The sequence below is a fragment of the Lithobates pipiens genome, unplaced genomic scaffold (genome assembly GCF_037356315.1).
Source record: "Lithobates pipiens isolate NorthernLeopardFrog02 unplaced genomic scaffold, aLitPip1_a1.2 Scaffold_27, whole genome shotgun sequence".
Classification (NCBI taxonomy): domain Eukaryota; kingdom Metazoa; phylum Chordata; class Amphibia; order Anura; family Ranidae; genus Lithobates; species Lithobates pipiens.
The window spans coordinates 169,021,654-169,310,011 of NW_027507788.1; the positions used below are offsets into that span (position 1 = coordinate 169,021,654).

General features: G+C 44.6%; 2 protein-coding genes across 9 annotated transcripts in view; one reads left to right on the forward strand and one right to left on the reverse strand.

The window, feature by feature from the left end:
- Positions 1-27,972: 27,972 nt before the first annotated feature.
- Positions 27,973-133,547, reverse strand: APLP2 (amyloid beta precursor like protein 2). Of its 7 annotated transcripts, none has more exons than XM_077457879.1 (18): positions 133,382-133,547; positions 69,303-69,476; positions 66,685-66,814; positions 64,726-64,838; positions 63,970-64,160; positions 63,585-63,793; positions 61,991-62,158; positions 54,945-55,075; positions 54,788-54,862; positions 51,109-51,267; positions 48,975-49,103; positions 41,894-41,993; positions 41,636-41,809; positions 37,434-37,469; positions 35,698-35,777; positions 33,997-34,071; positions 31,092-31,244; positions 27,973-29,469 (listed from the first exon to the last, which is right to left on the reverse strand). In XM_077457879.1, the coding sequence occupies exons 1-18, from the start codon at positions 133,451-133,453 to the stop codon at positions 29,368-29,370; spliced, it is 2,271 nt and encodes a 756-aa protein (XP_077314005.1). In that variant the 5' UTR covers positions 133,454-133,547; the 3' UTR covers positions 27,973-29,367. The 7 variants fall into 7 exon arrangements, with proteins under 7 accessions (XP_077314005.1, XP_077314004.1, XP_077314009.1 ...); XM_077457878.1 differs by having other exon boundaries at positions 48,975-49,133; XM_077457883.1 differs by lacking the exon at positions 61,991-62,158.
- Positions 133,548-227,640: 94,093 nt separating this feature from the next.
- PRDM10 (PR/SET domain 10) overlaps positions 227,641-288,358 on the forward strand; it is a 133,651-nt gene continuing 72,933 nt past the window's right edge. Inside the window, exons 1-5 of one of the 2 annotated variants that reach the window (XM_077457887.1) lie at positions 227,641-227,779; positions 271,788-271,971; positions 277,639-277,803; positions 277,894-277,953; positions 280,286-280,393. In XM_077457887.1, the coding sequence (XP_077314013.1) occupies positions 271,903-271,971; positions 277,639-277,803; positions 277,894-277,953; positions 280,286-280,393 (402 nt within the window). In that variant the 5' untranslated portion in view covers positions 227,641-227,779; positions 271,788-271,902. Of the gene's footprint in view, positions 227,872-271,787; positions 271,972-277,638; positions 277,804-277,893; positions 277,954-280,285; positions 280,394-288,358 lie in introns of both variants that reach the window. The other variant, XM_077457886.1, reaches the window with a different exon arrangement.

Genomic DNA, 288,358 nt, shown 5'->3' on the forward strand with positions numbered 1-288,358 from the left:
AAATGTATCAGGAGCGAGTCATCGACCATGTACGGTCACATCTGGCGCTCCCAGGACACCGGCACATGGCTCCGCAGTGTGGGCTTTTTTTAACGTGTCCGCTGCTGACAATAGCGTTGCCATCTGCAATCTTTGCAGTCAACGCGTTAGTCGCGGTAAGCCCAATACTCACCTAGGGACGACCGCCTTAAGAAGGCACATGAGCAGCCATCACCGAGCCCAGTGGGAGCAACGGAACACACAAAGCCACACTGCAGGCTCTCACCGTCCAGCCTCGTCTTCTACTTCTCCTTCTCCTCTCTCCTCACAATTGTCCTCCACTCCACCTTCCATCACGCCAAGCTCACATTTTTCTGCAAAAAGGCAGGCTTCCGTGGGCCTAATGTTTGAGCGTAAAAAAATGATGACGCCGGATAACCCTCTTGCCCAACGGTTGGCGGCTGGCTTGTCAGAACTCATAGCCCGCCAACTACTGCCATATAAACTGGTGGACTCGGAGGCCTTTCGCAAATTTGTGGCCATTGGAACACCACAATGGAAGGTCCCAGGAAGAAAGTATTTCTCAGAGAAGGGCATCCCAGAGCTATATGGCCATGTTCAGCGGCAAGTGAATGTATCTCTGGCACACAGTGTCGGTGCCAAGATACATCTGACCACAGACACGTGGTCTAGCAAACACGGGCAGGGAAGGTATATCAGTTTTACTGCCCACTGGGTGAACCTTCTGACGGCCGTCAAGCATGTAACCCGTGGCACCCGTGTAGATTTGGTTTTACCGCCACGGATTGCATGCAGGCCTGACTCTTCTTCTCCTCCTCCTACTCCATCCTCCTCCCTCTCCTCCTCAGCTGCCTCCTCCTTTTCCGCTGCTAGCGTCTCTTCCACTGCACCGCCCAAGCTCCCCAGAACCTATTCCACATGCCAGGTGAGACGTTGCCATGCCGTGCTGCGTCTGTTGTGCCTGGAAGCAAAGAGCCACACTGGCCCGGCACTCCTTTCAGCTTTGCGTTCACAGGCAGATGAGTGGCTAACACCGCTCAATTTGACAGTTGGTAAAGTGGTGTGTGACAACGGTGCCAATCTGCTTAGCGCATTGAAACAGGGCAAAATCACGCACGTGCCGTGCATGGCACACGTCTTAAACTTGGTCGTGCAGCGATTCCTTGTCAAATACCCTGGGGTCCAGGACATCTTGCGGCAGGCAAGGAAAATCTCGGCCCATTTCAGAAGATCTTACACGGCCATGGCTCGCCTTGCTGACATTCAGCGGCGACACCATCTGCCGGTCAGACGTCTTATTTGCGATTGCCCGACGCGATGGAACTCAACCTTCTATATGCTTGATAGGCTGCTCCAGCAGAAACGTGCAGTTAACGTCTACCTGTATGAACTCTGCGAAAGAAACGGTTCTGGGGAGCTGGGTTTTTTTTCACCGCGCCAGTGGCTGCTCATGCGCGACACATGCAGACTTCTGCGGCCATTTGAGGAGATCACCAAACTGGTCAGTCGCAGCCATGGCGCCATCAGTGACATGGTACCTTATGCCTTCTTTCTGGAGCGTGCATTGCGTCGTGTCATTGATCAGGCTGTGGAGGAGCAGGAGCGGGAAGATGAGGAAGTCGCAATGCTGGATGAATTCCCAGGGGGGGCTACTCTATCTGAGACAAGTCAACAACAGGAGTCTGATGAGGAGTCAGAGGAGGATGGTGCCGGGGCGGATGAGCAGGAGCAAGAAGAGCATGCTTTAAACCTTTCTGGGATCCCTGTTGTGCGAGGATGGGGAGAGGAGAATGAAGAGGACGACATTATCCTGGATGATGAGCAGGAGCCAGGCCACCACACCGCTTCCACTTTAGTGCAAATGGGGGCCTTCATGCTCCAGTGTTTTAATAGGGACCCCCGTATAAAAAGCATGAGGGTCAAGGACCAGTACTGGGTGGCAACGTACTTAGACCCCCGGTACAAACACAAAATGGCGGAAATGTTACCGCCGTCGCAGAGGGCTGTCAGAATGCAGCACTTCCAGGCCTTGCTTCGAGAAATGCTGCATTCTGCTTTTGCGTGCGCTGGCAGAGGAGCAATTCCCACTCCCAGAGAAGGATTTGCGGGTACCAATCCAACAGCGCCTGCAAGAAGAGGCCGGTTTGAAGATGTGTTGGTGACTTCGGATATGAGGTCATTCTTTCAGCCGACCCATCGACAGGTGTCATCCGGATCCAGCATCAGGGAACGCCTAGACCGTCAGGTGTCCGACTACATTGGGTTAACGGCCGATGTGGACGCTCTGAGGAGTGATGAACCCCTAGACTACTGGGTGGGCAGGCTTGACCTCTGGCCAGAGCTTGCCCAATTTGCAATCGAACTGTTGGCTTGCCCCTCATCCAGTGTCCTGTCCGAAAGGACGTTCAGCGCAGCAGGGGGGATTGTGACCGATAAGCGTACTCGCCTAGCTCACCACAGTGTTAACTACCTCACATTTCTAAAAATGAATGAGGCATGGATCTCGGAGGAATTCAACACATGTGATCAGTAGACCATGTATATGTCTATAAACAATTTTTGGAATCAAGCACACAGACCTTCTTAATTCATTTGGCTCACTTCCCTGACCCAAAAAAGCACACCGTACTATATGCCCCTACCCTCCTCTTTGAAGAGGTTGAGCGGTGTCATATTTCTACTGGGGCTGCTTATTATGAGGGGTTCCCACCATCCCTGTGCTGTGCTGACTTCCTCCTGGGTGTTCTTATTATGAGGGGCTCCCACCATCCCTGTGCTGTGCTGACTTCCTCCTGGGGGTTCTTATTATGAGGGGATCACACCATCCCTGTGCTGTGCTGACTTCCTCCTGGGGCTGCTTACGGTGCTGCTGTCAGCGCTGTATGTCACGGAGCTGCTGTCAGCGCTGTATGTCACGGAGCTGCTGTCAGCGCTGTATGTCACGGAGCTGCTGTCAGCGCTGTATGTCACGGAGCTGCTGTCAGCGCTGTATGTCACGGAGCTGCTGTCAGCGCTGTATGTCACGGAGCTGCTGTCAGCGCTGTATGTCACGGAGCTGCTGTCAGCGCTGTATGTCACGGAGCTGCTGTCAGCGCTGTATGTCACGGAGCTGCTGTCAGCGCTGTATGTCACGGAGCTGCTGTCAGCGCTGTATGTCACGGTGCTGCTGTCAGCGCTGTATGTCACGGAGCTGCTGTCAGCGCTGTATGTCACGGAGCTGCTGTCAGTGCTGTATGTCACGGAGCTGCTGTCAGCGCTGTATGTCACGGAGCTGCTGTCAGCGCTGTATGTCACGGAGCTGCTGTCAGCGCTGTATGTCACGGTGCTGCTGTCAGCGCTGTATGTCACGGAGCTGCTGTCAGCGCTGTATGTCACGGAGCTGCTGTCAGCGCTGTATGTCACGGAGCTGCTGTCAGCGCTGTATGTCACGGAGCTGCTGTCAGCGCTGTATGTCACGGAGCTGCTGTCAGCGCTGTATGTCACGGTGCTGATGTCAGTGCTCTGTATTACGGTGCTGCTGTCAGTGCTCTGTATCTCCTGCACCCTCTTGTTTGCCTACCCTGGTCCCTGACCTTCCCTCTCCTCCATTGCCTTCATTAGCTCCATAGTCCTGAATTGTCAGAACAATTTCCCAAATAAAAAAAAAATGCTTGTAGTTATCGATCCCAAATTCACCTCATACATGTATTATGCTATTGTCCAGGTGGTGGGACTACGTGCTACCCCCTAATAATTACCCCGTGGCCGCAAATTCGACCTAAAGGTTTGCGAAATTCGCCTCCCATTGAAGTCAATGGAGCCCGCGGCGAACGGTCGTTTTCGCGAACGTTTGTGTCCGTTCGCGTTTCGCGTTCGCGAAACGTCCCGTCGGAAGTTCGTCCATCACTAGAGCTGACAAAGCTCAAACCATTACCATCCACTCCAACATGATTCACTGTTCAGTCTCTATAGGCCTAGTGGAATTGTTCCCCGTCATTAGTTACATAGTAGGTGAGGTTGAAAAAAAGACACAAGTCCATCAAGTCCAACCTATGTGTGTGATTCTATGTCAGTATTACATTGTATATCCCTGTATGTTGTGGTCGGTCAGGTGCTTATCTAATAGTTTTTTTAAACTATCAAAGCTCGCCACTGAGACCACCACCTGTGGAAGGGAATTTCACATCCTTGCCGCTCTTACAGTAAAGAACTCTCTATGTAGTTTAAGGTTAAACCTCTTTTCTTCTCATTTTACTGAGTTTTATCCCTATTGTGGGGTCACCAGTACGGTACTTATGAATTGAAATCATATTCCCTGTCAAGCGTCTCTTCTCCACAGAGAATAAGTTCAGTGCTCGCAACCTTTCCTTATAACTAATATCCTCCAGACCTTTTTTAGCTTTGTTGCCCTTCTTTGTACTCGCTCCATTTCCAGTAAATCCTTCCTGAGGACTGGTGCCCAGAACTGGACAGCATACTCTAGGTGCAACCGGACCAGAGTGTTGTAGATTGGGAGAATTATCGTTTGATCTCTGGAGTTGATCCCCTTTTTTTAATGCATGCCAATATTCTGTTTGCTTTGTTAGCGGCAGCTTGGCATTGCATGCCATTACTGAGCCCATCATCTACTAGGACACCAAGGTCCTTTTCCATTCATAGATTACATTCATAATTTTGGCACCCAAATGCATTATTTTAAATTTTTCTCCATTAAACCTCATTTGCCATTAATTTGTTCAGATTTTCTTGCAAGGTTTCCACAGCCTGCGGAGATGTTATTGCCCTGCTTAGCTTAGTATCGTCCTCAAATACAGAGATTGAGCTGTTTACCCCATCCTCTAGGTGGTTTTTGAACAAATTAAATAGGATTGACCCCAGCACAGAACCCTGGGGTACCCCATTACCCACCCCTGATCTTACGAGTACTGCCCATTTATCACCACCCTCTGAACCCTTGTAGCCAGTTTTCAACACATGTACTCACCTTATAGTCCATGTCAACGGACCTCATTTTGTACAGTATACATTTATGAGGATCTGTGTAAAATGTTTTTGCGAAATCCAGATACATCACATCTACGGGCCTTCCTTTATCTAGATGGCAACTCATCTCCCCATAGAAAGTTAATAGATTGGTTTGGCAAGAACGATTCTTCATGAATCCATGCCGATTACTGCTAATGATACCGTTCTCATTACTAAAATCTTGTATATACCGTATTTATCGGCATATATCACGCACAGGCGTATAACACGCACCTTCATTTTAGGAGGGAAGTTTCAGGGAAAAAAAACAAATTTTGAATAAAGCGTTTTGAAGCAAAATAAGGGTCAGTGCCCATCAATGCAACCTCACCATTGTCCATCTGCAGCCTGATCAATGCCATCTGCAGCCTCACAATTGCCCACCACTGAAGCTTGATCAATGTCCACTTTAATACAAAGTCCTGCCTCCTGGACCGGCTTCTATGATAGACAGAACACTGGTTCAATGCTGGTCCAAGAGAATTGACTTCCTATTACAGAGGCCGCTGAGTAAATAGGAACTTCTTGTTGTATGTAAACTGATGGCACTCGTCCCGCCCCCCTCCCCGGCAGCCCAAATTGCACTATTGACATATAATACGCACACACTATTTGCACCCAATTTTCAGGGTGAAAAAGTGAGTGTTATACGCCAATAAATACAGTAGTCCCTTATCATCCCCTCCAAGAGCTTACATACTATTGATGTTAGGCTAACTGGTCTGTAATTCCCAGGGATGTATTTTGGGCCCTTTTTAAATATTGATGCTACATTGGCTTTGGTACCATTCCAGTCAGTAGACTGTCCGTAAAAATTAGGAACAATGGTCTGCCAAATTACTTGACTGAGTTCCCTAAGTACCCTCGGGTGCAAGCCATCTGGTCCCGGTGATTTATACATTTTAGTGCCCCATCGTTGGTGTCAGTGGGAGGAATAGTGCGCCATCATTGGTATCAGTGGGAGGAATAGTGCCCCATCATTGGTATCAGTGGGAGGAATAGTGCCCCATTATTGGTGTCAGTGGGAGGAATAGTGCCCCTGTAGTGTCATATTTTGCTCCCCATCATAGAATGCTCCGGAAGCAGCGTTGCGGCCAGAAATTTTGCACTGCGCATGCGCGATGCGTTCCAAATGCTTGCACCATGCGTTCCAGAGGATTTCCGACAATGTAGTTCAGTGAAACCGTCGGATAATGTCACGGGAGTGAGGGGAGATAATCGTGACATTAACTTAAGACAGAGCAGAGACCAGCGGAGAGAGAGCAGATAACTGTGGCTCAGGGAGGGGATTACCTCCCCTCACTTCTCTGACATTATCTGACGGTTTCACTGGTCTGCATTGTCGTAAATCATTTGGAACGCATGGCGCAAGTGTTTGGAACGCATCGCACATGCGCAGTGCTAAATTTCTGGTCGCAGCGTCACTTCCAGAGCATTCTATGATGGGGAGCAAAATATGACACTACACCCCATCGTTGGTATCAGTGGGAGGAATAGTGCGCCATCATTGGTATCAGTGGGAGGAATAGTGCCCCATCGTTGGTGTCTGTGGGAGGAATAGTGCCCCATCGTTGGTGTCTGTGGGAGGAATAGTGCCCCATCGTTGGTGTCAGTGGGAGGAATAGTGCCCCATCGTTGGTGTCAGTGGGAGGAATAGTGCCCCATCGTTGGTGTCAGTGGGAGGAATAGTGCCCCATCGTTGGTGTCATTGGGAGGAATAGTGCCCCATCGTTGGTATTAGTGGGAGGAATAGTGCCCCATCGTTGGTGTCAGTGGGAGGAATAGTGCCCCATCGTTGGTGTCAGTGGGAGGAATAGTGCCCCATCGTTGGTGTCATTGGGAGGAATAGTGCCCCATCGTTGGTATTAGTGGGAGGAATAGTGTGCCATCATTGTTGTCAAGGGGAGGAATAGTACCCCATCATTGGTATCATCTCCAACTTGTATTCCAATTATTTCCAGACTCCTATTTCTGAATGATATTGATGTTTGTAAACTTACTTAGTGAAGATCCCTACACAATTCCTTTTTTGAAATCTGTGACCCATAGCCAGCCTTGTCCCGGCCAGTGCCGGGACAAGGGCATCCAGGGCCCAGGGCAAAGGTGCAAACTGTGCCCCCACCCTCTGTTTACGATGTGCAAACTTAGGGGATCCTACACCCAGCCATCACACGATTGTCCAAATAACTACCGCCACCACTAATCCTGTAAGCTTTGTAACAGAAGGAAGGTGCCCCCATCCCTTTAGTAAATCATTGCGCCCAGGGCAGCCATCCTCCCCCCCACCCCTTACCCCGGCCTTGCCCGTAGCCACTATGCCCTGTGGGTAGGTACTGATGTGTCCCACATTTCACAAAGCCTGCCTTCTGAACTACAGAGGTGCCAAGAGGATTTCCAGGAGGCGGAGTCAGTACAGGGATCATGGCTTGCAGACAGACAGATACCATGGGATATGTAGTCCTTAGAAATTGGAAGTAAACAACAGAGGAGAAGCTGCAAAGCATGCAGGGAACCCAGGAAGTTGTGGAAAGAGATGGCCAGCAGACAGGCAGAACTCACAACATGAAAGGAGATTTTTGTTTTTAAAGTGTTAAGGCCCGTAGACACTATTGGACTTTTTGACAACAAACATGCAAATTAGCCATTTTGGAGCAACATCAGACCATGTGTACGCTCCAGCGGACAAACTATTTCAGTTTTCATCTGACTTTTGTTGGCTGTGCGAATGGACAAACTTTTTAACAACATAAGTCCAATGGAGCAAAGTCCGATTGTGTGTACAGAAAACCATTGGACTTTTGTACAAAGTACAAACACGCATGCTCAGAACCAATGCAAAAGATCAGACAACAATACAGAAGTTGACCAAAGGTGGCTCTGGAGTAATTGAACGTCCTTTTTTGAAGTGTCGTCAGTACGCTGAAACGTCACTACGTTCGCGTTTGTTGCCTAAAAAGTCTGTTCGTGTGTATACAATACAAACTTACAGCCAACGCCCTTTGTACAAAAGTCCACGGGAAAGTTTGTACAAAGTCCGATCATGTGTATGGGGCTTCACTAAACCCACAACAGTAAAATCAGACTGTATATGTAGTAAAGCATGCTTGTTAAACTCACTGTGGAACCTAAGAGGTTAATCCTCTGCATTATGTATAAAGGCTGTTTGATCCTGCCTCCTCTGATCCTCCCCTTCTTTAACTGTCCCCAATCCATCTGCACATGCTCAGTTTGCTCTGTATTACTAGAGAGGTTTTTTTTTCTTGGGAGGGGGCATGTCATCAGCACTGTCCAGACAGAGGATCAGGGACCATGCAGCCTCATAGGACAGTCAGAGAAGAATGAAAACTCCTCCTACAAGCTTTAACCAGACACTGATTGAAGTCACAAAACTGCTATATATTGCTGATGAGAAAAGGTATTTAGCCATTTATATTTACTAAAACTATTGCATTTCCATGTTCTGTGTACTGTGGGAGACCAGATATAGTGAAGGCAGGGTCCTGGGTTTAGTAACACTTTAAAGCGGTAGTCCGCCGGGAGTTCCGCTGTTTTTATTTTTTTAAAAGCTAGCAGCTACAAATACTGCAGCAGCTGACTTTTAAAATAAGGACACTTACCCGCCCAGCGCGCCCGCGATGTCGGAAGCCGATCTCTCGATCGTCTCTCGGGTGCTGCCGCCGCCATCTTGGTTATGGGAATCAGGATGTGGAGCCTTTCGGCTTCATTTCCCGGTTCCCTACTGCGCATGCGCGAGTCACGCTGCGCAATAAGGATGGACCCGCTGCCTCTGGAATCCGTGTTTCCCAGCAAGCAGCGGGGGACTTTTCGGAAAGGGGCGTAGATCTACGCCCCTTTCCACAGAGAGCTATTCCGGAAGTGGGTGCAGATACCTGCACCCCCTCCCCCCTGAAAGGTGCCAATTGTGGCGCCGGAGGGGGGGAGGTTTCCAATGAGCGGAAGGTCCACTTTAGGGTGGACCTCCGCTTTAAGTAAGCTTATATTGGATTGTCAAAAATAGCTTTGTTTGTATTGTTAATACAATGCTGCATTTATAAAAGTCAAGTGTACCATGAATCTTCTTTTAACTATATGCTGGGATGGCAACATTTGGGAGACAGGACGTTTATAAATGCAAACAGGAAAGCCTTCACCGCTCATAAGCTCCCAGGATGTGCTGGCAGAATCAATCTCATTGATCCACAAACCCCACAGACACAATAGTAGAGGATGGGAAGCGCACCGATCATCTCAGACGTGTATACAGAAGTCCCCTGTTGACACGTATCACCGAGGTCTATGGTGAAACGCATCGGCCTCAGGTGAAGCTTCTGTGTATATTGCCAACTTGCTACTGTTATTGGGTACAGGACATTACTACCATATAAGAGGAAGTGTCTGAGCAAGGATCTTTATGGCAGGATCGCCAGGGATTATTTTAATACCCTATACATGATGGCATAGTTTTATTATAACCGGGTACTGACATTTATAGGTAAGGTTGATCCAAGAAGAATCCGTTTGCCTCTCGGGGGATCAGGAAGGAATTTTTTCCCCTGCTGTAACAAATTGTATCATACTTTGCTGGGGGGGGTTTTGGTTGAACCAGATGGACTTGTGTCTTTTTTCAACCTATGTAACAATAGTAACTATGTAGCTATAGTACATCACCCAATCATTTGTTCCCAGTGGAAGGAATTCTGGGTCAGATTCTGCTGGGCCAATGTGCAGGTGCCAGATGCTAATACACAATTGGCAGTAGTTTGAGGCTGTGCAAAGCAGGACATTCCAAGAAAATAAGCACAGCTTAGGAGGCTCCACTCTCCATAACTACATCCAATCAATTACACCCTACCATAACCATGATCCAGGCACACCTGCCACGCAGCACAGCTGGTCTGTTACAGCTTGGTTAAAAATCACACCCCCGCCCGTTAATTGGACAAAGGAGAAGTTTCACCTGCACAATGATGTCATCCCGCTACATGAGCCAGATTGGCTTCTAGTGCTGACCCCCCTTTCCCCCTTCCTTCTCGCCTGAATGCACTGTACAGAGATTTACAGGAGATGGGTATCAAGACACACTCTGATACCCAGGTCCAGTATGTCCTTGTCATCACATCCAATGAAATTAACATTTGTATAACTCGTGTTATTGTAATACATAATTGTAGGAGTGTTTTTTTGTTTGTTTTTTTATTTTTTTATTTATTGAGCTTAAAGTGAAATGTTCCCCATCTGTGTTTGGAAGGTCAGCTTTATCCTCAGTGCCACTAATCTAAAATTTCAACAATGCACTGGTATGCAGTGATGTCCGTCTGTGTTCAACTTGTAGGTTAATAGTGCCCCCTGCTGCCCACTAAGTGCTTGCACACTCACCGATTCATACAGACTCAGACTTAAAGTGTTTGTAAACCCTTATAACACACTTTGACCTACAGGTAAGCCTTAATCTAGGCTTACCTGTAGGTCCAACAAATATTTCCTAAACCTACACACTTTTGGAGATATTTGTCTAAAGACAGGCACTGCTGTCTATGGCGCATGCGCCGTAGACAGCGGCGCGCAGGAGCACGGCATTGTCAACGACGAAGATGCCACGCATGTCGGCTCCTGTGCGCATGCGCAGGAGTGGCGGCTTCGCCAAATGACAGCTGCGGAGCAGCGAGACCCTACCGAGAAGATTGATGCGCTGGACTACAGGGGACAGCGGTGACTTTGCTGGCTCCTGTGTCAGGTAAGTGACACATAATGGACTACTATGAGATGCATAGTAGTCCATTATGCTTTGCCTTTGCAGGGAATGAAAGAGGAAGTAAACTCATCAGGGTTTACTTCCTCTTTAAGCCCCATACACACTAGACATGTGCATTCAATTTCGTCCGAATTCCTTTTTTGTCCAATTTTTGGGTTGATTATCGTTTTAACAAATGATAACGTACGTGTAGAATCTGAAAACTGAATGATCCAACATAAACAAATGCTTTATTTTCGTTGCAACAGTTTGATATAGATAGGAGATTCGACATGACGTGACAATAGCGATCTGCGTCCATCGAACCTGTGGTCGAATGTGCCTAACCTTAGCTCTATTAGTTCAAGATTATTCTACATAAAGAGAAAAGCTTCAACATAGAGAGAAAAGATTCGACATTATAGAGACAATAGCAAAAAAAAGGCTGAATGTGCCTAACCAAACTATTAGTCCAAGATTATTCGACTTAGAGAGAAAAGATTCGACATGAAGATTCGATGAAGCAGTCCGTCGCGAGTGGACATTTATGGTCAAATGCTCCGCCGATAGGCTATAGAAGAATTCTAATGTTGGTTGACTGGTAATAATATTTAATAAATATAATTATTAATAGTTTCATACATTAGAATTCTTCTATAGCTTGTAGGCGAAACATTCGACCAGATATATAAGATTACAGCGTCGTACAGTTTAGCTGCTCCGTCGAATCTCTTAGAACATTCGACAGACACCATAAGCCTTCAGGCCGGGTTCACACCGCTGCGATGCGGGAACACCGCGAATCCGCGGCGTTTACCTGCATCGCATTACTCCCGCCGGCAGTTCACACTGCCCTATGTGGACGGCTGGGAGTGTCAATGATATGTTAATGACACCCCCAGATTCGTCCGCATATCGCAGTGCGATCTGCCGACTCGCACAGGAATCGGATCGCATGGTGTGAACCCCCATGCGATCCGATTCTGTTGCGGACCAAAAAAAGGGTCCCGTGCGAGTTTGCTGCGGGAGCGATGCGAATTCAGCCATACTATCTGTATGGCTGTACTCGCATCGCTACGGAGATCGGATGTGATTTGCGGTGTGAATCACATCCGGATCTCCCCCCGCAGCAGTGTGAACCCAGCCTTAATGAAAGATTCTACTTTAATTATTTTGGATTCTGCCTGCAAAAGTCGGATGTCAGCTTTTGGTCAGAAATTCCGACTTTATGTATGCTCCATCTGACTTTTGCTGGCAGAATTCCAGCCGGTAGAGCAGGTTCTCTATTTTTCGGTCGGAAAAAGTTCAGATCAGAAATTCCAATAGTCTGTACAAATTTCCGACCCGCAACATTCCTACGCATGCGCGGAAACAATTTGACGCGTGCTCAGAAGCATTAAATTTCATTTTCTCGGCTCGTCAAAGTGTTGTACATCACCGTGTTCTTGACGGTCAAAAGTTCAGAGAACTTGTGTGACTGTGTGTATGCAAGCCAAGCTTGAGCTGAATTCCGTTGGAAAAACCATCCAAATCCGCTCGTGTGTACGGGGCATAAAAGCAGGCCATAGATGATTTGATTTTCTTTCCTGCAAGAAAATCTCGCAATTTCACCATCACCACAGTCAGTGGTGATGAGGGAATCCCTTCCACAGCGCTATTGTGTTCTGCCAGGGGTGGAAGAGGCGCAGGGAGCTAGCAGCTATAACCACTGGCAGTAATTGCATGCCAAAAATATGCCTGCCCATATGTGGATCAAATTTTGGGCGGTCCCTGCATAACCAGACAAAATTAGATCTATCTATGGCCGGCTTAAGTTAGCATTCACACTCTCGCATTACGGGAACAAGCATTCCTGCTCGCGATTTTGTTTAATCAATTTGTATGCGATTTTGCTTGTCACATAAGGCCAGCTCATTCACTAGAATGGGCTGCCCTATGTGTGTTTGTTGCCTGAAAGAAGCTCCTGCTCCCTTTTAGGCGACAATCTTCGCTCAGTTTAAGGCTCCATGCACACTGGACATTAAAATAACTTTATAAAAACGGCAGTAGCTTTGCATTGAGTCGGTCAACGTTTTTGCAATAGGGTTTATTAGCATTTTTAGCATTTTTTCTGCATTAGCATTTTTTTTTTTTTTTCACTGGATCAAGCGTTTGCCATTTTTTATGGTCAGAAAAACTACTCTAGAACGCGTTTTTATGGCATTCAGAAAACAGCCCATAAACTCCACTGCTTATAAACATCCAAAAACGTCCATGTGTGCATGGACACATAGGATTACATAGAGGGGAGTTTATGGGCTGTTAAAAAAAAAAAAAATGCCCAAATTCCCAAAAACATCCGTTTATGAGCTTCAGTGTGCATGGAGCCTATAAAGGAGAGGTTTGCTGCGCAATCCTGTTGCACGACAATCATGGCAGAATTACATCGCATTTGTGGCACTATTAAGGGACAATGGCCATCCAAACACACATCACGCAGCGATCGCCACAGGATTCCAAAATTTGTGTGAATGGAGCCTAAAACATACTCGGCTACATCCTTTTTTTTATATATATATCTCTCCACACTCTTTAAAGCACCTATGACAGAAGAGACCATTAGGGTCTGTTATAAAATTCTGCCTGTCAGTGTTACTAAACTCACAACAGTAAAATCAGTCTATATATGCAGCATAGCATGCTTGTGATACTCCCTGTGGAACTTAAGGGGTTAATCCTCTGCATTGTGGTAAAAGGCTGTTTTATCCTGTATGCACAGATCTTCCCCTCCTGCACTGTCTATCCAGGGAAAGCCAGCTAACACTGGGCAGTGTAGCTGACCTGCACATGCTCAGTTGTGTCTTTTATGCTGGAGAGAACATTTATGTGTTCTCAGAGCTAGCCAGGTCACATGATATCGACATCACACATGTGTGCGTGTATACAGGCTGTAGTGGAAATCTCCTCCTACCTGAATTCTCAGCGCTGGAGAAACTGTGCAGTAAATCATGTACCCGTGGTATACAGATCATCCAATAAGGTATATAGTGGCAGTATTTTAATGTAAAAAGATTTATAAGCTGTGATAACTGTGGGGGGCAGATTAACTATTTTCATATTACTGGGTTTAGTAACACTTTAACCACTTCAATTCAGGGCACTTAAACACCTTCCCGCCCAGACCAATTTTCAGCTCTCAGCGCTGTCGCACTTTGTATGACAATTGCGCAGTCATACAAAACTGTACCCAAACTAAATTATCATAATTTTGTTCCCACAAATAGAGGTTTCTTTTGGTGGCATTTGATCACCTTGCAGTTTTTACTTTTTGCTAAATTAAATAAAAATAAAATAAAAAAAAGACCGAAAATTAAAAGAAAAAAAATAGATTTTTTTGTTTCTGTTACAAAACTTTGTAAATAAGTAAGTTTTCTCCTTCACTGATGAGGCTGCACTGATGATAGGCACTAATATGTGGCAGTGATGGGTACACATACAGTACAGACCAAAAGTTTGGACACACCTTCTCATTCAAAGAGTTTTCTTTATTTTCATGACTATGGAAATTGTAGATTCACACTGAAGGCATCAAAACTATGAATTAACACATGTGGAATTATATACTGAACAAAAAAGTGTGAAACTGAAAATATGTCTTATATTCTAGGTTCTTCAAAGTAGTCACCTTTTGCTTTGATTACTGCTCCGCACACTCTTGGCATTCTGTTGATGAGCTTCAAGAGGTAGTCACCTGAAATGGCTTTCCAACAGTCTTGAAGGAGTTCCCAGAGATGCTTAGCACCTGTTGGCCCTTTTGCCTTCACTCTGCTGTCCAGCTCACTCCAAACCATCTCGATTGGGTTCAGGTCCGGTGACTGTGGAGGCCAGGTCATCTGGCACAGCACCCCATCACTCTCCTTCTTGGTCAAATAGCCCTTGCACAGCCTGGAGGTGTGTTTGGGGTCATTGTTCTGTTGAAAAATAAATGATGGTCCAACTAAACGCAAACCGGATGGAATAGCATGCCGCTGCAAGATGCTGTGGTAGCCATGCTGGTTCAGTATGCCTTCAATTTTGAATAAATCCCCAACAGTGTCACCAGCAAAGCACCCCCACACCATCACACCTCCTCCTCCATGCTTCACGGTGGGAACCAGGCATGTAGAGTCCATCCGTTCACCTCTTCTGCGTCGCACAAAGACACGGTGGTTGGAACCAAAGATCTCAAACTTGTACTCATGAGACCAAAGCACAGATTTCCACTGGTCTAATGTCCATTCCTTGTGTTCTTTAGCCCAAACAAGTCTCTTCTGCTTGTTGCCTGTGTTCAGCAGTGGTTTCCTAGCAGCTATTTTACCATGAAGGCCTGAATCACAGTCTCCTCTTAACGTTGTTCTAGAGATGTGTCTGCTGCTAGAACTCTGTGTGACCTGTTGTCTAATCTGAGCTGCTGTTAACCTGCGATTTCTGAGGCTGGTGACTCGGATGAACTTATCGTCCGCAGCAGAGGTGACTCTTGGTCTTCCTTTCCTGGGGCGGTCCTCATGTGAGCCAGTTTCTTTGTAGTGCTTGATGGTTTTTGCCACTGCACTTGGGGACACTTTCAAAGTTTTCCAAATTGTTCGGACTGACTGACCTTCATTTCTTAAAGTAAGGATGGCCACTCGTTTTTCTTTACTTAGCTGCTTTTTTTCTTGCCATAATACAAACAGTCTATTCATCAGCTGTGTACTGTATCCACCTCCTGCACAACACAACTGATGGTCCCAACCCCATTTATAAGGCTTGAAATCCCACTTATTAAACCTGACAGGGCACACCTGTGAAGTGAAAACCATTTCAGGTGACTACCTCTTGAAGCTCATCAACAGAATGCCAAGAGTGTGCGGAGCAAAAGGTGGCTACTTTGAAGAACCTAGAATATAAGACATATTTTCAGTTGTTTCACACTTTTTTGTTCAGTATATAATTCCACATGTGTGAATTCATAGTTTTGAGGCCTTCAGTGTGAATCTACAATTTCCATAGTCATGAAAATAAAGAAAACTCTTTGAAAGAGAAGGTGTGTCCAAACTTTTGGTCTGTACTGTAGGTATCACAGATAGGCGGCACGGATGTATATTAAAGGCTGGTACTGATGGATGCCAATCAGTGCCAAACAATAATGCCTGCCAATCAGTGATGCCCATTGTGGGCACTGATGGGCATCTCTGGTGGCCATGAGAAGGTGTGTCCAAACTTTTGGTCTGTACTGTAGGTATCACAGATAGGCGGCACGGATGTATATTAAAGGCTGGTACTGATGGATGCCAATCAGTGCCAAACAATAATGCCTGCCAATCAGTGATGCCCATTGTGGGCACTGATGGGCATCTCTGGTGGCCATGGGTGGCATACCTGGTGGTGACTAGTGGTAGGCATCCCCGGTGATCCAGTATGGGCAACGCTGATGATCAGCACAGACCGCCCTGTCAGAAGAGCAGGCGATCGTCTCTACTCTACTCGTGTCTGACAGACACAAGTGAGGAAAAGCTGATCAACGGCTCTTTCTGTTTACATTGTGATCAGCCATGATTGGACACGGCCAATCACATGGTAAAGAGTCTTAGGTCACAGGAGTGGAACAAAAAAAAAACTGCACTCCCGTGATCCATAGGAGAAGTACAGCCAAACTAGCTTTAACTATTCGCCTGTAAAGTGTAAGTAAACCCTCCTATTATCTTCAGCCAAGGAAGCTGCCCTCTTTGCCTCCATTTAATCTACAACTGCCATGATGCTGCACATGTGATCAGTTATGACACCAGCCATTGGATGGATTGACAATTCGGTTGAGAGCACAACCAATGTGCCAGAAATGAAATGGTTTTATGGATGGGTTTACTTCCTTTGCGCGTTCTGCCATCTGCTGACTGGCTTCTATCGAAGTGTCATGCTGGAAAACCAGCATTCGATAACCGCTTTCAGTCAATAGCTGCAGAGCTGAACGGTCTATTCTGACAAGGGGATCCATGCATCAACATTGCTTGTGTTTTTTTTTTTTTCATTCAACCGATGTGTGTTCTTAACTCAGCATGTGTACCCCATGCTTTAGTGATGTGGTTATGTAGGCAGCAGCCTTATGTTTGACTAATTTTGTCTTATCGTTACGGTATTTAAATCGGCAAATAACACGCATTTTATTTCCCCCTTAAAGCAGGGGAAAATTGGGGGTGCGTGTTATACGCCAATTTCCCTCGTCGATTGTGAGCCTCTCGGCCGCTCTCGCCGTCGAAAGCCGCAGAGAACGCCTGAGCACCACCGAGATACACAGGACATCTTACTCTGTATCTCGGCGGCGCCATTTTTAAACGGCAAGGCTGCAAATGACACCAACAAGGCTGGAGCTGGACACTGATAAGGCTGCATTGATGGGCATTTAAATGTAAGTTTTTTTTTTCCCCTTAAACTTCCCTCCTAAACTTGGGGTGCGTGTTATAAGCCAATAAATACGGTACCTGTTATTCTACTGTACACCTTGTATTATATTCTTTGTCTTAGTTTAGAAACGATTTTTCATCCGTGCTCCTGAAGAAGCGGATTTCTATTCCAAGAAATGCGTTAAGTGAAAGTGATACTAAAGGCCCATTTTGTTTTTTTGCCTAAAAAATAACACACGTTACAATTACCTCCTCTATGTAATGGTTTTGCACAGAGCAGCCCTGATCCTCCTCTTCTCGGGTCTCTCCCCCCTGACACGTGCCCCAACAGCAAGCAGCTTGCTATGGGGGGGTGGGGGGGGGGGACTTGAGCCAAGCTGCAGCTCTGTGTCCATTCGGACACAGAGCCTAGGCTTCACCCCTTCTCTCTCTCCCCCCCCTTATTGGCGGACTGGCTTTGATTGATAGCAGCTGGAGCCAATGGCGCTCTGCTGCTGTTTCAGCCAATGAGGAGGAGAGAGGAGGTCCAAATATTAGGGAGGCTGAGGGGGCTGTTGCACACAATAGAATGCGTTGAGATAAAAAAAAAAAAATGCAAAAGTATGTATTTGCAATCACTTTAAGGCCTCGTCTCAGCCCCAATTTGACATGTTATACAAAAACATAATCCAGGACATGGGTTACAACTGTCAAATTCCTTGTGTCAAGCCACTCCTGAGACAACCTGAGGCATCTTACCCGGGATAGCAGAAAAGGGACTGGACTGTTGTTCAGTGGTCCAAGGTCCTCTTTTCAAATGAAAGTACATTTTTTATTTAATTTGGAAATCAAGGTCCCAGAGTCTGGATGAAGAGTGGAGGGGCACAGAATCCAAGTTGCATGAGGTCCAGTAGGAAGTTTCCACAGTCAGTGATGATTTGGGGAGCCATGCCATCTGCTGCAGCGCAGCCCTCTACCAGGAAATTCTACAGCACTTCATGCTTTATGAAGATGCCAATTTAATTTTCCAGCAGGACTTGGTACCTGCCCACACTGCCAAAAGTACCAATACCTGTTTTAACCACTTGCCGACCGCCGCACTACGATATACGTCGACAGAATGGCACGGGCAGGCATATGGGCGTACCTGTACGTACCTGCCCCCCCCCGGTGCCAGCGGCGGTCAGTATCCGTGCGGGAGCGATCCGGGATGAGGGGGCGGCCATTCATTCATGGCCACCCCCTCGCGATCGCTCCTGACGAATGGAAGTGAAGCATTGCATCACTTCCTCTCCTGTAATGTAAACACAGGCAGAGGAAGTGATGTAATCTCTCCTCCGTGTCGGTATTTTTCGTTCCGGCACCGAGGAGAGAGGATCAGTGAGTTGCACCAACACGACACTACACAGTAGAACATGCCAGGCACAATCACACCCCCCCCGATCACCCCCCCAATTACCCCTGCCCCCCCAGTCACAGTGACACCAATTGCATTTATTTATTTATTTATTTTTTGCATTGGTGTCATTTGTGACTGTAATAACTGTTAGGGCAGTTAGGGTTAGCCCCCTTTAGTTCCAAGGTACCCCCCTAACCCCCCCAATAAAGGTTTAACCCCGTGATCACCCCCCGTCGCCAGTGTCACTAAGGCTGGGTTCACATTGCAGCGGTTTATGAGAACGGATGTGATTCGCACCGCACTGCAGTGCAAATCACATCCGATCTCTGTGCGATTCGAGTTCAGCCATACAGATAGTATGGCTGAATTCGCGTCGCACCCGCCGCAAACTCGCACGGGACCCTTTTTTTGGTCCGCAGCAGAATCGGATCGCATGGGTGTTCACACCATGCGATCCGAGTTTGCAGATCGCACTGCGATATACGAACTGATCTGGGGGTGTCATTAACATTTCACTGACACTCCCAGCAGTTCGCATAGGGCAGTGTGAACTGCCGCCGGGAGGCATGCGATGCGGGAACCCGCCGCGGATTCGTGGCGTTCCTGCATCGCTCCAGTGTGAACCCAGCCTAATAAGCGATCATTTTTCTGATCGCTGTATTAGTGTCACAGGTGACGCTAGTTAGGCAGGTAGGTATTTAGGTTCGCCGCAGCTTTTTATAGCGCCAGGGACCCCCATATACTACCGCATAAAGCCCCCTGATTGCCCCCTAGTTAACCCTTTCACCAGTGATCACCATATAACTGTTACAGGTGACGCTGGTTGGTTAGTTATTTTTTTATAGTTTCAGGGCACCCGCCATTTATTACCTAGTCTCACTAGTGTACCCCTAAATTTAGGGGTGTCTACTTTCCAAAATGGGGTAATTTGGGGGGGGGGGGGGGGGTTTGTGCCATCTTGGCATTTTATGGCCTTCAAAACTGTAACGCCCTTAGAAAGCCTGAAGGCGGCGCTTGGTTTTTGGGGCCCCGTACGCGGCTAGGCTCCCAAAAAGTCCCACATATGTGGTATCCCCGTACTCAGGAGAAGCAGCAGAATTTATTTTGGGGTGTCATTTCACATATGCCCATGGCATGCGTGAGCAATATATCATTTAGTGACAACTTTGTGAAAAAAATAAATAAATAAAAAAGTTTGTAATTTTCCCACAACTTGTGCCAAATATAAAATATTCCATGGACTCAACATGCCTCTCAGCAAATAGCTTGGGGTGTCTACTTTCTAAAATGGGGTCATTTGTGGGGGTTTTGTGCCATATTGGCATTTTATGGCCTTCAAAACTGTGATAGGTAGTGAGGAGTGAAATTACAAATGTATGCCCTTAGAAATCCTGAAGGCGGTGCTTGGCTTTCAAAAAGTCGACCACATGTGGTATCCCCGTACTCAGGAGAAGCAGCAGAATGTATTTTGGGGTACAATTCCACATATAACCATGGCATGTGTGAGCAATATATCATTTAGTGACAACTTTGTGTAAAAAAAAAAAAAAATTATTTTTTTTGTCATTATTCAATCGCTTGAGGCAAAAAAATAAAATATTCAATGGGCTCAACATGCCTCTTATCAATTTCCTTAGGGTATCTACTTTCCAAAATGGGGTCATTTGGGGGGGTTTTGTACTGCCCTGCCATTTTAGCACCTCAAGAAATGAGATAGGCAGTCATAAACTAAAAGCTGCGTAAATTCCAGAAAACTTACCTTAGTTTGTAGATGTGACAACTTTTGCGCAAACCAATAAATATACAATTATTGACTTTTTTTTTTACCAAAGACATGTGGCTGAATACATTTTGGCCTAAATGTATGACTAAAATTGAGTTTATTGGATTTTTCTAATAACAAAAAGTAGAAAATATCTTTTTTTTTTTCAAAATTTGCGGTCTTTTTACGTTTATATCGCAAAAATAAAAAATCGCAGAGTCAGTCAAATACCTTTAAAAGAAAGCTCTATTTGTGGGAAAAAAAGGACGCAAATTTTGTTTGGGTACAACATTGCATGACCGCGCAATTACCAGTTAAAGCAGCGCAGTGCCAAATTGTAAAAAGACCTCTGGTCATTGACCAGCAAAATGGTCCGGTCTGAAAGTGGTTAATGATCATAGGATCACTGTGCTTGATTGGCCACCAGACACCTGACTTAAACCCCATAGAGCAGTGATGGCGAACCTTGGCACCCCAGATGTTTTGGAACTACATTTCCCATGATGCTCATGAACTCTGCAGTGTAGTTGATCATGGGAAATGTAGTTCCAAAACATCTGGGGTGCCAAGGTTCGCCATCACTGCCATAGAGCATCTGTGGTGTATTGTCAAGAGGAAAATGAAAGACACCAGACCCAACAATGCAGATGAGCTGAAAGCCGCTATCAAAAGATACCTGGGCTTCCACAACACCTCAGCCGTTCCACAGGCTGATCCCCTCCATGCCACACTGCATTGATGCAATAATTCATGCAAAAAGCACTCTGACCAAGTATTGGGGTGCATACCATACTAGACATACTTTTCAGTAAGCCAACAATTCAATATTAACTTTTTTTTTTAATTAGTCTTCAGTAATATTCTAAGAAACTGAATTTGGGGTTTTCACTAGCAGTAAACCATTAAAAAAGAAAGAAATGCCTGACATATCAGCTGATGACAGATAACTGTAGCGGCCCGATGCCGGTACCACGAGAACGCTTTGGCCAATCACAGCAGATCACATGTCAATTAAACAATGGATGGTTTTCTTTTATGCCATCGCGTACAACTGTGTTGCTAGCTGTGATTGGTCACAGTGATCACATGGTACAGATAGGGCAGATCACAGCTCATCTGTACCATGTTATTAGCTGTGGCTAATCACAACTATACTCATTGAATGAATCGGTTTCATTCAGTAAAATGGTTGCTTATACTAACAAAATATTATATATATATATATATATATATACACACATATACATATACACACACACACCACACTGTATCTCACAAAAGTGAGTACACCCACTCACATTTTTAATCGAAAAACAAACTTTATTGAAAAAAAAAGAAAGAAACAGAAGATAACATACATAGCAGGCATACATACGATACATCAAATAACATGGGCCAATCTGGCCAAGGCAGTGTTGCATACATGAGAGCATTGGGTTAGCTGCGCGATATAGGGGTCCGACACCCATCATGGGTAGATGCAGCATTAGAGCTAATGTGTGTCAACCGGGGGAGGGGGAGCAGGCAAAAGGAGAAATAAAAGGGGGAGGGGGACATAAGAAGAGTAGGTCCTTAAGGTGGAGGAAACACCGAAGGGGATAAGCAAAGGGGGGAGGGGGACAAGGGATCAATATAACAGCATATCAAGTACACGTCTCCCCATCCCCCAACCACCTACCCCAGATCCGCTCGTATTTAAGTGGACATCCTCTATGTGTATAAACCAATTTCTTATAAGGGAGGGTATCATTAACCTCTTTTTTCCAGCACTGGACCGTGGGGGGGAGGGCCTGCATCCAGCCACGAGCAATCACCTTTCGCGCCAGGAAGAGTGTTTCATGTAGGAAGGTGCGAAGGGACTTGTCAGCTTCTAATTCTGGTAAGAGACCAAGCAGACACATCTTCGGGTCAAGGCTAGCAGGAGAGCCCATCTGGTCATGGAGAAAGCGAATTACCTGTATCCAGTATGTTTGGATAACCGGACAGGACCATATGAGGTGATAGAAGGAGCCTGGAGTGTGGTCGCATAAGCGGCATCCTGGATTATACGTGGGTTTAAACCGTGCTATCTTCTGGGGGGTCAGGTATGTCCTATGTAGAATGTATAGCTGTGTGAGGCGGTCCGAGAGCCTGGGGGAGACTCTCTTCACGTCCCCCAAGACTTCATCCCACTCCTCATCCTCAATCACTCCCACATCCAGCTCCCATCTGGCCTTGGCAGCATAAGCCAATGCCCCGGTACCTGGGAGACGGATGGCGGAGTAGAGGGCGGAGATCAACTTGGTTGGCTCAGCACCTGTGACTATATCCACTATGGGAGGGACTGTCAGAGTGGGGTTGGAGCCGGCAAATTGAGTCTGTAGCGCATGTCGGAGCTGTAAATATCTGAAGAAAAGATGGTTAGGGAGTGTGAATTCTTCCTTTAGCGACTGAAAGGATTTAATCCCAGTGTTAGTCATAATTTGGTGCACATACAGGATCCCATAGCGTGTCCAGGCTGCGGGGTCCGGAATGGACAGCAATTCGGGCAAATGAGTGTTGAACCAGAGAGGCGTGTCAGAATGAACCTGTGGGGTCCCAAGTTTGTTAAGGGCCGTCCGCCATATCCTCCGGTGGTGCGTCAGTATGTCTACCTTGTGATGAGGGGGACGTCTGGACAGTGGGGCCCTAAGGACTGACTGAAGTGGGGTGTGGGCTGGGTCGTCAGGGCGTTTACAAAGTAATGTCTGGTATCTTGGTAGCTCGCTCTTATCAAAGTGATAGAAATGGGATAATTGGGAGGCAAGATAGTAATCCTGGAAATCTGGAAGAGCAGCCCCTCCCATTGTCACTGGGTTCTTCAGAAGTCTCCAAGACAATTTGTGTCTACTGTGGCCCCATATAAATGAATTAAGAATTGATTCAATCGTCTTGAAAAAATTTTGTGGTATATACAGGGGTGCATGCCACACCAAATACAGTATCTTGGGCAGGAGTATCATTTTGACCAGGTTGATGCGTCCCATAACACCCAGAGGTAGTCTGGCCCTGGTTTGAGTCTTGTTCATCCACTCACATTTTTGTAAATATATTCTATCTTTTCATGTGACAACACTGAAGAAATTACATTTTGCTACAATGTCAATTAGTTACAGTTCAGTACCTTTAACCTTAGCTTCTTTAGCAAGGCAGAAGTCATCTTGGAGGTGTGTTTGGGGTCCTTATGTTGGAACACTCCCCTGCGGCCCAGTCTCTGAAGGGAGAGGATCATGCTCTGCTTCAGTATGTCACAGTACATGTTGGCATTCATGGTTCCCTCAAACTGTAGCTCCCCAGTGCCGGCAGCACTTATGCAGCCCCAGACCATGACACTCCCACCACCATGCTTGACTGTAGGCAAAACACGTTTGTCTTTGTACTCCTCATCTGGTTGCTGCCACATACACTTGACACCATCTGAATCAAATAAGTTGGTCTCATCAGACCACAGGACTTGGTTCCAGTAATCCATGCCCTTAGTCTGCTTGTCTTCAGCAAACATTTTGCAAGCTTTCTTGTGCATCATGTTTAGAAGAGGCTTCCTTCTGGGACAACAGCCATGCAGACCAATTTGATGCAGCGTGTGGCGTATGGTCCGACCACTGACAGGCTGACCCCCCCCCACCCTTCAACAATGCTGATAGCATTCATACATCTAGCTCCCAAAGACAACCTCTGGATACAACGCTGAGCACATGCACTCAACTTCTTTGGTCGACCATGGAACCTGTCCTTGAAAACCACTGTATGGTCTCTGCCACCGTGCTGCAGCTTAGTTTCAGGGTCTTGGCAATCTTTTTATAGCCTAAGCCATCTTTATGTAGAGCAACAATACTTTTTTTCAGATCCTCCGAGTTCTTTGCCATGAGGTGCCATTTTGAACTTCCAGTGACCAGTAAGAGTGAGAGCGAAATTTAACAGACCTGCTCCCCATTCACACCTGAGACCGTTTAACAGAGTCACATGACACGGGGGAGGGAAAATGGCTGATGGGGCCCAATTTGGACATTTTCATTTAGGGGTGTACTCAATATTATTGTCAGGGGTTAACACATTAATGGCTGTGTGTTGAGTTAATTTGAGGGAACAGCAAATTTACACTGTTATACAAGCTGTACACTCACTACTTTACATTGTAGCAAAGTGTCATTTCATCAGTGTTGTCACATAAAAAGATATTTAATATTTACAAAAATGCGAGGGCTGTACTCACTTTTGTGAGTATATATACACATACATATATATATATATATATATATATATATATATATATATATATATATATATATATATATATATATACATACACACATACACAGTGGTGTGAAAAAGTGTTTGCCCCCTTCCTCATTTCCTGTTCCTTTGCATGTTTGTCACACTTAAGTGTTTCGGAACATCAAACCAATTTAAACAATAGTCAAGGACAACACAAGTAAACACAAAATGCAATTTGTAAATGAAGGTGTTTATTATTAAAGGTGAAAAAAAATCCAAACCATCATGGCCCTGTGTGAAAAAGTGATTGCCCCCTAAACCTAATAACTGGTTGGGCCACCCTTAGCAGCAACAACTGCAACCAAGCGTTTGCGATAACGTGCAATGAGGCTTTTACAGCGTCCTGGAGGAATTTTGGCCCACTCATCTGTGCAGAATTGTCCTAATTCAGTTACATTAGAGGGTTTTCGAGCATGAACGGCCTTTTTAAGGTCATACCACAACATCTCAATAGGATTCAGGTCAGGACTTTGGCTAGGCCACTCCAAAGTCTTCATTTTGTTTTTCTTCAGCCATTCGGTGGTGGACTTGCTGGTGTGTTTAGGATCATTGTCCTGCTGCAGAACCCAAGTTCGTTTCAGCTTGAGTACACGAACAGATGGTCGGACATTCTCCTTCAGGATCTCTTGGTAGACAGCAGAATTCATAGTTCCTTTTATCACGGCAAGTCTTCCAGGTCCTGAAGCAGCAAAACAGCCCCAGACCATCACACTACCACCACCATATTTTACTGTTGGTATAATGTTCTTTTTATGAAATGCAGTGTTCCTTCTACGCCAGATATACTTGGACACACACCTTCCAAAGAGTTCCACTTTTGTCTCATCGGTCCACAGAATGTTGTCCCAAAAGTCTTGGGGATCATCAAGATGTGTTGTGGAGAAATTGAGACGAGCTTTGATGTTCTTTTTGCTCAGCAGTGGTTTTCTCCTTGGAACTCTGCCATGCAGGCCATTTTTGCCCAGTCTTTTCCTGATGGTGGAGGCATGAACGCTGACCTTAACTGAGGCAAGTGAGGCCTGCAGTTCCTTGGATGTTGTTGTGGGGTCTTTTGTGACCTCTTGGATGAGTCGTCGCTGCGCTCTTGGGGTAATTTTGGGCGGCCGGCCACTCCTGGGAAGGTTCACCACTGTTCCATGTCTTCGCCATTTGTGGATAATGGCTCTCACTGTGGTTCGCTGGATTCCCAAAGCTTTGGAAATGGCTTTATAACCCTTTCCAGACTGATAGATCTCAATTACTTTCTCTCAATTGTTCCTGAATTTCTTTGGGTCTCGGCATGATGTGTAGCTTTTAACCACTACAATACAGGGCACTTTCACCCCCTTCCTTCCCAGCCCAATTTTCAGCTTTCATCGCTCTAGCGCTTTCAGTGACAATTGAGCGGTCATGCTACACTGTACCCAAATGAAATTGTTATCATTTTGTTCGCACAAATAGAGCTTTATTTTGGTGTTATTTATTCACGACTCCGTTTTTTTTTTTTTGCGATATAAGCGCAAAAATAGCGGAAATTTGGAAAAAAAACAATATTTTCTTTTTTCTATTTGAAATGAAATCCAATAAAATCAAATTTTGTCATAAATTTAAGCCAAAATGTATTCTGCTACATGTTTTTGGTAAAAAAAATTCCGTTAAGTGTATAATAATTGGTTTGTGTGATCACGGACATATGTACGCAAATGATCATGTACATATGTGTGCAGGTGATCACGTACATATGTGTGCAGATAATCATTGGGACATGTGATTTTAGTGGGACATATGTGGGGGACATGTTTTTATTATTAGGGACATGTGTTTTTATTATTTGGGGACATGTATGTTTTGGGGACATGTGTGTTTTGGGGATATATGTGGGGACTGTGTTTGTACTGTGTGGTGTGTTGTGTGTTTACACTACACTGATGATCAGTGAGTAAAAAGCTGTAAAAAGCAGCCCATACTCACTGATCATCAGCCGGCTGCAGCGTTCTGCTCTCCTCTCCTCAGCGGTGACTTCCGTGTGAGGAGAGGAGAGCCGATTGCCTAGCAACCGGCTGTTTGTTTACATCACATGACGGCCGTGATTGGACACGGCCGTCATGTGATCAGGAGGGCCAATCACAGAGCCCTCCTGGCGATCTGAGATGTGCCGTGTCCGGGTGACACGAGCACATCGGGATCGCGCCGCTGCACGGGCGCGCGATCCCGCTACTCCTGAAGGACGTTCCTGAACGTCCTATCAGGAGTAGACGGCTCCCACCCGGCCGTATATATGCATTGGCCGGGTGGGAAGTGGTTAAGGATCTTCTGGTGGACCTTACTGTGTCAAGCAGCTCCTATTCAAGTGATGCCTTGATTGTGAACAGGTGTGGCAATAATCAGGCCTGGGTGTGACTAGAGAAATTGAACTCAGGTGTGGACAACCACAGTTATAGTATGTTTTAACAAAGGGGGGCAATCACTTTTTCACACAGGGCCATGATGGTTTGGATTTTTTTTCACCTTTAATAATAAACACCTTCATTTACAAATTGCATTTTGTGTTTACTTGTGTTGTCCTTGACTATTGTTTAAATTGGTTTGATGTTCCGAAAAACACTTAAGTGTGACAAACATGCAAAGGAACAGGAAATAAGGAAGGGGGGCAAACACTTTTCCACACCACTGTGTATATATATATATATATATATATATATATATATATATATATATATATATATATATACACACACACACACACACACACACACACACATATATATATATATATATATATATATATATATACACACACACATACATACACATATATATATATACACACACACACACACACACACACACACACAATAATATATATTTTATACACACACTTATTTTGTCACAAAAAATGACATTTTGATAGGCCATCAGTACATCAGGGCTGATCAATTTTCAGATATATCCATCGATATATTTATCTATATACACACACGCCAGTTTGTGAACTCTTATTATTTAGTCTGTAGGAAAGTTATAAACACTTATTTGGGTTATTTACACCAAATGGAACAGAATACACTTTGGCCTAAGAATCAGCACAAAACCCAAGATAAACTTTTTTTCTCTCCACATTTTAGTCACTTTTTGGATTATTTAGTAGAGAATAAAAAAAAAAAAAAAAAAAAAAAGCCCAGTGGTGGTTAAATAGCACCAAAAGAAGGCAATTTGCGTAAAAAAAAAATAAAAAAATAAAAAAAAAAATAATAATACATATGGGTAAAGTGTTACATGATCACACAATTGTCATTTAAAGTGCAACAGCGCATAAAGCCTGGGAAGGAAGGCGGTGAAAGTGTCCGGTATTGAAGTGGTTAAGGAATAATGTCCCCTTTACAGAGTCATTTTAAGAAGTAATTAAAAGACATAAGAAACGGACGCTCTCTTTATGGAAGTTAGTGTTTATTGACGTGGTTTGTTTTCCAATTTGAACATTCCCACACAACACACAAAGGGATCTTGCAGGTTAAACTTGATTTTGTGCATAGTGCAGTAGAAATTATAAAGGACGAAAAAGAAAAAGAAAAATGGAAATGAACTCAGAACAGAAGAATATAACAGACGCACGACCACAGGTTACCAGAACCTTAAAAATTTGCTGAGAATGAAATTTGAGATGATGGTGCAATTGCGAACATTAATTTTTACAAGCAATAGAGACACGGGGAGTTTACACCCCAAACAGCTGCAGCTTCCCCCCCCCTCCCCCTCCAGGTTACTGAGCGGGATTTCGCGCCTGGCTCTGCCACACAGTGTTTAGCTATTTCTGGACCCAAAACCACAAATTTCAAAAGCTGGTCAGCGCCTTCCCAGCATGCATCGCCCTCCAAAAATCTTGTTCTTGGCACCGATCGCAGATGATGTGGAGCGAACGAGCGAGTAAAGTGCAATAATACCTATTTGGCAAGGCAAGCCCGCGCAGAACCCCCTGATGGTGATAGGGTGACCCCCTTTCATGAAACAACAGCACACGTATCGGTATCAAGAACAAGAAAGGCGCTACATATTATACCAAAAGATACTGGCCGAGGAGCCAAAAACAAAAAAGAAATAAAAACACATCAGTAGTACATTTTAGCTTTTCACGAGCGGAATTTAAAAGAAAAAAACTGAAACGATATCCAGTCTATCGCGGCGAGGAGACGTCAGCTGACTGTGGGTGTGGCAGTGACCCCCCCCACCCCCTTCGCTACAAACAGCAAGAATCACAAACTTACACACTCTAACAAGTCTTAACGTTTCCGTCTGCAGCGTCGTTGGCTTAATTGCATCCATTTTTTTATGATTTTTGTTTTTCTTAAATAATCTGACGGAATAGAAAGAAGCAGAATCCACAAACATTCTACAGATAGAAAGGAACTCCCCCCGCCCCCCCCCTTTCATATATATATATATTTATATATATTTATACTTTATGTAGAAGACACACACACATGTAATCTGAATGTTGAGCTGTTTTCTGATTAATAAAAAAAACAAAACAAAAAAAATCTCTACATCTTACAAGATCAGCAATAAAATATTCAGTGAAGATTCCAATATTAACTCTATTCTGTCACCCGTTTAAAAGAATGGCAAGAAAAAAAACAAAAAAAACACAATTAAAATTTTCAGGAAGTGATCATTAAAGAGTCCATGAGCGCCCGGGGAGGCAGGCAAGCTCTCGCTTCAACATAATTGGTCAGCAGTGAAACCCCTCATCTTTGGCCCCAAATACCCACTCTAAGCCCACCCTATGGACCCAACTGCCCCTCCCCAATTATCCCCGGTCAGGTCATCCTCAGATTTGCATTTGCTCCAGATATTTATATGTTGGGTTTTCATAGCCGTGGTTCTGCATCTTGTTCAGGTGGCGTTCTTCTGGGGTCAACATTGGATCCACCTAGGAAACAAAAATGGAGGTGGTTTAGGAGGACAAGACGAAGACAAAACGAGTAGGCCTGAAGAAGGGGGGGGAAACCTCTACACAAGCCAATAGAAGGTTTCTGTGTCATGGTGATGCAACAGTGGGGGAGGGGCCCAGACAACTGCCTCCCACTAAAGTTTATTTCTTACTAGTGCTGCATAGTTTAAAAAAACAAAAAAAGATCTCGATTCAACCCCCTACACGATCTTAATCGAGCATTTTCACAATTATATTCTAACTATAATTGCATCAATTAAAGCAGTGTTCCAACCAAAAAAAAAAAAAAATAATAAAAAAAAAAGTCAGCAGCTACACATACTGCAGCTGCTGGCTTAACAATAGGACACTTACCTGTCCTGGAGTCTACTGATGTCGGCACCAAAGCTGATGTTTCCATCAGCTGTTGGGTGCTGCCGCCACCATTGCAAGTAAGGGTACCCCGGCAGTGTAGCCTTTCGGCTTCACACCGGGAACCCAACTGCGCATGTGCAAGGCCCTGCTCCTCTCTCCTACTGGCCCGGTGACGGGGAGAGGAGGAGGGAGCCCCACAGTGATGTCACGAGCCACGGCCTGGACTCCCAGAAGTGAGAAAAGGATAACTGTCAAAGACAGGTATTCTGTACCCCCCTAAAAGGTGTCAATTGTGGCACCGGAGGGGGTGATGAGACAAATGAGTGGAAGTTTCACTTTTGGAATGAACTCTGCTTTAAGTTCTTTTAAGAGATCAAAGGGATGAACTTTGGTCTGAAAAGGAGGTCAGTTTAAGCACTTAACCAAGCACAACAAACCTATTACTAAAAATATCTGTCCCATTAGTGGGTCCTGAGGACAGGAGTTGAGAACCACTGCTCTAGGCTGAATGGAGGGAAACAGCAGGGAGCAGGCATGCACAGCACTCCACTACGTGAAAGTCTGCGCTTTTGGAAACTTATTGCAGTAAAAACAGCAGTGCTGGGAGTCCAACATTGCAAACAGTGAGGTAGGTCCAGCCCTATTCAGAGTCTTCAGCATCAGGGTCACACCTGGGGCTCACAGTTAACTAATACAGTAAACTCAAGTCTGGAAAGAGTCACAGTGCAGAAACTGATCTCACAGATTAGCCCTGCATGTCCAGTTCAGTGGGGTCCACATATGCCCTCCAATGCGAGTAATGAAGAAACAACGAATGGATAGCTGCTATAGAGACAGGTCAAGCATTAGTGTAGCGAAGTCATCAGGGAAAAAAATTCCAAGAAGAAAGCAAAGCTACCAAAAAAATAGCTATGGTTTTAGCAGAACAAATAAAAGGTGTCCAACTTCCTAAAAAATGATAAAAAATAAAAAATAAAGCATATAAACGGGGGGCTGGCTTACAATTTTTTTTGTTTTACCAGTGTCCCAACCTCCTGAAGGTGGCAATATAACCCAATTGTTTCTGAATCACTGCGACCTTCAATTTACGTCGAACAACAACTTCATGGTACATTTTCCTGGGGCACAGCTGCTACTCACCCCTAATCAGGTTTTACGTAATCAGTACATCTAGCCCCATCACATGATTACAAGACCCCACACACTTGAATCACATGACAGATCAATCTGTAATCACATGATCTCACCTCCACAATACCATGGCTGATAGTGCCATATTGTCTCTTCCTCAGCAGGACCAGGCTGATGACGATGATGGTAGCAATGGCCACAGCGATAACCAGGAGGCCAATCAAAGTGCTGCCGCTGAAGCTGAATTCGGAACGCAGACTTTCGGTCTCCTGCAGGGCAAAGAAAACAAATTTAGATCACAACATGAAAAGTTTTTCAACAAGACAGGCTGGTTTACACCCTAGTGTCTGCAGGGCATGATTTCAGAATTGCCTCACATAATCTCTTCTGTAGAACAAGTTTGTCTACGATGATGCTTGATCAGAAATATCTGAAAATCACACCTGGCCAGAGTCTTCTCAGCTACATTGGTCTTTTGTAGCCAGCAAGAACTGTTGAGTGCAGCTCCTCTGCGGCCAGAGTATAGTTATGTCCTATCCCTCGTAGAAATGCATCTGATTTGTGGGTGGGGAGCAGCAAAAACTGTTCTTAAACTGGCCAAACATTTGGTTTTTTTTTTTATTTATTTTTTCAGCCCTCTGACTAAATGAAAAATAAAAAAGGATTTCTCCATTTAGAGAAATAAAAGGTGGATAAAGGAATCCCCCTAACCCCCATCCCATGGGACACTGGACAGTGGCCCCTGCAGTTGTCAGATTACACCGACCAGCGGCTCTTCTGCTGGGATCAAGAAATATTTTCCAGCATAACACTTTACAGTTGACATTTGTTGAGTGGGGACTGCCAACGCACATACGCAGACAGTGCCCAGATTTCAGTTTTAACCACTTCCCTGCTGGGCCTATTCTGACATTCTCTCCTACATGTAAAAATATGTATTTTTTGCTAGAAAATTACTCAGAACCCCCAAACATTAATATATATATATATATATACATACATACATACACACACACACACACACACACACACACACATATACACACACACACACACACACACACACACACACACACAAAATGCCTCGCAAAAGTATTTACCGCTCCCCCTTGGCTTTTTATTCATTTTGTTACATTACAGCCTTTAGTTCAATGTTTCTTTAATCTGAATTATATGTGATGGATCAGAACACAGTAGTCCAAGTTGGTGAAGTAAAATTAGAAAAATATATACATAAAACTTTTTTTCAGAAATAAAGAAATGATACTTGGCATGTGCGTATGTATTCACCCCCTTTGTTTTGAAGCTGATAAAAAGCTCTGGTGCAACCAATTACCTTCAGAAGTCACACAATCAGTAAAATGATGAACACCTGTGTGCATATATGCACCTTTTTGAAAGGCCCCAGAGGCTGCAAGAGGCACTACTAAACAAACACTGCCATGAAGACCAAGGAACTCTCCAAACAAGGGACAATGTTGTTGAGAAGTAGGGTTAGGTTATAAAATAATATCCAAATCTTTGATGATCCCTAGGAGGGCCATCAAATCTAGTATAACCAAATGGAAAGAACATGGCACACCAAAAAACTCACGGACCGGGCAAGGAGGGCATTAATCAGAGAGGCAGCACAGAGACCTAAGGTAACCCTGGAGGAGCTGCAGAATTCCACAGCAGAGACTGGAGTATCTGTACATAGGACAACAATAAGCCGTACGCCACATAGAGTTGGGATTATGGCAGAGTGGCCAGAAGAAAGCCATTACTTTCAGCAATAAACAAAATGGCACGTTCTGAGTTTGCGAAAAGGCATGTGAGAGACTCCCAAAATGTATGGAGGAAGGTGCTCTGGTCTGACGAGACAAAAATTTAACTTTTTGGCCATCAAAGAAAACGCTATGTCTGGTGCAAACCCAACACATCACATCATCCAAAGAACACCATCCCCACAGTAAAACATGGTGGTGGCAGCATCATGTTGTGGGGATGTTTTTCAGCAGTCAGGACTGGGAAACTGGTCAAAGTTGAGGGAAAGATGGATGGTGCTAAATACAGGGACATTCTTGAGCAAAACCTGTACCACTCTGTGTGTGATTTGAGGCAAGGACGGAGGTTCACCTTCCAGCAGGACAATGACCCCAAACACACTGCTAAAGCAACACTTGAGTGCTTTAAGGGGAAACATGTAAATGTGTTGGACTGGCCTAGTCAAAGCCCAGATCTCAATCCAATTGAAAATCTGTGGTCAGACTTCAAGTTGAATGGTTTGGGCTAGTGAACAGCAATCTTTAAGGAGCTGGAGCAGTTCTGCAAGGAGGAATGGGCAAAAATCCCCGTGGTAAGCCATGGCAAGCTCATAGAGACTTATCCAAAGCGACTTGGAAATGTGATAGCCGCAAAAAGGTGGCTCTACAAAGTATTGACTTTAGGGGGGTGAATAGCTATGCACATTGACTTTCTGTTATTTTGTCCTATTTGTTGTTTGCTTCACAATAAAAAAATAAAAATCTTCAAAATTTTGGGCATGTTCCGTAAACTAAATGATGCAAATCATAAACAATCCATGTTAATTCCAGGTTGTGAGGCAACAAAACGTGAAAAATGCCAATGGGGGGTGAATACTTTTGCAAGGCACTGTAAAGATATCCAAGGAATTGAGAATGCCAATCAGCAGTGTTCAAATTCTATTCAAGAAGTGGAAAATTAGGGGTTCTACTGAAACCAAACCATGGTCAGGTAGACCAACTAAAATTTCAGCCACAGAGGAATTCTGGGAGTGTACACATCCAGTATCTCCTCAGTGTGCAAATGCTGAACTCTTCAGGTCCTGCGCCTGCTTCAATCGCCATGTATGTTACATGTGGGGAAAACCTAGGCACAGAGAAAAAAGGGACACACCTGAGGCCCCTTATCTCAATACTTAGCTTCTCCCATTATCCAGCAGCATTCTGGTATATAAATGCTGCTTCCCAGTGACTCATCTGTTTGAAGGAATTAATAAAAGCAATCATTTCTACATACTGGCTCATCTGCCAAACCGCTGACTCTCTCTGCGTTGAAGATCATTTCCTTAACGTCCAGGGTCTCATCAATCACCTGTAACAAAAACACAGACACGTAAATGGAGAGAAGATGGAGAGGTGCAGAGCAGACGGGGGAAACAAAACACCCTGAACTGGAGTTTGATGTGCCGTCGGTGCTATACAGAAATAAATATGAGTTCCCTCACTGGTAAAAGAACACACTCAGGTTGATTTACTAAAAGGCAAATGTACTGTGCACTGCAAGTGCATTTGCTCTAGATCGGAGGGGAAGCTCTGCTGATTTCTGTCATCCAATCATGTGCAAGTAAAATGGCGGTTTAATTTTTTCTTGCATGCGATTGGCTATTTTTTGCAAAGTGAAGCTTTACCGCATTTACTAAGCTCTGGAGCAAGTACACTTGCAGTGCACAGTATATTTGTCTTTAGTAAACCAACCTCAATTGTATGACCCCTATTATGCATTATATCAGCTGTTTAGGCTGAAGGGGTCCCACCAGAGGCTTCCAACTTCCCGCCAATGGAATGACTGAACAGAAATCCACAGAAAAACATCTGCCCCAATAACTGATGCACTGCAAAATGTTTAAGAAATACATCCGTAAGCTTACCGTATTTGCCGGCGTATAAGGCGGCTGGGCATATAAGACGACCCCCTAATCTTCCATTTAAAATGTTGGATTTGTGCTATATTTGCCGTATAAGACGACCCCCTTCCGACCAGTCTGTCAGCCTGCTCGATGTAACAGTTAACACTGTCTCACAGTATACATACAGTATACCTCGCTGAGCCAATCACGGCGAGCGATGTATTCTATTCATGAATACAAAGCCTGCTCGGATTGGCAGGGGCTGTAACATCATCAGCCCGCGCCTCTCTCAAAGCCAATCGGAGCAGGCTACCGTATGGCCTGCTCGGATTGGCAGAGGTGGTTACTCCAATCCAAGCAGGCTTTGTATTCACTAATAGAATACATCGCTTGCCAGGATTGGCTCAGCGGTGTATACTGTATACAGTATTAACCCATATTTATTGCGAGCATCCAGTAGGCTGTCATCCAGCGGGCAGCTTGCATAGAAAATGACCCCTGCTTTATACCCGGTGTATAAGACGACCCCCGATTTTTGGCCGTTTTCTTTTAGTATAAAAGGTTGTCTTATACGCCGGCAAATACGGTACTATTCTCTTTAACATTATCCCACTGGCTCGCTTTTAAGGCTAATGGAGAGAGAACTAGCCCATCTATTCGCCTATCCAGCGCAGTGATCTGATGGTGGTTCTAATAAAGCCTAGGCAAAAATTGAAGCCAGCCACCCGGTAACGCCTATAAAATGTTCTTGATTGGCTACATCATGTAAAACAAGATCAGTGCTAACGTGTTTCAGCTATTACAGCCTTACTCAATGATATGAGCCAGACTGTAATACTGTTGACACTAATCTGGTTTTACATGATGTAGCTAATACAGAACATTTATAGGAGTTACCGGGTGGCTGGCTTCAAGACTTGCCTTGGATTTCTACCAGGGGAGTCGGACACCTCAGCCTGAGTACCGGATCTCAGCAAACATTTCTAATGTTTTTGCGGTTTGGGTACTTCTTTGTGTATTCTTATAAGCCCTAATACACAGAAGGCTAAAACCTTATACAGAAATCATAGTCCAGCATGGAGGAAACTCACCACTTTCTTGTCGGCTTTGCTCTTGCTGTTGAGAATTTTCTCTTCGGCTCCGATCAGAGGCTTATCAGCCATTCCGGATCCTGGGTGGACACAAGAGCTGTCAGAATTCTGGCGTATTCAGAAATTTACAGAATACACAAATTTTACCTGGAGGAGCAGCCATATGTGAGACTGAGCATCTCAGCAGTAATGCAGCAACTTGGCCTCTAATCACCCAATTCAAATCTATCCTGTCACTGCTCAATATGCAGAGGCCTGATACCTTCCCATCCACTGTGGTTCCATCTGCTAATCCCTACATCACTACTGTGTGCTGTAGAAGAGGGAATTAAAACCAAAATAGAAGAGGCCAGTCATCTGACACACATTTGGTGTCCTGCATTTAGTAATAGAATGACAGCATGGAGTACTACAGGCCAAAGGCAGAGCCTATAAAAAGGCACGCAGCACCTTTCCGGTTTAAATGCACTGAAAAACCATCAATAAAAACATACCAGTGTTATTAAAAAAAAAAAAAAAAAAAAAAAAAAAGCCACACACCATAAGCATAGCAAAATCGTGGCAAAATTGCGCGCCTTTTTTCAGCACCATTATCGGTACCTTTGTCTTTATCAAAATATTCAACCGACCGGTTTCGTCCACCGAAATTTGGTTTAATTATTATTATTAAAGAGGACTACACTATGCTGGTACTCTCTGCTCCTTCACTTTTGTTTTTTGCTCCTGTCTTTATGGAGAAGCTGCAACTAGAATCTTATTGGGTGAACTTCTTTCTTTTGTCATTTCTATGGGAGATCAGGAGAAATTGACTTTGCGACATTGAAACTGTCAGGAGAACTTGCACAATATATTGTTGCTATTTAGTCCTAAGCTCTGTGCGCAGACCAGACCCAGCTGATCTTTCTTTGTAGAGTTTCTGCTAACCATATATTAGCTATGGCATCATTTCTTATCTGATGCTAGATATCTGAACCCCAACTTAAACCTCAAACCTAACACAAGATGTAGCAGGTATTGTGGGTACACAGGGTATGACAAGATATTCTACAGAGGTGCACACATCCCCTGCAGCCTGGATGCTGCATTACGTACTCTCACTTCATCACATGGCTGCAGCTCAGGAATAATTAAAACACACCCTTGGTCTACCCACTCCTAAATCATACAGAGATGGTTAGAGATTGGATGATAACAGGAGAAATGGGAGCAGGAATAACACCCCTTCACCAGGAGGAAGTCAGCAACTCACCGAAGAGAACCATGAACCAGAATCAAGTGATCACCATGAGCATTGATTAGATTGGAAGAGGTCAGTCTTTGCAGAAGGTGACAATTCAGAATTTGGTGGATTCAGTGTTCCTGGATCTGAACATCTTAAATAAAGGGTGGACTCCGCCTGTGTTCCAGGGTCTGAACATCATGAGGGTCCCTCTTCCTGCTGGATTTTCCATTTTACTTTACAACAAAGAAAGCAGCAAGAAGAGGGAAGACACCCCAAGCTGAGTGAGAACACCACAGGTTTGAGCGTTACAATTTTGGCTGGAGTACCCAAAAGCAGGTGCCCCAGTCCACCAAGCTCCACCTATAAATGAAATATCACTTTCCAGTAGGCCGACCCTTTAATTGTGTGGAAGAAGATTGGAATTGCTGTCTTCAGCAGACGGTAAAAGGGTAACTTATGGAAACCAAAGTGAGGTGACAGATGGGATGGGGGACAGTGCGAGAGAACAACCAACCTTTTCTGACTGGCAGGTAGGAGTCCTGTGACGCTTCTAGACAGAGGGGGGAGGGGTGAGGAAATGGGGAATAAGGAAAAAAAAAAAAAAGATAGAAAAGCAGAAAAAAAGATTAAAAATAACTAAAAGGTTTGTGGAAGCATTAGGATTCACGCGTGAGCTCAGTCAAGTGCCCGCCCCCTGCGACACGCCGCTGTGGCCAAAGCTTTCCAGTGGCTCTGGCAGGAAGGAGGGTTCATGCAGCACAATGTGTGTAAGTGTAGGGGCAGCGATGGCGGCAGCACGGCATTGTGGGAGTGAGTCCCTTCCATCACATACAGAGCACACTGACAGAGCGATGGAGGGGGAAGGTCACATGGGCTACACAAAGTGCAATGTGGTCCACAGGTCTACACACATCTAGCTGTGAATAAAAATGGGTAAGGGATACATACACGTATACACAGAAAACACACTTTAAATGTATAAATAAATAGATCTATAAATATATAAAAATGTATATATAAATGTTCTAGGACAAGATGTAAGAATGCCGACATCACTTCTACATTGTACATTCAGGATGCCATCACCAAATCAGCAGAAATCACGATTGTGTTCCCTATGCATGTTTGACTTCATGGAGTCAAGCACTCAACAACATTTAATATCACATTGTAATATTAATTAACAAACAGGGAGTAACTTGATGCAGTGAAAATTCCTGGCATCAATCTTTGAACGCAAATTCCCTTTAAAGCTGAACGCCAGTAATTGGACAAAACCTACCCTTGAAGTGGCAGCATCCTGCCACTGCAAGGGTTAACTGTTAGTCTAGTCCAGGGATATACAATTGGCAGACCTCCAGCTGTTGCAAAACTACAAGTCCCATCATGCCTCTGCCTCTGGGTGTCATGTTCATGGCTGTCAGAGTCTTGCTACGCCTCATGGGACTTGTAGATCTACAACAGCTGGAGGTCCACTAATTGCATATCCCTGGTCTAGGCTAAGGGTGCAGGGATAAGATGGATTACACTATTCCTGACTCCGGCAGGCTTCCGCTATCCATGCGACCAATCCAGTGCTGCCACATCTCTACGGCGCTTTCAACAGGTGTCTCATGCTCACGGGTTCTCCACATACAATACAGACTCAATAGTCCTGCACTGTACATGAAGATGTTGGGGGAGCTAGATCAAAGAACAGTGCAGAAGTCTGCTGGACTGAGGGATACGGTAAGTAATCCACATTAAACCAGGACCACTAAACTAAATGAGCAGGTTTTGTCTAATTTCCAGAGTTTAGCTAGATAAGTGACAAAAACAAAAACTCTAGCAAAATGGTTATAACTCAGGGATTACAAATCATCTTTATCTACTGACATATTGAAGTTATACAGATCTTTTGGCCAGGACCAGTCTGCATTTAAAGGCAACATCCAGACTGCACTCAGCCGTCCTCAACAACAGTATGTGAATATCATCCTCCTGGACATTTCGCAAGGTTCTGCAATCTAGTATGTATAAAAAGTGCGTTTTGTTCAAAATGCACTGCATTGCGATCTGCAGCGGTTGTCAGTGTTAACTTAACAACCCAAATGTAGGTTGCAAACAGTGTCTTTGTCTGCAGCAGATCGCATGCACAATACTACCATGCGATATGATTGCTGTGCGTTTTTAATGTAGTGCATGCACAACTTTCGTTGCACTTTGGCGCAATTTCAACCCATTCAATTGTGAATCGCACAGGAACTCGTAATGCATTCCTGTGCAATTCATGGTGTGACCCAGCATTTTGTGTAAAGACCACCCACTCAACTGGAGCACATCTAAGTAACCTGAGGAAAAAACCCTCTATACTGTCATTCACCCCTATAGTGGTTGTGATTGATGATTCAGCTCAACGAGTTTCCCGCATTTGAAACAGTCCGCTTTTTCAGGAGCTAAAGGGTCAGTTTGCGCTAAAGTAACTAAAATCAACATGTTGGAGATCATATTCCTATATTTTTCGATAAAGGAGGCTATTTATAGCATTTCAACCTTCGGGTTGACGTACTGGTCTTCTACCCCATCGGCTGATCACAGCAGAGCGACGACGGCTGGTCCGAGCGTATGCACGGTCTTCTGCACATGCCGGAGGTTACGCCGGATTGGACTGGATTGTTTTTATCGCTTGCTTAAACAGTATCACACTAGGGCAACCGTGCGCACTTTTCCTTTCTTTGTTTGCATAAATTGCATTCCACCACCCAGCAGATTAACAAGAGAGCTGCAGCGCCCTTAGTGACAGAAGATGTGCGTCTTCTCTTTTAATTAAGATTACCAGCTGGACTTGGAAGTTTTTTCTAAACAGCGCAAGGACTGGTGAAGTTTTTGTGTTTTTATAACCTATAGATTTCTTGGCATACGTTTGCTGTATAGCGTCAGGATCAATTTCTCACCTCAAAAAAAAAATAAAGTCAGAGAAACCCAGGGGTGTCAGTAGCACAGGGTGCACATTTTTGGCACACTGTATTTTTACCTCCTGTAGAAGCAGGCTGTCTCAATTCTGGGAAACGCGTTGAGCTGAATCATCAACCACATCCACTAGAGGAGTAAACATTTGTTAGAACAGAGAGGTTTCCCCCAGGTTATGTATATGTGCTCCAGTTAAGAGGATGATAGTTACATTAAGTTTTGGGTATTAATATCCATACTGCTCTTGTTATTTTATGTCAGGGTTTTTTTTGGTGTCTTTTCTCTCTGTATAAATGAAGCTATATTGTTTTTACAGAAACAGAGCTTTCGTTTTGTGGTGCCTCAAAAGTCCTGCCCCTTAAAACTTTTGCTCATACAGTTCTATTAATAGTAAGGATGTGGCCCAGTATGCGAGCGGATTCATTGAGGCTCGGTTCACACCTTTTTTGGTGCTTTTTGCACAAACCACAGTCCATTTATCATCTATACTTTTTTCTGTCGCTGGGTTTTTGGGTGTGTCAGGGACTTTTTTTTAAACACAAATTGGTGCTTTTTGCGTTACATAGACTTTAATGGAGGAGCTGCAGAAAAACATATGTGTTTTTACCACGATTTAGCATTTTTTAAATCTGCCCAATACCAAATTGGCCAAAAAAAAAAAAAAAACGCACCTCGCAAAAAAAATAAAAAAATAAAAAACGCACAGCAAAATGCACCAATTACAAACTGCATAGATGTGAACCGAACCTCAATGGCTATCAATTAGTATTTTTGAACAAGAATGACTGAATTCAATTATACATAAAATGATTTTTTTTATCATAATTTACAATTATAATGGAAAATTCTTTATTGTATTAATGGATTTTGATGTAATTCAGGTTTATGAATTTTGTAATTTTTTTTATATTTATATACAAGTTGATATCCACTGAACATTCTGTCTAGTTTTTTATTTATTACACTAATAAGTAACAATATAACATTTCATATGTTTTTATGTCAATTTTTAGGACTGAAGGGGGGGGGGGGAATCTTTAAACAAACAAAATGGGTTGGATGTTATAGGTTTTTTTTTTTATCTTTTGGCAATTCAGTTTCATTAAAAGCTCTGCTCGGTACTATCCCTTAGAAACTTTTTACATACAGCGGAACCTTGGTTTACGTCTAACGCGGTTAATGAGTGTTTTGAAAGACTAGCAATTTTATTTATTTTTTTTTTTTTTTACTTCGTTTGCGAGTGTTGTCTCACAAAACAAGCAGAATTCAAGATAATAGGGTGTGAAGTACCGCATTTGGCCAGAGGTGCGGGGGACACTGACGGTTTGGAGCCGTTCGTAAATACACGCAATCACTCAGAAAGACGCCATTCGAGTGTTTCCGAGTTCAACCGAGCTGTCCCCAAGTATTTCCGAGGCTCTCCGGCAACCCCCACGGCACATGCTGTATTGCATGTAATAGAAGCCAATGCGGAACAAATTATCTTTGTTTCCATGGACTTCTATGGGGAAACTCACTTTGATATGCGAGTGCTTTGGATTACAAGCATTCTCCTGGAATGGATTATGCTCGTAATCCAGATATATATATATATATATATACACACACACACACATATAGATATATATCTGTGTGTGTATATTATATATTCTCTCACACACTTTATTATGGAGGGTACAATAAGGTCATCTGCATCCTCTCCAGCTCCAGCGAAGCTACAAGTCCCAGAATGCCCCAACTTGAAGTACACTGCAAACTGTAAAATACCTTCAGATTCGGTAAATGCTGGGAATGTTTTGACCTGGAAAGGCCGATACGGTTTTCCCTCTCTCACAGGAGTTTCCTCGCTTTCCTCAGAGCTCACCCGTACATCACCCTGTGACTCGGAGAAAGAGGATGTGAACTGGTCCATGTCTGCCTTCTGCTCTTGCAGGAGTTCATCTATATGGGAAGAGAATAGGAGGTATGACATGCCTCAAGCCTCAAACACGGACGGAGAAGTCCCACAACACTGAGCACAATTACCAATCTCGTCCTGGATCTGTTCGGCCACATATGGCACTTTGTAGAGGAGGGACAAACTCTGGTTCATCCGTTCTTCGATTACATGGAGATGGGTCATCACCTGCAACACAGCACATCAATAAGTCACCATATGATGATTATCAGGTCTTAGTCTTTGTAAAAAGGCAAGTGAAGAGCCATACATACAGAATTTTGGGAAAACAACGACATCCGTACATAGGCCCCAGATACCCACATACGTTCCCGATTATGCATGAAGTGGCCCCTTCTATGAGCTGGCAAGCCCCAAGAGCCCTCTGCCAGAGCTTACAAACCTATGGGACTTCTAATGGACAGCTTGGCATAGTCAGTGTGTATTGTGTGGCGCATCTTACAGGCTGATGTGCGATGCCAGTGCCATGCTATGCAACACTGATGTGAGAGGTCACCTGCTAATACTATTTTTTTTATATAACTGTTTATTTAAAGAAAATGTAATAAAGAGGAAAAAATTAAAATCCAGAGCAATATACCACGAGTATTAGAAATCAATGTAGTTTTAGGCTGCATAAGTGACAATTACGAGCAGTTGAACATTACTTCCAACTTAATGAAGATAACAAAACGGGGTGACCCACCCCAAGGCCATAGCAAGAAGCCAAGAAAAGGTCACCCCATATTAAAGCATGCGGTACCAAGACAAAATTTAAAAAAACAAACAAGGAGCATTATATCCCATAAAGCATGAAATTACTACAACACAGTAACATTGGTATATGAGAGCTAAATATTACAAAAACTGTTAAAAATAGACAAAAAAAAAAATAAATAAAAAAAAAAAAAAAAAAAAAAAAAAAAAGATAAAAACCACAAAGCCCCAGAAAGGAAGAAGGAAAGAGGCCACATGGTGTGCAAAAGCTCAAGGTGATGAAGGAGCTTGAAAAGTTACATAATCGTCCCAGGCATCCCAAACTGCATTAAATTTAAAGTAGAACTAAAGGCAAAAGGTTTTTTTTTAGTTTTGGATAGTGGACAGGGATTAGAACATCCGTCAGTTTTTGATTGCTGTCTGTGTCCCAGTTAGGGAGATTCACCCTCTCCATTTCTCCCGTTTACCATTATCATAGAAAGTAAAAGAAAATCCCAAATTTTGGGTTGTCCCCAGAAAAGTAATAAGAGGGAAAATGAGGACACTAGTTCTGGTGACCTGGGGGTCCCCAAGGAATTCCCTTAATTTACAGGCATTTCTTCTCACTTCCCAATTTGGCTATGAGACAGGAAGTGAAGGGAAATCTCCCCAATGGGACACTGATGGTGAAAAATTAGAATCCTTCCCCCTACTATCTAAAATGAAAAAAATAAATTAAAGGTTTTGCCTATAGTTCTACTTTAACTAGGATATTGCGCAATCTACCCATAGAATATTCCATGGATCCAATTTCTCTAACCTGTTGTAGAAAGGCAGAAAAAGTCAGGTGGGGGTCGGTTTCCATTGAGAGCAATTAAGCATCTAGCCGCTGTAAGTATGTGTGTCATCAATTTTCTTAAGGATTTCCCTAGCTCCCACGCAAAAAGGCCCACAATTTGTTAGTGAATGCCTGATACTAATTTAATGCGAGGTTTTTTTTTTTTAAAGACACAAAATATCCAAAATGATCAAGGCCTGGTTCACGCCATTGAGAATCGGATGGGGAATATCTGCATGCAATTTGCAATAGCAGGAGATTTTGACTGGCTCTCTATGGAGCCAGATCACATATCTCTGCAGCAGGCCTGGTGCATTTTGCAGTCTATGCGCCTTTTGTTCCGTTTTAAATCCGAATTCACCTGAAAAACACTGAACCAGAACACACCGGACCCCTGCTGTGAGCCGCATGTGGCTCATATGTGAACGGAGCCTCAGTGAAAGGGTATGGAAGACATGCAAAGGGTTACACCACTTCTCCACTCAGATACTGTTTCACGGATATGGAAGGTTCGATTACATGAGAACTGCACTGATCTGTGTATGCACTTTTCATTTTAAATAGCCTCTCTAATGATTCTGAAGCTAGTCAGGATGCTGAATGATTAGATTGTATAGGTCCCACGAGGACCGAATTTGTTTTTTACATCTGCTCTTGAAGAGTCATTGTGGGTTAGAGACATCTAGAGAGATGAGGATATTTAGAGCATTTTCAACCAGGATGCCTTCAGATTTTTTTCTGGGGCAGCTTGGTAAAATGGCAAAAAACATAGCCTGAATTTTGTATAGTTGTATGAAAGCCAGCGGGTGGATGAAGCCTGCCTTTTAGTTAAAGTGGAGATCCACATAAAAGGAGAAAAGTTCAGCTTTAAGCACTTCTTACCCCCTTACTTGCCACATTTGCCGGGTCATTGTTTTAGGGGGGTTAGAGCAGGTACCCGCTCCCTTTTCCAGTTCTCCTCCCCCCCTCCCTGCAGTATTCTGGAACACGTCACAGGTCTCAGAAGATTGCCCGGCAACTGAGAATGCGCAGCACGACTCGCGCATGCAGCGTGCACCTGGCTGTAAAGCCACAAGCTGTCACAGGCGGGTGCCCACACTTACAATACCCGCGTCGGAGAGAGACGAGGGAGAGAGCGGAGGGTTTGGGCGGCCACATCGCTGGACCGTGGGACAGGTGAGTGTCTGTTTATTAAAGTCTACAGCTACACTTATTGTCTGCCGACTAATAAAAAAAAAAAAAAAAAAAAAAAAAAAAAAAACACAAAAGTGGCTGAAACGCCACTTTAAACAAAGCCACAGGTTTTTAATATGCACCTATACAACCTGGCAGCTGCTGCAGTCCCAACAACCAATGATGTCATTGGTTAATAAGGCAATGTCATAATGTGCTAATATACACATTGCATGCTAGCACATTATAAGAAATGTACCTTAGAACAAAGCCCTCGAGCGCCGCAATGTCACTGCTGAAATCTACCCCCGGTCTTACTTCTGGGTTCACGGACGCTGGCTACATAAATGGTAGGGGATGCGATGACGTCACTCCCACGCATGCGTGCTGGAGCCGCAGTTTCTATTACGGCTCTGAAGGTCCAGCACTGTAAACTGGACCTTTATAGCGCATGTGCCAATGAGGTTTTCAGCTGCATGCACTCTGAATATCTCCTAAACTGTGCAAGTTTTGGAGATATTCACAGTATCTACAGATAAGCCTTCTTATAGGCTTACCTATAGGTACACGCGGTAGTAGAGAGTTTACTACCACTTTAAAATACTCATCAGTACCAATGTGCAAAGGTTTGTTTTGCTTTGGATGAATAAATCAACTAACATATAGGTGTCCTACATGTGTGGATGTTGCTGCGTATGTTTTGCTTTTTTACATTTTAGAATGGGGTTTGTTCATCGTTTTAAAAGGAATCCTTGACTAAAAAATAAATAAATAAAAGTTAAGAAACACTGGCTTAGAAGATAAAAACAAAGGAAAAAGCCCCTCTAAGTGCAGCAAGACCAACAAATTTAATAAACCCAAATAAGTGGCACACGCACATTTCCATTGTTTAAATACAAGCTCATCATGAATGTGAAGGTCTGGGGCTCCAAGTTGGAGAGAAGCCAGGCAAAGAACGTTGGGGGTTCCACTGTTGATGCACCCGGGAAATTCCTCTTGTTCCGGGTGCATCAACAGTGGAACCCCCCCAACGTTCTTTGCCTGGCTTCTCTCCAACTTGGAGCCCCAGACCTTCACATTCATGATGAGCTTGTATTTTAACAATGGAAATGTGTGGGGCACTTATATGAGTTTAATAAATGTATCGATCGGTCTTACTGCACTTAGAGCTTTTTCCTTTCTTTTTATCTTCTATGTACCATAGAATCTGCTTCAGCACTGGCATCAGCTTGCCCTAGTGACAGACCTTCTCCGGAACTCTTTTGGACTTTTTACTATTATTATTACCGCAGCTGATGGTCTAACAGAGGGACCCTGCCTTTGCGTCTACCATGCCTCTCTTTTTTCTTAGAGATCAGGATACGGATGTTACCCCAGGAAGATGAAGGAAATCTGCATGGGACCTTCCTGGGTGTATAGCAGGACTGCAATGGATAAACGTCATAATGTACGTTTTAGCAGCCATTTTATGCTCAAGACGAACGGAGTTTGCTTTGGAGCGATGACAGTTGCACCACTAGGGGGAGCTAGTGGCATGCAACACCTGCAGCACTGGGTGCCGTGGTACGCAATACAAAGAGTGAAGACAAACATAGGCGGAGGAATTCTCACCTGACATGTTTACATTTTATAGGAAAATATACAGACGGCCGGCCTTGTAATATGAAGCCGTGATAGGCCAGGAAGGCCTCCACCAGGGCAAAGAGCAGGCATTACGTTGTTCTAAAAACCAATTGCTCATAAACAGGAGGGCTGCTGGGACAATCGATCCCTCTCCGGCACTGCCATGAACATGACTGCTCACCCAATCCTTACAATAGCATCATGCAATACACAGGGAATGGGGGTGGGGTTCAGACCTGCACAGCCATCTCATTACTGTTCATTTCTAGTGCATTATATGTGTAAATTCTGCAGTTCATGATTCCCTCTGCATGAACCTTAAAATAACGCCTCAATGTTTAACCACTTCAATACCGGGCACTTTCACCCCCTTCCTGCCCAGGAAATTTTTCAGCTTTCAGCACGATCACACTTTGAATGACAATTGTGCAGTCATGCAACACTAACAAATGTTATCATTTTCTTCACACAGAGCTTTCTTTTGGGGGTATTTATTCACTGCTGGGTTTTTTCATTTTTTTGTAAAAAAAAAAAAAAAAAAAGCCAAAAATTTTGAAAAAATTTTGTTTCGGTCAGTAAATTTTATAAGTAATTTTTCTCCTTCACTGATGTGCGCTGATTATGTCGCACTAATATGTCCCAATGGTAGGCGGCACTGATTAGGTGGCACCGATATGCCCCAATGGTGGTCACTGGACTGGGGCTGCACTGTTATCAGGGCACTGATGATCAGTGCCCCGATTACCTGCCCTGATCTCCCTTGTGAGGAGACAACACTGACCCGCTCTCCTCACCCAACACTCTGTCAGTGTGAGGTGAGGAGAGCCAATTAATGGCACTTCTGCATTTACATGTGACCGGCTGCGATCGGACACAGACGATCACATGGTTAAAGAGCCGTGCAATTGGCTCTTTACAGAGATCGTGGTTACGCTGTATCCTAGGAACATGGCGCGGGTGCGCAAGAGCAGCTACTCTGTGGCGCCATCATATGACATCCTCCCAGAATGAGAGCCACACTGCTCCTCCGTCATTTGGTGGTGGGCCAGTGGCAAGTGGTTAAAGTGAGCCCTTAAAAGTACAATTCCAAAATCCAAACTTAACTACACTTAAAAATGTTCCTCCCCCTAACACCTATGTTGACTAACCTGTGTAACAAAGATGTATATACACATTAATGGCATCCCAGCCTTAGTCCGTAGGGTGCAATATTGAGTTGGCCCACAGTTTGTAGCTATAACAGCTAAAACTCGTCTGGGAAGGCCGTCCACAGAGTTTAGGAATGGTTTGACTATTCTTTTAGAAGCGCATTTGTGAGATCAGGAACTGATGTTTGGTGAGAAGGCCTGGCTTGCAGTCTCCACTCTAATTCTTTCCAAAGGCGTTCTATCGGGTTGAAGTCAAGTTCCTCTACCCCAAACTCACTCATCCATGTCTTCATGGACCTTGCTTTGTGCACTGATGGAAATCATTTAGTAGAGGGGGGGATTATGGTGTGGGGTTGTTTTTCAGGGGTTGGGATTGGCCCCTTAAGTTCCAGTGAAGGGAACTCTTAAGGTGTCAGCATACCAAGACATTTTGGACTATTTCATGCTTCTAACTTTGTGGGAATAGTTTGTCCTTACTGTGCCAAAACGACTGCACACCAGAGCACAAACAAGGCCTGGACCTCAACTCAATAGAACACCTTTGGGATGAGCTAAAGCAGAGACTGCGAGCAAGGCCTTCTCGTCCAACATCAGTGCCTTGCCTCACATATGCACTTCTGGAAAGGCTGTATGCAAGGTTTAGGAGTGTGTCTATGGGAATGTTCGACCATTCTTCTGGAAGAGTTGAAGCTGTTATAGCTGCAAATGGTGGGCCAACTCAATATTGAACCCTACGGACTAAGACTGGGATGCCATTAAAGTTCATGGGTGTGTAAAGATAAGTGTACCAAAATAGTCTACTTAACTATTTGCTCCAGTCCGGCCACATGATTCCAGGCAGCTGCTGCAGGGGAGAAAGAGTCCTTCACAATGGCTGGGAATTGCCTGGGAGTGATAACGTCACCCTTAGGCTGCCACGGCCCATCTGTTGTTGGCACTGCCTCCTCTCCCCTGCAGTGGATACTGGCTAACATGGGGAGCCGGACCACATGACCGGAGCAGGTTGAAGTACACCTTTCTGACACAGGTTAGTCAGCATAGATGTTAAGAGGTGGGGAGAGCATTTTTAAAGCCTATTCAGGTTTAGCCTGGAGTTCTACTTTAAAAACTTTAATGCATTCTATGCATTAAGATGAAAAACCTTGTGTGGTGCTGCAGCCTTTTTTATTTTTTTTTTTAGAGGGAAGTTTGCTGGAAAATCGCGGTTAAGAAGCCTCAAAACGGGTTTGGCAGATTCTTACAAACAAACCAAACTAGGTTTAGGAGTAAAGGTTTGTTTTTTCTTTAAGCATTAAAGGGGTTATGCGAGTGACTAGTGATTTGACACTAATTCTCTGTGTGAGAAACCCCATCAATGGTGTCATTGCATGACATTTTACACCCTCCTTACACAAACACACAGGGCGGCACACAGAACCCCGGGCGCCTAACACCATTGTATGATGAATACTCACAGCTCAGTTGAGTCCAACAACCTACAGAGCCGTGCGCAACAGAAGTAACCAATCAGAGATGGCCCTTCTCTGGATTGTGCAGCCCTCATAGTAGCATTACACAATGCCTGGGGACCCGGGAACCTCTGCTGCTGTGTACATTGCAGTTATGTCTTCACAGCTTCTCAAATCTGTTCACCTAATAAGCCCCTATAATATGTTGCCACAAACACCATTACACCACATGCACAGCTTCTACCTGGGACTTCATCTGTGCCGCCTTCTCTGGATCCACAGTCAGAACGTGCTCATAATGGCGGATGGTGTGCAGCTTGTCCTTGTTCTCGGCACGAACATACTTCTTCAAAGCCTGAAGGATACGATGAGGCTGCAAGAGATCCAGACTGGTTAACATCACCTGAATAGGGAATCCAGGAACATAGAAGCATATTCTGTTCAAAAAGTAATAACTTGACTAATAACACACACACACACACAAAAAATATATATAAATAAAAGTAACACCTGCAGGGCAGAGCTGCAGTGCCACGTGATATGTTTTAAGACGTATAAGCACTTCTTCAGACTTGTTTAATATCACATGGCTGAATGGGGGGCGGTGGCTACAGTGCCTTCATTCACCACAGTAGGGGAGGGCTCAGCTTGGATGACAACACCAGTGCCTTCATTCATCACAATAGGAGGAGGCGTAATCTTGGATCACAACACAGAGAACCAGTACATGGAGCAGACAGGAGATAGGCTACATTGCTCTTCTTTAGCTCCCCACAAAAGAACACCCATAAATTGGGCTTCATTCTGGGGTGGAGCTTACAGCCAGCGCAACAGCCATAATGTTCTTTTATTGCATTATGCAGCCATGGATCAACAATAAATTTGATGTTATGGTGATACTTCTTTACGTATAAACTTTATTTCATTTCTTTACAAATTATATAGGCGTGTGAACGAAGCTTAATGTAAATACTTTACCAATATGTTAATTTGTAGACTTGGTCATTTTATATATTTGCACACATGGCGGTAGCCATGTTAGTTTACCACTTGCTTACTGGGCTGTTTTTTTCACTGTTTGCAAACACGGTAAAATCTGCTAAAAATAACTGTAACTCCCCCTAACAGTATAATATTTTCTGAAAGCAGAGACCATGGAGATTAAAATGGTGGTACTTGCAATTTCTTGTGTTTCACAATACTTGCACAATTATCAAATGCATATATTCAAGAAAGAAAATGAATTTTAGTGTGAACACACATGTGCCCATTTATTTAAAAATATAAATTATGGGTTTGCATTGAGTAGATAGATACCGAACTTGTCAAGTCTTAAAATTGCACAAGCTTTTGGAATCGCAAAGAACTATTAAACCGCAAAACTCTCCATAGGCAGACATTAAAGATCATCAGTTTAGCATTAACCTTAAAATATGGCCCTAAAACTACTGCTCTCACTCAAACGTTCGCAACAATACCCAACGTGGGCCCCAATTGACGTTTACATATATTTGTTTGCCCAACATTGCACTTTATATGAGTGTGTGCAAGAGTGACAGGGGTGCTTTCATTTTTTGTGTTTTTGTAACGACTCATTTTACTTTTAACTTTATTGCTATCACAAAGGGGCCAAAAATTTCCCTACAGATAGCATGGACAGGTGCCAAGTACTGTTTATGGAGACACTGGGGGTCCAGTTAATCCGTAATGTCTCCCCTTCACTCCAAATCAGCCATTCAAGCACAGATTGGGTTTGAAGAGCTGCATCCTCAGCTACACTAGTTGAGGAATGGCAGCTGTGACCCTTGAAGTAATGTAATACATATCACTTCCAGGGTCATTATTCACAGAAGGGGAACTTGGAGAGGGATCCCCTTTAAAGAGCCACCTGGTCACTTTTATTGGAAATCCCTTTGCTGGCTCTTAAAGCTGCTACCAAGCTCACAGCTGCAGCAGCTGTATGCTTGTTTTAATCACTTATCTACCATGCCATTTTTAATCTCACCTTGGTAGACAAGTGGCATATATATATATATATATATATATATATATATATATATATATATATACACACATATATATATATATACACACATATATATATATATATACACACATATATATATATATATATATATACACATATATACACACACATACATACACACACACACACACAATGTGATTCCTAACTAAAGAGTCGTCACCAAGTCCTGTATGGATAAAATGCATTATCTCCAATAGTACTCAACAGTGTCTGTATTCTGCTTTCTCTTTGGTGAAGATCTGCTCAGACTTGAAGAAAAACCCTTAATTTGGCCAATATATCCCCAAATTACTATGTAAAACACTATTTAAAAAAAAATCAAGTCACTCACACGAGGGGGCTCAGCCTGCAGGGCCGACAGGTAGTTCTCCAGGGCAATGCGGCGTCTATCATTCAGCATGGCCTCCACACGCTCCAAGTGGGTCTCCACAAGCTGCTGCTTCTCATGTGCTGCCTCCTTCTCTAGGGCCTTCACGGTGGCCTGGTAATGCTAGAAAGACAAGTGAATTACCAACAAGATCAATGTATATGTTACGAATGTCATTAGGATTCAGGATGCCAGATCCTCCACCCCAGCACAGGGTTAAAATTCCATTAGCTCTCAGGTGAATGTCATTAGCTGCTGCTGCTTTTATAGCGGATACTCATTAACCGTGACTCCAATAATTACAAAGTCACCCACAGCAACACATACAATTACACCTCACTGGCTTTAAAGGTGGCAGAAGGACATGACGGAAGGAAAGGATAATAATGAAACTCTCAACACAAAACCAACACTTCAAATTATGAACCAAGTACAAGTGGATCATGTCTGATCCTAAAAGGTACAAAAAGCTGCAAAATTAACAGGAAACTAATAAAGGAGAAAGAAAAGGTTCTGCAGAAAGACAATAAAATGCAATAGAAACCGGACAGATTCAAATAGCTTCTTTTATTTATCCTTGGTGGTCTGGAGATCCATGCCAAGAAGGTGAAAAGACAAGGATGACCTTCAGATCATGCACAAATCTGAAGACTCTTTGACCAGTTTCTTGCTTGGCTTGGATCAGCCCAGAACACAGAGCATCTATAGAGTACAGCAATGCAGGCAAGATCATCTAGCATTTGGGCAGGAAACAGAATCTAGACATCTCAAATATAAAGAAAACAAAATATACTGTTTGCAATTTACAGGTAAAGAAGTGATGTAGTGATATAAGAGCTGAGATTAAAAGTACCATTTCTGTCTTTGCAGTTGACACCAAGATATGCAATGGACTAACGTCCTTACAGGATGTCTCCAACTTACTAGCCAACCTCAATGCTCTGTTTAATTGGGCAACTGTGGCAGGTGACGTTTAATGTTGATTAAAGTAAAGTTATGCACTTGGGGGCTAAGAATATGCACAAATTATACATACTAGGGGGAAGTACAACTGGGGGAATCCATAGTGAAAAGGATCTGGGGGTTTTGATAGATCTTAAGCTCAATAATACCATGCAGTGCCAAGCTGCGGTTTCCAAATTGAGCCTTTCTTGTATTAGGAGAGGTATGGACTCCAGAGAGAGATATCATTTGGCCCCTGTACAAATCATTAGTAAGACCTCATCTGAAATTCAGTTTTGGGCACCAGTTCTCAAAAAGGATATCGGGGAACTGGAGAAAGTGCAGAGAAGTGCAACCAAACTGATAAGAGGCATGGAGGAGCTCAGCTATGAGGAAAGATTAGAGGAACTGAATTTATTCTCTTGAGAAGAGAATATCAAGGGGGGATATGATCAACATTCATAAATACATAAGGGGTCCAGTAAGAGTGGGAAAATGTGGAACAGACTCCCTCATGACCTGGTTCTGTCCAGCTCAGTAGATTGCTTTAAAAAAAAATGCAAGGATTCTTCCCTAAACGTACATAATATAACGAGATACTAATATTTATAGGTAAAGTTGATCAAGGGATTATCCAAATGCCTCTCGGGGGAACAGGAAGGAATTTTTTCCCCACTGCTGGAGCAAATTGGATCATGATTTGCTGGGGTTTTTTGCCTTCCTCTGGATCAACTGTGGGTATAGAATTGTGTATACGGGATTATAACTTTTTTCCCCCTTTTATGGGTTGAACTAGATGGACGCGTGCCTTTTTTTTCAACCTAACTATGCAAGATGTCTCATCAGAAACATTTTAAACTTCCTTACTGTCCCCAGGGAACAAAGTGCATTGATCGTGTTGTCCTATTCTTTCTGATAGGTGTGCCAGATGCAGAACGAGTGTGGTTGACTGTGCGGCCCCATCTCCTCACTGCTGTCTGACCACACTGCTCAGTAGGACATGAATACCTAATTACTGGTGACAGTAGTGGTCTTTGGCTCCAGGCCCTTACCCAAGATCAGTGCCTTCACTAATTGTGCAGGAGGGGCGTGTCAGTGAGATTGTGAAACACAAACTGTACTGATCTCAGGCATGCCAATAGCTGACATGCTCTCAGCTGCCTCAGCTCCATAAATTGGGCTTCATGCAGGGGAGGGGCTCAAAAACTATTTTCTCTGACATAAAGATGTCATTTTCTGCAGAACTGTTCTCGGATTCCACAGAATTTAAACATCTTTATGTCTGCTAGGAAGTATTTAAGCATGAATCAAGCTAAGATTTTATCCCTAATGAGACTTCTTTAACCTGCAGTGGACGCTGATGAAGCTCATAGGTTAAACATTTTAACTCGAAGCTAAAAAATTACCAGCACTAGGGATTGTTAGGAAACACCTGTTTTTTTTTCTCCTCAACACATTATTTTCTGGGCGTTCTTTCAAATTACGAGCAAAGCTTTGGTAGGAAGGTTACTTAGATAGTTATTCCCCTCTAGAAGAGGCTTCTTATTTATTCTCTCATGCACGTTCGTGAAAATGATTAGGGAGTTCAATACCTGTCAAGTCTATTTTCAGAAAAGCCTGGTCAGTAGGGTTACCCTCCCCATACTACTAAGGGAAGTGGCTCACTTCAAAGTAGAAAAATCATTTCCCATTAAAAAATATGCTGCAGCACTATAAGTTAATGAGCACTTTGAACGAGCTGTTCAAAGCTTATTTACAAGTCTGTCGCTTGTCAGTTGGCACTTGGCCACATCCAGTAGTCCAGAAAGGTAGAACTGGACAGGGCCGATACCCTTTTTTGGCTTTTTTAAATGATACAGTGGTATGCAACGGGCTGATACCCCTTAACAGTAGAGTGCACAAAGTAGCACAGGATTTGCATCTAAACAGATGTAACACACTTACAATGGTATATTTAACATATCAAATAAGACCAAAATTAATCGTTTGGGTTTACATCAACCTTAAAGTGGAAGTAAACCCATCGATTTAAACAGCTAAAAAAAAAGGCATGCCAGGAATGCTAACTGCACATTGGCTGTGCTCTCAGCCAAACTATCAAACCATCCAGTGGCTGGTCTCATAAAGAATCACATGTGCAGCACCATAGCAGTTGAAAATTAAACAGAGGCAAAGATGGCAGCTTCCTTGGCTGAAAACAATAGGAGAGTTTACTTCCACTTTAAGCATGTCTAGATTAAGACGCAGAGTCCTGAAGATGCCTGGAAATGGAGCTACCAGGTATACATCATTTACTGGTTAAAGCGGACCTTCAGTCATTTTTTTCCATTTGTCCATCTATTAAATCTTTGCCCTTGTTTTAACTTTGGATAGTAAATCTTTTTTTTCTGCCAGTAAATACTTTATACAGCCTAAAGAAAGCTTCAGAGCTGGAGGTGTGCGGGTGTACATCCAGGAAGTGAACAGGCAGCAGCTTCAGCTGCCCACAGTTAAAATGTGTGCAACCAGACTCACTAGACGGAGATTTCTGCAGCATCTTTGGCAAGGACAGAATCACAGTATATATAAAATAATATGCAAAGTAGCTGTAGGGAAGCTTCAGAATGGCAAAAAGTTTTTATTACAAATTATGTGAGCAGACTGCAGTTCCTCTTTAAAGTATACATGCTGGCCTCCTAATCAGGAATAGATAGCCACTTACCTGCATCAGGGTTTGTTTCTCAGCTTTTGGCATGTTCTTGGCCTGGTGTTCAGCTTCCTCCCAATCTTTCTTTGCCTAATCGGAGGAGGTGGAGAATTAGAACACAGCTACACTGATAAGGCTGTGAAGCCATCCCTGCTCACCGGCCTGGACTTACCCGGTCCATCCTGTTGCGGTGTCGCACCTCAAGCTGCTCTTTGGCCTTCTGGAAGCGAGCATGCTCATTGTCATCAGCTGGGGTCTCTAGATAGATGTCCACATCATCAGGTGGAGCAGAGGTGGCAGGAACTGGAAAAAGAAAGACTCATAAGTTAGGAATGTTCTATGCATCATCTACGAATCCCCGACCTGGACAGTGGATTAGGACATTAGAGGCAGCAAAGCGGCAGAAGGTTAAGAAATAAGCACAACTTCCATTCATTGACAACAATCACACAGCAAGATCTGAAGTGTGGAGGATGTGCATTGTTGGGATAACAAGAAGGCATCTTGTAGATTAGGGGGCTCCATTCTGTACCATCCACAAGGAACACTGGACAACTCTAATGCTGCAGAATTTTTCATCCGGGGCAGAAAGGCCTTGTTTCTTAAAACACTACAATCTTAAAGTGATAGTTTTTAATCGTAAAAAAGCGCAATGTTGCAAACAGGTTATACTTGCCTGCTCTGTTGCAATGGATTTGCATAGAGCAGCCCAGAACCCCCTCTTCTGTAATCCTGGCTCCTCGTGTTCAGTGCTCCCACAACAAGCAGCTTGCTATGGGGCACCCAAGCTGAGTCACAGCTCCCGGTGTACATTGACACACGGCACCCGCCGTGCTCTCAACTGATTGGCTAGCTGACTTCAATTAACAGCAGCGGCAGCCAATGGCGCTGTTGCGTCTCACCAAACAGGAGGGAAGCTCTCGGATGGCTGAAACACTCATGGACATCGCTGGACAGAGAGGGACCTCAGATAAATATTAGGGGGGCTGCTACACACAGAAGGCTTTTGTTGTTCTTAACCACTTAAGGACCGCCTCCTGTATATATATATATATTAATATTATATTATATATACATACACACACACACACACACACATATATATATATATATATATACACATACACACACACACACACACACACACACATATACATACATACATACATACATACATACACACACACACACGCGTCGGTACTTTGAAGATGGTTCTCAGTATTGGCAGCAGCTGCTGCCACAACCGAGATATCCATCTTTACAGGAGGCGGCCCTGTTTACGATAATAGTGGTTTCCGCGGCAGGTTCGCTGCGAGATCACCGTTAGCGGTGGCAGGAGAGGGGCCACCCCCTCCCGCCGCTCTCCTGTGACCCCCGCTGCTTACCGGAGCCGTCGGTAGCAGCGGAGGCGATCGGGTAATTTCCTGTGCTGGGTCGGAGACGAGTGAGGCCAAGATGGCCCCCACCCGTCTCTATACCATAGGAGGGCGGAAGCGACGTCAAAACGTCACTTCCGCCCATAACTCTTAAAGGAACATTTTTTCAATGTAATTTTTTCAAATGACTTTTTTTTTTTTATTTCTATGGCATTTAAGTCCAAATATGAAATCTGAGGACTTTGACCCCAGATCTCATATTTAAGAGGACCTGGCATCTTTTTTCTATTATAATGGATGTTTACATTCCTTGTAATAGGAATAAAAGTGATCCATTTTTTTTAACAGTGTAAAAATAAATAAAATCAAGTAAAAAAAAAAGAAATATATATATATATATATATATATATATATATATATATATATATATATATATATATATATATATATATATATATATATATATATATATATATATATATATATATATATATATATATATATATATATATATATATATATATATTTTTTTTTTTAAAAAACACCCCCATCCCGACGAGTTCCTACAGAAGCGCGCAGAAGCGAACGCATATGCGAGTAGCGCCCACATATTAAATCGGTAGTCAAACCACACATGTGATGCATCACCACGATCAGTAGAGCGAGAACAATTCTAGCCATAAACCTCCTCTAATGCAAAACATGCAACCTGTAGAATTTTTTAAATGTCGCTTATGGAGATTTGAGGGCAAGTTTGGTGCCATTCCACGAGCGGGCACAATTTTTATTTTTTTATTAAAAAAAAGTGCACTTGTAAGACCGCTGCGCAAATACGGTGTGAAAAAAAGTATTGCAATGACCGCAATTTTATTCTCTAGGGGGTTAGAACCCCCAAACATGATATAGTTTTTTTTTTCTAAGTAATTTTTTACCAAAAAAATTAATAAAATAAAACTGTTTTAAACATGAGTCTGAAAAAGAGGCCTGATCCTTAAGTGGTTAATGCATTGAATGCATTAAGATAAAAAAGCTTCTGTCTTTACAAACACTTTAAGGCATTTGCAGACAAGCTACTGAGCACATTAAGGGTAACCACCAACATATTGCCTCCGCCCAGGCAGTGTACAGTCTCCTATTAGCATGAATGGCTGCATGCTGCTCTACTCGTGTATATGGTGCTATTGTAAACACCAGTACAGTATACAGGTGTATAAAAAAAAAAAAAAAAAAAAAAAAGTACTATATATTTTTTTTGCCTACGGTCATATAGACACTACAACAGCAGTGCACAGTGAATCATTTTAATCAGAAGCTGTACAGGTTGTGTCTGAGTGCAGCAAATACACCAACAATTGCACTGAATATGCCCAGTCACCCATGAGCACCCTTGGATGCATATCAACATTCTTACATGGCGAGCCAAAACAACAACTCTACAACTCTAACCTGCAATTTTACATTTATTTCTGTCCTTAGAGGTGGCAAAAAAATTAAATATGATAAACTATTACTATGCTCAGTTTTTGGGTTGCTTAACAAATCCAGACTATGATCAAAGAGCAAACACTGCCCCATGTGAAACATGTAAATCCCCTTTGTGAATCACAGGGTGCCAGTTCAGCTCATGACTTGGGCGTGGCAGAGAATATCGAAGGAAGGTTGACCACACTCCAAAAAAAAGGACAGAACAAATAAGCTTTACTGTATAAAATCCACAAAAAAATAAAATAAAAATAAGGACATCCCAGACCCACGATACAAGGAGACAGCGGCAGACTAAGCTAACTTAACCAAACTGATGCCCAAAAATATAACAATTAAAAACCATCAATTTCAGATTACCACTTGGTGACACATTAAACTGGTGTGTAGTAGCCAGTAAATGATCAGATTTAATCAAATTGGGTTACAAAGTAATGATGGCCAATATGCGATTGGTTACCTCCTACACCCCCCTCCCTGTGTTCTCTCCTGTAAGGCAAGATTAGGGCGTGGGATAAGCATGACAACTGAAGATTGTGATGTGTGCGGCCTGATACACGTTCCCAGGAGAGGACAGCTTGGACATGGTGTCCTATCACATAACATTTCTCCATGGCACACAATGACTCCCGTGTATCAGGCACATCAGTCGCAGCAAAGCCAGGCAGAGAGCCAGGTGAGGAGTCACCGCACCAGACGCGGGAGGAACCGGCCTCTCACTAACTTCAATGCCAATGTAATCCAGAGGACTGGGAACTTTTGTTTCTTTTCAGCAAAAGGTAACTAAGGCATCATGTAATGAACACAAACCGAGTTACAGTAAAACCTTGGTTTGAGAGCGTTTTGCAAGACAAGCAAAATTATAAATTTTGACTTGATATACAAGCAATGTCTTGATATACAAGTAGCGTCATGTCACAACGGAATATAAAAGAGAAGAGAGGAGCCTCTAAGTGTAGCAATATGGTTACATTTAATGAAGGTACAACATTTAGAAACTCACATGGTTGATGATTAAAAGAGGCACATCTAAGTATGTAGGCATCCGGGATAAAGCTGTCCACATAGAGCGTCCTCCTCACTACCAGCGACGTCATCCCTTCCACTCTGCGATCCACAAGCGATTCAAGCCTCGCTTTTAGATTGCTCTACTGCAGGGTAGTCCTCCCGGTCACGACTGCAGACTGACAGCTGTGAGAGCCGGTGGTGGGGAGGATGGTCTATATGGACAGCTTTACCCCAGATGCCTGCATACTTAGATGTGCCTCTCAATCATCAACCATGTCAGTTGCTAAATTTTGTACCTTCATTAAATGTAACCATATTGCTACACTCAGGCCGCGTACACACGCGGGGACTGTTCGCTCAACTTTGTCCGCTGAACAGTGTTTCGGCGGACAGTCCGCTCGTGTGTGGGCTTTCAGCGGACAGTTTCAGCGGACAGTCTGCTGAACAAAGTTTTTCGGAAATTCCGAAAAACTGTCCGCTGAAACTTTGTTTCAGCGAACAGTCCCCTCGTGTGTAGGCTTGTTCGTCAAACTAAGTTCCGCGCATGCTCAGAAACGATTTACACGCCGAAGTTTGCATTGCAGTGTATAGGACGTCGTTTTCTAGTCCCGTCGTACGTTGCCATTCACGTCATCGCGCACGGTTTCAGCGGACTGTTCGTTCGTCGTGTGTGGCCAAGTCCGTCCATGCTAATTTTGAGCGGACTGTCCGCTGAAACTGTTTGACGGACAAAGTTGAGCGAACAGTCCCCGCGTGTGTACGCGGCCTTAGAGGCGCCTCTCTTCTCTTTTATACTCTGTAGCTCCTGCTGGATTTTGCTTCTAATCCTCTGGTGGAGGCTTCCATTTGTGGATAGGCGATTTATATTCTGCCTGACAAAGGGCCGTTAGTGCTCAGACGCGGACCAATAGTTTTACTCCATGGCAAAGGGACTTGGAGTCTCTGGATGATGAGGAATGGACTCAGGCGCTGGAGGTCTCGCCCTCCCAGTGTCTGGCTCAGTTCATTGTTCAGAGAACCCATTACTTCCCGCAGAAGCTTTATTCTTAAGAAAAAGACATCGCCAACATGTCCCAGTAGAATACAGTCAACTGGTCTCTATTTCTTAGGTTATGGCAATGACCCAAACTTCACTACTACTGGGAAAAAGGGGTTTATAACTTTGAATTCCCCATGTTGAATGAGGGTCACAATAGATCACAAATTTGCCATTTTGGGGGTGATTCCAGAAGATTTACTTTCAGAGGAAATGCTATGTGGACAAGGTCCTTATACTTAATGCGCAAAATCATATTCCAAAGTGGATTACGCCTACATCCCACACAAAGGTGAGCTGTTCTTAATTTCACATTGCAAAGGGAAAAATTAACCTACAAACATAAGGGAAAGTCTGAATACATTTCAGAACATATGGTCCTGATGGGTGGACTCGAATAACCCACTTGTTGATGCCCCTCTTCGGGATGATAGAATAATAAAGCATAAATAATGGTTTCCCGGTGGCAACTGGTATACGGGTTGACCATGAAATGGACAAAGGTGGAGGAAGAGTAAAGGTCACAAGGGAGAGGTCAAGTATTTAAAGTGTAAAACATCACACTCTGCGTGTGGTGAAAAATACTAACTCTTTCACAATTTGTTTCCATAAGGGTACATCATGACCAATGAGTCAGTACGTATACACAAATACATTATGGTAAACATGGGTATTGGTCATTGATGCTTTTTATAGTCTAAAACGTTATGACGGATTTGGTACCGTTTTATGTGTTTTATCAGACACCTTTGTGATATTCTTTTGTTATAGCGTATTTGTCTTTGTAACGTAAAAAAAATAAAAACGTACTAAAAATTATTTGATTTAAAAAAAAAAACGCAATGCAATACAGCTACCTGGAAGTTTTATGGTACACAGAAAAATAACCATAACATACAAGGCCATTCACAACATCACCCCCATCTACATCACCAACCTCATCTGCAGATATCGCCCAAATCGTCCCCACCGCTCCTCCCAGGACCTCCTGCTCTTTAGTTCCCTTGTTACCCCCTCCCATGCTCACTGTCAGGACTTCTCCAGAGCCTCTCCCATCCCCTTGAACTCCCTACCCCAGTATATATCCGATCAGCCCCTACCCTGCCCATATTTAGGAGATCTCTGAAAACTCATTCAGGGAAGCCTATCCCACACCCACCCCCATCAAATCATTCTCTGCAGCTATTGCTTTTTGTACCACCACTCCTTCGCTTTAGAATGTAAGCTCCACGAGCAGGGCCCTACTGTACCTTTTGCATTGAACTGTAATGCAATTGTGTTGTCCCCCCCATACATTGTAAAGCACTGCGTCAACTGTTGGCGCTATATAGTGTATAATAATAAAATAAAAAAATTGTCTAAAAAAATAAAAATAAAAAAAATAAATAAAAAATAAAGGTATGCAGCCCCTGCAATTTCCCTCATTAACACCTTGCAAGTGCAGCAGCCAATTGACAATTATAAAATCACTCCCGTTCACATCCATTTTGCACATGGAAACAAAGAACTATTTCTTGAAAATGACATTACTTCTTGATCTGCTAGCCAATAGCAAAGGCCGCAAATATAAAATCTGATTGAAGTCTGAAAATCCTCCTTGCCCTTTTAGCTCGTTTACCAGTTTCCTGCCTTTCCAACTGTGCTACACGTCTTGTACCTGCCTGCACATTGATCTCTGCCAGAAAAGCAAAAGAATAGCACCAATCCAGATCCTTGCAGTGGATCTAGAAAAAGTCCTTTAATGCCATCTGAGAATTTCCGGTGTTGCCATTAATTTGCCAGATCAAATCTACACATCTTGTGGGAACGCAAACCCATTAATACCTTCTAGGAATAGACTAAACAATCCCAGCTGCAGATCAGAGCAAAGCAAGTTCAGGATTCTATGAAGATTAAGCCACAAACAGAAAGCAAATAGGGAGAAACTGATGCAATAAAGGGCAGCAACAAGGACACTTGTTATTCCATGTACAAAGAGCACCAGCACTGTGTTAAGGGCCACAATAGCCAAAAAGCATGTTAAGCACACCTGAAAAAAAAAAAAGAAGGAGCAGCTGCTGCTGAGAACAGATCAACAATCAGGATAGGCGTGAACGGGACACAGGCTGGACCTAACCTGAATATTGCTCTGTCCTCAGGACAGCTCACCCCACCGTGCACAGAGCACACGGTCCTCTTTTATGGAGCAATTAGATGGATATTAAGATGGATGACTCTGGGGGTGAAAAAGGTTTAAGAGAAAGGCTGGCATCACCATAATCAACCTGGTGAACCAGCTTCCAGGGATAGGAGGCCAGGGGCCCCCCCATGACTTACTCATGACTTTGCAAACTGCCATGCAATATTCCTTCGTCTCAAAATTGTTCCTGTTGCCACCGCAGCCGCCATATATAAACTTGACACACCTTTGCTGTTCAGGGTTGAAGTACCAGCGAGGAAACATGGCGCGGCAGGGCCCAGTTGTGGCTTCTTGAGAGCAGACAGCTGTGAGGAGATGGGTCACAAACATTGCAAGGTGAACGTCAGGGGGTCAGGAGGCATACCAAACCTCCAACCTCCCAATTAATGATCAGACAGAACTGCATTTACCAAAACTGATAAGAAACCTTGAAATGGACCAACCCTCAAAAGGTTGTTCTGGAACACTGGCCCAATCTGGTTCTAATTTTCTTTACACCAGTCTTTATTACTCAGCACCTACCATGGGGAGTGTTGATGAACAACTGTGGAACACAAGCACATTTCCTTCACCTTGTAATAACAGATCAGCACACAGTTTAAAGAATGGATAGAGGTGTGCTAGTCCGGACATGAAAGAATGAATTAAAGTGGAACTTCATCCTATAGTTAAAGCTCCTCCCTTCCTGTAAAATAGGGCAGGGTTTTTGTTTTGAACTGTTTTTATAAAGAGCGCGACCTTACCCTCCATGAAAGTCTTTCGCCTAGGCCAGGGGTAGGCAACCTCGGTCCTCCAGCTGTGGTGAATCTACAAGTCCCATGAGACATTGCAAGACCCTGACAATCACAGGCATGACTCCTAGAGGCAGAGTCACGATGGGATTTGTAGTTTCACCACAGCTGGAGTGCCAAGGTTGCCTACCCCTGGCCTAGGCGAACAACGTGCACAATGCTTGATGGGCCTCCCGGGATATGCACATCACATATTCATAAAGGCCTTTAAACTTCTATTGAGTAAAAAGGAGGGTGGCGGGCCTAGTGGCGTGTCATCGCGAGGCCCCGCCAGATGATACAGAAAGAACCTTCAGATCTCCCAATGACATAAAAAGTAAGATGGAAGCAGGGGGCCAAGTGGTGTCTGTTGACAGAAAGCTGTCAAGGCGGACAATGCTGGATCTGGGGGCTGGGTGAGTATTCAAAATGTGCAGATATCACCTGGAAGTAGGCAGGGGAATAGAAAAAAAAATAAAAATAAATGTAAGGGGAGTAGGATGAAGGTCCTCTTGAAAGAAGGTGAAAATTCTTGCGTACTTTACCTGTATGCTCAGTCATTAAGATGGAAAATCCCTTTAAAGTGGGCGTGAACTTAAACTGAAGTTTCTGTCTCATAGGGAAATGCTAATTGGGTCTACACAGTAGCCTGAACAATGTGTGGAATTTCTCCAAAATAGCAGTACACTTCCTGTGCCTAAGCACTGTTGTTCTATATAGCCTCTTAGCTGTATATCTGTAGTGTGAGATCATCTGAGGTACTGCTGCCACTGGCTGCTGGCCTCAGATTTAAATCTGTACCCAAGGACCTGCACCTCTGAGTGCCAGTCCTTTTGTTCCGTCTGCCCTTTTAAAGGCCTTTCACAAAGTCCCAAAACGTTGGGAAGACAACACGATATCCACAAACTTTTCCTGGTCAATAATGAGAGCCAACTTGTTCAACCACCAGTCTGCACCTTACCTTTCACATCAGTAATGATATCTTTATCAGAAATTGTCCGCCCATTGATGACCTCTGTGGGTGTCTCATCGTTATACTCGTCCTCATCCTTGTAATTGTCATAATAATAATCACGATCTTCTACAGCATCATCTTCATTCTCCACCTCTTCCTCTTCATCCTCCACTGCGGCTGTGAAGTCTTCCACATCAGCTTCAGTGGGGAATTCACTAGGAAAAGAGAACAAAAATGTAAAATAGAGGATTGCTGCAGTATGAGGCACAAAACATGGAAAAAGTCATATTGACATCCACGACTAGAAAACAGCATAGCACACCAGAATAAAAAATAAAAATAAAAAAAAGGAAACCAAATTACAAGACACTCCTATTAAAATAAAACTAACCTCTTGTATGCTTCATAGTCATCCTCATCTTCCTCTTCCTCCTCATCATCCTCCTCCTCCTCTTTAGACAGAGGCTCTGCCAGTTTCTTGGCATGGGGACAGCAGACATACTCTGTGCCACGGAACTGGCCTGCGCCACATGGAAGCAGCATCCCGTAACTATGGAGGATCATGACCTCAGTCACACAGGCCTGGGGGGAGCCAAGGTTAGAACATCAGCAATCAAAGAAGAACACAGTGCTGTAAAGAGCGGTTAGAACATCAAACCATTATAAAACAGCTATCTTATTTAAAATATGTAATCCCTGGACTAACTATGCATTAATGTAAAGTCACTGAATATATTTCTAAACACTGGCACGACTATCTAAATCATCACTGGTATCGTGCGTGCATGTAAGCCCCCTCACCCCCATGTGTGCAGAGGTGCCACAGGTCTCTGCCGGATCCAAAAGAAAAGGCAAAGACCTTTAGCATATCTGTGCACATGTGAGACATTCAAATATGGCAGGTCGTAAATAATAGAGACTGATGTTCCTCTTTTGTTTGAAAGTCAATGATGGTATATAAAACTCTTCCAACAGAGTAAATCATATAGTACACCTGCAATACTTCTGAATTCAAATTTACAGCTTCATTTGCAAATCTGAACAGTCCAGAACACCTTTACCATCTACCGCTTAAAGCTTTGTGAGTAATCAGATTTGTTTTTCTAAGGATCCTCCTTACCCCTAAATAATCTACTCAGTTGGTTACCTTGCGAGCCACGCTCTGCCAGTACTGTTCCTTCTCGCATAGGTCCATCTGCTCCTTGTGGAAGAACTTACACTTCTCAGGAACCAGAAGTACATCGCTTACAAAGTCACCCACTGCAAATAAAAAGAAAAACATGGGATTTAGATCACACTACACAAAGTCCAAATAGAATCTGCACTCCCCATAGTGCATGACCATTGAATAATCGGGGAGTGCTCAAAATGATTGCTAAAGCCATCCATAGACTGTTCAAATCTCGGCCAGTTCAGCAGGACCGAACCATGCATTGGCAGGCCGAATGTACCCAAGTTGATTGATCAACTATGGTAAAACCAGCCCGCCAGATTTTACATGCTATTATTGCAAGCAGCTGGTGTTGCTACTACCAATCGCTGTGTTCTCCCTGCTGGACAGTTTCTCTGCGTCCCCCTGCTGGGAGGGATTCCCCTATTAACACTGTCTGTGGCTGCAGGAAAGAAATATATGCATACATTATATATATATATATATATATATATATATATTTTTTTTTTTTTCTTTCGGTAGTTGCACAATACATTTATCACACAGAAGCCTATTAGGGCCAAAACTTTGTTCAGCTTAAGGAGCCAGCAGAATGGCCCTTGATATCTGTTCTATTTTTATACAGAACAATTTTCATAGTAGAAAAATAAAAAAAAATGCTCAGGAGGTCTAAAAAGTTTCAAATAATTATATTCAATATAAATTATATGGCAATTTATATTTGTTTTATATACAGTACAATTCTATTTATATAATTATTCTAATTATTATATTATTTGTGATTGTATTCTTGGATATAACCTCTGGTTAGTTGGTTAGATCCAGTGGTGAATTTTTAATATGTAACTATAATAAAATACATTTTTCTACTTTTCTCAGATTGCTCTATAACAGTTTATAATGTCCCAACGTTTTATCAATTTTTTTGAGAACTAGGGAGTTTGATCTAATTTACAAAATATATACATTTTTCTATCAAACTTACAAGGAGGATACAAAACGTATTGCTTTTTTTGTGTTTCAAAAATTCTCATATTAAATTGAATTAAAAATGTTCCCACAATAAGAACAGCAGGGGGTAGCAGGGTTACACAACTATATCATTTCTGTTAAGACGCAGTTTTCTTGAAGAGCGTGTATAAATCTTTGCTCAATACAGTGAAGACGGCCACATGCATAGAAATTAATTCAAAATTAACGGCTTCCTCCGTTTGCAGTCATAGTCAGAAAACCGTGACTGTTGGCACTCAATAAATCATTAATGGACATGACTTCTGCTAACCAACAGCTCTGACCTTGGTGCACCGATCATTCGTGCGTACAAACTGCCTGCATAAATCCTGATGCGACTGCAATATGGCCATGTGATTTAAACATGGAATTTCACGAGGCCACGGAGCCGGCCCAACACAAGGCTTGAAGAGCAATGGCTTAGCACAAAGGACTGCAATGCATGGGACCAGAAGGATGGTGCCAACTAACTGCAGGCAGAAACTGGTCATCTAATTTCTGGGTTTAATATTTCATTATAGGATGGGGAGATTCAACTTCAACCTCCTCAGCCCCAGTTTCTTTAAATCCCTCTAAATGCTCTAAAAAGCAAGGGAAACATTCACACCAGGTGCTCTGGATCGTCGTTTCTGGTGCATTGCCAATGCAAAAACAAGGCAATTGGGGGAAAAAAAAAAAAAAAAAAAAAAAAAAAAGAAGAAGAGGAGGTTAAATTGTGATGGGTTGTCAGGTCATCTGCAGAGCTGCCACATGGCAGACAACTGTGGCTGCTTCCTAATGCAACTGCTAGTCCTAAGGATGGAAAAAGGTCATGCCAAGAGGTACTGTCGGATGAATTCACAGGTCACGTCTTGATTGTGTGGAGAGTTGGGTTTGCAGGTGTGTGCAAAGTTTTGTAGGGGTGATGGGAGAGCAAATACACACCTAGACACTTGTAGGGCACTACGATGTGGCTGTGGCCTTTGCAATTCTTCTTGTCCTTCTTGCACCAGTTATCAATGCTGACTGGCTGGCTGGCTTCCACCACGTTTGTGATCTTAAATTCGGGGTACACCTGCACGGGAAAGAAAAGCAGGCAGTAAATAACTACAGCCACAAAACACAATAGCCTACTGGTCTAAGCTAGACATCGATATATCAGCCAAAAATAGTGTTTTTTCCCTCCCCCCGGCAAAAAGTACCAATAACGGCCCCCGCAAAATATGCGCGATTTTGCCTCAATTTTGTCATTTTTATGGTACGTTTTCATTGGTCATAGGACTCAAAAACCGCATCAAAATGGCAACACGGGTGCATTTTTGACATGTTTGCAAATGCATTTCAGTGGGGAAATGCGTTTTTTTTTTTAATCCTACCAAAAATGCGGCAAGCAGGACCAGCGTGAAGACATACAAAGGATTTATAAGGGATGCATTCTTATTGAGCTTTTCTTGTGCTTAACGCAAAAGCGCTTCAAAAACTGCTCAGTGTGAAAGCAGCCTATCAGCCGAAAAGGTGCTGTTAAAGGCCGAAAATAAATTCTTAGTCATTTAAATTTATGATATGAATGAAAAAGTTGAATACAATACACACACATATATATAAAAAATACATTTATTATTTTTTTAAACTGTGCATTTCGGTTTCAGTTTTTGGCCAAGTGCATCCTGAATTTTAGGTTTGCATCATGAAAGGACATTCCTGAGAATTGGGGACACAGAATTCCGGAGAGATGAAATGGGAGATGAGAGCCAAAAATCACAAGAAAGAAAGAGAATATTTCACTCGTTTCTTGCTTGCAGCAGTATTAAGTGTTATAGAGAAAATTGAAAGCAAATGATTATTTGTAATCTTCTTGTAAACGTTCCTTACCAGGAGATCATGCCAAAAACAGCACTTCTCGCAATTAGCCAGCTCCCTCGTGTACTTGTTTGCTTGCCCATCAGGCCTGGGCACATCTAATGCAGACCTGATTAACAACCTAATGGCCAACTAAAGGTTCATGGAGGGTAGACTGACAATGCCGCTGCTAACTGCAAGGCACTGGCTTCGTGTTGTCTGCAACAGGAATTTTTGTTACCGGCAAAATGTCCAGGCAAGAAACATTGCAACTCATTTCCAAAAAATAAAGGCCAAGTCCAGGTTTTAGTCCACATTTCACTTAAATAATCCCTTGGTACCGCCACCTGAATTTCGGTGTGCCCACTCTGGTAGAAGCTTGTATTAGCTTGAATTCAGCTTAGCTGTGTGTTGCTCCACTCGTACAGCCATGTCATCCATTCACAGGGATTGACCTCACTGAATTACTACATGTCCCATCTGACACTGGGGTAGAAAGATTATGCACAGCCCTGCCAACAATACCTTCACACGCCCAGGTCAGTACCTCTGCAAGGACCCAAGGACAGGGATAAACACTGATAGAGCGTTTGTGCGTTGCCCCCAGGATGCACTAATCACTGGTGCAATGCTCTGTACGTTTTAATATAAAAAAATGCACATTGACCATTAAAATGGTGCCGTATTGATTACTTTTTGCAAAATATGGACTTGGCCTTTAAGAAAATCATATACAGCGATACATGTCAAATATACTGAAAAAATGATTAGGGGGTTTACAAATATACATTTAACATGCATGCTGTATGGTCGAGAAAGTATCTGTGGAAAAATCAGGCATTTTACCATCTTGTATCACCAGCTGTGCAGCAGAAATCTTCATGAGCTTTGACTGTTGCTCTACAACCAAACAGTCCATACTTCTCACACAGAATTTATAATATTTTAACATTGAATTTGGAGACATCATAATGCTTCAACTAGTGAAATGCTGGATGTCTAAGCACTCATTCTTGGAACAGATTCACTTTGAAGTTTAAGGCCCCTGTTGAAAGTTGCACGATTTCACGGTCCTGATTTTAACGCAGTTTTAGGGAATGTGTAAGCTTGAGATCTATGGGCCTCAACTCGCATCAAAGTCGGACCAAAGTAGTGCAGGGACTACTTTGAAGCTGGTGCGAATTGAAGTTGCACAGATATGAATGGTACTCTTTGGAAATCATGGTGTATGACTTGTCATGCGACTTTGCAGTCCCAAGTCACACAAGTGTGACGGGGTCTAAGTGTACTTTTAAAACCCGAAAACACACACAAACAGCACAAAGGGACTAATATGCACAATCAACGAGAAGTGTCCTCTGATCTCCAGAACTGGGTGGAAATATACAAATCCTTAGGCAGGTAAAACAACCCCCATATATGCATTTGATTCGCTGGAGTTCAGCTTTAAAAATATATAAACATACATTTTCTCTTTTTCTTCATGTAGGGAGGACATCAAAGTCCCTGCCTACTAAAGAGATTTCAGGCCTCGGGCTCCAGGGCGTTTTGATGCCTATACACGCTTGTGCGGTAAACCCCGTCTGGAATCCCATGGATAACATTGCACAGCTCACGTGATGCGTCCTTTTGGCACCTTTGCGTTTCTGCTGCCTGGTACGCCACCAGATAACTATATGCTGTACAGGGTGGATATAGGGGTTCCCATCTATCAAGGCACTCACCTCTTGGCAGTACTCCAGAATCTCGTCCTCTTTCTGGATACAACTTTTGGTCCCAGAGGGATCTGATTCCCATTTGCTGGTTTGAACATTGACGTGCATGTTTAATTTCCCACAGAACATTGCCACCTGAGGCTCAGTCATGGCGAATCCTGTTGCAGCATTGGCGGCGAGAGCCTGGTAAGAGAAAAAAAAAAAAAAACAGGCAAAGTTAGTAAGAGGTCTACAAACATTATTTGCCTACATAGAAAATTCCCCCATCTGCATATTAGTACACGTCCCTTTAACCCAAGCACAAAAAAAAAAAAGGGATAACATATAGGCTTATGCAAAAAAGCTGCCATGGAGGGCACAAGGACCCCCCTTACATTTGTCAGAAAAGATGCCTAAAGCTTAACTCCAGCATAAACCAAGAGGATTAAATACAAGAGACGTGTATTCTTCCTTGAAGTTCTGTGCAGGGACCCTAAATTACAGACCAATCACTGTTGCTCTCTTGTGCAGGGTGACTGGTCTTGTACCTGCCCTCTCCTGTAGTTTTTTTCCTGACATCCTGTAGTGGGTGGAGCCCGTTGAGTCCCTCCTGCACCGGCTATGTACAGCACAGTGATGTCACAGCTAGTTTACCGAGATAATATCTGTGTATGCAAAAACATTTGAGGCCCACAAGCTGAAAATCTTTGACTATTGAACATACATTGAAATTAAAGTTTTTGTGCCATCAGATTTAAACTCTGAATTAAAAGGGTTAATTTCTGCAAGGCCTCATTGACTTGATCTGCAAGGCAGCCCATTCCTGCAGTTGGAATGGTTGTGGCAGGTGGTTGTGGACAGTGCAGTCGGGAAGCCTGTACAAAGCAATGAGAATGAAGGACACCACAGCTGTTTACGTATGCACACCCTCGGCTAGGGTGAGAGGACCGGTACGTGGCGCAGACAGAAGTCGGGATTTACTAAAACTGGTGCAGCTGTGCATAATTACTAGAGCTGCACGATTAATCATTAAAAAAAAATTGCGATCTCCTCACAATCCTAATCTAGCATTTCCATGATTCAGTGCAGAGCCGTTCTCTGCTCACAGCTGGCAAAAAATAAAATAGGCAGCCTGTCAAGTTTATTACAACAGTGTCCTGAGATAAAAAGAAATCATGTATCTTTTGGTTCTCTTAGGGCACTTTCCCACTGAGGCAGTGGGGGTGGTAGTGGTAAAGTGCCGCCAATTTTAACTGTATTTTACCGCTGTTTAAGCACCGCCTTGCCACCGCTAGCAGTCCACGTTTGAGCCCCCCCCCCCCCAAAGGGGTTAAAAAAAAAAGTGGTTGATTTTAATGGGCAAGGTGTATTCACCTTGTGCTCCTAAACCGACCCTCCAAGATGCTGCTTGCAGGACTTTTATTTTTTTTAACATCCCGCAAACGCGCCGCCCCAGTGTGAAAGCAATAGAGTGACAGGAGTGGCGCTTTACAGTCGCTATTTTTAGCTCTAAAAAGCCCTTCAGTGTGAAAGTAGCCTAATGCTGGCTATATACTATACAAAAAATAAATAAATAAATTGGCCAAACCAATTTTCGAAAAACGAACATTCGGCTGTGAGAGCAAACGATAGTGCCACTATTTATTTTTTTACATATACCTAGTACAAACAGTTCAGACGGAAAATACATTAACCTTTCAATTTATCATTCATTTGGCAGAAAATTTCTAAACTTGTCATTCGTTTTTTCGGCTCAAAAAACGTCCCGATTATCGATCTTGTGCCTATTAACTGGCCTGAAAAACGAACAATCTGTCTAAATAGACAAATTTCGGACAAATTTTTGTAGTGTATGGCCAGCATTAGATCAAAGAGATAAACTTTGGTCTATAAACGAGGTCAGTTTAACCACTTAAAGACTAAGCCTTTTTCTGACATTTGTTGCTTGCCAGTTAAAATCAGTACCTTATGCTAGAAAATTACTTTATATATTTCTTTTGTTAAAAATTTTTTTTATATAAATAATATATTTTATTCTATCTTCTCATGTGACAACACTGAAGACATGACACTTGTCTACAATGTAAAGTAGTGAATGTACAGCTTGTTTAACAGTGTAAATTTGCTGTCCCCTCAAAATAACTCACACAGCCATTAATGTCTAAACCGCTGGCAACAAAAGTGAGTACACCCCTAAGTGAAAATGTCCAAATTGGGCCCAATTAGGCATTCCCCTCCCCAGCGTGATGTGAATTGTTAGCGTTACAAGGTCTCAGGTGTGAATGGGGAGCAGGTGTGTTAAATTTGGAGTTATCGCTCTCACTCTTTCATACTGGAAGTTCAATATGACACCTCATGGCAAAGAACTCTCTGGGATCTGAAGATTAGACTTGTTGCTCTACATAAAGTTAATGCAATATTTTAGGTCCGTCACACTGTATTTACGTAGCAGTCGTTTAAATGCAATTTTTTGGGAAAAAAGAAAAAAAACTAACCAGTAAAGTTAGCCCAATTTATTTATATAATGTGAAAGATTTTACGACGCGAGAATCGTGATATTTTTATTCTAAGCAAAAAAATCGTGATTTTGGCCAGAATCGTGCAGCTCTAAAACAAAAAAAAAAAAAAAACAAAAAAAAAAAAAAAAAAAAAAGACTGAACAGGACCACTACTGCTGTCCAATCATCAGGAAAGTTGCCCCCTCCTTCCTGTTATGGGGGTACTATGTAAAGGATATGAAGGTATACAAATCTCACCAAAAAGAGGCCACACAGCAATACAAACTGAAAGATCCAAATAAGTATAAAAGGTGGAGAAACTGGGAAGTTAACATTCATCATCATCAGGTTTTTATTGTTTTACTTTACAAATCAGAAGTTCTGTCCCACAATCACGTATTTTAGTTGTGGCTTTCAAGCTGAAAAATGAGGGGCAAGATTGGGATTTGCAGTTTTAATTCACTCCGAGTAGAAATCTTTCCCTCATGACCTACATAGCGGCGGTGCCAGTATATGTTGGCATTCAGAGCACATGCTTTGTAAGCCGGGTCACATGTGAGGTTCAACGCCATCCACATCATAACATACTTAATCCCCGGCTCACACAGTCCGGGCGTTCTCCGCTGAGCCCGGGGAGAAGTCTCATGGAAATACCCAAAAAACACACAACACTCCGCACATTCTTCATAACATTTGCCAGCAAGCCTCCAGTTCTTATAACTTTATGGGACTGCAACAGGCTACAAAAATTGTACAATTCAAATTGTATTAGAGGAAAGGTGTTATGCTCCATTCTGAATGGGAGGCGGTCATCTAAGCATTCTAAAATCACAAGGATGGAATTCCTCTACAGCAGATCCCATTCTATATTGTGTGAATACTGTGCTTGTATAAAAATAATAAAAAATAAAAATAAGAAAAGACATGCTTTGTCTCTTCTGTATTAAAGTTGCTAACCTGCCTGTCCACCCTACACAGTGAGCGCATGCACAAGAATTACGCCACCCTTGCCCAGTGGGCAGCTCCAGGAAGCTGGATCTCTGGATCCAAGGCGAATACAGTTTTTCTTTAAGACAAGACACATAGAAGTTTACGGGGCTGTAATGATCAGCCTGGATACAGACAATCACTAGAAAGAGTCGCCGGATCCAGAAAGCATGTACCGGTGGGCAGGGAGTGTAAGGTCACAATAGAACTATAGGCAAACCTTTTTTTTTTTTTATTTTTTTTTTTTTTTTTATAGATTAAGGCAGTGTTTCTCAAACTTAGTCTTGCGGCACACCAAAAAAAAATAAAAAAATAAAACTCAAATCTTTTCAAGTGTGCCATGAAAATTTTAAACAATTTTTGTGATGAAGAATCGCTAAACAATAAAAAGTTTGTTCATTTATAAGGCTGCATTCACACAGCAGCATTTTGAATCGCGGATTTGCCAGCGCTGAGGTGTGATTGACAAAAACGCAGGACTCGCATTGGATATGCCATTCATTTGAATGACCCCTCAAATCGGGGTGAGGGTCTGCCACGACTGTCGTGCAAAAAAAAAAAAAAAAAGTGCTGCAACCTCGGTGGGACGCATATCGCACAAAAATAGTTCAGGAGCTACTTTTGGGCAACACGTCTCCCACGACGCGGGTTGCTGTGATTGTCGCACGATAAATCGTGCTGCAATCGCGGCAGACCCTCACCGCGTTTGGAGGGGGTCAGTCAAATGAATGACATCTCGAATGCGGGTCACACGTTTTGTGATTCACACCTCAGCGCTGTGAAATTGTGGGCAAATCTGCGGCAAAAGCAGCCCAAGCATCAAAGTTGGAATGGTGCAGTCTCTATTTTTATAATGTATAAGTTAGAGCGATTGTGTTCTCCCAAGATCTCGCACAAGTCTTGTGTTACAAAAAGGAACAAACGAATGACAGAGACTGTATGTATGTAAATGTATTATTTTTAATTATATATATATATATATATATATATATATATATATATATATATATATATATATATATATATATATATATATATATATATATATATAAACTCTTTTGCGACATTGATTTACCTTTTAAATTTTTCAATATGTTCAAGGTTTCAAACCGCTAGCAATTTTTTATATTTTTCAATATTCTCACGGCACACCAGCAAATTCCATTCAGCGCACATTTCAAGATCACCATCAACAAGATATAGTTATAACCCGTGTCCCATTCCCTTCACCACCCTTCCCATGGCCAAACCGGAAGTTAGAGGAAATCCCTGCAACGTAAGGGAATTCCTTGGGGACCCCCAAGTCACCAAAACTAGTGTCCCCATTGGAAGACTTCTCTATTACTTTTCCAAGTGTAACCCAAAATTTGGGGGATTTTCTTTACTTTCAATGATAAAATGGTATACAGGACAAATGGAGAGGGTGAATTTCCCTAATGGGGGTACAGAGGGGGGGGGGGGGGGGGGGGGGGGGTGGGTCTAATCTCTCTCCACTCTATGCAAAAAGGAAAAGTTTTACCTTTAGTTATACTTTACAGGCTGGCCATACACTATACAAATTCCTTATTTAATTTCCTTTAGGAGCAAGGGCCTGCCTCATTGTATACAGATTGAAAGCGTTTAGGTTTGACGTCCTATTATATGGTTTTAGTAAATTTAAAAGAAAAATTGAAAAAAGAAAATTTGTATAAATGTATGGCCGGCTTAAATTCGATCACAGAGAAAGGGGCAAAAAATATATGTGCACTTCTCCTTTAACACTTCTTTTTATTATGTGGCGCAGCACATTGCAATGTGCCGACATGCCGTAACACATTGTACACGGCTTTAGTTAACATGCTGAATTTTTATGCTGTGCAATGATATGGCACAAACAGGGTGAATATTAGAGTTTCCGTTTTCTACGTGTCCTTGCGTTGATCAGCGATAATGAATGCAGCTTGGCGCACCTGGTGTGGACGGGCTCTACAATATAAATACCATCAAATGACCTTCTCATACAACCTGTACTCAATTTTGATCTTAAAGTGAAAGATCACCATTTCACAAAAAAAAAAAAAAAATAAATAAAAAAAAGGGAGAAGCAAAACCATAAACTGCCCCCACCTCTCCCCTTAACTCGGTGGATGAAATCGCTTTCACTGTCCATGGAGCTGATGCAGGGGGTCCAGGTATATGAAAGCAGTGGTCATCTTCCAGGACAGATCAAAATTAATTCTAAATTAAATTAGTCATATGACACCTTTGACCAATCAGAAATGCCCTGATCTGTCCTGGCATGTGGGAGAACTTTCTAAAATGTCAGGACTGGATGGACAGAAATACAGATCCTTTGGCAGGTTAAATAGCTTCCATATATGTCATTTTATATCTAGTTATATATTGGCCTGGAGAAAGGTTTTAGGCCCATGTCACATCTGAGCTACACTAAGCAACACTTTTTTTGCACAATTTTGTGGTGCATTGTTTGAGTAGCGCCATTCCACTAAAAAAAAAATGCACCAAAGACGCTCACGTACCAAATTTTGGCACTGAGCCAGGAGCGTTTAGCGTGTTTTGTCGCACGACAATCACGGCAAACGGCGTGCTGCTTGGGGTGCTATTAAAGTGTTACTAAACCCAAAACCGTAAAGATCAATCTGTATATGCAGGCAGGGGTAGGCAAACTCGGCACTCCAGGTGTGGTGAAACTACAAATCCCATCATGCCTCTGCCTCTAGGAGCCATGCCTATGATTGTCAGGGTCTTGCTATGTCTCGTGGGACTTGTAGTTTTACCACAGCTGGAGGGCCAATGGTTGCCTACCCCTGCAGTAAGCCCTGGTTCACACTGGTACATTTGACATGTCAAATTGCATCGTCCGAATGGATGCGACACTGTATTTGCGGCGCCACACTGATTTCAAAAAGTCGTTTCTGTACTACTTTTTGCGATTTTGGGCTGCGATTTACATTGACATACATGCAGAAACCTGCACAGATGTCTATGAAATTGCTCCCAAAATCGGGACTGGCATGCAGGAGTGAAATAATGCGAGTTCAGCTTCATTCCCGCATCTCAGTGTGAACCTGGGCTAAAGCATGCTTGTTATACTCATGATGGAACCTAAGAGGTTAAGCCTTCACATTCTGTAAAAAGGCTGTTTAATCCGGTCTTCTATGATCCTCCCCGTCACCTAAACATCTCCTGATAGAACAGAGCCTTGGAGACATGCTGCACATGCTCAGTTTGGTGTGTATTGCTAGAGAGGTTTTTTTTTATTTTTGGAGAGTGCATGCGATCAGCACAAGGCCAATCAGCGCTGTCCAAAGAGAGGGTCACGAGTCCTGCAGCCTCATAGGACAATCAGGGGGGAGAGAAAAAAAAAAAAAAAAAAAACTCCAGCTCCAACAAGCTTTAACCAGACACTGATAGAAGCCACAAGACTGCTATATACTGCTAACGCGAAAAGGTAATTAGCGGTTTATATTTACTAAAATAATTGCATTTCCATCTTCTGTGTACTGTGGGAGACCAGATATAGTGAATGCAGGGTCCTGGGTTTAGCGACGCCTTAATAATGGCACCGCAAATCATGTCACACGTTTTGCTGGAATTCTGGAATCGCAGGCATGATTCTAACACACACAGGTGTGAAAGGGGCCAGACACTTTTTTAAACCAAAGTGCCAACCTTAGGAGAATGGACAGTGTTGGCAGAGCTTTTTGAGCGATCATCACGATGACGAGTCCTCCTTTTGGGATCTTTTTATTGTTGGTGTTGTAAGATGTCCCATTACTTGGTGATCCACACAGTGATCGGGGGACACCCAAGAACCACGGAGACGCCATTCTCAGTCCATAAAAGCTCTCTTTGTAGTCTCTCAGACTTCAGTAAATGCTGCGAAATTAATCCGGCAGCTTGTGGGCGCCAAACATTCCAGAGGAAAGGCAGAACGAGAACCGTTGTGGCTCAGGGATGGATCAGACTGGCACAGGCTCACCATCACTATACATTGTATGATGGATTACATTCAGGCCACTGGCAGAGTAAGGAAAAGCAACCAAACATGTCCCGATATTCACAATCATTCCAGGCATCACCGGCCACAATCTGGCACCACTGAAGTCTGCATTACAGGCCTGCACTGGTCTCATTGACTTAGCGTCCTGGCCGGAGCCCAAGACCCACAGCAGATACGTAGGAACCTGAAAAGCAAAAATTGCACCAGCCATCAACGGACGCTCCCAGCGAAAACCGCCAGTCTTTACTGCGCTAAAAATAAATCTGGTGCCATGCAAGAGTCAGAATGAAGGAGGAGTTAAAAACAAAAGGGGGAAAAAAATAAAAAATAAATAATACCTGCCAGGTTGCCAATACACAAATCAGAAAGACATTATAAAAAGACCCCTTTTACACTGGGGCCGCGGCCACATTATTGCTCAAGTGCCGCTCGTGTTAGCAGTTCTTCAGCGCTGTTTAAGCAGCTCTTTTCAGCCACTAGCGGGGGGGCTTTTAACCCCAAAGAATGAGTTAAGAGCCCGTGTTGCGGCACTTCCGAATCGCTTTTAGGCGCTTTGGAAGAGCTGCCTATTCATTTCAATGGACAGGGCGCTAAATACAGCGCTCCCAAACCTCCCCAAAGATGCTGCTTGCAGGACTTTTCCAAACATTCCGCAAGTGCACCGCCCCAGTATGAAAAGTCCCAAGGAAATGAACGGGAGGCGCTTTACAGGCACTATTTCTAGTGTTAAAACGCCTGAAAACTGCCTCGGTGTGAAAGGGGTCTAAATGTAAACCTATAAATAATCATGTCAACAGGCCCATTCATAGCAGAAGAAAAATGAAATAAAAATCATTTGTACCCAAGGACATACCGCTCAATCCACGGATGGCGCTTCATTGAATTATATTTCACTGAGCTTGATATAAAGCAGAGAAATAGCGAAGGAAGACGACAGCCAATTAGAGGCAATGAGCCAGCTCACTGCACATAGCTGTATATAACCGGCCAGGCCTGATATATGGTCAGGTGAATAATGAGAAGCTCATCCTTCCTCAAACCAGCATAGTCCACGCCAACAGATCTGTTTAGCAGATCCTGTATGGCGGCTCATATGATGAGATCTGAGGTTACCGGCAGAACAAGGAGCGTGGATAGGAACCAAGAAGTGATTGGAAGAAGACTGCAATAATGCCAAAAGAGCATGAAAGGGATGGAAATCATATTGTTTGAGAAGGTAGAATCATATACAAAAAACAAAAAGGTGACAAGTACCCCCACACGTCAGAGCCCCCCCCCCTCCATGGTAGTTCATCATCAACTACAAGCCGACAGCTGCAAAGGCTGCCTGTACACGTAGTTTCCCATTCACAGAACTCTGAATGAATGATGCAGCCATGCAGGTGGGATGGCAAGCTTGGGAGCCTCTCAAAACAAAAGGCTTTTTAGAAAAGAAAAAAAACCCTTCTGACTTTACAACCCCTTCAGTATAAAGCTATACGAATTCAGCTTTTTACTAGCCATGTTGCCCATTTGTCATTTGGATTGGAGGTTGTTTAAAGCTGGTCTTTTTTTTTTTTTATTATTTTTTTTTTAATACATTTTTTGTTAATTTGATAAGTAGCGGCATTCATGATGTCGCATGCAAACCTTCGGCGGTGATGGCATGCTGCGGTTTGCTGTAGGTGTACATTTTTCAGCATTTTAAGTGTTTAAATCGTACAAGCAGACAGATATACCGACAAGTCTCCAGGAGTCCTGCATGGCATTCGTGATCTGCTGATCGCAAGTGCAATCAATTCCAGGCTCCGCGTAAACGAAAAAAAGAGAATAAAATGCGCTTTTTTTTACCTGCCAAAATGTGCATTAAGAAAAAAAAAGGTGAACTTATCCTTAAGGCCTCATGCACACGAGATGCAGTTAAACGCGCGTTCAGATGCAGTTGGACAGTTTTTTCAACTGCACCTGAACTCATTCAATGTTATCCTATGTGTCCATGCACACAGTCTCGTTTTTTTCCGTTTATATGCAGTTGCGTTTAATCTCGTTTTTCCAGAAGCAAAAAAATGCGTTCAGAAACAAAAATTTCTGCGTTTCAGACGCAAAACGCGGCTAAACGCGGCTAAACGCGGCACCCGCGTTTGCGTTTATATGCGTTTTTAAAGGTGACCTTTTTTTTTACATTAAAAATCTCAAAAATGATTGCAAAAGAAAAATATTTTAAACAATTGCAATTGCAAGTGGACAATCCACAACTTGTGGCAAGTGACGTGGCAAGTGGACAATCCACAACTTGTGGCAAGTGACATGGCAGGTGGCAAGTGATGTGGCAAGTGGACAATCCACAACTTGTGGCAAGTGACGTGGCAGGTGAAGTGGCAAGTGACGTGGAAAGTGGACAATCCACAACTTGTGGCAGGTGACGTGGCAAGTGACCTGGCAGGTGACGCGGCAAGTGACTTGGCAGGTGACGTGGCAAGTGGAAAATCAACAACTTGTGGCAGGTGACTGGCATGTGACGTGGCAAGTGGACAATCCATAACTTGTGGCAGGTGACGTGGCAAGTGACGTGGCAAGTGGACAATCCACTTGTGGCAGGGGACGTGGCAAGTGACGTGGCAAGTGGACAATCCACAACTTGTGTCAGGTGACGTGGCAAGTGGACAATCCACTTGTGGCAGGTGACGTGGCAAGTGACGTGGCAAGTGGACAATCCACTTGTGGCAGGTGATGTGGCAAGTGGACAATCCACTTGTGGCAGGTGACGTGGCAGGGGACGTGGCAAGGGACGTGGCAAGGGACGTGGCAAGTGGACAATCCACAACTTGTGACAGGTGATGTGGCTGGTGACGTGGCAAGTGGACAATCCACATCTTGTGGCAGGTGACGTGGCAGGTGACGTGGAAAGTGGTGTGGCAAGTGGACAATCCACAACTTGTGGCAGGTGATGTGGCTGGTGATGTGGTAAGTGGACAATCCACAACTTGTGGCAGATGGCATGGCAGGTGACGTGGCAAGTGACGTGGCAGGTGACGTGGCAGGTGACATGGCAAGTGGACAATCCACATCTCGTGGCAAGTGACGTGGCAGGTGATGTGGCAAGTGACGTGGCAAGTGACGTGGCAAGTGGACAATCCACAACTTGTGGCAGGTGACGTGGCAGGTGATGTGGCAAGTGACGTGGCAGCTGATGTGGCAAGTGGACAATCCAAAACTTGTGGCAGGTGACGTGGAAAGTGACGTGGCAGGTGACGTGGCAAGTGATGTGGCAAGTGGACAATCCACAGCTTGTGGCAAGTGACGTGGCAAGTGGACAATCCACAACTTGTGGCAGGTGACGTTGCAGGTGACGTGGCAAGTGAACAATCCACAACTTGTGGCAGGTGACGTGGCAAGTGACGTGGCAGGTGAAGTGGCAAGTGACGCGGCAAGTAGACAATCCACAACTTGTGGCAGGTGATGTGGCAAGTGACGTGGCAGGTGATGTGGCAAGTCACGTGGCAAGTGGACAATCCACATCTTGTGGCAAGTGACGTGGCAGGTGATGTGGCAAGTGACATGGCAAGTGGACAATCCACAATTTGTGGCAGGTGACGTGGCAGGTGATGTGGCAAGTGGACAATCCCCAACTTGTGGCAAGTGACGTGGCAAGTGGACAATCCACAACTTGTGGCAGGTGCCGTGGCAAGTGACACGGCAAATGCAAGTGTACAACTGCTCTCTATGCTGCTGCTGCTCACTCTGATCAAAATAGCAGAAATAGTTAAAAAAATGCTTTGAGAGCTTGGGGAGGGTCTACATGATGTTATCTTTATAAACGCGTTTAAACGCAAACGCGTCTAAACGCGGCATGCAAACGCGGCAAAACGCGCGTTTCTAAACGCGCGTTTCAGCTTTTTTTTAACAGAGGTTTCATCTGCGTCTCGTGTGCATGAGGCCTAAAAGGACTGCTCCACTGACAGCAGACAAAAGGTAATGAAGGAAAGTCTTTCAAGTGAGGTAAGAAGGTCTCTGGGTGTCCGTACATTTGATGAAGTCCTAGTGCAGGAAAAAACGGTGAGATCATCCTGCCGACTTCAGACTTTAACAGTCATCTCAGATTCTCTGCTCAATTTAACATCCAGAAAGCCTCAGAACATAATGAATGAATTTTAATACCATATAAAATTTCTCTGTATAATTTCCAGACGGAACATCTGAAGGCCCATCACAAAACTAAACCAGCAATGAAAATTCATTAGCACCTGCGCCATTCTGATGATGGAGGGAATGTTTCAGGATGGAGGTCGCAGTGTACTGTGACAATGCAAAGCTGTCACCGAGCGCCCAGGTAATCGGGGACCTCTGAAAACAGAAATGTCAAGACGTGTTAGCGTCGCCAGGGCTGCAGATCTGGGTTCCTGCCTAAGAAGCCAAATAATATTCACTGGCCAAAGCAGAAGGCATGTCTGATATCAGCAAGCTGTCCCCTTCAGAAGCTGCAATAGGGATCCCTGGACCGTTTTATCTAGGCCCTCGACTGAGCTTTCCAGCCCATGTGGCAACATTTTAGGGATACAGTTTTGTTATTAACAGGGACTAGATGATTTAAACACTTAAAATTCTGGAAAATAAAAAATGTACACATACAGCAAACTGCAGCGTGCCATCACCACCGAAGGTTTGCATGAATGTCGCTACTTACCAAATTAAGGATAGAAAAAAAAAAAAACAGCTTTAAAACTGCCTCCAATCCAAAAACAGCAAATAGGCAACACGGCTAGTAAAAAGCTGAATTGTGTAAAAGGCAGTGTGAATGTGTATAGCTTTATATATTGTAGGGGTTGTAAAAGTCAGGTGTTTTTTTTTTTTGTTTTTTATCTTCATGCATATCTTCATGCATCCTATGCATGAAGATAAAAAGCCTTCTGTATGCAGCAGCCTCACTCATACTTACAGAGCCTCCTCTCTGTCCATGAGTGTCTCAGCCTTTCGAGACTCTCCCTCCCGATTGGCGCCATAGGCTCCTGCTGCTGTCAAAGTCAGTCAGTCAATCAGAGAGGGGGCAAGGTGGGGCCGGGCCGCAACCCCGTCTGATTGGACACAGGGAGCTGCGACTTGGTAGGGTTCCCCCATAGCAAGCTGCTTGCTGTGGGGGGCACTCAACAGGAGGGAGGGGCCAGGAGCACAGAAGAGGGACCCGAGAAGAGGAGTATCTGAGCTGCTCTGTGCAAATCCACTGCATTGGGCAGGTAAGTATAACATAAAATAAAATACAAGTCACTCTAACGTCTCTGTATATTTTAAAATGGGGGGGGGGATTCTGTTCACACCCCCCCCCCCCCACCGCCATTCCAGCCACACCCAACTCCCATAAAAAGCAAAATAATAATAAAATATAAATGCCACTCAATGCACATCAATTTATAATGTGTACGTGGGTGGGGTAGTACACCAGACAATAGAAGCCTTTCTCCGGCACTCAATCCAACTACACAGAACAAAAAAGGCTCATTAAACAGTTTACACATTTAGCTTAAAATGTTTTTTTTCATGCACACATTTAGAAAAACACGTGAAGTCACAATAACGCATCCAGGCAACTCTGCCAAGTGCGATCTCTAAAGCTTAGTACACACGGGCCGAACGTTGAGTGGCATCAGTCGGTGCAAAATTAGCCAACCAAATTGTCTCCTGACTGGCTCCCGTTCAGCACTCTCAGCCAATGAGTGTCAGAACACAGTACAAGTAGCAGGGGAGATTTCTGTACTTGCGTTGCATAGTTAGTACAGCGGCCCTCCTGAGCCGTACACTTTTTTTTCTGTGCTTGACGGTGGTAGCTCTGTCACCACCACTGGAGGGCTTTGTTCTAAAGGTAAGTATTTCATAATGCGCTAGTACATTGTGCCCGAGTACGATGTGCCATTGCCTTGCATGTTTTTTATTTTTTAATGCTGCCGTTTACTACTGCTTCAAAAACAAAATGTAGAGATGGTAGAGAAGGCTGCAAATAAAACTGGTACAACTTACAGGATGATTTTTTTCATCCCTGTGCATCACCTAAAGCCAGTCACTTCACTGGTTATAAGGCCCCTTTCTCACTTGTGCGACCTGAAAGTCGCATGATTTTGACGCCACTTGAACCAATGCCTGTGTAATTCTGAGGTCTATGGACCTCAAGTCACGTTAAAGTCTAAACAAAGTAGTGCAACTTTGAAGTCGCACAAATATGAACAGTACCTTATTGGAAATCATGGGGTAAGACTTGTCATGCAACTTTGCAGTCACAAACCGCAGGACAAGTCAAACGAACGTGTTCGTGTACGGAGCCCGCTCTGCTCAGCGGGGGATCGCTCAGTCGATCCCCGCTGAGCAGACAGATGAAAGGTCTGTCTACACACTGTGCAGGGACCGACCTGTCAGATCGCCGCTCTCCCCTATGGGGGAATCGGATGAGGACGGACCATACAGTCTGTCGTCACTCGATCCGATGACGGATGGAAAAATTGGTTTTTCCTCAGTCACACTTTTTCGGATCGGAGCAGGTCGGGTCGGATGTCAGCGGACATGTCACCGATGACATCTGTTGCTTCATAGAGGTCTATGGAGCGTCCATTCAGGTCCGCCTAAAAAAACTAACAGGAGGACCTGAATGGATCATCCGTGTGAAAGAGGCCTAAGGGTTTACAACTACAGCGTTGCTCCACGGGCCAGTAAGTTACTATTGTTCTGTAAGGTGATATTAATAGATCTTTTAGTACAGTGATATATCTTTTGACATATCTAGTGCTGAAACTCAGTGCCGATTTAGAAAAGGTGAAAAGAAATGTACAATCACAGCTCCCTTTATTGCGCCCATGCGCCAAGCAGGCTCAGCACAGCGGTAGTTAAAATTAAGCTGGATAAGATAAAATCCAACTGAAAATTGCAGTTTAATGTTCTTCTGAATCCTTGTAATTACCAGAGCTTAGAAGGAGATTACGTTGATTTTCTGTAGACCCATAAAACACAAAATGTAACAAATTAAAACAAAACCCATTAAAACGCTCCCAACATGACAAACTATTGTGAAGGTCCCGGATGAGGCTCAGTGTAGAGGACTGAATGTAGTACTGAAATTCCTCCCCTCCGGGTCAGTTGGGTGTTACCTTTGCGCCGTTACCACTGGCAGAAATGTGATTTATCAGTACCCGCTCCAGTTTATTGCCCCCGCGTTCTGCATTGCTAAGTGGCTCTCACCCAGTAATGAGAAGTAATAAAGCTTTGACAGGTGTAGGACACTCAGAGGGAGGGGCCGCCGCAGCTTGGCGCAGCCTCTAATTGATTTGCTAAGGTTGGCATAAACGCCACGCAGATCTATTTCATGGCCTATTTCATTAGGAAAATGAGCGTTCAAATTTCCTTAGCCAGGATTCTGCTGTGCCGGCTGCTGGAAAAAAAAAAAAAATCCCCCCATGGGGTGAGCAGAGCGGATCCTATCCCATCCAAGCTTGCGTCATACTGAAATACAATAAGGAGATGCAACAAACGTTTACAGCAATTCCTTCCCATACCTGGAAACGTTCACAATGAGAGAAAACAATACCACTGCTGAAGCAGCTAGAGACAAAGCAAAACGTGTGCTGCCATTTAAAGGGCAACTGCAAAGGGAAACTAAATTACAGCTATAGGTGGGTGGTGGCCAGCCAATTCTCCTGCAGTCTCCTTATATTGGAGGAACTCCGCTGCGACATTCCAGCATGTGCACCCAGCTACAGGCAGAGGAGCACTAGAAATATTATAGACTACCAGAAAAAAAACAAAAAAAACTGGCCCTGCTGCCTAGGGATATAACTTGACTCTGCTTTCAGAATGAAAATGAATAAGAAGAAGACCCTATAGCCTTCTCACCACCCCCCCCCCACCCCCAGTGCCGACTGTACTTGCCACCCTGAGTTATGAACTGTCAGTGCCCACACAGCCAATGCAGAGGTACAGAATTCAATGCTCTTTCTGCAGGGCTTCCAGGACAGATCAGAGAAATGCTCCGTGCCAGCGCTGACCAATCAGAAGAAGGAAGTGATAGCCCTATAGAATGGTATTTTGGTTGAAAGATACATTTTCAGCCAGGGTCCATTCTGAATAGACAAATGGCAGTCTTCCCCCTTTCACACAGGCCAGATCCGAATGGATCCCCTGCTGAGTGAAGCGGGGAGAAAATAAAAATAAAAAAAAATGATCCCCTTACATTTTTCTGCCAGATCGCACCCAGAGGTAGCTGGGTGTAAAATGGATACAAGTGAATGGAGGATCCAGCTGAAAACCAGACCTGATCCTACATCTTGTTTGAAAGGCGCCTTAAGCAGGTTTTAAAGCAGGTTTTTAAGGGCCCTTCTTATTCACGAAATTATTATTATTTTTTTTAAACCTTAAAATTCTTCAGTTTTCTGGCACCAGCGGTGGGTGGCACTTCTTAACTGAATGATGACACGTGAGTGCCATTTGGTGTGGTGGTGATATGGTCCCAGGCTGTGTGACGGCACACCTCTAAAGCCTTGTACACACGGTCGGAAAATGTCCGATCGGACCGTGTTGTCAGATAATCCGACCGTGTGTGGGCTCCATCTGACTTTTTCCGTCAGAATGTCCGACCAACAAAGTTTGAGAGCTGGATATAAAAATTTTCCAACAACATGATCCAGTTGGACTTTGTCCGATTGTAGAGAATTCTGATCAAAGTGCCACGCATGCTCAGATCAAAGTACGAGACCAAAGCTATTGGCTACTAGCCCGAACGTAGTTCCGTCATAACGAACTAACGTCATAACGAACTAACGTCATAACGAACTAACGTCATAACGAACTAACGTCATAACGAACTAACGTCATAACGAACGTCATCACGTTCCGAACGATCGGATTTTCCGACAACTTTGTCCGACCGTGTGTATGCAACACAAGTTTTGGACAAAATCCGTCGAAAAAAAATAAAATCAGATGGATTTTGTTGCAAGAATGTCCGACCGTGTGTACAAGGGCTAAAAGGTTTGTGCTCTACACCCTAGGGCCTAGGCTCACATGAAGTGGTTTGGATGACGGCGTGTTGTTCAACCTGGAAAAGGACACTTCCCTTTCATCTGGTGCAATCCTTGGTTCAATTCTGAAGCTGTGGTAAGCTACAAGGTCTACCAGCCCTATTGGAGAATTGATGCTTCATACACAAAAATACTAAATCCTATTGGGATAGCAGGATAGCCAGGCAACTAGTATTTTCCAAAGGTGGTCAACATTGGTTGAATCCATCTTGGACATTTTTCAGGTCTTGTAAGCATTCACAGAGTGTAAATATATATGCTCCAACTTGTAATCTCTTAAAACAATGGTGTTAGGCATGCACAGAAGAGCCTTGAAGAATGCAACGAAAGCCTCTGTTTTTAATGTAAAATTTCTAGACTGGGTCAATTTGGTTAGTTTGCAGGCTAGCTGGGAAGTGTGCTGGGAAATATTGGTTTTCTTGTGACAGTGTGAGAAGGGCATCTGCTCTGGTGCCTTTAAAAATAATTCACAGCTTGTAGCTGGATATGGGAAACTAAATCAGCGACACATTAAATTATTGCTGCGTGGAGAAAGCCATACATGAAGGAAGGGCCAGGCCACCGAGACTGATGAGCTTTCTAACAAATTCCATGTTGAACTGAATATTTGAGTTGCGCCTGCTGGGTTTACATAAGTTGCGCAGCGCCAATTTATTTGTAAAGGAGAAGCACAACCATGTGCAGTGAGGTCACTATTAGAGAACAAGAAATAAAAATACAACAAAACCTCAAGGTCCTTCTTGAACTGGCGGTGCACCATATTCCACTCTACGGCCAGACGCTGGGGAAACCACAATCTCTCTCTAAACTGTATCCTACACAACAGTGGCCAGACCACAGACAGGAAAAGACAGGGCGGACACACAGATTGGGTTATGCTGGGATAGGCAACCCAAGGTTTGAATGCACACAAGCCTTTTTTGGAGGAATGGGAAATCCTTCACTGAACCCCTACTCCCTAGAAACACTGAGCTGCTGTCAGTGTAATTGACTCAGACTGTCAACTACATACCTGGCCGGCTATGCCCACAGCCCATCCATGACATTTCAGAGGGGTCATTGATATACATGCAATGGCCTTTCTGCCAGTACCAGTGTAGATATGCCTGTAGCTGTGGACATGGTAAATGAAAAAGCCTGTATCTACTCTTACTCCAAGTGTCAGCAGCAGGTATAAATGTGCAAGAAATGGGGCCCAGCTGAGCTGTAAAGGAGCAGGACTCGGGGGGGCCCAGCTGAGCTGTAAAGGAGCAGGACTCGGGGGGGGCCCAGCTGAGCTGTAAAGGAGCAGGACTCGGGGGGGGGGGGGGCCAGCTGAGCTGTAAAGGAGCAGGACTCGGGGGGGGCCCAGCTGAGCTGTAAAGGAGCAGGACTCGGGGGGGGCCCAGCTGAGCTGTAAAGGAGCAGGACTCGGGGGGGGCCCAGCTGAGCTGTAAAGGAGCAGGACTCGGGGGGGGCCCAGCTGAGCTGTAAAGGAGCAGGACTCGGGGGGGCCCAGCTGAGCTGTAAAGGAGCAGGACTCGGGGGGGGCCCAGCTGAGCTGTAAAGGAGCAGGACTCGGGGGGGCCCAGCTGAGCTGTAAAGGAGCAGGACTCGGGGGGGGCCCAGCTGAGCTGTAAAGGAGCAGGACTCGGGGGGGGCCCAGCTGAGCTGTAAAGGAGCAGGACTCGGGGGGGGCCCAGCTGAGCTGTAAAGGAGCAGGACTCGGGGGGGGCCCAGCTGAGCTGTAAAGGAGCAGGACTCGGGGGGGCCCAGCTGAGCTGTAAAGGAGCAGGACTCGGGGGGCCCAGCTGAGCTGTAAAGGAGCAGGACTCGGGGGCCCAGCTGAGCTGTAAAGGAGCAGGACTCGTGGGCCCAGCTGAGCTGTAAAGGAGCAGGACTCGGGGGCCCAGCTGAGCATAAATGGGAGCTGATCTGAGCCATTTAGAAGTAGGAATTGGGGCCGATCTGAAGTCTATAGAACACCATTGTTCACTGGCATGGTACCGGTCTACGGTTGCCTACCCCTGGTCTAATGCTTGTAAACAGACACATAAGATGGAAAAGGTTATAACGTATATATGTCCACAGAGAATAACAAACAAGTCACAGAACAAGCCACATGCATACAAAGAGGTGAATTGGTTCTTACAGAGTTAAATACCTTCTTGATGTGTAACAGAAGTGATCTAGGATTACACCATAACCGGTTAGGCGAGGTCTCTAAGCCAAGCAATGGCACAGATCTTCAGTAGCCTTCCTACTATATTAACAAGTATATGATAGATCTTGAATAGGTTCTGCCTGCCGTCTTGTAGGACAAAAACGCAATGATGTATTGTACCAAAGATTAGCCTGGCTGACCCTCAGGTTCCCCATATTTGCACTGGACCCACAAACACAGTGGGGGACAGCACCTGGGAGGTTGAGTCGCAGCACAGCCACTGCACAGCCGAGCATCTCATAATGCATTCAGGGCACACGGTGCTTATCTCCAGCAAGGGCAGCCCAATGACTTTCAACTACAGAGAGCTCTGGGCCGCAGAGAGGAGAGAGATTTACCGGTAGATTTGTTCTGTATCGTTTGAAGGGAAGGATCCCAACTCTGACAAGGGGAGGGCAGGGAGACCATGATCAATCTGCAAGACCTCCAAAACATGGAGGGGGGAGATTAGGCAAAAGAAAGAAGGGAGGGAGAGAAAGAAAGAAGGGAGGGAGAGAAAGAAAGAAGGGAGGGAGAGAAAGAAAGAAGGGAGGGAGAGAAAAAAAGAAAAAAAAAAAAAACCTGAAAGTGAAAAGGAAGGAAAAAAAGAAAATACGTGGAGATGTTAAGACTCAGAAGGTAGGCCAACCCTCTACATACTGAGAACCCAGAGCCAGTAATGCTACACAGGTGCCACAGACAGACCTACAAGGCTAGAGGAGAGCAGTAGCAGGGAAGCTCTACAGAATGGAGACCCATTTCCAGCTATGGTGCCCCAAGTATCCACAATGAGAGAGACATCCAGACTCTTATCCTGGACTTCATTTCTATAGAAGAAGGGCAAGGAAACTGCACAGTCTAGGGCAGTGATGGCGAACCTTGGCACCCCAGATGTTTTGGAACTACATTTCCCATTATGCTCCACTACACCGCTGAGTGCATGAGCATCATGAGAAATGTAGTTGCAAAGTTCTCCATCACTGGTCTAGAGGAAGAAGAGGAACCAACGGTGAAAATAACTTCACTGTATGTTACATGTCACAGACTGAGAGGGCCACGAGAAAATGTGCACTTTTATATCCTCTACCTCAACTCACCCCCCCCCTTATCACCATTATATTATAACACAGATAACATTCTTGGCCCACAAGAACTAGGTGTTTAGCAGGCCACAGATGATGCAGTTTTCTTTCCTGCAACCACGATTTCAGAAAAGAGAATCCCCCCCCCCTCCTTCCCCATATCTACACATTCAGTGTTGATGGGGAAATTCCCACTGCAGAGCTATTGTGTTCTACCAGCAGAATAACACAATCACTGCTACCTAGGAATGCATCAATATATCGACCGCTGAAAATTATCACCTGAAAATAGAGTCAAATCGGTGGTTTGACAATATAATAAAAAAAGAAATAAATCAAAAATATGCAGATAACGGCCGTCAAAAATCTTGCAATTTTACAACGATTTTATCACGTTTAGGCTTAGTTCACACATAGGCGATTTGAATTATCGGCTGAAAAGATGTCGATAATTGGCGCATTAAATAAAAAGTCAACATATATCATAGAATATAAGATAATATATATTTTTATTTATTACAAAACAATAGTAATCTCATGCAAAAAAATCCAATAGGCTGGTTTAACAACCAGCCTGCCCTTAGATGGATCATATCTCAGCCGGTCCCTGCTGAACTAGCCGAGATTCGATCCTTCTATGGCCAGCGTTGGCATGCAAAATCAGCAAAGGGAAGAGAGTAGTAAAGGAGAGATGGGGGGGGATAGCAATAGTGGAAATGAGGAGAGGGGTGGAGCGACAAGAGCAAGAAAGGGAGGGGACTGGCGGAGAGAGAGGAAAGGAGAGAAAAAAAAAAAAAAATGATTGTGGAATGTGGAAGGAAGACAGGTGGTTAGGAAAGTCCGAAGTCAGACATTCATCTGCATGAAGGTTCCCCTGTTCTGTCTGTCCAGTATGGATATACAGAAGTACCTTTATCTTTTAAATTTACAACTCCCATAATTCCCATATAACCAGAAAAAAAAAAAAAAACTAGGCCAACCGTTGCAGCAGAATAAATGTTACATTATCAGGAACAGATTTTGCCGGCAGCCCTATCCATCATGGTGACAGCGTGGTGTGAGAGGGAGCCTTTGGCTGCCTCCGATATGCATTAGGATGCTGTGCGTCCTTAACGCTGCATTGTAGGTCAGTGATCGCGAGGGGCGGGAGCAAGGACTCAGTTTTTGCCATTTTGGGGTTGAATGACAACAGCAAAGCCCCAGACCGCCAGAGGGGATCATACACACACACACACACACACACACACACACACCCCCTACATCCAGAGGGCATATCCTTAAAAAGAGAAGTGTGGAAAACTAAAATCAGAAACTTTGGCTGTAGCATCAATCGATACTGCATCGGTCTCCTGCCAGCTCTCCACTGAGCGATCAAAGACTGATGATCACTTAGTTCTTGGCTGCACTGAGCAGAGAGCGATGACTGTCGGTCACCACTCTGTGCTCTGCCCCTCCAGCGCTCACTGGAGAACAGGGATGTGGAGAAGATGGGAGCAGCCGACTCAGGCTCTCAGCGACATGCCAGCTGCTGGTCAAGCATATGGGCGGATCATGACATTGTCGGGACCCCGTCAGAGCCTGGATCTGCTCTGTGATGTCAGCTGACAGCGGACTTTAGCCTGCTGTTGGCCGAATCTAGGTCACAGAAGTGCAGAAATTAGTGGACGTCTGTGACCCACAGGAGAGATATCGCCAAAGCTCTTTTGGCCATTACTTCTCTTTTAAGGGGAACAACCTTTGAATTTTAGAGGATTTGGAGTTTTTAGGGTTTGGAGATCCCGGCTTTAGAAGGAATCAGCAATAGCAGCTGCCAAATATCTACCCTGTCAGGTTCCCTTTAAACTGTTCAGTAACTCTAATAATACCATCTGTTGTGATCTTGCAGCCAGCATTCCACCCAGAACGGACATCTGGAATCTGAAATCCCAATGCATGGAGCGACAGGTGTGCCTTAGGGTAGAGTAATGCACAGACACCGATCGTTATCAGTGGCCAGGAGACAAACCAAGTGATACATTGTGCGTACATTTTATGTGGCCGGTCTTTATGAGGAGAGGAGCTGTACTGCTAGCTGAAAAAAAAAAAAAAAAAAAAAGCACGCCCCCTTTCCCAATTCAAATCCAGGCCACCACACATTGGTTTTCCTGTGCAACTACCATGAACAAGCCATACAATTATATAACATGGTGATATAAGCAACAAAACTTGACATGGTATTAGCCTCTTGCAACCCCTCTGTACAGCAGAGCCCAGATTGGAAGAGGGAAGGACAGGACTATGAGCCAACCAGGTGTGCTGCATGCCAATGTGCTGACCAGGAACATGCTACAGGAGAGGTGAGCAGAAGGATGACCTCAGTCTGCTGCCACTTATCTACTGTACAGTCAGCAGCCCAGGAAGAGGACACTGCTGCATTTCCAAGTGTAGACCCCAATAGTTACAAATCCCCATTTAAACGTATTCACGTGAAAAAAAGTGCACAGTGCATAGACAAGTCCAATATGTATGTGCTGTGATTAGAAAACAGTGCCCTCTCTTGTCCATGCCCCTACTCCCAACACACACCGCACTCACCAGATGTTGTTGACTTCTGATTTTTTATTTTTTTTTAAAGCCAAACTGCACTCTCTCTTTTTGCCGGCGTGTCATGCATTGGCTGCCCCTTTAAAAAGGTCCAACCGCTGTGTCCCCCACCTATGTAGTAACATGGTTCCTCTCCCCCTTTAAAGGTACTCAGCAACAATAGGTAGCATGTGGCATAACAAGGCTGAGTACAAGATACTGCAAGAGATTCCTGCAATAACCCGAGCTGGAGATCATCTATCCACCATACGACACGGAGAGGTCTCCCACCCACCCGGCCATACTTCTGCTTTCTCAAACTGCAACTCCACCTACCGCACCCATACTGCCAGACACTAATCTGCCCCTCCAGTGCTCACTGGAGAGCCGGGCATTGAAGGGGATGGGAGCGGCTGGCTCAAGGCCATGCTGCGAGGCTGAGCAAGCTGCTGTCCAGGCATATGGGCAGATCTTGACATGACAGTCGGGATCTCTGCAGAGCTTGGACCGGCTCTAGCGGGCTCGTCACAGGAGGGCAGAACCAAGTTCACTCCTGTGACCCACAGGAGAAGTAAGGCCAAGAGCTTTGGCCATACATCTCCTTTACCAAGAATATGGATGAGGGGGAGAAAAAGAAGAACTACTGAAAGCAAAACATAAGCAGGATTATACTTTAATGGCAATGAATTAGTGTGATACTATAAAGAACATTATGACATCACTGGGGTGTGTCAGTCAGCACAGACGTGTGGCGGTTAATATTACACACACACACCCACCCTCGAGGCTGCCTCTATGCTCGAGAGCTGAGCAATCACATGGCTTCTCGAAGCAGAAAGCAGTGACTGCGACTGCTCTCCACTCTGCCCCTCCAGTGCTCACTGCTGAAGATGGGGGGGGGGGCACAGATGGCTTCAGCTGTCATTTACATACTGAGAGCCAGGTCCAGCTGTCAGCCTGGTGGATCCCGACAATATAGTCAGATCTTTCCAGAGCCTGGCTCAGACGTCAGCTGACAGCGGGTTATAGGCAGACTCTGGGTCACATCAGAGCAATAGTGTATTCCTGTGACAAGGGACCCAAAAGCTTTGGCTATACTTGTTTAACCCTTGTGTGATTCTTGGAAGTCTATACTAGCATACATAATAAGAGAAGTAGTTAAAGCTTGTTTGGCTGTACTTCCCCTATGAAACAGCGGATTGAAGTTGGTTCTGCACTCCTGAGAACCGTTTTCAGCAGACAGGGAGCTGAAGCCCGCTGATGGCTGACATCACAGAGCTGGTACAAACTTAGGAAAGAGCGAGACCATATGGTCAGGATCTGCCTACATGCCTGGGCCATCACCCACATCAGCCCTTCAGCGAGCCACAGAGCTTGAGCCAGCCGCTCCCTCCACAGCCCAGCACTCCAGTGAGCCCTGGAGGGGCACAACAGACAGCGGTGACCAACAGTCACCAGCTCTCTGCTCAGAAAGCTGAGAACCGAGCGATCGGCGGTGTTTGAACGCTCGGTTCTCAGCCTTCAAGCCGGTGGGGGCCAGATACAGCATCCACTGAGGCAAGTAGAATTCTAAAATAAAAAAATAAAATAAAAAAACCGGACATACTTCTCTTTTCATTTATCCCTGTACACTGTACATAGAATGTGTGTCAGACAATTCAGTGAAGACAGAACATCCACCGCAGTGTGCAGTCAAAATAATATCAGGCCAGAGACCCGCATGGCATCTGCATTTTCTTTCCCTGCAGCTCGAAGCAATCAGATGTGACGATATCCGAATGGCTTCTTTTTTAAATAGACATCTACAGATTCCGTTTCCCCAAACACACCCCTGAGAGCACTCAGAGAGGGGATTGTGCGGCGTGGAGCTCTCCGCAGCAAGGTCGGTGGACTGGAACCCAGCAATGTGATCTGCTGCCTCATTAAACCTTTTATTTTAATTACTGTGCCAGGCGCAGAGGCTGCAGAAAGCATAGCGATCACCGCAACAGCAGCATTGCCACCCTCTCGCAATGTCATCTCTGCTGTCCACCATCTTTATTAAGCTGCGGCTTCACGCTGATTACAGAAGTGGATTATGACCTCATTTCTGCCTGGGATTGATTGGGATGAATAATTGTGCATCTAGCACCGTGTCAGAGCCAATAATGCAGCTCCAATATCTGTAGGGGGGGGGGGGATCCACCGAGGAATGACGTTATTGATTACCCAGTTCGCCTTTTAGAATGATTGCTTTCATTCAGGCGTTGTTCAAGTGTCCCAGCTGCTCCCAATGTAGCAGGATGTAGGGCAGAACTCACCAATAGCATTGCATTAAGATTATACTCCACACCCAGCATACACCCTTCCTAGAAATAACAGTACAGTAGCAGCAAGTTTCCAGGTACCGCACTGGCGTGCAAAGACAAGAGCTCAGCAATGGAATTCTAGACTATGGCCTTATAGGAAACATCACTGCAATGCATGTTCAATCGGACCTCCAGCTAGCCCTTCAGTCTTGCACAGCTAAAGCTGGTCATACACCTATAGATTATCTGCAGATTTTCTATGGTTACATTAAAAAAAAAAATTATATATATATATATATATATATATATATACACATATACACACACATATACATACACACATATATACACACACACACTTTAAATAAGGATCCTTTTGATTTTTAATGAATCCAAGCTCTGCAAGCTGAGATAACATGCACTGCATTGATGCATTTGACAAAATGTGACAGTATCCAGAAGATAAAACAAAGTTCAGGAATATTCCTTTATCCCATTGTTTTGCAAATCTATGTACACTACAAACTGTATGATTGAATCGGTTCCGATATCGCTGTTTTACTAACCTGACAGCTTATTCAAAATAGGAAACCTTCATTTTGTTTGCAAATATTAAAGATTCTAAATACCAGCAAGAATAAATCCTTACATTTAAAGAGCTGTCATTTCAGATCCATCATGCAGCACCTGTTAGCGGGCATCCACTCACCTGCTGCCGCCACATCACCAGCCGTCCCAGTAAAGTGAATAGGACTGTCGGCAAGTCAGCAGCGGGTCAGAGGAGGAGCCGCTGGGGGACAGAGATGACAGTTGCTCTTTAAAAAATTATGATTTAAAATAGAGTTGATTTAAATCAAGCCTTTTTACTAGTGATTTAAATCAAATCCACCCTGGTGGCCATTTAAGAATTTAAAAATTTCGTGTCCGCAGTTAAGCTATAAAAAAAAAAAAAAAAAAAAAAAAAAAAAAAAAATGCTAGAGATTCTCTATCATTGAAATACAAAATCACAGGAAAAAAAAAAAAGTGTTTGGGGATCTGGCATGATTGGATAACTTTATAGACAGGATAGAAGACAGACATTCTTCCATAAAGACAGCAGACACAAACATCAGACAGTCACAGCAGGATGTGACAGGTGTCAGCCATCTTGCCGATAGGCCCCCTGCCGAAAAGGAATAGATCTGGACGTCTGCACCATATGGCTTCACCGACACTGACCGGGATGATTACACTTCATACCTTGGTAATGCAGTATATATTGCTTCAGATATACGACTGCTGGCAAAGCGAATGACGGCTTTATTACACGCTCTGTGTCATGACCGCTCCGCAGGTGGATGAACAGAACATCATTTAGAGTTATGACTACAAGGCTGCTGGAGTCCATATACCCAAATATCCATGCGACCCGATGCTGCCAGAGTTCAGATTTACACAAATGAGTGCGGGTCAAATAATCAAAGAGAAAAGTCGGCTTAGAATGTAACAAATTCTACCCTCAAAATTTTCATTGTGCGGGCAGCACAGGGAAGTGTAAGCTGTGTTCAGTCTCATCAACATCCACACAGGTCATGGATAGTTCCCATGCAGAACTGGAACCACAAACCAGCACAGTATCCTGTACCCACTTCTGGGAGCCTCCGCTGTGGATTTTTGTATTACCGCTCGTGCTCCCTCTTCCTCCTTCCCCGGCCGCTAGGCGAGGAGGAGAGAGGAGAGCCTTGCGCATGCACAGTAGCGTTCTCGGTGTGAGGCCGTAATTCTACACTGCCAGGTATAATTGTATATATCTCCTCTAAAAGCACCTGGTGTTTAGTTCCATTTAGACACACTAATGCCGCGTACACGCGAACGGACTTTTCAACATCCAAAGTCCGACGGAATGATTCCGTCAGACTATTCGATCGTGTGTGGGCTGCAACGGACTTTTGATTCGCAAAAGTCTGACGGACTTTAGAAAATGGAACATGCTTCAAATTTTTCCGACGGAACTCCGCCGGACCCGGTCCCTTCGAAAAATTTGCTTGTGTGTATGCTATTCCGACGGACTAAAACCGACGCTAGGGCAGCTATTGGCTACGAACTTCCTTATTCGAGTCCAGTCGTACGTCATCACGTTCGAATCCGTCGGAGTTTGGTGTGATTGTGTGTGGCCGAATCCGCTCATTTGAAAAGTCCGTCAGAACTCTGTTCGAACTCCGGCAGAACTCCTTCGGAAGTCTGTCGGACATAAATCCTCTCGTGTGTACGGGGCTTAAGGGGGTTATTTACGAAAGGCAAATCCACTTTGCACTGAAAGTGCACTTGGAAGTGAAGTTGCTGTAAATCTAAGGGGTAGAGCTGAAATGAGGGGAAGCTCTGCTGATTTTATCATCCAATCATGCGCAAGCTAAAATGCCATTTTTTATTTTCCTTGCATATCCCCCTCGGATCTACAGCGACTGCAATTCCAAGTGCACTTGTAGTACAAAGTGGATTTGCCTTTAGTAAATAACCTCCCCAGGTTTTTCTTTTTTTTCTGCTCTACTGAAGGCACAAGTGATGCCTTTTTTTAGCCTGTAAATCAGGCGTAGGCAACCTGGGGCCCACCAGCTGTTACAGAACTACAAATCCCATCATGCCTCTGGGAGGATTAGTAACTGCCAGCCTCGCAATGCCTCATGGGAAATAGTTCCACAACGGCTGGAGGACCCAGGCTGCCCACCCCTTGTTTAAATGCTCCTCTTATAAAGTTCTATAAATGCTAACAGAGGGGTGCTTGACTTGTTTTTGCCTCTAAAGGCCTGTAAAAGCAATTGGGTAGATTTACTGAAACTGGAGTGTGCAAAATCTGGTGCAGCTCTGCATAGAAAAATCAGCTTTCATATTTTTTTGTCTTAATTGAACAAGCTGAAGTTAGAAGCTGATCGGCTACAAACTTACAGCTGCGCCCAATTTTGCACTCCCCAGTTTTAGTAAATCCACCTCCATGTTCTTTTTGTTGTTACCTGATGTGTGCCTAAGACCTACGGCCCCTTTCAGGTGGAGTAGAATCAGTCAAGCGGATCCGCCCTGAGCGGGGGGGGGCGGAGGGGGATATTCCCACTGATGCCCGCTGAGCAGGCAGAGGACAGATCCGTGTCAGCTCAGTTATGCAGAGCGGACACAGACTGCTGTTTTCCACAGGGCGGTCAGATGGAAACAGACTGCCTGTCCGTTAACATCTGTCATCTGATCTGGCGGGGGCGTGGATGACGTATCCCCATCCTGTCCGTTTTTAGCGGAACGGATTGGATGCCGACAGGTGTCAGTGGACATGTGTGTGCTGCTCCAATCAAATCTGCCTTAAAAACGGGCCAGCTGGATCTGCTGGTGCAAAAGGGGGCAGAACGATTGTAAAAGAATGTTAAAACAAAAAACGCAGACAGTCTTGATTCCCATGCTTGTGGAGTGGGGGGGGGGGGGGGGGGGGCGGAAGTCACCTCCATGTAGCCGCACACTTGCTGACCTTCCTAAAAACCGACCCAAAGCTGCAGCCTAATAGGAGGAAGAACTTTCGCTGACGGACTTCCTGTCTCATGGCAACCAACAATGGAACTGTGCGAATGTTCCAATTCTATTGTTTATCCTGGCCGATACTGACCGAGGGCGACGCTTGTAAAAAAAAACTCACATTGTCCTATAGAATGTAAAATTTGCAGAGTCTCTGCCAGTTTTTACTAACAACAGAGAGTCTGCAGAGAAAGGTCTGAGTGCATTTTATAGATAGAAGACTCATAAACATAATTGTAAATTCTAAATCCCATTGTAGAAATACATCGCAGTGCTTCTCTGGTCTCCCAATTTTTAGGTCAATCATCTAAGGCAGGGGTCTCAAAACTTCCTAAGCAAAAGACCAGTTTACTCTCCTTCAAACTGTGGCCAGTGGGAGTAGAAAATGCTCCAACATTAATGCCTTGTCATTGGTTTTAATGGGAGAATTAGTGCCCTATTGATGGTGTCAGTAGAGGGAATGTTGCCCCATTATTAATGGAAGTTGGTGAAATAGTGCCCCAAGGGCCAGATAAAAGCAAGCAAAGGACGACATTCCGGCCCCCTGGCCATAGTTTGGAGACCACTAGTCTAAGGTGACTCCCTACGTCACTTGCACCTTCACACAAGGGACCCTGGAAATGTAAGTTACTACACCTTTTAGCATACAGGTTCTCATGCCATTCACTGTTAATGAGCACCCTCTTCTCAAAGGAGCTGAACTTACTAAGACTGGAGTAGACAGAATCTGGAGCGGCTGGGCATTGCAACCAATAAGCTCTAGATATATTTTTCAAACTGAAATCAGAAGCCGATTGGTTACTACACATAACCGCTTCAGTTTCAGCAAATTGGAGGCCATTAACAATGAATGGCACGCAACTCCCCGCCCACACGGAGCAGTGCGGCAATGAGCGTGGTTTTAGCACACGTTACCACGACACACAAGTGTCAAGAAGTCCTTTTAGCCACCAATGTGGAATTCTCCTTCAGATGCTCTATAGTTTGGCTCATGCAGTTTTAAATTATTATTTCTAGGACAAAATAAATAAATAAATAAAAAAAGGATATGTGATCACTATATTCCAATACTCAAAACTTTCACCCACAAGCCTGCCCGCTCCGAGTAATGAGTCTCTCTCAGGCGAGCGCCCTCCTGTGGGCACACAGAGCCAGCAGCGCCCGTGGTGAATTCTGCTACGTTTTCAGCTTGAAGTAGCTTTCTTAATTATGTGCGGCCGGTCTTCGGGAAAACTTAATTAGCTCAGTAATTAGGCTTCAATAAAAATGGTTGGTGCACGCCGGGAGTTTCAAATCTGCTGTAATCTGCATTAGTCAGCTGCTGGGAAGTAATTGTCCTTTCAGGTTCTCAGGGAGATGGCGACTCCACAGTGCGAGGAGAAACAAACTGACGCAAGGCGTCAGAGCTACGCTTTCGGGTCAATTCTGATATGCAATACACAAAAAGAAAAAAAATTATTTACACATAATGAAACAGGTTCACTTTATAGAGAAAAAATACAGTTTAAGGAGAACTGGTCATGATGGGGCTTAAAGTGGAATTCCAAGCTATGACTATCTACTGATAAGGCCACTTTCATGCAGTTGGGTTGGTGCGGCCGGCGGATTCAGGCAACAATCTGCATGTTTCTTGCTGCTGGAATGACCGGGTTATGTGATCAGCAGCAGCTCAGCCTATTTAAACTAATGGCAGGCCGACAGCGGCCACTGCTAATCGCATATAGCCACACAGATTGCAGATAGGGACAGATGTTCGGGGGGGGGGGGGGGGGGCAAAAATTGCTCCCACTCCTGTCTAACGCCTATACTAACTACCTTGTAGAAGAAAGATACTTATAGTTATTCTGAGGGCTCTTCGGTCCGGTCACATGATCTTCTTAGCAGCTGGCTTCATGGGAGGAGAAGAGCGTACCAGCAACGGCTGAAGAGCCTGAGCAACGACGACGTCACCCATTGGCTTACTATGGAGCGCCCATCATCAAATGTCCCCCCTTCTCCCGTGTAGCTGTTGCTGGGAGCCAATCACATGACTGGAATTTTCCTTCTACAGTATAGGAGTTATGAAGCACAAGATACTAAAACCCAGAAAAGGTGGGGGGGGGAATGGGGATAAGGAGGGACTTTGTGATGCCCACAAAATACAAAGTGTGTGTATAACACCAAGGTAAAATTAAAAAAATTATTAGAATTACATTAAAAACGACCCCACAGAAACTGGGTGGACAATTTACAAAATATCGCAAATACATAAAAGCTGTTGCATGTCACTTGAACACTGAGCAAATAAATAGACGAAGTGTGGTGATCCCAGATGCATGGGTCCAGAGCTCCAAAGCGTTTCGACTGGTTAGGTCTTCCTCAGGTGGGGTGGCAGCCAATAGCATGTTAAAGGGATCTATAATAAAATCCAAAACCACCTCAAAAGCCATGCTAGATGTCCACAGGGGCAGAAGGCAGCAGAAGCATAGAGAGTATTCCATATGTCCAAAGCACAAAGGATATATAGAGAGCACCCTGAATGGTTACTAAGAACCTGGAGTTAGGTTTGGATCTCCCAAATATGTTAGATGGAAAGAACTTAAAGGGTAAGTTAAGTGAACTTACACTGGACCCCCTCTGCATCCCCCTCAGTCCCGCTGACCTGGAGCCCAGGGATCTTCTGCTAGCAGACCTAGTATAGCCGCCTTAACTGACCGGGGCAATACAATTTCACTGTAGCCATTAAATAAACAAAAAGTTCTGGGTTATTCCTTTATCCCATTGTTTTGCAAATGTATAACCTGACAGCTTATTCTAAATAGGAAACCTTCATTTCGTTGGCAAATATTAAAGATTCTAACTACCAGCAAGAATAAGTCCTGAAGTTTAAAGAGCACCTGTCATTTCATATCCACCATAGCAAAGCCTGTTAGCTCTTTAAAAATTATGATTTAAAATGGAGTTGATAAAACTTAAATCCACCCTGGTGACGGCTGTACAAACTTACCAGCACCCTGGAAAATATATCTCCAAATCAAATCCCTGACAAGGCCCTCCGGGAAAGGGACACTCGACATCAGCAAACCTAGAAGAGCATTTCATTTGGAATTTCTATCCCTCTGACGTCTCTTCACAGATAAGAGCGCTAGACTGTAAAACTGTTTTCTCCGCGCCATTTATACATTTATAAAACAAACTCTGAGCCGATCAGCGGGACATGGGCTCCCGAGGCCGGTGATCCCAATGGCCTCCCTCGCTGTGCATTTAAATTGCCTCGTGCTCCCCCGCTGCTACTTCTGGTTCTTACGAACGCTGATAAAAGGCAGCAAGGCCAAGGAGTTCCTCCCCCCGTGGTGGATGCTTACACAGGATCTCCGCTGGGAAAGCTACGCACATCGCCGCTGCTAGAACTTTACCAGCTTAACCCTTCCTAGGCTGGCGCTCTCCCTTCCAGCTGGCGACCTGTCAGAGCGGCGAGGAAAAAACGTATTTTAGGCATTAAGCGAATGCCACAGGGACGGCATTTATAATTAAATTTTAATTGTTTTTCATAAAAAAAGGTGGGTCAGGCTGCAAATGTCAGCTTCCTTAAATTTTATGCCTTGTGGATGATAAAATAGCCAATAAAAAAGGATGTCGCAAGCAGGCAGCAGTAAACATGCAGATTTAAATAAGAAGCAGCCACTGTTACCATGGCGACTCAGTATGGGAGTCTGGGGCTGCGGATGGGAGACCCTAGGGACAAGACAACCCCAGGACACCACCCCCACCACAATGAGGGACCAGCCTGCCTGGAAGCTGCTATACTGGAGCCAGACCCTTCAAATGCTGGTCTGCAACACACAAACTCACCCATCCATGCCTTTATGGACCTTACTTTGTACTGGTCCAGATCATTTGGTGGGGGGGGGGGGGGGGGGGATTATGGCGTAAGGTTGTTTTTCAGGGGTTGGGGTTGGCTCCTTAGTGCCAGTGAAGGGAACTCTTAAGAAGTCAGAATACCAAAAGACATTTTGGACAATTTCTTTTTCCCCAACTTTGTGGGAACAGTCTGGGCATGGCCCATTTCCGTTTCAACATGACTGCGCACCAGTGCATAAAGCCAGGTCCATAAAGACATGGATGAGCGAGTTTGGGGTGGAGGAACTTGACTCCTTTGGGATGAATTAGAGCCAAGACTGTGAGCCAGGCCTTCTCAGCCAACATCAGTTCCTAACCTCACAAATGCACTACTGGAAGAATGGCGAAAAATTCCCATAGACACACTCCTAAACCTTGTGGACGGCCTTCCCAGAAGAGTTGAAGCTGGTATAGCTGCAAAGGATGGGCCAACTCAATATTGAAACCTACAGACTAAGACTGGGATGTCATTAATATTCATGTGTGTGTAATGGCAGCCATCCCAATACTTTTGGCGAGATAGGAACAGGAACACGTTCTGGCTCTCTGTGGCGCGATCACGGGTGGCCAGGCAGCCATTGTGGCTGCCGGCCACACGCATCGGCTCTCCCGCTGTGCAGAGGGCACGCGCCATAGCTCTTAAAAGATGTGACGTACACCTGCGGTGATTTGTGGGAAGGAGCCGACCTGCCGCAGAATGATGGCGGCTGGTCGGCAAGTGGTTAGAGGACCTGTCATATATTGGTGTATATACCAGTAGGCATCATCAGCCTGACAGAAGTGTATCTGGGAGGCCCCACAACCTGCCATGTATGATAATCTAGTGTGTGTGCCGATCTCAGACAGTCCAATATTGCAGCGTAGAAGACACCCTCAATGTTGCCAAGGCTCTTGCGTTGTGGGACATCGCCCGTTATGGGAAGCCCCCCGGGGCTCGGCCGGCGTTGAGCTAGGCGCTGGGTTCTCACTGCAGGCGTTCAGGGAGTATCTGCATTGCTTGCATAGCTGGTTGCCATGGTTCCCGGCTCCTTTCTGGGCCACATTTTTCAACCTGCTCTTCCGTTTGCGCAGCTTTTTCCTGGACTTTGAATTAATCATTGTCTCCGTCTGCATCTCACACCATCCGTCTCTGCCGCCGCTGCCAAAAATCCTAATTGCCCAGATGTTGCAGAGTTTCTGTTCAGGAAAGCAGTTCTCGTACCCCAACCATCTTTTATCATATAATTATACAGCCAGTGTAGGTTTTGGCAACACCCCCCCTCTGTAGGGGCACTACAAGTACAAGCATGCAGACACTCAACTTTGCAGATGGCCATAATGCTGCAAGTCATATTAGTAATGCCTATTCTGACCATTTTAGAACCTTTCCATACACATAAAGTAGATGGAAACCCGGAGGCTTTTTTTCACACCTGTGCAGGTGCGGTGGTGCACATGCGTGTTAATAAAAAAATTTAAAAAAATCCAATATCCATATCCAACAGACACGAATGTTGGACTCAGCCCAGCACCCCAATCATTGGATTTGATTGACAGCAGCGGGAGCCAATCAATCTATCCAATCAATAGCCGGGAAGAGAAGAAGGACAGCTCGTCCATGTCCAGGGAAATACGAGGCTCAGGTAAGAAATGGGGGGGGGGGGGATGGGGGCCGGGGTGGCATCCACATCCAGGTGTTTTTTCACCTTAATGCATAGGATGCATTAAGGTGAAAAAACACAAGGGTTTACAACCCCTTTAAGTGGTTAATCTCATTTTTTTTTGTCTTAAAATCTGCAGTTTTAAAATAATCCCTGGTGATCCTGCCAGGAAGGTCCTTGTTCAGGTACTTCCTTTTATAGGGTGACAACTCCTAGCTTACAAATGTGTTGTCACCCCTTCACATGTGCCCCTCTCAGACAGACATTCTCCCAGCACACTTTAGCTCCCATTCACACCAATAGTCGGGCAATTAAGGGAATTTTTCACTTGCTTTTTATGAACAAGGAGCAGAATTGTGCATTTTTGGTCCTATAAACTTTAAAAGTGGAGTGCTTAAAAAAATTTTTAAAAAATAAAAATAAAGCACAAACTGATCGGTACTGTGATAGAAAGTCAGAAGGGAAATTCTGATAAGAAGAGAATACAGAATTCAGGAGCCAGTCAGTCCAGTATGAGTGCTGGCTGATATACATCCGGGGGGGGTGTCCCTCTGAGCCATCCTGTACTGAAACTGTACTGTTTGCCCCAACGTTGTAAAGTGCTGCACAAACTGTTGGCGCTATGTAAATCCTGTATAATAAAAATCCTAGTAGTCGGCAAAGGTCTAAAAAGCACAATAGGGAAGAGGTAATTTGCCAACTTCAGTCATTTTATAAATCAAAAATGCAAAAAACTTCATACAAGTCTGACCCCGTCAAGGTGCAGTAAAGTAGATGCCAACTCCATTATGAAAATAAAACATGCCAAGGTCACTGCAAAAGTCCTTTATCAACTAACGTCAGCTTGTTCAATTAAAGGAGAAGTCCAGCCTGAGCTCGTTTGGCTTCTCCTATGGATCACACTAGTGCAGTTTGTTTTGCACTCCTGTGACCCGTTTTCAGCAGAGAGAGAGAGCACTGAAGTCCACTCTCTGCTGACATCACGGATATCAGTCCAGGCACCGTGTCATCCCGACAATAGATGTCTGGATCCACCAAGTGGCTGGACTGACACCCGTCTCAGCAGCTGAGAGCCTGAGATGGCAACTTTGCCTCCTCCACAGCCTGACACTCCAATCAAGGAGGGAGATGAGCAGAGAGCTGTGAAAACTGGGCGATCGGTGGGGTTTGATCCCTCAGTTCTCATTGCAGAGGCAAATATAAAGCAAAAAACAAAACAAACAAAAAACAAAACAAAAAAAGGGAGCAATACAGTAAAACCTTGGATTGCGAGCATAATTCATTCCAGAAACATGCTTGGAATCCAAAGCACTCCTAGAGCAAATTTTCCCCATAATAATGGAAACTCAAATGATTCATTCCACAACCATTTATTCAGAAGTCCTTCAGTTTATAGTCCATGTAAAAATAAAAATAAAAGATTATAGCAATGTGACAAGTTATATGACCATAAAATGTCCATCCACAAATGGAAGGTTCCACAAGGAGATTATAAGTAATATCCAGCAGGTGCTACAGAGGAAAAAAAAAAAAAAGAAGGAGAGAGAGAGAGAGAGAGAGAGAAGAGAGGCGCCTCTAAGTGCAGCAATATGGTTACATTTAATGAAGGTACAACATTTAGCAACTGACATGGTTGATGAATAAAAGACGCACATCTAAGTATGCAGGCATCCGGGGTAAAGCTGTCCACATAGACCGCTGTCAGTCTGCAATCGTGACCAGGAAGACTACCCTGCAGTAGAGCGATCTGAGAGCGAGGCTTAAACCGTTCGTGGAGCGCAGCGTGAAAGGGATGACATCGATGGTGGTGAGGAGGACGGTCTATGGGGACAGCTTTACCCCGGATACCTGCATACTTAGATGTGCCTCTTTCTAATCAACCATGTGAGTTGCTAAATGTTGTACCTTCATTAAATGTAACCATATTGCTGCACTTAGAGGCGTCCCTCTTCTCTTTTATACTCAGCTGTGACATGATGCTACTTGTATATCAAGTCAAAATCTAGTTACCGTATATACTCGAGTATAAGCCGAGATTTTCAGCCTCTTTTTTGAGGCTGAAAGTGCCCCCCTCGGCTTATACTCGAGTCATCGCTGTCTGCCCGCTCGATCAGCGTGTCGAGCAGACAGACAGCGGCCATTCTATTCAAAAGCCGCGCCTCCGGCTCCGCCTTCGCCTGTGATAGGCGGAACACTGAATTTCCCAGCAGCCTGTGTTCCGCCTATCACGGACATCGTATCATCCTCGTACTACGGACGAGGATGATACGACGTCTGTGATAGGCGGAACACAGGCTGCTGGGAAATTCAGTGTTCCGCCTATCACAGGCGAAGGCGGCGGCGCAGCTTTTGAATTTTACAATGGCCGCCGACGAAGAGGGCACGGGACGGAGGCAAGGCAAGGCACGGCACGGGACGGGACGGGGGCAAGGCAAGGCACGACACGGGACGGATGCAAGGAGGCAAGGCACGGCACGGGACGGAGGCAAGGAGGCAAGGAGGCAAGGCACGGGACGGAGGCTCGGGACAAAGGTAGGCTGGACACACACACACACACACACACACACACACACACACACACACACGGATGGAGACACACACAGGGATGGATGGATGGATGGATGGAGACACACACACACAGGGATGGATGGATGGATGGAGACACACACACACAGGGATGGATGGATGGATGGATGGAGACACACACACAGGGATGGATGGATGGATGGACACACACAGGGATGGATGGACGGACACACAGGGATGGATGGACGGACACACAGGGATGGATGGACGGACACACAGGGATGGACGGACACACAGGGATGGACGGACACACAGGGATGGACGGACACACACACAGGGATGGACAGGCATGTCTCACCCTCGGCTTATACACGAGTCAATAAGTTTGCCAGTTTTTTTGGGGGTAAATTGGGGGCCTCGGCTTATATTCGGGTCGGCCTATACTCGAGTATATACGGTATTTTCAATCCAAGGTTTTACTGGAATTCCTTTACTTCTCTTTTAAGCTTTGGACAATAAGGCCCGATTCACACCTATGCATTTTTAGTGCGTTTTGCACTACAGAACATGTTCCATTGGAAACCGTGTTAAATGGACTGTACTGCAAATCTGCAAAAAGCACAGGTGCAAAAATCAGGCCTAAAACCTGGAAGCTGATTGCAAAATCTGTTGCAGATCTGCATAGTAACCACCATTTAGTAAATCACCCCAATGTGTACAGAGCAAATTGTCTACCAGTTCAGGTTTACTTTGACTTCCATACAAGCTACCATTCACTATACATATTCCGTCTTCACATAACTATGCAATGTTTTGCACCTTACTGCTGACAGCGCAGGTCTAGAGGTCAGCTGATTAGGAACAATGCACTCCCAGTGCGGCCGATCTTAGCAGCCCTCCTGGCCCATTCCCAAATCTACGAATTTATTACAATGCCAATAATACATACGATCCAAGTCAAAACGCAAAATCTCTCCAAAAAGAAAATGTTGAGGGGAGGAGGCAGGAGGAAGGAGGGGAGGAGGGCAGGAGGAGTACTGCCATTGGTGCATTCACCAGAATGAGAAGACGGTCCAGTCAGTACATGATTCTTACTAGACTACCCCTAGTTAACACTGTCACAACTTGTCATGCGACTTAAGAGTTCAAATTTGCATGACAAGTCGCACCCCATGAACGGCAATGGAACAGTTGTAATCGATGCGAGTCGCTCCGACTTGGTAAAAGGTTCCTGCACTACTTTTGGTGCGACTTCAACACGACTTAGAATTCTGCCCTTGTTAAGGTCAGATGAGCAGGCAGTGGGAATATGAAAGGCCCAGGACTGACTGATCAATGCTGGGAAGGGGGACATTTCCTGGGACAAACACCAAAACTGACCGTCCTGGGGACTCTGGCATAGAAAGGGGACGCTGGGAGTTGTAGTCCCTCGGGTGGCTGGGGAATCAAAGGCTGGCAGGCTGTGATGTACGGTAATGAACGGGACTTTTATCTTTCGGAATAAAGGCGGCGTGTTCTGTGCAGACCGGACTGGAATTTAGGTCATCTGCTGGGGGATTACAAAAGCTCTGACAATGCTGCACAGAAAAAGACGGAACAATTGCTCACACCGACACGCGGGGGGTGGAGTCTCGCACTGCACATGCAAATTGTGTCTAAAATCGATTATTTGCTGAGGGGAGGAAAGAAAAAAAAAAAAAAAAAAAAAAAAAAAAAAAAGCACAGCATGATAACGATAACAAACACATGAGGGGTTACAAACCCTTTAAGTCATATTGTTGCCATGTGTTAAAGTGTAAAGGCAAAACTTTTGGGGGTTTTGGTGAAAGTGGAGATGGATTAGAACCCCTGTCAGTTTTTATTGCTGTCTGTGTCCCCATTAGGGAGATTCACCCTCTCTATTTGTCCCGTTTATCATTGAGCCCAGGTTCACACTGCTGCAGGACTGAAATTGTGCAAGTTCAGCTGAACTCGCACAATTTCATTGCCGCATGTCAGTTTGACGATTTCAGAGACATTTGTGCGGTTTCCTACATAGATGGCTATTGAAATCGCACCTAAAAATCACCAAAACGTAGTACAGAAACTGCTTTAGGGAAATCGGTGCAGCGCTGCAAAGTCGTGTGGCACATACCCACCAATTTGACATGTCAAATCACATCAATGTGAACCAGGGCTGAAAGTGAAAGAGAAAAAAAAAAAAAAAAAAAAAAACACACAAATTTTGGGTTGTCCCCAGAAAATAGAAGGGAAAGCTTCCACTGGGGACACTAGTTCTGGTGACCTGGGGTCCCCCAAGAGATTCCCTTAAATTGCAGGGATTTCCTCTCACTTCCTGTTTGGCTATGGGACAGGAAGTGAAGGAAAAGCTCTAAAATGGGACACAGATGGCAGGGAAAAGGTTCTACTTTCAGTGCAGTGTAAGGTCTCATGTTTATTATAGACACAGTTTTCCTAACAGGAGAAAACCAATGTTAAAAGGGGTTGTAAAGACAATTTTTTTTTTTTTTTTTTAAACAACAAACATGTTATACTTACCTCCACTGTGCAGCTCGTTTTGCACAGGGTGGCCCCGAACCTGCTCTCCTGGGGTCCCTCGGCGGCTGTTTCAGCTCCACCCCGTAAGAACTAACCACCTTCATGTGAGCTCTCTCGCATGGTGGTTAGTTCTTGCGGGTGCGCTTCCGTCATACAGCCGGCAGCTATAGCCGCTCACTGTATCACTCTGCCCCGTCTCCCGGCGCACTGCGTCATTGGACGTGATTGAGAGCAGCGCGAGCCAATGGCTGCTCTGCTTTTAATCCATCCCCTCTAGCCAATCAACGGCCAGGCTGAAGAAGAAGACATCGGGGGCTAGCACAGAAGAGCAGCAAGCTCAGGTAAGTAAAATGGGGGGGCGGTATTGTTGGATGTTTTTTCACCTTAATTCATAGGATGCATGAAGGTGAAAAAAAAAAAAAAACCACGAACCTTTACAACCCCTTTAAGGCTCCATTCACACCAATGCGTGGTTTCATGCTTTTTGCAGAAACGCAGGACATTTTTAACAAGAACTCGTATGGACCACCTTTACATCAATGTATTTTTGTGCCTCTGCGTTTTGGAAAGGGTCAGGGACTTTAAAAAACGCAAAACCGTGCTTTTGTTTCGTTCAATGGAGAAGCTGCAGAAAAGCATGTAGTTCGTTTTTTACTGCACATTTGGCCAACAAATTACCCCCCAAATGCAAAAAAATAAAAATAAAAGCGCACAGAAGGCAATCTACAAACCTTGGCAAAAAAAAATTGCAGAAAGAACAGCAGAAACGCTCAAAAGCAACATGCATAGATGTGAATCGAGCCTAAAAAAGCATCTAAGCGTCATTTTTTCAAAATGCATTCAGGCACATTTGCAGTTTACTTCTAGAGGTTGTATACCTGCAGCACAAAAAAAAAAAAAAAAAAAAACCCACACACACACACACACACACCTGTAAGGCAAAGGCATAAATTTGCTAATATACAGCACATACTAGCTCATTATGAAATACTTACCTTAGAACAAGGCATCGGTATCACACTCTGTTCAGGCCAAGGGAGCAGACATTTTGCCCTCGGTGTGTCTACCTGGTTTGCGGCACCGGCGCTGTGAGTGACCGAAGCCGCGATGAAGTCACTCCCACGTGTGCGCACAGTAGTTTTCTTCCCGGCAAGATCCGGTAGCGTCTGCACTGCTGACATCAGCAGCTGCATGCAAAGGGAATATCTCCTAAACCGTACAGGTTTAGGAGATATTCACTTTTACCTACAGGTAAGCCTATAATAAGGCTTACCTGTAGGTAAAGTTCATATTTTGGGTATACAACCACTTTAATTGTAAGGATGCGCCGATTCCAGAGTATGAGTGCTGTTACTTTTTCTCACGTACACACCAATACCAATTACCGATACCTATTTTTAGAGTCATGCAATATTTTTTTTTAGACGAATGAAAGCGTATTACTTAAGGTGACAGTTAAAGCCCCGATTCAGATGTATGCAAATTGGATGCGTTTTGAACCTCATCCAATTCGCATGACATGTGACCCAAAATGGCCTTCTATTGAGCCGGTTCGCATATGCGGGGCAGGCTGCAGTGTGATAATAAAGAGTCAGGTGCGATTTCAATGTCCTGCATATTCAAAATGTGCACCAGAACTGCTGATCGAAAAACGCACCGGACTTTTTATAAAATCGCACTGAAACTGACCCCGCACACATGTGTGAACCCATACTGGAAGGTATCAGTTTTAGTATTGGAGCATTTGCCCGAGTATAAGCGCATGGACTCATAGGCTATTATAGAGGCGCCAAAAGCCCCAAAAACACCAAATTTAGGAGTAGCAGTGTGATGACCAAGGCAACCTTTTTATTGTGAACGGGCTGCCAACGCACCACCATTTTTTTTTTTCTTTTTAAAATGCAGCTTACCATGATGCAAGATGGTTGACCTCTGCGTGTCTTGGTGTACTGCGGTGCACTAAGTGCATTAGGATGTCATTTGAAATGAATGGAGCCGCTCTCCCTTTCATGCATTGCAACAATGCACTTATCCACAACAGAACGGGATCAATTAGTCCTAAAGCAGACGCAGAGCACACTGCCATAAACGCAGGAGGGGCCGCTGGAAGCTGCACGTGAGCTGCAGCCAGAAGGGTGACAAGCGATGATCCCTTCCAGGGTTTTGACATCTTTATTAGGACATTCCTGTGCTGCAGCCGGCTATTGAAGATGAAGTTCCCAGCAGACACTTCTGACCTCTCCATTTCTATACAACCAAATCAGATAATGAATGTGAAAACTGCTAACAAGTCCCCAAAGGAGCTTTATCCATTGACCTGAGGCTGAATAGGGTGGGGGTGGAATCATTAGAATAACAATATCCCCCACCACCCCGACAATTCATTGTGCACAAACGACTGGAAACGCATGGATCCTCTCACTGGATCTCTCAGCTAAACCAAAAACAAAGTGTTTCCTGTGCATGCGTTCAGAAAAATACTACTTTTATGTACAGTATCTCACAAAAGTCAGTACACCCCTCAGATTTTTGTAAATATTTTATTCTCTCTCTTCATGTGACAACACTGAAGAAATGACACTTGTCTACAATGTAAAGTAGTGAGTGTACAGCTTGTATAACAGTGTACATTTGCTGTCCCCTCAAAATAACTCAACACACAGCCATTAATGTCTAAACTGCTGGCAACAAAAGTGAGTACACCCCTAAGTGAAAATGTCCAAATTGGGCCCAAAGTGTCAATATTTTGTGTGGGCACCATTTTCCAGCACTGCCTTAACCCTCTTGGGCATGGAGTTCACCAGAGCTTCACAGGTTACCACTGGAGTCCTCTTCCACTCCTCCATGACGACATCACAGAGCTGGTGAATGTTAGAGACCTTACGCTCCTCCACCTTCCGTTTGAGGATACCCCACAGATGCTCAATAGGGTTTAGGTCTGGAGTCATGCTTGACCAGTCCATCACCGGCACCTGTGCACAGAGTCCAGGTTCAAGCCCCACCATCCAACTGGACATAGAGTTAGAATATAAATATGCTAAACGCAGCGAGGCCGTGCCCAAAAGTGTGGTAAGCGAAGCGAGCCAGTGAGGGGCCCTCTTACAAAGTGCTGTCTTACAACATTGGGAGCATGTAACAAAATGTACTATTAAGTGCGCACGCACTGCATAGAGCTGATAATCAGCTGTTCATCTTCGGAGACTTTCGGCGTCTTTGAGCAAGCGCAGTATAGGGCAGACACTATCCGATGGGGGGGCACCTCTCTCGTCAGAACACCGCCAGCACTCACGCAGCCCCAGACCATGACACTCCCACCTCCAGCTCTGCAGCTCTCATTGGCCCTCTGACTCAGCCCCCCCCCCCTCCACCCACCCTGACAAACTCATGAGAGTTGTGCATGTCATAAGCCTAGGCTAATGACCAGACAAACAGAAAGTGGGCTGTAATAAAAAGGTATTTACTGGCAGAAATAAAAAATGTTTTACTATTCAAAGTTAAACACAAGGGAAGAAGATTTATTAGGATTTAGGCTGGGTTCACACTAGTGCAATGCTAGACATGGCATGTGATTCGTCTGTGCAATGTAACTTCAGCCATACAAACTGTATGGCTGAAATGGCATCGCCTTAGCACCAAATTGCTGCAGGGCCCTTTTTTGGTCCACACTGGAATCAGATTGCATGGGTGTTCACACCTATGCGATCCGATTCCTGCACCATTTCACAGTTGGCATTGGGATCCGATCTGTGGGTGTTAACGTTACATTGACACCCGCAGCAATTTGCAGATCTCAGTGTGAACCATTGTATGATTCAGGTGCGATGCGGGAACCCAGACTGGACTCACAAGGTTCTCAAATCGCACTAGCGCAAACTGGGCCGGAAAAGTAAGAAAAAATAAAAATAAAAAAATGACTGAAGGTCTTTAAGTGTAGGTGTTCTAGCACTGAGAATCAATTAATATTTACTAGAACACACATTTCTTTCATCCTAACATGTTTCAGGTGTTGGGAGTTGGAAGAGAAGGGAAAAAAAAAAAAAAAAAAAAAAAGGAAGAAGGACGCATCAAGTGTAACAGTGACCCCCTCTCCCACAATACCATGAGCAAAGACCACGGGGCCAACATGAGCAGAGTTTTAGGCTGGCCATACACTTCTCAAATGTTGGCCAAAGGATGATGAAAGGCCGAAACTTGCTCAGTGGGTGGCTTTGTGGGCAGCTTCCCACCCAGCATCCTTCAATTGAAAAACGCAAAGGAGCCAAATGGAAGAACTGTCAGCCGCACAGCAGCTGCACCCAGTCAGATGCAGCCGCTGGTCCAGGTATTTTGACAGCTAGCAGAGCCAGAATTCAACAGCCGCAGTGGGAGATCGATTTCTTCTGTAGGCTGAACAGAAAACAACCTGTTTGCAATAGTTTGAGAGCCTCGGCCTCTCAAGCCAAGTTCTCTAGAACATACACATTAAAAATGCATGTTTATTGAGCGCCCCCCCCTGCGTCTCACTCTATTCTCACCCCTTTCCCTATTGCAGAAGAGAACAGAAAAATCAGCAGGTTGTCTTGCTAGGAAATCAGAGATACCAACAAGAGAAACAACTGAACTTGGTAAGAGCCATATCTCTCATCACACAGCTTGCTGGAGGTTTAAAATCGGCTTATGTTCATTAGTGAGGGACGCAGGTGTGCGCCGCCAATTACACCAAATCTCCAAGGTGACTTCTTGCTCCTTATAACAGCCGTCTCCAGGTGAGAGAATTTGCCTGACTTGTGCAGAAAACACCCACTGCCTCATGTTGGATAAAAATTGCCGACCACAGGGATCCCGCACAGAGGAAGGAAGGCCGCCAACCACCCTGACCGCACAGAGAAGGAAGGCCGCCAACCACCCTGACCGCACAGAGAAGGAAGGCCGCCAACCACCCTGACCGCACAGAGAAGGAAGGCCGCCAACCACCCTGACTGCACAGAGAAGGAAGGCCGCCAATCACCCTGACTGCACAGAGGAGAAAAAAAAAAAAAAAAAAAACTGTCAACCACACAAATCCCACATAGAGAAGACCCCAATCACACTGATCCAGAGAAGAAAAAAAAAAAAAAAAAAAAAAAAAGAAAGAAAAAAGCCAACAGACCCGGGGGGGGGGGGGGGTCAGACCACAGGGATCCCGCACAGAGGAAGGAAGGCCGTCAACCACCCTGACCGCACAGAGAAGGGAGGCCGCCAACCACCCTGACCGCACAGAGAAGGAAGGCCGCCAACCACCCTGACCGCACAGAGAAGGGAGGCCGCCAACCACCCTGACCGCACAGAGAAGGGAGGCCGCCAACCACCCTGACCGCACAGAGAAGGAAGGCCGCCAACCACCCTGACCGCACAGAGAAGGAAGGCCGCCAACCACCCTGACCGCACAGAGAAGGAAGGCCGCCAACCACCCTGACCGCACAGAGAAGGAAGGCCGCCAATCACCCTGACTGCACAGAGGAGAAAAAAAAAAAAAAAAAAACTGTCAACCACACAAATCCCACATAGAGAAGACCCCAATCACACTGATCCAGAGAAGAAAAAAAAAAAAAAAAAAGAAAGAAAAAAGCCAACAGACGCGGGGGGTCAGACTACCTGCCACATTAGATCCTGCAGAAGAAAATGGTTTTGCTACAATTACAATTGCTGTTAGAAGAACAAGGACTCAAACAGCAGGTATATGCCTTTTGGAATGTAATATTAAGATTATGATATAAACAGCACAAGCTTTTTTTTTACCTTATGGCATTCAAAAAAAAGCAACCCCCCTCCCCCTCCAATCCAGCCCTGTGCCCATCTGCAGCAGTGTTGGTCTCTCTCCCCCTCCCTGCAGGACACAGAGGCAGCAGTGGGAGTCATTGGACGATTGCTATTTGTTGGATTACACTGAGGGACACCAAGCAAAACCAGAATTCCCTTTGAGCAGTACTTCAGCACAGGGAAAGAAAAAACACTTTCTTGGCTTTTTAATGGTGATGGCCGTTCAGTGCAGCAGTGCCAGGGGAGACGCTATATGGCAGGTCTCTTAATAGTGACTCAGAGTGAATTTAGCCCGGGGCTCTGGTTGGACAGGATGGAGAATTGTCAGCTCCATTTCCTTTGAATAGAATCGCTGAGCTTGCTCTCTCTCCAGATCTGCTAAGCAAACAGAGGCCAGAAATGAGGTCCTGACATGCGGAAAAGAGCGGCCATAAAATGATCCAAAAATAAAAACCCCACCGCTCAGGCCAATGATTTATCAGATCTCAGAAAACGCTCCCTAGTACTAACTAGCGGATGGCTCCAGGGAGGACAACCACCCCCAGCTAGTACACCGGTGCAGGGAGGACAACCACCCCCAGCTAGTACACCGGTGCAGGGAAGACAACCACCCCCAGCTAGTACACCGGTGCAGGGAAGACAACCACCCCCAGCTAGTACACCGGTGCAGGGAGGACAACCACCCCCAGCTAGTACACCGGTGCAGGGAGGACAACCACCCCCAGCTAGTACACCGATCCAGGGAGGACAACCACCCCCAGCTAGTACACCGGTGCAGGGAGGACAACCACCCCCAGCTAGTACACCGATCCAGGGAGGACAACCACCCCCAGCTAGTACACCGATCCAGGGAGGACAACCACCCCCAGCTAGTACACGATCCAGGGAGGACAACCACCCCCAGCTAGTACACCGATCCAGGGAGGACAACCACCCCCAGCTAGTACACCGATCCAGGGAGGACAACCACCCCCAGCTAGTACACCGATCCAGGGAGGACAACCACCCCCAGCTAGTACACCGATCCAGGGAGGACAACCACCCCCAGCTAGTACACAGATCCAGGGAGGACAACCACCCCCAGCTAGTACACCGATCCAGGGAGGACAACCACCCCCAGCTAGTACACCGATCCAGGGAGGACAACCACCCCCAGCTAGTACACCGATCCAGGGAGGACAACCACCCCCAGCTAGTACACCGATCCAGGGAGGACAACCACCCCCAGCTAGTACACCGATCCAGGGAGGACAACCACCCCCAGCTAGTACACCGATCCAGGGAGGACAACCACCCCCAGCTAGTACACCGATCCAGGGAGGACAACCACCCCCAGCTAGTACACCGATCCAGGGAGGACAACCACCCCCAGCTAGTACACAGATCCAGGGAGGACAACCACCCCCAGCTAGTACACCGATCCAGGGAGGACAACCACCCCCAGCTAGTACACCGATCCAGGGAGGACAACCACCCCCAGCTAGTACACCGATCCAGGGAGGACAACCACCCCCAGCTAGTACACCGATCCAGGGAGGACAACCACCCCCAGCTAGTACACCGATCCAGGGAGGACAACCACCCCCAGCTAGTACACCGATCCAGGGAGGACAACCACCCCCAGCTAGTACACCGGTCATGAGGGGCACAAGGGGCTGCCTCCTCTGGAAAAATGCCTATTGCTCAGCTGTGGCCAAGGCTCTGCCTTCAATCTACAGGGTAGCAATCTAGAAATATCCATTAGAAGGTGAACATTCTCCTGAAAGTGTCAGATATATTTTTTCTATGTTAAAGATTACCTAAATCCAGGACCCTGCACATTCACTATATCTAGTCTCCCACAGTACACGGAAATTGTTTAAGTACATATAAAACTGCTATAGGAGTTATGTGACTTTTATCGGTGTCTGGTTAAAGCTTGTAGAAGGAGAATTCATTCTCACTCGATTGTCCTATGAGGCTGCAGGAACCCTGCCCCTCTGTCTGGGCAGTGCTGATCACATGCATCTGCCCAAGAAAAAAAAAAGAAAAAAAAACAAACACACACACACACACACACACACACACCAAAGTGAGCATGTGCAGAGTAACCCCAAAGCTCTGTTCTATCAGCAGATGGATTGGGGACAGTGGAAGAAGGGGAGGATCTGCCTTTTTCTACAATGCAAAGGATTAACCCCTAAGGCTCTAAATCGAGTATAACAAGCATGCTTTACTGCATATACAGACTGATTGTACTGTTGTGGGTTTAGTAACACCAAGTGCAGCACGCATTGCTGCATGATAAACAAATGGCAAAATGGGGGCTCAAATATTAATTTCAGTTACAGGTGAAGTCTGCTGGGCTGAGACGGACTGGCCTCCAATATCTTTTGCTGCCCCAAGTGGGGACACCATCACCTCCATCCCTGTAGGATGTTCTCTCGGCTACACATTATGAAAATAGATGGAGAAGCTCCGCAGGGAGAGCGGGAACCCCTGGCGGAGGCACAGACAAGGAAAGATCTCTCCATCCTGGGTCCCCAGAGAGAAGAGAGCCAGTTAGCTTGATTAGATGTTCAGCATTCAAACACTAAAATCGGTTTTGGGTCGAATTGCACTTTAAATCATTCCCCGGCTAGGCCGATGTCCACCCCCTCCCCACCTTGTCCTAAGGAGGGGCCATTCCCGTCCACCGCCATAAACTGGATCAGAGACTTCATCAATTAGACTAATTCATTAGGCAGAGCCGGCCTTCTGCGGGTGCACAAGGAGAAGGAGAAGAGACAGGGAGAAAACTGTCCAATGCTGGACGATGGGTCGAGTCTTATCGGGTCAACTGAAAACACATCAATGCAATTACACCCAATGACAATTCATATTGAACATGACAATTCTATTACACAGGATCTATGTAGCAAAAGTTCATGCTGCGTCTTACAATATTAAGGGAGAATACACAGATAAGCTGACCATACCCCGGGGGGGCCCAGTTCTGGGTCGAAGTCCATGGATGCCCTCCCAGAACTGAAGAGCCGCCCTGTAGCGGTCAAAACGGTAATAACTGATGGGATGAGAGGATGGAGAAAGTAAAAGTCAGGTGGACGTGGGATAGGCCTCCCCGAAGAGATTCGTTTTTAGGGACATGTAAATGTGGACAGAATAGGAGCAGGTTGGACAGGTTTGGAGTTCCAGAGGATCTTGATAAGTCCTGGAGGTGAGCATGGGAAGAGGTCATGAGGGAACTAGAGAACAGGAGGAGTAGAGAAGACGGTTTGGGTATTATTCCGAGACAAGGTTGGCGACGTAGCTCAGGGCAGATTTGTGGATGGTCTTGTAGCTTGTTGGTGTTCTAAATTTTGTTTGTTGGGCACTTGGCGGTGGTAGACACCAAGTGGCTGGCAAGATGGAGGAGTAAGGCAGCAGGGTTCATGATAGACTGAAGGTGGGTAGAGAGCCTGAATAAAAAAAAGATAGGCCAATGGGGGTAGTAAGAGATAGAAAGGGAGTGAATTTGTAGTTTGTTGGGGTCATTTTTTTTTTTTTAAAACCAAAGTGTATTTTGGAAAGTTTAAACAACGTAACGAATGAAAACGATACATAAATCAGAACGGACAAATTTTCCACAGAACAAAGAACTTCGATCATTTAATGACCTGCTACAGATACCATGTGCTGGTTGCCACTTCCTGATCAGCCAAGAAAAACATCAGAGATAGTGAAGCCCACCAAGGTGCACCAATAAAGCGGCCCAACCCTCACCTGAGTGTCACGTTGAATACAATTCATCATAATTGGATCAAAATACAAAAGTAAACGCCCTCCATCTGTAGCAGCTCAGATAAAAGGCTAACAAGGCCCAATTTCCTCCTTTACCAACCTGACCAGTTTTGCTTGATTTAGGTGGAAGTCAGAAATAATGAAGCTGCCCCTACATGGCGTGAATGTCATTCAGTTAGTGATGAACCGGCAAAAATTCACACCTCCCGCCATTGAAAAATCAAAAGGAGTTAGGAGGAAAAACGGTCAGGCAAACATTGCTTGCCTTCAATGAGATACCACCATTGTTGGGTACTTGGACAGCGGGCAGGTCAGCCGTCAAAATACAATGGCGGCTGTGGGAGATTCATGTGTAGTGTAGCATGGATGGAGGAATTGGTTAGATCTTTCTGTTCATCCTACAGATGAAATCTATGTATGGCCAGACTAATGCGGAACTCAAAATTCTCCCAATCAACGTTATTTTTAATCTTTATGCAGTCGCAATTAGTAAATTGATAGGAAGGTATGTCTCCCCCCCCCCTTCAGTTGCTGGTTTCTGGCCTAGGCCAATATAAAGGTCGAACATCTCAGGGGTCTTCATTTTCTCAGCTAATCACACTCTCTTGTCTGCACCAAGGGCAGACAGATTCCAGGAGGTTAAGGCTACATACATTTATTGCCCTTACGCAAGATGGCCACAGCTAGAGGGATGTTTTTCAAAGTGATTTCTCAACAAAATAAAGCTTGGAGACATAGATGGGTGAACAAGTTTGCTTTGAATATTAAAAATTTATTGAGATGCCGTTTTGTGGTGCTCAGATAGTTCAGTTCTGCTTTAAGGATTAGGCTCAATCATAGAGAAGAAAACAAATCTGTAATCAGTGCAAACCAGTTGTTTCCACCCAGATCTCAGCCAGGTAGAGGGTGGAGCAAAGTGTAAATGGCGAGCAAAGTCCACATTCCAGCGGAGAGACCGCCAACACGCCACTGCGTCACTAATCCATTAAGCAGGAAGAGCCGATCGCCCAAAACACAACAGGAAGGAGACGTTTCCACTCATTCCATCAGTATGAGGAAATCACACTTCTAAGAGTGACCTCATACAGAGGCAGCTTCAACCGATGCTGGTCACAACGCCACTATAGTCTTTAAATGTGAAAGCAGGTCACCAATGACCATTTCTTCACTCATCCTCCCACAAATGATCACAAAACCACAAAAAGAAAAATAAATAGAAAAAAAAAAATTGAAAGATAAATAAAATGAGACCATTATCCCAAACACATCACAATTTAAATACACATTGCACTATATAAGCAAAATTATTGGGACACCTGCCTTTACACGCACATTAACTTTAATGGTGTCCCAGTCTTAGTCTGTAGGGATCAATATTGAGTTGGCCCACCCTTTACAGCTATAACAGCTTCAGCTCTTCTGGGAAGGCCGTCCACAAGGTTTGGGAGTGCGTCTATGGGAATGTTTGACTATTCTTCCAGAGGAGCATTTGTGAGGTCAGGCACTGATCTGGATGAGAAAGCCTGGCTCGCAGTCTCTGCTCTAGTTCATCGCAAAAGGCATTCGATCAGGACTCTGCAGGCCAGTCAAGTTCCTCTACCCCAAACTCACTCGTCCATGTCTTTATGGACCTTACTTTGTGCACTGGAAATAATCATTTTGGGGGGGGGGGGGGGGGGGGGTATTATGGTGTGGGGGTGGTTTTGCAGGGGTCGGGCTTGGCCCCTTAGTTCCAGTGAAGGGAACTCTTAAGACGTCGTCATACCAAGACATTTTAGACAATTTGATGCTCCCAACTTTGTGGGAACAGTTTGGGGATGGCCCCTTCCAGTTTCAACATGACTACGCACCAGTGCATGAAGCAAGGTCCATAAAGACATGGATGAGCGAGGTTGGGATGGAGGAACTTGACTGCACAGAGTCCTGACCTCAACCCAAAAAATGTTTTGGGATTTATTAGAGTGGAGACTGTGAGCCAGGCCTTCTTGTCCAACATCAGTGACTGACCTCACAAATGCTCTTCTGGAAGAATGGTCAAACATTCAAATAGACACACTCCGAAACTTTGTGGACAGCCTTCCCAGAAGAGCTGAAGCTGTTCTAGCTGCAAAGGGTGAGCCAACTCAATATTGAACCCTACGGACTAAGACTAGGATGCCATTAAAGTTCATATGCCTGTACCAACATTCCATCAGACCTGGTAAGAAATGTCCACTGATTCTAATCATTCACACCATCCTATGGGAGCTAAATACCTTAATTCAAATGTAAATGGGCTGAATGAATGGAAACGGATAACCTTACACTTTGTGAAGAGAGAATGCCTGGGAGAGACCTCCAGGACAATGAGGTGGCTGCCTGTAAATCACCATCAATGGCTATTAAGGCTTCCAGTAGACCTGGTCACACAGGGCCACAGGGGTGCTGCAAAGGAAGTGACCCACCCCAGGGAGGATAATAGGATTTGCCCACCTCAGGACAGAGCGTATTGTGTGAGGTGAGTGTAAACATGGCAGCAACCAGATAAGGCAAGGTGGTGTCAGAACGGTTTGGGGGAGTTTGCATACAAAAATCTGAGCTGGGGGGGTGGGGGCACATCAACATTAGAGGGGAGTTTAAGGTTTCCATCATTCAAGAGCAGTCATTAGCAATAGAAAGGAGTTGCTGATTCCTGAAGCCGAGTGCCAGTCAAAACCGGAGAAAAAAAAAAATGAAAAGCTCATAGAACAACGAAACCATTCATTTTTAAATTAAAAGATTTCCTCTTTTTTTGTCCACTAGATTTCCTGTCCAATTCTCAGACTCATTCAATCCACATCCTCTGAGCCCAGGTTGACTGTTGATTACAGTTCTGATTTCAGCAAGCAGCCAGTACCTGAGTAATGGTATCCACAGACAGATGTCTTCCTGGGAATGGTGGGTGTGGTGCCCACTGTCATGCAACAGTGGCTAAGGCTGGCCTTACAAGGTGCGAATGTCTCTTTGTTGCAATCACAGGTTGCAGGAAAGAAACGCGCTCGATTCCCCCATCAACACAGATCCTGATGATGCAAGAATTCCTCCTGCCATGGTCACTGGAAGCCATTCCCGCTGGTAGAAGACATTACTGCTAGCAGCTATACCGGCCAACAGCAATAATTGCAAGTAAAAACCTGGTAGGCTGGTTCTATTCAAGTTCATTGATCAATCAAACTTGTTAAATTCAGCCTGCCTATACACTGTTCGAATCTCAAACAAGATTCAAACCGTCTATGGCCAGCATAAGTGGTTAGCACATCCGTCTAGCAGCACTAGGGTCGCTGGTTCGAATCCCAACTATAGCACTACCTGCCTGGAGTTTGCATTTTCTCCTTTTGCTTGCGTGTGTTTCCACCCACACGCCAAAGACATGCCGGTAGGTCAATTGGCCCTAGTATGCGTGTTAGGGACCTTCAGATTGTAAGCTCGAGGGCAGGAACTGATGTGAATGAACAATAGATATGTAAACAGCTGCGTAAATTGATGGCGCTATACAAGAACTTGCGAAAAAAATAAAATAAAAGTATTATGTTTTTACTTCCGTCAGTGTTCCCAATGAGGAGATTCAGAAATTTACCCCGATAAGCACTATCAGTGGGAGAGAACATGAAGAGGTCAAAAACCCCCCAATACATGTTACAATTGTCACTAGAACAGGAACGGAGGGAGAAATCTTCCAATGGGGACACCAGTTCCAACTATCCAAGGAGGAAATTCCCGCAATTTGGAGAGATTTCTGGTTAGGTCTTGAGGACAAGAAATGGGACACCTCTCACCGCTACCCAAAAAAGGTGAAGGTTTAAACAAATGTCCTCCTCAATCCAAAGCTGAAAAAGGTGGTATTTTTCCGTTTTTTCTGGATCAGGGTCCATCTGTTTTCCATTGAGAAGCCCCATCACACAAGTATTTATCAGCAAGCAGGAAAATCTCTGCATGTTATAATGAAAGTGAAGTCCCCGTCGTTGGATCCTTTATTCACCTCGCTGGGTCATCATTGTCACCTAAAGGGACCGTGCCAAACCCAGTGAAGGGTTAAGGTAAGGACCTTCCCATTGCCGGTGTCTTGTAAAATAGGGTCCTCCATCAGATGCTGTCCTCTGCGTACTGCGCATGCGCAGTACACAGGAGCACAGATTCCGAAAATTGCCGAGGACGAACGGCGCCTGCGCCGTGAGTCCAGGTTCTATCCCCACTATCCAAGTGGACATAGAGTTAGAATAAAAAAGAGCCGAGCGCAGCGAGGCCGAGCCCGAAGCGTGGCGAGCGAAGCTCGCCCGCGAGGGGCCCTCTAAAATTCTAAACCCTATGTCCGCTTGGATAGTGGGGCTACCTCCTCCACTCACGGCGCAGGCGCCGTTCAGCTTCGGAGATTTTCCGAAGCTTCGTCTGCTCCGTACTGCGCATGCGCAGTACGGAACGGACACATATCGATGGTCGGACTCAATTGGGCAGAACACCGGCCACAAAGTTTCTGCTTTGTAGAAAAGTCAAAACACAGAAGATCCGGCTTCCTTTTTTAGGAAATGCCCAAATGAGGAGGTAAAAATCTCTTTGTCTACATCACGCTCTCCCCACCACCGATGTGCGCAAAAGCGCAGTCTGTCAACATGGCGGTCCAATAAAAGACCTTTCAATCTCAAATCACTTGTAGAGCCACCGGTCACATGATTTGTAATAAACACATTGATTGCCATATACCACTGCAAAACAGAATTTTTGTGCAGATTTTCTGCGTATCAGACATCAGAGGGTAAAAAGCGATTTTTTAACAATTAATTGTGCAGCTCTACTGCTGGGCGGTTCCGTGAGGAGCGCAGCTTGCTCACTGCTCGCCTACCTGCGACATCTTCCCAGCTTGACAGCTGAGGTTAAGGGTAAAAAAAAAAAAAAAATATTTTAATAAAATTGGTCAGCCTTTCCTATGACGCCCATCAGCGCCAGCCTCACAAGCACACATCAGTAAAAGGAGAAAAAAAAATTACTTGTTTGTAAAATCTTATAACAAAAAGTTAGATTTTTTTTTAGCTTGGCACCTGGCATGAGCAATTCTTATTAGACATGCAGGTCTGGGCGCTGGGCCGCCGATTTAGGAAACTGTCACCCAACTTTTTTTTTTTAGCTGGCTCCTAGATTCTAAGCAAATTTGTCAAGCCCTACAAGCTGGACTAACCCTTTAATCCGACTTACTTCCCACAATGCAGTGGGCTCATCTCATTTGCATACACCGCCACTGGCAATAGAAATGCACCAACCACTGAAAGCGTTAAAACGCCGTCCAAAGCAATTGTCTCTAGAAGTGATGTTCAACATATGGTACGCTTTTCCAGTTGACATTAAGAGTGGATCATTTCAGAGCTTCTCAATGCGACACCCTCTCAACGCCATGGAAGGCAGAAGCCATTAGCGGCAGTGCGGGAGAGACGGAGCAGCCAGGGGATGATGAGAGGATATTATGCACCATTACTGACAATGGTTCCCCTCCATTTACCAGTCGGAGAGGATGAGCTTTATCCAACGTGACCAACGGTAAGGATTTTATCGGAGATCTGATCTGCGGATGTCGCAATCCCACCACAAGATAGAGGAAAGTGCGCGCCATCAGTGAAGGAACAGCCCCAGGCCCAGACCTCACTAGACAAGAACAGCACAAGAATATGAAAGAACTCGGCATGCACGATATAACACTGCCCGCCGCTGCCGCCTCCTCAGCAATCAGAACGCAACAATAAAATTTTGCTCAGTATAAAAATTTTCTAAACCAGACAACCTAAAATCCTGGCTGGGGCCAGACGGGTGAAACAGCTCTATTCCTTGAAGGATAAGTGCACATAAAACAAAGTCCACCCTTACCACGGACCTAACCTAACCCACCCTCCTCCTCCACAGAGACCTACTTACCTCCATCTGATAGATGTGACCATTTAGAGCCCTGACTGCCCCTCCCTTAGGAGTCTTTTGACCCACGGATGGAGCATGAAATGGAGGTAGAACTACAGAGTTGGCTACCACTTGGCCAGACAACTGATGCATCTCTGGGCTACTAGTTTCAGTTTGTTTTACCCAAAAAGGAAGTTCTCAAGTCACATGCTTTTTAGTTGTGTTTTTTTCATCTACCCATCCCCCCACCCTACGGGAGATCTGGCACACTTGGGCAATTGGTTGGTTGATTGCATGGGACCATTGGACCTTACTCCTCCATCTTTAGGCCATAACCTAACTAAACACGCTCGATCATTGAGATGAAATTCCAAGTTTTTCCCCTGAAGAAGCTGCACAGTGAAACATGTAGAAATATAAAAAACGTGGATACAGCAATTTAACATCACTAAACGTGTCCCCACACACACACACACACACACACAAAATGTATTATATACATTTTTTTATATTAAATGAAAATATCATAAAAACAATCTGATTTTTAACTGTGGATTATGCATTTATATGGAAGTGCACCTGTAAAGTCCCATACTTCTCTAACCTCGTATGCATAGAAGGGATGTCGGGCCATACACACTAAACCGATTGATTCCGATTATGACCACACAACCTTCCACGTGTATTTTTACTAGTATAATGTCAGCACAGTCCATACACCAGGTTTTTTCATCTTGAGCCCTGGTGAAGGGGGCATTTCTGGACCTTGAGATGCGCAGACTTCCTCTTCGGATGTCCTACATGACCCTATACTGGAACAAACTGGGATGAGGAGCTTCAATGTTGGGTCCATTGCAATTGAGAATCCTCTGCTATGTGAAAACTGCTAGCCTGGTAACCAGATAACCTAGGGCTGGACAAATCATAGGCGCTAGGTCGCCATGGTGACTAGAAATTGCGCCCTGGCGCCTGGGTTCACACCTAAGTGCACTGAAATCACAATTGCATTCCAGTTTGTGCGATTTCAGCATAGGTGCGATTTTGTCTCCCCCTCTCCGCAACTACCTCCCATTCACTTCAGCGCAAAAACACCAGTCAATGGTAATGCTATGTGAACTTTTATCTCTGCATGCCACTCAATGACTTGCAAGTCTGGAATGCACCTCTACAAACCCACTCAGCACCCTTTTCATAATGGCACTCAAAACCCAATGCATGTGGATTGCACAATATCTAGCCTGTCACGCAAACCTGTGCGTTTGACAACACATTCAGAATTGCCTATGTGTAAACCAGGGCTCAGGCTCCATCCACATCTGGGCGTCTTGGGATCACGGCAGAATTGATTACTGCATGACGATCACGGCAAAACCGCACAGCATTTTAGGTGCCATTGAAAGTGACACATGAACCTGCATTTTACAAATTGTAGTGCGTTTTGAGATTGCAGGAGGAATCGCAGAAATTCTGTATTCTATATATATTTTTTTTTTTTAGCCGACTAAAATTTAAACAAACTTGTCAAGCCTTGAAATAACCAGTACCAACATCCTTAGAATACGGTTGTAGAAATACAAAATATGATAAGCCCAGAGCCATCTATATACTTCCAATGTTATTTCAGAGGAAAGAATCACAACATCAAAGAATAAACTTTGCAGCACTGTCCGGTCTTATAATATGAAGCCTGTAATTAAAGTATAACTCCACTTTTTTGAGAAAAATAAATAAACAAACATACATCCCCCTTCTGGGTGATTGATGTACATTGCAAAGATTTTAACAAATTTTGTTGCAGATTCCTACCTTTTGTTATTCTGAAGGAATCCCTGTGTATTCCTCTGTGCGGAGTGAGTCTAAAGCCCCATACACACTATCAGTTTTTCTGCTGAGTTTTTCCTTCAGATTTACCAAAACCATGTAGTGCAAGGGCCTGCCTGATTGCATACAAATTGAAACTCCTAAGGTTTGACCTCATATTATATGGTTTTGGTAAATCTGAAGGAAAAACTCAGCATAAAAACTGATAGTGTGTATGGGGCTTAATGGTTTCATAATTATCAATCGGCTGCTGCAGAATCAGAGCTCTAATGAGGAAAGTGGCAGGGTCTGAATCCCTTAAGACACGATTTCCTATTGGAAGTATCTCACCAAAAATAACATTTTTGTTGCAAAGGATGCCAAATCTGATTTGTATCTTAGTGCAGACTTGGGGGGGGGGAAATATATCAGTGAGCCAATCACACAAGCAGGATATGATGTTTCTGGGGGGGGGCGTTCTGTACACATTCTGTGTACAGAATTAGGGATCTACCACATTTTTGGGGGGGGGGGGGGGGGGTGCGATACGATACCAATAATTCGGCCACCTCTCAGGCCAATAGCCGATAATCTGTACATTAAATTTTTTTTTTTTAATCACTGTTATTGCTGTCACAAGGATTGTAAACATCTCTACTGACAGTAATAGGCAGTGACAGGTACTCTTTATTAAAAAGGTATCAGGGGTCTACAAGACCCCAAACCCCTCCTCTGCACTTGAAAGTATTCAAAAACGTTAAAAAGATTGATGTTTTTGAATACTGTGGGTTACTAGATCCGAGACCCAACCGAAGCATTAGCTTTGTTCAGGTCTTCAGCCAGCCGGCGGACATATCAGCTGGTTGCTCGGGCCTCCCGGTGGGACAGGACACCTGGGCGAGTGACGGAAAAAGAGGGGGAATGATATCCCCTCCTGCTGATTATATTAAAGGTCATTTTTAATAACATTCAATGACTTGTGTCGCAATTTTATTAAAAAAAAAAAAATAATGTTTTATATATACACACACATACATACATACACACACACACACACACACACACACACATACATGAAAGTAGAGTTACCCTTTAGAGTACGGTAGTATTGGATAATTAGAACATGCAGAACAACATTTATCACTTGCTGCCAGCAAGGGGAGCCACAGAAGCTGTTGCGCTTGATTTTCTGCTGCGTTATGCACTGGTTTACTGCTATGCTGTGAATAGTTTGTGCACATCGATCTGCTATTCCATTCCCTTCAGCATGCCATTCTCCAATCATGGAAACACTTTGCTACCTTTAAAAGTCCCAGATTTTATGCAAGCAATGAAAGTTTATGCAGTAATAATTTAAAAATATAAAAACGTGACCAGAAATCAGTTCTGATAAAAGGATCCCAGAAAATGGACCATTCCATGTGCTGAATGCAGCCAATCGATTTACTATGAACAGGAGGCGACGCTCTCGCACCTCCAGGATGTGATAAGCTCCTATTCAATCAGTAGGTTGGATATTTGTTCAGCCACAGAATGGCTTCCAGCGCCGACTTGTTGGAAAAATAAATACATTGAAGAGCTTGTGTCAGTCTTTTTGATGTACATAGGGAGGATCAGACAGCTCAGCCACCACCAATGTAAACAGAGAGAAGGTACCAGCAAGCTGAGACCTGCAATCAGAGAGGAAGGAGAGGAGCTGAGAATTCAGGAGTAGAAATCCAGGAGCTGCAAATAATGGCCAGCGTTCGGGGCAGTTTGTGTACCTAGGTTGGTACAGAGAATAAAGAATCCCATACATGGCTGTAGCTCCTGGGGACCCCTGGAGACTATATCACAATCATCATTGTAGCTCCGGGGGACCATGGATGAGCGTTACTAGGTATACACACCCAGTTTTATGAAAAGTATGAAGGAAATGAGGACACCCCAAGCAAAACTCGTCAGGAAGAGATCCAAAAACGGACTTGCTGCCAGGGCAAGATCGACCGCTCTTCAGAAAGCATTTGGCAGGTGGTGAGGAGGAGGAGGAGTCACATCACCTTCTCACCTCCTGCTTTACCCCTTGAATCCCACTCTAGTGTGCCACAACTGTGTGCATCACCCATATCTTGTTGTGTTCAGCAGGCACCACACCCACTGAAAGCATTAGGGGGTAGAATTTCTGTTGCAGCATCTGTATATGGGTGTAAAAGTGAGGCTCAACTGCAGGAGTTTTACCACCCCCACCCAATCTCGTGTGAACAAGCCTTGAAAGAGAGCCACCTAAATGTTAACTATTCTTAAAATTGTTCCCTGTCCCCCCCCACTTTCTACATGTCCTGCCTACCCTGTGTAAAGAAGCAGGTGACAATGGCTGAGAATTTCAGGAGCCACCATCTCAAGCCATTGTTGGCTCTCCCTTGCAGCTACAGCTCACTGGCACAGGGGAGCGGGCGCTGCAGAAATACGACTGGAGGTGACTTTTAAAATATGGACACTTATCCCTCCAGCACGCCCATGATGTCAGCACCCGAAGCCGATCTGTCGATCTGTCGATAGGGGTCTCGGGTGCTGCCGACGCCATCTTTGGTGTGGGAATCAGGAAGTGAAGCCTTGCAGCTTCACTTCCCGGTTCCCTACTGCAAATGCGCGAGTCACGCTGTGCAACAAGGATGGTCCCTGCTGTCTCTGGGATCCGTGTGTTTCCCTGCAGACAGCGGGGTCCCCGCAGAAAGTGGCGTAAATACCCGCACATTCTGCAGCTATCTGTACCCCCCTCCCCCCTGAGGGTTCCGATGAGCGCAAGTTCCACTTTAGGGTGGAACTCCGCTTTAAAGCGGAGTTCCAGCCTTATTTGTGTTTATTAAAAGTCAGCAGCTACAAAGAGGGAAAAAAAAAAAAAAAGTAGCTGCTGACTTTTAATAAACAGTCACCTGTCCCACGTCCCAGCAATGCGGGTGCCTGCAGCATCCCTCCTCTCTCCGGCATTGGAAGTGTGGGCACCCGGCTGTGACAGCTTGCGGCTTCACAGCTGGCTGGGCAATCTTTTGGGACCTGTAACGTGTTCCAGAAGATTGCAGGGAGGGAGAGGAAGAGGAGAATTTCCACTCAAGTCACCTAGGTGGATTGAGCAAAAGTGGGAGTGGGCCTGCTCCCCCAGCACCCCCCCCCCCCCCCCCTCCAAAAAAATAAATAAATTGTGGCATGTCAGGGGGTAATGAGTGCTTAAAATGAAACATCGACTTTTGGGTGGAACTCCGCTTTAAACAATAAAAACACAAGTATACAGATCTATTTTACACAGGTTAGGCAGGATTAAAGTGGTTCTTAAAAAAAAGGTAGGCGTTTTTTGTTTCTTCCCCTTATAAAAAAAAATAAAAAACGTACCCGAGCCCCATCTCAATCCAGTGATGTGCACGAGAGCAGCAGCTCTCCCAGGTCTCCTCCCTCATTGGCTCACACAGCAGCAGAAACCACTGGCATGGCTCCTGCAGCTTTCAATCACAGCCAGAAGCCATTGAGGAGAAAGCAGGGGTGGGGCCAGGCCATACTCCACGTAGTGTTCCTCGGAAACTAGCCTGCTCGAGTGCCTCCATAACAAGAGGCTTGCTATTGGGGGCACTCAGCCAGGAAGACCACCAGCAGGGGAACAAAAAACAAAAAAAAAAAGGAAGGAGGATTGAGGTTGCTCTGTGCATAACTATTACACAGAGCAGATAAGTAGGACATGTAAATTTGTTCCTTTAGAATCACTTTAATTCTATTGGAACGTACAGTATTCCTTGGAAGTGGAACTTTATATATCATTTTTTTTTTTTTTAATACGAAAGAAAACATACTATATCTCGTGTGCAATAAATTTTCTTAGCTGCCTACATGCAACTCATTTTGCGATTTTGGCATTAGTGAAGTAACTCCCACACAAGTCATCTTGGCAAGGACAAAGATCAGAACCTGGTAGTAGAGGAGCCGCCGATGAGGAAGCTCTAGAACACGGCAGCACTAGCGGAGGTGAATGTAGTTCCACTTAAAGCAAATAACAGCATCCTTAGTTTTAATTTGAGGAAGGCCATTCATTCCAAAATCAGATGTTAAACTAAACTTTCTAGTAACGTTGAAAGACATTACTCGAGCCTTTGATGGCCTTATCAAAATGTACTGAAGACATTCTTTGTATAAACGTTTATGCAAAATTCTGGCCAGCTTTATTCCAGTCCCACAAAATACCTTTTGATTCTGCCAGTGAAAGCCAACCTCCTTTGACGGGGTGGCAACAATGCTGCACTGCTGCCGAATTCAGAGCATAGTTGTCACTCTTATGTAGACTGCCTGCTTGCAGTGCAATGGGAGGAGATGAGGTTTCAGGTGGCGTGACATGGTCGCTGCAGATTCATAGGTCTACAGTTTGCCAATCAGCCCTGGCCACACCTAGTCCCACCCACTGCTTTGTGGATGGACAGCACTGCCACTGCTGCTGAATCCCTCCCACTGTGAGCTGCAGTGCCTAGGAGGGGGGAGCGTGTGAGACACAAAGGACCATTTGTTTGTTAGGGAGGTAATGGAAGTTTCTTTACTTCAGTAACCAGATTTGGGATTTGTTTAGACTGTCATACAGGAGCCTTCACTTGTACTTTAATTATATTCCTCCACAGCTTCTTATGCATCTTTCCTGTGCCTGCAGATGTTTGTGTGAAATAAGTATACTCCGCATGTAATTAAATATTTATCCTGCGCTCTCCCATTTTTGCAAGCTTATGTAAAAAAAGAAATCTGATCGTGGAATAGGCAGTAGCGGGTTTGCTCATGAAATCCTCCACCCTAGTTACAAGTCGTCTTCCCAGAAACAATGGGGGAACGTGGGAACCAAACATAACCTGGAATGGGCAAATCACAGAAATGTTACAGCATGCTGGACAATCTTCACCCCGGCCTGTGAGGGGGGAAAAAGTCCTCGGTCATCTGGAATCAAATTGTTTTGGAGATGGGAAATATATCTGCAGAGGGAAATACTTCCATTTATGATAACCCAGACAAATGCTTCGTCCCACCGATCCAACCCAGGATCGCAGAGCCTGCACCTCTTCTCCACCAAAGGAGCCCCTCTTATTAATCTGTGCGCCCCAAACACCGTGCCACCCCCTACGTGGCCACAGATTTTCTAATGACAGTGTGGAGTGAGCCGAGTATGCCAGCAATGTAGAGGTCATCTCTCCAGAAGGAAAAGGGAAAAACAAACAGTTGAAATACAAGCCGAAGGCCAGATTCCAACCCCCCCCCCCCCCCTTCACACACACCTTTCCGACAGTCAGATTTCAACTCACCCCCCATACCTTTCTAACTGCCAGAATCCACACCCCACCCCCATTCCTTTCCGACTGCCAGAATCCACCCCCCATACCCTCTCCGACTGCCAGAATAAACCCACCCCCCATTTGTTTCCGTCTGCCAGAAGGACCCCCCCCACCCCCGACCGCCAGAATCCAACCCCACCATTCCTCTCCCACTGCCAAAAGTGCCCCCCTACATTTCCAAATACCAGAAGTGCCCCCCCTACATTTTCAACCAGTAGTCCTGATGGCCAGTACATGCCTGCCACCACCCCCCCAAATATTCCTTTTCAGACTGCCAAAATACCCCGCCCCCTTTTCTGACTGACAGAACCCCCACACATTTACACAAACCCCTTTTTGACTATGAGACCCCTCTCTCCACACACATTCTAGAGTATAACACCCCCCAGAACAAACACACTTTCATAACCCATCTGCCCGCCCTTAAGAAAAATGACCAGCCAACATTGAGTGTTTGGATAAGAGGACAAACCCCTGAGAAGAGCGCCCCCCCCCCCCCCAATCCACATCTGGAGATACAGGGCCTGTACCCTGGGCAAACACCTCTCATCAGATCGCAAAAATGATTCTCCCCCTCCCCCCCAAACATAATGGAGAAGAGAACCTGTATGTTGGCACAACCCACCTGAAATATCACAACCAACTATCCATCGGCCAGAGAACTCAGACAACTTGTATCCAGCACAGATTCCACATGTGAAGTATTGTGGTGCCAACATTTGTCTTCCTTATTATTGGAGTTGATAATAAAACACACAATGTAGTGTCAGAAGGCAATGTGTCTCCCGTGTGGTCTCCGCACTAACACCTGACCAACGTGATCAGCCTGAGAGCCCAACACAGACCGACGGGTGACAAGTGCCATTTATTGCTGCGCAAGCCTTGGCACTGATGTGCCCATTACAGAAAATAAACCCACACACAGCGCCCATCGTGAGAAGCCATGAAGCTTGGTGCGGAGGAAGAGAAGGTTCCTGCCTGAGATCTCCCAGGTGAGCCGCCGCTTACCACCACCGCCGCTGGCACTGCATGGGTTAACGCCGAGCAGTAATCCACGGGGAAGCTGAATGGAGATGGAACAGATTGTCTCGGCTTCTCATACACCTTAATCTCTGTTATACCGCTGAGCAGAGTCTAACTACAGGTTATCACAAACTATACATACATACATACACACACACCAGGCAGGACATCATATCCTCAACCTGCCCTGCAATAAATGCCCTGGGGTTGGATTAACCCTTGCAGCACCTGTGTAGCAGGGCACTGATTGTAGACTGGAAGGCATCCATATAATGACATGGGGGGGGGGGGGGGGTAAGCCTTGCTCCAAGCACCAGGGTGGGGAACATCAACATAGCCAAAGGATATCCTGAGACTGGAGGGTGGAGATTAACCCTTTGTGTGACAACCATTTGCACAAGAAAAATAGGAGCAACAGAGGCGAAAAGGAGCCAGGAATGGCCAGAGAAGATACAATACACATCCACCAACCCTCCACCTGGGGCACCTACCTGGGAGGGGGGGGGGGGGGGGACAACAGAAGTGTTTTCACCAGCAGGGGGCAGGAGAGGGCCACTACAATATACAATACATAACAATGGGAAGGTGATGCTTCTTCTTCATACCAGGGCTGGACAGACCACCACGGAGAATAAAGAATGCAGCCGATACATTGTACCCACCTAGGGAGGACCTGGGAAAGACGCAGGACAATGGTGTGCGGTGCCCCTTCCTCAGAGCCGTCTTTGGGCTCCTGAAGACATTACTAGGTGTATGGTGCTGTATGGAAGGGGGGGTGCCTTGTCTGCTACCTGCGCTATACACAGAAGAGCTCATCATCACAGCCAACGCCATTATCCACCTATTACACAAAGCGGAATGATGGCATCAGCCAGAGAGGACCGAGCGCCAATCACAGGCTCTATAAAAGGAGCAAATCACACAGGATAGAACTTTATACCATCCACAGAATGGATTATATAGAAGACCTATAGAGATCACATACAATGATAACAGGAGCACGCCGACCTCACACTGTGCCCGTATTATCTATGGACCCTCCAAATAAATATATGAGCCCCCCTCCCCCATAGAACACTATATACCGGTACATACAAGGACAGTGCCATCCCATAATAACACCATTATGTTAGAGGTGAGCATTAGATCATATACAAAGCACAAGATGAGAAAATATATCACACATTATCTGGAAGATCTCTGCAGTATTCTAAGCACCCCATCATCAGATCTCTCACCGGTCACACACCATCCAATCTCCAGATCTGAGACTCCCCCCATATATGTGGGATTTCCCCGATCTATGACCCCAATAACAGGGAACACATTGATCTGAAGGGGGGGGGGGAGGGGGCAACATGCTGGAAGTTGTAGTTCCTCTCCAGGGATGGACAGGCGCAGGATGGATGGGTCACCTATGTACAAACCTTTATATCACTGAGTGATCTCCTCTGCAAATAGATGTATATAGAGATACATTGTATACAGGACACCATACATCCCCCCCCCCCCCCCCCGGGTATATACAGGGCAAACCTGGAGTATACATTATACACCGAATACAGTAATATAACCGATGCGATTATATATACCTCCTATGTGTACACCTCTATAGGAATATACGGGGGGAGGGGGGTATACAACATACATGTATACACCGCACACAGAGGCCGGCCTCTCCTTCCCATACAGGTGGGTATATCCCCCCCATCACATCTCCTCCGGTGTCCGCGGGGACGGACGGACATTACACAGGTCACATATACCGGGCTCACCTCGATGTACCGGGCCAGGCTGGGTACGATGAGGGCGATGAGCAGGGTACACAGGGCAGGGCAGGCCGCCATCTTTCCGATCCGTTCTCCTCCGCTGCCAGATCCAGACTGAGAACTTCCCGCACCGGGATCTCCTGCCTCACCGCGTCCCGCCCCGGACACGCCCCGAATCCTCCCATACACGCCTTAAACACGCCCGAAACACGCCCCTTCGGCTGCGGCTCTAGCTCCAGGCACGGAGGACACGCCCACCCCGAGTCACTGCAGAAGCGGCTGCGGCCGCTGTGCGGAGGGATCGGAGGTCATCCCTGTCCCCGGACTGTGTCACTGCACATTGATAGACACCGATATACACCGAGATATACACTGCACACTAATATATACACTGCACACCGATAGACACCGATATACACCGAGATATACACTGCACACCGATAGACACGATATATACACTGCACACCGATATATACACTGCACACCGATATATACACCACACCGATATATACACTGCACACCGATATACACCAATATATACACTGCACACCGATATATACACCACACCGATATACATTGATATATACACTGCACACCGATATACACTGATATATACACTGCACACCGATATATACCGATATATACACTGCACACTGATATACACTGATATATACACTGCACACCGATATACACTGATATATACACTGCACACCGATATATACACTGCACACCGATATACACTGATATATACACTGCACACCGATATACACTGATATATACACTGCACACCGATATATACCGATATATACACTGCACACTGATATACACTGATATATACACTGCACACCGATATACACTGATATATACACTGCACACCGATATATACACTGCACACCGATATACACTGATATATACACTGCACACCGATATACACTGATATATACACTGCACACCGATATATACCGATATATACACTGCACACTGATATACACTGATATATACACTGCACACCAATATATACACTGCACACCGATATACACCGATATATACACTGCACACCGATATACACTGATATATACACTGCACACTGATATATACACCGATATATACACTGCACACCGATATACACTGATATATACACTGCACACCGATATATACACTGCACAACAATATACACTGATATATACACTGCACACCGATATATACACTGCACACCGATATACACCGATATATACACTGCACACCGATATACACCGATATATATACTGCACACCGATATACACTGATATATACACTGCACACCGATATATACACTGCTCACCGATATACACCGATATATACTGCACACCGATATACACTGATATATACACTGCACACCGTTATACACTGATATATAAACTGCACACCGATATACAACGATATATACACTGCACACCGATATACACTGATATATACACTGCACACCGATATACACTGATATATACACTGCACACCAATATACACTGATATATACACTGCACACCGATATACACAGATATATACACTGCACACCCATATACACTGATATATACACTGCACACCGATATACACTGATATATACACTGCACACCGATATATACACTGCACACCGATATACACTGATATATACACTGCACACCGATATATACACTGCACACCAATATACATCGATATATACACTACACACCGATATACACTGATATATACAATGCACACCGATATACACCGATATATACACTGCACACCGATATATACACTGCACACCGATATACACTGATATATACACTGCACACCAATATATATACTGCACACCGATATACACTGATATATACACTGCACACCGATATATACACTGCACACCGATATACACTGATATATACACTGCACACCGATATATACACTGCACACCGATATACACCGATATATACACTGCACATCGATATACACTGATATATACACTGCACACTGATATACACTGATATATACACTGCACACCGATATACACCGATATATACACTGCACACCGATATACACTGATATATACACTGCACACCGATATACACTGATATATACACTGCACACCGATATATACACTGCACACCGATATACACAGATATATACACTGCACACAGATATACACTGATATATACACTGCACACCGATATACACTGCACACCGATATACACTGATATATACACTGCACACCGATATACACCGATATATACACTGCACACCGATATATGCACTGCACACCGATATACACCGATATATACACTGCACACCGATATACACTGATATATACACTGCACACCGATATACACCGATATATATACTGCACACCGATATACATTGATATATACACTGCACACCGATATATACTGCACACCAATATACACTGATATATACACTGCACACCGATATACACTGATATATACACTGCACACCAATATACACCGATATATACACTGAACACCGATATATACACTGATATATACACTGCACACCGATATACACTGATATATACACTGCACACCGATATATACACTGCACACCGATATACACCGATATATACACTGCACACCGATATACACTAATATATACACTGCACACCGATATATACACTGCAGACCGATATACGCTGATATATACACTGCACACCGATATATACACTGCACACCGATATATACACTGCACACCGATATACACTGATATATACACTGCACACCGATATATACACCACACCGATATACACTGATATATACACTGCTCACCGATATACACCGATAGATACTGCACACCGATATACACTGATATATACACTGCACACCGATATACACCGATATATACACTGCACACCGATATATACACTGCATACCGATATACACTGATATATACACTGCACACCGATATACACTGATATATACACTGCACACTGATATACACTGATATATACACTGCACACCGATATACACCGATATATACACTGCACACCGATATAAACTGATATATACACTGCACACCGATATACACTGATATATACACTGCACACCGATATATACACTGCACACCGATATACACAGATATATACACTGCACACCAATATACACTGATATATACACTGCCCACCGATATATACACTGCACACCGATATACACTGATATATACACTGCACACCGATATACACCGATATATACACTGCACACCAATATACACCGATATATACACTGAACACCGATATATACACTGCGCACCGATATACACTGATATATACACTGCACACCGATATACACTGATATATGCACTGCACACCGATATATACACTGCACACCGATATATACACTGCACACCGATATACACTGATATATACACTGCACACCGATTTACACTGATATATATACTGCACACTGACATACACTGATATTAATAAATAAGGCCAATAGGGAGTAAATATTTCTGTTCAGTGTATTAGATCTTATTTAGAGAGAGAACATCAAGGATGACATTATAATCAGATCTGTATAGAAAGTGTCACTTGTGACTTACGGAAGTGATGACAAATGTCCTTCATGTAAATGTAACAATAATATCTCAGATCAGGAACTCCTTAAATATCCATACAAACCCGATTTCTAGTGATCTCAGTGCGGCTCACACTCCACCTCAATGCTGATCTTCTGTTGGTTGCGAGAAATCTGTGGCCATATGGAATTTCACTATTTTCACTTCCTCTTGTCTGAAAAAAAATCCCCTAAAATATAATTATAACACATTGACCTTCCCCAGACTCTGCAGTCATATGACCAGGCGGAAGACGTGTCACTGCACACAGTGGCTTAGCGGTTAGCACGTCTGCCTTGCAGCACTGGGGTCCTGAGCTCAAATGCAAACCAGGAAACACTACCTGTATGGAATTAGCTTGTTCTCCTTTTGCTTAGGTGGGTTTCTTCCTATACTACATGCTGGTAGGTCAATTGGCTCCTGTCTAGATTGGCCCTAATATTTGTATGTGAGATAGAGACTTTAGATTGTAAGCTCCTTGAGGGCGGAGACTGATGTGAATGTACAATATGTAAATTGTCAGTGCTGTATAAATGCCTGTATTCAATAAAAACACACAGTGATATAGGTCTTGTCATTTCCCTAGTAGCTCATGTTTCTACAAGATGAATGGAGGAGATACACTCCAATCAAAAGGAAATTAATTCAGGTTTTTACCCTGGAATTGCCATAGGGCTCCCATCCAACCAGTTCCATTTTGTTGGGATGCAGAAACCCCAGCTTGTGAAACAGCAGGGGTTATTGGACACACCTACATCCTGGACACACCCACACCCTGGACACACCCACACCCTGGACACACCCACATCCTGGACACACCCACACCCTGGACATACCCACATCCTGGACACACCCACACCCTGGACATACCCACATCCTGGACACACCCACAGGAGTTCAGCTGTAAGAAACTCGGCTAAAGAGTCTGCACATCCGGTCAGGATATTGCAACCACTTTGCCAACATCATATTGCTATATGGCGGGCGGCACCATCATTGTCGAGACTCTAACAAAAAAAAAGACCAAAAATTTTGGAAAAAAAAAAAGTTTTTCTTAGTTTCTGTCACAACATTTTGTAAATAAGTAATTTTTCTCCTTAACTGATGGGTGCTGATGAGGTGGCACTGATAGGCACTGATAGGCTGCACTGATGGGCACTGATGAGGTGGCACTTATGGGCACTGATAGGTGGCACTGATATGTGGCATTTATGAGCACTGATAGGTGGCACTGGTGGGCACAGATAGGCGGCACTGGTGGGCACAGATAGGCATCATGGACTGATGGGTGGCACTGATGGGCATTGATGGGCAGCAGTGATGAGCATTTATGGGCAGCACTGATAGCCAGCACTGACTGGCATCACTAATGACCACTGATTGCTGCCATTGAGGTCCACCCAGAATGAGAGCCGCACCCCCCGGTGGGCAGGCGGCAAGTGGTTAAAGAGAACCTGACACCTAAAAATCATCACATAGGGGACCTTTTGTCCCCTATGTGATGAAAAAAAAAATCAAAAATCAAAGTGTAAGTTCATCTTTAAAGAAAATCTGTAAGGTGAAATTACAATGGACCCCCTTACACCTTACACAGGACCCCCCCCCCAAAAAAAATTGAGGCACACCCCCACATATATGCATGTATGAGCAGACATTGGGGGCGCCTGTGTGTGAAACCATCAATTGCGATATACACATCTTACAAATCGCTGTGCACGCTGGAGTGTGAGTGTATTTAGTCTGTGCAACCTTATCTTTTATATTTTACCAAAATGTGGGCAGTTTATTGCATTTGTTTGCCCTAATATTCACTTTAGTGGTTTTTTTTTACTGAAATTTTGCGTTTTCTAGAGGTTTGCTGTAATATCAAGTGACATAAAAAAATTTACAGTAAAAAAGGTTAAATGGGAGATCGTTCAGCCAAAGCTCAGGGAAACCCTAGCAATCTCTGGAGTTGAGAAAGGTTGTAAAAGGGTCTCCTTGACTTTGTGGAAATTTAGGGTTGAGAACTTCCAGGATTTAGCAATGACCTATCTGGTCACGGCAAAATAAGAGTTTAAAATGATTCATTAATGTTGTCAGGCTCTTTATTAGGTAATGCTTTCTAGGAAATATATCTCACCTGCTACCATGTTCTCTATCCACGTGCCACGCTTCCTCTATGTTCTGCTTCACTGACGGTATGAACGTTTATCAAAACCTCCCTTCTTCAAACTTAGCCAAAAGGATGACAACAATGCCTTTGTCTGCACTGTATGGAGTGGTAACATTGTCACACTTTATGCACAGCTCCCAACTGTCCCTGATTTCGAGGGACTGTCCCTGATTTCGAGGGACTGTCCCTGATTTGGAGTAATGTCTTGTTTGTCCCTCTTTCCTCCTCATTTGTCCGTCAGGCTCGGTTCACACAGGGGGCGATGCGAGGCGACACGACTTGCCGCACCGCGACCTGCCGCGACCTCAGCGGCGACTTGCAAATGACTTCTGTATAGAAGTCAATGCAAGTCGCCCGAGGTCGCCCAAAAGTAGTACAGGAACCTTTTTTCTAAGTCGGAGCGACTCGAGTCGCTCCTCTTAGAACGGTTCCGTAGTACAGAACGGGGGCGACTTGTCAGGTCGCGGCACGGCAAGTCGTGTCGCCTCACGTCGCCCCCTGTGTGAACCGAGCCTCACTTTGATCTGATCTATATAGTTGTATATAAAATGCTGTGTTTTTTATCTTTAAAAAAGTGTTTCCCAGGGCTAAACTTATCATTCAAATTCTAAATTGCTGCATTTGTACATTTTAACCACTTAAGGACCGTGCCTCTTTCTGAGATGTGTTGTTTACAAAGTAAAAACATTTTTTTTGCTAGAAAATTACTTAGAACCCCCAAACATTATGCATTTTTTTTTCTAACACCCTAGAGAATAAAATGACGGTTGTTGCAATACTTTTTGTCACACCGTATTTGCGCAATGGTCTTACAAGCGCACTTTTTTTGGAAAAAAATACACTTTTTTAAATTAACAAATAAGGTAACAGTAAAGTTACCAATTTTTTTTTTAATATTGTGAAAGATAATGTTATGCTGAGTAAATTGATACCCAACATGTCTCGCTTCAAAACTGTGCCCACTTGTGGAATGGCAACAAACTTTTACCCTTAAAAATCTCCATAGGCGACGTTTAAAAAATTCTCCAGGTTGCATGTTTTAAATTACAGAGGAGGTCTAGGGCTAGAATTATTGCTATCGCTCTACCGATCGTGGCGATACCTCACATGTGTGGTTTGAACACCGTTTTCATATGCAGGCGCTACTCACGTATGTGTTCGCTTCTGCACGCGAGCTCGATGGGACGGAGCACGTTTAAAAATTTATTTATTTTTTTATTATTTATTTTAACTTTTATTTTTTATTTTTAAACTATTAAAAAAAAAAAAAACATTGTGTCACTTTTATTCCTATTACAAGGAATGTAAACATTCCTTGTAATTGAAAAAAAGAATGACAGGACCTCTTAAAGGGGTTGTAAAGGTAAATGTTTTTTCACCTTAATGCATTCTATGCATTAAGGTGAAAAAACATCTCACACTGCCGGCGCCCCCAGTCCCCCCGTTTTACTTACCTGACCCCTCGAAAATCCCGCGCTCACCCCCGCCGTCCTCTTCGCCGCTCAGCCTGGCCGCTGATTGGCTGGAGTGGATGGATTGAAAGCAGCGCAGCCATTGGCTCGTGCTGCTGTCAATCACATCCAATGACGCAGCGCGCCGGGGGGCGGGGCCTTGTGATACAGCGAGCGGCTATAGCCGCCGGCTGTATCACGGGAGCGCGCCCGCAGTGCTTCTCACCAATGCGAGGGAGCTCGCATTAACGTGAGAAGCACCTGCGGGAGGAAGCAGAGACAGCCGCCGAGGGACCCCAGAAGAGCAGGTTCGGGGCCACTCTGTGCAAAACGAGCTGCACAGTGGAGGTAAGTATGACATGTTTGTTATTTTAAAAAAATAAAAAAATTTACTTTACAACCCCTTTAAATATGAGATCTGGGGTCAAAAAGACCTCGGATCTCATATTTAGGGCCGGTTCACACTGCAGGCGATGCGAGGCGACACCGACTTGCCTCGCCGCGACCTGCCGCGACCTCAGCGGCAACTTGCAGGTGACTTCTGTATAGAATGCATAGGTCAGGTTATAATTGAGATATATGAAGACATTGTCTGGCCACACATGCTTTGATTTCTTATCTGATAAATCGACCTCAGTTAGGCCTGATTCACACCTATGCATTTTTTGTGCTTTTTACATTCTGCAGATTTGCATTACAGAACGTGTTCCATAGGAAACCATGTTAAATGTTCTGTAGTGCAAATCTGCAAAATGCAAAAAGCACAAAAAATGCATAGATGTGAATTCAGCCTAAAACCAGCCTTCTGGGTCTTTATTGTATTCTATGTGTAGTGATAGGGTTAGTGCTAGTCCGCACAATAAATTCTGAAAACCCTTATATATATATATATATATATATATATATATATATATATATATATATATATATAAATATAAATATAAATATATATATATATATATATATATATATATATATATATATATATATCTCTATCTATATATATATATTACCACTTGTGTAAGGCCTGGTTCACACCTATGCTTTTCTTAGTGCGTTTTCAGTTTTGCAGAAACACACTACAGTCCATTAAGGCTGGATTCACACCTATGCAGTTTTAGTGCTTTTTGCATTTTGCAGATTTGCACTACAGAACGTGTTCCATAGGAAACCATGTTAACACGTTCTGTAGTGCAAATCTGCAAAATGCAAAAAGCACTAAAAATGCATAGGTGTGAATCCATCCTTAGATCTGTACACTTTATGGAAAGGGACAGTGACTTTTTTCTGGTTTTTGGTTTCATAAACTTCAATGTATCAAAAACGTGTACTAAAAAATGCACCCGGCATATGCAAAAAACAACCTGCATAGATGTGAATCGAGCCTTAGTCCTAGTTAACACCAGATGCAGTTCCGTGCGTTTTTTTTCTGCACTAAAAATGCATGCACAGTGTTTTCCATGTATTCCAATGGCTCTAGTTCACACCAATGCTGTCAGGTCCAGTCAGTTTCCGGGCTGTTTCTGCACCAGGAACTGACTGCACTGGTGTAAACTAGAGCCATTGGAATACTTGGAAAAAACTGAGTATGTATTTTCAGGCTAGATTCACACCTATGCATTTTTACTGCTTTTTGCATTTTGCAGATTTGCACTACAGTCCATTTAACATTGTTTCCTATGGAACCCGTTCTGTAGAGCAAATCTGCAAAATGCAAAAAGCACTAAAAATGTGTTGGTGTGAATCAGGCCAGTTCACATCACAAAAATGCATTCATATGTTCCGGATCAGTTTTTGCTTACAGTTCATATGCAGTTCCAGTGCGTTTTTAATACAATTTGCTAGGTTCCAGTTAGGGTTGCCACCTGTCCAGGATTCACCCGGACAGTTCGGGTTTGCAATCATGCGTCCGGGTTTCAGACCACCTGAAACCCGGACACATTATTTAGACTGGACTATGGCTTTCCAGCAGAGTTGCTGGCTGCAGCTGTCTAAGCTGAGAATGTCTGTTACACTCTCTTTCACACTACCCAAAGCCAACACTAACAACCCCCCCACAAACACACACACAGACAGGAGACAAGAGAGGGCTCGATCTGCTCCTCTTCCCTCCCACCCCTACCCCTCTGTATCTGCCCACACTCCAATCACCAGGGATGTGCCTTAGAATAGGAAAGTAAGTTGGGGCCTGGAAATGTGAAATCCAGCAGTCTCAGCTACATCTGAATGAGAGGTGCCGACTGCCAAGGGGTGAGTGAGCTCACCATCCATTCCTGTCTGTGACTGAACTCTCCCCTTCCTTTCTCCTGCCTCTGAGTGAGTACACTAAGGTAAATCAGAGTTCTCAGAGCACCCCTTACATCAGAGTTCCCCTTTACACTAGAAGCCACAGTGTTTCCCCTTACATCAGAGTCTTCTCTGTACATCAGAGTACTCAGTATCCCCCTTAAATATGGGTTCCAAGAGCATCCCTTAGGTCAGAGTCCCCAGAGTTCTCCCTTACATCAGAGTTTGCAGAGTCCCCCCTTACAGTGAAAGGGAACTCTGCAAGTTAAGATGTAAAGGGGAACTCTTGTTCTTAACTTCATATGATTAGAAATGTTATTTAGTAGCAAAATATATCTATAGTTTATACTATAAAAAAAATATATATATATATATATATATATGCCGCTAAAGTGTTCGGGTTTGACTTGAAGAAAAGGTGGCAACCCTAGTTCCAGTACAGTTCTATGTCGAAAAAATGCAGCACACTCTACTTTTTTTCTTATCGGAAACTGATTGCACTGAAGTAAACTAGAGCCATTGGAATACATGGAAAACACTGCATGCATTTTTAGGGCCAGTTCACATAATAAAAACGCAGCCCCTCTTTTTTCTTAACCTTAAATAAGGAAAAGTATGTTCCGTTTCTGTTGCATTTATGTGCGTTCCAGTGCGTTTTTTTATGTGTTTTACAGCGTTCCAGTGCAGAAAAATGCAGCATGTTCTACTTTTTTTTCTGGAACTTCAAGTACTGGTGTGAACTATGCCATTGAAAACCATATAATCTACTTTCTATGGTGTACTGGACTGCATGTGGTGTGAACTGGCCCAAAGGCTGGATTCATATCTATGCATTTTTGTGCTTTTTGCATTTTGCTGATTTGCACTACAGTCCATTTAAGATGGTTTCCTATGGAACACGTTCTGTAGTGAAAATCTGCAAAATGCAAAAAGCACTAAAACTGCATAGGTGTGAATCCAGCCTCAGTGAAGAAAAAAAATTAAGTGTGAACTGACCCAAACCAATGCAATATAAGACTATTTGTAAAGTGCTAGTGCATAATACAAACTTAAGTGCAACATCAAAAGTGCGTAAAACATTTTTTCAAAAAGATCAAAATCACAATAATATAAAACAAAAATGTTTGATATTATTAGTAAATAAACTACAGTGTTCCTCCAGCTGATATATCATCCTATCTACTTATCGATCTGGTGAGTCTAATCAAGGGAGAACGGTGAAGAATTCACATATTGGTGAAGCATTTGTAGCATTTATACAAAGAAAGGCATTTTATATATTTTTTGACATTTTCTCACTTTTTCAATATCAACCATTTTTGTTTTATATTATTGTGATTTTGATCTTTTTTAATTAAAAAATGTCAGCAGTTTTGAGAACATTGCACTTAAAGTGGAGGGCCACCCTGAAAACAAAAAAATATTAAAAATTAAAAAAAAATCTAAAAAAAAAAAAATGAATTTTTTTTTTTTTTTTACTTACCAGATATGCCTGTTGCTAGGCACATAATCCTAATCTTCCTCTTCCTCCTCCGTGGAGATCTTCTGTCTTCTCTCCTCGTCGCGGCATCTTCTGGGTAATGGGTCTCGCTGTGTTCTGGGAACTGTGTGTTCCAGAACACAGCGCGTCCCATTCAGAAAGTGCTGTGGGACTCACGCATGCGCAGTAGGAAACGGGCAGTGAAGCCATAAGGCTCCACTGCCTGTTTCCCTTAGAGGGAATGGCCGCGCCGGGACCCGAGAGCCGAGGGACGGGTCGGCCTCGGGCGGCCGACATCGCGGGCGCCCTGGACAGGTAAGTGTGTTTATTAAGTCAGCAGCTGCAGTGTTTGCAACTGCTGACTTTTTTTTTTTTTAAACGGCCCTCCTCTTTAAAGAGTTCCAGGCTTATTAAAAGTCAGCGGCTACAAGTGTAATTGTCGACTTTTAATAAACAGACACCTGTTCCACGGTCCAGTGATGCGGCCGAATGAGGTGTCACTCCTCCCCCCCTCCTCTCCGCCCACGCCTCCATTGCCAATCTGGGCACCCGGCCGTGGCAGCTTTTGGTTTCACGGCTGGGCACGCACGGTGCATGTGCGAGTCGCGCTGTGCTTCCTGAGTGGATAGGCAATCTCCTGGGACCTGTTGTGTGTCCCAAGTGATCGCCTAGAGGGAGGGGCCGCCTAAGGCAAAAGGAGGAGTCACCTTGGCGGTCCCTGGGCAGAAGGAGGAAGTGGGACAGGAAGTCCCCCTCCTAACGAAGCCCCCACTCCCCCCCCCCCAAAAAAAATTACATGCCAAATGTGGCATGCAAGGGGGAGAGGAGTGCTTAAAGCGGAAGTTCCATTTTTATGTGGAACTCCGCTTTAAGATTATATTATGCACTAGCACTTTACAAATAGTCATATTGAATTGATACACAAGTGGCATTATATATATATATATATATATATATATATATATATATATATATAAATATATATATATATGTAGTATATGTGTATGCAGAGTTTGAAGTATTTACAATTTTAGATTGAATGTTTTTCAGAATTTATTGTGCGGACTAGCGCTATCCCTATTATCACTACATATGGTTTACTAATTGTTTTTTCACAATTATCGGAGCAGCAGCTGTCTATTATAGCACAAATCTGTGGCGCTGTTATTATTTATCACTTTATTCTATTCTGACAGCTGGGATACCTCTCAAATACAATAGCGCAGCAGGTGGGATTCCCCCCATCAACACAGTTAGTGTGTTCAACCTGTGGTTGAAGGAAAGAAAATTGCATAATGTATGGTCACCATTAGACTTTACTGATGCTGACAGTTTGACCAGATCTTACAACCATCCTCTGGCGTGTGCAGATTTCTGTACAGATGTCAATGTAAATCGCAGCCCAAAATCGCAAAAAGTAGTACAGAAACTACTTTTTGCAATCGGTGCAGTGCCGCAGATGTCAAATCGCATGTCAAAACGCTCCAGTGTGAACTAGGGCTCAGGCCCCTTTCACACTACTGCAACTCCAAAATCACGCAATTACCACAATTCCATGGCTGCGATTTTTCCTGGATTCACGTCCGCAATTTTGCAGGGATTTCAGGGAATGCCTGTGTAACTGGCATCAAAGTCGGATCAAAGTAGTGCAGGGACTACTTTGAAGTCGGAACGACTTGCAGTCGTACTAATATGAACGGTTGTCATTGGAAATCATGGGGAACAACTTGTCATGCTACTTTGCAGTCCCAAATCGTTGGACAAGTTGTACAAGTGTGAAAGGGGCCTTAAGCAGGGTTCACACAAGTACAACACAACAGTTGTACCACTTTGGATGCGACTAGGCCCTGAGACTTGAAGTACGACATGCATCCCACTTCAATAAACAGGGATCCGATTTTGATGCCCAGGCACTGTGTCTGGTATGAATCTTTAGGTGAAACTCTGAGCACAATGTAAAAAAAAAAAAAAACAGCATGGGTTCCCCTCCAAGAGCATACCAGGCCATTCCATCTGGTATGGATTTTCAGGGGAACCCCCAAGCCAGAAAACGGACTTGGGGTCCCCCCAAAATCCATACCAGACCCTTATACGAGCACACAGCCCTGAAGGTCAGGAAAGGGGTGGGGACAAGCGAGCAACCCCCTCCTGAACTATAGCAGGCCACATGCCTTCAACATGGGGGGGTGGGTGCTTTGGGGCGGGAGGGGCTGAGCTGTGTGACACATTCATGGACATACATTTATGTAGTGTAGAACATTTCTGGTTATTTTATATGTATATAGATGTGTACATACATATAGCTAATATTTAAAACCTATGCACAAGCATCAGAGATACATGACTGTCTACTCTGAGCTGGGATCTCAGCCCTGATAGTACATGGTACTCCTGGATGATGCCCAAACAAAGATGGCTCTGTATTTCTATAGAGAAAGGAAGATGAAAGAAATACCAGGAGGAGAGATGTGATCCATACATCGACACCTTACTTATCATGCATGCACTTAACTTGAAAAGATATTTGTGATGTTAGGACATTGATCAGATAACATTAGAATGCTCACACTCACTAGTTAATCTAGACACCTCTGAAAAGAATATAGATTTCCTTTAATAATTGATCAAAGTGACTTGTGATGTCAGATGGTCACTGATGGAAATGCAGAGGTGTGAGGGGAGAATCCAGATTCATTATTGTTCACGTTTGTTATTTCCTTTCCTTCTTTCGAAACAATTCTGCTAAAAATACATCTTTGTTATTCTTCCAAACTGGAGCCTTCTGGAGAAAATCCACATTCAATGTATCTGGATACTGAATACTGAATTATGAAACCAAGTCTGCTATCTATCCATCAAGAACAATTCCACTGGTAATAAATCCACTTCCACCTTCATCACTTTGGTATATAGTACTTCATATCCGGCACTTTACTCTTTTCAGAGAGTAAGATGAAGACTTGATAGGGTAGAACGACCATATTTACAGCCTATTGTCTATATAAAGCACGGGCAACCATTTCTTACTGGATTGCAGTGACGGCACGAAAACATCTGCAGCATTAAATGAAATCATTATAATGCATTCTAGGCTTATTTTTCTTTTTAAGTTTAAGACATTCTATTTTTTTTATACTGATATTCAGAATCAGACAGCAATACTAGGAAGGAAGGCGCCCTGCATGACTGGAGTCCTGGGCACATTTCCATCACTACCTGCATAGCAGTGGCGGTTGGTGCTCCAATTTTTTTTTTGGGGGGGGGGGGCGCAAAGAAACTGAAAAAAAAAACATAAATTGCCACCACTCTGCCATCAAACACAGCCACTGTACCCATAAAGTGCTGCCACTGCGCCATCAACGCAGCTACTGTACCCATACATTGCCACCACTCAATTGCTGCCAGTGTGCCCCATGCAGTGTGCCCCATCAATTGCTGCCAGTGTGCCCTATCAATTGCTGCCAGTGTGCCCCATTAACTGCTGTCAGTGTGCCCATCAATTGCCGCTACTGTGCCCCATGAATTGCCGCTATTGTGCCCCATTAATTGCTGCCAGTGTGGCCACCAATTGCCGTTACTGTGCCCCATCAAATGCTGCCAGTGTGCATCGCCTGGGAGTCGGGACTTACCTGTCTCGCAGCGGGTCACGGTGGCGTCCTTCACATCCACACTTCTCAATGTCTCTGGTCCTCTCTATCAGGTGTCCAATTATAGCGCCTGTTGTTTCAGCCAATCAGGTGGCAGGAAACCAGACCCAAGCTCCTGACTGGCTGAGAGGCGGGTCAGTGTTCCTAACACAACACTGAGTAAACAGCGAATGCACAGCATTGCACCCGCTGTTTACCATTTTAGAAGCCTATTGGAGACTACGGCTCCAAGCAGGATGCCTATTAGACCCCCTCGACTGCTGTAATTCAGGTGCCTGGCGCCCGACAAGGGGTCGGGCACCTGAATAGGGGGGCGGCAGCGGCAACCATAGATAGATTCATGCAATGCATGAATCTATCTATGCTGAGAGAGAGGTGACAGGAGAGAGGGGGCGGACGCACTGCCAGTACTGCATTTATGGACGCACTGCCAGTGCTGCATAGGATGTTCTTCCCATGTCTGTGTGTGATTCCTCCATATGTCACATTCTGGATGGTTAGCATTATGGTGTTTATGAGTGACTGTGATTGCACATTAGAGTGTAAATTTTTGTTTATTAAAAAAATCATACAAACATACAGCTTATTAATAAAAACATATTTACACAAAAATAAACAACAACTAAACAAAAACAAGTGTGCTTATATCAGCAAGTTAAGAAAACTGTTTCCTGAGATCTTCATTCATGACAGCAAGTTTCTGTTCCTCCTTAGCAATGCGGCGAAGTCTGTTCACCACTTTATCCTGGAAGACTGGTAAGGACTCCTCTTGCATAGGGACAGGCCCAGGATCCATTGCAGCTTGAGCACATGGAGTAGGCCTCAGTGCCTCTGGAGAGCCTCCACCTTCCTCTCACCCCACCCACTGCATGGTGGTTGGGGGAGAAGCCTGCAGGACAGGCCCAAGCTTGATGTTTTCTCCAACTGAGAGCAAGGCAGAGTGAGCCAACAGCACCTTGCAAAACAGAACCACCTCGTGGAGAAGCTCCTCTGGTGCAGAGACTGATGTGACTGGCTCAATGTTCTCTGTACAGTACTACCGAATTTGTCAGAGCTATATAAATGTATTATAATAATACCAGTGGGTTACTATGATAGCGACATTAGAGTGTAAGCTTCTCTGGCACAGTGACTGACATGAATGGCCCAGTCCCCCCCATACAACACTATGGAATATGTCAGAGCTACACACAGTACATGTACAATAATATTAGTGCGTGACTGTAGTGGGGACTTTAAAATGTAAACTCCTTTTGTACAGAAACTCATGCGACTGTCTCAGTGTTCTCTGTACAACGCTGTGGAATTTGTCAGAGCTACAGTATACAATTGTGTAATATTAATGGTGTGTGATTGTGATGGGCCAGTAGAGTGTAAGCTCCTCTGGTGCAGGGACTGATGGCACTGGATCAATGGGGTTTATTTACTAATGGCAAATAGACTGTGCACTTTGCAAAGTTACAGTTTCTCCAGAGCTTAGTAAATGAGCTAAATCTTCACGTTGCAAAGAATACCCAATCATGTGCAAGGGAAATAAAAAATACAAAAATGCATTTTTGCTTGCACATGATTGGACGGTGAAAGTTCTTCCACATTTACTAAGCTCTGCAGCAACTGCACTTAAAAAAGCGCACAGTCTATTTGCCCTTAGTAAATCAACCCTAGTGCTTCTTGTACAGCACCGCAGAATGTGTCAGAGCTATATATGTATATTATTATAATAATAGTGTGTGATTGTAGTGGGGACAGTAGTGAGTAAGCTCCTCTGGTGCAGAGATTGATGTTAATACTGTCACAGTGTTCTCTGTACTGCACTATGGAATATGTCAGAGCTATATAAATGTGTAATAATAATAGTCTGTGACTGTGGTAGGGACATTAGAGTGTAAGCTCCTCTGTTATGAAGACTGCTGTGACTGCCTCAGTGTTTTCTGTACCACACTATGGAATATGTCAGAGCTATTTAAATGAATAGTAATAGTGCGTGACTGTTTTGGGGACAGTAGAGTGCAGGGGCGGACTGACAACTCATGGGGCCCCCGGCAATAGGAGATTATGGGGCCCCCAGGCAATCAGACATTATGGGGCCACACAGTATACACACACACACACACACACACACACACACACACACACTATACAATCACACAGTATACACAGACATGTCTCTATTGGCTGAAAAGGTACTGGAGAGGTGGGGTAGCTATAATCTAAGGATGTTTAGACCAAAAGGATGTTGATAAGGGACATTTCAGAGACAGATGTAAAAAAAACACAGATTTTTACATACTTTCCCTGGTTTTACTGAGGCTGGCAACCCTGATGGGGCCCCCTAGTGGCACGGGGCCCTCGGGCAGCACCCGAGTGGCCCAATGGTCAGTCCGCCTCTGGTAGAGTGTGAGCTCCTCTGGTGCGGATACTGATGTGACCTGTTTGGTGTTTCCTGTACAGCACTATGGAATATATCAGAGCTATATGAATGAATGATAATAGTGTGTAACTGTGGTAGAGACATTAGAGTGTAAGCTCCTCTGGTGCAGAGACTGATGTGACTGGCTCAGTGTTTTCTGTACATCACTATGGAATATATCAGAGCTATATGAATGAGTAGTTAATTTGTTTATGACGGTATAGGGGACTTTAAAGTGTAAGCTCCTCTGGTGCAGAGATGGCTGTGACTGACTCAGTGTTTTCTGATGTGGATGGTCTGTACACTTTGGAAGTTGTTGTGGAATTTGTTGGTGTTACATAAATGAAGACAAGAGAAAAGTGCTTGAGGCACTGAAGACTGTTTGGTGAATTTGTCCATCTCCCAGGATTCTCAGCGGCATTGTCTGCGGTCCTGGAACAACTCATTGCTTCCCTCCCCTGGATTGGACCTGCCCGAGTTTCTGCTGCTTGTTATTACCTGTAGCTGCATATGGCGGCTCCCCGCTCCATCCAGCCATCTCCAGCCTGTGTAATGTAGCACAATGATTTCCTATTTTCTGCAGCAGTGAACACGACATGAAGAGAGATCTCGCTGGCGGCACTGCAGACAAACAAACTGATTACCAAATACCGCATCTTCAGAGCACCCTGCTACAACTCCTCCAAACTGACAGCATTACATTAAAGTAGATGCAAACCCAACTAATAAAACTGCATATAATCTTTTTTCATGTTGCTGTTATTTCAAAAGTCATTTTTAATCTTTTAATACTGCATCTTTCACTAAAAATCATTTAAAAAAACCCTGGTGATCCTGCTATGAAATTCCTTTTTCAGGCACTTCCTGTTATAGGGTGACAACACTCTGTCCCTGTCTCCCAGTTGTGCTCCTATGTTGTCACCCTGTCATGTGGTCTTCCAATGGAGACAACGAGTGGCTGTTTCAACACACATTACACAGGTCACATCATTGTCAACATCAGGATAACCCTTAAAGTGATTGTGATGGTTTTTATTTGCCTTAATGCATTCTCTGCATTAAAATGTTACTAAACCCAGGATCCTGTTTTCAATATATATCTGGGATCCCACAGTACACAGAAAATGGAAATACAATAATTTTAGTAAATATAAACTGCTAAATACCATTTCTCATCAGCAGTATACAGGCATACCCCACTTTTAAGTACACAATTATACAGCGGCTAAAATAAGTATTGAACACGTCACCATTTTTCTAGGTAAAAATATTTCTAAAAGTGCCTATTGACTTAAAATTTTCCTCACGTCGGTAACAACCCATGCAATCCATAAATACAAAGAAACCAAAACAAACCAATTCAGAAATTAAGTTATGTGTAACAAAATGGAATGACACAGGGAAAGAGTATTTAACACATGAAGAAAGGGAGGTGCAAAAAGGCACGGAAAGCCAAGACAACAGCTGAAATCAGCATCTAGAAAGCAATCCTGCCCCTTGTCAGTGCAAATTAATATCAGCTGGTTCAGTCTCATTTGATGACCTATAAAAAGGTGTCTCATTACCAAGATGTCACACAAGAAACATCTCATGATGGGTAAGAGCAAAGAGGTCTCTCAAGACCTTCAGAACCCTATTGTTACAAAAAATACTGATGACATTGGTTGTAGAAGGATTCCTAAACTTCTAAATGTTCCAGTGAGCACTGTTGGGGCCATAATCTGGAATTGGAAAGAACATCATTTGTCAGGGCTGGGCTCAGCCCTTCCTTCTCTGAGCTGGCCGCTCAGCTGTTGGCTAATTGCCAATTCCCATCTCTCTCCACAGTTACCCAGCTGTTGTTGATTCTGCTTGTCAGTCCTGCCTTCTTAAAGCCATCCAGACCAGGAGAGCTCTGCCTTTGCCTTGGTCACATCACAAGAAACCATCTCCTGCATTCCTGTTTAAATACTGGCTTTGCTGACATCCCTTCTGGCTCCTTATCCTGCTTGCTTTTCTTCTACTTGGATCCCTGACTTCTGGCCTGGCTGATACCCGATCTGATTACTGAACTCTGGCCTGGCTGATTACCCGATCTGGTTACTGAACTCTGGCTTGGCTGATTACCCGATCTAGTTACTGAACTCTGGCTTGGCTGACTACGCTTACAGGCATACCCCACTTTTAAGTACACAATAGAGTTCATTTACTAAAGCTGGAAAGTGCAAAATCAGGCTCACTTCTGAAAAGAAACCAATGAGCTTTCAGGTTTTACCAAAGCTTAATTGTACAAGCTGCGGGTTAGAAGCTCATTGGTTTCTATGCAGAAGTGAGCCTGATTTTGCACATTCCAGCTTTAGTAAATAAACCCCATTGACTACTTAAAGTGGTTGTATAGCCATTTTTGGAACTTTTACCTACAGGAAAGCCTATAATAAGGCTCACCTGTAGGTAAAAAAAATATCTCCTAAACCTGTATGGTTTAGGAGATATTCCCCTTGCAATGCACCGCTGACTGCAGTGGCGCATGCACACAAGGGATTCTCGGCTGAACGTCCGGCAGACGCCCGACCCTGGCAGGAAGAAATCTCCCGCACGCATGCGCGGGAGTGACGATATCGCGGCTCCAGCCACTCACAGCGCCGGAGCCGCGATACCCAGAAGAAACGCCAAGGGAACAATCAGCTCCCTCGGCGTGGATCGGGCCAGATGTCGGGGCCTCGTTCTAAGGTAAGTATTTCATAATGATCTAGTATGCGGTGCATACTAGCTCATTATGCCTTTTCCTTTGCAGTTGAGTAAAAAAAAAAAAAACATCAGTGGGTATACAACCGCTTTAACCCCCCTAGCGGTAATCCCGAGTCTGTCTCGGGCTGGGATTTCAGCACCATAAGCGGTAACCCCAAGACAGACTCGGGATTGCATCGCTGGATACAGGGAGGACGCAGGGAGAAGTTACTTACCTTGTCCCCTGGATCCAGCGATGTCCTCCGTGCTGTGTGATCGGGCTGTCCTCGATTCACACAGTGCCCAAATGCCGCCGATCTCCATTCCCTGCGATGTTACGGAGCATGGGAGCGGAGATCTGCGCCAAATTCAAAAAAAGTAAAAACACACAAAACACACACAGTACTGTAATCTTACAGATTACAGTACTGTATAAAAACATTACACACCCCCTTTGTCTCTAGTGGTCTGTGCAGTGCCCTGCATGCACTTTTATATTATAAATACTGTTTTTTCTGCCTGGAATTTGGAGATTGTCCATAGCAACCAGAAAGTGTCCCTTTATGTCAAAAGTGATTTTAGACCAACTAGAAAACAGCGATAATAAATTATAATCACTTGCAGAATTGAGCGATAGCGATTTGTGGGGAAATCTGTCATCAAACACTAAGTCTAAAGACAGCGATAATTCTGCAAATGAGCAAATTTTTGTGTTTTTGGATTTACTTACATTATTGAATCATTTTTATTATTATTTATTATATTATAAACTTTATCATACCCGGGATGTCTGCTAGACTCTGGTTTTAACAGATTTAAGAGAGTTATTCCTAAGAATTACAGGACTACAATATAAAACGCCAAATTTCCATGCAAAATAATTGTACCGCTTTCAGCACCTAAAACCAGAACTAATCATACCGCCAGGGAGGTTAAAAGTGGGGTATGCCTGTACTCTATTTACCTTTTTATTTTTATTAATAAACAAGTGTGATTTTATTGTACTTCTGTCTCTGTCTGGTTCATGGTTTCTGACACATTTCACCATAAATCGGTCACGACCAGGTGCTCCTCGCAAGATTTCTGACAGAGGAGAGAAAATAAATATCAGAGTTGTCCAAGAGCCAAGGGCCACTTGGGGAGAGCTTCAGGAAAACCTGGAATTAGCAGGTACAACTGTTTAAAAAAAAAAAACAATAAGTAATGCACTCAGCTGCCATGGCCTGTATGCACGCTCACTATGCAAACTCCATTGCTAAAGAAAAAGCGTGTTGAAGCTCGTTTAAAGTTTGCTGGACAATATTTAGACAAGCCTGTGAAATACTGAAAGAATATAGACTGGTCAGAGGAGACCAAAATTGAACTCTTTGGATGCCATAATACACACCATGTTTGGAGGTCAAATGGCACTGCACATCACCCCAAAAACACCCTCATAATAAACAGTGAAGTTTGGCGGTAGGAACATCATGATGTGGGGCTGTATTTCAGCATAAAGAACTGGCAAACTTCCTATCATTGGAGGAAGGATGAATGGAAAGATGTACCAAGACAGTCTTGATAAAAATCTGCTGCCATCTACCAGGATGATGAAGATTAAAGAGGGTGGACATTCAGCAAGACAATGATCCCAAACACAAAGCTAAGGAAACGCTCAGTTGGTTTCAAAGAAAGAAAATAAAGCTGTTAGAATGGCCCAGCCAATCACCCGACTTGGATCCAACAGAAAATCAATGGAAAGAACTAAAGATCAGAGTTCATAGAAGAGGCCCACTGAAGCTTCAAGATTTGAAGACGATTTGTGTGGAAGAATGGGCCAAAATCACACTTGAGCAATGCAGGTGACTAGTTTCTCCATACAAGAGGCGTCTTGAAGCTGTCATTACCAACAAAGGATTTTGTACTAAGTATTAATTACATTTCATTTAGCATGGTCAATATATTTTCCCTGTGTAATTCCATTTTTTAACACATAACTTAATTTCTGAACGTATTTGTTTTGGTTTCTTTGTATGTATGGATTGCATGGGTTGTTCCCGACATGTGGTGAAAATTTCATACCAATAGCACCTTTAGAAATAAATTTGCCTAGAAAAATGGTGACCTGTTCAATACCTATTTTACCCACTATAGCAGTCTTGTGACCTCTATCAGTGTCTAGCTGAGCACTGGTTAAAGCTTGTAGGAAGAGTTTCCTTTCTCCCCTGATTGTCCTATGATGCCGCAGGACTCCTGATCCTCTGTCTGGACAGCGCTGATTGGCCCTGTGCTTTTGCTGATCAAATGCACTCTCCCAAGAAAAAAAAAATCTCTAGCAATACACACCAAACTAATCAGGAGATAGATTTGAGGACTGTGGAGGTTTAGAGAAGACAGAATCAAACAGCATTTTTACACAACACAGAGAATTAACCCCTTAGGTACAACAATGAGTATAACAAGCATGCTTTACTGCATATACAGACTAATTTTACTGTTGTGGGTTTAGTAACACTAAAAAAACCTTCTGTGCGCAGGATCCCCCCAGCCCCCATAAATCCTTACCTGACCCTAATCTTGATCAAGCACTGTGCCCAAGGGCAGCGTCTATCTCCCTCCTCACTGGACATGGAGGCAGTATTGGGAGCCATTGGCTCCTACTGCTGTCAATCACAGTCAGGGAGGAGAGAGAGGGAGATGGGGCCAATGCGCGCTGTGTGCGTCAATGGATACAGAATGCATGGCTCAGGAGGCCCTCTTGCCTTTGGGGGCACTCAGCATTGGGGATTAGAAGTGCCAGGTGACATCAGAAGAGGAGGATCAGGGCTGCTCTGTGGAAAACCTTTGCACAGAGCAGGTAGATAAGTAGGACGTTTGTTATTTTAAAAAAAAATAACTCAGTATGCTCTCCTCCATTGATCAGACTTGTCCTGACACGCCTCCACCACACAGCCATTCACTGGGAAGCTCAGTGAACTGCTGCTTCTCCTCCCCCAGCTCTTATGCAGCTGAGAACAGAGGGATTACGATCACTTATACAAAAGTGAAAATATATTTATAATATATTTTTACATCTACAAAAAATGTTTTGCCTTTCATTTCTATCTTAAATTGAATGGGTTGTTTTACAAGGTGATGGTTTACAATCACTTTATTTTATCCCAATACCTGGAAGATCCTGGGACTGTGGACTAAGCTGAGCATTGGGCATACGACTGCCGCATTGCTAGCAAACAGGTAAGAATTAATTTTTCAGAGAAAGAGTGGAGTTTTTATACAATAATATTTCCTAGGACACCTATTTGGTTGGCTGCACAGAAACAAACCTGCAATTCTAGTAAATTCTGTAGCCCTGAGCCAATTATTCCACACTCCAGAGAATGCTAAGAATGCGTCACCGCCAGGTGTCTGCTCAGAACACCGAGGAACAAAGCAAGTCATACCCATAACAGACTGACCCCCGGGAGTGGAGAATGATGTACGACAACTGAGCAGACACAGGAGTGTGGGTGCCCAGAGCGACCAATCACGTTTTATCCACAATTCTGTCATCTGCATCAGAAGGAATTTGATTGGCTACAAGGAGGGGGACACTTTAAATTTTCCTTGCTCAGCTTAAAGGAAAACTTCAATCAGGGGAAACATTGACAGCGAATTGTGTAGAGCTGGTGTATCTGCACCAAACATTAAAGTGATTGTAAAGGTTTGTGTTTTTTTTTCTTTAAATAACAAACATGTCATACTTACCTCCACTGTGCAGTTCATCTTGCACAGAGTGGCCACGAACCTCATCTTCTGGGGTCCCCTGGCGGTTCCCACAGCTCCTTCCCGCATCATATAACCCCCTAGGATAAGCTGGGGGGGGGGGGTAACCTTGCAGGCGCGCTCCTGATTACAGTATTTGTGCCCATAGACATGAATGCCGGACTCGGCCCTGCCCCCCGGCGCCTGTGTCATTGGATTTGATTGATAGCAGCGGGAGTCAATGGCTGCTATCAATCTATCCAATCGAGAGCCGAGAACCCGGGGCAGAGAAAGAGCGTGTCCCCGCCAGGTGAAATTCCAGGGCTCAGGTAAGTAAAACGGGGGGCCGGTCACTGCCAGGGATAGGATGGGATAGAATAGGATGGGCAAGGGATAGGATGGGATAGGATGCATTAAGGTGAAAAAACACAAAGGTTTACAACCCTTTTTAAAGTGTTACTAAACCAACAACAGTAAAATCTGTCTGTATATTCTGCATAGCATGCTTGTTATACTCACTGTGAAACTTAAGGGGTTAATCCTCTGCATTGTGTAAAAAGGCTGTTTTATCCAGTATGCACAGATCCTCCCCTTTCTGCACTGTCTATCTGGGGAAGGCCAGCTAACACAGGCAGGGTAGCCGACCTGCACATGCTCAGTTGTGTCTTTTATGCTGGAGAGAATAATTACTTGTTGATCAGAGCTAGCCAGGTCACATGAAATTGACATCACACATGTGGGCGTGTATGCAGGCTGAAGTGGAAATCTCCACTTTCCCGAACTCTTCAGTGTATTTAAATGCATTTCTAATGCGTTTCTGTATGTTTGCGCATTTTTGTTGTGTTTGTAGTACTTTTTCTGTAAAATTTTTAGGTTCTATTTATGGTTTTTTTTTTACTAAGTCGCAATCACATGCGTTTGTCCATGTGCATTCCGGAACATTATAAACACACATGAAAGAACTGCAGTGGTATCTCATTGAAATACATAAATTTTTCTTGTATATGCATTCATACTGCATTTAAAAGTGCGTTTGACTGCATCTGGTGTACACAAGCCCTAAAGCTGGATTCACAGTTCCGCAGATAAGAAGCATCGCTGCATTGTGAAGCTTTCCGTTTTAAATGGCACCTCAAAACACAGTGTGTTGCCATGCGTTATATTACAAAAAAAGGGCCATGTGCGATTTTAAACACATTAGGGTCCATTGGAAGCCCATTCATTTTAAAGGGGCTGCCTTAACGCAGAAGACGTTAACACGCAATGGACTCACTAAGCGATATCTACCACATTAAGTAGTGCTGTAAAATTAAACAAAAAAAGTTTTTTTTTCACTCAAAAAATGCCACTAAAAAAATACGTTATTTTATGAAGTGATGCAGTATTTTATTAGTGAAAGTTTGTTGTATTTAACGCAGATGGCAGGGAGCATCCTTAACAAACCAGTAACTTTTATGGTTGTTAAAGACACAGCGGCCGCTTGCTCCTTAACAACCATTACAGTTATTGGTTGTTAAGGACGCTGTATGCCATTGGCGTTAAATACAACAAACTTTCACTCCTTGCCACTCCTTGACAACCAGTTAAAATCAAACACGTCCCTAAGACCCCTTTCACACTGCCAGCATATAACACCTGCAAAAAAAGCAGCCCCAAGGGCTTTCACACTGGAGCGGTGCGCTGGCAGGGCGTCACAAAAAGTCCTGCCAGCAGCTTCTTTGGAGCAGTGAACTCACGGCTCCTCCACCACTGCAAATTTAAATCAATGAGGCAGCGCTGAGATCTCACCGGCAAAACTGCGCTCCGGCGCATTTAACCCCTTTTTGGCCGCTAGTGGGGGGTTGAAACCGCCCCACTGTCGGCCGAATAGAGCCACTAAAACAATAGTAAAGTAGCGCTAAAAATAGCGTAATTTTAGCACCGACACTCGGGGCAGCTCAGTGTGAAAGCCGTTTTAAAGTGGAGCCCCCCCCCCCCCCACAAAAAATATCTGGTGCAGCTGGCGCCATTCCTGGTAAGGGAACTGGCCACGGCCCCGTCTCCCGGAAAGGAGCCAAATGTGGGAAGGGGGGGAGGAGACAGATAAATGAAAGTTCCACTTTTGAGTGGAACTCTGCTTTAAAGTGGTTGTAAACCCTTACAAACCACTTTGACCTACAGGTAAGCCTAGATTAAGGCTTACCTGTAGGTCCAAGAAATATCTCCTAAACCTATACGGTTTAGGAGATATTTACCTGAAGACAGCCACCGCTGTCTACGGCGCATGCGCCGTAGACTGCGGCGCGCAGGCGCACTGGGTAAGCGGCAGATCGTGGGGATATGCCGCGAGTGTCGGCTCCCGTGCGCATGCACGGGAGTGACGTCATCGCTGCTCCGGTGAATCACAGCGCCGGAGCAGCAAGACCCACCAAGAAGATGGACGCTCGGAACTACAGGGGACAGCGGTGACTTCGCTGGCTCCTGTGTCAGGTAAGTGACACATAATGGACTACTATGCGATGCATAGTAGTCCATTATGCTTTACCTTTGCAGGGAATCAGGGTTTACTTCCTCTTTAAAGTGTTACTGAACCCACAATGGTAAAATCAGTCTGTATATGCAGTAAAGCATGCATACTCACTGTGAAACTGTGATTAATTCTCCGCATTGTGTAAAAAAAACTGTTTGATCCTGTCTTCTCTGATCCATCCCTTCTTCCACTGTCCCCTGATAATTTCCTGATAACAGAGTCTATGGAGTCAGGCTGCACATACTCAGTTCAGTGTGGCGTATTGCTAGAGAGGGTTTTTTTTTTTCTTGTGAGGATGCATGTTATCATCACAGGGCCAATCAGCACTGTCCAGACAGAGGGTCAGGGGTCCTGCATCCTGATAGGACAGTCAGACAACTCCTCCTACAAGCTTTAACCAGTGCTTGGCTGAACAATGTTAGAAGTCACATGACTGCTATATACTGCTGATGAGAAAAAGTATTAAGCAGTTTATATTTACTAAGCCTTTTGCGTTTTCATACTCTGTGTACTGTGGATGACCAGATATAGTGAATGCAGGGTCCTGAGTTTAGTAACACTTTAAATATTGCATGCCTGGACCACTACTTAATTACCACATGCATATATTTATTTATTTACTTTTGGTATTTTAATTTAATGCTCTTTTTAATGCAGTATTTAACGAGAGTTTTTGCTTTATGCAGTAAATATCACATAAGGCAATATTAAATTGACATTTTCAGGATTGCATGCAGTATATGGTTAAAACACCTTAATACAGCATGCGATCTGCTTTGGTGAATAGAGCCCAATATGTCAAGTGTTATACCAAAAAACGCATTGCAGAGATGTAATTGGGCCCTGAAACTCCATGTCTAGCACCTGTCGTTTTGATTTCAGACTGATTGTGGTTGGGGCTGCACCAATTCAAATATTGCTGGAAAAAAAAATGAAAGTCATGCGTCCATCTTTCCAGAAACAACTCTTTTTCTCGTTTTCTGGGAAGCTTCAGACAATTTTTGAAGTACACTCTGTTTTTTCTGTTAGCAGCTCACACCCCAAATTCTTATCATCTGTAACAATTCCTGTCTGCCTGCTGGGACTGCACCCTTATCATCGCTCGCACAATACTAGACAAGATCAGTTATGTACTAGGAGCACTGAACTGGGGGCCTGGCTGGAGTCTCCATCCTCCCTCCAGCCATGGAGATGGGACCTTCCAGACCCATCTCCATGAGCTGGACCCTTCCTTTAGAATTGTGACACTATTTTACAATTCAAACAACCTGAACTTCCCCAGAGTGTCTGATACATCAGGTTTTTGGAGGAAATATCATAACTTCATGAGCAGGACTGCAGCAGTCTGGGTTAAACATTACCCTGCACTCTACATTCCTTTCATTTTAGTTTACAGTGAACTCGACAACCCTCTTAAAATTTCAAAAGGTGAGCAGACATTCAACACAAACTCAGAACAAAACAACCTAACAAAACCTCAACACTCCACAGAAACTGCTCTCCTTAAACTCTCAAATGACGTACGGAAACTATTCTGTACTACTTCTCCTGGATCTCTCTCCTGCCATTGACACAGTGGACCACCCCCTTCTCCTCAATAAACTCTACTCCATGACTGTACTCTTTGATGGTTCTTATCCTACCTATCCCACCGCTCCTTCAGTGTCACTTATGCCACGTACACACGACCGGACTTTCCCTCAAAATAAACTCAGACGGTCTTCCTGATGGAGTTCCGACAGAACGGACTTGCCCACACACGATCGGACCAAAGTCTGTTAGTTTCTAATGCGATGACGTACGATGGGACAAGAAAAGGAAGTTGAATAGCCAGTAGCCAATAGCTGCCCTTGCGTTGTATTTTGGTCTGCCGGACCAGCATACAGATGAACTGTTTTCCTGATAAAAATTGATTCCGTCAGAAAGATTTAAAGCATGTTTTATTTCTAGGTTAAAGAAAAATGATTGGATTATCCCACACACGATCGGAATAGCCAATGGAATGATTCAGTCTGACCTTTTCTGCCGGAATGTCCAGTCGTGTGTACGTGGCATGACAACTCTACTTCCTCTTCTCCTCTTCCTTTCTCTATTGGGGTCCCCCAAGGTTCTGTTCTTGGACCTCTCCTTTTCTCAGTCTACACCACCTCCTTGGGTCAGTTGATTGCCTCCCATGGCTTTAAATATTACCTCTACACTGATGACACCCAAATCTATCTCTCCACACCCGAGCTCTCTCCATCTGTTCCCTCACACATCACCAGCTTACTAGCAGACATATCAGCCTGGATGTCACATCACTTCCTGAAACTCAACCTATCCAAAACCGAGCTCATGATATTTCCTCCCTCAGGTGCCACTTCCCCTGATTTCTCTGTTAATATCAACAGCTCAACTATCAACTTGTCCCCCCACGCCAAGGTCCTAGGTGTAATCCTGGACTCTGAACTAACCTTTCGTCCCCACATCCTATTGCTATCAACCTCTGCAACATCTCCTAGATATGCCCCTTTCTAACCAATGTCACCACAAAGCTTCTAATCCACTCCCTGGTCATCTCTAGCCTCAACTACTGCAACTTTCTCCTCATTGGCTTACCTCTAAATAGGCTCTCCCCACTTCAGTCCATCATGAACGCTGCTGCCAGGCTCATCCACCTCACAAACTGCTCAGCATCTGCTATACCCCTCTGCCAATCCCTCCATTGGCTGCCACTCAGCCAACTAATTAAATTCAAGATACTAACTAAAACTTACAAAGCCATCCACAACCTGGTACCAAGCTACATCACTAACCTAGTCTCAAAATACTAACCTAATTGTTCTCTTCGCTCCTCCCAAGACCTCCTGCTCTCAAACTCCCTCGTCACCTCATCCCATGCTCGCCTTCAGGACTTCTCCAGAGCCTCTCCCATCCTTTAGAATGCTCTACCCCAATCTGTTTGATTTTCTCCTACTTTACCTGCTTTCAGATGATCTCTGAAAACTTATGTCTTCAGAGAAGCCTATCTGGCCCCCAACTAACAACTGTACAATTATCTTCTCATTCAGCACATCGCTCACAGTTATTACCCCTTGTATCTCTTGACCTTCCCTCTTAGATTGTAAGCTCTAAAGAGCAGGGCCCTCTGATTCCTACTGTATTAAAGCATATTGTATTTGTACTGTCCACCCTCAAGTTGTAAAGTGCTACATAATTTGTTGGCGCTATATAAATCCTGTATAATAATAATAACAATAACAAAACGCCAATTAAAAACAACAGCAACTTGGCAACACAACACTGCAAAAACAAAATAGTTCAACTATAGGGAAACAGTATTATGACAACTTAACAAATCAACAACCTAACAAGCATAACAATACCAAAAACACCACAAAAAAATGGAGAGAAAAAACAAAAACTCAATAACACAACAAAACAACACTATAACAAAATGTAATGCCGTGTACACACGAGCGGAATGTCCGACAGAAAAAGTCAGACGGAAGCTTTTTATAGTATATTCCGATCGTGTGTATGCTTCATCTGACGTTTTTTTTGGAAAATTCTGACGGATCTAGAAATAGAACATGTTTTAAATATTTCTGACGGAACCAATTCCTATCGGGAAAACCACTCGCCTGTATGCTGTTCCGATGGACCAAAAATGACGTATGCTCTGAAGCAAGTACGAGACAGAAGCCTATTCGCTACTGGCTATTGAACTTCCCGTCGTACGTGTTGTACGTCACTGCGTTCTTGGCGATTGGACTTTGGTGTGATTGTGTGTACGCAAGACAGTTTCAGCCTAACTCCGTCAGAAAAACCTTCAGAGTTTATTCTGACAGGAAAACCGGTCGTGTGTACGCCGCATAATAGTTTGATAATACAACAAAACAGCACCATAACAAAATGCAACAAGTCAATAACACAGCAAAACAACACCATAACACAAGGCAACAACTCAACACCACAACAAAACGACACAAAGTAACAGCACCATGAGAAATCAATGAGACTGGTAAAAAATAAAAAAATAAAAGCAACAGAAAAACACAACACAACAATACAATACAGTAATAACACAACATCATGGCAACCACACAACAGTATCCCAACAAAAATGCCAATAACAAAACAGAAGATTTAAACAATACAACAAAACAAACAAAAACAAAAAAAATCATATATAATATAAAAAATAACATTCATATAAAAAAAACTGAATAACATAGCAATACAGCACAATGCAACAAAAACTAAAGCTAAATCTTAACCACACACAGCAGTTGAATACCAAAAATCACAATAGCAAAATAACACAATACCTACAACAACCAGTGACAAAAACAACATAATATCACAAAAACAAAACAAAACACAATAACAAAACAACCCATCAGTACAATAACACAACATTAATACCTTAACCACTTGACCTCCAGAAGATTTAGGCTGGGTTAACACTATAGCGTATTGAATGCAGGTTTTCCCAAGAGATTGTGATTGTGGAGTGCTCTCCATGGAGGCGGTTCATACATCTCCCCAGCAGCTCTGGTGCAAACTGCACAGGAGTCTTGTGTTCGTCTTTTGGTCTGTTTCAGGTCCGGATTCAGCCCATAATTCGGGCTGAAATCAGATCTGAAACAGTGAATGGAGACGCACCAGACTCCTGCTGTGAGCTGGAGCGTGCTACGGTATGAACCCAGCCTTACTCCTTTCATGACCAGAGCATTTTTTTGCTATTCAGCACTGCGCTGCTTTAATGGCAATTGCACGGTCATGCAACACTGTACCCAAATTAAATTCATATAATTTTTATTCACACAAATATACCCCAATAGTTTCTACTTTCTGTTAGAAAACATATTAAAAAAATATATAAAAAAATGAATTTCTTCATAAATTTAGGCTAAAGGGTATTCTGCTACTACTACTACTCTTCAAGTCTTTGATAAAAAAAAATCTCAATAAGGCTGGGTTCACACTGGTGCGATGTGGGAATCCTGTGCAGGTTCCCTCATTGCACCTAAATCACAGACAGTTCACACTCTAACATCTGCAAACTGCTGCGGGTGTCAGTGTAAAGTGAATGACACCCCCCCTTTCGGGTCACAGATTGCAGTTCTAACTGGTACAGAAATCGGATTGCCTAGGTTTAAACACCCATGCAATCCGATTCCAGTACGGACCAAAAAAAAGGGTCCTGTAGCATTTTTGGTCCTGATGCGGTGCAAATTGTATGGCTGAATTTGCATCGCACAGACATCGCATGTGATCTGCACGGCAATGCAGTGCGAATCACATGCAATGTCTGTGTTTGCACCAGTGTGAACCCAGCCTAAGTGTTTATTAATTGATTTGCATTAAAGTTATAGCATCTAGAAACTATGGTGTGTATATATATATATATATATATATATATATATATATATACTGGAATTTACTCAGCTATAGACGCTATAGTGTAATGGAGGTGATCAGCAACATATAGTGTGTCTAAGATAGGGTGGTGGGCAGAGGCGTTGCTAGGTCTAGAAAAGATCTGGGGCTAGAGCCGATAGCAGCGAAGTAAAAAAAGTCATATGCTTGGGTAGGCATACACATATATAGAATATACTTGTGTGTGTGTATGTGTGTATATATATATATATATATATACAGTATATAATATCGTTACATATCTGAGTACGGATTCCCCCTTACATCAGGGTCCCCAGAGAGCCCCCCACTTACATCAAGGTCTGCACCCCTCTCTATAGTGTCCACTGTCCCCTGCACCCACCCCACTGCACCATCCCCATCCAGCCCTGTGATAATGACCATGTGTCGGGTGCCCGCATTCAGCAGTGGCGGGCCAGGTGCCGACCCCTACCCTAGAGACTCAGGGCTATGGGCCCCAGATTCGGGGCTATAGCCTCAATAGCCATCCCCTAACGACGCCTCTGGTGGTGGGCAATCTGGCGCTAACAAACTTTATTTGGGAGGGTCACTTGCTGACATGGCTATTGACACTAATACAGTGATAACACTATACACTGCCACAGTACTAATGACACTTCCTGGGAAGGGGTTACCATTTTAGGGGCAATCAAGGGGTTAACTGTGTGCTGAATACATGTACTGTTTTTACTTACTAATCTGGCTGTTTTTTCTCCCTGCTTTTCAGATAGAATAAACAGCCAGATCGCTGTTCTCTGTACACAGAGATCATAATGTTGGTATGTATATAAGTAGTTGTGTATATATGATACAGGGACACCCGCTCACATCATCACACTGCAAGTCTCCTATTATATGTACAGACAGACCATTGTCACAAGGGAATAATATGTATAGCAGACATAGGATCTCATATAGAATATTGGAATCTCTCATTAAAGCCCTTACAAGATAAGGGCACAATTCCCCCTCTGATGTTCTTGGTCTGGGTTTGGCCATCTTTCATTATAAGTGCCGTAAGATTTGTCTGTATCCAATACCGCTCTACGTGGAGGGGGAATAATGGGGTTGGGCCTCATAATCTGTAATGTACATCATGACCCAATATATCTGACAAGTCATGATCAGGTCACTCTTACGACATGTCAATGGTGGATGTGAGCGATCACACATAGTCTACTTCCTGTGGACCTCAGGAAAAGTCCTTGTGATTGGTGACATCACAGTGGAGTGTCATCAGAGTTATTTCCTTTCATTTCAAAACACACAGGGCCCTTCCCTCCTCTTCACATGTATGTGACAGCTATGCCAGCTCATATGTGAGTCACCGTGTATCTGTCTAGTTACGTGATACACCTACATAGCCACAGGGCAAAGTTCTTCTGCAGAGTGTGGAGTCACACGTATGTCAGCCTGGCTCTCTCCCTCGTTACCTCCAGGAGAACCGAGAATACTGTTTGTAAATACAGCAGTGTAATGCAAATGCTGCACAGAGGGCTGGAGGCCCTAAACACATGTAGACTATTATAGGGATAAGGGGACCAAAAACATATAGAGACTTTTATAGGGCTGAGGGGCCCTAAACATATGGAGCCTATTTATAAAGGAGTCCAAAACACACAGAGCCTATTATAAGGCCGAGGGGCCCTAAACACACAGAGCCTATTATAAAGCTGAGGGCCCTAAACACATGGAGTGCCGTTTATAAGGCTGAGGGGCCCAAAGCACACAGAGCCTATTATAAGGTTCAGGACTCTTTAAATCACAAAGCCTATTATAAAGTTTAGGGGCCCCAAACACACTGAGCCTATAATAGTGTTGAGGAGTCCAAAACAAACAGAGCTTGTTATAGGGCTGAAGGGCCCAAAATACATGTTGACTCTTACAGGGATGAGGGGGCCAAAAACATATAGAGACTTTTATAGGGCTGAGGGGCACTAAACATGTGGAGCCTACTTTAAGGCTGAGGGGCCCTAAACACACGGAGTCTATTATAAAGCTGAGGGGCCCTAAACACACGGAGTGCCTATTATAAGGCTGAGGGGCCCAAAACACACAGAGCCTATTTTAAGGCTGTGGGGCCCTAAACACACGGAGAGCCTATAATAAGGCTGAGGGGCCCTAAACACACGGGAAGCCTATTATAAGGCTGAGGGGCCCAAAACACATGGAGTCTCAGCCTATTATAAGGCTGAAAGGCCCTAACAACACAAAGCCTATTATAAGGTTTAGGGGCCCTAAACACACAGAGTCTGTTATAAAGCTGAGGGGCCCTAAACACACGGAGCATCTATTATAAGGCCGAGGGGCTCAAAACACACAGAGCCTATTATAAGGCTCAGGGGCCAAAAACACATGGCCTATTATAAGGTTTACGGGCCCTAAACACACTAAGCCTATTATAGGGTTTCAGGGCCCAAAACAAACAGAGCCTGTTATAAGGCTGAAGGGCCCAAAACACATGTAAACTATTATAGAGATGAGGGGCCCAAAAACAAAGAGAGATTTTTATAAGGCTGAGGGGCCCTAAACATATGGAGCCTATTATAAGACTGAGCGGCCCAAAACACACTAAGCCTATTATAAGGCTGAGGGGCCCTAAACACACAGAGCCTATTATAAGGCTGAGGGGCACAAAACACATGGAGCCTATTTTAAGGCTCATGGGCCCTAAAAATGCAAAGCCTATTATAAGGTTTAGGGTCCCCAAAAACACTGAGCCTTTTATAGGGTTGAAGAGCCCAAAACAAACAGAGCCTATTAAAGGATGAGGGGCCCAAAAACATACAGAGATTTTTATAGGAATGAGGGTCCCAAAAGACAAAGAGCCCATCAGAGGGCTGAGGGGCCAAGAACACAGGAAGACTGTTATATGGCCACGGGGGCCAGAACACATGGAGCCTATTATAGGACTGAGGGTCCAGAACACACAGAGCCTGTGATAAGGATGAGGGTCCAGGAACATGGAGCCTAATATAGGGCTGAGGGGCCCAGGTCACAGGGAGCCTAATGTAGGGCTTAGGTTTCCAAAACACATGGAGTCCATTATCAGGCCAATGGGCCAATAACACAGAGAGTCTGTTATAGAGCCAATGGGACAAGAACACATGGAGATTTTTTTCAGGGCTAAGAGCCCAGACCACACAGAGCCTATGGTAAGGCTGAGGGGCCCTGAACATGGAGCTTAATATAAGGCTGAGGTTCCCAAAACACATGGAGTCCACTATCAGGCCAATAACACAGAGAGTCTATTATAGAGCCAATGGGGCAATAACACGTTGAGATTTTTTTTAGGGCTGATAGCCCAGACCACACAGAGCCTGTGATAAGGCTGAGGGGCCCAGAACATGGAGCCTATTATAGGGCTGAGGTTCCCAAAACACACAGAGTTCATTATAGGGCTGACGGGCCAACAACATGGAGAGTCTATTATATGGCCAAGGGGACCAGAACGCATGGAGCCTATTATATGGCTGAGGGACCCAGAACATGAGGCCTATTATATGACTGAGGGGCCGAGATCACAGGGAGCTTATTATAGGGCTGAGATTCCCCAAAACACAGGGAGCATAGTTTAGGGCTCAGGAGCACAGAATATATAGAGTATATTATAGCTCTGAGGAGCCTGGAGCCCTTGGAGCTTATTACAAGTTTGAGGGGCCAAGAACACATGGGGCCTCTTATAACACTGGTTGGGCCTAGAACACAGTTAATCTATTATAAGGCTGAGGGGCCCAAAATACCAAAGTCTCTGAAAAAAAAAAAGAAATTTTTGGCATTAGATACTCTTTGACACAAGAATGATTCTCCTGTTCTTACAGCTGGAAAAACTGTAATCAGAAGCCTAAAAATCTTCATGTCCTTCCTAGACGTCTAACCTGCAGCTTCTGGAGTACTCGTTGGTTGGACACGGCTGGATAGGAAATATTTTGCTGCTTTCCTGCAGATGGAGGGAGCTGCTCAATAGCTTATTTCCCTCACCGCCTAAATTTGATACACAAAAGGTTGAGGAGGCCAAGAACTCACAGAGCCTATAGAAAAGGTTTGTATCATTGTACTGTATATAGATACCAAACAAAGATATAAAACATAATTTAAAAAAAGTATAAATTGAAAAAAAAATATGATGGTTTCCCTTTAACATACATTGCTACTCAATGCAGCAATCTTCCGCTGGGAGTCCTGGACAGGAAGAAGCCGTAAGAACAAAGCGCCTCTCCCTGCAATTTTATCCTTTTGCTGATACATTTCAGGTTTTATCAGCACATTTTATATCTGATCTAGACTTCTGATATCTTGCCCTGGGTTTATTGTTCTGTAAAAGGTAATAGAGATATATAATACACTGCTGGGACGTGCCGGTAGCTGAATACAGGAAACCATACAGGTCACGGACTTGGCATTATAATTATTGTGCATAGAGCTGCAAACTATTTCCTTGTCCTTGGTTATCCTGACATGATCACAATGAGACCTTAAGATAGTTGTATAAAAGAGCTTTGTGTCAGGTAAAGGTGCATTCTTTGGGATGAGTTTAGGACATTGCTGCTTTCAGGCAGTAATACTGGGTGTGAGTCATCCAGGCAGAGTGAGGACATCTTGTGGTGAAAAATAGTTACTGCATGGGGCAACTTGGGAGAGAAGGTGAGTATTGCAACCATAGCGCCCTTTATTTTTACCTAAGGCTGGGGGACCTTTTATTACTAATATTAAAATAATAATATTATAAAAGTAGTTCAAGGTTTTAGGCACAGTAAAGGTTAATGGAATGGATTAGTCCAAGGGTGGCTATACACACTATAATCTGACCATAAAATCCCCGTATAATCTCATTTAAATTTACCAAAACGGTGTATTATGAGGACAAACCTATACAATCCAATCAGTTTCTATCCAAGCACAGGCCCTTACATTACATAGTTTTTGGTAGATCTAAAGAAGATTGTACAATCCGTTTGTATTGTGCATGGTCAGCTTAAAGGGATGCTTAGTCCTGGATCCTATAGCAGTGAGATCCTGCTGTCATAAATACCAGCTCTTTTTCTATCCACCTGCCAGTTTTTGTTGTTCCCACACAACGTCAAGTATTAAACTCCGTTTGTTACATTCATAATGTAAAATACATATAAATACTGGCCACAGTAGCCGAGCCGGAAACTCAAAGCGGGATTGGTAGGATATAAGCCCCTCATAATGGACACAGCGGGTGGGCAGACCTAGGAGCTCAGTACAGGGATGGTGGGAACCCCACATTATGGACACAGCAGGTGGGCAGACGGAGGAGCTCAGTGCAGGGATGGTGGGAAACCACAGTAGGTTGCACATAAGCAGGTGCTTCCAAAATGCCCTTTGTGATAAAAGGTTTTTCTTCTATTGGGTTATGTGCTCTGAGTCTGTTCATGTCAACTCTACCTGTGTGTGTGAAGGCAATTTGTTACAATGTAATATATTACACTGTGTCCTTAGTTGACCTTTGAGTTGGTGATTCCTGGGAAGGAAGGATTAAGGACAAGGTTTTTCTACTCTTTTTAAAAAGGTTACCGCCCCTACAGGTCATTTAATATGAATAGAGGTCATTTAGGGGATAGCCTGTGTAACAAAATATTCTGTGACCCATCGTAGTTTGCTACGGAAGTGACGTTCCGTCGCCGCCATCTTGCTACACCCGACACTTGTCCACAGTAAGGATATATACTAAGAAGGGGGGAAGCGGACATGTTGTTACACCCACCAGAGTTTTGCACTTTACACATATTTATAACAGTAAAGTGAGTTTATATAGTGAAATACAGGACTTACAACTCCGTCTGACTACTAAGATCTTGAATTTTAAAAGCAGCGGCAACCCTGCTCATCCCACAGGTTTGCTAATCTGACACAAGTTCGCTGCTTTTAAAATTCAACATCTAAGCAGTCAGACGGAGTTCTAAGTCCTGTATTTCACTATAGAAACTCACTTTACTGTTATAAATACATCTAAAATGCAAAACTCCGGTGGGTGTAACAACATGTCCACTTTCCCCCCTCTTAGTGTATCCTTAGCCCTTGTACACACGGTCGGAGATTCCGACAACCAAATCTGTCGGATTTTGTCCACACATGATCGGACGAAGTTGTCGGAAAATCCGACGTGATGACGTTATTTCGTTACGACGGGACTACGTTCACGCTAGTAGCCAATAGCTTTGGTGTAGGAATTTTATCTGAGCATGCGTGGCACTTTGTCCGATCGGAATTCTCTACACATGATCGGAGTATGTCCGATCGGAGCATTTTGTCGGAAAATATTTCCGGCAAGTTGGAAAAGTTGGTCCGACGGATATTCCGACATAAACACTCCGATGCAGACCACACAAACTCGGAATATCCGACAAAACGCTCCGATCGGAACACATTCCGGCGGAATCTCCGACCGTGTGTACAAGGGCTATCTGTGGACGAGTGTGGGGTTTAGCAAGATGGCGGCGACAGAACGTCACTTCTGTAGAAAACTGCGATGGGTCCCCGAATATGTCGTTACACCTGCCAAAATGTAGCCGTCAGATTTTACCACCCCTTGGGGGGGGGGAGCCCAGTTGGGGTTCCCAATGGGGTAGGAGCCTGTGGACTTACATTGACTTGTGCTACCTGTTGTTTGGAGATTACTGCTACATAGTGTGGATTTACTGCCAGTTATATACTCTTGCACTGAAAAGGACTCTTGTATGGACTTGCTAACTAAACAAGGTATGACTACCTCATGGGGCACTATTCAAGAAATCATGGTCAGGGATGTTATCAAGTACTGCTCAAATTTCTCACTTAACTACCTCAGCAAAAGATCTTTATCGTTCATCTAAATTGCTTGGTCTGAAGTCCTTAAAGGTGTTCATGTAAGGCGTATCAAAAGAAAAGGGCTTACAACAAGGGACTGGAGAGAAGTTAGAGCAGACACAGTACATAGGTCTAATGAGCAGAGAAGCTGTCCTTAGGAGGTTAGATTGCCATTGCAAATGATGTCGTATTGGTGTCACTTGCTAAATCAACCAACTAGCCAGGAAATGGGTGACATGGCAGGGCTGAGTGATATTTTTGTAGTGAAGGGGTGGAGTGCTTGACTCCTTCACTAACAACCGACTCCCCACATACTGGGACTGATCTCATGGCACAGAGTACCTAGGGACCTAGCCTGGAGTGTAAAGAGAGATGTGATGGGGGCCCCCGGGAAGAGAACAAACATAGAGTTGTAGAGAGAGTGTATTTTCTGCATTCCTTAATAACATATGGAACATTTTCACTAAGAGTAAGGTGATAGGACTGCTGAGTTAGTGGAGACCAGTACAAGCTCTGGGATACCTTCTCAGAAATGCTGCACACCTGGAGACAGGTGCTCTCTAACAAAAGTTGTGTTCATAGTACATTAGTGTCAACAGTGTAAGGAGCGTGAACACGGATTACAAAGTGTTAACTGTGTAAGTTGCCCTGCTCATTTCTAAGCCTTGAGTGTCACCTTAATTCTGAATTCACATGACCGTGGCTCTGGCCTTTGTTACAGGCATTAGCAAGCACAGCTCAACATTGGCTGCTCTAGGGCACCTTAAGCCCCACTCACACATCCAGACCTGGGAACTCAGCAGCAGGATGGGGGGAACCCTTCATAAGTGGCACAGCAGGAGTTCACAACTGGGAACTCAACACCGAGATGGTAAGCAATCATAATGGGCACAGCATGTGTGCATAGCCTGGAACCTGAGAACTAAGCAAAGGGATCAGCAGGAATAAAAATAATATCTCAGTTTTAGTAAAGAACAAATGTTGTTAGTTATAGCAACCAAGTAAATTTTTGCACTAATTTACCTTAACGTGGTTGTAAACCCTTTTTTTGTGACTTCTACTTATAGGTTAGCCTAGAATAAGGCTTACCTATAGGTAGTGCAAATATCTCCTAAACGCGCACCGTTTAGGAGATATTTCACTTTTAGTGCGCCAATGTCATCATCGGCGCATGCGCTGTGATGAAACAGACCACCATGCCGTTTCTTCCCCCAGTGTGTGCTGTGACTGGCGGCTCCCACGCGCATGCACGGGAGTGACGTCACGCAGTTCTGGCCAGTCACAGAGCTAGAGTCTGCAGGCCCGGAGGGAAGAGTGGCGAAAATGGACGCGGCCTGCACAACGGACAGAGCGGGATTCCTTTGCAGTTAAGTGTCATATAATGGGCTAGTATGCGATGCATACTAGCCCACTAGCCCATTATGCTTTTAATTTGCAGGCCTTGCGGGTAGCAAAAGAGGAAGCAAATCCCACCGGGGTTTACTTCCTCTTTAAAGTATCACTAAACTGAAGAATAAATAAGTAAATAAATAAATCCTTTTATTTTTAGTTTAGATTGTTGGAAGTGGAGAGGGGTTTGAACACCTGTAAGGTTTTTTCTTGCTTTCTGTGCCCTATTTAGGCAGAGTCACCCTCTCTATTTGCTCTGTTTAGTAGTATCACCAAAAAGTGAAAAAAACTTTTTTTTGGGGTTGTTTCCAGAAAAGTAACGGAGGGGAAACCTTCCAATTGGGACACTAGTTCTGGTGACAACCAGGATGTTCCCTCAGTTTGGAGGGATTTCCTCTCACTTCCTGGTTTTGCTATGGGACTGCAAGTGAAGGGAAATCTCCCCAATGGGACACGTAGACAGTAGAAACAATATAAAACTCCTTGTGATGTGTGTCAGATGTGTTACACACCTTCATGGACTCGTCAGTGCCAGGAAATGAGTATTATGTTTTATTGAATGTGAAATCCTTCCACCTCTGCACTCAACCTGAGAATAACAGACTGGGTTATGTAATGTGTATGCGCTATACTGCAACCAAGTGTTAAGTTTTATTATTATTATACAGGTTTTATACAGAGTCAACAGTTTGCGCAGCGCTTTACAACATGAGGACAGACATTACAGTTACATTACAATTCGGTAAAAGAGGAATCAGAGGGCCCTGCTCATTAGAGCTTACAATCTAAAAAGGAAGGGTCAATTGATACAAAAGCTAATAGTTGTGGGGGATGAGCAGATGAGCAGGTTTTCAGGGATCATCTAAAGATGGATAGATTAGGGTATAGTCAGACAGATTGGGGTAGGGAGTTCCAAAGGATGGGAGAAGCTCTGGAGAAACCCTGGAGGCGAGAATGGAGGAGGTGACAAGGGAGCTAGAGAGCAGGAGGTCTTGGGAGGACAAAGAGAGCGGCTTGGTTGGTATTTTGGGACTAGGTTAGTGATGTAGCTGGGGGCAGAGTTATGGACAGCTTTGTAAATTATTGTTAGTACTTTGAATTTTATTTGTTGGGTGAGTGGAAGCCAGTGGAGGGATTGGCAGAGAGGGGTGGGTGACACTGAATGGTTGGTAAGGTGGATGAGTCTGGCAGCAGCATTCATTATGGACGGAAGGGGGGATGGTCTAGGTAAAGGTAATCCAATGAGGAGGGAGTTGCGGTAGTCGAGGCGAGAGATGACCAGGGAGAGAATTAGAAGCTTGGTGGCATCAATGGTTAAAAAGGGGCGTATTCTGGAAATGTTGCGGAGGCTAAAGTGGCAGGATTTGGATAGGGATTGTATGTGGGCCTGAAAGGACAGTTCAGAGTCTAGGGTTCCCCCTAGCACCCTGGCATGTGGGGACAGACTGATAGTTGTGCCATTGATCTTGACAGAGAAGTCAGGGGAAGGGGCAAGTGGGGGAGGAAATATTAAGAACTCAGTTTTAGATAGATTCAGTTTGAGGAAGTGGTTTGACATCCAGGCTGATATGATTTATAACAATGATTCCCTCCAAACACAAATTTTTATAGCTCTGACATATTCTTTAGTGCTGTACAAAGAACCAATCACATCAGTCTCTGTACCAGAGGAGCTTACACTCTAATCTCCAACCACAGGTCACACACTATTAATATTTGGGTCATGATAAAATTAATTATCCAGGTCGTTTGTAAATTTCAGTACATAAAAAGTCCTTCTATGTGACTGGGCACCATTGGAGATACCAAACATATGGCAGTAGCCTCTATTCCTACTTAAAGTGATTGTAAACCATCACCTTATAAAACAACCCATTCCGTTTAAGGCTGGGTTCACACTATTGCAAATTGTATGGGGGTTTCTGCCTTATCCAATTCACATAGCAGGAGATTGTGATTGGCTCTCTATGGAGCCAATTCACATATCTCACAAATCTCCACAGCGGCTCTGGTGCAAATTTCAGTGGAGCACTGTGCGTCTTTTGGTTAGTTTCAGGTCTGAATTCAGCCCAAAATTTGGGCTGAAATCCAGTAAATGGAGACGTACCGGTCTCCTGCTGTGAGCCATTGCGATCTCTAGTGTGAACCCAGCCTCAAATAGAAATTAAATACAAAACATTTTTGTATAGATGTAAAAAAACATTAGAAATACCTTTTTTTTTGCCCTTTTTTATAAGTGATCACATTCCTGTATTCTCAGCCGCATAAAAGCTGGGGGAGGAGAAGCAACAGCACACTGAGCTTCCCAGTGAATGGCTGTGTCAGGACAAGTCTGATCATTGGAGGAGAGCAGGCTGAGTTCCCAGCATAACCAGAGAGCTGACCACGCTCTGCTCTCCTGCTTAGTGTGATCAGTTTTCAATAGGAAAGCAGAGGGACTGCCAGGAACACCAGGGATTTCATATACAATGGCTTGAAATTTTCCACTTTTTGTCATGTTACAACCAAAAACGTAAATGTATTTTATTGGGATTTTATGTGATTGACCAACAGAAAATGGCACATAATTGTGAAGTGGAAGGAAAATAATAAATGGTTTGCAACATTTTTTACAAATAAATATCTGAAAAGTGTGGCATGGATTTGTATTCAGCGAGTCAATACTTTGTAGAACCACCTTTCACTACAATTACACTCTTTTTGGGGATGTCTCTACCAGCTTGGCACATATAGAAAATGACATTTTTGCCCAGTCTTCTTTGCAAAATAGCTCAAGCTCTGTCAGATTGGATGGAGAGCGTCTATGAACAGCAATTTTTAAGTCTTGCCACAGATTCTCAACTGGATTTAGGTCTGGACATTGACTGGGCATGACTATGCTTTGATCTAAACCATTCCATTGTAGCTCTCACTGTATGTTTAGGGTTGTTGTCCTGCTGGAACCTCCGCCCCAGTCTCAAGTCTTTTACAGTCTCTAACAGGTTTTCTTCTAAGACTGCCCTGAATTTGGCTCCATCCATCAACTCTGACCAGCTGCTGCAACCACAATGTTTCACGGTGGGGATGGTGTGTTCAGGGTGATGTGCAGTGTTAGTTTTCTGCCACACATTGAATGCTATTTTGGTCCCATCTGACCAGAGCACCTTCTTCCACATTTTTCCCCCCTGTGTCCCCCTCATGGCTTTCTTTGTGCCACTCTTAACATGGGCCTCTTGGCTGTTTCTCTGATTAATGCTCTCCTTGCCCGGTCTGTCAGTTTAGGTGGACGGCCATGTCTTGGTAGGTTTGCAGTGGTGCCATACTCTTTCCATTTTTGGATGATGGATTAAACAGTGCTCCATTAGATGTTTAAAGCTTGGGATATTTTATATAACTTAGCCCTGCTTTAAACTTCTCCACAACTTTATTACTGACCTGTCTGGTATGTTCCTTGGCCTTCTGAGGGCTTTACAGAAGAGGCTGTATTTACATTGAGATTAATGATCAAGAATACCCTGAAGGGCCGAACAACAAAGAGAACAGGAGTAACAGAGTATAAGAGTATAGCAGCAGAGGGGAGAGAGAAAGGGGGGGAACTACTACCGGCCAGTTATGAAATCCACATCCGGGGGAAGTCTTTCCTAAGGACCCATCTCTTATGAGAGTTGGGTCACCAACTCGGCATGCTCCTCGGAATAGACAAACTCATGCCAATAATACCATTTTGTTTTAAACTTCTCCTGGAGGCCACTTTTTGCGGCCACCAGATCCTCTATTGCATTGATATCAGCCACCTTTTTCAACCATATTGCCAAGCTCGGCGGCTGTGTCTGCTTCCAGCACAGCGGGATGCAGCTCTTCGCTGCTGTGAGCAGAAGAGGCAAGATGGATTTCCTTGCTTGGAATCTCATGGTGATATAGGAGGAAGAACGCAGGGGTCCAAGGTAGTTTGTGATCTGTACATTTCTGAACAATAGGGTGAACCTCTGTCCAATAAGGACACAAGAGGTGACAAGACAAAAAAATGTGCAGGAGAGACTCCAGTTCCTCCCCGCATCTCCAGCATAGCTCTGAGCTTTGAGGGAACATCCTGTGGATCCTATCTGGTGTGTAGTACCACCTTGTCAGTATCTTGTATCCTGCTTCCTGCTGTTTAGCACACACAGAGGTTTTGCTAGTAAAGAGGAAAATTCTCTCCCTACCTGCCTCTCCATAAACTGGATTCCCAAGTCCTGTTCCCACCTAGATATGTAGGAAGGTCTGAAATTTGGGGTTGGTGTTAGCAATAACCGAAACGTAATAGCATGCAGGGGACTGTTCCAGGAACAAGACCTCAAAAACAGTAAGGATCCTCCTAAAAGGTTCCAGGGAAGGTAAAGAGCTGATGAAATGAGCTAGCTGTATTTTTTGCCAGAAGGAGAGGCCAGCCAGCAACATGTCATTCATAATTTTCTGTATGGACATCCACTGTCCGTTTATGAGGAAGTGTCAGACTTGGGATCGATCGACCCCTTTCAGTTCCTGAAATCTAGGGTTGCTTAGTCTCGGCTGAGGGCAGGGTTCCCTACAATGGTGGTAGTTAGGGTGAGTTTTATGCTGGGTGGGAAGGTGCATAGTCTGACTTCTAGGGGGGCCAGTTTGGTTTCATACGCTGATATTTTACCTTTTGACTAATACATTTTTTTAGGTTACTCCTTATGGGTGTGTTATATATTTTGTTTTTTTATGGACTGCTGAGGTAAATGCCAGCCCTTCATTTTGAATAGGCAGTGAACATAGACACGACAAAATGTAAATGCTTTAGCTTATCGCACCTCAGCGGTAAGGCGGGAACCCAGCCTAAGGCACCCTTCACACCTATGCATGTTCCTGCAGTGTTTTGCTGTGCTTTCCGCGTTTTTGGACATGTGTTTTTTTAAAGGTATTTAGCATTTTTTTATGCTTGTTTTCTTTTTACTTGGTCAATTTGTTGTTGGGCACATTAAATAATGCAAAACATGTAAAGAAAATGCATCAAAAACATACTACATGCTTTTCTGCAGCATCTCCATTGAAGCCTATTGAACCAAAAAAGAAAAAAAAAAGCAGCGTTTTGCATTTGGAAAAGCCCCTAACCCTTTTTCAAAAATGCAGAGGCACAAAAATATATTGATGTGAACGTGTTCCATAGGAACCCATGTTATAAAAAACATGTCCTGCATTTCTGCAAAAAGCATTAAAAAACGCATTGATGTGAACCGAGCTTTAGGAGTACACTATGGGGTTTATTTACTAAAGGCACAAATGCTGTGCACTTTGCAAAGTAAATGAGGTAATACTTCACTTTGCAAGGAATACCCAATCACATGCAAAGAAAATAAAAAAACAGCATTCTTGCTTGCACATGATTGGATAAGGGAAGTCATCAAAGCTTCTGCTCATTTGCTAAGCTCTGGAGCAACTGCTCTTGCAGAGTGCAACTGTACTTTGCAACGTGCACAGTCTATTTGCCTTTTTAGTAAATCAACCCTTATGTCTGCCTTTAATGCTTCTGATTACCAGGACCAGAATACATCTGGTATTATATTAAATAACAGTATTTAATAAATATTATTATTGATCTTTATAAAATAATATTATATTATAATATATAATATATTATATTATAATATATAATATTATTTAATATAAATATAATCTAATTATATTATGATATAGTATATTATAATATATAATATTAATATATTATAAATCACAAGTTTGTGTTTGTGGGAAGGAGTTAAATTAGCCTGAAATGGGTATCATCCCGTTATAGGAAAATGGGTAGTTTGGGACTTTAATTATACCCCAGTGTTCACATCTCCCACACAAAAGGAATTAATCTTATATAGTACAGTTTCTCTTAAAAAAAGTTTGATTTTTCATACAGTATAAAAACACATATTGCTGTCTAGAAAATACATTACAAAAATAAGCATATTCAATCTTCTGAGAAGGTCAACACGTTTCACGGATTATACGTTTCATCAGGACCAACAGAATTACATTTATTTTATTACATTTATTATATATTAAAATCAAATCTACAACACAAGAGAAAAGAAACATAAACAACAGCAAACAATATAACTTAGTCATATATTGTTGGTACAGATCAGGTTAGCACATTCATCTGAGTATAATCATACAGAATTCCTCATGAAAAACAAATGAATGTCTCAAATCTTATTAGACCTTCATTTGGGAATCATTAGAACTTACCCAAGATGGATGCAATAAAGCATGCTCAATGTTTGTGGAAGGAGAGGTCTATGATCTCATAACTCATACTATATTATAAAATATTATATTATTTTGACCACTTCCCATTCAGGCCAATTCAGACACTTCACCCCTACATACAAAAATCATAATCTTTTGGGTAGAAAATTACTCGGAACCCTCGAACATTCTAAATATTGTTTGAGCAGAGACCCCAGGGAATAAAATGGCGGTTGTTGCAACTTTTTATGTCACATGGTATTTGCGCAGAAATTTTTCAAACACGTTTTGTTTTCGGAAAAAAGAATTTCATGAATTAAACAAACAAAAAAAAAGTTAGCCCAATTTTTTTGTATAATGTAAAAGATGATGTTACACTGAGTAAACATATACCTAACATGAGCCTTTTACATGCAGGACCCGCTAACGACAGCAACACCGCCAGCGAAACAGATGTGACTGTCAATTAGCACTCGGCAAAAACACCTACTCGCGGCAGACGTATTCCCTGCACTACTTCAGGCTCTAGAAACAACTCAGGATTCTGAACTTAGAAGACCTTTCAGATATCGGCGGTCCCGAAGAAGATCCATCATGGAAGCCAAAGAGATCTTCCAAGAAGATTATGTCACTGAATGACTGTTTGATTCAGCTTTTCTCTACTTCACGGCAGGCGCCTTTAATAATAATCCGGTGGAAGAAAACCGACTCCATGCAGAGATATTAAGATGAGATTTTGTCGGTAGCCGCGGTTGGGGGAAACTGGCAATATGAGACGCCACACTGCGTAAAGCGGTACACAATATTGTTTGTCATCTGTAAGCAACTCTCTCGGTGTTTGTCAAGCGAGGTAATTGGCAAATAAATCTTGCCTCTAACTTGTAGAGATGAGAATAATTGTCAGCATAAAGGAAGGAGCCTGTTAAAATTGACAGCCTGCTGGGCCTCTAGATTTCAGGTTATTTTACAGGGAGCAGTATGAAAAACATGTAATTTCACTAGCAGAATTAAAGCAACGGTATAGTACCACTAAGAGGAAAGAATGCTAAATAAGCAAGCAGAGTAACCGAAAACAGGAACAATGCTTCTCCTCTGAGATCTTGCAATTATGAAGCAAGAATGTTAAAGTGGAACTCCACCCAAAATAATTATCTGCTGTAAAGGGTGTGTTCTGTGCAGGGCAGGACTTAGGGTGGTGGGGGCCCCTGGGCTTGAGTCACTTTCGAGCCCTACCTTCTATACATTACCGTATTTATCGGCGTATAACACGCACCCCAAGTTTAGGAGGGAATTTTAAGGAAAAAAACTTTTAGGAGGGAAGTTTAAGGAAAAAACCTACATTTAAATGCCCATCAATGCAGCCTTATCAGTGTCCATCTGCAGCCTTGCCCATCCATCAGCAGCCTTGTCCAGTGTCATTGCAGCCTTGTCAGTGTAGCCTTGTCATTTGCAGTCTTGAAGTTTAAAAATGGCATGGCCGAGATACAGAGTCATGTGTATCTTGGCGGCTCTCGGGTCCTCTTGCAGTCCCAAGTGGAGCAGAGAGTAGCCAAATGTACTTGGCTTGGCTCACAGTCACGCCCAGTCCTTGTGTTATATCCATCATAGGGCAGCACTGGGCGTGACTGTGAGCGGAGCCGAGCCGAGTACACTCGGCTATGTATCTCGGAAGGGCCCGCGTGGCCCCCTATTGGGCGGGGCCCATGGACGTGAGCCCAGTCAAGCCCAATGGTAAGTCCAACCCTGGTTCTGTGTGAGGCAGAGGCTCAGATGATGTACAGTGCTTTGGAAAAGTATTCACACCCCTTGAAATTTTCCATATTTTGTCATGTTACAACCAAAAACTTAAATGTATTTTATTGGGATTTTATGTGATAGACCAACACAAAGCGGCACATAATTTTGAAGTGGAAAGAAAATTATAAATGGTTTTCATCATTTTTTTTTACAAATAAATATCTGAAAAATGTGGCATGCATTTGTATTCAGCCCTCTTTATTCTAATATCCCTACACTAAAAACTAGTGGAACCAATTGCCTTCAGAAGTCACCTAATTAGTAAATAGAGTCCACCTGTATGTAATTTCATCTCAGTATAAATACAGCTCTTCTCTGAAACCCTCAGAGGTTTATTAGAGAGCCTTAGTGAACTAACAGCATCATGTAGGCCAAGGAACACGCCAGTCAGGTCAGAGATAAAGTTGAGGAGAAGTTTAAAGCAGGGTTAGGTTATAAAAAAATATCCCAAGCTTTGAACATCTCACAGAGCACTGTTCTATCCATCATCTGAAAATGGAAAGAGTATGGCACCACTGCAAACCTACCAAGGCATGGCCGTCCACCTAAACTGACAGGCCGGGCAAGGAGAGCATTAATCAGAGAAGCAGCCAAGAGGTCCATGGTAACTGTGGAGGATCTTCAGAGATCCACAGCTCAGGTGGGAGAATCTGTCCACAGGCATTAGTCGTGTACTCCAAATCTGGACTTAAGGCTGGGTTCACATTTGAAATGGATGCGGCTGATGGCAGGGGGTCCAGTGCGTCCCTGTTCTCCATTTCAGGGATGAATCAGGCCCAAATTTTTGCCTGAATTCGGACCTGAAACAGAGCCAAAGACGCACAGGACCTCTGTGCAATTCGCTCTGCAGTGGCTCCGGAGATATGTGAACATCTTCTGCCATGCGAATTTGCACTAGTGTGAACACAGCCTTATGGAAGGGTGGCAAGAAGAAAGCCATTGTTGGAAGAAAACCATAAGAAGTTCTGTTTGCGTTTGCGAGAAACCATGTGGGGGACACAGCAAACATGTGGAAGAAGGTGTTCTGCTCAGATGAGACCAAAATTGAACTTTTTGACCTAAAAGCAAAAGGATATGTGTGGCGGAAAACTAAAACTGCACCAGTGGCGGCTGCTCATAGGGGGCACAGGGGCGCCACCTCCCTCATCTCCATGCAGGGTGCCGGACACAAGGATTTCTATGGGCTATTGTTTTGAGGTTTTTTTTTTTTTTTTTTTTTTTTTTAGAAGCACGTGATTTGAGCCTGAGGCTCTAACTGGCTTCAAAATAGCTGGGCTCGTCCACCCACTTGTGCGACATTAGCAAATTAATATTCGCTAATGTAATCTTCCTGCTTTTCCTCCCGACCAATCAGAGAGCAGATGTTAATGTAATTGTAAAGCTTTGTTTTTTTAAATGACAAACATGTCATACTTACCTCCACTGTTCAGTTCGTTTTGCACAGAGTGGCCCCAATCATCCTCTTCTGGGGACCTACGGTGACGCTATCAGCTCCTCCCCACATCATATAACCCCCTAGGAGAAGCGCTCCCCTAGGGGGTTACCTTGTGGGCGTTCTCCCGAGTCCAGCATTTGCGTCCATAGATGCAGAATGTCGGACTCTGCCCCGCTACCGTGTTGTTGGATTTGATTGACAGCAGGTGGATTGGAGGTTGATTGAAGGTTTGTTCGCCCCCCCCCCCCCCCCAAAGATTAGGCACCAGCTGCCACTGCACTGCACATCACCCTTAACACACCATATCCATTGTGAAACATGGTGGTGGCTGCATCATGTTGTGAGGATGCACAGGGCTCCCGCCCCTCTTGGGTTTTACGTGGTTTCCTATTGCTTTGCTACAAAACTGAGGTGCCTCCCATATGGGAGGGGTTATATAGGGGAGGAATTCTCCTTAATTGGGGTTAACCAGTGTCCAATCACCAGAGGTGCCTATATAACCCACTATGTAATGAGCTCCTGTGTCCCGTGATGTACTCTCAAGAAAAGGATTTTACAGGTAAGCTGTATATAAAAATCCTATTTTCTTGATCATACATCACGGGACACAGGAGCTCATTACATAGTGGGATGTCCCAAAGCAATGCTCAGGTTGAGGGGAGGGAGACACAGATCATAATTATAGACCGCCATGGGCCGGAGGACCTAAACTGCAGCCTGCAGTACACTGCGCCCAAAGGCGATATCCTCTTGCCCTCTGACATCCACCTGATAGAATCTGGTGAATGTGTGGACTGATGACCAAGTTGCAGCCTTACAGATCTGAGCCAGGGAGGCCTGGTGATGCACTGCCCAAGAAGCACTTACAGCCCTAGTAGAGTGTGCTTTCACTTGAAAAGGAGGGATTTTCCCTTTAACACTATAGGCCTGAGAAATAATCTGTCTAATCCACCTTGAGAGAGTGGATTTTGATGCCACCTGGCCCTTCCTAGGGCCTTCCGGCAAAATAAATAAGCAATCAGTTTTCCTTATCTGAGCCGTAGCCCTAACCACATCCAAAGTGTGCAAAGATTCTTCTTCTGTGGACTGTGGGTCCGGAAAAAAGGATGGTAGGATTACATCTTGATTCAAATGGAATCCCGAAACCACCTTAGGTAGAAAGGAGCTGTTGGGGCGCATGACCACCCGGTCCTTATGAACAATTAGATACGGCTCTTTGCTGGAGAGAGCTGCTAGTTCTGACACTCTTCTAGCTGTGGATATGGCTACCAAGAAAAACAATTTTTTGGTCAAAAGAACCAATGAAGCCAGATGCAAAGGTTCAAAAGGTTGCCCCTGCAAAGCCAAAAGAACCAATTTCAGATCCCATGGGCATACCGGAGGTTTGACTGGCGGCCTTATCCCCATGGCCCCCTGGATGAAAGCCCGCACCAGGGAATGCGATGCAAGTGGCTTCTGAAAAAACACTGACAAGGCCGAAATCTGCACCTTGATAGTGCTTACGGCCAAATTCATTTCTAGGCCTGACTGGAGGAAGGCCAAGATCCTGCTAATTACATACTTTCTAGGATGCCATTTCCTGAGTTCACACCAGGAAACATATGCTCTCCAGATTTTGTAGTAAATAAGCCTGGAGGCCGGCTTTCTGGCATTAACCAGAGTAGAAAGGACTGGCCCCGAAAGCCCATGGTCTCTCAGAATGTGGGTCTCAGCAGCCAAACCGTCAAATTCAGACTGTGTAAAGCAGGGTGGTAAATCGGACCCTGTGAGAGCAGATCTGGCCGGAGAGGGAGGATCCATGGTCTGCCTACTGCCAACTTCATGATCTCTGCATACCACGGTCGCCTGGGCCAAGCCGGGGGTTACCAAAAGAACCGATTTTGTCTCCCTCTTGACTCTTCCCAGGAACCGCGACAGAAGCGGGCACGAGGGGAAGGCATAAATCAGATTGTACTGATCCCAGGGAACTGTCAGAGCATCTGACCCCTGAGCAAGTGTATCTCTTGTTCTTGACACGAACTTGTCCAGTTTTCTGTTGAACCTGGACGCAAACAGATCCACGTCTGGAGTACCCCACCTGCGACATATGTCCAAAAACACGTCGGGGTGCAGAGCCCATTCTCCTGGGCACAACTGCTGGCGGCTCAAAAAATCCGCCTGCCAATTTTCCACTCCTGGAATGAAGACTGCAGAAAGGCATGGAACATGCTTTTCTGCCCAGACAAGTATGCGATTCACCTCTTTTTGCGCAACCAGACTCCTGGTACCGCCCACTTTATGAGAGCAATGTAAACTGCACGGATCTCCAAGACATTTATGGGCAATAGCTTCTCGATCGCAGACCATCTCCCCTGCGAGCACGTCTCCTCTAACACTGCTCCCCAGCCTGTCAGGCTGGCATCTGTCGTAATAACCTTCCATGGAAGAGGAAGAAAAGTTTTGCCTTTCAGCAAATTCTCGGTTTGTATCCACCAGACGAGACTCTTGCGTGTCCCTGGGGATAGACGCATAGGAAGATCCAAGGATTGGGGCTTCCTGTTCCAAGCCGCAAGGATGCATCTTTGCAGAGGCCTTGAGTGGAACTGGGCAAATGGAACGGCCTCGAAGGAGGCGACCATTTTCCCCAACAGTCTCTTGCACAAGCGAATGGGGCAAGATCTCCTGCCCAGAATTAGACGCACCAGATCCCCAATGGCCAAGGCTTTTGGCCTTGGAAGAAACACCTTGCCCTGAGCGGTGTCGATAAACATACCCAGGTATTCCAACCTGGTAGCAGGCTGTAGGGACGACTTTTCTAGGTTTATAATCCAACCTAGGTGCTGCAGGTGTTCTAGCATTCTGGAAACACTGTGGTTCAGGAACGCTACTGTTTTCTCCATGAGAAGCAAGTCGTCTAGATAAGCCATGAGGGCTATACCCTGAGCTCTTAGGTTTGCCAAGAGAGGGTCCAGAATCTTTGTGAAGACTCGAGGGGCCGTAGCGAGCCCGAACAGCAAGGCCACAAATTGAAAATGGCGCCGCTCTACCGCGAACCTTAGATACTTTTGGTGTGCAGGAAAAATTGGCACATGGAGATATGCATCCTTGATGTCTAATGATGCCATAAATTCTCCCCCTTGCAGGGAGGAGACTACAGTGCGAATTGACTGCATTCGGAAGGATGTTTGTTCCTTTTGACTGGAAGGAGAGTAGATTTACCCCCTGAAATTTTTTGGACGAATTTGTCTAATTCTTCTCCAAACAAACGTTCCCCTTTAAACGGGAACCCAATCAAATGCTTCTTGCATGATAGCTCAGCTGCCCAATTCTTTAGACATAGGGCCCTTTGCATGTGTACCAACAGGAGAGACAAACGAGATGCTTGCTGGACAGAATCCAAAATCGCATCAATCATAAAACACAGAATTTGAGATATTTCTGCATAATTCTCCACTTTCTCACTGGGAAGGAGGCCAAGCATCTGCTTAACCTGTTCCTTGAGGAACTGACACAACCCCACGGCTGCGACTGTAGGTTGCACTACAGCGCCAGTCATGGAAAAGGAGGCTTTTAATAATGTTTCCAACCTCTTATCAGTTGGATCTTTAAATACCTGAGCATTATCCAACGGACAGGTCAGGTTTTTATTCATGCAAGAAACAGCTGCATCGACAGATGGGACCCCCCATTTCTTGGTGAAACTTTCCTCCAGAGGATAATGCATAGAAAACCTTTTAGGAGGAGCAGTTTATCGGAATGTCCCCAATCCTCATACAACAATTTATCCATTAAGGGATGAATTGGAAAGGAAAAAGCAGTCTGTAGGACTTTCCTGACTCCCAGGGAAGAAACAGAGGACGTAGCGACTTCAGCAGCAGGCATTCTGAATGTGGTACGCACCAATTCAGTATAATACTGCACCTGTTTTCTGAGCACCTGGGAGGAGGGGATGCTCTCCTCTTCCTCTGATTCCTCCGACTGCTCAAGATCCCTGTCCCAAGATAGGGATCTCTCCTCATTGTCAGAAGAATCATCTGAAAGAGGAATCTCAGCAGAGGGGGGGGGGGGGGGGATCTACCCCTTTTCCTGCTATCTTTCAGGGAAGCAGAAATAAAATTCATGATTCTCCCTTCAAAACCCTCCAATGTAGCCCTAAGGGAGTCCTCAGTGACGTATAATGGGGCTGAGACATTAAGAGAGGCTGCAAAACATGACAGGGGCACTGAATCATCCTGTGAGGCTGGCTCCAGTCTTGCAGGGGGGGATGGTAACTTACAGGCATTTTTAGAACCCCTGGACCTAGGCGGTGATTTACCAGTGCCCTTATTACCTCCCCCTGAGACCCTCTTATGAGGAGACATAGTCCTAAGCTACAAAGCAGAGGTACTAATACAAAGTGCAATCACTGTTGTGCTAAAAGTCTCACAATAACATATATATGCTTAATACTGCACAACCTGATGCTGAGTAGGTGTCTAAGGTTTGCCTGGATCCAATCCCCTGGGATGCTTACTGCCCACAGCTCCTGTGTCTCTCACTTACAGCCCCTGACGCTCTGGGCTTTTAAAACTGCCGCCTGGCACCTGCACAGTACAGCGCCGTGCACACCAACGTGCACGGCTCACAACCACACTCCCCCTTCCTCCATTAGCCCGGGAGCGTGGAGAACCAGGCTTCACTGAGCGTGTGTACTGAAAGGCATGTAAGTATGCATCAGGCTGCTCTTACTCCCTCTAGTGGTGGAAACCAGGTAAGACATACAACTACTCAAATTAAGAAATCCATCATATAATTATATATAGGATTAACTTCCCTTACCTGTCCTCGCCACAGGAATTGCTGAAAACAGACAGATTCCAGCCTTCACCCATCACGGCGGGCAGTGTTTGCCAACCTTCAGGTTTTTCGGGGGTTCTTTCTCAGAAGAACCTCCTACCTGGACCTTGTAAAAGACTCTGCCAGAAACTTTCGTGCCACATGTGTAAACAGTACACCAAGTTTGGTTTTCCCAGAGCCCAGTCTTCCAATAGGAGAGGACTTACAGGCCAAACCTTGTTTCTTCAGATGACGAGGCCCGGGTACCATACCATCTTGGGAGTCAAATATCGGCCCGAGATATGGATCCGGTCTGTTGTAGCCCTTAGGCCCCCGCAGGGACCTGCACAGAGCTTTCTTCATAGCACATGTTTTACGTGACCAACCACCATAGACACTGGTGAAAAAACTGAGGTGCCTCCCATATGGGAGGGGTTATATAGGGGAGGAATTCTCCTTAATTGGGGTTAACCAGTGTCCAATCACCAGAGGTGCCTATATAACCCATTATGTAATGAGCTCCTGTGTCCCGTGATGTATGATCAAGAAATATATTTTTTCATCTCATTTCATATAATTTCTTAGGACACATTTTTTTTTAAGGTTTAAATAAATCACTGCATTTACTGCCCACCAGAATATGTTGACCCTTGCACCTGCTCATCTTTCAACGTAAGGTTATCTAAAATCCAGTCTTGGGTCTCATTCATATATCCTACATGACCATGGTGCAGCAAGGATACTGCAAATACCTGTACCAAGGATCAGATGTTCTAATATCTGCTCAGCCTGTACACCAGAGTGATGGGCTGAAAAGAGCCAAGGCTGTCCCTACCTGCAGGTAAGCAAAAACTAAAACTAAAACTAGGGACAAAAACTAGGGATCACACTAATGAGTACACTACTGCACCCCAACTATGTGCACTGCATTCTATTCAGTCGAATGGGGATCATTTTTGCTGCGCTGCATTGCAAAGCCTCATGGCCCCACTCTGCTGTCACATGTTTTTACCGTACTTCCCCCAACATAAAAGTGTAAATGATGCCTTTAAGTTTGAAAGACCTTAACCCCCTCCAGGAAAAAAAAATGATCTATGGCCCTGTAGCCATGCTGATAGAAGGAAAGAACAAAGTGACAGGGAGAGGAGCTCATGAGTCTCCTGCTGCTCCTTTTACTCACAGGTTTGGGAGGGGGTGGGAGATAAGCCTGTAAGTAATACTACATTACAACAGATAAAAATCTGTTCTTTTATGCTGCCAGACAGAGCTGTACTGTGTGCCAGAGCTGTGCAAATTTCAGGAATGGATGGACAGAAATACAAATCCTTTGGAAGGTAAGAACAGCTCCCATCTGTGTATTTAGCAGTCTGTCGGGAAGTTCAGCATTAATAAACAGGTAGGCATTTGCAAGTATATATTTATTCAAGGGATGGCGGACAGCGATACCTAAAACCACAAGTATAATGAACATCAGGTAATGTATCAGGTATACATCAGCCATGTGTCTCTGTAAATGAGAACATCTTCTTTATAATCTCCATAGAAGCGACCTTTACAAAGCCAACAGATCCTCCATGTAAATATTGGTTTTCCTGAGCCCATCTCTGGGAAATGTCAGTGCTGGCGGCGTTTTGTCACCGGCAGAGAGATTTGTGTGCGGCGGCATGCTCTGGGACAACAGTGATTTCCATACACTCATTATAATACGAGCTCCAAATCCTCAGCACGCTCCTCCTCGGATGAGATTATTCAGGGACATCGCAGGATTGCAGAGAATTATCCAGGCAGAGTAATTGATTTTTACATTCCTGGGGAAACAAATCACACGAGATGGGGGCAGAATGATGCCCAGCCCGCCATGCTTCCCTTTAGTGGGCCGCTAAACCTGTAAAGATTATCCAATTTCTGGCAGTAGGAAATGGAAAATTGCAATGGTGGAAGTGGAAAAAAAAATGGTAAACTGTGCAGAGATTGGCAGAAATAAAACACAAAAGAGAAATAATAATGTTGAAATTGAAAAAGGAACAATTATGTGACCTTGAAGAACCTTCTGTCTCCAGTTTCCCTTCATGGAGAATAAAGCATTATAGCTGAGTTAGGGTGACTTAAAGTGGTATGAAACCCAAAATAGAAACTGTAATATATTGCAGATTACCAATCATAGATTTGGTGGTTACAAAATTTCCTCTTTTTTTAGGCTTTTTCTCTCTGTTTTCACCTGGTGATCTGGTCAGTAACACACGTCCTGTGTTAAAGTGCCCCAACACTGGACCGTGGACTACAGTTATCTTTCTTCACAGACCTACCCTGTTATGTTCCATCTATTCCAATGTCTTTTCAGCAACTGATACATCTCTGTGAGCCAAGCTGAGAGGATTGTGGGATTAGTAGTCTTTTGATTAGCCATTCTGTTGTTGTGATATTACCCCTGGACTACACATCCCAGAGGTCCCGGGGCAACACAAACAGACCTTTGGGAAAAACTACAGATCAGCCCTGTGCTCTCTTCTTCCTGAGCTTCACCGAGTCAGCACCTCTCTGCTACTGAGAGAGGGCTGCGGCCTACCACGTGGTGACCCAAAGACTCCAGCCCGGCTCCCAACTCTGCTTGCTGTTCACAAGACATCTCTGCGGCACCACTTTCTCAGACGGATCTGATAACTGCCCGTGTTCATGCCTCTTCCCATCAACCCTGGTTGTTGGTTGTCGGGGTCTGCACGCAGGGGCTTATCAGAATCTGGAAGCTTCCTTTAACAAGGGGGCCCCCAGATCCCAGCCCCCACCCTATGTGAATGAGTATGGGGTGCATTGTACCCCTACCCAGTCACCTAAAAAAAGTGTCAAAAATAAAAAGCAGTATACAGGTTTTTAAAGTAATTTATTAAGGCAGATCCGGCATCTCCTCCGACTTCTTCTCCCCTCTCCGGCTTTTCTTCCACCTCCGCTGCTGTCTTCTACCTCTGCCAATTCTTCTCCCCTCTCTGGGTCTCCTCCGCTCTCTGCTGTTCTCTTCTAGAATTCTTCAGTTTTTCTCCCTATGTATGCTTTTTTATGTCTCTGCCGGGTCTTGTCCGCTGTCTTCTCGCTCTTTTGCTGGGTCTTCTCCACTGTCTTATCCCTCTGTTCTTCTTCCGATGTTGACCTGGCGCTAGTTGAACCAGCTATGAGTAAGCACTAGCCTTAGTGCGAAACGCGTCAGCTGTTAGCATCTTTCACTTTGATGTTATTTGCTGTGTCCTAAATATTATTTGAATAAAGCATCGTTTTAGCATTGGAGTGCGGCCGTCCAGAGTTCTGTCATTATCCACATTATCTGCATGCTGTGGCTCGCACCCAGATCCCTTCACCTTGAGCAATTATCTCTGAGTTCCCAGGACCTGCCTTTGAGCGGTGGTGTATATCGCCCATAGTAAAGATACCGTCACTGAGGGAGGACACAGGGTGAAAATGGCTGGGGTGAGCACATCACTGGATTGTGGGACAGGTGAGTGTGTGTTTATTAAAGGTCAGCAGCTACAGTTGACTGGAACTCGACTTTAAACTCTTCCTTACATAGGGAGACTCTAAACTTAAAGTGGATGTAAAGTTAAAAAAATAAAATCACAAACTATATGCAGCTCAGTGTACAGTTTTGGCATGATTCTGTGCCAAGACAATATAACTCCCAAGTTCATGCCTGGGTCTGGCCAACGAAGTGGCTGAATGCTCTAAACCCGGATGAAGATTAAAGAGAAGGTGGAAGCTCTGGCAATAAAGGGGAGCACTGAAATTTCAGTGCGCAAGGGAATCACTTTGATAGGTGAATCTGCCATAATGTGTTGATTTGCTGTGCATATTAGTATACTGAAAGCTCCCAGTGGCCTTTTTTTTTAATTCAAATGAGCATACAGCAAAGACCCAATTCCTGTCCGGCATGCAGTCAGGTCAGGGACTTACTAGGGAGTAAAGATGGAAGCATGCAAAGCTCAGTGTACAGCAGTTGCGGCTGGTGCTCAAAATTTTTGAGGGGCGCAAGCAAACTGAAAAATTCTGAAAAAACACCCTAACAATTGCAGCCTCACTGTGCTATCAATTGCCGCCACTGTGCCCATCAATTACCACCATTGTGCCCATCAAACACAGCCACTGTGCCCATCAAACGCAGCCACTGTGCCCATCAAACGCAGCCACTGTGCCATCAAACGCTGCCACTGTGCCCATTAAACGCAGCCACTGTGCCATGAAACCCAGCCACTGTGCCATCAAACGCAGCCACTGTGCCTATCAAATGCCGCCACTGTGCCCATCAAACACTGCCACTGTGCCCATCAAACACAGCCACTGTGTCCATCAAATGCCCCCATTGTGCCCATCAAATTCTGCCACTGTGCCCCATCAAATGCTCCCACCTTGCCATTAAATGCTCCAACTGTGCCCCCCCCTCCCACTTGCCTGGCACTTACCCTGTCTCGGTGGGGCAGCGGGTGACGGCGGCGAGCGATGTACTTGATGTCTTCTTCTCTGTCCTCTCCTATGATTGGATGGCCTGATAGGCGTCCAATCACAGTGCTTGTCATTTTAGCCAATCAGGTGACGGGTAACAGACCCGAGACAGAGAGGCAGTTCATTGTTAGGAAAACGAATATTCATTTTCTTTTCTAACACAGCTGGGTGAACTGCGAATGCCAATGATGGCGCTTGCTGTTTACCTTTTTTGATGGCTATTAGAGCAAATGGTTCTAATTAGGTGCTTCAAAAACATCCCCCGCCACTCTAATTCAGGCACCCGGTACCCGAAAAGGGGCCGGACGCCTGAATAGGGGGTGTCAGCAGCGGCCATGGATAGATTCATGCAATGCATGAATCTATCTATTGGTGATAGAGGGGGTGGCTGGAGAGAGAGGGTGGCGCCCGTGCGCCCTTATGGATGCACCGCCACTGTTGTACAGTATTGGCAAGATTCTGTGCCGGGGACAAAGTAACTCTTGTTTGCATGCATGGAAGTTAAGCCATCTGGGCCTGGCCAATCAAGCTATACAAAAAGTTGTGTTGTCCTTCCATGTGCACCTTGCTGCAAAGGCTATCTATAAATGGGGGTAGATGCTATCTTTTTGTATAGCTTGTTCACTGATTTGGCGTGGGAGCACATTGGATGGGGAGGGGAGTGCTGACATTGCATCGCTGCAGGGGAGGACTTTGGTAGGTGTCTGCCATATTGTGCTGTGCATACTAGCACATTATGGCTATAAGCTCTTGAAGGGCCCTTTTTTGTTGTTTACTGTTTACTTCCACTTTACACAAGCGTACAGCCAAGTCCCAATTCCTACCCAATATGCTATGTTCAGGTCAGGGATTCAGTTCTTAGTGAAGTCGGTATTAAATGATAGCCCCAGAGCCTGCACCTTTATAAACAGGTTGGCAAAGGCACCTACCATATTTTATGGTCCTATATTTAAAGCTTTACTTTGAACCTTTGGGGAATTTCTTTTTTTTAAAAAATGGTACCCCAAGAAGTGTAAAAAAGTATCCTGTTACTACCCTCAAGACATATTGAAAAACCAAATATAAAATATAAAGCATTCAATACAGCCAACAGGAGCTCAAGGGGAGCAACTGGGGGGGGGGGGGGCTGGGGGGGGGGCAGAGATAGGCTTTATATCTTCACAAGTTTTTGATTCTTGACCATGAACCTGTCTGCTCCAAAGGGAGCTGTATGTAGGGTAAATGAGGAATAAAGTCGGTCTGGCTGTGATTCTGAAAGGCAAATGTATTGGGGGTATACTTAAATGCATTTAGCCACACAGCTCTGGAGCCAGTCTGAAAAACAAAAAGGTGAATGCTAATTTAGAAAGTTATGTTTAAGAGCAACTAGGATTTGAGTTTCTGGGATGGCTACAATATAAGCCCTACCCCAAAAATAAGTGTAGCACTAACCCCCGAAGGAGCTGCTGGTTTTATTTGGGCTTACCCTTAACTCACCTACTCGCTTCTCTGTCACAGGGGTCCCGTTGGAAAGTAGCCCAAATGATGTTGAATCCGAAACTTGGTCATTTTTTAACATTTATTTAGGATAAACACAAAAGTCCTTCAATAGAGGGTCAGAGGATAAAGGGGGAGTTCAGGCACCTAGTAAATGCGGGTTTGAGGTATTGGTCAGGTCCAGAGGACAAACAGCTCCACAGACTGGATCCAGCAACCATCGGATAGGCCCCTCTCACTTGACCTAGCAGCCGATGAGATGCTTAAAAAAGTCTCTGCCACAGATTTGTCAATTAAACTTTAGGAAATCTTGAGAGTTTAGAATAACTACCATACAGTACCAGATTCTTTAAGCCGACCCGGTGTCTCCTCCAGAGACAACAGCCTTGCGCTCGGTCCTCTACTAGAAAAGTCCTCCCCTGGATCCTCCAGTTTTCTTGGCTTCTCCCCGCAGGTGAGACAGCACAGGATCACCCCTGGATCAGTAGGCCCCAAGACTTCTGTGGGCCTACCCTCTCAGTTGCACAGCCTCGGGCCAGCCGACCCCGAGGCGCAGAACCATGCGGCACAGACCCAAGGCCAGGAGGGCCATGAGGTCGGGATAGCGGATCCCGCAAAAGAGAACCACCTAAAATGGCTCTCCCAGAATGCACAGCAGGGAAGACACTCCCACTGAGCTATTTCTGAGCAAGAGGTAGTATTCAATACATCCAGCCTGCTGCATTTCCACACCTACCGGCGGTGAAATCAACACTTACGGTCAAGTGGGAATCAGTGCAACCCAGCTGGACTGGCGCAGAAGCCAGAACTTTTTAGGGAAAATTAGCCTGGGCCAAACTACAGCCTCAGACAACTAAATTTGAAAAAATAATAGTGTCTGCCCATCAGGAGCAGGGCGCTACATAAGCCCTAGTTAACTGCTTGCTGACCAGCTGCCGCAGTCATACTGTGGCAGGTCGGCTTGGCTGTGCGAATCGCCGTAGCTGTACCTCGGTCCCTTTAACAGCTATAGCAGGCCAAAGCCGATGCGCGTGGCTGGCGGCTGTGCTGTTCACCGGCCACCCGCAATCGCTCCACAGAGAGCAAGAACAGGGTTCTGTCAGTGTAAACAAACACAGTTCTGACAGGAGAGTACAGTACAGAGCTCTGGCGGGTCACGTGAGCGCCCAAAGGCACTGTAAATAAGGTATTTTCCACAATAAAGTTACACAAGGAGACACACTGCACATTATATAACTTTTTTTACATAACAAATTACATGATTTTACAAGGACTTTAACTAAGGTTTATTTTTGGGATTAAAGAATTTCACAATGCTGACTTCTGAGCTGACGGGGAGGAATTTTTTTGTATATACTGTAAATCATGGGTCTTCAAACTATGGCCCTCCAGTTGTTCAGGAACTACAATTCTCATTGTGCCCAGTCATGTCTGTGAATGTCAGAGTTTTACAATGCCTCATGGGATGTGTAGTTTCGCAACAGCTGGAGGGCCGTCGTTTGAAGATCCCTGCTCTAAATAAATAAGACATCCCCTGAAAATAAGCCCTAGTGTTTTTTGTAGCCAAAATTAATATAAGACATGGTCTTAATTCTGGGGAAACACCAAAGAAGCTTATCAGCTGACAGCTTTAGGATTTGCTGTTAGGCCGCGTACACACGGGCGGATTGTCTGGCCAACTAAGTCCGTCAGACAATCCGACAGACAGTCTGTCCTACTTTTGAATGAACGGACTTGACCACACACGATGAACAGACAGTCCGCTGAAAGCTTGCGCGATGACGTGTACAGCACGTACGACGGGACTAGAAATACGACGTCCAATACACTGCAATGCAACTTTCGGCCGTGTAAATCCTTTCTGAGCATGCGCCATACTTAGTCCGTCCAACTTGCCTACTCACGAGCGGACTGTCCGCTGAAACCAAGTTTGGACGGACAATATTACGGAAATTCCGAAAGACTTAGTCCGCCAGACTGTCCGCTGAAAAAGTCCGCTGAAGTCCACACACGAGCGGACTGTCCGCTGAAACACGTTTCAGCGGACTAAGTTGGACGGACAATCCTCTCGTGTGTACGCGGCCTTACTGAAAGTGGTAGTAAAAGCCCTCTCTTTACTTGTACCTACAGGTAAGCTTACAATCATGCTTACCTGTAGGTACAATGAATATCTCCTAAATGTACACCGTTTAGGAGTTATTCACATAGACAATAACCAATGATATCATCTGCGCATGTTCCAGGGAATACAGTATACTGCGGACAGGCTCCCACACGCATGCGCAGGAGTGCCATCATTGCAGCTCCGCCCATTGAAACGGCCAGAGCCCGTAAACCCAAAAGGAAGACTAGGTGAAGACAGAAGCACCAGGGGAGCCAGGACTGCGCTGGAGAGCTCTGTGTGCAAGTAAGCCTGTCATAATGTGCTTGTATGCGGTGCACACTAGCAACTTATGGCATAACGCTGCAGGGGGCCCAATTTTTTTCTTTTTTTGGGGGCAGTTTACTACTGCTTGAAAGGGGGAGAAAGCAACAGGAATGACACAGACTGTTCTGAGGGAACACCGAGAAAAGAGGGAGAAAAGAAAAGCGGGAGAGGTGATGAGACAATCTCTGCTGCCAGGAGGACACAAAAGAGTTAAACCTGAAAGGATAGAGTTTTATCTTATCTCCCTGATATTCTTCTTTTCTCCCACAGCAGTGGCAGCCTGTGATCTTCAGCACTGTTAACCTTTTTTTTCTATTCTTGATGGAGTAAGGGAGGGTTAAACCCCTGTCAATATTTTTGCGCCATCTGTGTCCCATTGCACAGATTTTCCTTCACTTCCTGACCCAATAGGAAGTGAGGGGAAATCCCTGAAAATTAAGGGACCAACAGGTCACCAGAACTAGTGCCCCCATTGGAAGATTTCCCCTCTATCACTTCTCTGGGGGCAACCCAAAATGTGGGATTTTTTACTTTCACTGAAGAAAACTGAGCATTCTAATCTATCTGCACTCCATCCAAAACTAATTAAAAAAAAGTTTTGACTTTAGTTATACTTTAAGCTTCTGTCATGCTTCCTCTCTAGCTGAGCCAAGACATCCAATCAAGGCTGGAAATGCACTCATTTTAAATACAGAAAGTGACATATAGTTTTAGAGACCAAGGAGAGGGGGAGAGTTTCCAATAATGGAGTGACTGCTTTGGGGTTCAGGAAAACAGCAGCATCCAGCAAGAAGAAACTGGAGCAATGTTGGAGGCAATTTACAGCCAACCTTAATTTTGGTAGCTTCATTTTGAATGTGGAATGTACAGTATGTTCTTTTGTTAATGAGCTATAATTGTTACCAAACTGTTATGGTTTAAGTTCCACTTTAAAGACAGGGGACCCTCTTCATAAGAGCTCTGAGGTTGAGGGTCCACTCCTGAAGCTTGTCAACAAGGACACACACTTAATGCAGTGACAAGGTTCTGCTTAGCGGGATCACCAGTTTTGACTTCCTGTATCTAGTCGGTGGAGCAGGTCTCTCCTTGGATGGAGTTTATATGCCCTGATTTGCCTAGTACCTTTGTGACCATAGGACATTATCATTTAATAAATATATCACATGATGCTAGTACGCTTTCTTCTTGTAGTGTTGTGCTTATAGATTGGACACTCAATGGATAACTGTTTAAAAAAATTCTTAAGAATGGCTGAATAAATCTAAAAAGATTCTTAATGTATTTTATACCAATCATGAGCTATTGAATTCGCTTGATTGTGCTTTCTCGGTGCTATATATATGTCTTTTTTTTTGATGATCCTAGTGTCCAATACTAATGATTGGATATAATTTTTAAATTACCCATTATTACAGGGTTAGCAGAAAGAAAATAATGCTGCTCCAAGTGAACCATTACTCCTCACTGTGAGTCTATCATGAGGCTGTCTGTGACCGCATGCAAAAAGGATAAAGTCCGGAATTTGCTGCACTCCTTGGTATCTTTATTTTAGCATCATAACAGTATCACAGGTATGACAGGAACAATAGATGGTAACATGCTTTGCGCTAAAAAAACAGCACCCTGATTATCAGTGCAGCCCCATCAGTGGCAATCAGTGTCCATCAGAGCAGTATATACAGTGCCTTGCGAAAGTATTCGGCCCCCTTGAACTTTTCAACCTTTTGGCACATTTCAGGCTTCAAACATAAAGATATAAAATTTTTATTTTTTTGAAGAATCACCAACAAGTGGGACACAATTGTGAAGTGGAACGAAATCTATTGGATTTTTTAAACTTTTTTAACTAATAAAAAAATGAAAAGTGGGGCGTGCAAAATTATTCGGCCCCCTTGCGTTAATACTTTGTAGAGCCACCTTTTGCTGCGATTACAGCTGCAAGTCGCTTGGGGTATGTCTCTATCAGTTTTGCACATTGAGAGACTGAAATTCTTGCCCATTCTTCCTTGCAAAACAGCTCGAGCTCAGTGAGGTTGGATGGAGAGCGTTTGTGAACAGCAGTTTTCAGCTCTTTCCACAGATTCTCGATTGGATTCAGGTCTGCACTTTGACTTGGCCATTCTAACACCTGGATACGTTTATTTGTGAACCATTCCTTTGTAGATTTTGCTGTATGTTTGGGATCATTGTCTTGTTGGAAGATAAATCTCCGTCCCAGTTTCAGGTCTTTTGCAGACTCCAACAGGTTTTCATCCAGAATGGTCCTGTATTTGGCTGCATCCATCTTCCCCTCAATTTTAACCATCTTCCCTGTCCCTGCTGAAGAAAAGCAGGCCCAAACCATGATGCTGCCACCACCATGTTTGACAGTGGGGATGGTGTGTTGAGGGTGATGAGCTGTGTTGCTTTTACGCCAAACATATCGTTTTGCATTGTGGGCAAAAAGTTCGATTTTGGTTTCATCTGACCAGAGCACCTTCTTCCACATGTTTGGTGTGTCTCCCAGGTGGCTTGTGGCAAACTTTAGACGAGACTTTTCATGGATATCTTTGAGAAATGGCTTTCTTCTTGCCACTCTTCCATAAAGGCCAGATTTGTGCAGTGTACGACTGATTGTTGTCCTATGGACAGACTCTCCCACCTCAGCTGTAGTTCTCTGCAGTTCATCCAGAGTGATCATGGGCCTCTTGGCTGCATCTCTGATCAGTCTTCTCCTTGTCTGAGCTGAAAGTTTAGAGGGACGGCCAGGTCTTGGTAGATTTGCAGTGGTCTGATACTGTTTCCATTTCAAAATGATCGCTTGCACAGTGCTCCTTGGGATGTTTAAAGCTTGGGAAATCTTTTTGTATCCAAATCCGACTTTAAACTTCTCCACAACAGTATTACGGACCTGCCTGGTGTGTTCCTTGGTCTTCATGATGCTCTCTGAGCTTTCAACAGAACCCTGAGACTATCACAGAGCAGGTGCATTTATACAGAGACTTGATTACACACAGGTGGATTCTATTTATCACCATCAGTCATTTAGGACAACATTGGATCATTCAGAGATCCTCGCTGAACTTCTGGAGTGAGTTTGCTGCACTGAAAGTAAAGGGGCAGAATAATTTTCCACGCACCACTTTTCAGTTTTTTATTTGCTAAAAAAGTTTAAAATATCCAATAGATTTTGTTCCACTTCACAATTGTGTCCCACTTGTTGGTGATTCTTCACAAAAAATTAAAATTTTATATCTTTATTTTTGAAGCCTGAAATGTGGCAAAAGGTTGAAAAGTTCAAGGGGGCCGAATACTTTCGCAAGGCACTGTAAGTGCCCATCAGTGTCGCCTTATCATACTTCCCAACTTTTTGAGAAGGGAATGAGCTATGCCTTATAAGTGCCCATCAGTGTTGCCTCATCAGCGCCCTTCAATGCAGCCTATCAGTGCCCATCAGTGAAGAAGAAAAATTACTTATTTGCAAAATTTTATAACAGAAAAAAAGAAAAAAGTTATTTTTTTCAAAATGTTCTTTTTTCTTTCTTTTTTTTTAACAAAAAAGTGAACAAATTCCAGTGGTCCAATGAAACTATATTTTTATATATATATATATATATATATATATATATATATATATATATATATATATATATATAGAAACTTCTTTTGGGTACAGTGTTGGATGGTCATCCACACAATTATCATTCAAAGTGCGACAGGGCAGAAAGCTGAAAAGTGTCCTGGGCACGAAAGGGGGTGAATGTGCCCAGTAGGCAAGTGGTTAAGGGCACCCACACACACCCGTTAACATGCAACCTCAACATGTGGTTTGGTGCAGTGCGATTTTGCCAAAGGGTCAGGGACTTCTTTTGCACATTTCTTGCATGTAGGGCAGCCCACTGAATTGAATGAGCTGTCCTACACCCAACGTGGCAACGTGCAGAATAGTGCATTCGTTCTGTTGCACCTGCATGGTATGAACGGAGCCTAAGGGGTTGTTTTTGCAATTGCATGCTGAAAATGCAGTTGCTTCAGAGTTTAGGAAATTAAGTAAAGCTTCACTTTGTAAAGAATACCCAATCACGTGCCAGGAAAAAACAGCATTTTTGCTTGCAGAATATTGGATGATGGAAGTCAGCACAGCTTCTGTTCATTTACTAAGCTCTGGAATAACTGCACTTGCACAGTTTATTTGCTTTTACTAAATCAACCCCTTAGCTTTCCACCTTTACTTCACAGAATTGCTCCTGGAAGGGGTGTTTTTTTATAAGCTTGAGGGGCAAATGTACCATTTACCACCATTGCTAAACACCAACCCTGTTCACAGAAAGTGTCTTGTGGTCAGAAGAAGCTGTCAGACCTGTAAAAATTGCCACGTAAGGCCTCATCCAAGTCATCACAGATAAGGAATCCAAATCTGAGCGAGCCTTTGATGTTTTTATTAAAAGAAATACATTCATTGCAAGACTGCCTGGTGGTATTGGAATATTCTAATATTACAGAAAAGCGAAGCGAAGGCCTCAATCCATCGGCCTATGTAATTCAATATTATTTAATGTCAGCTACTGGGCTCTGTTATTTCTCTGAGCTTTTCCCAATAGTCTAAAAATACCCTGAGCCGGTTATTTAATTTTAGCTGCCATCTACGAGGTGACACGTTTGTGGCTGTGCAATCAGGCGTATATTGTGCTGGGTGTTGTTCTTTCTCAATTTTTGTTGGAAAGGACTGAGGCTGGCTGACTTCCTGTGAATAGAAACAAGAGCTTACAGAATAACGCTGATGACTGGGCACAGGAAGGTTGGCACAGGCGCCGGGGACTGAAGACCAGCTTTATGTTATGTTCACAAACCGCCACAGAGAGATATAGAAAAAAGATGTAAACCTGACCTGGATAACAATGAATTCAATTTGCGCTGTGCATCATAAACAACTGTCATTAAAATAAAATCCCTATTTTTATTCTTTTGTTACAGATCAGTGCTGCGACCTCATAGGAGTCATTCTCTGTCTACATGCACATCAGCGATGGCTGCATGGCATTTCTCAGGGCACGTTTTCTGATGGTGACAACAGTGGACCATGCCTGTGTACTGAGTGTTGAAGTAGCTACTTGTCTCCATCAGAAGCCCATGTGACAGGGTGATAATCAGGGCTTTTTAAGTCAGACAATAGTTGCAGGTACCCCCCCCCCCCCCTCGAGTCACCCGTTGTCTCTGCCCCCCACCCACCTCTGAGCACCATTCCTTGGTTCCATCCCCTACCCACCTCTGAGCACCATTGCTTGGTTCCACCCCCTACCCAACCCTGAGCACCTTTCCTTGGTTCCATTCCCTAACCACCCCTGAGTACCATTCCTTGGTTCCATCCCCTACCCACCTCTGAGCACCATTCCTTGTTCCATCCTCTACCCACCCCTGAGCACCATTCCTTGATTCCATCCCCTACCCACTCTTGAGCACCATTTCTTGGTTCCATCCCCTAACCACCTCTGAGCACCATTCCTTGGTTCCATCCCCTACCCACCCCTGAGCACTATTCCTTAGGTCCATCCCCTAACCACCTCTGAGCACCATTTCTTGGTCTATCCCCAAACCACCTCTGAGCATCATTCTTTGGTTGCATCCCCTAAACACTTTTGAGCACCATTCCTTGGTTCCATCCCCTAACCACCTTTGAGCACCATTCCTTGGACCCACCCCCTACCCAGAGGATACAGAACCAAGTATCATTTTTGGTGCTAAGTAGTGTATGGAATTTGCTAATGAAAGGCAGTAAAATAGGTCCCCTGCAGCCAGCAACAATAGACCCCCTGCAAGAACAGACCCCATCAGAAATAATAGATCTCCCCTGCAACAATAAATCTACCCCAGCAACTATAGATCACTGCTGCGACCTGGTAGGCGTCATTCTCTGTCCACATGCACATCAGCGATGGCTGCTTGGCATTTCTCAGGGGGCGTTTCCTGATGGTGACAACAGTGGACCACACCTGTGTACTGTGTGTTAAAGTAGCTACTTGTCTCCATCAGAAGCCCATGTGACAGGGTGATAATCAGGGCTTTTTAAGTCAGACAATAGTTGCAGGTACTCCCCCTTTTCGAGTCACCCTTTGACTCTGCCTCCACCCACCTCTGAGCACCATTCCTTGGTTCCATCCCCTACCCACTCCTGAGCAGTGCACCATTCCTTGGTTCCAACCCCTACCCACCCCTGAGTACCATTCCTTGGTTCCATCCCCTACCCACCCTGAGCACCATTCCTTGATTCCACCCCCTACCCACCCCTGAACACCATTCCTTGGTTCCATCCCATTCCCACCCCTGAGTACCATTCCTTGGTTCCATCCCCTAACCACCTCTGAGCACCATTCCTTAGTTCCATCCCCTACCCACTCCTGAGCATCATTCCTTGGTTCCATCCCCTACCCACCCCTGAGCACTATTTCTTGGTTCCATCGCCTAACCACCTCTGAGCACCATCCCTTGGTTCCATCCTCTACCCACCCATGAGCATTATTCCTTGGTTCCATCCCCTAATCCCCTCTGAGCACCATTTCTTGGTTCTATCCCCTAACCACCTCTGACCATCATTCCTTGGTTGCATCCCCTAAACACTTTTGAGCACCATTCCTTGGTTCCATCCCCTAACCACCTTTGAGCACCATTCCTTGGACCCACCCCCTACCCAGAGGATACAGAACCAAGTATCATTTTTGGTGCTAAGTAGTGTTTGGAATTTGCTAATGAAAGGCAGTAAAATAGGTCCCCTGCAGCCAGCAACAATAGACCCCCTGCAAGAACAGACCCCATCAGAAATAATAGATCTCCCCTGCAACAATAAATCTACCCCAGCAACTATAGATCACTGCTGCGACCTGGTAGGCGTCATTCTCTGTCTACATGCACATCAGCGATGGCTGCATGGCATTTCTCAGGGGGCTTTTCCTGATGGTGACAACAGTGGACCACACCTGTGTACTGTGTGTTAAAGTAGCTACTTGTCTCCATCAGAAGCCCATGTGACAGGGTGATAATCAGGGCTTTTTAAGTCAGACAATAGTTGCAGGTACTCCCCCTTTTCGAGTCACCCTTTGACTCTGCCTCCACCCACCTCTGAGCACCATTCCTTGGTTCCATCCCTACCCACCTCTGAGCACCATTGCTTGGTTCCATCCCCTACCCACTCCTGAGCAGTGCACCATTCCTTGGTTCCAACCCCTACCCACCCCTGAGTACCATTCCTTGGTTCCATCCCCTACCCACCCTGAGCACCATTCCTTGATTCCACCCCCTACCCACCCCTGAACACCATTCCTTGGTTCCATCCCATTCCCACCCCTGAGTACCATTCCTTCGTTCCATCCCCTAACCACCTCTGAGCACCATTTCTTAGTTCCATCCCCTACCCACTCCTGAGCATCATTCCTTGGTTCCATCCCCTACCCACCCCTGAGCACCATTTCTTGGTTCCATCGCCTAACCACCTCTGAGCACCATTCCTTGGTTCCATCCTCTACCCACCCATGAGCATTATTCCTTGGTTCCATCCCCTAATCCCCTCTGAGCACCATTTCTTGGTTCTATCCCCTAACCACCTCTGACCATCATTCCTTGGTTGCATCCCCTAAACACTTTTTAACATCATTCCTTGGTTCCATCCCCTAGCAACAATAGACTCCCAGCAAGAATAGACCCCCTCTACAACATTAGATCTACCCGCAACAATAAAACTACCCCAGCAACTATAGATCTCCACAGCAACAATAATCCCCCCCCCAGCAACAATAGATCCCTCTAGCATGATCCATAAAGTCATAGATGAGCGAATTTGGGGTGGAGGAATTTGATTGGCCTTCACAGACTCCTGACCTTAACCCAATAGGGTTGAATTAGAATGGAGACTGTGAGCCAGGGCTTTTCATCCAACATCAGTGCCTGACCTCACAAATGCGCTTCTGGAACAATGGTCAAACATTCCCATATACACACTCGTAAACCTTGTGGACAGCCTTCCCAGAAGAGTTGAAGCTATTATAGCTACAAGGGGTGTGCCAACTCAATATTGAACCCTACAGACTAAGACTGGGATGCTGTTAAAGTTTATGTGCGTGTAAAGGCAGGTGTACCAATACTTTTGACAATATAGTGTATGTTGACAAAGTGTTAGCATTAGAGTTCTTCAATATCCTTCAACAGGGATCTACTGCTCCCAGTGATCTCTTTCATGTTTCAGTAAGCCCATCAGTTAAAATAGTTACAGTTAGAACACGCTGAGGGAAAACACTTAACCCCTTGATCGCCCCCTAGTGTTAACCCCTTTCCTACCAGTGTAATTTTTACATTGATCAGTGCATTTTTGCTTCACTGATCAATGTAATAATGTCACTGATCAGACCTCAGGTTATGTGTCCTACTGAGGCAAGGTTACGCACCCTACGCAGCACCATGGCAACTATAAAAATTCTCACGTGGAATGTGAGGGGCCTGCGCGAGAAAATTAAGCGCTCGGCCGCCCTGGCATTCCTCAAAAAACAATGTGCTGACGTAGTGGTGCTGGTCGAGACACATGTTGAGGGCAGACTCCAAATGGCTCTTCGCCGCCCCTGGGTTGGGTGGGCGTACCACTCCACCTATACGTCTCATGCTAGGGGTGTCTCATTATTGATAGCCAAATCGGTACATTTTGAGCTCTGTGAACTCCTAACTGATCCCCACGGTCGGTATGTATTTCTTCAAGCTAAGCACTACGGTGAACCGTTCCTTCTCATGGCTTTCTACATACCTCCTCCCTTTAGTGTAACAGTGCTCCTAGATGGCTTTACCTTCATGTCCCGTAACCCCACGATACCAGCGATCTGGTTAGGCGACTTTAACACAACACTATGTCCGGCCTTGGATAGACTACAGACATCGCAGACAACAGTAGCCAGTGCTGCTGCGACTAAATTCTCTAAACTCATCTCCACCTTTCACCTTGTAGACACATGGAGGCACAACTTCCCGTACACTCGAGCCTATTCCTGTTTCTCTCCTACTCACAACTCTATGTCCCGCATAGATTTCATTCTTGTTTCCCACACCCTAGCTCCACGGATCCTTGAAACAGCGTTTTGCCCCAGGTTACTATCCGACCACAGTCCATACTGGACCACCCTTAGCATCCCTATTGATAAACCACCAAGGCCGTGGCGATTGAACCCGTTCTGGCTCTCACTGCTTCCAGAGGATGATGGGCTCATCACCCAATGGAAGCAATACTTCTTGGAAAATGACCACACAGCATCTGTTGCTGCAATATGGGATTCATTTAAAATGTACGCCCGTACTACCCTGATCTCACACATAAACAAAATCAAATCAGATTCCGCTGGAGTGTTCGACAGGGCAATAGCGGAGCTTGTCTCCACTGAACGGGAATACGCAGCCAATCCCACCCCAGCGACAGCGGCCCAGCTTAAACTGCAGACTAGAGTGGTGACTCAACTCCAGTATACGAAAGCTCGTCAAAAGCTCTTCTTTACTAAGCAGAAACTCTTTGAATATGGTGAAAAGGCAGGCAAGCTCCTTGCTTACCTAGTGCATAGCGAAGACAGGCCCCCAGTTGTCATTACCCTACATGGCCCGGGGGGGAGTCAGATCACGGACCCATGCAGTGTTACCTCTCAATTCAGAGAGTTTTTTGCGGATCTCTATAAAACAACAGTGACAGACCTGACAGACGTACGGACCACTTTCCTTCACAGCATTACCTTCCCCCAGTTGACGAAAGAACAAAAAGATTCACTTGAGGCACCCCTTACCACGGAAGAAATAGACGCCGCGATCTCCAGCTTTGCTAGATCCAAATCCCCTGGATCTGATGGACTCCCTGTTGAATTTTACTCCCAATTTAGAGAATTACTAACTCCCAAACTGCTTGCACTATTCAATCACCTATTTGATACCTTCACCCTGCCCCCCTCCATGCGGGAAGCGACAATAGTCCTCATCCCCAAACCGGGGAAGGACCCGGGTTACCCCGAATCCTATCGTCCTATTTCTCTACTGCAAGTAGATATAAAAATACTAGCTAAAGTACTGTCCCTTCGATTGAACCAAGTCATTCTCTCCCTCATACATGCAGATCAAGCAGGCTTTATGCCAGGCCGCAACACATCCTTTAATCTACGCAAACTGTATATTAACCTCCAGGCTACGCACGCAGAAGTTGGGTCAAGGGTGGTGGTGACACTGGACACGGCAAAGGCGTTCGACTCGGTGGAATGGAGTTATCTCTGGAGCTGCTTGGAGGGCTATGGCTTTGGACCACGTTTTATTAAGTGGGTTCAACTGCTGTATCAGGCGCCCACGGCCCGGGTGGTGGCTAATGGCTGGCCGTCTCGAATGTTTGGCCTCGGCAGAGGCACGAGACAAGGCTGCCCTCTTTCACCACTGTTATACGCCCTGGCTGCGGAACCCTTGGCCATATCCATCCGAGCTAACCCAGAGATCAGGGGACTGAGCCATGGCACCCTGACAGAAAAGATCAGCATGTATGCTGACGACACACTGCTATACCTGGCGGACTCGGGCCCCTCTCTGCAGGCGGCTCTTGAGACAATCGAGAGGTTTGGGACCTTTTCTGGGTTAAAAATTAATTGGGGGAAGTCCCAAATTCTTCCACTTGACAGCTTCCCACCGACTGAGTTTCAGGACAGTCTGCCATTACGACGAGTCAGTGTCATTAGGTATCTGGGGGTGTGTGTCTCCAGATCGCCGGCGGACTATACACATTTAAATTTAAGCCCTCTAATTTCCCACATTCAGTCCAAACTGCGGGCCTGGGCCCGACTGCCACTGGGGATTTGGGGTCGGATAAATCTTATTAAAATGGTCCTTTTACCTAAGATACTCTATATCCTCTGGCACTCCCCGGTGTACTTACCCCTGAAGCATTTTAAGTCCCTTGAGGCCCTGCTCAAACCCTTTGTGTGGGGAAACAACAGACACAAATTAGCTTGGCAGGCGCTTAAAAGCCCCACGGACCTAGGGGGCACTGCCCTTCCCGATTTTAATCTCTATTATATCGCATCACAGTTATCCCAACTGTATCATATTGACAAGACGGACAGGGAGCGGTTTCTCCAACTGCTCTGCCCGAGATGGGCTCGACGTACTGGAGACTCAATTTACGCATTGGCGATGGGCTCTAGCGGTGCGGGTCAGGGGGACAACAGACAGACCTTGCTATACCATTACAGACGCATTTGGGACTTAGCTTCCGCCAAGCTAGGGATACCACTCTACAATGATTATACTCCATTGTGGTACAATAAAACTTTGTCGGAATTTCTAAGACTTCCCGATACGGACCTTTGGTTTACATATGGTATTCTCTATATGCACCAATTGTTTGTCGACGGAACCTTTAAAACTTTTGCCACGCTTAGCGCAGAATTTTCACTTCCCAGATCCATGCTCTTTCGGTTTCTACAGATGAGACATGCGGCTCGGGCTCAGTTTTTGGAATCCGCACCACAGTCTGCCCCTAATGCACTTATGGCCATAATCAAGAGCTCTGATCCCCGTAAATTAACCTCGTCCTTCTATGACATGCTTACTACCCCAGTCTCCACCAAATTGGCATACAAACTCAAACCTCGCTGGGAAAGTGTGATAGGCCCTCTGGAGGATGCGGAATGGGAGGAGGCTTTGGAATCCTGTAAGACTGTCTCACCCAAACTTAGTGACAGACTGACTCAAATTTATATTATCCACCAGGCATATCTCACCCCCCTGCGGGTTGCCAGATATAGAAACTCTCAATCTACCCTCTGTCAGATGTGTGGGAAGGAGGTGGGTACATTCTTTCATTTAATATGGTCGTGTCCCAAAATACAAGGCCTCTGGGCGCAAGTTGTCACCTTTCTACATGATCACATGGGCTCTCCGGTCACATTGGACCCAAAACAATGCCTACTTGGGGTGCTTCCAGAAACCACAGACAAATACACAAAGGCATTCTTGCATGAGACGCTGTTCTCAGTGCGCAAAGTTATTGCCCGAAATTGGATGCGTCCCATACCCCCTGGGCTGGTGGAGTGGAAGGTGGAGGTCAATAATAATTTACCATATAAAAAGGTTATGTATATTAACAGAGAATGCCCGACCAAGTATGACAAAATATGGGATCGTTGGTTACGAGACCCCGACACCTGCATGTAAGGTACCTTGAATATATGTTTTCAGATGAGTAGTTTGCCCCTCACTGGGAGTATAGCCAGAGGTCAGGCGGACCCATATGGCTGGCACTGGTTATCACCCTATACCTACTCTTGTCCTCTTTTACATACGATGTTACTCGAGACTCTGGCTTTGGAATTTCTGTGCTTTACTCACTGTACGCCCTTCTGCTATCAGTGACACGTAGGATATATGGAATAATATGTATACGCTTCTTGCCTGTTCTTTATTATATATATGGGTATGTATGTATGTGTATATAAAGTTAGTTAGCATAGGGAGGGGGAGAGGGGTGGAAGAAGTAAGGGGATAAAAAAAGAATAAATAATTATAAAATAAATAAAAAGACATTTGAGAGATGTACTCATAAGCTGTTGTACCTTACCTCGCAATTGTACTTATTGTACTCTTGGTGCCTGTAAAAAATTTTTGTTTGTTATACCTCAATAAAAACTTTTTGTTTAAAAAAAAAAAAATAAATAATGTCACTGATCCCCAAAAAGTGTAATTTGGGGTCAGATTTGTCTGCCGCAATCCTACTAAAAATCGCAGCTCGCCGCCATTACCAGTAAAAACAATAATAAAAAAAAAAAACCCTAAATCTATCCCGTAGTTTGTAGACGCGATATCTTTTGCATAAACCAATCAATATAGGCCCATTGCGATTTTTTTTTACCAAAAATATGTAGAAGAATATATATCTGCCTAAACTGATGAATAAATTAGTTGTTTTATATTTTTATTTTTGGATATGTATTATAGCAGAAAGTAAAAAAAATATTTTTTTTCAAAACTGTCAGCCTTTTTTTGATTATAGCGCAAAAAATAAAAACCACACAGGTGATCAAATACCACCAAAAGAAAGCTCTATTTGTGGGGAAAAAAAGACGTTAATTTTGTTTGGTTACAATGTCGCATGACCGCGCAACTGTCAGTTAATGCAAGGGAAAAGTCATAATGCGCTAGTATGCACAGCATACTAGCTCATTATGAAATACTTACTTTAGAACGAGGCCCCGACATCTGGCCCGATCCACGCCGAGGGAGCTGACATGTTCCCTCGGCGTGTCTTCTGGGTATCGCGGCTCCGGCGCTGTGAGTGGCTGGAGCTGCGATATCGTCACTCCCGCGGATGCGCGCGGGAGATTTCTTTCTGGCAGGGTCCGGCGTCTGCCGGACTTTCAGCCAAGAATCTCCTGCGCGCATGCGCTGCTGCAGTCAGCGGCGCATTGCGAGGGGAATATCTCCTAAACCATACAGGTTTAGGAGATATTTTTTTTACCTACAGGTAAGCCTTATTATAGGCTTATCTGTAGATAAAAGTTATAAAAAAGATTATACAACCGCTTTAACTGCACCTGTATGAACTCGTTACATGTATAAAAGACACATCACTCCAACCACTCCACAATGGCCAAGATCAGAGAGCTGTGTAAGGACATCAGGGATAAAATTCTAGACCTGCACAAGGCTGGGATGGGCTACAGGACAATAGGCAAGCAGTTTGGTGAAGGCAACAACAGTTGGAGCAATTATTAGAAAATGGAAGACGTTCAAGATGACGGTCAATCTCCCTCAGTCTGGGGCCCCATGCAAGATCTCACCTCGTGGGGCATAAAAAAAAAGATGCAAAAATGGAATGAAGAAGTGAACTGCTGTGAACGGATGTGCAAACTGATTCTTAGAAAAAAAGTGTGACTGAACTGATGACACCCATGTGAAGGAATCCTGATAGACAATGCAACCACCCTGCTCCCTGCAGGCCAAACCATTCAAGGCAAGTCGTCTACATAAAGGGAAGCCATATTTATTTTTGTTTAAAGTTTTTAAACTGATGTCTTATATATAGATACATATATATTGTATTTTTTTAAATATATATAATGGATTCCTAAAGCACTAAGGGCGCACTAAAGAAGCAGCACAGCTGACGCTTACTTTCTGGCACAGCTCTGTCATGGAAAGCTCCTATTAAAGCAGTATTACCTCCCCATTCACATGTGTGCAACTTGTAATGCGACTTTGGACATCAAAGTTGCATGACGAGTCATACCCTATGTTTTCCAATAATAACAGTTCATATACGGGTGCATCTCATAATATTAGAATATCATCAAAAAGTTAATTTATTTCAGTAATTCAATTCAAAAAGTGAAACTCATATATTTTATATTGATGCGTTGCACACAGAGTGATATATTTCAAGCACTTCTTTCTTACAGCTAGTGAAAACCCAAAATTCAGTACCTCAGAAAATTAGAATATTATATAAGAGCAATAGAAAAAAAAGAATTTTATTATTAGAAATGTCTTACTGAAAAGTATGTCCACATACAGTATAGCAGGGTTTAAACTTTCAAGTCCTGAGCTACTTGCGAGGCCTCAAGGGTTACTCGCCACCAGTTGCCCCACTCAACCCCTACCCTGCCCCTAATTACCCCCTCATAAATTATCTCATGAAATGACACTTAAATGTTTTATGTAGAATTAAGCAACTTTATCCGTGCTCAGCAATGCAGCCTCACACGTTTCCACCAATGCAGCCTCACCCGTGTCCACCAATGCAGCCCAGTTGTGTCCACCAATGCAGCCTCACCCGTGTCCACCAATGCAGCCCAGTTGTGTCCACCAATGCAGCCCGCCCATGTCATCATGCTGCCTACCCATGTAAATCATGCAGCTTACCTGTGTCCATCATGCTGCCTACCTGTGTCCATCATGCAGGGGAGCAGAGGAGAGGAAGAGCATTGCCGGCCAGATGATAAGAGCGTGAGGGGTAGCCTGGCGTACCGTACAGCCCCGATCCCTGGCCGGGGAACTTTGGTACACGTTACATGTCCTGGGATTGGGCAGGTGATCTATCAAATTCCCCAGGACCAGGAGGCTCTCTCCTCTCTCTTCCCCTCCACGAGCGCTGGGAGAAGGACTCCCATACAACCCGCTGGCCGGCGGTGCTCGCTCCCCCTCGCTCCTAGGCAGCCCACCCTCGCCAGCCCTCAAAATCCACTCGCAAAATGCGAGCAGGCGAGTGAGAGCTGTATTATAGTATGCACTCAATACTTGGTCGGGGCTCCTTTTGCATTAATTACTGCATCAATGCGGCGTGGCATGGAGGCGATTAGCCCGAGGCACTGCTGGGGTGTTATGGAAGCCCAGGTGTCTTTGATAGCGGCCTTCAGCTCATCTGCATTGTTGAGTCTGGTGTCTTTCATCTTCCTCTTGACAATACCACACAGATTCTCTATGGGGTTTAGGTGAAGCGAGGTTGCTGTAACTGCTTCTGATGACATGTGAGCTTGAGTTTTACTTTGTTAGTGTATCTAAATCTGCTAGTACATCCAACACTCCCCACAGAATGACAATGCTGCTGCCCAAAGGTGCCACCTGTGCTCCTTCATCCAGAATGGGTTCGCTCTAATACAGGAGATGTGTTTCTGGCCAGATAACCAGGTGAAGACAGAGTGAAAAAAGCCTAAAAAAACAAAAACAAAAAATCGAATGTAGCCACCACATCTAATGATTGGCAAACTGCAATATATTATATTTGAGTTTAATATTACTTTATAGAAGAAGGGTAGAGTCTCTTGATGAGTCACAGTTCTGTCACTAAGCTCTTGTGCACATTGAAGCAATGTAATGCGATTTGATAGGTCAAATCATATGACAAATCGCAGCCTATTCCTTGAAACTGCACCATTTCAATGGGTCTGACGCTGACTTTGCAGCGCCGCACCGATTTGCAAAAGTAGTTCCTGCACTACTTTTACCGATTTCGGGTGTGACTTCAATAGACATCTGTGCATGAAGCTGCACAGATGTCTATCAAGTCAGAACCAACAATGCGGCTTTGAAATCATGTGATTTCAGATGAAGTTGCACGATTTCTTTTACAAAGGTTTTTATTAGCAATTAGCATAGGTATACAGAACTGACTGACAAGTATTAGAAACCGATACATGTGACATAACTTGAGGTTCAATTCAAAATTACAATGGAGTGGCAATTACAGTAAGTAAATTACCACAATGGCTATACTGAACCGCTGTATTGAAGTAGTGTTCTCACGTTTCTCATAAAAAAAGAAGTATAATGATCAGTAGAAACAACAAAAAATTAAAAATAGAAAAGCTAGAGGCGGCCAAGCCTCAAAAGTGTGAAAAAAGGCACTGAATTATAGCCGCTCTCAGCTGCTAAGCCCAGAGGATGTCAGTTAGTTGAGTCATAGAGTGAGATATGGCGTGAGAAGGACCTCTTTGGTTAAGAAGTGAGTATGCCGTAAACGAAGAAAGAAAGTAAGAAAAAAAAGAAGGGGGGGGGGGGGAGAGAGGTGTCCCAGAGGGGAATAAAAAGTATCACAGTGTCAGTAGCGTTTGGTCAAGGCGTGAAGGATGAGCTGGATGGGTTGCCAAACTCAAAGGACTTGGTCATGGGTAACAGAGAGTAGAGCTGTTAATTTTTCATGCCATGCTTCGCTGCTTTAAAACTGAGTGAAGGAGGTTTCCAGGCTTTTGCTATACAGTAGTTAGTTTGGTTACAACAAAGAGGTGTATTGCCAGCTTACGTTCTGCTCGCAATAAGGATTCTATAGGTTGGAAAAGAAGGGCTTTGCAGGCGTTTATCTTTACATCTAAAGTAATGTTCATAAAAGGCGCGTAAACCCGGATTCACAGTCTGGTCGCCATAGGGCAGTACCACCAGGTGCGGGACAACGTCCCTGGCTGGGAACATCCACAAAAGCAGATTGATGGGTATTGGGGAATTATTCAGGCCAGGCATGCAGGTGTAAAGTACCATCGGTATATGACCTTAGAAGCGTTTTCTAGAATGACTATGTAGCAATATGGACTACAAGCATAAAGCACCGTACCTTATAGTGTTTCAGGGTGTCGCCTGTGCCTCTAGTGATCAATATATCCAGTGACATCATATTTGTGTGCCAAATAAAAGGATTTTGGGATGAATAGTCCTCCCATCAGACAACTGCTTTGTACGATTATGTGCCAGGACTACACATCCCAGGGATCTTTGCTGCCATCTGAAGATTGCTGGGAGTAGCTATAAAAGCAGCAGAAGCCCACAAGGAGGTTTCTTCCTCCTGAGCCTGACCCAAGACGGACCCCTCTCTGCAACAGGGAGAGAGAGGTCGCAGCTTACCACGCCGAGTATTACTTTCCAACCCGTGGCCTGAGGGGCCTAGCTATGCGGTTTGCTGTCAGACATCCTTTCCAGCACCACTCCGGTGGCCTACCAGTCGGTGTGTGTCAAGCTTCACATTGGGAGATCAAGACAGCGGATTCACTGCATGAGTGTTGCTACACGAGCTCCTGTTCAGAAGACATCGGAGTGATCTGGTCATTGAAGAGAAGGCAAGTCGCTCGACCTCTATCCATTCTTTGTCACAAAAACATTGAGACACTTTGCACAGACATCTTTACCCCAAGGATACTCTACTGCATCATTTGAACACTGTGCTTAGACATCTTTAGTTTTCTCCATTACAAGGAATTTACTGTTCCCACTACACCCAATTGGATTACAGTTAACAAGCTCCAACTAGCCAATGAAGAACATCAGATCTGCAACGTGGACTTGCCATTATTTTTAGAAAGGCCCCTATATTACTCTTCTCCAGACCTGCTCTCCTTTCATAGGATAGCGTTATAGGCTGGCCAGGTTCCATCTTTTACAGTGTAGAAGTATAAGCAGTTAGCTGAACTATTCTTCAAGAGGGCAACCTTATCTGTAAGGGAAGTGTACATATATGTATAGTATTGTTGTTGCTCAAATTTTGTCTTGTGTATGTCGGAGTAATTCTTTTGCTAGGTTGGCGCTGTTGCCTGGAATTCAGCTGATCTATTACACCCTTGTTGTGACAACTTCCCCTTTTGTTGGTTCAAGTAAATTAGCCATAGAACCTAAATACATAGATTTTTTTGATTATTGCCCTACAGTGATACAAGGATGTCTGAACCCAGTGTCAGGTGGGTTGGAAAGTTCATCTGGTCATGGCCGTGCAGATGAGCAGGTAATTCTATGCAATCCTCTAGGGGGCTGTGCTACAACGACATTTCTGAAACTCTTTGACGCAGCTTGGAGCATAATCTACCAATCCGCTAGTGCCAACTCCACAGCTATTTTGTGTTCCAAAGTTGTTGGAAGGGGCACATTGGCAGTTTCCTAGAGGATACAACTGAAGAACAAAATCAGGGAAATTTTACCTGTGGAATGTGGATGAGATCTACATATGCTCTCGAATGCTGAAAGAAGGTAAGGTGTCGAGTAGGACCTGAGGAGCCTTTGGATAAAATGATGAAGCTGAAGGTAGCGGAAATGTTCACGCGGCAATATCTCGTGTGAAGAGTGGAGAGCGTTGAAAGTTATGATCCTAACTGGGTTCAGTAAAGAGTGAACATCCGAGAACCCATGGTCAGTTTACCAACTAAACTGGCCCGGGTTGTCCAGGTGGAATTAATGGGCAGTGTAAGAAGCGTAAGAGGGGTAAATGGGGTGAGATCAAGCCTGCTGAATCCCATAGGCTTTATGTGATAAAGAAGGGCTAATGCCTATTGGGTGGGAAGAAGGAGGGAGGCATGATAAGGAAGACAGGGGTATCGCATGTGAATCTCTCATATCAATTGTGGCCCATAAGGGTAGGTGATAAGTCTCATGTATGTAGGAAACAGAAACAAGATTAGCTGCTACATAATAAGCATGGAGATTAGGGACTGAGAGGCCGCCGTTGATCCTGTGAGTAAACAGGATTTGCCTATTGACTTGTGGATGGGAAGAGCCCAAAATAACATATAGAGTTTTTCGTTGATGGATATGGAGTATGTGCAGGGCTGGCGCAAGGATTTTTGACACCCAAGGCAAATCTTTATTTTTCTGCCTGCCTTGGCTCTACCCCCTTTGGCCTGTCCATAGATACAGTGCAGGTGGCAATCTGACATCACGCAGCGCATGTTAATGCACAAAAAAGAACACGTTTCAACGCTGACAGGTTACAGCAGTACACAGTGTGAAGAGCTCCCAGGACTACATATCCCAGCATGCTGGGCTGCTGTGACATTGTCAGCCATGGTCAACCCAGGATAGTGCTGGAAATGAATGGAAGGAAGGTTTCCGGCTGGCATGTACTGTACAAGGATGGGGAGGCTCAACTTGTCCCAGTCCTGTATGTGGATATATTGTTCCTAAACTTCTTTTTTTTTTTATCCAAACAAGTTTTATTGGGGGATAGACAGCAAATACAGGATCAACCTATAAACCCTTTTTATAAGATATAAATTTATCAATTTATTCTCAATATGATTATGCTCCCCTCCCTGCTGTACACAGGTGACCCTTCTATGCTCCCCTCCCTGCTGTACACAGATGACCTCTCCCTGCTGTACACAGGTGACCCTTCCATGGCCCCTCCCTGCTGTACACTGGTGACCCCTTTATGCCCACCCCGCTGTACACAGGTGACTCTTCCATGCTCCCCTCCCTGCTGTACACAGGTGACCCCTCCATGCTCCTCTCCCTGTTGTACACAGGTGACCCCCCTCCATGCTCCTCTCCCCGCTGTACACAAGTGACCCCTCCATGCTCCTCTCCCTGCTGTACACAGGTGAGCCCTCCATGCTGTACACAGGTGACCCCTCCATGCTCCTCTCCCTGCTGTACACAGGTGACCCCTCCATGCTGTACACAGGTGACCCCTCCATGCTCCCCTCCCTGCTGTACACAGGTGACTCCTCCATGCCCTCCTCCTCCCTTTATGCCCCTCCTGTACATAGGCGACCCCTCCATGCTGTACACAGGTAACCCCTCCAGGCCCCCTCCCTGTATGTGTAGAGGCACAGGAATCAGTAGGACCCGGAAGGCATATAGCATTTTGGGTAGGTCATCCTAACTGCATTAATCCTGCCAAACCAAGACAGCTGGAGGTGGCTCCAGGACAGCAATAGGTTTGATAGTGATTTGAGTAGAGGGAGAAAATTTGCTTGATGTATAGACCTTCATATGTAGGAGTCAACAAAAAACCCCAGGTACGGCAAGGAGTTGAGTCATTCAAATGGGAAGGACCGTCGCAGGGTATCCCGAGTCTGCAATGTAAGACACACCGACAACGCCATGGACTTGGCGGGATTAAAATGAAGCCCGGAGAGATGAGCAAAAGAATCTGGGGTCTTCATCGAGTTGAGTAAAGAAAGGTGAGGAGATGTCAGACAGTAAAATGTCATCCGCAAACAAGGAAATCTAAAGCCCCGTACACACTAGCGGACTTTTCAACATCCAAAGTCCGACGGACTGATTCCGTCAGACTATTCGATCGTGTGTGGGCTGCAATGGACTTTTGACTCGCCAAAGTCTGAAGGACTTTAGAATATGGAACATGCTTCAATTTTTTCCGAAGGAACTCCGCCGGACCCGGTCCCTTCGAAAAATTCGCTCGTGTGTATGCTATTACGACGGACTAAAACCGACGTTAGGGCAGCTATTGGCTACTGGCTATGAACTTCCTTATTCAAATCCAGTCGTACGTCATCACGTTCGAATCCGTCGGAGTTTAGTGTGATTGTGTGTGGCCAAGTCCGCTCAGCTGAAAAGTCCGTCAGAACTCTGTCGGAACTCCGGCAGAACTCCGACAGAACTCCTTCGGAAGTCTGTCGGACATAAGTCCTCTCGTGTGTACGGGCTTTTAGAAGTTCCTGAAATGTCTACACCCTTCACTAGTGGACTCTGCCAGGGGTTCCATGGCTAAAATAAACAAAGGTGGTGAGAGAGGGCAGCCCTGCCTGTGTACTCAAACCCATGGTACTTAACCTCTTCCCGTCCACGCTATAGCCAAATGACAGCTACATCGCGGACTTACTTTGCCGGGAGACAGTGGCGTAACTAAAACCTTCAGGGCCCCGATGCAAGAAACCATGAAGGGCCCCCCTGAACCCCAGCCAGGGCCCTTCCCTCCGAGTCCGGCGGTGGAACTCCAGGGCGTGGTCACAGGTATGACCTTTGTGAGCCCTGTAGTTCCACCACTGGTATCAGTAGTTTTTTTTTATTATTTCTATTTTATTTTTAGGTGCCCCATTGGGGGGGCTGTCCCTAGGCAGGATGGGGTCCCCGCCCCCAGAAGAGGTGAGGTCCTTTTCTCCAGGGCAGATGAAGTTACTTCCCCCAGGTGAGAAGGGGTTCCTGTCCCCACGAAAGAAGGGGTCCCTGTCCCCAGGGGGAGATGGAGCGGGTATGTAATGGTGTGTGGGGGATGGGGTCCTCTCACTCACCATGACCAAGCTTTAGAGGACACAGGTCATGCGGGGAATGCACAACTGAAGAGCAGCCAGTGTGATAGTCGAGCATGGAGCTCTGCTAGTCACCCTCCAGCCACCCGTGTGCATGGTGCACTGGTACCCCTAGCTGCCTATGCTGCTGCCAGACATATGTAGAGGGGGCTGCATGGGCCCCTTGCATCACAGGGCCCGGTTGCAGTCGCGACTGCTGCACCCCCTATAGTTACGCCCCTGCCGGGAGGGCATCAATAGACGTCCTCCCATGCTCCAGCTGCCTGCGTTGACGGCGTGTTCTGTGATCAGCGAGTCTATGAGACTCGGCTGATCACAGATCGGAGAAAGGGGTCGATCCCGACCCCTTACCATGTGATCAGCTGTCAGCCAATGACATCTGATCATGTGATGCAAACAGAGCCAGTAATTGGCTATTTTTTCTCCTCATGCTGATGGCATAAGGAGAAAAAAAGAAAAAAGCAGATCAACGGTGGCTGTCAGAGGGACATAGGTCCCGATTGTGGAGAGATTCTGTGCCCACAGTACCACCCATTAGTGCCACCTATAAATGTCAATCAGTGCCACCTATCAGGGCCCATCAGTGCTGCCTTATCTATGCCCATCAGTGCAGCCTATCAGTACCCATCAGCGCATATCAATGAAGGAGAAAAATGACCTGTTTGCAAAATTTTATAACAAACTATGAAACGTTTTTGTTAGGCAAAAAATGAAAATGCCAGTGGTGATTAAATATCACCAAAAGTGTGAAAAAATTATAAAAATGTCATTTAGGTACAGTGTTGTATGACTGCACAATTGTTATTCAAAGTGTGACAGAGCTGAAAGCTGAAAATTGGCCTGGGCAGGAGGGGGGTTTAAGTGCCCAGTAATCAAGTGGTTACGTTTAGCTTGGGGTGTACTACACAGAGCCGCCATCAACTGCATAAAAAGTGGACTGAAAACCTTAATGGCAGAGGACCGCAGTCAAGTAAGGGCATGAACGAGTATCAAAGGCCTTAGTTATATCCAACAACAAAAGCATCATTTCTAAGTTTGGGCCTTTGGCTATGTGGAGCAATTGCAGAGAAGTCGCACAATTTCAAAGCCGTGTTTAATGTGAATGAGGGCAGAAGGCTCAGTTTATATATGCGGGTGCGGGAATCACAGCGATTGCATGCACCTGTGGGACTTGCAGGCACTGCAGCCCATTGAAATGAATGGGCTGCCATGCCTGAGCAAACGTGGCGTGCAAAAGCACATATATGTGAACCAAGCCCTTAAGCTACTGATCTCTGTATGCAGGCAGTAGAGAGAGCAATGAAAGGAGACCTCCACCTGGTGGCTGGATAGCAGAATAGATTATATCTGCACACACTACAGTGGGGTTGATTTACTAAAGGCAAATAGACTGTGCACTTTGCAACGTGCAGTAGCTCCGGAGTTTAGTAAGTGAGTAGAAGCGCTGCTGACTTTCATCATCCAATCATGTGCAAGCAAAAATGCTGTTTTTTTTTTCCTTGCAAGTGATTGGGTATGCATTGCAAAGTAAAGCTTTGCCTCATTTACCAAGATCTGGAGGCACTGCACTTACCAAAGTGCACAGTCTATTTGCCTTTAGTAAATCAACCCCAGTATGCCACATTAATGTAAAAACGAAAAAAATAATTATATTACTGTGCATAAGTCCTAGCATTGTGAAAAAGTGCCTCAAAGCAGAAATGCTTTTAAGAAATATTTCCATTAATGTTTTTTTTTTAAATCAAAAAACTACACATAAGTTGCAACAAACAGAAAAATAAAACAAATAAAAACCATATTTAATGTGATCACCCTTTAGCTGGAACACAGTGATGAGGCTCGATTCACACTGCTGCAAAAGTCGCATGACATGTCACATTAAAGTGGAGGGCCACCCAAAAAAAGAAAATGCATTAATAATCTTAAAAAAAAAACGCTGTTGCTAGGCAGTCTTCCAAATCTGCCTCTTCCTATTCCGCAGTGCTTCCTCCTCTTCGGTGAGCAGCCCCGTTGCCTTGTGGGACATGTGTGTGTGTGTCCCAGAAAAAAATGGCTACTGCTCCCTGTCACCGAGAGCAGTGATCTGTCATGTCAGTGTTAGCTCCTCCCCCTATAGTTAGATTCACTCCCTACGACACACTTTAACCCTTGATCGCCCCCTAGTGTTTAACCCCTTCCTTGCCAGTGTCATTTACACAGTAATCAGTACATTTTTATAGCACTGATCGCTGTATAAATGACAATGGTCTCAAAATAGTGTCAAAAGTGTCCAATGTGTACGCCATAATGTTGCAGTCATGATTGCAGATCACCGCCATTACTAATAACTATTGCGTAAACCAATCAATATACTTTTTTTAACCAAAAATATGTAGAAGAATACATATCGGCCTAAACTGAGGAAACAATTTGCGTTTTCATATATTTTTGGGGGATATTTATTATAGCAAAAAGTTAAAAAACATTGCTTTTTTTTCACAATTGTCGCTCTTTTTTTGTTTATAGCGCATAAAATCAAAACCGCAGAGATATTCAAATTGCACCAAAAGAAAGCTCTATTTGTGGGGAAAAAAAAGAACGTCAATTTTGTTTGGGTGGAATGTCGCACGACCTTGCAATTGTCAGTTAAAGCAACGCAGTGCCGAATCGCAAAAAGTGTTTTGGTCAGGAAGGGGGTAAAATCTTCTGGGGCTGAAGTGATTAAAAATGCAGATATTCTGCGTTTAGCAGCGTTTTTGAGCTATACGTTTTTATGGGAGTATAGTTTTGATAAAAAAACACTACTGCAAAAATGCTGAAAAACTCACTTTACAGCTCACGTTACTGGATTTTGATTTTATAACGTCCAGTGTGCATCAGGCCTTAGGGCCATACCATCTGTATAACACCTTGTACACACAATAAGAATATCAGACAAACGATCGTCCTTTTTTTTTTTTTATGCTAGTCTCATAACGAATACAACTTCCCACAATGATGTAATTTTATTCTTTTGTTCCTGAGCATGCGCTGTCTTGGTCACTCAATTTTTTTTTCTTTGGATGAATACTTTCCTGAATAAGCAAGAATCATTCGTTCTCTTATCATAGGAGAATTTTTTTGGTATTTGTTCCTTTGGATGATTTCACATGAACTGTCGTGATCAGCTCTCCAAAGCTGTGTACTAACGATCCAAAAGCAGATTTTTGGGTCTGATTTTCTCATCATGTGTACAGGGCTTTAGTATCCCGTGTCTTTTATATCACTTAATAAGTGTAACTAAAGGCAAAACTTTTTTTTTTGTTTTATTTTAGATGTGGAGAGGGATTAGAATACCTGTCAATTTTTATTGCGGTATTACTTTGGAGAGATTTCCTCTCACTTCCTGTTTGGCTGTGGAACAGGAAGTGAAGGGAAATCTCTGCAATGCGATGGCAAGAAAAAAAAAAGACGGGAGTTATATGTCTTTAGTTACACTCTAAAGCATTTGTCAAGCCAAAAACGCTTCTTTTTTTTTCTGTTTCAGATAGAGCTGTGAAGGATTACAACCCCTTTCATGTTTTACTGCTATCTGAGGTTCTGTTATTCCCTGTACACACGACTGGTTTTCCTGTCAGAATAAACTCTAAGGCCGCGTACACACGGGCGGACTGTTCGCTCAACTTTGTCCGCTGAACAGTGTTTCAGCGGACAGTCCGCTCGTGTGTGGGCTTCAGCGGACAGTTTCAGCGGACAGTTTGACGAACAAAGTTTTTCGGAAATCCCGAAAAACTGTCCGCTGAAACTTGGTTTGAGCGGACAGTCCCCGCGTGTGTAGGCTTGTTCGTCAAACTAAGTTCCGTGCATACGCAGAAAGAATTTATACGCCGAAGGTTGCATTGCAGTGTATAGGACGTCGTTTTCTAGTCCCGTCGTACGTGCCGTTCACGTCATCGCGCACGGTTTCAGCGGACTGTTCGTTCGTCGTGTGTGGCCAAGTCCGTCCATGCTAATTTTGAGCGGACTGTCTGCTGAAACTGTTTGACGAACAAAGTTGAGCGAACAGTCCCCGCGTGTGTACGCGGCCTTAAGGTTTTTCTGACGGAGTTCCGCTGAAACTGTCTTGCGTACGCATGATCACACCAAAGTCCGATTGTCAAGAACACAGTGACGTACAGCATGTAAGACGGGACTAGAAAAAGGAAGTTCAATAGCCAGTAGCCAATATCTTCCATCTCGTACTTGCTTCAGAGCATGCGTAGTTTTTGGTCCGTCAGAACAGTATACAGACGAGTGGTTTTCTCAATAGGAATTGGTTCCGTCGGAAATATTTAGAACGTGTTCTATTTCTAGGTCTGTCAGAATTTTTGAAAAAAAGTCCGATGGGGCCCACACACGATCGGAATATACAATGAAAAGCTTCCGTCTGACTTTTTCTGTTGGACATTCCGCTTGTGTGTACGTGGCATTAGAGAGATTTCCCCTCACTTCCTGTCCCGCTGACAATGGTTTACCAGACAGCAAATGAGGGGAACGTCGTAACAAGGACAGAGAGAGAAATAAAGACCTGACCGTGGCTCTATCCTTCCCCCTACTCTAGGAACCATCAGCATTTTTTTTCTTTGAGCCCCCCCAGTAAAAAAGTGTTTCTTTTTGTCATATGAAATTAAACTTTCTGGACTTACAATAGATTTGTGAGACTCCTATCCTCTTTACCACTATGAAGACCCTTTTGAAAACCCATCCGGGCTGGTGATGGGTGTACCAGTGATCCCAGAAGAAAATGTTTCAGAGGCGCCGGGATTCCAATGTTTTATTTCAAAAGTCCAATGTATGAAGTCTTCAAATAGGCTCACAGGGACAGATCCCAACACAAACAGGCCTCCTGCTCCAAAGGGTGCCAGAGAACTGGTTCCAGTGTACACAAACAGGCACCTGACCATTAAGGTGAGAGTCCAAGGAAAATGGTATCCGTTCACCATTTGATCAAAGAACAGCCAACACGTTTTGGGGGCCATAACGCTCCTGCTTCATCGGGGCTTTAAGGATGATATACAGTGGATATAAAAAGTCTACACACCCCTGTGATAATGTCAGGTTTCTGTGATGTAATAAAAATGAGACAAAGATAAATCATTTCAAAACTTTGGTCACTTTTAATGTGACCTATTATCTGTAAAACAGTTGAAAAACAAACTGAAATCTTTGGGGGGTAAAAAAAATAAAAATGCGGTTGCATTAGTGTGTACACGCTCTTATAACTGGGGATGTAGCTGTGTTCAGAATTAAGCAATCACATTCAATTCTTAGTTGCATCCTACAGAAAAAGCCATGGTCCGCAGAGAGCTTCCAAAGCATCAGAGGGATCTCATAGTTAAAAGGTATCAGTCAGGAGAAGGGTAAGAAAGAATTTCCAATGCTTTACATATACCATGGAATAAGGTGAAGACAGTCCTCATCAAGTGGAGAAAATATGGCACAACAAACAGTGCAGGGACGTGCGGTGAGGTGAGTGGCTGGTGAGGCACTGGTTAGTATCAGAGCCAGATACACACAGGTCACATACACCACGAACATTAGAGCGAGAGCAATAATTCTAGCACTAAACCTCCTCTGTACCTCTAAACATGTCATCTGTAAAAAAATGTAAAGTGTCGTTTATGGAGATTTTTAAGTACTGAAGTTTGGCGCCATTCCACGAGTGTGCACAATTTTAAAACCTGACATGTTAGGTATCTATTTACTCTGCATAACATCATCTTTCACATTATACCAAAAAAATCAGGTTATCTTCAGTGTTTTTTTTTTTTATATTTATGAAACTTTTTTTTTCCAAAAAAAAGGCGTTTATAAAATTTCTGTGTAAATACTGCGTAACATAAAAAGTTGCAATGACCACCATTTTATTCCCTAGGGTGTCTGCTAAAACAATATATATAATGTTTGAGCTTGTACCTTTTCAACAGCAGCAGATTCTCATTCTCCCTCTTAACTGTGTCTAATGCCGCGTACACACGGTCGAACTGTTTGACGTACTTAGTCCGTCATACAATCCGACGGACAATCCGTCGTACTTTCCACTGAACGGACTTGACCACACACGGATACCCAAACAGTCCGACGAAAGCTTGCGCGATGACGTGTACAGCACGTACGACGGGACTAGAAATAGGAAGTCCAAGACACAGCAAAGCACCCTTCCGCCGTGTAAATCCTTTATGGGCATGCGTCATTCTTAGTCCGTCGGACTAGCATACTGACGACCGTATTGTCCGCTGAAACCAAAGTACGACGGACAGATTTTTGGAAAAACCGAAAATCTTAGTACTCCGGACTGCACGCTGAAAAAGTCCGCTGAAGCCCACACACGAGCGGATTGTCCGCTGAAATGTGTTTCAACGGACTAAGTACGTCAAACAGTTCGACTGTGTGTACGCGGCATAAGGCTGCATTCACACCTGAGCATAGCGTTTTCAAGCAGAAAATCACACGAATTTACCGCGATTTTGCAGCGTTTTTTTACCGTGATTTGCTGCGTTTTTTACCGCGATTTTGTGCAGGGCAAAAGGTCACCAATGTTAAAAGAATAAAAACGCCCAAATCTGCTCAATTTGAGCAACAAAAAAGGGTCCGGAACTTGTTTGAGCTTCAGGCGACATGTAGTGGAGATGTGAACCATCTCCATAGAGAATAATGGATTTTTTCCCCTCTAGCGTTTTGTAGCTTCAGGCTTCAAGCTACAAAACGCTCAGGTGTGAATGGGGCCTTAACGGTGTGAGTAAAACATGGGATTGTGGGTAAATCTTATACACATAATCACTTGTATTTCCTTCTAGTTAAAGATGAACTGCAGTCTGCTCATATAATTTGTAATAAAAACATCTTTGCCATTCTGAAGCTTCCCTGCAACCACTTTGCGCAAACTCTCACGAGAGTCGAGAGAAAGTTGTGCATGATGTCATAAGCCTAGGATAATAACCAGACAATAAACAAGAAGTGGGCTGTATAAGGTATTTACTGGCAGAAAAAAAAAATGTTTTACTATCCAAAGTTAAACAAGGGCAGAAGATTTAATAGATGGAAATATGAAAAATGACTGAAGTTCCACTTTAAGAAGGCTGGGCTGGAAGGGAGTATTTGTCTTTTAGACACATGCCCCCTTCTATGACACTGCAGTGAGAGACGTGCCTCCAATGCAGTATTTTTATTGGACAGCTGGGGCTGGGGTAAAGTACCATTGGTCCAAGACCTCAAGTTCAGTGCCTGTAACAAGAAGTGAGGAGAGGCACTGTGAGCTCATCCTCTCAGTCTGCTGCACACCGAGTGTGCCAGCTTGTATTTAAACTGGCCACTCTGCATGTAGCTTCTGACAGGCTGTGCAAGGAATATCTCCAGAAACCATAGGTTGTAGGAGTCCCAATTTTACCAGTGGTGCAGTAGGACTTAGGTTGCATACCCCCCAAATGTGGGGTCTTTGTGACCTCAGTTTTCCAAGCCAAGACCCTTGAAGCTGAATTTTTTTTTTTTTAATGTTCATGGCTCAGCCTCATCTGCCTCCCCTGACTGCACACGTCCCTGCAACAGTGACATTACCAAGAACGGGATATCCCTCCAAAATTGATGAAAAGACGAGTAGAACACTGGTAAGGGAAGCTGCCAAGAGGCCTACAGCAAAATTAAAGGAGCTGCAGGAATATTTGTCAAGTACTGGCTGTTTGGTACATGTGACTACAATCTCCGGTATTCTTCATAAGTCTGGGCTATGGGGTAGAGTGGCAAGATGGAAGCCCCTTTTTACAAAGAAAAACATCCAAGCCTGGCTAAATTTTGCAAAAACACATCTGAAGTCTCCCAAAAGCATGTGGGAAAATGTGTTCTGGTCTGATGAAATGAAGGTTGAACTTTTAGGACATAATTCCAAAGGATATGTTTGGCGCAGAAACAACACTGCACATCACCAAAAGAACACCATATCCACCGTGAAACATGGTGGTGGCAGCATCATGCTTTGGGGCTATTTTTCTTCAGCTGGAACAGAGGCCTTAGTCAAGTAAGAGGGAATTATGAGCAGTTCCAAATACCAGTCAATATTGGCACTGCTAGAAAACTGAACATGAAGAGGAACTTCATCTCTCAGCATGACAACGACCCAAAGCTTACATCCAAATCAACAAAGGAATGGCTTCATTGGAAGATTCAAGTTTTGGAATGACCCAGACAGAGTCCAGACCTGAATCCGATTGAAAATCTGTGGGGTGATCTAAAGAGGGCTGTGCACAGGAGATGTCCTCACAATCTGAGATTTGGAGTGTTTTTGCAAAGAAGAGTGGGCAAATATTGGGTAGAGCTCCGGTTTAAATGCCATTGACCACACTGTGTTACTTGCAGTTCTAAAAGAGAACCTGTGGCTATAGACCTATTGGGGTCCATTCAAGTGTATAGATCAGGGGTCCCCAAACTTCCTAGACCAAGGGCCAGTTTACTTCTGACTTTAGGGGCCTAGATTGTGGCCAGTGGGGGCAGCAAATGTCCCAGATTCAGGGGGGTGTAAATAACGCCTCAGGTTTGCTGGTCAGAGGGAGTAAAGTACAGAGCTCCTGCGGTCTTTGGGAGGACGAAAATGGCTCCTTCATTAGTATTAGAGGAAGAAATAGTAGCCTATTGGTGTCAGTGTAAGGAATAGCGCCACCTCGCTGGTGTCAGTGGAAGGAATTATGCCTTACTATTGGTGTCAGTGGGAAGAATATTGCCCCAGGGGCTGGATATAAGCTAACACAGGGCTGCAATTTAGAGACTGCTGGCAATAGATCTACTAGGCCTCTATACACCCCCTATGAACATTGTGCCCTAGGTTCTCTCCCTTTCATGGACATTGCACCCCGTGTTCTGTCCCCCTTTATGGACATTGATCCACGGGTTCTTCCAACTGCTGTGGACATTGTGCTCATGATCCTGTCTCCCCTCAGGCACTGCCCCTGGTTCTACTCCCCCCACCATTGACATCACTACCTGGGATCTGCCATCCCTATGAACATCACTCTCTGGGTTCTGTCCTCCCCCCCCCCCCCATGAACACTGTGTTTGCAGTCCTATCCCAACCCAATGACTTTGATCCCGGGGCTCTGTCCCCTCTATGGAAGTTGTGGTCAAGGTTCTGTACCCCCATGTACATCACAGGACAGGTTCTGTACCCCCATGTGGATATTGCAGTCTGGGTTATGCCCCCCCCCCCCCATGGACACTGTGGTCCTAGTTCTGTCCCACTTCTATGGACATTGTGACCTGGAATGCCCACCTTGGACATCACTACCTGGGTCCTGTCCCCCCTATGAACACTGTGACCGGGTTCTATTTCCCTTATGGAAATTGCTCCCCAAGTTCTGTCCCTGCCCCGCCCCCCCAACAGTGGTCATTGCTCCTTGTTTTCTGTCACTCATATAGATAGGGTTCTGATTCTTGTATGGACATTGTGGTCCAGGTTTTCTCTTCTCCGATACTCCATGGACATCCCTCTCCAGGTTGTCTCCCCCGCTACCCGGGTTCTGCCCCCCTTTAGGGCATAGCTCCCTGGGTTCGGTCCCCCCCGAGGACATCACTCCCTTGGCTCTGTCCCCCCTATGGACATCGCTCCCCGGGTTCCGTCCCCCTATGGATATTGCTCCCCAGCTTCTGCCCCCCTTGAGAGTATAGCTCCCCGGGTTCCATCCCCCCCTGTGGAAGTCACTCCCCTGGCTCTGTCCCCCCTATGGACATTGTTCCCCGGGTTCTGTCCACCCATGAGGACATGGCTCCCTGGGTTCCGTCCCCCCCTATGGAAATTGTTCTTTGGGTTCAGCCCACCCCTGAGGACATGGCTCCCTGGGTTCCGCCCCCCCCATGGACATCATTCACCTGGCTCTGTCCCCCCTATGGACATCGCTCCCCGGGTTCCGTCCCCCCTATGGACATCGCTCCCGGGCTCTGCCTCCCCTCCTATGGACATCACTCCCCTGGCTCTGCCCCCGATGGACATCACTCCCTGCATTCCATCCCCCCTATGGACATCGTTCCCCGGGTTCTGTCCACCCCTGAGTACATCGCTCCCTGGGTTTCTGCCCCCCATGGACATTGCTCCCTGGGTTACGCCCCCCCCCATGGACATCGCTCCCTGGGTTCTTTCCCCTCCATAGTCATCGCTCCCCTGACTCTGTTCCCCCTCTCCTATGGGCATCGCTCCCTGGGTTCTGTCCCCCTTGAGGGCATAGCTCCCCGAATTCCATACCTCCCTATGGACATCATTCCCCGTGTTCTGTCCCCCCTATGGACATCGTTCCCCGGGTTCTGTCTCCCCCATGGACATTGTTCCCCGAGTTCCACACCCCATGGACATAGCTCCCCGGGTTCTGTCCCCCCATGGACATCATTCCCCGGGGTCACGGCGCCCCTATGCCGGGTCCTATAGCGGATACCCTGTGAAGGACATCACGTGTCTTGCAGTTCCTCTGGCCGCCATTGGTGGTGCTGTATGTGAGATCCCCGAGTACACCCACCAACACCACTGATTGCCCCCCGTATCTGCCCCATGCCTGTCCCCCTATCTCCCCCCGCACAGCCAGTAATCACACGGGTATATTCCGGTCACGGCTACACCGGGCAGGCGGACAGAGGCCGCTCCTTCCCACGCTCGGTTCCCACCAATGAGCGGGCGGCGTGCGGCGGTTGCTAGGCAGATTATGGTAATCCGGCCCAGGCCGCCATCTCTGCAGCTACCATTGTGAGGTGAGGACGGGTTGGTAATTTGCAGTGAAATGGTGAATTGTGGAGGGCGGAGGGGAGCGGACGGGGCTCCGGGGGCTCGGAGTCCCCCCCAGGTAGGTGATGGACGGGTCGGAGAGGCGGGGGGGAGGTGTGGGGCCCCCCGGATCCGGGGATGGTGGAGTCCTCGGCGGTCCCGCTCTGGGGTGAGGGGGGTTCCGGGCCGGGTAGTCGCGCCCATGATGGCGGCCAGGTCGGGATTCCGGGGCTGTGGAGGGGAAAGGGCGGCTCGGAGGACGGGCGGGGGGCGGCCCGGTGATTGGGGGGTCGGTGTGGCCGGGCGGGGATCGGTGTGATGGAGGCCCGAGTCCAAGGATCGCCCCGCCGATGGTACAGTCCATCCCCCGCCCCCTTCCAGGGGACTCCGCATCTTACCGGGAGGGGGGTGTGCGGGGCCCAGGGCTGGAGGGGGCCGGAGTATCCCCGGTATAGGGGTGAGGGGAGGGGGGAATATACACAACAGAGAACCCGGATGTGAGGGCCCCGGGGGTACTCAGGGTGCGCCGCACACCCCGAAACCCGCCGGTACCCCCCCACACCCCGAAATGGGATGACCTGTCCGAGCGACTTCCCGCCAAAACACCTGACAGGGGGGCGGGAATGACAGGGGCCCTATGAGGAGACAGCTGGGGGCCCCTCACTAATGTCATTACTACACAATGTCACTCACTGGCACCTGTCAGGGGCGGGGCTCTGCTGTGTCCAAGCAGGGAGACACCAGGGGCCCCACATAGAAATCCAATACCAACATAATGGGCCCCTGAGGACCTGCCAAAGGGGCCCCCTAAGGGCTGACTCTCAAGGAGCTCTAATAATTGCCGGAGGCCCAACGTGAAAATCCACAGTACTACTGATAATACTATAGGAGGGCTCCAATAATGGGCCCCTGATGTTCCCATAAAAGGGGCCCTATAACTAGTATAAGCTCAGCACTGGGGGCCCCATGATCTTGTGTAGGGGCCCTTCCAGTACTCACATACCAGGGGCCCAACATGAAAATTCAGAGTACTAGTGAAAATATAATAACAATGGGCCCCTGGTATGTCACTGCCAAGGGTGCCCCTAAGGGGCGATTCTCAAGGTGCTGTAATATTGTCTCGGGCCCCTCTAGAGCTGACATACCAGGGGTCCCTCCAGAGCTCACATACCAGGGGCCCAAGTGACCCAATACAGTCATAATGGGCCCCTGATGTCCCTGCCAAAGGGGCCCCTAAGGGATTACTCTCAAGGAGCTGTAATATTGGCTCGGGCCCCTCCATAACTGACCTACTAGGGGCCCGACATGAAAATCCACAGTACTAGTAATAATACCAGGGCTCAAAAACAATAATAATGGGCTCTTAATATCCCTGCCAAAGGGGCCCCTAAGGGTTGACTATCAAGGAGCCCTAAATGAAAATCCACAGTACTACTGATAATACTATAGGAGGGCTCCAATAATGGGCCCCCGATGTCCCCACCAAAGTGGCCCTATAACTACTATAAGCTTATTACTGAGGGGGCATGATCTTGTGTAGGGTCCCTTCCAGTACTCGCATACCAGGGGCCCAACATGAAAATCCAAATTCTGAGTACTAGTGAAAATATAATAATAATGGGCCTGACATGAAAGTCCACAGCACTAGTAATAATACCAGGGCTCCAAAAGAACAATAATAATAATGGGCTCTTGATGCCAAAGGTGCCTCTAAGGGTTGACTCCCAAGGAGCTCTAATATTGGCCTGGGGCCCTATAACTATTATTAGCTCAGCACCGGGGCCCCTGAAAATGTATGAGGGGAGAGGCCCCTGGCTTTTCCAATGAGAATTAATGTTAAGAACAGTATCATCTGTAGGGGTCCTGCCAGGACTGAGAGCCCTCATCACTGCCATCATAGTTTACTACAGTTTTGGATGAACTACGGAGGGGAATTATTTTTCCTGTCTGTGTCCCATCAGGGAGATTTTTCTTCACTTTCTGTTGTCTCAGAGACAGGAAGTGAGAGGAATTCCTCCTTAGTTGTCACTAGGACAGGTGTCTCCAGTGGATGATTTCCCCTCACTTCCTTTTTTGGTGACATCTAACTTTTTGGATCTCTCCTCACTGTCTATCTTGGAGACACTATAGACAGGCAGAAAGGGTGAATCTTCCCAATCGGGACACAGAGAGCAATGAAAACCTGACGGGGGGGTCTAATCCTTCCACACTCCGTCCTGAACTAAGTCATTTGTTTTATGTACACCTTCCTACACAGGTGATCCTGAGTCCTGGAATCCGTACACCCCCTCCCCCGCCCCACATATGCTCCCTGCACTACTTTGGTCCGACTTTGATCCTACTTCAGCCCATTGACTATCATTGAAGTCGGATCGCTGTCTTGATTGCTCCGACTTTGGCATGCGACTTGTGCTCTGATCTTGAGGGGGAACTCCACGACAAATTTTAAATAAACTGGCATGGGTTGCTCCTCCAAGGGCATACCAGGCCCTTCAGTCGGATATGGATGTTAAGGGGAACCCCCCACGCCGAAAAAACAAACAAAAAAAAAAACTGTGTGGGGGGTCCCTCAGATGTCCACACCATACCCCTATCCGAGCACGCAGCCCGGCCGGTCAGGAAAGGGGGTGGATGAGCGAGCGCCCCCCCAAACCTAACAGGCCACATGCCCTCAACATGGGGTGTGGGTGCTTTGGGGTAGGGGGGGCGCCTTGCGGCCCCCCAACCCCAAAGCACCTTGTCTCCATGTTGATGAGGACAAGGGCCTCTTCCCGACAACCCTGGCCGTTGGTTGTCGGGGTCTCCCTACCCATTCACCTGGGGGAAAAAAGTGTCAATAAAAAACACACTAGACAGGTTTTTAAAGTAATTTATTAGGCCGCTGTGGGGGTCTCTCCCGACTTCTCTGCTCTCTCCGGTTCTTCTCCCCCTCTCCGATGTCTTCTGCCAGGCTCCTCCGCTATCTTCTGCTCTTTTGTTAGCATTGGCCCTGTCTTCTCCTTTGTTGTCTTCCGATGTTGACACGACGCTCTCTCCCGATATAATGCCGCGTGTGTGGTGCGCAGTGACCTATATAGGTATGGGTTGTGGTCACCGGGTGATGTCATCCGGTGACCCCGTCCCTTATGGCATGTGACCATAGAAGTGCACACCACTGGGGGGGGAGGGGTGTTCAGGGGGTGTAACCCTAGAAGTGCACCTGTGACTTCATGACTCCAAACCTGCCTGGGGGGGGGGGGGGGGGGGGGTGTGATCGTAGACATGCCCCTGTCCAGGAGGGGGGTGTGAATAACAAAACTGGCTAAGTTAAAGGGTAACTCCACATTCGTGGGATAAAAGTAAATAGAAAAAGTAAAATGGCATATACAATTGCGACACAAATAATGTAATTGAATATAATTAAAAATGACCTTTCCTTTTTAATCGGCAGCTCTGTAATTTGCTTTAAAATGCAACATGGCTACCTGGAGACATTCTCTACACAGAATGAGTACAGAGCGCCCCCCAGAAATATAATTTCCTGCTTGTGATTGGTCTACTGATTTTCAAGCTAGCTGCCATAACCCTGGTATTATTTTGTTCTGTGGGAGATTTTGCATCAGATGGAAGTGATGCCAGCAGCAGAATCGACATGGGATCACTTTTAGAGGCGGCGGTGGGAGAGGTGCTCCTCCTCCCCCACTGCTTTCTGCTCATTTCTGGGTTTACCGACGGCTCCGATTCAATGGATGGATAAACAGGAAGCCGAGTGAGGGCAAGATGGCTCCCAGTCGGCTCTATGCCCTTGGAGGACTGGAGTGACCTCTGACTTCACTTCTGGTTCTCAGGCTTAAAGAGATGATTTTTTTTAAAGTCAAAGTGTTTTTCTTTTGCTTTTACAGGTAAAGGCGAGATGTGAGGTCTTGTTGACCCAGATCTCTCAATAAAGAGGACCTGTCATACTTATTTCTATTACAAGATATGTTTACATTCCTTGTAATAGGGACAAGGGGGTGATAAAAAAAAAAAAAAGACAGTGTAAAATGAATAAGGAAAAAAAAAAGTAAAGCACCCCATCCCCTCAGGCTTGCGTGCAGAAATGAATGCATACTTAGGTCGCACCCACATATATGTAAACAGTGTGAAGTATTGCCGTGATCAGTAGAGCGAGAGCAGTAATTGTAGCACTAGACCTCCTCTGCAACTCTAAACTGGTAACTTGTAATAATTTTAAACATCATCTATGTAGATATTTAAGTACCGTAGTTTGTTGTAATTCCACAAGTGGGCACAATTTTAAAGTGTGACATGTTGGGTATCTATTTACTCCACGTAACATTAGCTTTCACATTATACAGAAAAATTGTGCCAACTTTAATGTTTTTTTTATATATATATAATTTGGGGGTTCTAAGTAGTTTTCTGTAAAAAATAGTCTTTTATACTTGTAAACAAAAAAGTTCCAGAAAAGGCCTGGTCAGCAAGTGGTTATTTAATTTCCTTGTTTATTTCTTTCTTTCTATTTTGATCATAGAGAGGGATGATAACGTGATTGTAAACCTCTGCAATAAAAAATGTACTTGCCTCAATCCAAAGGACTGAGTGTTATTTCAGTCTGCTCTCTCCTCGCTCTGCCATCTGTATAAATTAATTCTCATTTTTATTCTGACACCAAGGGATGGTCCCCCCCCCCCCTTTCCTTGTGGGTGTATCCTTTCCTTACACTCAGCTCCCAGATTACACTCCACTCTTCTTTTTTGTGCTGTACAGTGTGTGACTCCAGATCCCCGCCCCCGCCCTTCTGAAGCTGAGAAATGCTGTATAAACTGTGTACTTTGAAGGGCTGTATAGCAGAGAGGGCTGCAGATAAACTAGCACATTTTATGTAGGAGGTTGTGTTTTCATCTCTGTGTATTATTTGAGGTCAGTCACTTCACTGAGTATATGGAAGGGTTTACAACCACTTCAACCCCGGAAGAATTTACCCCCTTCCTTGCCAGGCCATTTTTTGTAATGCGGCACTGCGTCGTTTAACTGACACTTGCGCGGACATGCGACGCTGTACTCGAAACAAAATTGACATCCATTTTTCGCGAATTGTCTTCCAGGGCAGCATCCGAGAGATAAGCTCCTCCTCCCTGAAACAAGAAACACATTAAATGGAGACAGAGCTTTCTTTTGGTGGTATTTGATCGCCTCTACGGTTTTTGTTTTTTGCGCTATAAACAAAAAAAAAGCACTATTTTTTTACTTTTTGCTATAATGGATATCCCAATTTAAAAAAAATTTTTTTTCTTCCGTTTAGGACGATATGTATTCTACATATTTTTGGTAAAAAAAAACCTGCAATAAGCGTATATTGGTTTGCGCAAAAGTTATAGCGCCTACAAAATAGGTTATTGATTTATGGCATTTTTATACTTTTTTTACTAGTAATGCCGGCGATCTGCGATTTTTATCGTGATTGCGGCGGACATATCTGACACTTTTGACACTTGTTTGAAACCATTGACATTGATACAGCAATCAGAGCTATAAATTTTCACGGTTTACTGTGTATATGTCACTGGCAGGGAAGGGGTTAACACTAGGGGGTGATTAAGGGGTTAACTGTGTTCCCTCTCTGTGTGTTCTAACTGTGGCGGGGGGGGGGGGGGAGGGAAGAGACCGATCAGTGTTTGTATATACCGTATATACTCGAGTATAAGCCGAGATTTTCAGCCTCTTTTTTGAGGCTGAAAGTGCCCCCCTCGGCTTATACTCGAGTCATCGCTGTCTGCCCGCTCGATCAGCGTGTCGAGCAGACAGACAGCGGCCATTCTATAGTTCAAAAGCCGCGCCTCCGGCTCCGCCTTCGCCTGTGATAGGCGGAACACTGAATTTCCCAGCAGCCTGTGTTCCGCCTATCACGGATATCGTATCATCCTCGTACTACGGACGAGGATGATACGATGTACGTGATAGGCGGAACACAGGCTGCTGGGAAATTCAGTGTTCCGCCTATCACAGGCGAAGGCGGCGGCGCAGCTTTTGAATTTTACAATGGCCGCCGAGGCGCCGACGAACGAAGAGGGCACGGGACGGAGGCAAGGCACGGCACGGCACGGGACGGGACGGAGGCAAGGCACGGCGGCGAGGCACGGAGGCAAGGAGGCTCGGCACGGGACGGAGGCTCGGGACAAAGGCTCGGGACACAGGTAGGCTGGACACACACACACACACACACACACACACACACACACACACACACACACACACACACACACACACACACACACACACACACACACACACACACACACACACACACACACACACACACACACACACACACGGATGGATACACACACACACAGGGATGGATGGATGGATGGAGACACACACACACAGGGATGGATGGATGGATGGAGACACACACACACAGGGATGGATGGATGGATGGACACACACACACACAGGGATGGATGGACGGACACACAGGGATGGACGGACACACAGGGATGGACGGACACACAGGGATGGACGGACACACACACAGGGATGGACAGGCATGTCTTACCCTCGGCTTATACACGAGTCAATAAGTTTGCCAGTTTTTTTGGGGGTAAATTGGGGGCCTCGGCTTATATTCGGGTCGGCCTATACTCGAGTATATACGGTACTAGGAACATACAATCTGTCTCCTCTCCCCTAACTTTACACACACACATCCCCCAAGCGATCGCGGGTGCCTGGCGGACATCGTGGCATCAGCTGCTGAGTGATGTTTTGCCGTGTACGCCCCCTATACCGGCGTTAAGCTGAGGACGTCATATGACGGCGCCACCCAGGATGGGAGCTCCCATCTGCAGACGTCATTTGACCATAGCCGGGGATGGGAAGTGGTTAAACTGAACTCCAGCCTCCCCTTCAGTCATACATCGGCTCCCCTCCTGTACTGTAATGACTTGCTCTAATTCCAGCATTATCTAACCCTCAGCCCACAGGTTGGGCACCTGGGATCTAGCCTTATTCCTCCCCAGCCTGATTGTTATTTACTCACTCCTTTCATTCATTGGATTTCAGTTCTTTCAATCGTGGAAGCTCAGCATCCCATGTAGGTGTGTTCCCCATGACTAAGCTCGGGGAGGGGGGTGTATGTGAAACGCATTGGGAATGTGGCCTTGTCAGAGTCCAGGCTGTGGTTGCCACTCCACTCATTCCAGTAGGACACTTTATATGTGCCGCTTTGTCAGGTTCTCACCAAGGCCGAGATGCTGAGAGCAGCTCTCCTTGTAGCTGAGTGTGCTCTACCCCTGAAGGTGGCACAGAGAGGCACGGGTCGCCAGCAGGTAGAAGAGGCTTGGGTGGAGATCTTCTGGAGAAGAGATGAACCATGCAGAGCGGACTTGACACTGGACGGGATGAGAAGCCCGGCCGGCGCTCTGACACCTTGATCCGGAAATGGAGATGAGCAGATTCTGAGGAGGAGGCAGGGGGTCAAACACAGGGATCAGGAGAAGTCCTTTAGGCAAACCGGGGTCATACACAGAGATCAAGCAATAGAGAAGTCCTTTAAGCAAGCCAGGGGTCAGGCAATAGCGGAGTCCTTAAGCAAGCTGACGGTCAAACACAGAGATCAGGCAAATAAAGAAGTCCTTAAAGCAAGCGCTGTAGAGATTCAGAGGAGGTCAGGGTCAATCGGGGTCACAGGTACACAGAGTTTGGAACAGGAACATTGGAAGCTGAAAAGACAAACCAGCAATTGAGCAAGGGGCTGAACTGGCTTTTATAGGCCCGCCAGGGGGATCTTGGGTTGTGCGAGCCATGGCGTGCCCGCGCCGATGCACCGCATTGTGCACCCGTGTGCGCTGGCCCGCCTTATTGTTCACCCATATGCGCCGTAGTGCGACTCTAGCACACAGGGAAGCACCGATACTGGCAAGTTTGGTTTCTGCTATTCCTCTGACACGCTTCCAGGGGTCCCCCTTCTTTCCTTGAGTCTCAGGTGGGTGTGACCTAGAGTGGTCTGCATGTCAGTACAAGCTGCCTAGGAACACCCACTCCAACAGACACACACCCATCAAGGCATTTTGATATCTGCATAACTCCTCCCAAGAGTCAGCCCACTACTTCATCATGTCTGAGGAGTACGGAGGCAGGCTGTTGTGATGTTATCAGGAAGCCCCTCCCAGCAGCTATGATCTGTGTACTCTGCATAGAAAATCAGAGACGCAGTGATGACATCACTGGATATGAGATACGGTATGTGATGAAACGAAAATATTTATGTAAAATGTTATTAGCATGTAGATGTGGGGAGAAAGAAGAAACCAGGGAAGGAGAAATATAAGCAAATGGAATTTCAGCTTTGATAGGCACAGATTGCATACAGGACTCCATGATTGGACGGCACATTTAGGACGGGGGACCATACATGTTTTTTTTTTTTTTTTTTTTTTCAATGTACAGCTTCCTCCTGGATATATCGGGGTGTCCCCTATGTATAAATTGTGCTGTGCCAGTGTTTGTATTGTTCCCCGTTCCAGCACAGATCCCGCCTTTCATGCAGTGAAGTCTCATCTCTCGCTCAGGAATGGAACGGTGGAAAGGCGCGCTTTACTTTTTTATCTCATCGATGTGCACTGAAGATAAATCACGGAGAACGTGTTTTGTTTGCCTCCTCTAAGCACTGATTAAGCATCAGCTATGGCTCAGTTTCCTTATGTCTTCTGTATGTAGAATTTCCACAGAGAGGGAATGTTTTAGTACAAAGCCTTCTGCTGAGTGGGTAGCCGGACGCTAGCAGCAGGAGCCGCTCCAATACTGCAGGACCTCTGCTGCTACCTACTAGACCTTCCTTCTGACTGGGAGAGAATGCATTTCTCTCTTTGCCCATTTTTTATCTTCTGTCATTTGTTTACAAGTTGGCTGACTTACAACCTTAAATGTGCAGATTTCTAATAGCAGCAGGCCTGGCTGGGAAATTGCCTTTGCTGTAAAAGGTTCCCAATGTAAAGGTGTAAGTGGTTGGCTGTTTTGATTGGTTGCCCTGGTTGGTCAATCAGCATTTCCTCCAAAAGTATATAAGACATTGCATCCAACCAGACTTTTCCTTTAACCACTTCAATACAGGACATTTATACACCCTTCCTTCCCAGACCAATTTTTAGCTTTCAGTGCTCTCATACTTTGAATGGCAATTACTCATGCAACACCATGAAAAAAAAAAAGCTTTTTTTTTAGTTTTTATGATAAAACTTTGCAAATAAGTCATTTTTGTTCATAAATTTGGGCCAAAATTTATACGACTACATTTCTTTGATGAAAATAACCCAAATTAGTGGATATTAATTAGTCTCTTTGAAAGTTATAGAGTCTACAAGCTATGGTGCAAATCGTTGAAAATTGATCACATCTGATGCAGTGATGGCCTAATTTCTTGAGACCCTGAAATGTCAGAAAAGTACAAATACCCCACAAATGACCCCTTTTTGAAAAGTAGACAGTCAAAGGTATTTAGCAAGAGGCGTGGTGAGTTTTTTTTGAAGTTGTAATTTTTTCCCACAATTCTTGGGAAAATTAAGAATTTTATTTTTTTTCACAAAATTTTCATAACAAGTTATTTCTCACACACGGCATATGCATACTTTCAATTACACCCCAAAATACAATTTGCTACTCCTCCTGAGTATGGAGATACCACATGTGTCTGACTTTTACACAGACTGGTCACACAGAGAGGTCCAACATGCAAGGAGCACAATCGGGTTCTAGGAGCATAAAATTACACCTCTAATTTCCTAACCACCTATTACATTTGTGAAGGACCTGGAGGCCCAACATTGAAGTAGTACCTTGAGGTGTTCTAGGAGCATAAATTACACATCTCATTTCATTCCTACCCATCACGCTTTTGAAGGTCCCCGTGCACCAGGACAGTGAAATTACCCACAAAATTACCCCATATTGGAAAGCAAACACCCCAACATATATTCTATGAGGCATGGGCTGCAGATAGGTACTCTGATGGGCTGGTGACAGGTACCTGGGTACTCTGATTGGCTGGAGATAGGTCCTCGGGTAGTCTGATGGCCTGGTGAAAGGTCCTCGGGTAGTCTGATGGCCTGGTGAAAGGTCCTCGGGTAGTCTGATGGCCTGGTGACTGGTCCTCGGGTAGTCTGATGGCCTGGTGACTGGTCCTCGGGTAGTCTGATGGCCTGGTGACTGGTCCTCGGGTAGTCTGATGGCCTGGTGACTGGTCCTCGGGTAGTCTGATGGCCTGGTGACTGGTCCTCGGGTAGTCTGATGGCCTGGTGACTGGTCCTCGGGTAGTCTGATGGCCTGGTGACAGGTACCCGGGTACTTTGATGGGTGGCGACCGGTACTCTTTTTTTTTTTTTTTTTTAATAGGGGGGGGGCGGGGGCAATCAGTGTGTGTTGGTGTGTACTGTAAATGGTAACGATATGTTACCAAACTCTCCTTCTCACACATGATCGGTGTGAGGAGGAGAACCCAGTAACATCTCGTTACCGCGGTTTGTTTACTTTGTTGACCGGCTGTAATTGGGCACAGCCGGTCACGTGGTAAAGAGCCGATTTCATTGGCTCTTTACTGCGATCCGGGTTGGGCTGTGTCAGGGTGACAAGCCGTGTCCCCGATCGCCGCTCTGTGTACGTGGTCATACATGGTATGCTCAATACATGGGACTGGCTGTGATTGGATACAGCCGGTCACGTGGTAAAGAGCCTTTTTTTTTTTTTTTTTTTTATTGTCTCTTTACTCCGATCTGGGATGGGCTGTGTCCGAGGGACACACCTCATCCACGATCGCCACTCTGTGGGCCCCTGGGGGCCTGCAGGAGCGGTGAGGTACCGAGGACGTCATGACCCCTGCCCAGAATGGGAGATCCCTTCTGCGGACGGCATGACTATAGCTCGGTATTGAAGTGGTTAAAGGATTAGTTCACCTTATACAGAAAAATTGAAAAGTTTAACACTACACCACATGCTGTATGTCAAACACAATCCTCCAGGCCTTGTCATGTGGCCCATATGTTCAGTTCTGCAGCCAGATCATGGCAGAATTCCATTTCACCATTTTCAGCTCCCTGTTATCACTTGTAAACAAAGAAACCTTCTGTGTTTGCAAGGGGCAGCTTTGATCTCAGGGGCCCCCTGGAAACATGCACTCACTACGGGACCCGACGGGGACAGATCTCCAAAGGTACTAGAGTTGCACACTCCTAAACCCTACATTCTGTGCACAGCACACCCCTGCACTCTGTAGATAGCACACCCCTGAACTCTACGTAGTGCACCCCGAATACAACCAGCCCTTTGAGGCCAACCATGCTGCCAGTTCAGCTAGCGATTTTAGTTGATTTTGACACCCCTGCTATACTGCCCTCCATGGGTGATGAGCTGTCAGTGCCCACGCTGCTGGTGCAGTGGTCTGGTGGATTTGAAATCCCTGCTCCTCTCCCTCTTCTTCCTGCAGGGCTTCCAGGATAGAACTTCATAAAAAGGGAAGTTTTGCTTTTCCCCTCCTCTGCCACATAGACTAATTACTGTAGTCTTCTCCCTGTACCCTAATACAACAAGGCAATGGATTTGAAATGCAGATGAGAGCCTGCTCAATATTCCCAGGGAGTGTGTACATCTTAGGATGCTCTGCACTTAACACAGCGGTGTAGATTCTTGTAGTGTGACAGATGCCTGACCCCCCACCCGCTCCAGATAGCCGCCCGCTGGACTAACACAATTATTGCACATTACAGGTTAAGTGGCTGTCTTTGGAGGTGCTCCGACATAATCTAACCTTCAGCATGCGTAGGCAGCAGGCCTTTGCTCCAGAAATAGGCCCAAGTTTAGTAGCCTTTCGTTTAGGATATTTATAGAGTCTGAATATTGCAAGAAGGCCGCTTTAATTATATATATATAATGGCAACTTTGCACTTATAGCAAGTTGTTTGAGCTCTTCCGAGAGATGGATTAATACATCAGTGTGGTCATTAGTGCATTGGCTTAAGTGGATCTTGGTCTTAATGTACTCTGGGAGAATGAGAGAGCAGACTGCGTTATGTGGGGCTGACCACTGCACTTCATTATGAAATATTTTCAGTATGATATTCTAGCTCTAGCTACCATTAATGTGACTGTATTCAAATTCATATAGATTTCAAGGGCACTTAAAGTGCCTATTTATAAAAACTGGAAATAAATATTTCATTTTTGTTTTCTGGGAAATTTTGCTGCTGAAAGTTTTGCCTATTTACAAAGCTGCTTTGGATGATATCTCCATTTCTTGTTGGCGTCAATTTTTGCCATTTTTTTTTTACACCGCACTTAGACATGATATTGCAAGATTTCAAATGTTGGATAAAGACATATACAAATGCAACATCCAAATATAGTGAAACTAAAAACACTTATTTACGTGACTTTTTTTTTTTTTTTTGAAGGGCTCCTAAAGATCTAATATGTAGTGGTCCTCAGAATTTTTTGAATAAAGGGCCAGTTCCCTGTATGTCAAACTATTTGAGGGCCAAACTGGACAGTGGGAGTAAAAAAAATGCCCCTGTTCTGGAAGTCAGTGGGGAAAATAATGGGTTCAGTGGGAGAAATGGCCCCCTGGAAATTGGCATTATTGCAAGGACTGGTGCCCCAGCATTGGTTTCACTGGGGGGAATTGTGTTTCAGTTGGTGGGACGGCGCCCCAGCCTTGGTTTCAGTGGGTGGGACGGCGCCCCAGCCTTGGTTTCAGTGGGTGGGACGGCGCCCCAGCCTTGGTTTCAGTGGGTGGGACGGCGCCCTATCACTGGTGTCAGTGGGAGGAATAGTGCCATGGTATTTCAATTTGTTTTCAAAATGACATAACGCTTGAGGGCAGTGGGAGGTATTGGGAAGAATAATTTTCATTGTTGGTGTCATTGGGATGAACGGTGCCCCAGCATTGGTGTCGATGAGAGGAACAGTGAAGAGAAAACAATTGCACATTTTCTTGCGTTTCCTTACTCTAATAACACCTAGCTTAAGACGATGTAAATTTATGAGCAGAATTTCTAGAGAAAATATAAGTGCAAAGCCTTTATAAATAGGAAAACTGTTATCTACACAATACTGTTTGCTAGGCGGTTTTCTGCACAGAAGATGGGTATAAATCCCCTGTTGGACCATTATCTCTGGAGAAAGTGTCCCCCATTGGATGATTTCTTGTCTATTCCACTAAATGTTGCCTTTCTGAGGACCATGGTGAATCATTTGAGCAGGGAAACGGTACCAAAAAATTACAGGGGTTCAAACTCTTTCACACTCCATCCAAACCCAAAAAAACAGTGTCTGTATGTTCACACATGCAATGTCAGTTTTTAAAAATCCTTTTTTTTTTTTTTTTTTTTTTTTTTTAAATCCACCCCTCGGGTAAAGAATTTGATTGCTATGGGCAATGGCAGCGGTCCTCTCCTCGATCACTAAATGAGGTGCGATATTCTCTGCGTTTTATTTGTGATTGTGGGCGTTTGACTGATGCACTCTATTCTTTGGGGACGGCCTTTCTCTTCCATTTGTATCATTATCGATTCAGCCAGAGAGCGATTATTATGGCCGCTCTTGCAGAATGCCTATAATTAGGAAAGCTGTAATAATGCAGTGTGTGTGTGTAATCGCCTCTTCACAGGCCCGTCCAGGGACAGAGTGCTCTTCAATTTCACCTAACCACCGCCACGCTGTATAAATTGCTCCTCGCATGTGAAGTAGAAACTCTCCACCGCCGTTATCATCTGGTGGAGGGGGGGGGGGGGGGAACACGGGGAAGAGACTTATAAAATATTGTTATTTCTCTTGTGCCATCTTGTGGTAATGCGGGTCACTTATGTGATTATGTTGTCTGGGCTCTGCAGTGTTCACAGCGTCTGTACTGAAAGTAATCCTGCCATTTACACCTTTAGTCAGGCGGCCATTTTGTGCAGCACCAGGCTTTCTGACAAGTCTTGTTTTTGGTAACTAGATGGCTAAAACATGGAGCAGAGCAGAGGGAGAGAAAATGACTGCGCTGTGCTGACTTTCATTGTGTGCTAACAAAAATCCTGTATAGTAATGTTTGCTTGATAGGGAAAAACAACCACCACTGCTCATGGTGAAAGTCACCCTTGGCTCCTTCCCCAGGAGCGGTAAGAGGGGCAGTAACTGCAGGCGATGGTGCTTGGGTGACTATGCACAAAAAAATCGAGATGCCATGCTTGACAGGCTGTGCCGCCCGACATGCCATGTCTGATCTCTTGATTGAAACGGGAAGCTTTTAAGCCTCAGTCATGCACAGGTGCCTAACAGGGCAACCAAAATATAAAAGCAACCACCACTGCTCATGGTGAAAGTCACCCCTGGTGGCTCCTTCCTGAGGAGCGGTAAGGGGGCAGTATCAGCAGGTGATGGTGCTTGGGTGACTATACACAATTTTAAATCAAGATGCTGTGTCTGACGGCAGCGCCTCTTGAGATGCCGTGTCTGACGGGCAACGCCGTCTGTCAGGCTCACACATGGAAGAAAATAGGGCTTCAATATCAAGCCAAACGTTTGGTTCACGGCTGCGGCACGGTCCTGCAATGCAAAGTTTCAGTTTGACATAGAGAAAGCAAACTGGAAATCGGGGGTTAGATTTGGCTGAACACCTGCAATCTTCGTCTACCTGCTAAAAAAAAGCACCCTGTCGGATTGCTTTTCTGGGGGGGGGGGCAGTAAATACTGCTTGCCTTGTCTGATGCTTCATACAAGGCAAGCATCGAGAGGTCTGATCTCTTGATTGAAACGGGAGGCTTTTAAGCCTCAGTCATGCACAGGTGCCTAACAGGGCAACCAAAATATAAATTCATTTAACTGGAAATTTGCACAACATATAATATTTTGGAACACCTTATTGACTTGGCTGCGCCCAGTCTGGATGTACAGTATATGGACTACTGCTGGCCGTAGATTACAAATTTCAGCCAGTCCCTGATGAACTGGCTTAAAATTCACTCCAGTTAGTGGCCCAGTCAGATGCAGCCGATGTGACCGGGTACCTTGACAGCTAGAAGAGCCAGATATGGAAATACAGTAGCCCAGCCATGGCATTCATCCATCTGTGCTGTATAGCGTGAATGGAGGAACTGGTTCGATTTTTTTTTATTTTTTTTTTATTTTTTTATTTTTTTTTTATTTTTTTATTTTTATTTTTTTTCCCCCATAGAGCACTTAACGTCCTCCAACCCATTTTATTTCCACCTGATGCAGGGGGTTTTACACACTCCTGGCAGCTGAAGCCATGGGGAGGTGTGTGTAATTCTGACAAGCCGACTGTCAGTTGGGAGCGATCCGGCGGCAGTGCGAAGGGTGCCACTGGATAGAGGGGAGGGAGATCAGCAAATGTCCACTCGCTGATCTCCCGTTCCTGTTACTGACCTGGAAGTGATGTGTAAAACGTCACTTTCACCAGCTAGAGTGGCTGGGGAAAAAATGAAAGTAATGCGATCTGTACTCGATTAATTTCATTGGAGGACAGATGAGATATGGGGGATCTTTTAGACCTCTGGTGTCTCATCCAAAAATACCTGACGTCTTGTCCCGTATGGGATGAAAGAAAAAAGTTTAGTAAAAAAGTTACATCAAAGCACTTTAAATCCTCCCCAAAATATTTTTTTTTTAGCAACCCCCCCAACCATTGATTGCACTACCCATGTTGCATATTGGCGTGCACGTCAGAATGAGAGCAATAATTCTAGGCTCCATAATTCATGGTCCTTTCCAAACTGTTGGACCTGTACAGGCTTTTCAAGAGAGCTATGGAAAGAGGACCTTCAGTCCATTTTTTATTTTTATTTTTTCAAAACTTTCCATTTACAGGCAGCCCCCGAGTTACAAACGGCCTCAAATGCCGGCTGTTCCACGCTGGTCCTGGATACCTTTCGAGCACCTCTGCACACATCCCGCAATGCCGTACTATGCCCCAGATAACATAACAAGCACCCGGAACATCCCACATCCATGCACAGGCAGCAGTTATACTTACGAATGCAGTGTTCCAACCGGAAGTTACACTTACAGTGTTGCGACTTACGAACAACTTTGACGTGCAAATAAACCTACAGTCCCTATCGTGTTCATAACTCGGGGACTTCCTAATAAATCTGATGTCCTTGTTGTTTTAACTTTGGATAGTAAAACTTTTTTTTTCTGCCAGTAAATCCCTTATACAGCCCACTTCTTGTTTCTTGTCTGGTAAAAAGCCTAGGCTTATAACATCATGCACAGTTCTCTCTTTCTCACTCTTATGAGAGTTTGCCAGAAAGGCAGGGGGGATGAGTCATACAAGGGCCAATGAGAGCTGCAGAGCTGGAGGTGTGAATCCAGAAAGTGAACAGGCAGCAGCCTCAGCTTCCCACAGTTAAAATGGCTGCAGCCAGACTCGGTGGAGGGAGATTTCTGCAGCCTATTTGGCAAGTAGAGAATCACGGTATATATAAAATAATATGTAAAGTGGTTGGAGGGAAGCTTCAAAATGGCAAAGATGGTTTTTATTACAAATTATATGAGCAGATTGCAGGTCCTCTTTAGGTTTGTTGCTGTTTCACTAGTGCATGCAGTTTTAAGGCTTGACATGCTGGGTTTCTATTTCCTTGGCACAACCTCATCTTTTTTATTTTACCAAAACAATTGAGTAAACTAAATTTGAGTTTTTTAAACTAACAAAGCTTACGGGTGGAGCTTGTAACATACTCTCATAGGTGAACTTGCCCTTTAAACCTTTCACAGCCAGAGCCGTTAGTTTTTAAACGTATGCAAAAAAAATAAAAAATTTCAGGCCTGAAGATTACATAAAACCCCCAAACTTTATATATTTTCTGAAAGCAGACACCCTAGAGAGAATAAAATAGTGGTAGTTCCAATTACATATTTTTTATGTCACACGATAGAATAGTACCACAAGGTATGTCTGTAAATAACACATTATTAATTTAGGGGGGCACAAAAATGCATTAAAATACCCAAGTTTTGTGGTAAAATATAAAAGCCGATAAATAGATACCCAACATGTCAAACCTGAAATTTGCATGCGCCCGTGAAATGGCAACAAACTTCAGTAGTTATATTTACCATAGGCGACTCTTTAAAGCCCCCCAAAGGTCTCCAGTTTAGCGTTACAAAGGAGGTCTGGTGCTAGAATTATTGCATCCCAGCGCGCGTGGCGATATGTAACGTGTATCACAATCGGTGTTTTCAGGCGTAGGGACCCTGTTGTGTGCATATATGTGGGGGTGTCTCTATTTTATTTGGGTTGTGGGGGTTAGAATTTTTCCCCCCATCACTTGGTGAACAAAAAGTGCCCCATGTGATTTTTTTTTTTTTTTTTTTTTTTGTGACAGGTTCTCTTTAATGAGGCATTCTCCCCTCAGCTTCACTGAATATAGTGCAATGCGCATCGCATTGCATTCTTTCGCAACCTCGATAGCCGGGGAAACTGTCAATGGGGACCCGGAAGTGACATCATTTGTCACTTCCTGATCAACAACACTCCCCTCTACCAGTCCCGGGCCTGCAGATAGGCAAGCGAAGCCCAGGATATATAGCGGTGGGGGGGGGGGGGGTAGTTGGGCATTCGGGTGGTTTGTCGAGCCCTGCGTTATGCTAATATGGTGTAACGTAAAAAAAATGGAGCTACCAATCTGTTCTCTATGGTGTCTGCTTTCAGAAAAAGTTTTAGGGGTTTTATATAGTCTTCATATATATATTATAATTTTTTTTATTCCCTTGCATATGATTGGGTATTCTTTGCAACTTAATGTTCTCCACATCCGCTAAAGTAAGTAGAATCCCATTGCAAATTGAACATACCTTTTAGTATATCGACCACCTTGTCTTTGTTTTCTGTGTTAGAAAACCTCGAGCAAAGCAAATATGGCAGCCGCTCAGGTCAGTTATGAGTTAGAGGAAATAAAGACGCACATAGGCAGTGCAATCCACAAAATAATACAATAAAGCAGGGATATGCAATTAGCGGACCTCCAGTTGCAGAACTACAAGTCCCATGAGACATAGCAAGACTCTGAGAGCCACAAGCATGACACCCAGAGGCATGATGGGACTTGTAGTTTTGCAACAGCTGGAGGTCTGCTAATTGCATATCCCTGCAATAAAGCCTTGGCGCACTCTCCAGCTAGTCGGCACAAAAAAGCTCATTTAAAAGTGTAAACCCAAAGTCAATGTTTCAGTATATTAGGCACCATTCCTATCTGTTATATAGTTTTCATTGGCAATTTTTTTTTTTTTGACTGCTGCAAAGGTTCTTACCGGGAGATCCTGCCAGGTACAGTACTTCCTGTTTGAGACTGACAACGCTAAACCACTGCCTTCAAATCAGCAGCAACAGCAGTGTTGTCAGCCAACTACGCATGCTGTTAGGCTGCTAAGCAGATGCAACAGCCAACTGAAGAAGCTCCTCCTTTTGATTTTTTTTTTTTTTACGAAAAGTCAGTCATGAATGAGCCCCTATGTGAGAGTATAAATTAGTCTTGAGCAGTATCCAACTCCCCCAGTGCAAACCCCCCCCCCCCCTTATTTGCAGTGTGCTCTTATTGAAACCTGCATAGAGACATACATAGTGACTCCAGCATTGCCAATGGAGCTCTGAGCCCGCCCTATTGTGGGGCCAAACCCCCCCCCCCCCCCTCCACCTGGGCGAGGGTATTTAAATGGAACTAAAGCTGGCCATAGACAGTTTGAATCTCAGCCGGTTCAGCAGGGACCAGCTGAGATATGAACCATGTATGGGCAGGCTGGTTGTACTGAAGTTGATTGATCCACTTGGGTACACCAGCATGTTGGCTTTTTTTTTTTTTTGAGGCGATTTTCCCGTCTGGCGCGGCTCCCCTCACTGGGAAGACAGAATTGGCTCTGTGGGAAGGATTCCCCCATCAACACTGATTCAATCTATTGTTGGCTTTGCTCTCTGTTGGGAGTTATATTCTACATTAAAAGAAAAGTATGGGAATGTTTGTTATTTTTTTTGTTTTTTTTTATTTTGGAATTAAAATTGCCTAAGTGAATGCGGCATCGGTCCCCCGCAGGCTTTTAGGCTGAGAACTGAGCGATCAAACACTGCTGATCGCTCGATCCGGAGAGCTCTGTGAGCATAGAACTGGTGACTGTCAGTCATCGCTGGGCTGTGCAAGGGGCGGAAACAGCTGGTTCAGGCGCTCAGTGGCCCGCTGAGCTCGATGCCGGTCCAGGCATGTTGGGTGGATCACGACCATATGGTCACAATCTTTCCCGAGCCTGGACCGGCTCTGTGACATCAGCCAACAGCAGGCTTTAGCCCACTTTTTGCTGAAAAGAGGTCACAAAACGATCTGCACTTCTGTGATCAACAGGAGAAGATCCAAAGCTTGTTTGGCTGTACTTCTCCTTTTAAATATGGCAATTGTGTAGTTTACCAATGAAACAATGTATTTGTTCCCTAGTTCTATATACTCCCCCTGTGTTTGATCCTTCAGCTTGAGTACCAGGGGTAAGAGGTCAGCTGAAGTCTGACCGTTGCTGTCACTGCATCTACCTGACCTTCACTGTCTTTCACTGGCTATATTTTCATATTAGCAGCTCTCACATTATCATTTTTTGTGGTTTATTTTTTTCTTTTTCGCTCAAATTTTAACCACTTCAATACCAGGCACTTTCTCCCCTCCCTGCCCAGGACAATTTTGAGCTTTCATCGCTGTCGCACTTTGACAATTGTACGGTCATACAACACTGTGCCCAAACTACATTATCATTTTCTTCTCACAAATAGAGCTTTCTTTTGGTGGTATTTGATCACCTCTGGGGTCTTTATTTTTTGCTAAACTAAAAAAGACTGTAATTTTTGGAAAAAAAAAAAGTTTTTTTCTTTGTCTCTGTTATAAAATTTTGTTTTCTCCTTCACTGACAGACACTGATGAGTTGGCACTGATATGTAGAATTGATGGGCACTGATAGGCGGCACTGATGGGCACCGATAGGTGGCACTGATGGACACTGACAGGCGGCATTGATGGACACTAATAGATGCCACTGATGGGCAGGTACTGACAGGTGGTAAAGAGGAAGTAAAGCCAAAAAAATTAAAAATACACCCTTCAAGGCAAAGGCATTATGAGCTAGTATGCATAGCATACTAGCTCATTATGAATAACTTACCTGAGATGGGAGCCCCCGAAGCGACCCTCGTTCTCCTCCTCTGACGCCGCCATTTATCATGGAATGACTTCCGGGTATCACGGCTCCGGTGCTGTAACTGGCTGGAGCCGCCACTAACGGCATGATCAACGTTAGTAGCGGCATGCTCAGTGTGCCTGCGCGCCACTGTCTACGGCACATGCGCCGTAGACAGCGGGGCCTGTCTTGCAAATATCTCCTAAACCGTGTAGGTTTAGGAGATATTTGTTGCACCTACAGGTAAAGCGTAATCTAGCCTTAAACTAATGCTGGGCACTGATTTACTCTGTGATGGACACTGGTACTATGGTGGGCACTGATTGGCACTTTATTGGGCACTGGCAGGGGGGTTATGATGGGGTACTGACTGGGCACCGATTGGCAGATTATGGGTACAATTGATGAGGACTGTGCTGATAATCAATGTGCTGATTATCGGCACAGATGCGACCCCCCCCCCCCCCCCCCCGACAGGGAGAGCCACTGATCGGCTCTGCCTGTCAGCATAAACCGAGGAATGACGTTTACTGGCACTTCCTGGTTCTTGTGATGATCAGCTGTGATTGGTCACAGCTGATCACTTGGTAAGAAGCCTCTGTCAGAGGTTTCTTATCACGATCAGAGATGCCCTGTGTCAGACTGACACGGCGCACTTGCAATCGATGCGCGCCGGCATGTTATCCTGCTGGACGTCATTTGACGCCCAGTCAGGATAACGGAACCACTTCCCGGATGTCAGTCTGTTATAGGCCGGGCGGGAAGTGGTTAAACCGCTTCCAACATATTTCTGCTGCCCAAAGCACTTGATCATACGATATCTTCCTTTTTTCTGAGTGTACCACGTTGAAGAATGCGGTAATCTGGTTGCTTAGGCAGGTCTGGACAAATCCTTGGCACTAGGAAACCAATTCACCGCTGGTGCCTACACCACTACTGAGGCTTTGTATTGTCGGAAGCACACAATCCTGGACTCATTAAAGGATAAATGGACCTTGGAACAAAGTGCACTTATCCTTTATTGCCACTGAACTAACCTAGCCCATGGATACTCCTCTAACAGCTGCGGTCCTACTTGCCCCCCGTGCTCCAAATCCTTGCTGTCCTGGCCAGGCCTGTATGTTTACAGATCCCAGTAGAGGTCTATGGGACAAACTCTGTTTTTTGTACAAAGGCCCATAGAAGTCTGTAGGGCAGCTCACCTTTTTTGGTGCTTTTGGCAGCTCATTAAAATTAGCGGGCTGCCTTAACCCCTTTCGTGAACACGCTATAGCCGAATGACGGGTACAGCGTGGCCTCACTTTGCCGGGAGGCCGACATCTGATGTGCTTGCGCTGCCTATGTGCCCACTGCTGCACACATCGGCAGTGATCTGTGATGGCTGCATCCTGTGGGTTAAGAGCCAATCACGGCGGCTCTTTACCACATGATCAGCTCTGTCCAATCACAGCTGACCACAATGTAAACAGGATTTGCCTGTAATCGCCAATCGTCTCCTCACACTGACACCCCGTGAGTAGAGAAGAGCTAAGGACTATCAAATTCACACAGGGGACAATCTGTGTCCTGATAATCGGTGCAGCCCAACAGTGCCCATCGGTGCTGCCTGTCAGTGCCTCATATCAGTGCTACCTCACCAGCGCACATCAGTCAAGCAGAAAAATTACTTATTTACAAAACACAAACTTAGAAATGTTGTGTTTTTTTTTTTTTATTTTTTTTTATTTTTTTTTTTCCTCCTTCTAAATTTTCAGTCTTTTTTTTTTTTTGTTTGTTTAGCAAAAAATCAAAACAAAAAACCACGGTGGTGATTAAATACCACCAAAAGAAGGCTCTCTTGGTCTCAGTGATAAAAATGTAGTTTGGGTACAGTGTTGCATGACTGTGCAATTGTCATGTAAAGTGTGACAGTGCTGAAAGCTGAAAATTGGCCTGAGTAGGAAGGAGGTGAAAGTGCCCGGTAGACAAGTGGTTAACCTGGCGTACATTAACGTGGATCAGTGGACTGCAGCAATGTAATATTGTCGAGTGTTTTTTTTTGCCTGTTTGCAGTAGCACATCTTGGTGCTACTACTCTTCAAGCTGCAAACCTTTCAGTGCACCATTTTCCCCTTGTAGGATTTTCCATAGACAGAATTAATGGCTGCCCTTACTGGTGAAAATATATGGGTAGGCGGATGAGTGGGGAAAACAAGATGTATGAGACTAGGACTGCAAACCATACAGGAGATAAAACATGGACGAAATCCTATTTTCAGGACCGGGCAATGAATCCGAAGATGTACTATAAATCACAGGGGGGGCTGGTGACTTCATGGTCCAGGGAATTGGAGGGAGGCGTTCAGGCAGTTCTCCCCATAGGAACACTTTATCTTTTAGGTGAAGTGATTATCACCTCTCATTTTCAGCGAGAGCCTTGGAGGAGAGTGTGACAGTGCTTGATTACAGACAGTTTATCAGAGTCCTTCATATGCCTCTGTAGACAGGTGGTGGGGGTATTTCTATAGACCAGACACATCCGACACAAATGAAACCAACTGAATGGTATTAGGAGGATCTGCATTATTTCCGCCTACATTTAACCAGCTCCAAAAATACAATTTGTTGCCTTCTTATTATAAAATACTTGTAAAGACGCCTACAGATTAAATTATTTATATTGCTATATTGTCTTCACATAATTTAAAGTGTTAATAAACCCAGTAATATGAGAAAAGTTAATTCGCCCGCCCCCACAGTGCCCACAGCTTATAAATCTTATTTTTACTTTAAAGTGGAGGGCCACCCTAAAAAAATAAAATAAAATAAAATTACATTAACATTTACAAAAAAACAAAAACAAACTGGTTTTACCACCCCCATGCCCTTCCCCGGCCACCCACATAAAAACAGCAGAGCGCCCGCCCAGGATTTTACCAATGCAATAATTAAAGCGGAGGTCCACCCTAAAATAACAAATTACATTAACATTCTCCAAAAAATCCTATAAAAAAAAAAAGTGAAAAAAATATATATTTTTTTACTTACCATAAACCCCTGTTGCTAGGCAGTCTTCCTAATCTGCCTCTTCTTATTCCGCGGCGTTTCCTTCTCTTCGGTGAGCTGGTCAGTTGTCTTCTGGGACATGTCTGTGTCCCAGAAAACAATGGGCACTATTCACAAAACGCAGCGCGACTCATGCATGCGCAGTAGGAAACGGGCAGTGAAGCTGCCAGGCTCCACTGCCTGTTTCCCTTCATTAAGATGGCGGCACCAGCACCTGATCCGATGGACGGATCGGCCTCGGGAAATTCGCATTGTGGGTTTGCTGGACAGGTATGTGTCCTTATTAACAGTCAGCAGCTACAGTGTTTTTAGCTGTTGACTTAAAAAAAATAAAAATTGCGGCTGGGATACCGCTTTAATATATGCCACTATAACCTTTTTGGATGATCTGTATACCATGGTTACATAATAAACTGCACAGTTTCTACAATGCTGAGAGTTCATGAAGGAGGAGATTTCCACTGCCGCCTGTATACACGCCCACACGTGTGATGTCAATATCATGTGACCTGGCTAGCTTTGATTAACAATTAAGTGTTCTCTCCAGCATAAGACACAACTGAGCATGTGCAGGTCGGCTACCCTGCCTGTGTTAGCTGGCCTTCCCCAGATAGACAGTGCAGAGAGGGGAGGATCTGTGCATACTGGATAGAGCAGCCTTTTTACACAATGCAGAGGATTAACCCCTTAAGTTCCACAGTGAGTATAACAAGCATGCTATGCAGAATATACAGACAGATTTTACTGTTGTTGGTTTAGTAACACTTTAAAAGGGGTTGTAAACCTTTGTGTTTTTTTCACCTTAATGCATCCTATCCTTAAATATCCTATCCTATACAGACTGATTTTACTGTTGTCGGTTTAGTAACACTTTAATTAAGGTTAAACATATTGTTCAACTTGACCTCATAATTTTATAAGGATACATTAAATGTATTAAATTAAAGCTGACAGACGGGTATGAAAACACAATTTAAAGCAGTTCTTTATTTAAAGTTTTATTAAACTTTTTTTTTGTTTGTTTAAAAATTCTACTTACCTACTCCGTGCAGTGGTTTTGCACAGGGCAACCCAGATCCTCCTCTTCTCAGGTCTCTACGACTCCCCTGGTTCCTCACTCCTGCCGAGTGCCCCCACAGCAATCCGCTTGCTGTCAGGTTTTCGTTGCTGTCTGTACACCCGGTAGGGAGACTCGCCTTCACCGTTTGTCCTGTCTACCATTATCAAATAAATAGAAGGAAAAAATTCCAAATTGTGAGTTGTACCCAGAGCAGTGGGAATCTGCATTGGGGACACTAGTCCTGGTGACCCTAGTGATAACCGGGGATTCCCTAATTTTTGGGGGATTTCCTCTCCCTTCCTGTTTTGGCTATGGAACAGGAGAGAAGGCAAATCTTCCCCAATAGGACCAAGAGGGAAATATGAATCCTCCCATTCAAAATGAATAAAGTTTTGCCTATAGTTCTACTTTTTGATTTCTGAAAAACATGTAATGTGAGGACAAACCTAAACCATCCATTCAATTAACCACTTGCCGACAGCCTTCCGCATATATACTGCGCCAAGGCGGCTCAGCTGCGCAAACTGACGTACCTGTATGTCGTTCTGTGCATGTGGTACTGCAGGTGGACTCTATGTTCGCCGGCCACCCACGTTCGCGGTAAAGAGGCTGATTCCTGTTCTGACAGGAGGAGAGATGAGCTGTTCCTAGTGATCAGGAACAGCGATCTCTCTCCCTCTCCCCCTCTCTTCCCAGTCAGTCCGTCACCCCCAACGTCTAAGTTGGAACAACGATCTGTCTCCTCCTCTAGTCATTCCCATCCCCTCACAGTTAGAACACACAACGAGGGAGCACATTTAACCCCTTGATCGCCCCTAGTGTTAACCCCTTCTCTGCCGGTGACATTTATACAGTAATCAGTGACTATTTTTCGCACTGATCGCTGTATAAATGTCAATGGTCCCAAAAAAAGTGTCAAAAGTGCTCGAGCTGTCTGCCAAAATGTTACTGATTAAAGAAAAATCTCAGATTGTCATTTTTATTATTATTTTTTTTTTTTTTTAACTAGTAATGGTGGCAATCTATCCCAGATTTTGTAGACGCTATAACTTTTGCGCAAATCGATCAATATACGCTTATTGCAAAAATATGTAGAAGAATACATATCGGCCTAAACTGAGGAGGACGTTTTTGTATTTTTTTTGGGGGGATATTTATTATAGCAAAAAGCACAAAATATTTGTCAGTTAAAGCGACGCAGTGCTGTATATCACAAAAAATGGCCTGGTCAGGAAGGGGTCAAACCATTCCAGGCTGAAGTGGTTAATAATAGACTTCACTGTGCTTCTAGGCATTAATAAAGGCTATCATATTATTTATTTATTTTTTGTATCCATCTCCTGCCTGTCCACAACTTTATCCCACAAATCTTTTCACAGTGCCTTGCCACCCATAGTGGATTGTTAGTTCAATTGAAGCAATCAGGGACAGAAATCCTCCAGGAAAGCTTTTTTCATGCTGATCCTAATCAAAATGACCACAGCTGATCACAGTTGAAAGTCAAATGGTTTTGTGTGTCATTGAGAAGGTGATTAGCTACATCTAATTGAGTTTACAAGTAATTTTTTAGAAGGGGAGTGATCTTTTTTCCAACTCATTGATTCTGTATTTTTTTTTCTTTTTTTTTTCTTGACATGTCTGTGTTATCGCTTTCACTTGGACGTTATAAGTTGCACTAGTAAATACAGCTGGATAAAACAAAAACTGTGTCTGTCTTCAGGCTCCAAAGCAATGTGTTTATTTTAAAGGGGGGTAATAAATTCTTTTCTATACCCTCTGTATATACAGTAGTGACCTTAACCACTTTCCGCCCGCGCTATAGCCCAAAGACGGCTGCAGTGCGGATGTTACTTGCCGGGAGGGCGTCCCTGGACATCCTTCTATTTACTTCTGCAATGCACGCTCCTGAGAGTGTGCATCGGGGAAGTTCTGTGCTGGCTGTGTCCCTCGGACACAGTCCGTCACAGATCGCTGTAAACAGGCAATCACAGGTGCCGTTTATAGCGCGATCGGCGTGTCCAATGAGAGATGATCTCATATGTAAACATATGAGATCATCTCTCAGCGCCGCTCTCCCTTCTCACACAGACAGCGTGTGAGGAGGGAAAAATGAACGGCTGCAGCGGCCGTAAGTTTAAAAAAAAAAAGTTAAATAAACTGCCACCTGTTAGTGCCATCTGTCCCCAGTGCTACCTGTTGTCTGCCATTTGTCCCCAGTGCCATCTGTCATCAATGCCACGTATCAGTGCCATTTGTCATCAGTGCCACCTGTCAGGGTCACGTGCCATCTGTTATCAGTGTCACCAATGCCACGTATCAGTGCCATCTGTCATCGGTGCCATGTACAGTGGTGTGAAAAAGTGTTTGCCCCCTTCCTCATTTCCTGTTCCTTTGCATGTTTGTCACACTTAAGTGTTTCGGAACATCAAACCAATTTAAACAATAGTCAAGGACAACACAAGTAAACACAAAATGCAATTTGTAAATGAAGGTGTTTATTATTAAAAGTGAAAAAAAATCCAAACCATCATGGCCCTGTGTGAAAAAGTGATTGCCCCCTAAACCTAATAACTGGTTGGGCCACCCTTAGCAGCAACAACTGCAACCAAGCGTTTGCGATAATGTGCAATGAGGCTTTTACAGCGTCCTGGAGGAATTTTGGCCCACTCATCTTTGCAGAATTGTCCTAATTCAGTTACATTAGAGGGTTTTCGAGCATGAACAGCATATGGTCGGACATTCTCCTTCAGGATCTCTTGGTAGACAGCAGAATTCATAGTTCCTTTTATCACGGCAAGTCTTCCAGGTCCTGAAGCAGCAAAACAGCCCCAGACCATCACACTACCACCACCATATTTTACTGTTGGTATAATGTTCTTTTTATGAAATGCAGTGTTCCTTCTACGCCAGATATACTTGGACACACACCTTCCAAAGAGTTCCACTTTTGTCTCATCGGTCCACAGAATGTTGTCCCAAAAGTCTTGGGGATCATCAAGATGTGTTGTGGAGAAATTGAGACGAGCTTTGATGTTCTTTTTGCTCAGCAGTGGTTTTCTCCTTGGAACTCTGCCATGCAGGCCATTTTTGCCCAGTCTTTTCCTGATGGTGGAGGCATGAACGCTGACCTTAACTGAGGCAAGTGAGACCTGCAGTTCCTTGGACGTTGTTGTGGGGTCTTTTGTGACCTCTTGGATGAGTCGTCGCTGCGCTCTTGGGGTAATTTTGGGCGGCCGGCCACTCCTGGGAAGGTTCACCACTGTTCCATGTCTTCGCCATTTGTGGATAATGGCTCTCACTGTGGTTCGCTGGATTCCCAAAGCTTTGGAAATGGCTTTATAACCCTTTCCAGACTGATAGATCTCAATTACTTTCTTTCTCAATTGTTCCTGAATTTCTTTGGGTCTCGGCATGATGTGTAGCTTTTAAGGATCTTCTGGTGGACCTTACTGTGTCAAGCAGCTCCTATTTAAGTGATGCCTTGATTGTGAACAGGTATGGCAATAATCAGGCCTGGGTGTGGCTAGAGAAATTGAACTCAGGTGTGGACAACCACAGTTATAGTATGTTTTAACAAGGGGGGCAATCACTTTTTCACACAGTAAAAATAAAAGGGGTAGGTTGCGCTAAGGAACTTATGAGCGAATCCACATAAAATATAAAAAAGGAAAATAGGTAAGAGCTGCCTCTATTACTATCCACCTGGTGGGGTGGAAAATGTTAGATAAAGGAGTGCTATGAATAGATCTGGCGCTATACCTGTGTATCAGAAACTTAATTAATGTGCTAAATTAAATTTAAAATTGTTACATTAATCCGGTGTGTAAGAGTTGGTGTGCAATATATTAGTGTTGGGATAAAGTATAAAATATAAACTGTAGGTGGGAAGTAAAAACTCAAAAATATATGTGTATAAATTGTTAAAAATTTACCAGCATGCTGGCTGGAAAATAAAATATTGTCTCAGGTGCGATAAACCTAAATGGGTGATTACCTTATGCACTCTTAATCACATGAATACCTTAAACATGTGAACTACTTAATAAATCAGGTAAAAATATTACATGTAAATATGAACCATAAACATAATACAATTGTGCACAAATGTGACAAATAAAATCTATGCGTGCAATAATACAATTGTGCACAAATGTGACAAATAAAATCTATGCGTGCAATACTAAAATGTACAATAAATCCGTGATAAATATCAATACCCCACGTGAAACATGCCAAATATTACGAGTGAAAAAAGAAAAATTGAAAATGGAAATAAATTTAAAAGGAGGTGAAAAAATTCCAGAAATAGAATAAAATAAAATAAAAGAAGAAAAATAAAAAATATTAAAAATAAAAATAAAGAATTTTTTTAGGTATTTGTCCCAAGTAATAAAAATATAAAAATATAAAAATGTGTACAAAGAGAAAAAAAGGGGGAGTAAAAAAGAAGCAAAAAAGCGCAGTCTCTGATGCAGTGCAGTTAATGGGGGATTTCCCGTAGATACAGGAGGGGATGTGATGGATCCAAACAACTAATCTTCATGCATTGTGGGCACTTATAGGATGTACTCTCACCAGAAAAATAACCCCATCCGGGGTGGATCAGCCTTCACAGTATAAGCTACCGTGTCGCTCTCTGGCTTGCTTCAGATAGGCTGTTGAGGATCCCTCGTTATTTCCAGGTGGAGTGTGCCTCAGTATATATATTGAAAGAGAGGACCATACATAGTGTGATACTGTATAAATCACTTTATTAAGAAGATACTAAAAATTACTCACACTTTTGAAAGAAGAAAATGGCTTGAATAAATGCAGTATAAAGGTGCAGTGTGAAAGGTATGGAAGCTGCTGAGAGCGTTCCGTTCGTCTTCCACGCCGTAGTGTAAAGGTACAGTGTTAAAGGTATGGAAGCTGCTGAGAGCGTTCCGTTCGTCTTCCACGCCGACTGTATTGGAAGTGTGTATTCGATAGGCCACGCCCTACGCGTTTCGTCACTGGGACGTCATCCGGAGGCTCCGGATGACGTCCCAGTGACGAAACGCGTAGGGCGTGGCCTATCGAATACACACTTCCAATACAGTCGGCGTGGAAGACGAACGGAACGCTCTCAGCAGCTTCCATACCTTTAACACTGTACCTTTACACTACGGCGTGGAAGACGAACGGAACGCTCTCAGCAGCTTCCATACCTTTCACACTGCACCTTTATACTGCATTTATTCAAGCCATTTTCTTCTTTCAAAAGTGTGAGTAATTTTTAGTATCTTCTTAATAAAGTGATTTATACAGTATCACACTATGTATGGTCCTCTCTTTCAATATATATACTGAGGCACACTCCACCTGGAAATAACGAGGGATCCTCAACAGCCTATCTGAAGCAAGCCAGAGAGCGACACGGTAGCTTATACTGTGAAGGCTGATCCACCCCGGATGGGGTTATTTTTCTGGTGAGAGTACATCCTATAAGTGCCCACAATGCATGAAGATTAGTTGTTTGGATCCATCACATCCCCTCCTGTATCTACGGGAAATCCCCCATTAACTGCACTGCATCAGAGACTGCGCTTTTTTGCTTCTTTTTTACTCCCCCTTTTTTTCTCTTTGTACACATTTTTATATTTTTATATTTTTATTACTTGGGACAAATACCTAAAAAAATTCTTTATTTTTATTTTTAATATTTTTTATTTTTCTTCTTTTATTTTATTTTATTCTATTTCTGGAATTTTTTCACCTCCTTTTAAATTTATTTCCATTTTCAATTTTTCTTTTTTCACTCGTAATATTTGGCATGTTTCACGTGGGGTATTGATATTTATCACGGATTTATTGTACATTTTAGTATTGCACGCATAGATTTTATTTGTCACATTTGTGCACAATTGTATTATTGCACGCATAGATTTTATTTGTCACATTTGTGCACAATTGTATTATGTTTATGGTTCATATTTACATGTAATATTTTTACCTGATTTATTAAGTAGTTCACATGTTTAAGGTATTCATGTGATTAAGAGTGCATAAGGTAATCACCCATTTAGGTTTATCGCACCTGAGACAATATTTTATTTTCCAGCCAGCATGCTGGTAAATTTTTAACAATTTATACACATATATTTTTGAGTTTTTACTTCCCACCTACAGTTTATATTTTATACTTTATCCCAACACTAATATATTGCACACCAACTCTTACACACCGGATTAATGTAACAATTTTAAATTTAATTTAGCACATTAATTAAGTTTCTGATACACAGGTATAGCGCCAGATCTATTCATAGCACTCCTTTATCTAACTTTTTCACACAGGGCCATGATGGTTTGGATTTTTTTTCACCTTTTAATAATAAACACCTTCATTTACAAATTGCATTTTGTGTTTACTTGTGTTGTCCTTGACTATTGTTTAAATTGGTTTGATGTTCCGAAACACTTAAGTGTGACAAACATGCAAAGGAACAGGAAATGAGGAAGGGGGTAAACACTTTTTCACACCACTGTATTAGTGGCATCTATCATCAGTGTCATGTGTCATCAGTGCACCCGTATTAGTGCCATCTGTCATCAGTGCCACGTGTCATTGTCCTGGTGTTCCAGGGCCTTCAAAAGTGTAAGCCCACGTACACACGGTCGGAGAATTTGCCAACCAAATACGTCGGATTTTGCCCGTCGGATTTAGTCCGACGGATTGTATCTGAAACTGTTGCATACACACGATCGGGCCAAGATGGCGAAAAATCCGATCTTTCAGAACGTGATGACGTAATTTCGTTACGATGGGACTACATTCAGGCTAGTAGCCAATAGCTTTGATGTAGGAATTTGATCTGAGCATGCGTGGCACTTGGTCCGATGAAAATGCTCTACACATGATCGGATTAGGTCCGTCCGGCCCAGTTGGTCGGGAAATATTTCCAACATGTTGGAAAATTGGGTCGGACGGAGATTCGGACGGAATCAGTCCGATGCATACCACACACAGTCGGATTATCTGACGTCACGGTCCGATAAGACTCATTCCGACAGATTCTCCGACCGTGTGTACAAGGGCTTATAGGTAGTCAACAATTTAGATGTGTAATTTATGCTCCTAGAACACGTGACGGTGCTCCCTGCATGTTGGGCCTCTCTAAGTGCCAAGGCTGTGAAAAAGTCCCAAACATGTTGTATCCTAATACTCAGGAGGAGTAGCAGAATTTATTTTGGGGTGTCATTTGTGGTATTCACATGCCATGTGATAGAAATAACCTATGACAATTTTGTGGAAATTTTTTAAAAAAAATCAAAAAATCTTCGTTTTGCAGAGAATTGTGGGAAAAAAATTACAACATCAAAAACCTCACCATGCCTCTTACTAAATATCTTGGAATGTCTACTTTCCAAAAAGGGGTCATTTGAGGGGTATTTGTACTTTCCTGGCTTGTTCAGGTCACAAGAAATGAGATAGGTCACCAGTACATCAGATGTGATCAATTTTGTATGATTCGCACCACAGCTTGTAGACTTTCTAACTTTCACAAAGACCAAATATCCACTAATTCGGGTAATTTTTACCAAAGATATGTAGCAGTATAAATTGTGGCCAAAAATGATGCAAATTATTAATTTTTCTTCATAAATTTATCACAGAAACAAAGAAAAATATGTTTTTTTCAAAATTTTCGGTCGTTTTTCATTTATAGCGCAAAAAATAAACCCAGAGGTGATCAAATACCACCAAATGAAAGCTCTATTTGTGGGAAAAAAAGGACAAAAAATTCATTTGAGTACAGTGTTGCGTGACTGACTAATTGTCATTCAAAGTGTGAGAGCACCGAAAGCTGAAATCTGAAAATTGGTCTGGGCAGGAGGGGTGTTTAAGTGCCCAGTAGGCAAGTGGTTAAAATGTGATCTGATCCTCATTTAAGTCACAATAGACACACAATGTGCTTAAAATGATAACCCAAAGTATTCCAAATTCTTGCGTCTTTATTGAGCACACCCAACATTCACAGTGCTGGAGGGAAAAAATAAATTAACCCAAAGACTCATTAATTACTTCAACAAAAGCTAATTGGAGTCACACCTGGAGTCCAATTCATGAAATTAGTTTGGCGGTGTGGTTTAGAGCCAATTTGATTCATAAGACACTGAAACATTTTAAGATTGCTGTTCATAAGAAGCATCAGCTGATGTGAACCACGCCTTGCAAAAAGGAGCTTTATGAAGCCATACGTTCAAGAGTAGTTGATTTGCATAATGCTGGAAAGGGATAACAAAGCAATCTCAAAGTGTTGAGGCATCTATCAGTTGATATTTGTCTATAAATGGAAACCATTTAGTACTGTGGCTACTCTTCCTAGAAGTGGGCACCCAGCCAGAGATGTCTCCTAAGACACAACGCAGAATACTTGATGAGGTAAAGAAGAACCAAGAGTAACAGCTAAAGGCTTGAAGACATCACTGGAACTGGCAAACCTCCTCTGTTAATGAGTCTACCTTTTGCCTTTTGCAGAATGCCACAAAGGAGGTGGCTGCTCTCCAGAAAAAACATTGCTGTGTGTCTGAAGTTTGCCAAAGAGCACATTTACAAACCACAGCGCTACTGGGAAAAGGTTTTCGTGGATTGAAGAAACCAAAGTTGATTTGTTTAGGAAGAATGCTCAGAACTATGGATGGTGCAAAAAGGGCCCAGCTTACCAGCATAAAAACCTCATCCCAAGGGTTAAGTATGGCAGAGAGCACATCATGATTTGGGCTTGGTTCGTTGCTTCAGGGATGGGGCCACTTGCCATCACTGAGGGGAAAATGACTTCCCAAGTTTACCAAAATATCCCATAGGATACTGTCAGGGTGGCTGTCCACCAGCTCAAGCTTAGTAGAAGTTGCATGATGCAGCAGGACAATAACCCTGGGCCAGTGATGGTGAACCTTGGCACCCCAGATGTTTTGGAACTACATTTCCCATGATGCTCATGCACTCTGCAGTGTAGCTAAGCATCATGGGAAATCTAGTTCCAAAACATCTGGGGTGCCAAGGTTCGCCATCACTGCCCTAGGCATTGAAGTAAATCCACTACAGACTGGCTACAGAAAAAGAAAATGTGCCTTTTGCAGTGGCCCAGTCAGAGCCCAGACCTTAACCCCGTGGAGATGCTGTGGAATGACTTCAAGAAAACCGTTCACACCTGACATCCTACAAATGTGTCTGAGCTGAAGCAGTTTTGTAAAGAAGAATGGTCAAAATTTTCTCCTGAACGTTGTGCAGGTCTGATCAAGAGCTATCGAAAGCGATTGCTGCCAAAGGAGGTTCAACCAGCTATTAACTCCAAGGATTCACTTACTAGACACAAGAAATTAGAATTGTGTTATCAGTTTAACCATTTAAGCCCCGGAGGATTTTACCCCCTTCCTGACCAAAGCACTTTTTGTGATTCGGCACTGCGTTGCTTTAACTGACAATTGCAAGGTCTTGCGATGTGGCACCTAAAAAAAAAAAAAGATTTCCTTCCCCCACCCCCCAAATAGAGCTTTCTTTTGGTGGTATTTGATCACCTCTGCGTTTTTTTTGTTTTTTTTGCGCTATAAACAAAAGTGTGAATTTTGAAAAAAGCATTATTTTTTGCTATAATAAATATCCCCCCAAAAAAAATAAAAAATTCCTCAGTTTAGGCCGATTATGTGTTATACATATTTTCGGTACAAAAAAAATCAAAAATATTGATTTGGTTTGCGCAAAATTTATAGTGTCTACAAACTGGGAATAGTTTTTATGGCCTTTTTTATTTTTAATTTATTAGTAATGGCGGTGATCTGCAAATTTTTTTTATTTTTTTTCGGGACTACAACATTACGACGGACACATCGGACATTGTTGACACCATTTTGGGGCCATTGTCATTTATACAGCGATTGATGTGATAAAAATGCATTAATTACTGTGTAAATTACACTGGCAGTGAAGGGGTTAACCACTAGGGGGCTGTGAATGGGTTAAGTGTGTCCTAGGGAGTGATTCTAACTGTTAGGGGGCTGGACTACACACAGAACAGTGATCACAGCTCTCTATGACAGAGAGCTGTGATCACTGTCCTGTCATTAGGCAGAAAGGGGAAATGCTTTGTTTACAAAAGCATCTCCCCGTTCTTCTTTGTGACACGACCGCGGACCCACAGTCACGGAGACCGCCGCGGGCACGCGCCCATGACACCGCTTCTTAAAGGGGACGCACCTGTATGCCCTTTTGCCTACCAGCGCCATTCTACCGTCGTACATCTGGCGTACACTGGTCGGCAAGCGGTTAAGCACATATTGGGTTGGTTTAGTGTTGTGACTTACAATGAGGATTGGATAATGTTTTATGGCAAATTATTGCAGAAAAAACGAAGTGTTTCACATACTTTTTTCCTACCACTGTAAAGGAGTGTGTACAATCAGATATATGGTCAGCCTCAAACCTGGTTAACGCGGGCCGAATATCAGCTGGTTCAGCAGAAACTGGCCGACATTCAACCTGTGTGTACAGCACTCTGTCTAACAGCTGGCCGAACGTGTGTGCTGAAAAACCAGCAGCCGATCAGTGCTCTCAGCCAATGGTTGCGAGAGCTGATTGGTGTGTTCTGAGGGGGCAGGGCATCCGTCTGTTGGCACACAAACGATCAGGAGGGAGATGGTCTACTAATCATTGTGTACCAGGCATTACACTGAGAATCCAGGAAGAGCATGAAGAACACCAAACCACAGGAGCCCTGTAAGTCTTTTGGTCCATTTCAGGTTCGAATTCAGCCCAAAATTCAGTCTGAAATCGGAACTGATATGGTGAATGGAATCGCACCGCATTCCTTCTGTGAGCCTCTGCGTTCTATAGTGTTGAGGACACAAAAAATAAAAATCCTCTAATAAGATATTTGTTAAAATTAACACCCCAGCACTTGCAGTTTACATCTGCTGCTGGCGTGTGCTATCTGTGCTGCTTCCCTGAACATCTGGTCTTTACAGGAAAGTGGTAACAGTGGCCAGTGCACTCTCCAGCCAGTCTGCTTGGAAAAGGGAGAGGGAGGAGGAGGAGGGAAGTGCCTTGCAACCCTAGGCTGTGGGACTGTGTGTTTTCTATTTAAAGTGGTTGTAAAGTCAGAAGGTTTATCTTAATGTATTGTATGCATTAGGATAAAAGCCTTCTGTGTGCAGCAGCCCTCCCAATACTTGCTTGAAACTCTACCTCCTCATTGGCTGAGACAGCAGTGTGGCGCCATTTGCTCCCTCTGCTGTCAATCAAATTTTGTGAGCCAATGAGGAGAGAGAGGGGGTGGGACCAGGTCGCTGCACCATGTCGGAATGGACACAAGGAGCTGTGTCTCAGCTCTGGTGCCCCCATATCAAACTGCTTGCTGTCTGGATACCCCAGTTAGGGTAACCCTGTCTGACAAGAGCAGCCTCATCAGGGCCATCAACCTTCATAACATGTTGGGCATTCTACAATATTGCGCCATTTATTGGTATTCCAAGCACTTTCCCAGATTGTATTCTTGAGTCAAACATTGAGGAAATACAGGAGGAGAAAACACAAAGATGGCCTTGTGTGCTGATGCCCCTCCTTGTCCTGACCACTTCTAATTGGCCCTAAAGAGCTTTAAAGGACCAAAAACATACCTGACCCCTTTCTTACTGTTGCAGTGTAGCGCAGTGCATGTGTGTTCACATCTGTGCTTGCAGTGCATTAACCTGTTCATATCCGCGCTATAACCGAATGACGGCTACAGCGTGGACCTGCTTTGCCGGGAGAGCGTTTTTATTGACTCCCTCCCCTTTCGAAGCTGGGCACACCCCCTGAAGGGGGTGCGCAGCGCCCGCTGTGATCACCTGAGTCAATGAGACTCGGGTGATCACAGATCCAGCCGATCCCGACCCCTTACCATGTCATCAGCTGTGAGCCAATGACAGCTGATCACGTGATGTAAACAGAGGCTCGTTAATTGTTTTTATTCATTTTTTTTTTTTTTTCTGCTCACGCTGACAGCGTGAGCAGAAAAAAAGCAGATCGCTGGCTTCTGTTTGCAGGGACATCGGTCCCGAAGATGAAGAGCCTCTGTACTGCCTGCCAATGCCATCAATCAGTGCCACAAATCGGTGCCCACAGTACATTAATGCCACCTATCAATGCCAACCAGTGGTGCCAATAAGTGCCACCTTGTAGTGCTGCCGATCAGTGCCCATCACTGCCACCCATCATTGCCTATTCCCACGCTATTAGTGCCCTTCAGTGCCACCTTATGAGTGTACATAATCGAAGGAGAAAAATTACCTGTTTGCAAAGTTTATTAACAAAATATAAAATGGTGTTTTTTTTTTTTTTAACCACTTGCCGCCCACCCTATAGCAAAATGACGCCGGCAAAGTGGTTTAAAAATCCTGACCGGGCGTCATATGACGTCCTCAGGATTTTGTCGCCACTGTGCGTCCCTGTGGGTGCGCATCGCGGCGATCGTTGTTGAGGGGTGTCGTTCTGACATTCTCCGACGTAGACTCTCTTTACCACATGATCAGCTGTGTCCAATCATGGCTGATCACAGTGTAAATAGGAAGAGCTGGCGATCGACTGCTCCTCTGACAGGGGGGGTCTGTGCTGATCAATTATCAGCACAGCTCCCCCGAGGATGCCCACACTGGACCACCAGGGATGCCACCAGACCACCAAGGATGCCCAGCACCAGGTATGCCACCCTAGACCACAATGGATGCCAGTCAGTGCCCACAATGGATGCCAGTCAGTGCCCACAATGGGCATCACTGATTGGCATGCATCATTTGGGACTCATAGGCGGCACGGATTGGCACTGATGGGTGCCAATCCGTGCCGCCTATTAGTGCCCATCTGTGTCGCCCATCAGCGCCACCTCATTGGTGCCCATCAGTGCCGCCTTATTAGTGCCCGTCCGTGCAGCCTCATCAGTGAAGGAGAAAACTTACTTATTTACAACGTTTTGAAACTGAAACAAAAAAAACATATTTTTTTCATAATTTTCGGTCTTTTTTTTTTATTTTTTTTTAGCAAAAAATAAAGACCATCATTTGGGTACAGTGTAGCATGACTGTGCAATTGTCATTCAAAGTGCGACCGTGCTGAAAGCTCAAAATTGGTCTGGGCAGGAAGGTGTTTAAGTGCCTGGTATTGAAGTGGTTAATTTGAACAAAAAATGAAAAACCCAGAGGTGATCAAATACCATCAAAAGAAAGCTCTATTTGTGGGGGAAAAAAATGATAAACATTTCATATTCGTACAGTGTTATATGACCGCGCAATTGTCGTTCAAAGAGTGACGGCGCTAAAAGCTGAAAATTGGTCTGGGCAGGAGGGGGGTTTAGGTGCCCAGTAAGGAAGTGGTTAAAGGGTAGGCGCATTGCTTACTTTGCTGATGTAAGCTTCAGATCTAATAGACCCGAATGGAATGTCCCCTAAAAGCAGGATCAATAGATGTTTGCGGAGATGTAACAAAGAATATAAAATCAGGGAAAACAAAGGATTTTATTAAAAAAGACAATTTTTATGATGCAAAGTGAACAGAGCAAATGAAATGTCCTCCAGATGTGAAGCACGCTGTTTTCATCCGTTTTATAAATCCTGCAGTCAGCAGTTTCTGTGCCCAGAGCCCCTGTATTGTCCTTCCAGCATCCCCACATGGCTGGCTATGGGAGTTTATAGCTGTCATCAGTATATTGTAGTGTTTGCTGTGCCTCCCTGAACAGAACAGACTCATGCCGGGCATATACATGGCAAGATGCCATGTCTGCCACAGAGCTGGGGGCTGCGGGGTGTTTATTTCTTCACATCAACACTTGGATCTCTTTACCTCTGTACCCGCCCCACCTCCCTTTTAATAAAATCAATACTATAGATGCTTGTAAGGCTTTTGGAAGCTGCAGGACAATTGTTTGCAGCCTCATTTAAAGTAGATACATCATCCTTGGGTCTGGCAGCCACATTCCCTGCTCTCTCTATCCGGATAATGAATTACGAAGGCAGGTGCGTTGGAGCTTTTCTGCGTGGGAGGCTCCTGCAGGAATTGGCTGCTTATTGCTTCTTTTACAGCTCTCAGTAATGTGTATCCGACACAGGGAGCCTAGTCTACAGACTTGTGTTCCTCTCAACGCGCTGCAATGTATAATAATCAAGCATAGGGGGGTCGGCCATGATACAGAATCCAACAATGGTCACCTTTTATTCAGAGCTGCCTACGTGTAACGCAATAGACCTGCGTTATATGCCAGAGGGATGGCAATTAGCTTTAATTTGTATTATTTAACTTGTATTGACAATAATTGCTATAAACCAATCCTATTAGGCACTATAAAGAGCTGGGGCTTGCCTTTTTATACTAGTCCCAAAAATGGCCCTAAAAATGCAGAAATTAGGTTTCTGTTTTGCCCCCACACACACAGCTTGTGTCTCTGCCCCTCCCACAATGGTGAGCTATCCTTCATTAGTTTGCATCTCTGCCCCTCCCACAATGGTGAGATTTCCCTGCAGTAGTTTGTGTCTCTGCCCCTCCCACATTCATGAAATTTCCCTGCAGTAGTTTGTGTCTCTGCCCCTCCCACATTCATGAAATTTCCCTGCAGTAGTTTGTGTCTCTGCCCCTCCCACATTCATGAGATTTCCCTGCAGTAGTTTGTGTCTCTGCTCCTCCCACAAAGGTGGATCTCCTTGTAGAAGTTTGTGTCTCTGCCCCTCCCACAATGGTGGGATTTCCTGCAGTATTTTGTGTCTCTGCCCCTCCCACAATGGTAAAATTTCCCTGCAGTAGTTTGTGTGTCTGCCCCTCCCACAAAGGTGAGATTTCCTGCAGTAATTTGCATCTCTGCCCCTCCCACAATGGTGGGATGTCCCTGCAGTAGTTTGTGTCTCCTCCCTCCTCCGGGCCATAATGTCTCGCAGCTTTTCGGGTATTTGTCTATTCTGTAGTTTGGAATTGGGTGAGGTGATGCCACTACTGTTGGCTTTGGTGTGACTGCGGTCAGGTAGTATCGGGTCAATTTGGTTTTGTTGCCACTGAACCTTCCAAGAGATGTGGAAAGTCGGCCTGTGATTTAGTCTGTTGGCACCCACATAAAGCTAAAAATGTTTTGGGTGGAATTGGCCTTTTAAAATAGATTTTGTTTTGTAATATCCATTTTTTTTTTTCTGACAGTGACGTGAATTGTCTGATAACCATCCAAACTCTAGATGTGGGGTGGAGCGCCTGGAAACCGTCCCGTCTTTTAGACTCATAAAAGCAAACGCATAATAAGAAAGCAGATCATGAGACTTGGACCGTCATCACACTCTCCCGCTGGCTTGACGCATCCCGCCCCCACTCCCCGGCCGCCCTATACAACAAGCAGGTGTGACCAGCCCGACTCATCCACCACCAAACCAATGAGGAGCAGCAGATGGAACGGCTCTGCTCCCTATAAATCATTGGCACGTGGAATGAGATTTCAGATATTTCATGAAATATAGCGTTTTTTCGGCCAGAATTATATTACAGGAGGACTAAAAATATCCGCTCTTCACTCACCGTAATGAGAATATGCTCTGTGTCTGAAGTCTATGTGGTTGTTTAATTATAGCTGAATAGGAGGCAAAGTGACTGCGAGATGATATGAAAGCCCCAGCTGTATCCTAACCCACCGCAATATAAATCGCTTTTTAAAATAATTTTTTTAACCGATTGCTGACCAGCTGCTGTCATTATACTGCGGCAGGTTGGCACGGCTGCATCAATCGCTGTAGGTGTACATGGCCAACGGCCACGATGTCCACCGGCCACCCCCGATCGCTTCACAGATGGCCAGAATGGGAATCTGTGTATGTAAACAATCAAATCGCCGTTCTTACAGGGGAGTAGAGGGAGACCTGCTGTTCCTAGTGATCAGGAACAGCGATCTCTCTCTCCTCCTTCAGTCAGTACACTCCCCCCACAGTTAGAAACACCCCCCCCCGAACACTTAACCCCCTTTTTTCCCCCCTAGTGTTAACCCCTTCCCTGCCAGTGACATTTATAAAATAATCAGTGCTATTTTTAGCTGTGATCGCTATGTAAATGTCACTGGACCCAAAAAAAATGTCCGATCTGTCTGCCGCAGTGTCGCAGTCCCACTAAAAATCCCAGATCACCGCTATTACTAGTAAAAAAAAAAATTATAATAAAAATGTTATAGATCTTTTCCCTATTTTGTCGACGCTATGACTTTTGCGCAAACCAATCAATATACGCTTATTGCGATTTTAACAAAAATATGTAGAAGAATACATATTGGCCTAAACTGATGAAGACGTTTTATTTTTTTTTAATAAATTTTCTTGGATATTTCTTATAGAAAAAAAAAAATATATATATATATATATATATATATATATATATTGTCACTCTTTTTTTGTTTATAGGGCAAAAAATAAAAACTGCAGAGGTGATCAAATACCACCAAAAGAAAGCTCTATTTGTTTGGGTACAACGTTGCACAACTTCGCAATTGTCAGTTATAGTGACGCAGTGTTGTATCGGAAAACGTGGCCTGGTCATTAAAGTGGAACTTTTTTTTGTCATGTTTCCATCTATTAAATCTTCTGCTCTTGTTGTTTTAAGTTTGGATATTATTAATTTTTTATTTTTTTTTCTGCCAGTAAATAACTTATACAGCACACTTCTTGTTTCTTGTCTGGTCATTATTCTAGACATATGACATCATTTTCGCTCACTCGCTCTCTCTCTCTCCAATTGGGGCACCCAGGCAGGCTTGTTCCCAAGCCGCTGCTCCGCATGTCTGTTCAAACGCAGAGGGAGACTTTCCCTCTTTGGAGGATCTTCCTGTAATAAAGACCCATCACTGCCGCTCTCTCCTTGATCAGGGTGACTGGCCTTGTCTCCGCCCCCTCCTGTAGTTTTCTGTAGGCAGCCTGTAGTGGGTGGAGCCTGCTGGGTCCCTCCCACAGGCCTTTTGTCTGCACAGATTTATTATTACTATTTTTTCAAAGCAGCAGCTCATCTTGCAAAGGCAAGAAGAATGTGAGGGGGACGTCAGTCAATGCGTTTTCTCTTGCCATTGTTTGTCCGTGAAAAGCGTTTAGAACCGCAACCTTGAAAATGCTGCTTCCTGCCCTCCTACGCCAGACTTTTAAAACCAAGAAAGAAAGGAGGTGCAGCTTCCCAGCTTGTGTCCTGCCTGCTTTCAGTCTAACTATAGGGACTAGTGGTCTGCATGGTCATGTTTATGCTCCCTGCACAGCTGCTGTAAGGGCTCATTTACACTAGTGTTATCTCCTGAAAAGGGTCCCTGCTGGATTGCTTTTTAGCAGGGCTTGTACTGGCGGTTGGGAGGTATTCTATCAATGCCTGACTGCTTTTTTAACCCCCTAAAAGTTCCACACTGTTGCGCCACAGCCCCATTCATTTAAATAGGTCACATCTGGTTAGCATGCACAGCATGTGTATGCCCCTTTACAGCTTAGGGGGATGGTTAGGGGCAGTAAAAACGCAGCTCAACCAACGGCAATTGTAAACTAAGCCTAATGTTAAAGTAGAGGTGAGTCCTCGAAGCGGGATTCTTCGTGCACTCTGACTACTTATCTATTTTTGTGACTTCATTTGAGTTTTAAAGCTGAACTCTGGGAAGAATAATATTTGCAGTGTAAAAATGAATTGCCCCTAATGGCGTGTGTCCTGTTGGTGGATTCTGCTGTATTAGGTAAAAATCTCCTAACCTTCCTTCATTCTGACTCTGCTGTAAGTGCCCAACTTCCGGGTCCTGGAATTATTTTCCCAGCTTTAATACATTGCAGTGGGTCGCTTGCATTCCACTTCCTTCCTGTGGTTGGAGAAGGGGAGATTGCGATGTTCATCCACACATCCTCCAATCACAGAACACCTTGTATTTATTGAAAAGGATGCAAGACGTTTTATGAATAAAGGAGGTGGTGTGCAAGCGACCCGCATAGCTTTTTGGTACAATAATTTTTATTGTAATAAGAATAACATCTGAGCAAACATTCATCCAAGAAGGGGTATGGTGCAGTAAGCATGACCCACATAGCTTTCATACTGTGAGCTATAGAGCCAGAGATATATATATATATATATATATATTTATTTTTATTTTTTTCCTTGTGCAGCATCAAAGAGTAGTTGTTTCCCATGTAAGGCCAAGCACTGTGTAGATGGGGGAGTCAATGGTGGAGAAGGATCTGGGGGTTTTGGTAGATCATAAAATCTCAATAATATCAATGCCAAGCTGTGGTTTCCAAAGCGAGCAAAGTCCTTTCTTGTATTAGAAGAAGTATGGACAGAGAGAGATAGAGATATAATTTTGCCCCCCTGTACAAATCATTAGTAAGACCTCATCTGGAATATGCAGTTCAGTTTTGGGCACCAGTTCTCAAAAAGGATATCGGGGAACTGGAGAAAGTACAGAGAAGGGCAACCAACCTGACAAGAGGCATGGGGGAGATCAGTTATGAGGAAAGATTAGGGCTTTCACATTGGAGTGCCCTGAGCGGCTCTTTCAGGGCACTTTGCAGGCGCTAAAGTGCTAAAAATAGCACCTGCAAAGTACCCTGAAAGAGCCGCTCAGTGCACGCCAATATGAAAGCCCTAATGGCTTTCACACTGGAGCGGTGCGCTTGCAGGACAGTCAAAAAAGTCCTGCAAGCCGCATCTTTGGAACGCTAAAGCGCCCCTTCCCATTGAAAATAGTAGGGCAGTGCTCCAAACCCGCCTGCAAAGCACCGCTGCAGCGTTGTTTTGCGGGCGGTTTCAACCCTTTTTTGACCGCTAGCGGGGGTTAAAACTGCCCCGCTAGTGGCCAATAAGCGCCGCTAAAATGACGTTAAAGTGCAGCTAAATATAGCAGCGCTTTAATGCCAGCACGCTGAGTGCCCCAGTGTGGAAGGGGCCTTAGAGGAACTGAATTTATTCTCTCTTGAGAAGAGGAGATTCAGGATATGGTCACTATGTACAAATATATAAGGGGTCCATATAGTGAACTTGGTGTTGATTTATTCACTTTGCGGTAAACACAGAGAACAAGGAGGCACTCTTGATGTCTGGAGGAAAAGAGATCTGGTTTAGGTTCACTGACAGTGAAATTTGTGCGAGTTCAGCTGAATTTCATTCCCGCATGTCAGTCCTGACCTCGGGGGCGATTACAGAGACATCTGTGCAGATTTCTGCACAGATGTCTATTGAAATCGCACCCCAACGTCTCCGAAAGTAGTACAGAAACGACTTTTGGGAGTTGGTGTGGCTCTGCAAATCTGATTCGGACGGTGCCATTGCCGGCAGTATCCACCCTTTTGACATGTCAAATCGTGTGAACCAGGGCTTAATCTCCAAATACAGAAAGGCTTGTGTATATGGGATTGTATGATTCCTCTCCCCTTTTATTGGTTGAATTAGATGGACTTGTATCCCTTCTTTTTTTTTTTTTTTCCCCAACCAGACTAACTATATAACTATTGCAGTAATCTCTTGCTACCAATCAGAATTCAGATTTCATCATTTTAATTGCATCAAACGAATCCATAGATGCCAGTTAGAAATAAATGGAAGCTTAGCAGCCTGTGGTCAGCTGATGTCCGTTTCCTCTCCAGAATGACAGTATATCACCCTGGCCCCTTATATTTTGATCTCTGTTTGTGATGTGACTTCACTTGTAGTGGAATATGGACACTGACCCTGTCCTCTTTCTTTGCAGCCATGTTGCCCAGGCTATGTAAGCTGTGTTTGAGGAGAAGTACAGAAAATAGGTGAGAGCTGGGTGTTGAGCTCCTGCACATAAGAGCAATCCTTGTCTACAAGAGATATCCAACATGGATGCCAAACAGGAAGGTCCTCATGTCTGGTCGCATACAGAAGAGCATCAGCCCAGCACTGCCCAGGTGAGCCTAACGTTTTACAGATACAAGTTCATCTTTAACCACCTCAGCTCTGGAAGGTTTATCTCCCATTTTTTATGATACGGCACTGCGTTACTTTAACGGAGAAGTGTGCGGTCGTGTGATGCTGTATCCTAATAAAATTCATGTTTTTATTTTTTTTCCCCCACAGGTAGAGCTTTCATTTGGTGGTATTTGATCAGCTGTGTTTGTTTTTTTTTTTTTTTTTTTGTGCTATCCAGTAAAAAATCTAATTTATCGAATTTCTTCATACATGTAGGCCAATATGTATTCTGCTACATATGTTTGGTTAAAAAAAATCCCAATAAGCGTGTATTGATTGGTTTACGCAAATATTGTAGCGTCTACAAACTATGGGGTAGATTTATGGAATTTTTATTTCTTTTTTTTGGCTAGTAATGGCGGTGATCAGCAAAATATATCGGGACTGCGACATTGCAGCAGACAAATCTGACACTAAGTAACAATTTTGACACTTTTTTTTTGGGAACCAATAATACAAATACAGTGATCAGTGCTACAAAATATGCACTAAAATATGCACTATCACTGTACTAATGTCACTGGCTGGCAAGGGGTTAACATCAAGGGTGATCAAAGGGTTAACTGTACCTAGCCTGTGGTTACTGTGTGGGAGGTGCTTGTATTATGGGAAGGTGGAGATCCGTGTTCTTGCTTAGCAAGAACACAGGCTCACTACCTTCCCTACTGACACAACAGTGATCTGCTTCGTTTACATTGGCAGACCACCATTCTGCTTGTGTCCCAAACCCTTGCTGGGTCCCGGCGGACATCAAGTGCACGCCCCAGACCTGGAAGTGGAGGGTCACGTACTAGGTACATGATACTGCACAGGAAAGCCGCTTTGCCGCCGTGTATATATACAGTATACGGCCGGCAAGCGGTTAAAGTATAACTCCACTTTTTCTGAGGAGAAAAAAAAAACGGAAAATTGTATACTTACCTTTTCCGTAATTCTCCTTTCCTGTCGCATCTTCATGGCAGCATACACTCTGGGTTGTGACTCCGCCCCCACAACCTGATAGGACCACATAGCTATAAGATGAAGATACGCCCCCCGCCCCGGTATTCTCTGTATATATGAATCACCTTTTGTGGGTGGGATATTCTATGCTGCCATGAAGATGCGACAGGAAAGGAAAATTACGGAAAGGTAAGTATACAATTTTTCCGGTTTCCTGTCGCATCATGGCAGCATACACTCTGGGGATTAACTCGCAGACTGGGTGGGAGATGCAAAGGTAAACGTTTATTAGCAAGGAATAGAAGAGTTGGCTTGAATAATGGACTTTCCAAATTCTACTGCTGATAGCCGAGCTGAGTCCACCTTGTAGTGAGAGATAAAGGTGTTCATGGAGGACCAGATGGTTTCCGCTGAGACCCTACAATACGCTGCCCAGGAGGTGGCCACTGTTCTGGTGGAATGAGCCCTCAGGTCTTCAGGAATTTGCAGCTCACTCAGCAAGTAGGCCTTTTTAATGGTCTTCACCAACCAGGAGGCAATGGTTCGGGCCGATGCTGCTTGACCTCTCCTAAGACCATAGGGAATGATGAAGAGGTTCTCCGATCTTCTAAAGGATTCGGACACAGAAAGATATTTTATGATGTGGCCCCTTACATCCATAGGATGAGGGTCGCCCTGGTCTGTGTTAAGAGCTGGCAAGTTGATTTCCTGGTTGAAGTGAAAAGAGGATGCCACCTTTTGGGATAAAGCGATCAGAGGGTCTTAGAACTACCCTATCTGGATGGATGATCAGATACGGCTCCTTAATCAGTAATGCTTGCATCTCTGAAATTCTCTTTGCAGATGTGATTGCAACCAGGAAGGCGACTTTTAGTGTCAGGTGCCAGAGGGAGATGTTTTCCAGCGGAAAAAAGGGTTCTTTGGATAGAACCTCTAAGACGACTGATAGGTCCCATGTTGGAAAGGAGGGCTTCCTAGGTGGTCTCAGTTTAAGACAGGCCTTCTGAAATTGCATAACAAAGGGATTGTGAGCTCATTTACCCCTGTCAGGGCAAATAGAGCTGACACCTGAACTTTCAGAGTACTAGAGTTAAGACCTTTGTCTAAGCCTGATTGCAGGAACTCTAGGATCAGAGGAAAGGGAGGACAAATCCCGGCCAGGGTCCCGAGAAGGTAACTTCTCCCAGACCCTACGGTAGGTGCAGTTGGGGGTAGGTTTTCTGGCCTGGAGCAGGGTATCGACTACCTTCTGGGAGCATCCCTTTACCTTGATACCTAGCCCTCTCAGCCTCCAAGCCATCAAGTGCAGCCTCCCTGGATCTGGATGTAGTAGCTTGCCCTGGGAGAGCCAGTCGGCTGACAGGGGAAGCGCAAGAGGGTCTGCCATGCTCAGTTGTAGGAGGGTGGTGAACCATGGCCTCCTGGGCCAAAAAGGAATAACCGCTATCACCAATGCTGTTGATCTCTTGAGCCTTAAGAGAAATCTCGCTATCAGGGGAGTCGGAGGGAAGATATACCCGAGATGGAAATTCCAGGGATGCTGGAGGCAAACTGTCCCCTCTGCTGAGTGAAAGGGAAACCTCGACAGGAACCTTTGACACTTGGAGTTTGCCGGAGTCGCAGCAAGGTCTATGTCTGGTTGACCCCAGGTCTGGCAGATGAGGGAGAAGGCCTGAGGGCTCAGGGACCACTCGTTGTTGGAGGCGAACTCCCTGCTGAGCGTGTCGGCTAAGATGTTCTCGACCCCTGGGATGTAAGTCGCCCTCAGGTCTGACAGGTTCAACTGTGCCCATTCCATCACAGGGAGAACTTCCTGCATCATGGAGGGACTCCTGGTCCCCCCCCCTGTCTGTTTATGTAGGCGACAGCAACCTTGTTGTCCATCTTTAAGAGAACCTGCTTCCCCCTTAAAAGGGAGCTGAAGGCCAGAAGAGCCTGGAGGGCCGCCCTCATCTCCAGCATGTTCGATGCAGAGTCCCGTACTTCGAAAGGCCAACGGCCCTGCGCTGCATGGGACTGGTAGTGGGTTTCCCAACCTTCTAGACTGGCGTCCGTGGTCACTACCTCCTGAGGAGGGATGACTATGTGTTTGCAATTGTTTAAGTTGTAGGGACGAGTCCACCAACGCAATGAGCGCCTGACTGTCTCCGAGATCCGGATTGTCTGGGTCATGAATGAACCGTCCCACTGATGTAGCAGTCAGGAAATTCAGCTGAGCACAAAAACAGGCAAAAAAGGCATCTGCATTAAAAAAAAGGCATCTTCCCCTTTTAAAATTGGAGCTGGGGTCACGTGCTGCCCGCACATGCTCAGTAGCGCCGTGCAGCCGCCGGCGCCATCTTGCAAAAGGGAAAAGACATAGATAGACATACACAGGCTGCCCAAAGTGCACAGTGAGCATGTGCAAAGCGGCAGAGTGACCAGGAAGAGTGCTGATGCTGCTGTGGGACTACAGAGCTCAGCAAAAGGAAGTAAAATCTGGGGTAAAGGCACCAGACAACCTAAGGTGACAAGAGATACTGAAGGCAGAGAGTATGCTGTCAAGCTGCAGACAGAGTGACACCAGGGAGGAAGAGGAAACCGGAGACCACCGCAGGTACTAAGCCTGTTTAAGGCTTAAAGACCAATCTTTTTATTATATGCCTTCAGCTTGTTTAAGGCTTACTTCCAACGGCTATAGAGGCAATGCTCTGTTTGCAGAGAAAAAGTATTCATACCTCTGAGATCACCAGAGTGGGGTTCCTTCCATTTAGCTTTTTTTAGAGGCTGTACCGGTAAGGACTTCCACCCAGGAGAGGCTAGAACCTGGCTGGGGCGAAGCGGTAAGAGGGTGATGATCCGTGCGGTCCCAACAGGTGAGGAAAAATAAGAGAATACCGGGGGGGGGGGGCGTATCTTCATTTTATAGCTATGTGGTCCTATCAGGTTGTGGGGGCGGAGTCACAACCCAGAGTGTATGCTGCCATGATGCGACAGGGAAAAAAAAAACTTTAGGGGATATCTATTTTAAGTTGCAAGGATTTAGACAGTGTTTGTTTCAGATTCCCACCTTCTACTGTTCTGGAGAGGAAGGAGGAGCTAATGAATAAAGCATTAATTTGTTCCAGATCAGTAGATCTGAAGGTTATGTAATAATTTTTAAACCTTTTAAACCAGCCCTCAACCGCCATCCCCCAGTATTATCTCAGTTCCATCCTGCAGAGGTCTCCAAACTATGGTCCTCCCAGTTATTCAGGCACTACAATTCCCATCATGCCTAGTTATGTCTGTGATTGTCATATTTATACAGAGCCTCATGGGATGTGTAATTTGGAGATTCCTGCGTGTACAGTGATCTTTATCTTCTTACCTTCACCTCCCTTATCTCCTTTATCCACGCATTAACTCTCTCATCTCCATCTTCCCACTGTGTGACCTGTACATTTAGGGCTTGTTCACACTACTTCTGCACTAGAAAATGGAAGTCTCCGCATGGGCACCCAGAAAGCAATTGTTTACTCTGTGCCTTGTTCACACTAGAATTGAGCCCGTGGGTGCAAAGCAGTGCAGTATTAATTTTTCGCAATGGACAGGAGCTGCAAAGTAGCCTCAGTTTTTACATTTGTTTCTACGCACTGCAAAGAATGGAACAAAATGTACCCTTTGATGTATTACTTCAAGAATACAATCGGGAACGTCGCATCCAGCGCGCGTCCAAAACCGGAAGTGGCGTCAACGCGTTTCGCCCTCCCACAAGGCTTCATCAATAAATCACCATAAACCGTATTGGGAAAAGGAACAAAGGCCGCACGTAGTGTAAAACTGCTACTACAGTATTTATTTAAAATAGAGATAGTTACATACAAAATTTAAAATCAGATCGGCATACAATGCCAACTCCACACCAGCAAAGCCTCGGCGGGCATGATGACGTCAAGCATCTCCCATACTGGATGTTAGCACATTATCACATACTTGCCTGTCAAAGGATGCCCTCCAGTTCTGCGCTGTCAGTGCGGGGATGCTCCCATCATCTTCTGGTCTTCCTTCCAGAATCGCGCTGTTTGGCCACTTGGATGGCTAAGCCACAATGACATCAGTCCCACCCATGCTCACGAGTGTCACTTCTTCATGGCACACAATAGGTGCCGTAAATGTACCCTGAGCTGCACATGCACAGCTGAGTGTACATTACTGCTGACAGGCAGGGGGAAGCATTGAAGACAGGGTCTCTTCTATCATAAAACCATGCCTGTCCGTTTTTTTGTTTTTTTACAGTTAGCAGCCTTGTTTAACCCCTTCTCATCAGCAGCACGCATGTATGTGGCTGCACAGGGTCTTATTCTGTGCTTCTACATATGTGTTGCTGCATTGTGTTGGGATTGCACCCATTCGCATGTCCCCAGCAGAGTGATGGTGTTTTCATAGACAGCTCCCAGTCACAGAGTGACGATCGGGTGCCACGATGACAGGATCAGGAAGGTCATGAAGGCAAAATGTGCACTGGTGTTTCTGGGCCCGGCTACAGGTACAAACATGTAATGCTCACATATGTAGTATATCCATGTAGATCAGGAGTAGAAGAATTTGTTTTGTTATGTTTTTCCATTGGCATGAAGGAGTCCATACCAGATCCTTGCTAGAATGAAAGACTGATTTTTTTTTTTTTCTGTTGCTTCCTGCAGGTGCATTTTGTTCCAGATGGGGGCACAGTCGCACAGATTGTATACAGTGATGACCAGGATCGCTCCTCACAGCAGGTGGTGTACACGGCCGATGCCTCATCATTCACATCAGTGGACGCCTCGGAACACACCTTGGTCTATATCCACCCTGTGGATGGCTCTCAGGTAATTGCTGAAGAAGGGAAAGGAACACGAACATTGTAACACAACTTTTAATCAAATAATTAAAATAATTTTTATTTTATTTTTCCCAAGACTCTCTTCACAGATCAGCCACAGGTTGCTTATGTTCAGCAAGATGCTACTACCCAGCAGGTACAATTCCTGTATTGATGTTGCTACAACTCATGGTTTTTGAAACTTTGCTGCATGTCACTATTGTATATGTTTCCATTTCTTATACGTTATCACACACAAAACTTTCACCTAACTCTAAGCAGCTAGCATTTGAAGTGAAAAAAATATGCCGTGATCAATGCAGATAAATCAATCCTGCCTAGTGCATGAAATCATAAACTATATACCCATGCACCTATATCAACAGATGAAAAAATACATAAAGTGTAAAAAGAAGTTTGGGAGTGTTCCGCACAGATGGTTATGTGTGTACTATAATAGAGCTGCTGCGTCTGAAAATGGCGCATGCGCGGTTACTTGACAGAACATCGGAAAACTTTTCTGCTGTTCTGCGCATGCGCGTCCGACTTACGAACATTTTCGACTTAAGAACAAACCGGCAGTCACTAACCCGTTCGTAACTTGGGGACTGCCTGTACCTGGAATCCTAGTTTGGGTCCTCAACCTAGAGAAATCTTCTTTAAAGCCAGTAAGAAGATTTGAGTACTTGGGTTTGGTTATAGATACAGCCCAGAAGGAGGTGTTTTTACCCCAGGCAAAGATCAGCGCATACAAAGGAGCTGGTTCAGGTGGTCTGGGTAAAGAAGGGTCCTTCCGTTCGCCATTTGTATGAGGTTGTTGGGGAAGATGGTGGCTTCATTCGAAGCAGTTCCCTATGCTCATATGCTGTTTCATTCGAGACTGCTGCAAAACAGTATCCTATCGGCCTGGAACAAGAAGGTTCAAGCACTAGATTCTCTGATGCGTTTGTCGCCAAAAGTGCACCAGAACCTCAGTTGGTGGAAGATATCCGATAATCTGCAGAAGGGGAAAATCCTTCTTGCAGGTTACCTGGAAGTCGGTAACAAAAGATGCTGGCCTTTCAGGTTGGGGAGCAGTCCTGGAAGAGGCGTCTGTTCAGGGGAAATGGTCCAGAACCGAAAAGGACCTTGCCCATCAACATTCTAGAGATTTGGGCAGCGCGTCTAGCCCTAAGGGCCTGGACATTAAGGTTGCAGAATTCTCCTGTCAGGATTTAATCCGACAATGCCACAGCAGTGGCTTATATCAATCACCAAGGCATCAGAAGTCAGGCAGCCCAGGGAGAGGTAAACCCTATCCTAAGCTGGGCAGAAAAACATGTGCCGTGCATATCGGCAATCTTCCAGGGGTAGAAAACTGGCAGGCAGACTGCTTAAGTCGCCAGCATTTGTTCCCGGGGGGATGGTCCCTTCACCCCGACATCTACCTGGCTATATGCCAAAGATGGGGGATCCCGGATGTAGATCTGTTTGCGTCCAGGTTCAACAATAAAGTCGACAACAGGGACTTGACCTCAAACTAAGTGGAGGAAAGTTCAAAATTAGTTTTAAAAAGTATAATTTTACTAAAAGGGTAGTTAATGCTTGGAATAAATTTCAACTATGGGAGTAAGACACTCAAAAGTAAATGGCTTTAAACATGCTTGGGACAAACGTAGATCTGTACTCGGACAAAAAACAAAATAAAAAAACAAAACAGGCAGACTTGATGGACTACTCTGCCTTTTTTTTTTTGCCGTCCTTTTTCTATGTTTGCCACCCTTTCCTATAACCCCTACATATCACACAATACTAAATGTGCTGTTGGGCTCAACCCAGCTGGACCCCCTTCTCTTTTTACCCTCCCTCTCCTTTTCTGTCCCCCATAGTCCAAGTGCAGTGGTAGAGACAGAACAACCCCTAAGTGCATTAAACACTTCGCCCCCCCCCCCACGTGGGGCAGTATACCGCCTGCTCATCCCTAATATATTTAATATGTAAATTTGTGGATTGCAAATTGCATCTACCTCAGATGTTACTATATTATTATAGGGGAGGTGTCTGGTCCTCGCTCTTGTGCATTTTTTTTTTTTTTTTTATATTGAAAAATTTAATAAAATGTAATCCTTTAAAAGGACTATTAGGGATTCCAAGTAGGGAGGTGGAAGAAGTATATAAGAACTGGATACAGCTGCTCCTTAAGCATGTGTTATTGTTATTCCCTCCTCTCTAACTTCATCATGCTGGGCTTCCTGGTCACTGAGAAGGAAGTGAGGTCATATAGGGTCTTTAGGCTCCTTCGCTGTATGAAGATTATGAAATTTTGGGGGAAGTGTAGAGCTCAGTAATTATTGGCACAGTGTAGTACATAGTGGCATGAAAACTTACCCTTTCCCTGGTATAGGGTAGTTGGACTCCAGCAGAGTGCTGCATTGTGGCCTGTGCCTAACTGAATAAGCCTACCTGTGTTATGAGACTGATCACCTCTCATGTTGGTGTCTTTGTTCCAGGTGACTGTGTTGCTTCCCGCTTCCCAGAGCATGAATACCGCTAACTTGGCTGTTCTCAGCAGTGTCCCAGAGTCCGCCCAAGCCATGTCGTTGGAGCCTATGTCACAGGTAAGCCTACGCATTGTGTAGGTTAGCAGGAGGTTTACGTAAATTTCTGAATAGTTGACAAGTGATAGGACTCCAGGTAAAAATAACTAAATTCTGGAAGCTATATATAAAAAAATATGCCCGGCAAAGAACTGCCCTACCATGCCTTGTGCTGCCCCATGTCCTTATGTGAAGATGGCTATCTATGTAGAAGAGCTGTACTTGACTTTATGTCAGAACTGCACCCATGATGACTAGTGAACTGACAGAGGTGGAGGAAGCATAGTTTTACAGAATGGATGAAGCAGAGAGATCCCTGCACTGCAGGTCCTTAGGTACCAAATACCTCTCCAGCAAGGAGAACCATGAGCAGCATTATAGTGACAGCCGCAAATCTGTTGAGCCTAGCACTCATAGGCAGCATTGCATTAGATGAACTTGCACTGCAGATATACAGCTATGAGGATACAGAGTGCCATGGTACAGGAATCGCATTGCTTCAGGTGAATTTCTGACAAAAAATTGATTTTTCAGGGCACATTATCAAGGAAATAGGAGTCCTGTGTGACCTGAAACTTTGCACTTTCTACACTGTGATATGATGTTTTCAATAATAATAATAAACATGGACTTTAAAGATCTAGAACCTTCCCCTATGCCATGGGTCTTCAAACTATGGCCCTCCAGTTGTTCAGGAACTACAATTCCCATCATGCCTAGTCATGTCTGTGAATGTCAGAGTTTTACAATGCTTCATGGGATGTGTAGTTTCACAACAGCTGGAGGACTGTAGTTTGAGGATCCCTGCCCTATGCCCATAAAAATTACCCCCCCCCCCCCCATATGCCAGTTACCTTTTTGATACTTGGTTATCCAGGATAAACACATTTATAAGCCCAGCGAATCCTGCTCTGTCCTTTTTCTCTCCCACTACTCCTGCACTGCACAACCTGTTGGAGCTGTGGGTGAGCTCTGTGTGTGTCCCATTGGAGCAGTGTATGGCCCTGTTGGTAGCTTCCTGTCTGACATCTTGCTATCTAACAATCAAAGGGCCCAGGGGGAAAATTTTCAGTCAAGCAGTGGCTGCATCTAATTGGATGCATTCACTGTTTGGTGCCAGCTGTCAAATTACAATAGCCTGTGGCAGGAGATTCCCCTGTTTTGTGTGAATAGAGACATTGATTAAATTCTCTTGTACAGCTTAACTCTTTTTTTTTTTTTTTTTTTTTTTTTATAGCTGAACACTGGGCTGTTAAATTGTATGTAGAATTCAGTAGTCAGAGACTTGGGCCCAAATTCCTAGTGTTGAGGTGTCTGTCTATTTCCCGGTACAGAATACAATGAATACTGGGATGCGTTCAAGTGAGTTCAAATACTAATCCGACCCCGCCTCAGCTATACCGCTAGGAAGCTGTCACTGCGGACCACCAATCATAAGCCAAGGGACATCTTTACATGTGGCTGTGGGGTGGGGAATGCCTTAGCTGCTTGTTATTTGGCGGTTTGTGGTGACAGCTTCCTGGCAAGATAGCTCAGGTGGTTTTGGCATAATATCTGAACGTCTGAGCTCATCCCAGTAGCTGAGAAGCCCCATCTCTAGACCTTCCGTGTGGGGACAGGAGTTCACTGATCAATCATGCAGATCAGCTGACTGATTTACACACTGGGTAGTTTTTATTTTAACATTGTTTAATCGAGGGAGCTGGTTCTCCTTTAGGGCCGGTTCCCACTGATGCGGTGTGGGAACTGCAGCGATTCCTTTGCGGTTCCCACAGCAAACAGAATCGCAGGCAGTTCACACTGTCCTCTGCGAAACACTGTAGGTGTCAATATAAAGTAAATGACACCCCCAAATCGGTTTGCAGAGCTCGATGCGATCTGTGGAATCAGATCACGTGTCTGAAAAAACCCATGCGATCCGATTTCAGCGTGGACAAAAAAGGGTACTGCATGTTTTTGGTGCGGATCCATTGCGAATTGAGCCATACAAAATGTATGCTAAATAAGTGAACAGGGTGGGCTGCGCTAAAAACAAAAAATCTATGTCTAAAGTCTAATCAAAAAATTTCGATAATCATAAAAAACAATTTTTAGTGAAAAATTTTTTTTTTACAAATAATGAATTTAAATAAGTGAATAATGCCTCATCATCATACCGATAAAGATTATTATGAGTGAAAAATTTAATTATAAAGCAAAACCAATAATAAAATTAGCAAAAAACGATATACATCTAATGTGTAAATCTTATACAATAAAAGGAAAAATGAACCCACACACCAATCAAATAATTCAAGTGAGTAAACTGAAAAAAACAAAAAATGTTTTCAAAAACAAAAAAAGATTTTTGTATATATTGAGACAAAAAAAAAATAAAAAATGTGTCCAAAGAGTATAGTGTTAATTCCTCCAAGGTGATATTAAGGTATAGGAAACCCACAAAGTCCTGTGTGTAAAAACATTCCCGACAATCCTCCACCAGTGAATAGGGGGGCCGCTTACCAGAGTTTTAGATCCCAGTGTTAGTGAGATCAACAGAGCCACAGCACAGAAGTTCTGGATGAACAGTCGCAGGCACCACACTGCTCTTGTATCCAATACGAAGCCTCCAGTCAGGAAACGAGGGTATCGTGGATCATATGGAAAAATTCAAAAAGGCACTCGCATAGTGTAAAACCACTTAGTTTTAATAAAGTAAAATATAAAATATTGCACTCACATGTACATAGAAGAAAACGATCGTATAAAAAAAACGAGCCGGCCGGACTCGTATGCCGCCCGCACTTCCTAGTTGGGCGTAGAACGCGGAGACGTCAGAACGCCTACCTTTTTTTTTATACGATCGTTTTCTTCTATGTACATGTGAGTGCAATATTTTATATTTTACTTTATTAAAACTAAGTGGTTTTACACTATGCGAGTGCCTTTTTGAATTTTTCCATATGATCCACGATACCCTCGTTTCCTGACTGGAGGCTTCGTATTGGATACAAGAGCAGTGTGGTGCCTGCGACGGTTCATCCAGAACTTCTGTGCTGTGGCTCTGTTGATCTCACTAACACTGGGATCTAAAACTCTGGTAAGCGGCCCCCCTATTCACTGGTGGAGGATTGTCGGGAATGTTTTTACACACAGGACTTTGTGAGTTTCCTACACCTTAATATCACCTTGGAGGAATTAACACTATACTCTTTGGACAAATTTTTTTTTTTTTTTTGTCTCAATATATACAAAAATCTTTTTTGTTTTTGAAAACATTTTTTGTTTTTTTCAGTTTACTCACTTGAATTATTTGATTGGTGTGTGGGTTCATTTTTCCTTTTATTGTATAAGATTTACACATTAGATGTATATCGTTTTTTGCTAATTTTATTATTGGTTTTGTTTTATAATTCAATTTTTCACTCATAATAATCTTTATCGGTATGATGATGAGGCATTATTCACTTATTTAAATTCATTATTTGTAAAAAAAAAATTTTTTCACTAAAAATTGTTTTTTATGATTATCGAAATTTTTTGATTAGACTTTAGACATAGATTTTTTGTTTTTAGCGCAGCCCACCCTGTTCACTTATTTAGTTTGCTATCTGAGTATTACGATTGGGGTTGCCGCTTATAGGGTAGTTACTATTTAATTTTTTGTTTGAATAGCGCGGTTTACTCTTTATACCGTGTTTGTGATACAAAATGTATGGCTCAGTTCACACCGCACCGAATTTGCATGTCGTTTGTACAGGAATGCGAAGCGATTCCTGTACAAATTACATGCAAGTGGCGGAGCGCATCAGTGTGAACCCAGCCTTAAAATCTATACCTACAGTGGATATAAAAAGTCTACACACCCCTGTTAAAATGTCAGGTTTCTGTGATGTAAAAAAAATGAGACAAATCTAAATAATTTCAGAACTTTTTCCACCTTTTTAATGTGACCTATAAACTGTAAAACTTAATTTAAAAAAAAGCCGAAATCTTTTAGGCAAGTAAAAATAAAAAAACTATAAAATAATGTGGTTCCAAAAGTGTGCACATCCTCCTCTAACTGGGGATGTAGCTGTGTTCAGAATTGGCAATCACATTCAATCTCATGTTAAATAGGAGTCAGTACACACCTGCCATCATTTAAAGTGCCTCTGATTAATCCCACATAAAGTTCCGCTGTTCTAGTAGGTCTTTCCATTTTTCCTAGTTGCACCCTAAAGCAAAAGCCATGGTCCGCAGAGAGCTTCCAAAGTATTAGAGGGATCTCGTTGTTAAAAGGTATCAGTCAGGAGAAGGGTACAAAATAATTTCCAAGGCATTAGATATACCATGGAACACAGTAAAGACAGTCATCATCAAGTGGAGAAAATATGGCACAAAAGTGACCTTTCCAAAAACTGGATGTCCCTACAAAATTGATAAAAAGACGAGAAGAAAACTGGTCAGGGAGGCTGCCAAGAGACCTAGAGCAACATTAAAGGAGCTGCAGGAATATCTGGCAAGTACTGGCCGTGTGGTACATGTGACAACAATCTCCCGTGTTCTTCATATGTCTGGGCTATGGGGTAGAGTGGCAAGACGGAAGGCTTTTCTTATGAAGAAAAACATCCAAGCCTGGCTACATTTTGTAAAAACACATCTGAAGTCTCCCAAAAGCATGTGGGAAAATGTTATGTTCTGATGAAACCAAGGTTTAACTTGGCTATAATTCCAAAAGATATGTTTGGGGCAAAAAACACTGCACAACACCAAAAGAACACCATACCCACTGTGACGCATGGTGGTGGCAGCATCATACTTTGGGGATGTTTTTCTTCAGCTTGAACAGGGGCCTTAGTCAAGGTAGAGAGAATTATGAACAGTTCAAAATACCAGTCAATATTGGCACATAACCTTCAGGCTCTGCTAGAAAGCTGAACATGAAGAGGAACTTCATCTCTCAGCATGACAACGACCCAAAGCTTACATTCAAATCCACAAAGGAATGGCTTCTCCAGAAGAAGATTACAGTTTTGGAATGGCTCAGCCAGAGCCCAGACCTGAATTTGATTGAAAATGTATGGGGTTATCTGAAGAGGCCTGTGCACGGGAGATGTCCTTACAATCTGACAGATTTGGATTGTTTTTGCAAACAAGAGTTGGCAAATAGCCAAGTCCAGATGTGCCATGCTAATAGACTCATACCCAAAAACACTGAGTGCTGTAATAACATCAAAAGGTGCTTCAACAAAGTATTCATTTAACCACTTCACGACCGGCGCACGACGATGTATGTCGGCAGAATGGCACGGACAGGCATATTGGCGTACAGGTACGTCCCTTTAAGAATGCCGCTGTGCCATCGCATGCACACCGCCGGCGGTGTGCGCGTGCCCGTCGGGACCCCCCTGAGTCCAGTCGCGGGTCCCGCGGACTCGATCGCTGCGGGGAAATCTGCAATCATCTCACGTGGAGGCTGAACGGGGAGATGTGGAAGTAAACATCTCCCCGTTCTGCCTAGCGACAAGTGACACTGATCTCTGCTCCCAGTGATTGGAGCAGAGATCAGTGTTCACTAGCACACAGGCCAGCCCCCCACAGTTAGTAACACTCCCCTAGGACACACTTAACCCCTACACTGCCACCCCCTGGTTAACCCCTTCACTGCCAGTGTCATTTACACAGGAATCGGTGCATTTGTATAGCACTGATTGCTGTATAAATGACAATGGTTCCAAAAATGTGTCAAAAATGTTGGCTGTGTCCGCCATAATGTCGCAGTCGCAATAAAAATTGCTTGCTGATCGCCGCCATTACTAGTAAAAAAAAAAGCTCCATTTGTGGGAGAATAAGAACGTCTATTTTGTTTGGGAGCCACGTCGCACGACCGCACAATTGTCAGTTAAAGCGAATCGCAAAAAGTGGTCTAGTCTTAAGCCAGCAAAATTGTCCGGTCTGAAAGTGGTTAAGGGTGTGCACACTTATGCAACCATATTTTTATTTTTTATTTTTACTTCCCTCCACCTAAAAGATTTCCGTTTGTTGTACGGTTTATAGATCACATTAAAGGTGGAAAAAGTTTTAAAATGATTTATCTTTTGTCTATTTTTTTTTTACATGACAGAAACCTGACATTTTATCAGGAGTGTGTAGACTTTTTGTATCCACTGTATGTCACAATAGGCATTTAAATCCCAGGATTGATTTATTTATTTTCAGAGCTGTGGATGCAGATATCTATATTGGGCAATATTTTCATTACCTCCTTACATACGATGTAAATCAATACAGCCTGCAGCCGATAAGCTGCTTATGACGTTGGGTACAGCAAGGGCTCACTGCCTGGGTTTACTGCAAATTTTAGTTGTGTATTTTGTGAATTAAACAGCCTGCCACTATGCACCTTCTTCTAATGAACTTCCATTGTCGCAAACGCCAGAAGGGCTCACCGCCTGCAACCGATGCAGTTAGTTACATATATGGGAATTATACAGCATGCAGTCTGTGCACCTTTTTCCATTGTTGCAAATACAGAAAAGGCCGCTAAAGATTTTAGCGGCGGCTCACACATCTGTAGTGCTGAAAGATTAATGGGCGCTCAGGAGGTGTGACGATTGAATGGATAAAAGAACAGTACACAAGTTTCTCCTCAGGGGGCAGCAGCAGCTTATGAATTAATCATCTTTCCAATCATCCCACGCTTCACTTGGAAGCCAAGCAGCTTCGTTTAAAGGCACGGTGCTCTTGTTCTTTCTTTTTTAATCAGACAAAAGCTTTAAATGTTGTACCAGCTGTGCCAAGTCTAACCCTTCAGCTAAAGGGGCATGTAAGGTCAGCCGCCTCTCTGCGGGCTAACTGTTTTGCAACTAGCTGAAGAAAGCAGGCCTATGTGCTGCAAGCAATAAAAGAAACGTATACATCCATTTGTATGGTTTTTCTTTATTTCTTGCGATCTGTTGTATTTGTCAGGTAAATACAGAATATTGGACATTTTTATTTTAGTATTTTCATAGGTATCCTACAGGTGTAACACTCAGCTTCTTTTTTCGCATATTAAAGAAGAATTCCAGCTGTAAATATTTTATACATAGTTATAATGGTCCATATCTGACCAATGCCCTGGAAGCTGGAAATCACTGAAGTACCTTCTGCTACTCCAGTTATCTCCACTTACTTGTGGATCCCACACCTAACGGCTGCCCTGCTACATTCTGAAGACAGGAGATTGGCTGCACAACATGAATGACTGCAGAGCATTCTCTGATTGGATGTGCTGGAGTTGCAAGGCGGTTATGTCACGCTTTCCACCTCTTCCAGTCAGGGAATGCTTTGCTGAGTGGCCAGTCTCCTGTGTTCATAAACAGCAGGGCACCTGCTAGGCGCAGAACCTGGAAGCAGGTGCAGATGACTGGAGTAGTCATGTCTACATCTGTGACTTCGGCTTCCAATGGCATTGGCCAGGTATGGTTATATAGGTCCAAGCTGGATGTAACTATATATTAAATAATCAAATATCCATAACTGAAATCTTTTATGGACCACAACTGTGAGATATATATATATATATATATATATATATATATATATATATATATATATATATATATATATATATATTATATTTTATAATATAATTTTTTTTTTTTTTTTAAACAGGTCACAGAATATATGTAGCACCTGCCAAATAAATAAATTGTGTGTATGTATTGGGGCTCATATAGTGGAAATCAAGTGTTTGTGGCTCAGGCTGCAGTGTACTGGAGGCACAGAGATCCATCCATCCTGGGGATTGTAATGCATGCGTTTTTATGCCTCCTATTTGGAAGGTTGTAGCTCTGGAATGCCTAATACATAACTCTGGGTGATGCCTGCCTCATTTCCACTATCTCTGTATTTGGCTGTCGCATAGTTTTTTACTCTTTATAGATTGATGGGTGATTTGTTGCACTTTAAAGAACTGATTTATGAAAGTTTTTCATATTTATGACACTTAATTTATAGCGCATGAATTTTTAAAAAATTTTA

Coding starts and splice junctions, on each gene's coding strand:
- APLP2 (XM_077457878.1), bottom strand. CDS start 133,453: ATGGCGGCCTGCCCTGCCCTGTGTACCCTGCTCATCGCCCTCATCGTA. Junction 66,815..69,302: donor TTCTGGAGTACTGCCAAGAG/GTGAGTGCCTTG, acceptor TTTCCCGTGCAG/GTGTACCCCGAATTTAAGAT. Junction 29,470..31,091: donor TCAGCCATGGTATTGTGGAG/GTGAGATCATGT, acceptor TTTGTTTCCTAG/GTGGATCCAATGTTGACCCC.